The sequence below is a fragment of the Sinohyriopsis cumingii genome, chromosome 19 (genome assembly GCF_028554795.1).
Source record: "Sinohyriopsis cumingii isolate HCF-2022 chromosome 19, ASM2855479v2, whole genome shotgun sequence".
In the NCBI taxonomy this organism is placed as follows: Eukaryota; Metazoa; Mollusca; class Bivalvia; order Unionida; family Unionidae; genus Sinohyriopsis; species Sinohyriopsis cumingii.
The window spans coordinates 17653326-17933504 of record NC_142979.1 but is presented as its reverse complement, the minus strand read 5'-3'; the positions used below and the strand labels follow the sequence as shown (position 1 = coordinate 17933504).

At 37.8% G+C, this 280179-nt stretch overlaps 1 protein-coding gene and 1 long non-coding RNA gene across 2 annotated transcripts; one reads left to right on the top strand and one right to left on the bottom strand.

Annotated features, from left to right (window-relative positions):
• Positions 1 to 37264: 37264 nt before the first annotated feature.
• Positions 37265 to 231403, bottom strand: LOC149775209 (atrial natriuretic peptide receptor 1-like). Its single transcript, XM_089944372.1, has 23 exons — positions 231324 to 231403; positions 200394 to 200500; positions 196095 to 196298; positions 192210 to 192356; positions 190887 to 191080; positions 190222 to 190347; positions 189608 to 189743; positions 188732 to 188862; positions 186637 to 186751; positions 165681 to 165793; positions 159606 to 159767; positions 138244 to 138348; positions 111045 to 111116; positions 100505 to 100670; positions 99688 to 99837; positions 76459 to 76637; positions 76347 to 76351; positions 56204 to 56344; positions 46642 to 46834; positions 46009 to 46198; positions 45343 to 45426; positions 43951 to 44042; positions 37265 to 37339 (listed from the first exon to the last, which is right to left on the bottom strand). Exons 1-23 carry the CDS (start codon positions 231401 to 231403, stop codon positions 37265 to 37267), a joined length of 2967 nt encoding a protein of 988 aa, XP_089800498.1.
• Positions 102443 to 106887, top strand: LOC149775210 (uncharacterized). The gene is made up of 2 exons (XR_016416587.1): positions 102443 to 102582; positions 106276 to 106887. It is a non-coding gene; the product is annotated as an uncharacterized LOC149775210 (long non-coding RNA).
• Positions 231404 to 280179: the final 48776 nt, after the last annotated feature.

Here is a 280179-nt window from a genome sequence, read left to right as displayed (position 1 = left end):
AAGTCTATGAATGTACATGTGAGTTACTTTCATTATATACATGTGAGTTACTTTCATTATAATCATTTGGGTTACTATTCATTATATACATTTGGGTTACTATTCATTATATACATGTGAGTTACTATTCATTATATACATGTGGGTTACTATTCATTATATACATGTGAGTTACTATTCATTATATACATGTGGGTTACTATTCATTATATACATGTGAGTTACTATTCATTATATACATTTGGGTTACTATTCATTATATACATGTGAGTTACTATTCATTATATACATGTGGGTTACTATTTATTATATATAGTTGGGTTACCATTCATTATATACATGTGGGTTACTATTCATTAGTTTTAGGACAAGTTCACCGATTAAACAAATATAGGGCTGGAATAGAAAACATAATTGGACTGTGACAAAACCGCATCATGCCCCCACCCCAACTAATCACATGGTTAACAGGTTTTACGCAGTACTTAGCAAAAACGTTACCGCATATATATTTTATATGTACGGAGTTAGTTAAGGACGATGCAGAGTTTAAAGGCTGATTTTGTGTACATGTTCGTCATTAGAACGATCTTGGAATCACGTGTCTCGTATAGTTGACCAAATTTCAGATTACAGAGCTATTAAATCGTTGTCTTCGCTATAATTTCAGAATTAACGTTCTCCGTGTGCGACTTCAAAAGACATTAATGGGCATCTTGCCTTCTAACTGACCTATTATAAGAGTGTCCATAACGCCTATTCATTAGCGAAGCATATAACAATATAAAATCCGGGTCAATTAATGGGTGAAGTGTATACTGAATTTCTTCATCATTGGTGGAAAGAGCTGATGTTATCAAGTCTTGAACTTCATTTTTGGTGTGGAGCCTTACGAAACAGCAACACAGGTATGTTATTTTGTGCCGAGGCAATTGTAGTAGAGTGCTTTGCCCAAGAACACATTACGGCAGTTGCCTCAGACTGGTTCAGTGCTAGGCCTCGAACCCGAACACTTTCGGCCGTGAGCCAGGCATGCTATTCATTAATCCACCGCGGCTCCCCGACTTGAATTTGTATTTTGATGTATAGTAGCAGTCGATTATGCTCGAGAATAGGTCTACTATCTAACAATCTTTTAGGGCGAGTTATATCCCATGATGCCTCACTATTTTCCCAGCGGTATTATTGATCAGCGATCCATAGGTATCGGTACGTGATATGGTTTGAATGGCATCAGGCTATTCATAAAGTATGAATATCATCCACGTACATTTAGCTTCAGAAGATAACGATGCATCTGTTTTCTACAAACATGTTATGTTTGTTTTGTTTGTTTTGTAAATGGGGAAGTTTTTCACATGCTATATCAGCACTGTAGTTTCATATATATCTAGACGTTTCCGATATGTCTTGAACATTAATTTTGCCCGGTAAATCTGGTTCCATATAAAGGTGTGACGACTTTTGTATTCTCCTATATGAATTATCGGAAATTGAAAATTATTTTGGCAAAATGTTTCACTTTACTTCCATGAATTGATCTTTTTCTTTCTGATGAACTACTTTGACATAGTTTCAATTTCTATTTGATTTTGTTTGTTTTTTAAGTTTTGCTTCAGTGGTTTTTCGTAGGTTTCCCAAAACCCGGCAACTCGATATCTCCAGCTTTTCCCAGTTGCACTTAACGTTTACTTAGTTTGCTTAATCCCGCCATTCACTACGTTTTAACATTTAATATGACTAATAAAGTGATGTGGGTTTTTTTGGCTACCTCAGCCACTTTACCTGTATTAGAATTAGTGATAACCACAAAATGCAATTGTTGTCATTTGACCTCTGATGGTCATAGTCATTTTTGCATTATGAAATTTGAATGAACATGTTTATTTGTTTACACGAAATGTTCAAGTCTTGAAGTAATATTATATTTCCTAGACCCAAAAAGAATACCCTGAAAACATTATGCAAATTTATAAGGACTTTGTCACAGGACCACTAAGGTAAAATAAGGTAATCAACAGGCTCAACGATTCTATTTTGTTAGGTCAACAGGTACATGTTATGCATTCAAATATGCACTCAACAATAAGACATCTCGTGTAATTTTTTACACGAAACATAATAGGTATGTATTACCAAACATAACAAAGACGCATACTTGTATTTCTTAGTATATAGCAAATGAGTCCTTGTGGTTTGGTCATTCTCTCACCAGCTGTACCACGTGACACTCCGTTGAGACTGCTTTCTTAGAAGACATTGTGCTGTGAAGTAAATTACACGAGAGAAAAAAATTCAACCAACCTATAGTTGCAGCTATAGTTCAGCATTGTTACGCATGCAGACAAATTCAATTTATTAAATTGTCTGATATTTCCTGGAGACTTCAGCAGGTGACGAATATTAATTGTGTTAAGAAGAAAGCAATCATTGAAATACTAAACAGAACAAAATATTAATCGAGTTCATCCTCTGGCTTCTTGCATAGAATAACAATGCAAACAGATGTCATTACGCCGGTTCTGAGAGGTCACTGGCACTAAATACATATATTATTTAATTAAATGTAACATTTATACAAAATGTAACATAATTGTTAGAGGTTTTGTATGTTAAGCACAAGTTAATGCAGATCAAAAGAAATATCGACTTGGTACATCTGACAGTATGACTAGCTCACTGTAATAGATTACTCCTCACGGCGCCAGTGATGGTTTTTTATTGGCCCACATAGATATACAAACTTCTGATACTTATCAGGGAATCATTTTAGATTATTAACATACACTATAATTTGATAAATGAATTTAAATGATAAATGACTTTAAATGTAATTCAACTCAAAGTGTAAAACAACTAATTGATGTGAAATAATCGGTCATGTAATTCTGGGCAGATCTCTCGTTCTGCACGTTTATGAATAACTTCCCAGGAATTGTAAACAGGAAGCTAAATTACCATACAAATTGCAAATATATAATTATGTAGCAGCTTTTAAAACTTCATCCAAGTGTTTGAGCGATTCAATTATGAACCTAATATATCCATCAAAACACGTATTTTAGATTTCTATATAAAACGAATTAGAGCTGATGGCCAGAGACTATTAGATCTAAGACGCAGTTTATAGGTCAGACAAATTCAGCTGTATTGAAGTTACTGACTGTCTTCCTGCATAGCAATACCCCCATTTTCTACACTTTTCTCTTTAGGAAGCAGTAACTATAATCTGAAATAGAGGAAAGTACATATGAAAATTATATAATGCGTTTCTCTATTAATTACTGCGCCTATTTGTTTTGTATCATAATAAAGCTGCATTGTTTAATCGATAATGACATTAAGGTCTTGGTTGTATCTCGTTTTCTACGAAATAATTCAATGTATATATGTATTTATTTATTTTTTTGTTTTAAGAAAAGGCATTATCTTAGCTTTGGGGAGGGGTCTTCACGTATTATCACTCAGTTGGTAATACAATATAGGAAACTTCCAGATATTTTCAAAACTCGGGATAGTAATGACCTTGAGGTAGCCATCTCTCAATACTGGGATACTTTTACCTCTTTAGCATTTTACCTTTTCCTTGCGAAACATCTTGATTAAAATATGATTGGCGTTACCTAATAGGTTATACATATGCCTTGGAAGAAAATTTTTCTTTCTCTTCGGAAGTCCAGCAAGTGTATTCAAAGAATTAGTACACTTCAATCAGTAGCTACAGTCTAAAATAAAGTTTGCAGATTACTAAGGACAAGTTAGATAAGGAAAGGAAAATTTACATTATTTTTTAATTTTAATTAATGAACATAAAATGTCTTTTAAAAGCTTGTAACTAATTCGACTATATATAATATATATATATAATTATGCACAACATTTTTCGGTGGTTTCTTTTCTATATATTGCATTTTGGTTCTACATGTTTCTGTAGAGACAAGCCACCTGAAGGTTTGAAATTTGAATTTAAGTTTCGGTGAATAATTACATATGGCATCTTTCAACAATGACAATTTCCGAGTAAACGGAGATCGCCTAAACAAACCAAAATCTACAGTTGAAAGCTGAACATTCACTAAGATATACTACTTTAAGAAATTTCTCAAAGTAATGAATAAAAAACAAAGGTTGAAATAATACAAATGCTCTACAACCACCGAATTACGATCTTCATTGAACAACGGAAAGCATAACTAAATTAAAGAGAGTAGTTACAAAGATCAATACCAGGTTCTGAAGTGTGATGTCATTTTATCTTTTCAGATTACGTTCATTTTCCATCCGAGTTGAAATTAATTTACGTTGACAAAGATTATAAAATTGAAGCTTCGTAGTCGAAGATTACACTCATTACACTTTATTACTATCAGTTACCTGTCTGGTACCAATATCGTTCTTATTTCATTTTCTTTTCGATCTACGATGGTAGATTAATGCGTGAAACGTAGTATCCTCTAAAATCTGTGTTCTTCCACCTGGCAAGCACTAAAAGTTGGAAATTAATCCGAGCTTGGAAATAATCCCTCCAGCTCTTTGCTGTCATCATTAGGCAGCTTGATGTATTTAATTAAAATTTTATATGTTTATAAGTTAAAGTTGAGAGAGAGAGAGAGAGAGAGAGAGAGAATACAGACACTTTTCACTAGACATAAGCCAGAGTAGAGATTGGAACCCATGGGTGACTGAGCAGCCATTTTTAGGTTCACACTGATCACCTCCGTAGGATGACGTAGGGTCTATAGGTGCCCTGCACATTGCATGTTGCATCTTAACCCTGGTCAGCATACCGCAGCTGACTTGTATCTCACCTTAGCGGTCTAAAATCTTTACAAGACAAAGGTAATTCTTTGTGCCGTTTTGTGTTTTCCTCCATCATTCTAAGCCAACAGAGAGAAGCCACATTTAAATCAATCAGTTTTATTTTCCTTCACTGATGTTGATTAGAAAAACGTATTGGTATTTAGTAAATTTAAAGCCATTGCCAATATGAATCAATTAGTTTTAAAAATACAATAGAACAAGCACACGGTGCAATTCAAACTAATTTGCTGAAGTGTTCTAATCATGGAAATAACTGAATGAGAAAATCCTTATCGATTTTACTTGCGTCATTTGTAGCGGAAAATAATCTCTAGCATCATCCTTTCATTTAATGTAAATCACAGAAACGCTAACTTTATGCAGAGTTGCCCCAGAGTAGTGTTTATATATGTGAACGTTTTTTTCTTCTTCTGAGTAACATACGTGATGTCAATTCAGGCGATGTTTCCTCTGGTTAGGATACTATCCATCAGACTTCAAGGATGCAAATTCCAACAAATACTGAAAGACAGTTTTGTCGAACTTTAAATTACGTTCAGAAAGAACATTCTGGCCAATTAAAACAAGAAGATGCCATGAAACATCAATAACGAACACACAAGCAAGCAAAATTAAACGTGCTATTTTTCAGAAAATAAGATAAAATGAAAAATTCATTATAATGGTTGCGACTTTAACTTTATAATTTTTAATACTCCTGAACGAAATGGATGTTTACACTTATTGTGACTTTTCAGATAATTATGAAATTGTGTCATTTTGTCAAATCATCCACTAATAACTAAAATTAGATGTTTGTCTCCTTTTCTTACTTGAAAGCTTCATACATTACATTGCCTTTGTAACACGTGTATCAAAAATATGTGTTTAACCGTACAGGTGCATATTCGAGGACTCTTGTCTTTCAGAATTCAGTCATTTAAAAGGAAAGATTCATACACCGACCACATATATAGGAACTGGGTTAAGCTGGATATTGAACTTTCAAGTAGAAGTTATAAGTATGCGGAAATGCTGTTATGTTATTTCTCTATGCAATAAACAGAGCAATGCATGGACAGTATGTTCTTTCAAATTACGACCGTCAATCACACTGGAAACAGTGGTCCGAGTTGGAAGATAGAAGGACCGTAGATGATACATTCGACTTTCAAAATAGGAACGGGAATAAATTTGTTTGCTATTTAAGACTGCTTTAAGCGGTTTTCTAGATGGACGTTTTATTTATTCAAAATAGATTAGTTTGTTTTCCCTTCTACTATTGGTTTTCAAGATTGTTATATCATCAGAAAGTCAGATCTCGATGCCTGCGAGTTTGCTTTTAACTTATTCTGGCTATTTTATAAATGAACTTCTGAGTGCTTCATATCGGTCTACGTGTAATGTTAAATATCCTGTCATATCAAACATGTTTTCACTTGTCCCATTGCTAACCGTGGTACGTAACATGTCATATATAAGTCTAGCTTCCTCTCGTCTCATTGCTAACCAAGGTACGTAACATGTCAGATATAAGGCGTGATTTCATTGCTAACCAAGGTACGTAACATGTCATATATAAGGCGTGATTTCATTGCTAACCATGGTACGTAAAATGTCACATAAAAGGCGTGATTTCATTGATAATCATGGTACGTAAAATGTCAGATATAAGGCGTGATTTCATTGCTAATCAAGGTACGTAAAATGTCAGATATAAGCCGTGACTTCATTGCGAATCATGGTACGTAAAATGTCAGATATAAGGCGTGATTTCATTGCTAATCAAGGAACGTAAAATGTCAGATAAAAGGCGTAATTTCATTGCTAATCAAGGTACGTAAAATGTCAGATATAAGGCGTGATTTCATTGCTAGCCAAGGTACGTGACATGTCAGATATAAGGCTTGATTTCATTGCTAACCATGGTACGTAAAATGTCAGATATAAAGCGTGATTTCATTGCTAATCATGGTACTTAAAATGTCAGATATAAAGCGTGATTTCATTGGTAACCATGGTACGTAAAATGTCAGATAAAAGGCGTGATTTCATTGCTAATCATGGTACGTAAAATGTCAGATATGAGGCGTGATTTAATTGCTAATCATGGTACGTAAAATGTCATATAAAAGGCGTGATTTTATTGCTAATCATGGTACGTAAAATGTCAGATATAAGGCGTGATTTCATTGCTAATCAAGGTACGTAAAATGTCAGATATAAGGCGTGATTTCATTGCTAATCAAGGTACGTAAAATGTCAGATATAAGGCGTGATTTCATTGCTAACCATGGTACGTAAAATGTCATATAAAAGGCGTGATTTAATTGCTAATCAAGGTACGTAAAATGTCAGGTATAAGTCTAGCTTCCACTTGTCTCATTGCTAACTAAGGTACGTAACATGTCAGATAAAAGGCGTAATTTCATTGCTAATTAAGGTACGTAAAATGTCAGATATAAGGCGTGATTTAATTGCTAATCAAGCTACGTAAAATGTCAGATATAGGTCTAGTTTCCACTCGTCTCATTGCTAACCAAGGTACGTAACATGTCAGATATAAGGCGTGATTTCATTGCTAACCATGGTACGTAAAATGTCAGATAAAAGGCGTGATTTCATTGCTAATCATGGTACGTAAAATGTCAGATATAAGGTGTGATTCCATTGCTAATCAAGGTACGTAAAGTGTCAGATAAAAGGCGTAATTCCATTGCTAATCATGGTACGTAAAATGTCATATATAATCGTGATTTAATTGCTAATCAAGGTACGTAAAATGTCAGATATAAGTCTAGCTTCCACCCGTCTCATTGCTAACAAGGTACGTAACATGTCAGATATAAGGTGTGATTTCATTGCTAATCAAGGAACGTAAAATGTCAGATATAAGGCGTGATTTCATTGCTAATCAAGGTACGTAAAATGTCAGATAAAAGGCGTAATTTCATTGCTAATCAAGGTACGTAAAATGTCAGATATAAGGCGTGATTTAATTGCTAATCAAGGTACGTAAAATGTCAGATATAAGTCTAGCTTCCACTCGTCTCATTGCTAACCAAGGTACGTAACATGTCAGATATAAGGCGTGATTTCATTGCTAATCTAGGTACGTAAAGTGTCAGATATAAGTCGTGATTTCATTGCAAATCAAGGTACGTAAAATGTCAGATATAAGGCGTGATTTCATTGCTAATCAAGGTACGTAAAATGTCAGATATAAGCCGTGACTTCATTGCGAATCATGGTACGTAAAATGTCAGATATAAGGCGTGATTTCATTGCTAATCAAGGAACGTAAAATGTCAGATAAAAGGCGTAATTTCATTGCTAATCAAGGTACGTAAAATGTCAGATATAAGGCGTGATTTCATTGCTAGCCAAGGTACGTGACATGTCAGATATAAGGCTTGATTTCATTGCTAACCATGGTACGTAAAATGTCAGATATAAAGCGTGATTTCATTGCTAATCATGGTACTTAAAATGTCAGATATAAAGCGTGATTTCATTGGTAACCATGGTACGTAAAATGTCAGATAAAAGGCGTGATTTCATTGCTAATCATGGTACGTGAAATGTCAGATATGAGGCGTGATTTAATTGCTAATCATGGTACGTAAAATGTCATATAAAAGGCGTGATTTTATTGCTAATCATGGTACGTAAAATGTCAGATATAAGGCGTGATTTCATTGCTAATCAAGGTACGTAAAATGTCAGATATAAGGCGTGATTTCATTGCTAATCAAGGTACGTAAAATGTCAGATATAAGGCGTGATTTCATTGCTAACCATGGTACGTAAAATGTCATATAAAAGGCGTGATTTAATTGCTAATCAAGGTACGTAAAATGTCAGGTATAAGTCTAGCTTCCACTTGTCTCATTGCTAACTAAGGTACGTAACATGTCAGATAAAAGGCGTAATTTCATTGCTAATTAAGGTACGTAAAATGTCAGATATAAGGCGTGATTTAATTGCTAATCAAGCTACGTAAAATGTCAGATATAGGTCTAGTTTCCACTCGTCTCATTGCTAACCAAGGTACGTAACATGTCAGATATAAGGCGTGATTTCATTGCTAACCATGGTACGTAAAATGTCAGATAAAAGGCGTGATTTCATTGCTAATCATGGTACGTAAAATGTCAGATATAAGGTGTGATTCCATTGCTAATCAAGGTACGTAAAGTGTCAGATAAAAGGCGTAATTCCATTGCTAATCATGGTACGTAAAATGTCATATATAATCGTGATTTAATTGCTAATCAAGGTACGTAAAATGTCAGATATAAGTCTAGCTTCCACCCGTCTCATTGCTAACAAGGTACGTAACATGTCAGATATAAGGCGTGATTTCATTGCTAATCAAGGAACGTAAAATGTCAGATATAAGGCGTGATTTCATTGCTAATCAAGGTACGTAAAATGTCAGATAAAAGGCGTAATTTCATTGCTAATCAAGGTACGTAAAATGTCAGATATAAGGCGTGATTTAATTGCTAATCAAGGTACGTAAAATGTCAGATATAAGTCTAGCTTCCACTCGTCTCATTGCTAACCAAGGTACGTAACATGTCAGATATAAGGCGTGATTTCATTGCTAATCTAGGTACGTAAAGTGTCAGACATAAGTCGTGATTTCATTGCTAATCAAGGTACGTAAAATGTCAGATAAAAGGCGTAATTTCATTGCTAATCAAGGTACGTAAAATGTCAGATATAAGGCGTGATTTCATTGTTAATCATGGTACGTAAAATGTCAGATATAAGGCGTGATTTCATTGCTAACCATGGTACGTAAAATGTCAAATACAACGTGCGATTTCATTGCTAATCAAGGTACGTAAATGCCAGATATACGGCGTGATTTCAATGCCAGATAACAGCATCTGATTTATAGTTCTTGCTCTGTGGTAAAATCCTCGGTACTCAATTTTTATCTACCTCGTATGTAGGTCTCTTCACAATTCTCACCTTCAGTGGCCTGATACTGCACACCTATTTCACAGAGAAGATACGGGTGGCACATACTAGGAGAATACTCTCGGCGTTGTGTTTAAGTATTCAATAAAGTCATGTCAAGTATTGATGCTTTCCTCCAAATCACACACATACACATAGATATCCGTGACATGTTCTCGTACAAATGAATATAGAACTCGACTTCCATGATTCTACACTGCCATAGTTGTAGCACTTATTTCAGAAATAATGTTTCAATAGCACCGTTTATTTTCGAGAGTTGAGGGTATCTTTTTTCAATGGGTTTTTAACGGAAGTCTGTGGTGTCTTTTTACATTATCGTCTTCGGGAGTCGATGATGTTTTGTTTCTAATGAGCTAATTTTATTGTAGGACATTTCTATTTTTCAGAGGCGTGTGATGTTATTATAACTTCGTAGTACTGAAGCTGTTGTAGTGGGAAGGTTTCATTAGAAATATTAATTGTTTTCACATTCTATAAAAAATAAAGGGATGTAAATGTTATAGAGGTTGACATTTCGAAATTTGGAAATCAATAATGTTTTGGTCCACATATGTACAATTTTTTCCCTTTGTGACATCTTGAATTTTAATTCACTGTTGACTACAATGTCACCTTGTGCGAAAGGAAATCCGCTTGCCCCAACCACAACCCCTTCTTGTACTGCTACTAGGATAGAAAATTTTGTTTTTTCAAGTGCTAGGTTATTGGATAGCGATGGTGGGAATAAGGAGTGGGAAGTTTATCCGAGGAACAACCAAAATAAATAGGAACAGAGAAAGATGACGATGATTTTATTGATGATGATGATGATGATTATGATGATGATGATAGAAAGAGAATAAATAAAATAAAATAATTATCATACAACAGATGATGATGAATGAAATTGTCCAATTTACTAGTAATATTTGTTTTTTTAAGGGAATATAAGGGCTGAAGCTAGTTATTCGCATCAAATTATTTTGTCAAGAAAGCTTAGAATCATGAGAGTATAAAATTTCGCCAATTGCCTCGTTATATAGAAACATATATGTTGCTGTGTTTCAAAGCGCCAAGGCTGACTGTATAAGGAGCACCCGTTATTCACAAAAGGTAATGAATTCTCCAGTTAGTAAATAAATAAATGCAAAAACAGTTTCTCGTATACTTCATCAATCGTGTTCGTTTGTAATTAAATGGTTGCATCAATGGAGAGTGTTGTTCCAAGGGGATACTTTAGTCTTTATCTCATTACCAAATACCTTATCCATGTGTTCACCATTCTGATACGTGTCCAGACTAATGTCTGCCTTGTCCTTTGATTTATGACGTTTTCATACCTCTATTTATCTCTTTATTATAAGTCAGAAAAAAAAGTACAAACCTTACTTTCTTTTCGTACAGCTTCAGCATTTCTATTATTAGTTGTTATTATCCAGTACCTTTCAAGACGTATTACAATCTACTACTATTACTACTACTACTACTATTACTAACACTACTACTAACTTTCTGTCAGACTCTTATTTTGTTAACAAACCCTGTAATATACAGATTGAACGTGAACATATAATCAGTAAAATGAAATTGCTAATAAATAACCGCCGATATTACATCCAAAATTTGATTTATTCATATCAAAAGAATTCTTAACATCTATGAAGCAAACAATCTCGAGTTACCATTACCAACGTACAAGTTAATCCCCTATTAAAATGCGTCAGTGGAGATATGTTGCTTGAATCCGAAGTGGTTGTTAATAAGCTCTAACTCACGTCTTTGTAGTGTATGTTCAATATTGCAGCTTTATTTCTTATTTCTGTCTGTTGTTTATTTCCAATATCTCCAACATTTGCTTAATGAGGAAAGCACTTCAGTGCTGCTCGCATCGATGTCGACGTCTTAAATTTAGGACTCGACCCATACATGTTTACCTGTTTATTTTTCAACAGTGTTAGTTGTATTTATTTTACACAGATCATTTTGCTTTTCTTTTATATGTTTCAATATTTTGTTAACTAATTATGCGCCCCACTCTCTGCGGTTTACTGCTTAGAGCATTTATATATCTGTGAGTGATGAACAAAACTGGATGTATCTTTGTCCAACACTTCTTCTTGCCATCGTGTATTTTAGATCGTATCCCATTTATCACATATCTCTTTCGAGATTTTAATCGTTGTTGGACTTCTAGACAATTGTTTTATCTTACGGAATGTATGTCTGTGAACGCTACTGAAAACGTGCTCGAAAACTCAAATTTGTCCTTCGCCTTGATTAAATGTGAAGACAAGAAAAGTTTGCTATTCTTTATTTGTCCCAAGCGTTTCAACGGCAGTGTACTTAATTTTATCGGCTCAGACAACAACTTACGATTTGCACCTGTCAATAAGTATTTATGGGCTAAAAAGGACAGGAAAACGGAAATAGATCGATAAATAAAACAGACGCGGCTGGCAGTGAATTGTTTAACTTTATCCTCTGATAAAGCTATAGACGACTAAGTAAGACGGAACAGTTTTAATTGTTCCAAGATTATTAGGAATCTATAATGGGCCGCGTAGCCATTACACGGAACGATTTCAAGAAGACAAACATATGTTTTAACCGACCAGATATTTAAATCTATCTGATTCCCTTAATATCTATAAATGATTAAAGTCCTTGGAAAGTTGTGGTTCCGGTTTTAATCTTCTGTGTGAATTAAAAGTAACAATATAGGTAATGACGAGCTTTTAATAAGTATATTTATAATAATATCCATATTGCAATCTAAAAATGACGAGAATGGAGGTTCGATTTGAAGCATATCTTGTATTACTGTGAGCACCTATTAAAATTGACTTTATGCCATTATACATGCAGAGAGAAATAGATGTCAAGTATACAGTGTTAATGAAACTAATAACCATATTAGCGTCAAGAAGTTTATAAATATCATTCAGGACGCAGTAACGAGATGTGTACCACACAAGCATGTTATTATTCGCAGTAATGAACCAACTTGGACGCATAATGAAATTAGGAAACTAAGAAGGCAGAGACAACAATTGTACGAGCAAGCAAAACGTACACAAAATCCCAATCAATGGATTCTCTATAGGCAAATGATGTTTAAATCCATGGAAAGCTCGGACCCCGACTTACTGCACACTAAATTACTGCCAAAAATAGCACAGTCCATTAAATATCCACTATGCCGAGGCTCATTCATAATCTCCTTGCAAACATCAGTGTTTCCAGATCACTGGAAACTAGCAAACGCAGTGCATATGCATAAGAAAGGTTCTAAAACCGTCGTGACAAACAATCGTCATATATCTTTACCATGTACTTTATCTAAACTTTTTTAGAAGTGGGTTTCTAAATATTTAAACAATTATATTATTCAACAAGATATAATTTCACATAAACAGGAGGGTTTTTGACCGGGTGATTCGGCAACACATCCGCTTACATTTACATTTTTTTCTGCGCTAGACAAAGGAAAGGAGATTAGGGTCGTTCTCTTCGATATTAGCAAAGTCTTTAGACAGAGCTTGGCCATAGCTTGCTCTCAAAATTAGAGAGTATTGTTATTCATGGAAATCTGTTATTATGGTTTGAAAGTTAATTACTGCCAAGAAATCAAACATTTATTATAAATTCTAAATCTTCAGATGTTCGATGCATTAATCATGAAGCCCCCCCACCTCCAAGGTATCTATTTTGGGACCACTGTTATTTGTAATCTTCATCAATGATATTGCGGAGAATATAGAACGATCAGTCAGACTATTTGCTTGACGAAACAACATTATATATATATATATATATATATATATATATATAGAGAGAGAGAGAGAGAGAGAGAGAGAGAGAGAGAGAGTGGTTGTTAACTAGATGGCAGCTGGTGAAATCTTAAATAGTGAAATTTAAAAGATACTCGGATGGTCCAAACGCTGGTTAGTTACATTTAATCCAGGCAAGACTGAATCAATTCTAACGACATGAAAATGAAACAATAACCACCATCCTATACTATGCATGACCAATCTTACAAGAGGTTCCTCAGCACAAACATCTGGATATAATATTATCCAGTGATGCCACTTGAACGCACATATTAAGTACATTTCCGACAAAGCATGGGAGAAATTAAATTGTTTAAAAAGTCTCAAATTCAAACTAGATCGATAATCCTTGGAAAAAATGTACGAATCTTATATTCTTCTAGTTTTTTACTACGCCCATCGCATTTGGGACAATTGTACAATATATGATAAAGAACTCTTAGAGAAATAAATGTTGAGGGGATCAGAATAATAACGGATGCAACCAAAAGTGCATCCCCTTCACAACTGTACAATTAAATTTGCTGGGAAAGCAAATTTGCTGGGAAAGCATAAACTGCTTTAGTTACTTCAAATTTACCACGAACCAGTTCAGCATATCATCCAGACTTGATTCGACCGTTATTTACAGAACGTGCGAGATACTCATAAATCTTCAAACTATCTTCGACACCCAATGTGTATTACGACTTTATTCTAAAATTCATTTCTACCTTCTACGATCTGAATATGGAGCTTGTTACCCGTTGAAGTGAGAAACAACTCTTCAATACATAATTTTAAAGTCTACATGAATCGCGGTAAAGAAACCACTTCATGTTACCACTACGCTGGTGATAGAATGTCTCAGATTATGCACGCAGACAAAGAAAAAATTGTAGTAACTTAAATTAAGATTTATATATGAATCATGTATCTAATAATAAGTATTGCTCCTGTAGAATGCGAACCATTTTCTTCATGACTTTTCCAAATATTCAAATCTTAGAGATTAAATCCTTTACAAACACCCCTTTGCTCTTACGCTTGAAAAATTATTATTTGGCAACCTTATATTAACTATAGAAAGCAACAGAGAAACATTTTATGCTGTGCAAAATTATGTTAGGATGACTAAGAGATTTAATTAAGTGACTGAACTCACAATCATTTGAGTCGCAATTAATTAGTTCTTATTCATTCATATGCTTTGTATGTATATGCATATTTCTTTAAACCCAGTGGTACCGGCATCAAGTTCCTTGGTGCTGTATTTTCTTTTTTGTTACTGTTGGGTAGACAATAATACTAAGCTTATATTTTCTACTGAAGTACCCACATCATATGTTTGCAATTGTATGTGACAAAGATTCTCAAATAAATATGACTTAAACTATTTATACGTTAACGTTCATAGTCTAAATACAGAAAGAGAAACATTTGGACAATTTTGGGTCAGTTATGTGTGAAAATGAAACTATATGTTCTTTTGCATCATGGCGTGAATATTGGTTCAAGAAGTATACCACTTTAAAACTGTTTATTGGTCAAAGCGAGGGTTGATAATTTGCAGTGTACACCAGCTGATGATAAGAAATAAATATCCTAGGCAAGCAGCAGAGAGGGCGAAAAGAGCACTTTTTATAAGGTCTATTTATGGGAACTAAGGCTTATACGAAAACGAAAAAAAAAAAAAATACGCCGATAACGTGTAACGAAACCTCTAACTTTCCGAGAGTGAGTGTCTCTTACGGGTTAGTTGTTTTTGTTACTTTTTTCGCGTCAGTGTTTTTTCAAGTATAAACGGCGTTTACCCACCATGACATATCTGTGGCAGCGCCCTCTCTGCTGCTATCAATTTTTTTTATATATCAAAACCAATTCGATATATTGCACACGAATCATGGAAATTTATTGATATAAACCTATACGGGATTGGGTCCACGCTGTTAAATAATTCTTTAAACTTGCTATCACCGCTGCATCAAGTCTGATTAATATGTCTTATCGTATACTTGTCAACTCCGTTTAACACCGCAAATGCATTACAGTTATCCCTGATCACTTTAGGTATTTGTGAGTACCGCTGAGTACATAAAATCACATCGGCGTTTTTATGCCTTCCTCGGGAAAATATTCTAGCGGGATTTTCCTGTTTGTCTAGCATTATGTCGTCGTATACAACTAAATTGTTAATATTCCTGTCAAGGTCATCCACGGCGGTGGCATAATTGATGTCAGTGGTAAATTCAACTAGGTTATCGTTGCTCATTAAAATCCTTAAGTACTTCATAACACGGCTGATCATCAGCTGTCGGAGCTATCAAATACAATTTATCCCATTTTAACCATCTCATTATTAAATTAATTACATCCATATACTTAATATATGAATTTATATTGTGTAAAGTGCAGAGCGTTCACGAGCACGGATGCAGTAACGACTATAGCAACAAAAAATAACAGACAAGCACTCACGGGCAAATGTGAACGATGTGGTACAAAAAGGTTTAAATTTATCCCGGGTCCAAACAGTAAAAAAAGGAGTAGATATTGCCGCCCAGTTAACAAGGCTACCCGGGGCTCCATGGGGAAAATACCCAGGAGAAAAACACCTTCCAGGATATAACTATTGAAGCCCTGGTACCAGACTTGATATCCGACTTGATAACCAAGATCAACCAAAACCCGGTGAGTATCCAATAAACGCTTTTGATAAAGCGTGTCATGCTCATGATGTGTCAGCAGCGGCATATCGCGGATGTAAAATTAATTCATGCGCTAAATTCTATAAAAAAATAAATCCTTCAAAGAATCATTAGCTAATTGGTTAATAAGATCCGCGATGAAAGGTAAACTGGTATTAGGGGCTGGTAATTAATCAATAATGGATTCGATTTATTATAGCCCAAGAGGATACTGCAGGAGTAGAGCAGCGATTAGTAAACTGGCCTGCGCAGCAGGTGTCGAACGTGTCGATGCTGAAAAAATGGTTAGCACGACAGGCAGTATGGCAAATTTAGCTACCACCGCCTAAAACAATACAGTACGCACATTTTGATCTCAGCGTGTCAAATGAAGCTTATATAGGCTGATATTTTATGTTTACCTCATGATACTATCAAAATTGGAAGACGTCATGTAACATACAAATACGCGCTATCTGTCGTTGATCTTGCAAGTAGATACAATGAAGCAGAGCCGCTATCAACAGAGACAGCAACTGAAGTAGCTTCTGCGTTTGAACGAATTTATCGACGTGGTGGTCTACGATGGCCACAGCTGCTACAAGTTGATCCTGGCAGCCAATTTCAAGGTGCAGTATCATCGCTGATGAAGCAACAACGCGTTAAAATACGACGAGGACATACTGCAATTCGTCGTGATCAGGCAATTGTTGAGCGATTTAATCGAACATTTGTTGAGCGGTTATTTTGATATCAATACGCGAAGGAAATAATTCAAGACAAAAGATTTCGTGAATGGGTTGCAAGATTACCAAGTGTGATAGCTGCATTAAATAATGAAATTATTCATGCAAGTTCGATGAAACCTATTAACGTGATCACAAAAGCGCATATACCCGTACAACGACGTAATTTTTCAGCGCAGCTCGTATTGGGTAATACGACTGTAAGATATTTATATGAACCCGTTGAACTTGAAGGTGGTAAAAAAGAGCGACTGATCCTATCTGGAGTATTACCACACACAAAATTTCCAGTGTGGTTACATCAACGGGTAGACCCGCAATCTACAGATTTGATTAAACTGCTCCTCAACGTGGATTTACACGTGAACAATTACAAGTAATTCCTACGGATACACAATTACAACCGCGATCACTTAACTAGCACTCCTACGCCGATTACACTTTAGACAGGTCAGCATCACATTTTCGCGTGTATGACCAAGACTATTATCTTTTCTATCCACGGTAAATTGTCTTGGATTATTACTCGAGTACTGCCACAACATTACTGTATTACAGCTCACACAATGATTATTCTGCTGATGATTTAGCGCTATGACAAATCCAACATCTAGATCAAAGTCTCGGTTTTTTGTTGTTGTTGTTTTTTCTTCATTTTGTTTATAACCAGCTAATTTTTACTTACTATATCATTATCATCGAGGATATCATTGATGGTTTCTGTAGCCTCTATGGCAAATCTCCGCAGCTGAGATATTCTTCTGACTCTCGACACTGCAAGATAAACTAAGTTTGACCATTCGACACCATCATCGACACTCCAAACTCGAATATCAGGGATGGTTAATTGTCATCGCGTATCCCAGTGTCCACGGGGGTATATGCGCGCTCAGCGTATCCTCAACAACACTGACATCAACTACGACATCATTTAATAGGAGTTTTTCTTTCTCAGTCTGTCCTGTTATTTCAACGTCTATATTCTGTCGTCGTGTATCAGCTGCTCTATAACACAATGGTACACGTAGATCTGAAAATGTTTCTTTATGTAACTGAAATAATCGCTGTTGAAGAGTATCACGAACTATCTTTCTACTTGCCACTATTAAATCATTTGGTCTGCACACTTGCAGAAAATAGTTCATAGATTTTTCTGAAATTATTTTACGCATTATTTCACATTGAATTTTATACGGTTGTAGTCTGATTAATTTCTTAAAGTCCTTTAATTCTACATCAAGAGATATATGGTCATCAGTTATCTCCTCGTAATAATCCACCAAATTCTTTAGCCACCCGTGCGGAGATAACCCAACAAACGGTGGTTGTTGTCCGTGATCGCCGCACATGACCACAGCTGTATTTTTCAATAACAGCCAATCGAGAATCATTTTTAATGTATCTTTAGATACTGTACATACTTCATCCCAAATGATGATCTTTGGAATATATTTCTCTCCCATTCGAGATGTTTTACCAGAACCACCCGATCCGTGTAGTGTCCGGATACTGGATCATACACAGATGCCGCAGACGATAATTCTGATATCTGATTATTTTTGTAATAAATATCTTTGATTTCAACATCTGCGGATTCAGAATAATTATATAACATTTCTTGTTTTATTCTCCATTTACCCCATGATGCATCAGTGGTTGTAAATTGAGTCAGTAATTCTGTATATTTTTTTCGATATAGAATGAATCTATTGCAACTCTGGCTGCAGTGTCAGGGAATCTATTTATCATCGATAATAAATTTATAGAAACATAAGCGAGCATTGAGGATCTTAAATGAGTAAACTGAGGTGACTCGCCATCAATGTAACCAACAATTGTACCTAATCGTGTTCCGTTAGACAAGTAGGCGTTTTCTCGACTTACAAATATATCTTTCTGCGTTGCATCGGCGATAATAAAATCATATTCAGCATCATCCATGATTAATCGTGCATAATGTCGTTTATGATCATATTCTCCGACTTGAGTAAATTTACCAATTATTCTTCTACCGAGATCCTTTGCGGTTTTATTTTCATCAGGTGGTGGTAACCAAACTTCGGCCTGAGGACGGTATGATATAATTTCCTCAATTACAATCAACGATATTAACATTTTACAATCAAGCATATATCTTAATAAAACTATTGGTGCCCAACATCTTTCTGAAAAGTGCCTACCAGACCAAACATAACAGATCGGATGAAGACCTTTAGCAAACTCGAATGATACAATAATAGCGAAGCCAGTCGGAGTAAAATCGGGTAAGGGTCCATTTATCGATACTCTTGTCATCTCGTGTGTGGGGTGTCCAAATATTTCAAAATATCCAAAACATTCTCCGTAACCAAGAAAACTTCCCGGATAACACGCGACCATACGAACCGAGATAACATCGTTGTGGTCATACTTGGTATTCCACAATCCACCGTGTCCGTAATGACAGCAACTTAGTTGTATGTCTTCAAGAAATTCAAATCGTGTTGGCTTCCACGAATTTTTCTCTCTTGCAAAGTAAGCTGCAACTGACGGAACGGTGAAACAATTATTTAGTAATTGCTCAGTATTCTCTGTTGAAAATTTCTGCGCAAGATTTTTCATTTCTTCGTTGAGAGATTCTTTACGACATATTTCGCCGTTAGATATATTTTTCATCATCTGAAATCTTAAATAGCCATACTGACACAGGATCGTTTTTACTTATTTCGTGAATAAAATCAGACATGTTTCTCCCAGAGTCTTTCTCTGGGTAAAATCTTACGGTTCGATCTCGTGGAAATATTGCTAATGCGCTGGTCCAGGCGTGAGCATTATGATTAATAATTTGGGGCTCCACTCGATTTATTCTTTGATTCGTATAAAATCTATACGGTTATCGTTTTTATTTTTATTGGGAATATTAATTTCTTTCCTAATTCAGCGACATCATTTATTGTAGCTCCGGTATCCTTGACCGATTCAGCCCATTTGTTTATTTTTTCACGTCGTAGATTCGTTATCCCATTTCCACGCATCGCGTTTGTAAAATGTTCAATTACTCGTTCGGCTACACAATTCAACTTTGAAAATCTCATTGGCGCATAATCATTAATGTTGCGTTTATCATTTAGCTGATACATTCCATAAATAACCTCGAGCGTAATATGGTCTGTCAATTCCAGTCAGCATTCCTGTCTTGGAATTTTTACTTAGCAAAGCGGTTTTTCCATTAGCAAGGGCAGGGTCACGTTTGTTACGGATAATCCATCAGCGGAATATGTTTCTGATAATACAACAAATTTTATTCTGAAAAAATATTTCTGACCGTTGAGATAATCGATAATCATTTTCGCCCGCTCATCGTTCATTGTAGCATCAATGACTTGATCATCAAGTATGACCTTGAATGTCGACCACGTGTGAGATACCCCATCATCACGAAATTCTTTTGTAGCATCCCGAATATTATTAATCAGATTATTCGTTGGATCAGCCAGAGTTCGCCTCCGCAAGTCAGGAGTTATTCTGTCAAGATCGAATCTGGATTCAGGAAACGAAGGTCCAAAATCGGGCTTACGGTGTGGTGTTGGAGTTAGAAGGAAAGCGCACTTGTGTGTGTAATGTGGTGGTAAAAGATATAGAGAACTAAAGCGGTATTATGACAAAAATATAACAACCCTGACGTTGTCAAGGGCTCTGTGTTTGATAAAGTTATAAGAAACCCTGAAGTTTATATAGCTAGATTTGAAGACAAATTATAATTTAGACAAAAATTGCACTAAAATTGTGCACGTGCAAATACCAGAAGATGTAAGACTTTTTCAAAAAAGGCGGTTAAATCCTTAAATCTAGAGACTGGTGAAGAAATAATATTTCAATCGATGAATGCGGCTGCCAAGTATTTTGGTATTAACACGAGCGGGGTACGAAAAGTCGCAAATAAAATAACCAAAGCAGCTTTTTCACACAAGAATGAACAATGGATTTCATTGTGTGATATCCCAATCGTATTAGATACGTACATCTTTAATAAAAATTAACTGAGATAACTCTAACGCGGATATGTATCGCGGTTGATATAGTTTTCGTTGTTCCCCTGATTTTATCCTTGACGCTGTCAGTGGTGATAAATTTCAAAATGCTTGTAAATATATATAAAAAATTGTTATGATCATACAATTTAAATGTCTACGTGATAATTGATGGGAAATAGTGCACTTACCTCTGATGCTTTCCCTTAGTCCAGAATGACTAGAAAGTCCCTCTCTCCGTCTTTTATAGTTATCCACATGTTTTCTAGTGAATCATCCATGTGTAAGTTCCGAAAATAAATCACCAGAAATGGTATGTGTATAAATATAAAAAGACGGAGTGAGCGACCTTCTAGTCATCCTGGACTAAGGAGGGGGGAGGGGTCAGCAGAGGTAAGTGAAATATTTTCTTCAGTAATCTTTTACACAATTGTGTTATTGACAAATATAATTTAAAGATAAATTATATACTGTATAACGAATTACGAAAATATCAATGATATTATTTCTACCATTAAAAAATTAGAAAAAGACGGTATAAAGATATCTGATGAACTAAATTCTGAAAAATTATTTCTGATTTTGAAATATTACAAAAACGTAAGGAAGGGGATACACTCTACCATCAGAATACAGCTTCTTTAAAAAAAATCAAACGGTGATGTTTCAATCGCTGGCCACAGTAAAAGAAAATCAAGTGAGGGAATTTGTCTCTCTCTCATTCGTATTAGAAAAAATGAGATCAGAACTGTCCCGTGAATATGAGGCAAAAAGACAATCAATACTCACATAAGACAATTAAGAAAAATTATGTAAGAAACTGTTAGAGGTAATGAAAATGAAAATTAGACTTATTCGTGGAAATGAAAGTGAAAATGTATCAGATTTTAGTCTTTCTCTCACTAATTTTAGTCGATTTGTCACTTTTAAAAAAATATCTACCAACGATGATTTTATAAAGATAAAGTTCGGAGATTATTCTTTTTTACTATTTTTAATGTTTTTAATATGTATCATGCGTCAGTGGCATTTTTCATGTATGTGATGTTCTCTTGTCATTGATAAGGGGAGACATCAACTCTACGATTAAAAGTCCTCGAAAATCGTAAGTTTTTAAGATTGAAAATCCTCGAAATTCGTAGATTTTTACAATTTTACATATAAATTCAGACTCAGCTGCTCACCACGAAGGTCATGCAAGTTGCCGGACTGGTCAGTTTGTCTGAAATGTATTCTTGACAATAGCGGATTATGATATGGTAGATATACCGGATTAATAGGTTCTTGCACAATCAGATATCCGGGTGGGAATTGCGGGGTAAAAGTATACAAGATGTATCCTTGCTGTGCTTGAACTGATATTTCTGTGTTTGTCGGATAGTTTCCATCAATTACGTCACACACAAGATTGACCGTGATCGTTGATGTTATGTCTACAATTCCCGGAGAAGATATGACGGCCTTGTCCGTATGGGTAATTATTATACCCGAGAACAGTTGCCGGTGGTAGTGTTTTTCTCCATTGTTCAAGTATTTTAGGAAGATACTCATCGATGATATCAATGACTGATTTTTTTTTACTTCGTCTGGGTTATACCCGGGACATTTAAAATTCGGTAGAGCTGCCTCTGTTATCAAATATTTATCAAGAAATAATTGCTTAAACCTGTTTTCTGACTTGATTAACCCCTGTATAAATTCAAAAGTAGACACAATTTGATTTAATATTTCTATTTCTTTAATGATTTTATCAAATCAAGAAGATACTCGGTAAAAATATCTCGCAAAATTGTTTGACTTAGTTTATGGTCTTCATTAATACGATTAAAATAAATTATGAAAGTTTCTTCGGTAGCAAGTTCGCTCTTTATGTCACCGCTAGATTTGAGACATTCAAACTGCCACAATATTCTACCATTTTTGTATATTAATTCACCGCGGTAACTCTATGATACGAACGATTCGTCGATGTAAAATCATCCCGGGTTGGTTCAGGTATTGGAGGTGATGCCTCGATGGCAACTTCAGGCCATCCCAGCACTGATCTGATCGATGACTGATAGATATCAACGGTGTAATCGGGGTAGCTTATCTCTATTGCGGCTGACAGCGTTGGTTCGTGTACTGTTATGGCTTTCTTGGATTCTTTCCCGGTGATATTTTTTATTCTACGTTGAAATTTATCATTGATCTGTTCGATTTGATAACTGCCTGTGGATATTCCAACAACTACCCAGTCAGGTGTTCCATCTGATTTATTTGTATTTGCAAATACCAGCGAATTATTTGATTGCAGTCCGTCATACGATCTTGACCGGATATTTGGCCAACTGTAGTATACTCGCAACTGTGCAAGAGCGATTTCTTTTACTGGAATCGCGTTTGGAAAATTAATACTGAATTCAGGGTTTGATGAACTTGCTGATATCAACGGATTCTCAACGGACTTGTATTTGCGGCTATCTGCTCAAGTAGTTCTGTCATTATCTAAATCAATTACTTCATTGTATGTCTTAACCATTATATCAAATTCAGAATCTGATATCGTCGTATCGTCAAGGCTTGGTGATATCAGCGACGACAATTTAGAGTACGCGTTTGTTGCCGTGTGTAATCGCACAACGTAGCAATGCAATTTTGTACTCGTGTACGTGGATATCTTCATCGCGATAATATTAAAAAACCCAGCAATTGTTGCTGATAATGAAACACATATTGTTCCTACTGCTACCGTTAATGGTGTTAGCGCTAAATAACACTACGCCGGTGGACGCAACTAGTGTAGATATCGAGTATACATTGACATTGATGGCAACTACACGTCTTCGGTATTTTTTTACTTTCGTTGTATACTTTTCAACGATGGTTTTTAGCACTGTTTGCAATTCACGTACTTGATCATATCTAAATTTTTGAATGTCCATTATACTTTACACAGTAACCAATTGAGGCGTTTCAGCAACAAATTCCAGACACCACCAGTAAGATGTTGCGGTTAATTTCTTATCAGCTGCTTCCAGTATAAATGTCTCTTCGTCGTTGCTATTTAACACAACAGACACAACCCCGGAAAACTTATAGGTTGATTGCCACCAGGGATATGTAGTGTATATACTAAATTTTGCAGCGCTGAACACAGACAACTTGTACACACCAGTGACCGCCACGGTATGTTTGATATTATTATTTTTCTGTGACTATATCGAGAATCCTGATGAGATCATATATACAACTTTTGTAATCTGTTTGTGGGGAATTTTAATCAGATTAATTTTGTTAACGATATCAGGAATTCCACTTATGACATCTTCTAGTGTTTTTTAATCGTTTCAATGCTCGTCTTGACATCAGAGAGTTTCATGTCAGCGGTCAACGGAGTACCAAATAATTCCTCTGTGGTTTCATTAAGTTTTCTAAAGTTTCTACAGAGATTTGTAAACGTACTTACATGAACATCATACTCGGCGCGCAACGTGGACAATTTACCATCAACGGTGCTGTAGTTAACGTCCACATATATTTTGTTGCGGATGTTGGTTCTCTGAGCACTACTATTTTATTTCCGTTCATGCTGAGTACACCTGTCATTGTGTCGCCGGTATTCTTCAAACGATTAGCAACGCTTCGTACAATTTCATCTCTGATGGTTATAAACGATATATTTGAGTCTCTGATTCTACCGCCGTCATTAAATACTTGAATTTTATCTGTGGTATCACCGAGAACTCTACGAACTATATTATTCCAATTTATATTGCTCGTTTTTAAAACACCGTATCTGTCCTGAAAAACAACAACTTCATCTCGGTCAACCCCAGAGAGGTTCATGATATCAGCGAGTTCGTCTTTAGTCGCGTAATTTGACAAATCGATTTCGTCGAATTTTTTTTTTACTCGCAGTAGTATCACCGCGGGATCTTCCGTAAATATCTACAATTATTCTTTTCTTTCTAATCTAAATCAATGATTTCTCAAACTGTTGACTTGTACAATTGTGCACGACCTTGTGAGGTGGTAAGTATGGCGTCGCTGATACAGCGTCAAGTACAGCAAGTGCTTCACGGCCGCATATTGGTGGATCGGTTAATGTTTGTGTTGGTAGCGTTGAGTACCAGATTGGCAAGCTGTGTCCAACTTTGTACGCAGAGACATAGTGCATAAATTCCTGCGGTGGAGCTAACCCGTACGAATCGAAATAAACAATTCCACGGGGGTCAATTGCGTATGGTACCCAGTGAGTTCCAGGTCCAGTACTGTTATCGAGATTAATAATACCGGTTTCAATATTCTTTGGTCGTTGTGGTAATTGATCTCGCATAAAAACACCTCTAAAAAAATTATTTTCAGTTGCTTGGCAGCATCAAGTAAATCAAAATGTGATATCGGTGAAATTAACGCAGTGTTCTTGGAAGCCTTTGACATTTTCCTCGATGAGTTCCGGGAAGCCTTAAGCCCTTTCCCGTTACTTTGTTTAATGCCATTCTAGCAGCGGTTCCAAGAGCACCTAACGCGGCTACTTTTGCAACTGCTGGTACGGCAGCAGCTATCAGCGCTGATATTTCCGCGAGTAACGGAAAGATACATCCGGTCTTAACGGTGTCGCTGATGGCACCAGTGGAAAGTTTAAGTCGTATTCCGGTTTTTGTTTGTCTGGCTTTATTGAGATGTTTAAGTTGACGCGTTTTCAACGACAGTTTATTTTCACCGCCTGTGATTTGATTGTTTTCTAACATTATTGTGGTTCCTGTTTTTTTTTCACTGACGCGAATTGTAGTTTTTCATCTGACCAGGAGTCAGACTAACACTAACGTGATGGTAAGACAATTTATAAAATACTCGTGTTTTCAAATCGTTATATACTTGGAAAACATTACGTTTTCTACTGGTGCGTCAACGACTTTCATTCGTCCACCAGCATGAAGCAATAAATTGCTTTGTCGCTGATTAGAACCACGATTGCTCTAGCCCCCTCAGCACCAATAGCTCCTACGTGTATATCAAAGACAGATTACCTGAATAAATCAAGATGTTCCAGCGAGAAGTAATAAATCGGATACAGTGTTGTAAAATCTCGCTGAGATATTTGTAAACCAGTATCGATGTTATGAACATATACGACATTAATCGATGATATGCACGTTGAACATGATTATTTTCAAAATTCAGCAGTATTTCTTCAGATTGTTCTTGATGTCTGTATATCCTCAAAGGAACTTCAGAAACTCCAAGTGTGTCAAATACCATTGGATTTTTTTCTTGATTGTTTACTCGCGCATTCGCCTGAAGCGCAACAAATAACTGTCGAGGTGCTGCCACTCCCTGCTGTGATGCTATTTGCCACGTGAACAGCCCAGTGGCGTTAACGGGGGCACTATCTGTAGTTGTTGTAAACCATGATAACATCGACTTCCCAAATGTGTTCATAAAAGAACGTAGTTGCTGTTCTTCAGTGATCGATGGAGTCATTACGGGCATCTATAGTGACAGTTTTGTTAGGGTTGCTATACCAGCATCAACTCCATTAGAACGCCATATTACATCGCTGTCGGTGGGTTTTCTAACAAGTACTACTGTGTGCTTGGCGCCGAATATAACTTTTCTGACATCCCTGCAGAATCCAAATATATGAGTCAATGGGATAGCGCATGAAAAACTTCCATTGGCGTTTAACATCATTCGACGTGTAGCAAAACCCAAGTTGAATTCTGGATTAACATTTATGACCATAGGCCCAACATCTGCATCATCGGCGGGGACAGTATGTTTTTTTGGTCGTCTTATAATATATTGATTACCATTAGGGAAGTCAACTATGTATTTTGCAAATATTATTGTTGGACCAGCCGATCTCGTATAGTCGTCGGAGTATCTTACAAGACCAAGTATCGTCATGGCAACGTCAACGTGTTCAAGACATGATTCAATATCCTTTCCATCAATCGAGTATGTGGCTCTGTTGAATAATGCCATTATGCCGTTGGTAACAAAACCAACTTGATTGTTAGCGTCGTATGGGATATTATCTTCTTTTACAAGTAAACATTCAACTTCAATAAACCACTCAGAGGGTAGGAAGTATATACGTGTATCCTGAACTTGTAATTCAATTCTTCTACGTGCGTTTGATGTAGAATAATACTGATAATCACGCACAGACTCATCTTTGGGGACTGGTGCGTTCATGTCAAATGCTGTGTCGGATATACGCTTGAACATTTTTATTATAGTTGTTATCGTCTAACACGAAGACCACTTCCTGCTATTCAAACTTGCATTTATATTTTTTTCTACTTCTTTGGGAGGTACACCAGCCAACTCTGCTAGTTTTTTGATTTGTGACCTGATTTATTATTTTACTGGCATTTGCGGGCATAACTTCGGTGATTGGTATTTTTTCTGGTTGTTGCTGAACCACTTTTCGTCGTCGTACTAATCGTGATATTCTGTCCTTGATTGCGGTGAACACTTTACCAGCAGCGTCGCTGATTACACCAGGAGCTTTTTCACGAATAACACCCATGGCTTTCATTGATAATTGTTTTGCAATTGGCGTTACTTTGGGAACTATTCTTTAAATAATCCCTGGACAACATCGCCAAGTCCATCCCCGTAATACGCGCTGTAAACAGGTAATCGTGAGTTTACTACTCTGACCATCATGGATCTGTGGTGAGAGTCATGTATGATCATCTTATTTGTTAGCTGTTCGTTTAATCGCTGTGGTATCCATCCACGATTTCATCAATGAGACCACGGTAAACATTAATATCAATTATGCCGCCGCGTAATAATCGTTGGCAAATATCAGCTGCTTCATTGATTATTTCCGGAGATTTATTTCCAGCTCGTTTTCCTCCTATGAGAACTTCTATTCGTTGCACGTCATTGATGATGTTGTTATGACAAGTAACAAGACCACTTCCTGTAAAACGGGTGTCAGGTGCATCGTAAAATTGTTCTGGAGATTGCGGTCGAGAAGTTTGTTCTATTATTTCTTTTCTTCTTTCTTCTACTCGCTTTTTAAATTTAATGTAATCCGGATCTTGTAATTTAATCGGCAAATTTTTAGCAGCAAAATATACCACATGAATCCAATTACCATTGCTACTGGTTTATCACTTTTTAAGTAATCTCGACGTGTTTCATATCCATTTGCAGCAATATCGATTAAATCATCCGGATTTTTAAATTCATTAAGAGCTTCATCATCGTTTAAGCTCTTTATCAAGTCTTATTTCTTCAATAAGTGTATCGTATTTAGCATCATCACGTATGACTTGTTTTTTGTTGTAATATACACGATATATCCATTTTTAGAAAATTGTCATCATTTACGGTTTCATGTTCGGGTTTTAATATTTTAGATTTATCATACACGCCAATTAGTATTTTTCCAGGCAATTCACGTTCTTTAGTATTTTTAATATTTTCAACAATCCCCTCCTTAAATTTTTTAATCAATTCAATATTTTCTTTTTTTTACATTGGATTTAGTAACAAGTTCTTGTTCTACGCCGGCGGTATGTGTTTCTTCACCTGCATGAGGCTGAGCTGCAGCTATTTCAGTTGGAAGTTTTCGTAAAATCCTTTTTGTTTGTTTGGTTCTCGCCGCTATTTTTGCAGTTTGTTCAGCGGTTTGTTTTACTGGCGCAAGTAGACCTTCAGTAGCCATTGCGACTCTTTCAGTAACTGTTGTGATAGCTTAAATAAATGTTCTGTGCCTGTAGCGAATTCAACTTGTGCTTCTTGTCGAGCTTGTAGTTTTTGTTTAACAGCATCTCTCAACGGAATATATTTCTTAATTGCTTCTATTCGCTCTCGAGGTAATCTAGCTGTGTAAGTTTCCTGCGCTGGTGGCAGTATCTGATATAATTTTATTTTAATTGATAGCAGCAGAAATGGCGCTGCCACAGATATGTGTCACGGTGGGTAAATGCCGTGTATACTTGAAAAAACACTGACGCGAAAAAAAAAGTAACAAAAACAACTAACCCGTAAGAGAGACTCACTCTCGGAAAGTTAGAGGTTTCGGTTTCACGTTATCGGCGTATTTTTTTATATAGTTTTCGTATAAGCCTTAGTTTTCATAAATAGACCTTATAAAAAGTGCTATGTTCGCCCTCTCTGCTGCTAGAAAGACAAACTAACACTCCTCAGATAATTACCGTATCACAACACATTATATCAAAATAAATGAATCCCAATGAAATAAAAAACCAAAGACTTATACAAATGGTACTAATAAATGCCTCGCTAGGCGCTCAGTATTAAGAGGTTAGTGTTAGGACTGGTCGGCCGGGTGTCAGAATAATGTGACTCTGTCATACTTCATACTACATGTCTGTGGCATGATACTCCATTGCTAAACATCACGATAAACTGCCACACTGCAGACATAGTAGTGATATTACTGAAAAATGGTTAAAGCTACGTTAAAAATCCAAATCACACACACACACACCAAAAATCTGTTCACCATCAGGAGTTTCAACGCATGACATCCAATTTAGTTTACAGCTTATTTTCAAAAATGTTATTAGTTAGTCAAGTCCTAAAGTCGATTCGAGGGAGAGATAGGCAGACAAACAGATATAGACAAATCTGTATAAGACTAGGAATGAACAACACACTAATCAGAACCTTTTTGTTTCCGACCAATCCTACCCCACAGACACAATTTATATTTCTTATCATAATATTTGTCTAATAAAAACCTTTCCTATGATTCACATTTGTCAGTTTGAACCATAATCTGTCTCTGTATCTGCCTGTTCGCCTCTCTCTCTCTCTCATGACGTCGCAAAAGCGCAGTTTACATATGCATATGAAGTATTTAAATGCTTTCACGATTCTCGTTTGTCCTGTATGCTATGTGGTCAGTCGCACTTAGAAGATGTTTCTGTTGTTTGAATTTTCACGTGATCATAAGCAGTAGACAATCAAAACAATCCGATTTGTTTGCTGTCGATATCGATATGTTAGTTATTGATCAAGGTATTCATGTCGTAAAATACTTTGGGAAACATTCTTTGAATAGTCGTAAATAGTTGTATATTCTAAATTAAAGCGACAAATCAACGAAAATTGACAAAACGAAAAAGCAGAGGATCGTGCAGATTCAGAATATAATTCTATGTTTTGTTGTTGTTGTTAGTAAATATTTTGAACAGTTGCTTGTAATGGCTATTAACTTTGGGTATCAACCTAATTGAATGAGGCAATACTGGTATGTTTTTACCAAAGATAAACCTAAACATTTTATCTTAAATTGGAGAACTCTAAATGTACAATGAAATATTGCTCCTGAATCTATTTTAAATACGATTTAAATGTGACCCCAATTATGGAAACCTAAATTTTCATATAGTGGCAGTAACACGCAATATTGTTCAGAATATAAACTTCTAGTTTATTGTCATATGCATAAAGTATTCAGTTTACTTGGAAAAAGTACAACTCCTAATTATCCATCTAATTCGATGGTAGAAAAATATTTGCAAATCAGTTTTTAAAGATAACAGCGATAGAAGGTTTAGTTATCTTTCAAATGTATACTATTCTATTGGTTTTACTAAATCTATCGAAGCAGGTTCTCAGTGAATGAAATACACTATTTGAAATTTATATCTGATAGGTCGAAGTAAAAAATCCAAAACCCTTGGATGTGTCAAAAAGAAAATACTCTACATCCTGACGTGCATGATATGTGCCATCCAATATATAGGCGAAACATCTATAAAAAAGATAGATGGCAAACATCATATCAGAAACAAAAACAAAGAGATATGAAGTTATTATTATTATTATTATTATTATTATTATTATTATTTGTATTATTATAGGTGGTGGTGGTGGTGGTGTTATTGTTATTATTATAGGTGTTGTTGTTGTCTCACCATGAGCAAATAAAACACCCGCATGGGCATGGCTTTATAGTCCTCAAGATAACAGTCTCTGTCAACTAAAAGGTTCATAAACGCGCAAATACAGCACTTTGTATCTAATCACCTAATGAGCACATATCACGAAACTCGAGTTTCACGCTGGTACAATGTTTCGCTCTTGTTTCACACCTGTACGACTTACTAGTAAGCTCTTTTAAGCCTAATAATTGTATTTCACGCCATGCAATTCAAACACGACCGAAACACCCAATACAAAGAATCATTCTTATATTAAATTACTAAACATCTATACCTAAAAAGATATTTTAAAAAATCAATATGTTGAGAAATTAGGGAGTGTCCATTTACTCAACTAATCCATGTTATCATAAGGTCTCGTGGGTAGTGTACATATGGCGTCTGTTCCTGGAAATTGGCTAATTACACGGCTTTAGAAATATCTTCCCAACACTGACTCTCCATAATCAAGAAAAATAATCACTAAACTCTAACAAAGCTGAAAACGGAGATGTTGATACTAATGTGTGTATGTGTGTGTGATTTAGATTTTTAACGTAGCTTTAACAACGACCTACCGCATCCGAGGCGGACGCTTTAACCACCAGGCCACCGATTTAGATACTAATAGCATATACCCTAAGTTTATTATATTATTAATTATTCTTTTCACTATCTTCCGTTGTATTATAAACACATTTATACTTCTTGTTTCCCACAGTGGAAATTATATCATATAAATCCATTTCTCACCCATGCGACAGAGAAATCTAGCTGTTTTGCTAACCTTACTTTTCTTGTTTCAGTCTAGTCATTTCAGACCAGTCGTCTGAGTCCACGCGGTACGGACTACTTTATCAAGGGACGTAACCATAGTTGTCTTATGCTTGGTTTGATGGAGTTATTTTCGTATAACAAACGCTAACACTTTGTGACAATTAACAAAATAATTTTTTGGAGTAGAGAGAAAAAATAACTTACAAAAAGAAGATTTAGAAAGAAAACGATAAATATAAGACAAAAGGAAAATGGACTACAAGGCTAGGAAACATTTTGACTCTTAAAGGTAGGAGAGCAAAAATCGTAAATGTTTACCACCCACTGGGTACCTATTCCATTTACCACCCACTGGGTACCTATTCCATTTACCACCCACTGGGTACCTATTCCATTTACCACCCACTGGATACCTATTCCATTTACCACCCACTGGGTACCTATTCCATTTACCACCCACTGGGTACCTATTCCATTTACCACCCACTGGGTACCTATTCCATTTACCACCCACTGGGTACCTATTCCATGTATTCACTGCGATTTATGGACGATAGAGTTTCGCAAATTAATCAAAACATGAACTAGTAATTTCAGAAAATTCACCACTGCATGAGTCAGATGATCTTTCCTTTCTTTTTGATGACTGGGAAACAAATGAAATAACTGTATCTCTGAAACCGAACCAACTTTCGTCGGAGAAAATAAAGAAATCAGGAGTGGAAATAAAAAACACTAAAACGGTAAAAGAGAGTAGGTTTACAGAAGTGGACGAACAATTTGTTACAAATTTATTTTAGAGCAAGAAAATATGAATATCAAACGCAAGACATTGGGACACATAAAACTACTAGAAGAATATCTTCAGAAAAACAACGAGACGCGCCCTATACATCAAGTTCTGGCACCTGCCCTGAACATCATTCTCTCAAGATTTTCCTTTCAGTTCGTCAGAATGATGGAAGTGAATACGAACCGACATCATTGAGAGGTAAAAGACGACATACGTACTGACTGATAACACACAATTAAATTTGAAGAATAATGTATAAGCAAATAAAATGATGCATAGCGCAACTGATATAAATTCTATTTGTTTGAAACATAAATGAATTTTTAAATGAGTGCAAGAATGAATAACTAATTACCCAAAAAATAGTATGTAATGAACAAGAATTGTATTCATAGTTTTAAAAGGTAAATTACCTTATAAATTAAAGAACTTGACTGATGAAGCAATTTAGGCCCTCGCCAACATGGATGACAAATGATAAAAAAAAACAGAGAGAGAGAGATTTGTTAACCTAGGTACATGGCTTTTTATAATTGATTGTTATTTATTATTAGGTATGATGGGAAGTTTTGAACGATATCTGCAATGAAACAGATACAATTGCAGCTTGGTTTATGGCCCTGAATTTTACCAAGCAAGAGAGGCCCTAAAATGTAAACAGAAAGATTTGAAGAAGAAAGGAAAAGGAAACAAACCCGAAGTGCTGATGCCGTAACTGATGATGACATATAAATAAAACTGTATCAATACTCGATTTTGGACCCCAGAACACCGTCAAGTTTACTGAACACTTTATGGTTTAATAATACTTTGCACTTTGGGGTACGGGGAGGGGGAGAAGAACACAGAAACATAAATTGGGGAGACATATTAAAGCAAGATTGCGAACTTAACCTATAATATTTAGAGTTTAACGAGAGACAGACGAAGACGATGACAGGCGAGGACATAAAAAATACGAGAAATGAAAAGCCAAGAATGTACGCTAACCCTCTATTTCCAGATAGATGTCCGGTAACTATCTACAAATGTTTCATGAGTAAACGTCCAATTGATTTTTGTAACCCTGACCGTCCATTTTACCTTGCCCCTGTAACTTACATACATGCACCTGGTCCAAATGAGAAATGGATTTTACGTGCACCAGTTGGTGCCCAAAAGTTTAACTCGCTAATGAAAAAAAATGGCTTTGAAAGTAAACTTGCCCGATTTGGCTTCTAAACGCATTACAAACTCTAGCGTGAGAAAATATCTATGTCAGAAACTAATAGAAAACAATGTTCCATACACTCAGGCTATACATGTCACTGGTCACAAAAATCCCAACTCTCTCAACAACAACAGAAAACTTAGTAATAGCCAGAAATGTGTTATGTGAAGCATCCTTTCTTCTAATTGTGTTGAACATCCCCATTGTGCCCCAGTTGAACCAACCATGTGCATGCAATCTTTAAGGACAAATAATGCACCCACCAGCCAGAGGGAATCAGTTATCAATCCACACGTTATTCCACAAACAAATTTCCCTGTAGCAGATTCTTCCACTAATAGTAAAAACACTTGCCATATTTCCAAGACAGAGAATATAAATTTTCCGAGAAATCTTGAACTTGAAACCTCATCACATGGTTATCAGCTAGGATCTGTATTTGGAGGGTCTTTGATACAGGGTGGTAATTTTACAATCAATATTAATTACAACACAAGTAAGTCACAAACAGTTTCACCACCTCCAAGGAGAAGGAGAGTTATATACGATAGTGACCCTGATCTCTAATTATCCGTGAATAACCCAGCACGGACACTCATGCTACATATAACTTTTCATTATAACAATAGAGGTGTGGGCCCATTGTCGTTTCATTCTTTACAATATAATTTTCTAAGTTGTAACTGATGAAAATGAAACATTTTCTTGTACTAAATATTAACTATTTTTTGTTAATTTCATATAACATCCATATATTAAACGTGATAATACCTCAATACCATGCAAGGTTATTTCTTTTTTTGGCTCGCGCATAGATACGGTGTGCTTCGGATTACACGGTCACGCCACATTCCTCGTGGGGAGACAAATTAAATATAAACCCTTGACTGTGATTTCCTTGTCTCGGCCCAAACCCCAACATAAATTCTATATGTCCCTGTCCCCGACAAAAAGAAAGAAAGAAATAAAGAAAGGAAAAGACTCAAAACAGTATCCTAGCACTATCTTGAGTCTTAAGTATGTGTTTTAAAAAACTCTTAAAGGAAAGAAAACTCTTCTACTAATATAAAACCATAGAACTTTAGAAAAGCAAAGAGTCAGGGCCTGATTTTCTGATTTTATTTAGTCTAATTCACAACATGATTTTTAATTATGACCTTGCATGTTATTTGTGCGGTCTGAGTCTGCATATCCTAATACCACACAAACTTCTTTTCAATCAGTTTTAATTTCCATGCCTCGCTGAGGTGTGGTTACATAATGTTCCATAATTATTTCACCACAAGAAATATCTGATTGATTGAAGAATTAGTAATTGTGCAAAATAGAAACAATGACTTACATTCTAGAATGGAGAAACATGATCAAACTCGCAATAGGCTAAAACCAATTATATTAAAATGTCGCAAAGGAAAAGAATATATTCCGGGAAAATATCAAAAGCATCAATAAGCACTTTAGTAAGTAATAATATAATTGTACTACTAAACATTTAATTATGGCGAAGATGTGCCGTGAGTGTAGGTCAGGATTAAGATCTGAAAGAAGTATATTTAATACAATAAATGTATAACATGGTATTTGTTTGTTTTAGCGACACATCAAACACAATAATGGCTATATTATGTCGAGGACATGAGAGCTAAGTGCCTTTCCCAAGGACATACCGATGCAGCCATCCATAGCTGGACTGGGTGTGCATACATCGAAGCAGCCGACTCAATCTGGCCTTGGCAGATACGACAAACAGAGGCAGCCGACTGGACTGACCTTAGCGTGTATTAATCGAACCTTCTCCATGAAAATAATTAGAAGCTCCAACGTATTCATACACTTTCTGGAAGAAAACCTTTAAGCTTGCATGTATACGACACTGTGGATTATACAAAAAAATTAATGAATTATAACACATGTGGCACCTAGTCTAACAGTTTAGGAACAATGTTCGTTTATTACTTACTTTATGTATGTTATAAATAGTGCTGCTGTATTGTTTTTGTTCATCATTCTAGTTCGAAAATGACCAAATCATCACAAGATAGTTTGGTGTCTGTGAGTAGGTGAGTGGCTGCTATGGCATGTTTGTACTCTGGACTAGTTGTGGCACACTTGACAGGAGATGCCGCCTGTGGTTGCTTTATCAATATAAGTCGTACTGCAATTCTGACATTTACGTTGCGCAATTTTCCTCCTTTAAAGTCTGAAGCTCCAGCATGAATGTGACTGTAACAGGTGGAACAATCCTTTGCGAGATCTTTTCAAGACTCATGGCCAATTTTTAAATGTTTGGATGACGTGAGGGGAATCTTTGAAGCTTTTCATTACACCACCCCGAGATCGATCGCTTTCTCTCTTGCAGCTCACCGTAGAAGATCTTCTTTGGTAATTGCTCTTCTGACAAACTGGTGACGTTGCGTGCCCATCTCATCTGTGATTTCATCAGTAGAGTGTGGATGCGTGGGTTGCCTGAAAGTGAAAACCACAGAGTCTGGGATAATGTCTTTCCATCTTATCCTCATCAGTATCCTCAGACAGCCTGTTGAAAATGGTTCAGGTTCTTGGCATGGTGCTATATAACGTACAGGTTTAACATGCATTCAGCCGGGTTGGCAACATAATGGCTTTGTAGACTCTCCATTTTGTTTGCAGAGTGATGCCACACATTTCCACGTAGTCTACCATAAAGGTCACGCTTGCTTTAACAATTTTGGCATTGATTTCATCATCAATACGTACTGCACTTCACAGTGTACTGCCGAGATAAGTGAACTTGTCGAATTGTAAAGACGGTTTAGTCATTTACTACGATGGTAGGTTCTAAGTAAGGGTTTCATGGGGCAGGTTGGTGCATCACCCCCGTATTCATGATACTGATTATGAAACCAAATGTTTCACAAGGTAAACATAAATGGTCCTTACTGAAACTCAAAGTCAACATCCAGGAAACACAGTCGTCAGTAACTGGAGATTAGAAACAACACTTCCTGTAACTTTGTCTTTCCCTGTAGTCTTCGCAAATTGAAGAAATTGCCCTCAGTCCAGTATTTGATGTCAAACCCAGTATCACAATCATGCCAGTGTTGATTGAGACTGGTTCAGATGACGCATCGTCTTCAACTACACGAGTGAGCATACCTTCATGGAAATGCCGTTACGGTGAATTGCTCTTGGCAACCAAACTGAGCCATTCTAATCCAGAGGCCCACACAACAGACTGACTGTGATAAATATGTACAACGCAGCAGTCAACCTAATAAAAATTGGTCCAGTATATACTGTCTTGGTATTGTAAATATGAACATATTCATAACGATAAAAGGATGATCAGCATTCCCTAAATGTATCAATATAAAATGTGTTAGCAGATAAAACAAAACGCTGTGCATGTACAAAATGCACGTAAATACACCACATACATTCATGCAACAAAGTTATGGTTCTAATTATATTTGTTTTTCTAACACAATAGCTCCATCAACATTGTGACGTAAGCTCTATATTTGGATTGCGACTACACATGGTACTGGAACAAAGGTACTCAATGCCTCAATTGTTATAATGTGTCGGGCAGAGGTTTTAGAAAATGATCGCTTCCCGTCAACCAATATGTTTTCATCAATCCCTTGCCCTAAAAAAGATAAGAATATAAAGTTGTTCAGGGTTTAAAATTTAAAATAATTACAAACCTTTTTAACAGTTATGTACAATTTGACTTGTGTATATGAATTTAGCAGTTACACAATAAGAAGGTTCTGTTGTTTTTCTTCTGTTTTTATTAAAACTGTAAAACAAATAAAGCATCCAATATCTCTGGAGGTACGTGAGTCCCTTTGGATACATTGGAAAATTTGTGACAAACATAGCTTTTTAGCAACGTTCTTTGATTGGTGATTACCTCTAATTCTAATATATTTAACCTTCTTTTTGGATACATATATATTTTGCCAAAAGGTTCATCCATTCATTTTGAGGGAAATACATTTTTATTTATGGAAAATAAGTATGCTAAATTAAAAGAGAAATGCACAGCTAATAAATTTATTCTTGCTGGCGACTTTAACGTTTATACAAGTACAGAACCCGATTTTATTAGGTATGATGTAATTACGTGCCAACATGTTGATTTGAAATTCATGCAAAATACAAGTTAGTTCACCATAAAAACCAAGATCAAAGGGAAACAAACCAACATTAAGAAAAATTATTTAATTTCTGTAGAATTTTCGCACTCCGAAATTTGAATGGCAGGCGTGAGGCAGGTAAAGGCGTTGGTAAATATGCATATATTTAAGATAACGCGGCTACAACGATATTTTATGTCTTAGCTGATCAATCAATTTTTAATTACATGTGATCCTTTGATGTTGACGATAGAAAAGAATCAAGACATATGCCAATATTGGTCGATATTTAATATTTCTACATACATTATCAGCAGAGTACAACAGACCTTTTCAATGTTAACCCAGTGGATGAAATACATATGGAACAAAAAAAGTGATTACACTTTGTCCAGTCATTTACAGATGTATTTGCACAAAGATCAGGAAACATAACAAACAATTGCTGGATAGGATGGTTTGAAGCAAGTATTTTAACTTTGAAATAGTGTTATCAGTGTAGGCTTAAAATAGGGGAATATCATCCATGTTTTCATGGAGATTGTAAGTTGAAGAAACATTGCTTTATTGGTGTTCCGAATGCTTGGGTTTAACACGTTTCGGTTTAACAAAGCATCTTGGTCATTTGAAGACCTGAAGTTTCATCGTAATATTCATAACTTTATTTGTAGAAGTAAAATGAGCTCGAATGAAAAAGGTTAAATAACTCATTAATACAATATATGCCAATGATACAAAGCAGTTTTGTCTGTTACTAAAGTGGCCTGATCGTGCTATATCAATACTGTACCTCTGTTCAGCCTGTCATAGATACTTTTATGAGCTATCAAGATAACACACAAAATTGAATATTTTCAATATAGCATACGAAGTTGAATATTTCCAAGACAACGAAAATCTGATCATTCAGCACGGACTCGTAGACATTGTAATATCACAGAAAGAGGTGAAAATCACACCGTCAAACCATAAAACGAAAATTTTGTGGAACAGTTGTTTTATCGAGTGATATCTTTAAAAACGCACTAGTTATAGTTACTACTCAATTATGCAATAAAATATTTGTTACTGGTTATTTTCCACAAAATTAATCAACAGCCATAATAACTCCATTTTTGTAATAAAAAGGTGATAAATGTAATCCATCCAACTATAGAGTTTTAATGAAGGTATTTACAACTGTTATGAATAAATCGATACATGACTGAGTTGCACAAAGTTAATTCCTGGGAGACGAACATGATGACTTCTGGTCTGGGTACACAACAGTTGACAAAATGTTCATATTATCCAAATTAATAAGCAAATATATGCGGAAGGAAAAGGGAGAAATGTTTTATACCATAAACGTTTTACATTTTAATATAAGTCACAATATTTTAGTAATGATTAAAGCAAACTATAAACATATCAATGCTTGTGGTAAGTCTAATAATTGTCCGAGCAATGTTATTGATTATCCAACTGGGGTAAGGCAGGGATGTGTTCTGTCTTTATTCCTTTTTATTTTTAAAGTGATCTTCAAAGTACTATGCCATACCAGTCAGGGGGATATGACTAGGAACAACAGAATTGTTTACATTGTTATATACCAATTATGTAATACTACTCTAAGACACTGGGTTTCTACTCCATAAAATGTAAAACATATTGAGATGGTATTGTTCGTGATGGAAACAATCGGTTAAGCTTGGAAGAAAGAAAAGAACACGAAATCGTTGCATTCCGTACAAAAATAGCAAAAGGGTTCAAGAAAAATTGCAACTGAAACATACTATACATATTTGGGCAGCATAGCCTCCTGAGAAAAGTGTTGGTGTATTTGATAGAAAACTCCGGCCTGTAAAGCAGCCAAAACTATCATCATCATAGGCGACTCAGTCTCGAGACCATGCGAGTAGCGCCCTTGGAGTGTCGTCTGTCTTTGGGGTTTTAGCAATGTCTGCGGTGGCTGGGCAGGCCTATATGTGATTGACAGTCCCTGTTGAAGTTGGTGCAGACATACTGGGAAGTCTGAGTTGCTATGGTTGCTGTCGATCTCTTCTTTCTCTCACGTTTCTATGCTGTCAGCCAGCCTCTCCTCACATCAGCGTCTGTCTCCAGGTGCCTCGCACCTCGGCCTGCACTTCACAGCCGTCGGTTGAAATGTCGTATGTCTTCATGTCCCTCTTGCACACATCCTTGAAACTGAGTGAGGGGTGGCCGACTCTACTGGTGCCAGTGGCCAGATGTCCATATATGATGTCTTTTGGCAGCCTCCCATCCTCTATGCTTCGAACGCGTCCCAGAAATCGAAGGCAGCGTTTGCTCAGCAGGGAATAAATGCTGGGGATACTTGCACGCTGCAGGATAACGCTGTGTGTGACGCGGTATTGCCAATTGATTTTCAGGATGCATATTAGGCACCGTATATGGAAAGAGTTGAGCCGACACTCTTGCTTCATATAGGTGCTCCAGGTCTCACTTCCGTGGAGGAGGATGCTGACATCGCATGATTGACAGACTTGGATCTTGGCGTTCTCTGTCAGCGCGTTGTTTTGCCACATCCTCTTCATTAGTCGGGCCATGAGGGTATTTTCCTTTACAACCCTTCTGTCCAGCTCCATATCGAGCGAGAGAGTGTTGCTGATGGTTGACTCCAGGTAAGTAAAGTTGATGACTGCTTCTAAGGCGATAACGTCGATTTTGATGGAAGGGGCAGTGGTGACATCTTGCACGTTAACGTTTGTCTTGTTCAGACTGATGGTGAGCCCGAACTGCTTTCAGACATCAGCGAAATGGTCTCCCAGTCTCTAGAGGGCATCCTCGATGTGGGTCACAAGATCCGCGTCATCCGCCAAGAGAATCTCGAAGATGAACAGCCTCCCGTCTGACCTGGCGTTCAGATATACGCCATCTGTGGACGAGTCGAAGGCGTAGGAAAGGAGCAGGTAGAAGAAAAGGGTCGGCGGCAGCACGCAGCCCTGCTTCTCACTGCTGTCGATGGGGAAGGAGTTTAAGGAGGATCCATCATAAAGGACTGTTCACTTCTTATCGGCATGGACAGAGATTATCATGCTGCGGAGTTTTATTTTTTTTTTGGGGGGGGGAGGCATCCGATCTTACTGAGAAGTTAAAATAGGCCCTTCCTGCTGACCAGGTCGAAGGCCTTAGTGAGGTCGATAAACATCATGTAGAGTGGCTGACCTTGCTCTCTGTTCTTCTCTTGGAGTTGTCGGAGGGAGAAATCATGTATGTTGTCGACCTGCCTGATCTGAAGCCACACTGAGATTCCGGGTACACACGGCCCGTCAGCAGTTGTTGTCTGTTTAGGATGATGTGGGCATACACTTTCCCAACGATGCTCAGGAGCGAGATCCCTCTGTAATTGTTACAGTCACTACGGTTGCCCTTGTTTTTGTAAAGAGTCACAATGGTGGAGTTAGGCATGTCTTGGGGAACTGCTCCTTCCACGCAGCAAAGGTAGAGTAGCACATGCAGCGGCTGAGGCAATGTCGGTTTCCACGTGTGATAACTTCAGGTAGGATGCTGTCGCTACCTGGTGCTTTGCCATTTGGGATGTAGTCGATGGCTTTTCTGAGCTCGTCTAAGGTGGTCACTTTGTCGAGTGCCACCATGGTGGGCCGTTTCTGTATGCTGCTAAGGGCCGTAACGGTGACTGGGGTTTCTCGGAAGTATAGCTCTGTGTAGTGCTCAACCGATCTGGCCAACTGTTTCTCACGGTCTGTGATCTTCTCTCTCGTCATAGATTTCAGGATGGCAGCCCCTTTCACTGTAGGGCCTGGAGTCTTCTTGATGCCACTATACATACATTTGATGTTTCTAGATTCGACACTGCGCTGGATTCCTTCACACAGTTGTTGCCAATACTCGTTCGCGTTCTGTCAAACGATGCGTTGGGTGATAATTCGGGCACTTCTGGGAGCAACAAACGTCCTTTCATTGGAGCATTTTTGAAAGCTATGAAGGCTTTTCGTTTGTCCTCAATTATTAGTTCCATCCTTGAAAGATAAACATGGAACCAGTCCTGACTGGGCCGTTCCTTCTTGCCAAAGTGGACATAGCTGTGCTGTAGATGGCACTCCTCAACCTTGGAGGGGACCGATATCTGCGCAGTGTTTATGCGAGGGCAACCTTTTGGTTTTGAGCGGTGTAGTGTGTGTGGCTCTAGGCGCACTCTGCTGATATTAAGGGCGTGGTCGGAGTCGCAATCTGCACTGTGGTAGCTTCTGGTGGAGAGGACGTTGTTCAGGGCAGAGCACTTTGTGATGACCACGTCGAACTGGTCTCAGCGATGAAACCTGGGGTGTTTCCATGATACTTCGTATTGTGACTTACACTTAAAGAAGATGTCTGTAACGCACAGGTCATGGTAGGTGCACAGCGTCAGCAGTCTCTGCCCGCTTTCGTCGTTCATTGCCATCTGAGGGAGGTTCAACTGAGGCAAGGAGAATGATTTTGATGGCGAAGCCCTCTCCGTGCTTGCTGCGTTCATAAGGTTCTCGACTCCTTCCTGAAGGAGGTGTAGCTTTCCTCCTTGAGGGAGCCGCTGAAGTATTCAGTATGGTGAGCTCTCTGTCGATGACGGCCGTCTTTTTAGTGTTGTCCACCTCCCTGAGATCGTCAGATATGCCTGTACAGATGGCGCGTACGTTCCAGCTTGCGAATCGAAAAGCTGGAGTCTTCATTGTTAGTTTCTTGTTTCTTTTGTCTGGTGCGGAATTTACGTCTGCTTGTCATGCTGAGCAACACACGGAGCTCCAGGCACCCACTGTAGCAGGCAGCCGTTGGTGGGCCAACACCTTACTGACCGGAGGCTGCCCTGCTTGAGGCGGGCTGTATTCGGACAGTGGGACGCGATAATCAAAGCTGACCCGTGGCTCACCTTAGGTACGCCAATTGGGTGGGACTTATAACCCGTAGAAAGACAGCTTCCGTGTTGTTTCCTCAATCAGGATCGATGCTGAAGTGGCCTCTCCAGGACACAAGCTTGGTCGTGGAGTATGGAGATCCTCGGCTGTCCAGACGTCATGATCCCCCTCTTGTCATTGGTGTTGGTGTCCTACGGAATGCTGAGCATGACATTTAGCACCAGTTCGGATGCAGGAGCTGCCGGAAGGGAATCGAAGTTGACACCCAGCCGCCTTAGGGGCTCCTCTCCGGATTTTCTGTCTGGGTTTATTCCCATTGCCTTTCCTTCTCCCGAAGATATCCACAAGACAGCAGAGCCATCATCCAGTGGCTGGGACTTGGTGAGTTTGGCATCAGAGTTTCCTTCTCCTATATGAACTGCCTGACAAGGCAACGAGCTCCATCTGCCCGGTTTCGGAGCCATTGAATTTTTCTCTTAGACTGACTGCATGCCAAGACTAACGAGCCCAGTCTGCCCACCCAGTTATACACATACTGAATAGTAGTATATCTTAATTTGGCAAATCACCTGTACGCAACATGTCTCTCGTATTTGACACAAAATCATTGCCTATTTTAAACTGTAGATGCAAAATATGGGTATTCCATGAAACAACCGATATAGGAAAGATAAACATTGTGCTTTGTACATTTATAATGTGTCTGTCAATACACACACTGCATTCTTTTATTTATCGGCAATCAGGAAGAATCACTTAGAAAAACGTTCGATATATTAGAATTCTTAAGTACTGGTTTTGGATTTTAAATTGGCCAATGACCAGAGTTCTAATACAATGTTGTAGTTTCCAATGGAAACAGACGAAACCTAGATATATTATTAAAATATGGATTTCGTAATATTTAGCTAAGATGTGGTGTCGCTGATGAGCGGTTGTTTATAGGAATGTTTAGACTATTTTAATCCTGTCAAAATAAAGTGGTTCTTATTACAGCTAACATTAATTCATATAAATTTATCTTGACTGAGAATTGTTCATAATTCGTATAGATATATATATTCGTTGGGAATCGTTCATATTACAGTAAACATTAATTCATATTGATGTATCTTCATTGAGAATTGTTCATATAATAGTAAATATTCATTCGTATAGTTTTTTCCTAGTTTCGAGTTGTTCATGTTAAAGTAAATATTAATTCATATAGATTTATCTTCATTGGAGACATAACTATGAGTGCCTACCTTCACGTAGATTTCTCCTCTGTATTTCGTGTTGTATCCACCGCATTTGAGAAGAGCCAGGTGTGCTTTTTCACTTAAATGGATACGTTGACCTATAAAGGAACAGGATATAGTTCTGCGGAATTTATTCCAAACATGAAATATTTCAAGCAGAACAGATGTTTCTGACTCCTACTATTCCACTATGCCAATATAAATCGTAATAAATCCAGCATTTTGCAACTATTCAACACAGAATGTTCTGCATACTCTAAACAAATGTACACTAATTGACAAAGGATAATTGTCAAATAAATTACTAAGATTTTATATGACGTGTTGTGCTCATTACCAGGCATCGTTATTGGTGCTATGGCGAGCCAAATTGCCAAACATGGCCAAACCTGAGTATCGATGTCCGTATCGTTTCATTTAATTATTTTCAAGAACGTTGGCCGAAAGGAACTCGACATTACTTTCTAGTCTGAAGATTTAAATAAGATGTGCATGTACACAAGTAAATGATACAAACAAAGCAATGAACGTATGTGGAACTTACGAGTGATCTACTTGATATATTTTACATATAAAGCAAAAGCTGATACTATAGTAATGGGAAACAATGAGGGTCATGTAGTCATTTCCAACAAAAGAAATAAGTAGCACAGACCAACCAGCTTATAGATAAAGCATGTTGCCGGACTTTCGACAACTAACATAAGCAAAATAAATAAACTGATTTATCGCTACGTTCTTAAAAACTGACCAGTACTACGTTAACATAAACTGATTTATCTTCACATTCACCAATATCACTTTAACATAAAATTGTTTTGATGACTCTTATAAAATTTTAGCTTCGAATAGAGTGCGAAAAGAAATGCCGAGTGCGCAACTTAGAAATCAACTTTCCTAATTTAAAACGATCTATCTGCTTCAAATAGAATCTTTTGTCTCACAAATTGCAGCATCAACAAAAACTGATACAGGATGCCTTTTTGGGAACATTTACCTAACATTTACAACGTATTATTTCACTGTCCGTGTCTTAATAATGTGGCTCTGAAAATGCAACGGATAACGTTTTATACACGAGGGCAAAATAACGATAAAATGGCATTGATTAACAATAACATAAAACGCAAGAGAAGAGCGACTCAAAATCTTGAAATCCATGCAACCCTTAATTCGTGAATAAATTGATTTTGTTTTCCGTATCATATAGCCAGAGACTATATGGTTTTAATATTGCTGATAATTGTTTTATTTTATTTGTAGTTATTGGTTGGAATCGGCAATAGTTTTGAAATTATCTCAGTGTTGCTAGAGATAGGTACGCCATTCTATTGCTTTTTTGACTGAAGACAAATCTTAACATCCACATGCAAATTAATAATATAAAAATATACATACTTTCGCCATTGCTTTCCATTCTTGATGCTGTATTGACCGTGTCTCCAAAGATACAATATCGAGGCATTGTATGCCCTACAACACCTATAAAATAATAATACCGCTAGCAAAATTAATATTATTATTCGTCATTTTTAATGAATATAATACAATTTAGATGTTTTTTTATTACACGCTGCGCTTCAGATTCATAATGTTTACTAAAATATACATTATGTATGCTTGCCTCGTTCATTCTAAAACGACCTTTCAGATGGTGCCATTATCAAAATATAATACCTGTAAGTTCAGAAGAAAAATTAATTGTTTCAATTACAGCTGCTACAATTGACTATCGTAATAATAATAACAATAATAATAATAATAATTTTTTAAAAATTAATAATGATAATTATAATAATAATAATAATAATAATAATAATAATAATAATAATGTTTCGGAACAATATTTAATTTAATAACGTATTTCAGTAAACATTTGATCGAAACTTGCTATATATGCTACACATCCGAATAAATGCCAAAGGTTCTGCAATTTTCATGACTATCTGCAAATGAGATTTGCTTAAAAATGATAGCGCATTCCAAAAACTGTCCAGGAATTCCTATTAAAACTCATCATCTCCTAGACTTTGCTGTTATTTTTGTGCCATAAGGACTACATACCTGCACAACATGGTCCTGTGTGGATTCCAATTCGGACCATGAGTTTTCTCTCTTCCATATGTTTGATTTTAAACCCCATTAAACTGCTGATGATCTCCAGTGACATGTCACAGATTACTTTTATGTGCAGATCGCCATTTGTGTTTGGAAGGCCGCTTACAACAAGATAGGCATCACCTATCGTCTCGACCTGCAAAAATCAGCGAATACTCAAAGTCAGGAAAATTCTAGGAATGTGGAGAAAACTTAAATTGCTTCAATTAGGGAAGGACATCTAATATCATGCAAGTGGGCATTAAACTAGGACAATGAATCTCATCTGGTATATATTGGATTCATTCTCTGTAGGTTCCATTTTCAAAATCTGAAATGCACGTTTAATTCAGAATGACTTTGAAAAAAGAGCTGACTGCACCTTTTCTTATTTAGATAGGAACCTGAAACTGTGTAGTAAATACGCACGAATTCACCTGCTACATAGATACATACATTCATGCATGCATACATACATACATACGTACATATACATACATACATACATACATACATACATACATACATACATACATACATACATACATACATACGTACAAAAAGTACTCAAGCGAAATAAATAAGATATGCATAATTTACCTTATAAGCATCAAACTGGTCGATGGTGTTATCGAACAAGGAGTAAAGATCATTTAGAAGACTGACGACTTGGAAAGGTGTACTCATGCCAGCAATCGTTGTGAAGCCAACTATATCTGAGAAATATACTGTCACATCCTCGTAGAGAGTCGGTAATACGGTTTCTCCAGCTTTTAGCTTATCAGCAATGATTCTGGAATATAAAATCAGAACTCTATGTTTATTTTGCCACAACATGCATATTACCGTATGCTTTGATGATTGTAGTTACTGTATCTCAGTAGTATAGGAATTGGACTCGTGACCAGAAGGTTTTGGGTTCTATTTGTACCAATAGATGAACCTGGATTAGATACCGTGGTATGTCCTGGAAGAAGGCACTTTGATCTATCTAACTGGAAAATGTTCTTCTTGCAACTCAACCTCCAACACTCGCAACACCAGGAAAGGTCTCATAACTGTTTGTTGTTTTAAGTACAAATTGTTCAAGTATTATGGTATATGGGAAAAGTTGCTCTTAATTTTTTTTATAGGCCAATTTATTTCATCTTTTGATCATTCGTTGTCATTAGTCATCACAATGTTAAATTTTTCAGTTTTATAAGGTTCTGCTATCATCTTGTTAACAATAAGGATCACAAACACTATTTCTGATTTAACATTAAATACTTTTTTAAAGTTTGTTTTTCTCAGCATTTGCTTGACATTTTAGAAAATCTAATAAAAGACATTATTTTAGAAATATATAACTTGTTTCCTTATTTTTTAAAACATTTTCCTAATTTCTGGTAGAGAAATAAAAAACCGATTCTTACAGAAAATATTTGAACATGCTTCTTTCAAGTTTACGTGCAAAATTTAACTAATTTTTCCAGAAAATTTAATTTATTTTAAGTTTTTGAAAAAGAAAACAACTTAATATTGTAAAGAAAAAGCGGTTTAAAATGAAATTTTTAAAAACTACATGTATGTGATGTATTATATACTATTTAAAATTTTGTGAAAGAAGAAATATGACAGAAACTTTATTGTAATAAAGTGCTTTAGAAAAATGTTATTACACAACAGCCATTTCAAAGACAAAAATGTAGGAAATAAAAAGCGCACTGGTACTTTAGAGATGTAAGAAATATAAGAATCTTTTCTTTGTTATATCAGGGGAATGTTTAATTTATACACCATAAAGGCTTCATATCAAGTAGTAGGTAGCTCATGGCTGCTTTTTATCATTAAGAGTTCTTTTAAATAGTCGATATATTTGTAATTATTAGGGATTACTATTTATGCAATAGAATGAACGGAACCACTTTTTTCATCAGTATCAGTCAATCGTTGTGAATTCTTTGAATTTTATGGAAGTTTTCCTCTGATTTCGTTAAGACCCATAACCAAATTTTATTTTTATCTTGATCCTTATCATTTGAGTCTTAACACTATTTTCAGCATTTGAGTTCTAACACGATTCTTAGCATTTGAGTTCTAACACGATTCTTAGCATTTGAGTTCTAACACGATTCTTAGCATTTGAGTTCTAACATAATTCTTAGCATTTGAGTTTTAGAACAGCTTTTAACATTTGAGTTTTAACACGACTCTTTGCACTTTAGCTTTAACACGACTCTTAGCATTCGAGTTTAAACACGATTATTTGTATTTTAGTTTTAACACGACCCTTTCCAGTTTAGTTTAAACACGATTCTTTCCATTTTTGTTTTTAACTCGATTCTTAGCATTTGAGTTTAGCACTATTCATTGCATTACTCTTTGCATTTTAGTTTTAACACAATTCTTTGTAGTTTAGTTTTAAACTCGAATCTTTGCATTTTAGTTTTCACCACAATTCTTTGTATTTTAGTTTATTTTAGTTTTAGACACAATTAATGTATTTTACTTTTAGCAATTCTTTGTATTTGAGTTTTAAAACGATTTTAAGCATTCGAGTTTTAGCACGATTCTTAGCATTTGAAGTTTAACACAATTCTTAGCATTTGAATTTTAACACGATTCTGAGCATTTTAGTTTTCAACGCCATCCTTAGCATAGAGTTTTCAAACGATTCATATTAGCTTTTAACAAGAGTTTAAGCATTTCAAATTTAACACTCTTCTTTGCATTTGAGTTTTAGCTCGACTCTTTCATTTGAGTTTTAACACAAATCTTTACATTTTCGTTTTAACCAGTTCTTGTTATTTTAGCTCTGTACACAATTCCTTGCATATGCGATTAAAGCTAAAATACAAAGAATTGTTTTTAAACTAAGATGCAAAAAGTCGTGTTCTAAAACCAAAGTGCAAAGAATTGTGTTAAACGTACAATGCAAAGAATGATTCAAGGAACATTTTGAAACGCAAATGCTAATACTCGTGTTGAAAACAAATATGCAAAGAATCGCGTTGAACCTAAAATCCAAAGAATCGTGTTAAAACTTGAATGCTAAGAGTCGTGTTAAAACTTGAATGCTAAGAGTCGTGTTAAAACTTGAATGCTAAGAGTCGTGTCAAAAACTACATGCAAAGACCATGTCAAAAACTAAAATGCTAATAATCGTGTTACTACTCAAACGCAAATAATTGTGTTTAAAGCTAAAATGTAAATAATTGTGCTTGAAGCTAAAATACAAAGAAATGCGTGAAACCTAAAATATAAAGAATGCTCTTATAAAACTAAAATATAAAGAATTGTGTTTAAAACTAAAATGCAAAGAATCATGTTTTAGCACGACTCTTTGCATTTGAATTTTAACATAATTCTTTACCTTAAATTTTGACACGATTAGTAGCATTTGAGTTTTAACACAATTCGTAGCACTTTAGCTTTTAACACGATTCTTAGCATTTGCATTTTAACACGATTCTTATCTTTTGAGTCTGAACACACTTTTTTGCATTTTGGTATTTAACACGAATCTTTGGATTTTAGTTTTTAACTCGATGCTTAGCTTTTTTTAGTTTGTAACACGATCCTTTACATTTGAGTTTTTAACATGATCTTATCATTTGAGTTTGAGCGCGATTCTTAGCGTTTCAGTTTTAACACATTTCTTTGCAGTTGAGTTTTAACAGAATTCTTAGCATTTTAGATATTGACAGGATTCTTAGCATTTGAGATTTAAAGAGAATTCTTTGCATCTTGGCTTTCAAACAATTATTTGCATTTTAGCTTCTAACACAATTTTTAGCATTTTTTGAATTTTAGCACGATTCTTTTCATTTTAATTTTAGAAACGACCCTTTGAATTTTAGTTTTAATATGATTCTCGCATTTTTGCTTTTACCATGACTTTTAGTATTTTAGTTTTTTTAAAAGTTTCTTAACATTTGAGTTTTAACACCATTCTTTGTATTTTAGTTTTCACACTATTTTTTGCATTTGAGTTTTGACACGACTCTTCGCATTTTACTTTACACCATGATTTTTAGTATTATTCATAGCAATTTATTTTTAATACAGTTCGTTTTTTTATAATAGATTTTAACATAACATTTTGCATGTTAATTTAAAACAGAGTTCTTTGAATGTTAGCTTGAAACACGATTCTATGTATACACGTTTTAAACAAGTTTATGTATCTTAGCTTAAAACACAATTCTTTGCATCTGATTTGTAACACGCTTATTAGCATCTGAGTTTGAGTTTTTTTGTATTTTAGTTTAGTTTTGGTTTTAACACAATTCTTTGTATTTTAGTTTTCAACACTACTCTTTGCATTTTAGTTTAAAACACAATTCTTAGTATTTCAGTTTTAAACGCAAATCTTTGTATTTGGTTTTAAAACGATTTTTAACATTTGAGTTTAAACACGATTCTTAGCATTTGAGTTTAAACACGATTCTTAACATTGAGTTTTAACACAATTCTTAGCACTTGAGTTTGAGTACCATTCTTAGCATTTGTGTTTTAACCCGATTCTTAGCATTGGGTTTTAACACAATTCTAAGCTTTTTAGTTTTTGACACGATATTTAGCATTAGGTTTTAACACCATTCTTAGCATTTGGTTTTTAACACGATTCTTCGCCTTTTTGTTTTCAACACGAATGGTAACGTTTGAGGTTTTACAGCATTCTTTGCATTTCAGTTTGAACATAATTCTTTGCATTTTACTTTTTAATCCGGCTCTTTGCACCTTAGTTTAAAACACAATTAGTTGTATTATAGTTTTAAACAATTCGTTGTATTTTAGTTTTGAACACAATTTTTTGCAACTGAGTTTTAAACCGATTTTTAGCATTTGAATTTTAACACTAATCTTTGCATTTTAGTTTTAACACGACTCTATGCATTTTAGTTTTAAGTTCATTCTTTGCATTTTAGTTTTAATACAATTCTTTGCATTTTAAGTTTAACACGATTCTTAGTATTTGACTTTCAATACAGTTCTTAGAATTTGAGTTTAATACAATTTTTAGCATTTTAGCGTTTAACACAATTCCTAGCATTTGAGTTCTAAACACAAATGTTTGCATGTTAGCTTTCATCACTATTATTTGCATTTTCGCTTCAAACACGATTCTTAACAATTGAGCTTAACACAATTCTTTGCATTTTATCTTTTGACACGATTCTTAGTATTTGAGTTTTACACACAATTCTTTGCATGTTAACTTTTAACACGATTCTTTGCGTTGAAGTGTTCAACACTATTTAAAAACGTTTTTTTTCAATTTAGGTTTACACGATTCTTCGGATATGAGTTTTAAGACGATTCTTAGAATTTGAGTTTAAACGCGATTCTTAGCTTTTCAGTTTTTAAGACGATTCTTTACATTTGAATGTTAGCACGATTCTTTGCAGTATTCTTTGCATTTTAGTTAAAACACAATTTTATGTATTTTAGTTCTTAACACGACCTTTTGCATTTCAGTTTTAAACACAATTCATTGTAATTTAGTTTTAACACAATTCTTAGTATTTAAGTTTTAAACACAATTGTTTCTATTTTAGTTATAAGCATAATTTGTCATATTTTAGCTATAAACACAATTTTTTGCAATTGAGTTTTAACACGATTCCTTGCATTATTCTTTGCATTTTAGTTTAAACACAATTCTTTCTGTTTGAGTATTTAACTCGACTCTTTGCACTTCAGTTTTAAACACCATTCTTTGTATTCTAGTTTTAACATGATATTAAACATTTATGTTTTAACGCGATTCGTTGCATTATTCCTTCCATTTTAGTTTGAAACAATTTTCTATATTTTAGTTTTTAACACCATTCTTTGTATTTTTGTTTTAACACGTTTCTTTCTATTTTAGTTTTAAGCACAATTATTTACAATTTAGCTTCAAACACAATTCTTTGCATTTGAGTTTAACACAATTCTTTGTATTTTAGTTTTTAACACGATTCCTAACACTCGAGGTTTAAGAAGATTCTTTGCATTATTCTTTGTATTTTAGTTTTAGCACAATTTTTAGCATTTCATTTTTATTACAATTCTTTGTATTTTAGTTTATAGCATACCTTTTGTTGTATTTTAGATTTACACACAATTCTTTGTATTTTAGCTTAAAACACAATTTTTTTTATTTTAGTTGCAAACACAATGCTTTGCATTTTATTTTAACAAGATTCTAAGCATTTGAGTTGTAGCACGAGTCTTAGCATTTTAGTTTTAACACGATTCTTATCTTTTGAGATTTAACGCGATTCTTTGCATTTGAATTTTAATACGGTTATTTGTTTTTGAGTTTCAACACGATTCTTAGCATTTCAGTTTTTAACACGATTCTTAGCATTTTAGTTTTTGACACGACTTTTAGCATTTGAGTTTCAACACGATTTTTAGCATTTGAGTTTCAACACAATTCCTAGCATCTGAGTTTTAGTTTTAACACGATTATTATTATTTGAGTTTTAATACGATTCTTTGCTTTTTAGTTTTTAACGCGACTCGTTGCCTTTGGGTTGTAACACAATTCTTTCCATTTATGCTTTTAACACATTTCTTAGCATGTTAGATTTAAAACGATTGTTAGCATTCGGGTTTTAACACGATTGTTAGCATTTTAGTTTTCAACTAGAATGAATCATTTGAGCTTAAACACGATTCTTAGAATTTGAGTTTTAACGCCATTTTTTGATTTTAGTTTTAACAATATTCTTTGCATTCGAGTTTCAACAAGACTCTTTGCATTTTAGTTTTAACACAATTCTTTGCATTATAGTTTTTTCACGATTCTTTTCATATTAGTTTATAACATGATTCTTAGCATTTGTTTTTTAACACGGTTCTTTACATTATTCTTAGCATTTTACTTTTCACACAATTCTTTTAGTTTTAGTTATTAAACATGACATTTCGCATTTTAGTTTAATACACGATTCTTTGTATTATAGTTTTAAAAAACTGTATGAATTTTACCTTCAAACAGAATTCTTTGCATCGGACTTTTAACACGATTCTTAACATTTGAGTTTTAACACCGTTCTGATTATTTGAGTATCAAGACGATTATTTGAAAATATTATTTTAAACACGACTCTTTCATTTTAATTTTAACAAGATTCGTATCATCTGAGTTTTAACACGATTCTTTGCCTTTTAATTTTTAGTACGACTCTTTGCATTTGAGTTTTAACACGATTCTTTGCATTTATGTTTTTAACACATTTCTTAGCATTTTAGTTTTCAAAACAATTCTTAGCATTCAAGTTTTAATACAGTTCTTAGCATATTAGTTTTTAACAAGATTATTGGCGTTTGAGTTTCAACACGATTCTTATAATTTGAGTTTTAGCACCAATTTTTTTGATAGTCTTAACATTATTCTTTGCATTTTAGTTTTAACACAATTCTTTGTATTTTAGATTTTAACGTGAGATTTCGCATTTTAGTGTAATGAACAATTCTTTGTGTTCTAGTTTTAATCAATTCTATTTATTTTACATTTAAACATCATTCTTTTCATCTGATTTTTAACACTGTTTTTAAGATTTGAGTTTAAACACTATTCTTAGTATTTGAGTTTTAACACGATTCTTAGCATTTGTGTTTTAAAACAATTATTAGCTTTTGAGTTTTAACACGATTCTTAGCTTTTGAGTTTTAACACGATTCTGAGCTTTTGAGTTTCAACAGAATTCTTTGCATTTTAGCATTTAACACGACCCTTTGCATTTGAGTTTTAATATGATGTTTGCATATTTGTTTTTATCATGAATCTAAGCATTTGCTGTTTAACACGGTTCTTTGCATTTTAGTTTTTCTCATGACACTTTCCATTTTAGCTTTTAACACGATTCTTAGCATTCGAATTTTAACAGGATTCTCTGCATTTTAGTTTGTAACACTCATTTTTGCATTTTATATTTAATACGATTCTTTGTATTTTAGTTCTTCACATGAATCTTTTCGTTTTAGTTTTTAACACGATTCTTTGCATGTTTTAAACACGATTCTCTGAATTTTCTTTAGTTCATAGCTAATTCGTCTAGCCTACGAATATTTATTTGAAGGTTATGTCATTCCTTTCTTATTTGTTTTCTCTTTATATGTCGGAATCATCGACTATGCATAATTAGTTCTGTTTGTTTTGGAATCATTTTCATTGCCATAAAATATTTAGCGTTATCTTTATTGTATTTTGTTACAATTGCAATACTGATCTGCATTACTTTAAAAAGATAGGCAGTAAAGCGCTGTTTCATGTCCATTTATCTAGAGAAATTTAGAAAATAAAGAATAAAAACCTATAGGCATTAATAGCATATATTTTTAAAACATTTGTATCAGAACAAAAGTATTGATTTTGTATAGCTTAGTCGAATATTTTATACATTAGGTAGCTGAAGGCTAAAAGTATTTTTTTAAATATTTAAGTATTGCTATTTATATTGGATTTAATTTATATTTGATTTAATTTAATTGTTTGTAAGTTTTAAAATCTTTTTATTTTTAATTTCATTATATGTCAAAATAATGTAGTTTTTTGTTTACTAGTAACTCTACATCGTTCCAGAAAAAAATTTGACCGCGACTGTTTATTTGTAAACACATAAATCTGACCTAGTTCCCGACCTTAACTGAGAAATCAGTGAGAGAAGTACACAATTGTTTAATTTTTATCTTATTCTTAGAGTAAAATGATTGGTTCTTGTCAAGGTCATCCTGAGCATACGTGCTTTTATACGTAAATACTTCTCCAAGGTTCTAGATAGTTGACATTCATCCTGGAATTTTTTTAGCGTTTCGAGATATTTATAATCATTGTTTATAGAGATATCTCTCAGTTGGTCTTCTAAACACTGGGACGTAAAGGTGTTTCTTTTGTTGCGAAAGTTTTGGAATTACATTATAATGTTCATTCGAATTAGTTGGATTTACAAGGCTTGATTCTTTTCTCCTGGAAATAGTTTAGTGCTCATACCGAACTTTTTGACAAAGACATTTCATTAATTGAAACACCGGATTATTGTTTCTGAATAGCACAGAACTGTTGACATACCAACACCACAAAGGATACAGTATGCATCATCAACTTTGATCTTGAATTCTTCGTCGGGAATCGAACTTGATTTCATTAGAACATTTAATTATTCGGACTTCTAAAATTTAATTCGTAGATTATTCTTGGATTATGTTTGGATTTTATTCTCAAACTAGTAAGTTCGTTTTTTTTCTTCTCATTTTCACAGAGTTTTCCGGGGAAATAAATTATTTCTTACATTTTTCAGAGCCTGTTGTTTTCACTTTTTTCTGTGCTACATGTAACATATAAATTAGGCGTTCGTCCTGGATTTTTGAATTTTGGCTAAAATATATCAGAATTTTTTTTCTCTTTTTTAAATTTGAATTCCCCTAGTTTTTGAAATCTTTAGTGAAATCGGCAACCTTTTTCTAAAACGACATCAAGAGTGGAAACCTAGTTTCCAAGTCCTACCCAAGACCAATTAGATCTTTTCCTAAAGAATGGATTAATTCAACTTGCCAGAAAATATGATCTTTTATAGGTAAAGGCTTCCTTAACGAAGCGAGAAATAAAAAATGTTGTGGTCCAGCACTAGGTAGAAAAGAATTTTTGAGATAAAAGTGACTTGGTTTCGATCAGTAAATTTGTATCAGACTCTGACATAAAAGAGAAGGAACAAAAATTAAAATACATGATGCAATTGGAGTTGAGGAAGCTGGAACTTCAGATAGATAAAGAAGAAAAGGAAATGCAAATGCAGTTTTAAATGGAGAAAGAAAAAGAATACATGCATTTATAAGTGGAAGTAAAAGAGAAAGAAAGACAAATGGAGTTACAAGAAAAATAAATCCAGTTACATTACGAGAAAGAGTAGAATGAGACAAGAAGAAGAGAAATAAAAATAAATGCAGCGACAAGAAGAACAAATGCAGTAACAATATGAGAAAGAGGAGAGAGACATGAAAGGGAGAAAGAAAAACAAATGCAATTAGATAAAGAAGAACGAGAGAAATAGAGGGAATATCAATTTAGAATAAACGGTATATATATATATATATATATATATATATATATATATATATATATATATATATATATATATATATCGAATGAATGGATACCATAGAGAATATGTAAAGAAAGGCTTACGGTGGCAACATTCGGTAAAGAAGTGCATCTGTCTTTTTCTTTTCTTTCAAAAGTTCCTGTGTTCGGTGTTCCACCAGTTCCTCTAAATTGTTGGCATATTTTTCTAGTCGTTTTATCATCACGTCCAATATGTTTCGACTCCTTTAAATAGAATTAATATGAGTATAATTTATCAAAATGAACTTTGTGTCTGCTACCCTACATAATAGACCATCGTATCACACTGACACTGAAAGAGTCCTGTTAGGTATTACTTGCTGGAAAAATAAAAGAACAATAAAATGGTTAAAATAGTTTGCAAATGCGTCTGAAGTTTTCCTTCAAATATTTGCTTGGAGTTGCTTTTGACAGGGTTGAATGGAAGTACACCGCACGGACGGTTATTTTGGTATGCATCTTCGGAGTGGTACTGATGGTTTTGATCCTCATATAGGTCACACCGCACGGACGGTTATTTTGGTATGCATCTTCTGAGTGGTACTGATGGTTTTGATCCTCATATAGGTCACTGTCTTCTATCACCGTGAATTTACCTCTTTTTATTTTGAAATTCACATATTATGCACCGTGGATCTAAGAATCGACGAAGATGAAGTGGTCAAACTAAGGGAAGAGTCATACAATGCAGACGCCAATCGACCGTTTTATTGTGTGTAAAATGAGTCCCAACTACCTTTCCACAAACAAAAAATCGGAAAAAGAACAAGAAAGCCAACAACAGCAAAAAGATGCCAAAAATATACATATTCTTTCCCCAATAAAAACAATACACAACAAACATGCTGTCATCAAATATGCAGCACTTTCCATCCAAACTCTGTTTATTCCAAACACCCGAATATTTCCATTACGAAAGCATTCCAATCCAACGACTTCCTATAGACATCAATCCAATAGCAAAAGCAGGAACATCCACGGCCAACAGCAACATAAACATACTCAAAAAACATCGACAGTCAAAACAAAAATAACTATACCACCAAAAACGCATAACACTGAATCTACTCAGGTGGTTGAGAATGATTTGATTCAATCGCATAATCTTTTTGTGAAAAAAATATCGACTCTCTAAAGGTTTCCAAGTCATAAATAGAAATATTGTAATGTTATCCTAATAAAAATCAAAGGAGGCTTTTTGTTTGGCACACCAGGTTTATTACTATACCTATATAGTCCTAGTTATCCATTTGTGCCCAAGGATAAGAATAAAAAAGGGTCACGTGAGCATTCACAAAGCTGGTTCATGTAAGTCAGATAGGAACTAGAATCCTTCGATTACGAACTTGACTGTCAAGTTCCAATTTGCTGGTTTAAGAAATTTTATCTAAACCTATTTTACGCTTATTTGCATGAAAATAATTTTTAATGTGTCATCAAATATTAGATTTATAAGAATCAGGATTTAAAATTGATTAAAAAAGAAACAAATTTAGTTATATTTTTAAATAGGTTTTTAGCGGGATATATTTTCTATAGTTCAGGTGGAACAAGTCTAAACAATGACCTTGTGGGATTTGACCTTGCAAATTGTATATGACTTAATTATCTGACTAGGACAGAGCTAATAACTCTCCATTTTGCAATAGCTGTGGAGACCAGAATGTACTGAATAAGGGTGCTTGACGTGTCGGAACTATCAATAATGTATCAACAGACACCAATAATTTAGCACATCCAGGCTCTCCAGTATCGAACAGTCCATTTTAGAGTTTAAGGGTTGTTATGATATACGTATGCAATAACCCTCTTAAAAACGGCATAGAAAAAAAAATATCTCATGAAGAAACTGAGAACTATTTTATATTTGAAATAAATTCGTTGAAATATGACAGCTGAAGGCATTGTTTGCTCATATTAGTGAATAGGGACGGTCTAGGGACTAGGGGACTTTCATGTTACAAAGGGTATATCCACTCTGGGGACTATGTAAATTTAACATGGGAGAAAAAAATATCCACTCTGAGGACTATGTAATTTAACATGGGAGAAAAAATATCCATTCTAGGGACAAGGGGAATTTAACATAGGAGGAAAAAAACTACTCTAGGGACAAGTGGAATTGAACATGGGAATAAATAGTGGGACTGTCTAGGGACTAGGGGAAATGGAAATACATTAACACATACACTCACACTAGGAACAAAGAGTCAGTGTTTATATTCACACTACTCTAAATTCACAGATTGGCAAATCGATTACTATATCTTTTCTAGAGTATTGAGTAGCCCTGAAAAGGGCTGTTTGTTTTGAACTCCAGGGCACCTGATTAATGGTTGCACCTCCCCGGCCTGGTACCGCAAACGCATCTCCTACTCCAATCTCCTTTCACTCTTTTTGCTGGGAGTGCAGAGGCGGAATGAGTGACTTCAGAATCCCAATCTTCTGTCTCTGGGATTCTGAAATTTCCTTGTTGTGTCTATGGTACAGCCATTCCTCTCTCCTTTTCCTCCTCTTCTTTTTTTTCTCTCCTCTTCTTCTTTTTTTTCTTCTCTCCTCCACTTCTTTTTTTCTTCTCTCCTCTTTCATCCTTCCTTCTTCCACTATAGCGTCTGCGGCCAGCTCATTCAGTATGAGCCTGGCATATTCCAGGTGCACATGAAGTTCTAACAGTTTCGCTAGCCTTCTGCTCATTCTCAAGTGTTGATCAATCAACAAGGGTAGCTAGACTGTCGAGCGATTTTCAAATTATAGTTAAAGCGCGGACGTGAAGGAAAACATCCCCCAAAATCCAAAACTTATATTACCTAGATCATCAATTAAAACGCGCGGACGTGAAGGAAAACATCCCCCTAAGACAAAACTTATATTACCTAGACCATGACCAAACAACGCGCGGACCTTAAAGAAACACTCACTTTTTTATACTACCCATCACTATTCTAAAAAATTGTACAAGCCATTTAAATAAATATTATACTATTCACATACGCAAAGCAATCAAATCAAAACCAAAATCTACTCTCCACACACCTCAAACAGCAAAAAAAAAAAACATTATCATTATCTACTATCCACATAAACTTAATTAATCACTTGCAATAACAAACATATACAATCACACCAGAAAAAGAGTGAGTGTTTATATTTACACTACTGTACATACACACATTGGCAAATCGATTGTTATTTCTTTTCTAGAAATTGGGGTAGCCATGAAAAGGGCTGCTTTTTGTGTGCGAAGTTAAAGCTAGGGCGATCTTTTATATTCTAAGAGTGCGACGTCCTCTGACGAGAGGCTTTCTGACGATAGGTCTGCTTCTTCGGAAAGAGAAGAAGAACTCTTTGGTGTCGATACGACAATCGACAAAGCCTCTGTCAGGTTCAGGTTGCTGCTGCTGTTGTTGTTGCTGTTGTTGCTCTCTCTCTCTCTCTGCTGTTTCTGAAACCTGTACTTCTCTGTCCATTCTTCTTTCTCCCTGTTAATTTCTTCTCTGAAGAGCTCTTCTATCAGGTCTTCAGTGACTTTTAAGATTCTCACATTCTCTATCTCTTCTGGCTTCGGTATCAGACTGTGTCTGACCCTATGCAAATTCACGTAGGCTTCGTTTAGCTTAGCTAGTCTGGAGCACATCTTCGTAGGAGGATGAGTCGACAATGGATGGTTAGACTGGAGGCTACCCCGGTTTTTAAAGTCAAAGCGCGGACGTGAAGAAAAACATCCCTACACGGTTTTCGAGTCGGAACGTTTAATGAGTGTCATGAGAGGGATAGAGAGAAGTCAAAGAGCATGAATCAAGATTCCTATAGCCAAACAAACCACAAAGGAATTTTTTTCTTCAAAACACAACATTTTTTATTTAAAATCACTTAACACTAACAAACAACTATAACATTTTTAACAATAATCAAACATTATAACATCAAACCTTTTTTTTCAAATCACAAACATTTTTTTCAACTAACACATTATTTTGGACAGGGCTGAAAACGTTGTGAATGAAATTGTGATTTCTACTGTTGGAAGTCGTTAGGCCATTGATGGACACTACGTTTCCTAGCTTGAGACAAAAGACCAGTATAATGGTCACAAAACCATCGATCTACTTTCACATCGTTTCTAGAAGAAGAACGAGGATCAAAATGAGTCACTAAATGTTCTAAGGAATAGCCCAGGCTGCGATGATGCAGAAAATACACACAGTACTGTCCGAACACAAAGGAATCTGTGCCTTGTAATTTCACATTATTGAATCGGGTGGTCTGAGCATTTCTTTTCATAAAGTCGATGATATCGTCTTCCAAAGGGGGCAATCCATAGGAATTGAAATATTCCACACATCCTTCTTGAGGAAAGTAGACGGCTATCCAGTGGGTTCCTGGGGGATGACTGGCGTCCGTGTTGATCACATAAGCTTGATGGTCTTTAGGTTTGCGATGAGGGAGTTCATCTTTAGCAGTGTACGAACTGTGATTCAAAAGGTAATAAAGTTCCCAGGCATCCATTTATTTGTGCGGTTTTCTTTTTCTTCATAGGTAATGATAAGTGATCAATTCGATCCTGACTTTTTGCCTGAAAATGTCTGACAAGTAAAAGGCGTTTTGCTCCGACTTCTTACTCTGGTCCATGAGAGATTCGATGCGACGGCACTCCAGAGACGTTCATGGAGGAGAAGAATGTTTATCCAAGCCTTTATAACACTCATTCAACATGAATTCTATCTCGATGAGACCCCAAGCTTTGTCCAGATATTCGTCGAACTTTTCTTCTTGGCTCAACATCAAACATTTGTCGTGTTGAATTTGACTGGGATGATCGTTGTGACATCCATAACACTCTTCCTTGGTCATTTCTTTCATTTTATCTGCCAGGACTGTAGCAAAACAGGAGACTAAATGGGCTCCTTGTTCTGGCCATCTTGACTTCATCATGATGGCTTCTTCGTCTTGGGATTCTTTATCTTCTTCTTCCACAGTCTCCTCACATTCCATCTCCAAAGTTTCTTCACTAGTTAAAGAGGGATAACAGTCTTCCATAGCTTCTAATAATCTAGAATGACTTCTCTCAAACTGTTGATTTCTATCGTATTATCAGATTTTGCATACAGGATGACGTTCACCGTTACATCAGGGTCTCGGTTTGCAAACTGAATTTCCACACGAATCTGACCAGATTTTATAGGGTGGAAATGTCCCTCGTCGCTACCTTGGTCTGGAGTGAAATCAAACGCCCACAAAGCATAGCCTCCTCCATAATCTTCGTACGAAATACCGTGACTGGTGTTGGTTCCTAACTGACCGGTAGCTTCGTATAGCGACAAGTACGACCTCAAATAATTCATGTCACCAAATTTAGGTTCGAAAGGTCGGGTACACAAGGTCTTGCCATCGCGACTGACTTCGATCTTGGACACGCCAAAGTGTTGAAAGTTGAAAGGATTTTTATCGACAGCTCCGTTGAAGGCTTCATTGCTCACGATAGCAACGATTAAACGTTTGGGTAGCTGTCCTTGGAACAGATGATCTTCGATCATGGATCGCTGTTTCCTGGGAATGGTGAAGGTTTTCACTTCCACTCGTCGGTTATGATACTTGGCGGTCGTTCTGCTCAACGTGTGACTGATGTCGTTTCCCACTTTAGGTAACACTTCACTTCCACTCGTCGTACGTAGAGTCTGGCTTCTTGGATGACAGTTTTGTAATCGTTAGCATTAGACAACACATGGAAAGCGGCACTGCTGCGATTCAGTCTCAGGCGGACATCCACTCCGTTCAGCAAATACTTTTCTTGTAACCACAGTCCAAATTTAAACGATCCATCAGTTCTAAGCTACGACTTAGTGCAATTTTCTGTCTTCGTTCTATAAATCCAGATAACTTTTGACCATCCCATTCAATTGTTGTGCTGTCGAACTTTACACCTAATGCGTATTGCTGTTGATCTTCGGTTTAAAATTTGGAGCCATTTTTGTGTCTCCACCTAAAATATCAAACAAGTCACGATTAAAACTGATGGACAACGTTTGGGTATCCTGAAATTTCATCAGTAAGCGACGAGCTACTTTATGGTACTCCAGGGTGACACTTTGTTTTGATTTTGTTCAGGGCTTTGCCAAAGGCTAACTCGAACCTGTAGCAATGGTATCCACCAAATGTTGGCCACTAAAATAAAACCCTGACGAAATTTTCAAGGTGTAGAGACTGAAGAGTGGATTGTTGGCTGGTTTTACGTCACCTGAAAACCCGATTTCATTCATGGTTTGTTGCAATTGTTCGTTCAGGATTTCGACCTCAAAAGTGTTTTGAGTTTCGGTGATGTTTTTGATTTGTGTTGGGTGAATGATTTCCACTAAAGCCACTTCACAATGGGTTTCGTGATCTAATTGGATGGCCTGAGGTAATTTGGCAGTGTAACAGCACAACGTGTTGTTGGGAAACACCTCCATGGAACTGTCACTGGGTAAGGTTAAGTAAAATTGGTTGTTAGTGTGACTCATAATTCCAGAGTTCTGTGGCTGAGGGGTTACTAGAAGTCAAAGGAGTGTCTCCGCCTAAAATGGGGTTGTTGTTGTTGGAGTGGTGACTGGCACTGGACACAAGGTTCCTGTTGTTCAAGTTCTAGGAGAATTTCAGGGAGGGATTGGGAAGCAGGTAACCGATGCAACTCCTCAATAAAATGGTCCACAATTGTTTGTCTCCTTGTTGCAAACTCAAATTGGCAATGGCTGCCCTGATGACACAATACACCACAAAGATTTGGCAAAAGAAGACGATTTGCGTTTTAGACACACATTCTCCACACCACACACTCAAGGGTTGTTTCTGTAAATCTTGCAGAGAAGAACTGGGTGAAGGAGTGGTCGAAGTAGCTGCGTCTGTGTGAAAGGGCATGATGGTCACTTCTTTTCATAGTCGATGACTTGCGAAGCGTCGATCCAAGAATCAAAACTGGGTGGATATCCTTTTCAACGTATTTTGACTTCTCTGACACGTCGTTTGCCCACTTTACGGGTTCTGCGTTCGAGAATGCTTTCGATGTCATACACGTCGTCTTCTTTTTTGGTGACACGTTGTAATTCCGGTAAGTAAAACGTTCCTTTGTGCACTTCTCCGTTCATGTCTTCCAATTTATAGACGGTAGGATGACGGCCATCCACTCGTCCAGTAACACAAAACAATTCGGTACTCCAGTTAGGTAAGTAACCTTTGTCGAAAGTGCGTTTGGTTTTGCCAATGCGTACCCAATTTCCTACGTCCAACACTCCGCTTTTCTTGGGGACAGCCCTCATCTGGGACGTACCAAACAGGCGATCAGACACCAGCAATTCGTTCTCGGGAGTCACCTCTTGCTGGGCACGTCCGATGCTTCGATGGTAAGATTGGTTGTACGCTTGAACCAGGTGCGGTAAGATGTCGATGTACTTCAGAGTGTGATGATGCGTAAAATATTTCCACATGCGTTCTTTCAAAGTGTGTTGAAAACGTTCCACGATGCTGGCTTTGGTTTCAGGATTCTCGGTGGTAAAAAAATGAATGTCACGTTTCTTTAATTCTTTTTGGAAAGCTTGGTTCAGAAATTCGGTGCCTTTGTCCGTTTGCCATCGAAGAGGGTGACGACCACTTTGTTTCAACACTCGTTGCAGGGCTCGCACTAACTCACTGCTCGATTTGGAAGTCAAGGGTACGACCCAAGCAAATTTGGAAAAGACGTCGATGACACAAAACAAATATTTGTAGCCACGATTGTAGCTGGCCAAATGAGAGACATCGGCTAAATCGACTTGCCATTGATGATCGATGCCTTCCACTCGGGTGCGACTTCTGGAAAACTTGCGTCCAATCGGTTTGTGTAAAGTGTAGGTAGCTTGTTCTTGTAACCATCGTTGCACTTGAGGTAAACGGAGACTTTTCAGTCGAGTTTTGGCAGCACGATACAATTTTTGAACTCCTGCGTAACCTACAGGATGGGAGGGATCGTAGTAAATGCTGGCTAACACCTTCTCCATTTTTTGTTTCTTAATAAGGCACACACTCGTCGAGGATGCTACTTTGGGTGGGACGAAAGGGTGGTTTAGAAACGGATTTACGTGTCCGATGGGCTACGGGAGTAGAAGTCGAAGGTAGTGGTGGTGGAGGTCGCAATGGAATGGCTTTGGTCTTCTTTTCTTTTTTCACTTCTGGTTTCCCTTCTTTCTTTTTCACTTCTGTCGAAGGAGGAGTGGACATCAACTTTTAACTCAAGCTTTCATTTCTTCTCGTTGGGGTGTGGGGAACGGGGTCAACAAGGATTCCGCAATCTTACTACACATGGGAGCTGCTGACGGTGTTTGAAAGACTTCTCGTATCTCTTCTTCCTCAGGCCTTCGTGGGGTAGCGTCTCTGGTGACCCCTGGGAATGGTAGTGATGGTGATGGCGTGGGGGATGGACTTTAAAAGCTTTCAGAGTGGGAAGAGCTGTTTCGTCTAAAGCTTTTTGGTGAAAGAGTTGCAGTCGTTGCAAGAGTTGACCGTACTTTTGCGATTTTTCTGTTTCGGACAAATCTTGGGGATCCATCAAGGACTGCAATTCGTGTTGTAACCGGGACATCTCGCTCCAATTGGGATTGGGAGGTAAATGCGGGGTGCGTTGTTCTTGCCAACGATGATATTCCATCCATCGTTTGTAATGCACTAAAGCTAGTTTTCAGCCTTCCATGGGATGTCAGGGGTCGATTCTGAGATCTTGGAACTTCAGAGGGTCTTTTTATCTTGCTCCAATCAGTCCTCCCAACATAGTTCCCAAGACTCCTTTCAGCAATGGCCTAACAAGAGAGGGTAAAATTCCTCCACGTTGGACCAACATCTTCTTCTTTTGTTCGATGGGAATTTTCTTTTGAACCATTTCGCGAAGAACGTGACGATGTTTCCCTAAGCATTGTTTCTGGTGTTTGGACAAAGGGATCGTACCTTTCAAGACGTTCAAAAACATTCGCAGACGGTATCGATGACCTCTTTGGAGGCGATTTGAATGAGGTTTTTTTCGCAGGGGTGGAGAAGCTTTGAACAGAACAGATCACATGTCCCCATGTTTGACTAAACGTGGAGGCAGTCCTTTCCTTCTCTTTCCTTGGGGTTGTTTAGAAGAGGGATGTTTTCTGAAGAGTGACATCTTCAGGAGCACCAAAACACTGATACCCCTACTCGGTCACACACCCTTTTTATACTGGAACGCGTCGCCACTGATTGTCTTTACGTCGTATTAACTTCAGGACAGGCATGACACGTCGTGCAGGGGTACGCAACGGACTAAATCGAGCCAGTTCTTCCTTGGACAAATCCAGTAAACTTTGTAACATGCCCGATCTTTCTTGGACTTTGATTTTGGGAGAAGGTACTTTGTGAGCAGCAGCCACTGCCACTAAATTGGAGGGTCCTGCCACTGGGGAAATTCTTCTTGGGGTCATCAACGGAGAAGTTCTTGGTGTGATCAACGACTCCAAGTACTCTTCAGTTCTTGGTGTCATCAACGGAGAAGTGGATGAACGTGAGGCTGCCGGAGACGCGGTCACCGCCGTGGCAGGTCGTGGTTTGCGAGTGTAAGGTTGCGTCCTGACCGAGGTGCCTCTCTTGCGACTAGTTTTCTTCTGTGGACTTTTCTTTTTGTGGGGACTTTTTCTCTGTTTCTTTTTCTGGGGAGTTCTTTTCTTTTTCCGGGGTGGTGTCTGGTAAGAGGAGGGTCCCGCCACTGCAGAAGTTCTCTTTGGGGACCAGGTCTTTTTCTTCTTCTTGGAGCTTCGTTTGACTTTTTTTCTTGGGTATAACTTTGGGGGCATTAGGATCCCATCTTAAGAGAGAGCGAATAATGACCCCTCCTAGAGTACCGCTCCCTCCAGGTTTCAAAATGATTTGTTTTTTGGTTTGAGTGTCGATGCGGGGATCGGCCGGTTGGGTCAAAGCGACTTTGTTTCGATCAAAAAAGCGTTTGGTTTGATGAGGAATCTGAATGATCCCTTGGAGTAATTAACGTGCCGTCACCGTGAACCATCGTAAAACTTCTTTGAGACTAGTTTCTAAGACACGAGCTCGTGTTTGTGGATTTTTTTCTCGACTGATGCCATACATGGCACGAATCAATTTGACGGGAAGATGCGACTGAAGGGACGTCATGTTCAAAATGTGTGTGAGACAGACGAAAAGGTTCTGAGGTTTTTATAGATTTTTTTGTGGAATGAAGTTAAGTCGAAGACGGAGACGTGTACAGGACAGGCCCTCCGTCTTGGCACCAGTGGTGAAACAAGTGGGTACGAAATCGTAAATCATCGGGGGTCGTAGGTTTCAAATCGACGAGTAAATAGGCGTGTGGAGTTTGAGTGGCATCGTCGTACGCCTGAGTCAGCCAAGGCGTTCCTAACTGTTTGGCTAAGGCTTGCACTTGCGATTTATCTCGAGGGCTTTTAAACAAGACCACGTAATGCGCATTGAGACTGATGGTGCGATGGGCTTTACTTTGTTGAAACAGATTTTGAGTGATGTAAACGACATTGGCATTACGATGATGTCCTTTGCGCGTGAACCACAGTTTAATTTCTTCTTCGTCTTCTCCTAACATGTCGTCGAAAATGACCAAATGGGTTTGACGGGAGTCAGAGACGATGCCGTCGTCTTCTTTAGGAATGCCTTCCACAAACACGATGAAATCGCCTTGACTTTCTCGCAAGAGGCTGTACGCCGATTGCCACTCTTTGTAACACCACACGATCCGCTGAGGTGGTCGATCGATCAAATGATGTTTATGTTCGATCAAACGTTTGACGAATTCGGTTTTGCCTGTACCGCTAGGTCCAGCAATGAGCATGATAAAGGGATGGCAAAGATACGAAGCCTCCCAACTGGCACGATCTAAGTGTTCGTCGATGACTTTGACAGTAGAGGAAGAGGGAGCAGAGACAGCAGAGGTAGCCATAGTGTTAGGAATGTCACTTGTGACACGAAAACAAACAAGACAAGAGTTTATATACTTTTTTCAGGACACGTTTATTGAATGTTTTAAACATGAACACGAAAGACAAAAATACATAAAAGCCAAAGGCTTAAGTACAACGATAAAAGGCACATGAAAACAATCAACGTGGAATAAAAACAAGTGTCTGTACAACATGTTTTGGGTAATGTTCTGACCAGTTCTATAGGGGGTAAGGTCAAAGAAGTGTCCTCCCGAAAGGGTCTTTCAGGCATGTCCACGACAGTTCTGTCCTGGGTGACGGGTTCTTCTTCTTCTGGCACTGTCACTAACACAGGTTGAAAAGTAATTTTTTTCGTTGAACATCTTTCGTGCATACTGGGCCACTTCTTGGGTCCAAGCCTCAAAACCCCCTTTTTTCCGGCACGGACATCTGTCCAATGGGGATGTAAGTCATAAGCTACACACACATCGTCATACACGTCTTCGGTAGCTAAAAGTTGACGAATGTTTTTTTCCTGTAGAGGTCGAGAAGTATCCAGATGAAAACCAAGGCTTTGTGCAAAAGGAGTCTTTCGTGACCATTTAAGGACATTTGGGTGGTAAGTACTGTTCATAAAGAGTCCACAAGGAATCGGCTGGTAAACGAAATCCCAGAAAACAAGTCACTAAGACACACACTATGCGTCGTCCCAAATTGATTGGATACAGTTCTTGTAATAATTGTTGGTAATGATCCACGGTTTGAATATGGTCATTGAGTTCCTTCCACGGAATCTGTTCAATCACATATGATAAAAGCCTTGGCATGGCAGCCTGCTTTTATCTTCTCTTTTTTTCGGATGCAATACACGTACTTTCTAGCCAGAGGTATTCGTTCTCCAGATGGGAATCTAAATGCTCCAAACTGTAACCTACAGTTCAGAGTTCGTTTAGAAGTTTCCTCTTCCACTCAGCAGATTCCACGTAAAATATGTTGGTAATCCTTTAACTTGTCTTCCTCAATGCGTTGCACTAGGTGAATCTCGAAGTAACCAAAATGATGAACATGTCGATCATTGGCGACCTCGAAGTTTTGAACAATGTCTGACCACTGGAACAATTTCTGACGAATCAGTTCTCTTATTGCATTCAGGTACCAGTGGTTCAAACACCGGTGACGTAACGGATGCAATTGTTCTTTATGTTTCACTTGTATTTTGACCAGTTCTCGGTAAATGCGTTCTCTCAACTCCACAGGCAAAGCACGAATGTTCTCTTGTAAAGTATCCATAAACAGGTCATACTAAAAAACTTTTTTGTTGTCGTATAAGTGTACTGCCTGGTCAGAGATGGTTTTATTCCAGTAGCAAATCTAAATGGTTTAGTCACTAACTTGCACTTTACAGTTCGTTTAGAAGTTTCCTCTTTCACTAAGGTGACATTCTGTAAAAGATGTTGGTATTCCTTTAACTCTTCTTCCTCTGAGATTTGTTGCAGTAGGTCTACCTGGTAGCAAATAGAATCTTCAGTAACAAAACATTTCTTTGAACGACGGGATAGTTGATCAAGGTCTGACCAATGAAACACTTTCAGACGAATCAGTCCTTTTATAGCATTCAGGTACCAGTGGTTCAACCACCGGTGACGTAACGGATGCAACTGTTCTTTACGTTTCACTTGTATTTTGACCAGTTCTCGGTAAATGCGTTCTCTCAACTCCACAGGCAAAGCACGAATGTTCTCTTGTAAAGTATCCATCAATAGGGCAGTCCGTACAATTCACAATCTTCTCCTAGAGCAAAAGTAATCCACATAGTGAGTAATTTCTGACCACTGCCACTCAGGGTAACGTCCAAGAATATCAATGAACTCTTTTGATGTAAACGGTCTAGAGTGATATAATAGGATGAATGCACCCTTGACCCAGAGAAATCTGACACATTGGTTGACTTTTTCACTTTCCTCTTGTGAATTTCTCGGCACAAAAGTTCTACAGTTACCCACTGAGATTTCACTCTGGCAAGTCCCTGCCAAACTTCCTGGTAAATCTTCTTTTGCAGTTCTTTAGGTAATGATTCAATATCGTTTTTGAAATGGAGTTTAAATACTGGTCTCGGTGATGTCCAACATTTGACTCCTAACCAATCTGGTTTCTTCTTCTTCAACGACATGGTAAGTTACTTCAATGTCTCAGTCCCACTAAGGGTAAGTAATGACAATTCGGTGACCAACGAGCATGTTCTAGGTAGGCCGAATCTTGTGGTTCCCAGTGGTGAAGTGACACACCGCAACTGAAGCACTTGACTTTAACCCCTTCGCCCAAGTAGAACAATCCCGCTCTGGCTAATTCTTCCGGGGTCGGGCCTCCCAAATACTTAGGCCATTTTCCATTGAACGATTGAAGACGATTTTCGAAGTCGCAGTATTCCGACAAACGCACAGGAAACGAATATTCGTCTTTCATAGGTTCGTTTCGATGAGGGTTGGGTTACATTTACAAGAGTTTGCTCAGGGCTGGATGACATCCATAGGGGGGTAGACGTGAAGGTGGACATCCACCTCTAATACGAAACCCAGTAAAGTGTCCAAGAGGACGAGCGGCATCGCTTTCGCATCCCTCAGGTTTGGCACGCACAACATCACTTTCCATGATAGGGGTAGTGAGAACAAAGTTCCCATGATGCTTTACGGCATCGCTAAGGTCACAGAGTACAGCATCGTTGCCATCGCAAGGCTCACAATCGCATTCCACTTCAGAGGCCCCAAACTTGAATTGTGCCTGTCTGAACTTGTTTTGTGTTTCTCTGAAAGTATTCATCTTGTTCGCTTGGCCTTGGTAGTCACAATGAACTATCGATCTTGACCATATTCCCCTTTTTATACTAGTCGCAATGAAGTCTCAAGCTTGTACATCGTTCGTTTTTTATGTTTTGTTTTGGAAGGTACGGTCTCTAAGGTGCCGTCATAAGTGTACCGTAGTGTAATGGGTGGAAAGGCCATAGAAAGGTAAGGGCAGTACGGTGACCATGGAGTATGTTCCAGAATAGCTGAATCTTTATAGATACATAGATTCATTCGTAACTTCAGGCCACAACTGAAACACTGTACTTTGTATCCCAATCCAGTCTCAGGTCCCAAGTAGACAAATCCTGTTCAAGCTAAAACATGCGAAGTAGGTAATCCTTTCCTATCCGTAGGCCATTTTTGAAACGTGTCCAGTCGACTGGCACAATCACAATAGTCAGGCAACAAAACCGGAAAATGGTAGGGTTTGAACTTGGAGTTCTCACTGGATTTCTCACTCTATTCTTGCTGTGGCGAAGTCATCCTTCTGGTGGGTGGCTTTCCTCTTACAACCAATGTTTTATACCGACATGTCCATACGGCAATGTAAAGTGGTTGGGAAGCCGCACTCGCTTCTGGTACATGATTTGATAGACTTTTTCCAAGGGTCGACTGACGATGTGGTGCGTGGGTAAACGTACACTTTTGTTGGGCTGATAGGTGGTCACTTTAAAGTGTTCATCTTCTCTAGACTGCAAGGCTTCTTTCAATACGTCAAAGGTCACAACTCGACTGGTACGATACTTCAGAGTCAATCCTTTCATTTTACACTTCGTGTGCACTTCTCCTTGTTTGTCCCGGTATTCGTAGCCGTAATTCTTTGGACCGCCACTGACGAAACTTAGCATCTTGTCGTCGGGGTGCTCGTCTGTCCAGGCTCCTAAACGGTCTCCTTCGATGTCAGGGTGATGTTGACTCGGGTGATCGATGTAAATGCAACTGTCCGTATCAAAGTACAGGACACGTTCCCCTAACAGTTTTAAAGCTTCGTACAATTTTAAGCGAGCATGAGCTGTCACGTAAGCCGCAACGATGACATTTCCAAAAGGGTCGTCTTGTACAAAGTCCAGATCTTCTTCGTAATTGACCAAGATCAAATTCTCGCGAACGACGTTCACGTGTTTCATGAATTTGGTTTTGTCGTGAATCATCTGGAAATAGCGGGAAGGTTCGGTCAAATATTCCGTCTTGGGCAAACACGGTCGTTGTGCCATTTTACCCCACAAGCAATTTAACATCACTTTGGCAAGCGATCGCCTGTCTTCGTTTTTCTCGATGTGATCTAAAGTGATGCCTTCTTGTGCCCAGTATTTCTCTTTGAATGTCTTTTGGTCTTCGGGAGTGTAACACCAGGACGGATAGCCACTGGCTTCTTGCTTCAGTTTCAAAAAGGCATCCACGTAGTCTGCGAAAATGCCTTTCTGACTGGGGTCACCCTTGTGGTATTGTTGTGTCTTGGGAAAGTGGCAAATTTCGTATACTTCTAACAGTTGGTATCCCATGTCCAGAGCTTTGAAGAATTCTACGCTGACCCACGTCCCCGTCAAGGCCCGTTCTTCCTGGGTGTGATGACAAGGCTGATCTTGGTTGCACGTTTCAGCACAAGTACGGCACAAAGGAAACATCAGTTTGCCTTGGCAATGGTGAGGTAAGACGGGATGGTATAGGTTCGTGGGAGGCAAAACTTTGCACTTGATCAAGCCTTCGTATTGTCGAATGTTTTCGGTGAACAATTGTGGGTGCCCTGCAGGAAAGCGACAATATTTGCACACGTAGGGATACAGCGAACACACGTCCAAGTATTTCATTTCTTCTCCTTTCTCTTCGTCAGCTTGGTACAGCAAACAGGTGGCATTGGTCCTTCCTCCGTACAAACTATCCCTCGGGTTCAGGGGGTCCATGAACTGGTAACTTTCCACGAGGCATTTAAACTCGGGATCGGTTTTCAAACGGTGATCGTATTCGTGTTCCCACATTTCCACCACTTGGCATCCTTCCTGTTCTAACTTTAGGCGTCGCTGACAAGTGTCCTGGTACAAGTCTTCCATGGTTCGTTGTAAAAACTGATTTTTAGTGCCACGGTCAGGGTAACAGACGGGACATCCGTGAAATAAGCAACCGTTAAACTCGTACACGATCTTGGGGTTTTCTAAGTCCCAGCCATCGACCGAATGCGTTCCGATGGTCTTTTCGCCTCCTCCGTTGCGGGCATGCTGAAATGCTGAATCCATTTGTCTTCCTTGTCGCACAAGTAATGTAACCAGCGTAGGGCTTTGACCAAGTACTGACGTTTGACATAGTTGGTCGTTTGAGGACTGATGACAGCCACGGTGTTTTCAGGCATGAATCGTTGTCGGTAGACTAAAGAACACGCTTTGGCAATGGTGCAAGCTTCTTTCAAAGGATCGACCCCTCCGTGTTCCATGAACAGTTCTCGAAATTTTCCACAGCATCGCCGTAAAATGTCCACGTCGGAACGACAATACTTTAGCATTTCTTCCTGAAAGTCGAAAGGGTCGGAGGCGTGAGCCTGGTACCAAGCGTAGAAAGCTTCTCGTTGTTCGGTACGCATGTTATCAGGGTCGTAATAGTGAGCCTCAGGCAAATGGGGTAGAACGGCGTGTTGATTGGCTTCCGTATTGAAAAAGTGTGGAAAGTAACCTTTAGCCATTTCTGTCATTCCAAACGTTTTTGGCATTCGACTCAAAGGCATGGCTAAGTAACTCATCGAATCTTTAAACTGCACTTGTCCCACTTGCATGAAAATGATTTTGGCTCCGTTCAAAGTGACTTTAGGACACTCGGTGTCATGTTCCGTATAGTATCTCAAAAGAAACTGTCCATCGTATCCGGAGAAATTGTGAGCCATCACCGTGGCATGGCGATGACAATCTCCGTAACGTTCGATGTCTTCAGATGTTGTTGGTAACAGGCAGGGCTGACAAATGTGCGCAGACAAGCAGGACAATGCACTGGTTCTTGCCCTTCGCTCAGACAGGGTTGAGAGGCCAAACATCCTGAGCATTTCGATCCACAATGTTTGTGTTGCTCTCGATTATTATAACCATAGTCACATTTCTCACAGTAATATTTGTTTCCCAAGAATCCAGTGATAGTGGTAATGGTATTGAAATGGTCATCGTGATGATAGAGGTGAATGTATTTTCCATCTTTAAAGTCTTTCCCTCGAAACAACAGAGACCCGCGCACTTCTTGAGGGTGCACTTTCAAGGTGTAGCGTGGAGCTAGGACATCTTGCAATTTTTGCATTTCAGGAATGCCACAGGGTGTGTCTTTGGACAGGCCTGCTTGTTGTAACAGAAGTTCTGCTTCATTTCGTTGCTTGGGTCGGTTCGATTTTCGAATGTTCTCCCAGGCTCTTTTCCATTCTACCGTGTCGTTCTTGTCGACATAAGTTCGTCCCACCACGATGGCTCGGGCTAAACACATGTGGTCTTGAAAATTGTTAATTTGGACGAGACTTGTTTTGGTAATGCGAAGGTTGTTGACCAATAAGGTCTTTCTGCGTTGTCCGGTCCTTTATGGAGGAGAGACGTGGGTCATGTCCAGTGTGGCTTTTCCATCGGTGATGTCAAACCGGTCATTGGATTGTTGCACGTGTTGAATCTTGTCCATGACTTTGGAAGCGGTCAATTCTGCAGGGCTGCTAAACTCGATCCAAACAGGAGATTTCAAGCCGTCGTGTTGTATGGAAAGTCTCAAGCGATCGTCTTCTTTGGGTTGACATTGTCGCTTGAGTGTGGTGAGCAAAGAATCCCACATCTCGGTAATGAACCCTTCTGCTTTCTCTAACGGTACTTCGGACTTGAAATCTTTAAACTTCACCGTGTATTTGTAAGCCGTGGTTCTAAATTTTCTAGAGGGACGCTTTTCCGTCTCTCGAATGGAATATTACTTTTCAGGGTTGACTAAGGGTAGTGAACTTTGTTTAGAGGAAAACTCTCTGGGCTTGGATTCTGGTTCACTCATGTCCTCTTCAAAATCACTGGCATGAATTTGTGCCAAGACTTCAGCCCTGGTACGAGGCGATAGATCACGTTTCTGCCTCTTACTTTCTTCTTTCTTCTCAGATGAATTGGATCGTTTCATCTTGATAGCAAAACGTCAAATGACTAAAATTTAAACACCATGGGTTACTTTATAGTCATGGCGGACCAGCGTATATAAAAGGGTATGTGTCTTGTCCTTTCACTATTCATTTCACTCTCAAACCGAGCACAACGATGGAAGAGACTACACAAATCGAACGTTTCATCAGAGCTTTGCGAGGGGTCATTAGAAAATTTTCTTCAGACCAGCCGAGGGACTACTCACCTTCCTTTCGAGATAAAAGTCAAGATACTTGCTATATCTGTCAGAAGAAAGGGCATTGGTCTTCAGAGTGTCCAGACCGTCAAAAACCAAAGAAAGGGTTAGAAGAGACAAAAGTCAAGATACCTGTTATCATTGTCAAGAAAAAAGGACATTGGTCTCCAGATTGCCCAAAAAAGAAACAAGAGGAGTCAGAAGAAGAGAGGGATTCTTCAGAGGAAGAGGAAGAAGAGGAAGAAGAAGAGGAAGAAAACAGACAGGTGAAGAAAAAGAAACAGGAGAAGAAAAGAAGAAAGGAAGAAAGTGAGGAGGAAGAGGAGGAAAAGACTGTGACTGTGAAGAAATTTAAAAAACAGAGAGAGTAAACAATGAGACAGAAGAAGTGTATGAACTTTTTAAAGTGTTATGTTGTGAAATGTGAATTGAATTGTAAAATTTGTACCAGAATAGAAAGTCTATAAAACGTAAGTGTCTTTGGGTTTTGATTTTAAAATAAGAACCTACACTGACGCACTCATACGCACGTACTATAGGGGTAAAATGTTTTTTTTTTAGTTTGAATGGATGTTGGCAATTGAAAGTCTATCTCTTTTCGAGAGACATGGGTGGCACTGAAAAGGGCCTTTCTCTTGGTGCAGGGGTGAGTTTAAGCAATCAACTTTAACTGCCTTAAGCCTTTGCCACGGCCAAGGCCTATTTCTGGACTGCGAACTGTTGATGATGACGATGATGATGATTTAGTTGAAATCACTAAGGGTGGTACGGTAGGCTTAGTCACGGAGTTGGAGTGTTTAGCTCGGGTAGGTCGTATTCTCTTCGGTCGTAATAAAGAAGTCTGATACATTTGTTTCAGACTTCTTAACTCCGCTAAAATGTCTAGCAGTACCGTAACCGTTTGATTTTCACACCTTTGTTTCTTTGCTGCTGCTTCTTCTTGTTGTTTTTTTTTTCTTACCTCTTCTTCTTGTTGCTGTAGGAGAAAAGCTTGTTCCGCTTCCTTTTGCCGTTGAATAAATTTCTCCAATTCTTCTTTCTGTCTCTGTCTAAAATTATCCACGTGCGGTAATGAAGGAGAAGGTGACGATGGTTCCGGAACAAATTCTTGCGAGGTTAGAAAATCCACAAAATCCCAATTCACCTCTTCTGAAAGTAAGTCCGGGTTCCCTTGGGTAGTCTCTACGGCTGGTGCATCCCAATTTATCGTTTTCTGAGTTTCCGTCATGTTGAAAAACTGTCGCATGAATTGACTGCGCACAGGCGCTAGCGAATCTATATAGACCACGTGACGTCACAGACTGCTCTCTTCTGATTGGATGTGGGCTGACTGAATTTTGTAACGCGTGTTTGGATTGGTCAACAAACTCAATCCGGTTCAATCCTTCCTCTCCCTATAAATAAGTGGAGTTCACTGCATTCCTTCACCTGTTCTCGGCACACCAACATGTGGACCGACGTACAATCTTCAACCCTTGTGTCTTCGATGATGTTCCGGACGGACATACCAATGTATGTCCGATCCAACTGGACAGTTATCCATAGGACAGACACCAGCCTTTGGATGCGAAGAGTCTATGTGGAGCTTCAAGGATGTCTCAAAAGAGTCTTAATCTATGGTCCTGCAGTCAGGCGCAGCTTAAGAACAAGAAGAAGATGTCACAGATGCCCTTTATGTTAAGGGTATATTAACATAAACCCAAAGGCCCTTTTCAGGGACACTCATAGGTCTCGAAAAGATCTTGACTTTCATTGCCTACCCCCATTTTTTTTTGTTTAAAAAAGTAGAGACCCCTGCCTGTTTCAATTTTATCCTGTTCCATTTCCATAGACCCATCAGGTCGGGACCTTATTAAAATAGGGTCCCGACCCTGTTCCATTTCCCGTAGTCCCTAGACAGTCCCACTATTTATTCCCATGTTCAATTCCCCTTGTCCCTAGAGTAGTTTTTTTCTCCTATGTTAAATTCCCCTTGTCCGTAGAATGGATATTTTTTTTCTCCCATGTTAAATTACATAGTCCCCACGGTGGATATATTTTTCTCCCATGTTAAATTTACATAGTCCCCAGAGTGAATATACACTTTTTAACATGAAAGTCCCCTAGTCCCTAGACCGTCCCTATTCACTACTGCTGATGTCAACCAACCTGCATCCCCTGCCTTTGCTGACACGATCGTGTATGCGTTTGTCAACGTGAGCTATACTATCGCAGCCAATACTTACACATCTTTGAATTTGCTTTTCATGTATGTATTGATGGTGACAAATGTTGGCCTGTCGCTTGGATCCTCCATCCAACAAAGCTCCATTAGCCTGACAATGGCGGGATTCAGATCCTGGACATTTATATATGTGTCTGGGCGGCAAAGGACTGCCTCACCGTTCCTTACCCGACCTATGATATCTGAAACAAAACTTACGGTTGATGAGCAACAAACAGCAAAAGGACTGAACCAATTCATTCATGTGCCTTTCCTAAAATTCCAGTTATTCTACAAACCCTAAAAGCATAAGAGATGCATGAAGAAAAAAGACAGGATAAATGTAACTGATGGGAGTTAAATGTTATATATATATATATATATATATATATATATATATATATATATATATATATATATATATATATATATATATATATATATATATATATCGCGTGTGTGTTTGACGCAACAATCATGGAAGTATTCAGATTACAAAATCAGAAAACGGGAACATTCTCCAGCTAAATGTGAACCGACAGAAAATCTGGCTGCTTAGAAACAAGAATCCACAAGAGATGGCATATCCCACTTAACCCTGCGCTGAATCTAATGTACAAACCCGTCCTGAAAGAACCACTTTGTTCTGCACTCTGAATAGGTATGATACTAGTACTAGTAGATATAGTCCATTACTCATGTACTACTTATACTGTTGTAACGCTAGAATGTATCTGGGTACTGCAATCCAGCTATTGACTTTTGAAAGTATAGTACAATAAGTATTGAAAAAACGTTGAAAACGTTTATTTGTAAATTACCGTAAGTGCGAGAACAGATGAACATGCAATTACTGAATTTCGATAAAATTACATATACATAAACATATAAGATTTAACACCAGTCTTACGCAAACAAGTACTATACTTATATATCAATTGATGAAGGAACACTTTGAATGTTTCCTAGAATTATCTAACCCTCATTATCTCTCCCCTTCAGTTACATAGGTTAATCGCGGTGATAGCTCACAGATGGTGAAAACATGTGAAACAATACGGTAGCAGACGTCACCTCATGGATAATAAATACATTCTGGAATTCCGGCAATGTCAAGCAAACATGTCATATTTCATTTTGAACTAACCATTGAAGCTTGACCATGTTTATCTAACATAGCTTGAGTCATTATGGAATAGATGAAATTAGTACAATGTCAACCGATGCTTTACTTCCGTCTGCTCCGAACGCTGGACAAGAAAACAGTGACGCACTACAATCCACGTACTAACATCTGCCTCGCCTGGCGCTCGGCATTAAGAGGTTAGTGTTAGGACTGGTCGGCCTTATGTCAGGATAATGTGACTGGGTGGTACATCATGCTACATGTCTGCGGCATGATGCCCCAGTGCTAGATATCACTGTAAACTGCCACACTGCAGACATAGTAGCGATATGACTGAAAAATTGTTAAAGTCACGTTTAAAATCCAAATCACACACACACAAGCACACACACACACACACACAAAATCAACGTACATGTTGTATCTTTCGTAGCGTTAAATCGCTACTCCACTGTCTCTCTTGATCTTTCTTATATTGCGAACTCGCGTTGCGCCTTCACCTTACGATACTTACCACCCTAATCACCTGAAGGTTAACACCTCACCTTCACTTAATTCACCGCCATAACGTAAGCAACTCATGTGTCAAACTTCCTAAACTTTATAGTCTAAATGATATGAATCATTACAAATATATTCTTTAATCAATTCAGAGAGGGGTGGAGAAGGTGCATTTATGTTTGAAGCTCCTTTGTACCTTTCCCCACGGGAAACGATCACCTTTGTCTCCCGTGATTATCTGGTTTATATAGGTCTGGTGTTAAATATTAAATATTTATGTATATGTAATTATATCGACATTCGGTCATTGCATGTTCATATACGGTCCAGTGTTCATGCTACCTATACTAGTTCCCTTTGGTCCAGTACTAATATACTGCTGATAATAATACTCTATGACCCAGTACTCACATACTACTTATACTAATACGCTATGACCCAGTACTTACATGATACTTATACTAATATTCTATGACCCAGTACTCACATGCTACTTATAATAATACCATATGGCCCAGTACTCACATGATACTTATACTAATACTCTATGACCCAGTACTCACATGCTACTTATAATAATAATACTCTATGACAGTAGTGAAGGGGGGCACTTTACGGTCAATGGGAATTAGCATTACAAGACCCCTTGGGCAAGATTACCGTCAAGGGAAAATTAACATGGAGAAAAATCGTGGGTAAGATTACCGTCAAGGGAAATTAACATGGAGAAAGAAAAAATCGTGGGGCACTTTAGCGTCAAAGGAAATTAAACAGGGTGGGCCTTTATAGCGTCAAGGGCTTTTACTAAAGTGGGCCTTCATAGCGTCAAGGGAAATTGAACATGGGATTTTTTTAAAATTTTTTAAAAAAAGGGTAGGCAATGGAAAGGCTATCTCTTTTCGAGATATATGGCTGGCCCTGAAAAGGGCCTTTGGGTTTTTCTTCTTCTTCTTTTATCTTCTTAACTTTTTCCAACATCTTCTTAATTTGTCCATCATTCCTTTCTTCTTCTTCTTTTCTGTTTCCGGCAGCCAGTCCGGGTGGCCCATGGCCCGGAACTTCTCTTGGATTTTCATCCAGTTTGTGTTCAGTTTTTCGAATTCATCCTTTTTTCTTCTATTTTCTTCGTCTTTTCTTTCATTGGACCACTTTTCTTTTATCTTCTTGACCTCTTTGGTCAGCACATTCCTCATTAGTTCTTCAGCTTTCTTAAGTTTTTCTAACCCCCACTTTGCGAAACACCAATCTGTCCATTCTACAACGTCTTCTAAAAAGCACCTTGCACTTGTCACATGATCTATTGCTTCTTTTAACTTACCCACTTTGACATACGGTGGGTTAACTAAACCTCTGATTCTCTTCTCCTCATCCTCTATCATTTCTTTCACGATGTTTACGGCTAAGTGCAGGCTCTTTACTTGTCTTGTGACGAAGTCTTTTGTCACTTCATACCTCCATTCCTGTTCAACCCTTTCTGCTACACTCAATCCATCTACCATCCAATACCAACTTCCCATAAGATCGTTGTATAAAGCTGAAGCTGCTGGCATCTTCTTGTTTGCTTATTCCGTAGAATGAGCTCCAATGGCCAACACTGTTAGTTTTATACTGAAAGTGCGGACGTGATGGAAAACATCCCCCTAAAAAACATAAAATTGATCTTACCTAGATCATGACCCAACAACGCGCGTACGTGAAGGAAAACATCCCCTACTTTTTCATTTCATTTCATATAATATACCCCAAACTATACTCTCCCCATTTGCTAAGAAACAATAAAGAAACCCATAATCTACTTTATCACTTACAAACACAAACACACAATCACACAAACACTGACCCTCACATTTTTTAAAGAAAGAGTTAGTGTTTATATTCACACTACTCTACCTACACACATTGGCAAATCGATAGTTATTTCTTTTCTAGAGTATTGGGTAGCCCTGAAAAGGGCTGTTTTGTTTGGAACTTCATGGGCACCTGGTTAATGGTGGCACCTTCCAGGCCTGGCGCCACATACGCATCTTATCCCCCAGTTACTTTTTACCTTTTGGGGGGAGAGAGCAGAGGCAGGATATGTCGCTTCAGAATCCCAATTTTCGCTCTCTGGGATTTTGAAATTTTTTCTTCTCTCCTTTTCCTCCTCCTCTTCTTTGTTTCTTCTTTCCTCTTTATATATTCTTTCTTCTTCTTCTTCTTTATATCTTCTCTCCTCCTCTTCTTTGTTTCTTCTTTCCTCCTCTCTTATTCTTCCCTCCTCGACAATGGCTTCCGCGGCCAGTTCATTTAATATGCGCCTGGCATATTCCAGATGCACATGAAGCTCCAACAGTTTCTCAAGTCTCGTGTTCATTTTTTGGTGTTGATCAATCAACAAGGGTAGCTGGACTGCCGAACGAGTTTCAATTTATACTGAAAGCGCGGACGTGAACTAAAACATCCCCCTAAAAACATAAAATTCATCTTACCTAGATCATGACCAAAAAAACAACAACGCGCGGACCTAAAAGAAACACTCACTTACTCTTTTATGCTACCCATTACTATTGTAAAATTTTTTATAAATCACTTCAATAGACTATCCACATTAGCAAAACAATCCAATCTAACTCCAAATATACACCTCAAAAACCCAAAAAACATTATTTTAATCTACTATCCTCACCAACTTACTTTAGCTGTTACAAACACAAACACACCAACACATACCCTCACATTTTTTATAAAAGAGTTAGTGTTTATTTTCACACTACTCTACCTACTCACATTGGCAAATTAATAGTTATTTCTTTTCTAGAGTATTGGTTAGCCCTGAAAAGGGCTGTTTTTTTGTTTTGCTATGGCATTCTTTTTTTAGTTTCTAAGAATGCGATGTCCTCTGAGGATAGACTTTCTGGCAATAGGTCTGCTTCTTCGGAAAGAGAAGAAGAACTCTTTGGTGTCGATACGGCAATCGACAAAGCCTCTGTCAGGTTCAGGTTGCTGCTGCTGTTCTTGTTGTTGCTGTTGCTGCTGTTTTTGAAGTCTGTACTTCTCTGTCCATTCTTCTTTTTCCCTGTTCACTTCTTCTCTGAAGAGCTCTTCTATTAGGTCTACAGTGATTTTTAACATTCTCACATTCTCTATTTCTTCTGGCTTCGGTATCAGACTGTGTCTGACCCTATGCAAATTCACGTAGGCTTCGTTGAGCTTAGCTAGTTTGGAGCACATCTTCTTAGGAGGATGAGTCGACAATGGATGGTTAGACTGGGAACAAACCGGTTCTTAAAGTTAAAGCGCGGACGTGAAGGAAAACATCCCCCACACGGTTTTTCGAGCCGCAACGTTCATGAGAGAGATAGTAAGAAATGAAAGAGCATCAATCCAAAAGTCTTATAGCTGAACAAACCACAAAAGCATTTTTTTCAAAACACAACATTTTTTATTCAAAAATCACTTAACACTTAACAACAACATTTCTAACATTTTTAACAATAATCCATCACTATAACATCAAACAATTTTTTCAAATCACAAACATTTTTTTCTCAATGGACAATCTACTTTAAACAGGGCTGACAACGTTGTGAATGAAATTGTGATTTCCACTGTTGGAAATCATTAGGCCATTGATGGACACTACGTTTCCTAGCTTGAGACAAAAGATAAGCATAATGGTCACAAAACCATCGATCTACTTTCACATCGTTTCTAGCAGAAGAACGAGGATCGAAATGAGTCACTAAATGTTCTAAGGAATAGCCCAGGCTGCGATGATGCAGAAAATACACACAGTACTGTCCACACACCAAGGAATCTGTGCCTTGTAATTTCACATTATTGAATCGGGTGGTTTGAGCATTTCTTCTCATAAAGTCAATGATATCGTCTTCCAAAGGGGGCAATCCGTACGAATCGAAATATTCCACACATCCTTCTTGAGGAAAGTAGACGGCTACCCAGTGGGTTCCTGGGAGATGACTGTCGTCCGTGTTGATCACGTAAGCTTGATGGTCTTTAGGTTTGCGATGAGGGAGTTCATCTTTAGCACAGACGACAGGATTCCAAGAAGCCGTATACGAACTGTGGTTCAAAAGGTAATAAAGTTCCCAGGTATCCATTTGTGTTGTTTTCTTCTTCTTCACAGGTAATAATAAGTCGTCAATTCGATCCTGACTTTTTGCTTGAAAATGTCTGACGAATAAACGGTTATTCGTTCTGTTTCCTCACTCTGATTTAGGAGAGCTTCGATACGATGGATCTCTTGAGTGGTTAATGGTGGACAAGAATGTTCACGCAAGTCTTTATACCACTGGTGCAACACGTCTTTGTTTGAGATGAGACTCCAAGCTTCGTCCAGATACTCGTCCAATTTTTCTTCTTGACTTAACATCAGGCATTTATCGTGTTGAATTTGACTGGGATGATCGTTTTGACATCCATAACAATTTTTCTTGATCAATTCCGTCATTTTGTCAACCAAGTGTTTGGCAAAACAGGAGACTAAATGGGCTTCTTGTTCTGGCCATCTCGATTTCATCATGATCACTTCTTCTTCCACAGTCTCCTCACATTCCATCTCCAAAGTTTCTCCACTAGGTAAAGAGGGATAACAGTCTTCCATGGCTTCTAATAATCTAGAATGACTTCTCTCAAACTGTTGATTTCTATGGTATTATCGAATTCTGCATACAGGATGACGTTCACTGTCTGTTTCAGTGTTTCTGCAAACTGAAGTTCCACACGAATCTGGCCAGATTTTATAGGGTGGAAATGTCCCTCGTCGCTGCCTTGGTCTGGAGTGAAATCGAAAGCCCACAAAGCATAGCCTCCTGCATAATCGTCGTACTCAATGCCGTGACTGGTGTTGGTTCCTAACTGGCCGGTGGCTTCGTACAGGGACAAGTACGATCTCAAGTAATTGTTGTTGGCAAAGTCAGGTTCGAAAGGTCGGGTACACAAGGTCTTGCCATCGCGACTGACTTCGATTTTCTTCACTAAAAAGTGTTGAAAGTTGAAAGGATTTTCTTTGAAGGCTCCGTTGAAGGCTGAATTCGAGACCATACCAAGGATTAAACGTTTGGGTAACTGTCCTTGGAACAGATGATCTTCGGTTATGGATTGCAGTCCAGCAGAAATGGTGAACGTTTTCACTTCCACACGTCGTATGGGATACTTGGCGGTCGTTCTGCTCAACGTCTGACTGATGTCGTTTCCCACTTTAGGTAACACTTCCACGCGTCGTACGTAGAGTTTGGCTTCTTGGATTATGCTTTTAGGAACCTTAGTAGCATCAGCAGCTATCAAATGGAAAGCGACAATGCTGCGATTCAGTCTCAAGCGGACATTCACCCCGTTCAGCAAATATTTCTCTTGCAACCACATGTCCAAATGCAAACGATCCATCAGTTCTAAACTTTTCTTGTTTAAGATTTTGTCTTCTCTTGCCTCAAAGCCGGAATTGCTTCCATCTGTTTTGTCGAACTTGCCCGCTTCGTCAGCTACCCACAGCACGCAGGCATTGAGATGAGTATCCTTGGCATCTATTCCGTACGTCAAGAGATTTTCCAAGTAGGCACGGTAAGGGTATGTATCCATGCTGCTGCTGACTAGTTTGTTATTCAAGTACAAATCCACTGAGCTGAACAAGGAATGCATGAAATTGTTGACGGGAGCTATTTCGTCAGCGTCATCTACTCCACTATTATCTTTTTCTAGAACTTGGACTTTCAAGTACAAGTAACTGCTATTCAGATAGATGTAATCTTCGGGCTGTCCCTTGATTTCAAACTCGATGGGAGCGGAATCGGTCAGTGAGGAGACGGGGTGAAATTCCACCCATTGGGATTCTTGCATCGTCATCATGGTGGGGGGCATGGCAAACAGATTCAGTTCCGTCTTGGAACAAGCGCAAGACTCTCGGTGCATCATTTTGTTCTGTGTTTCAATAATCGAAAACGTCTAAGTCTCGAACGGTTCTTCTTTTCTTGGCCTTTCTCGCTTGAAGTCTGGTGAAAGGGTGTTTTCTTCGTCGTCTCTTTCTGCCTTGTCCTTGCTGAATGCTTGACTCGGTAGCGTGCAGGGCATTTATAGGTGTCTCTCGTCGGCCCAAAATGTCTTTTCCCGTTTGCAGCAAGACATTTTTGCCTGCCCTCATGAAGGCTTCTTTAGGGTTTTGTTTGTCGATGATGACATTTTGGAGAAATTCTTTGCCTTGTGTCAGTGCCGCATCTTTCAAGGCGTGCAATCCTCGTGTCACCATCGGTTTCAACACCGGGGCCACCGAACGAAAGGCCGATTTTAACATGTCTCCTAAACCGTGTCCTCGTTGTCGAGCCACCCCTTGGTACACTGGATACATGACTTACTCACGAGTCGTGAGAGAACCGTTTTCGAAAATGGAGTTTCACCGTGACTTTTCCTTTGGTGAATGGAATATTTTGTCCCAAATCTCCTTTTATAGTAATGTTGACCGTGTCCAAATACGACTTGCTGACCGGCAAATAGTGAGGATGGACAAATTTGCGGTGGACGTGATAAGTGTTTCCACCTTCCTCGTCAGCGTTTGTGGCAGAATCCACTTTGAAAGGAATGACACGCAGTAACGGCACGGAGGTGTGTCCCACCACGTTGTATTCCACCACATCGGAATACACGAACATCAAATTCAGTCCTTGGTTCAGTTCTACCGGGAAACGAAAATACTTGGCAAAAGAGTCGTTGTCATAAATGACTGGTAATTCGGGGCTTTTTTTTTGTTCTCCTATCTTCCTCATCTCCGTGTCACCGCCCAATATGTCAAACAATTCAGGACAAAATAAGAAAGACATGAATTTTTTGGACCCCTCAGAAAATTTCATCAGAAAGCGACGTGCTATTTTGTGGTATTCCAGGGTGACACTTTTTTGGACATTCCCCAAAGCTTTATGGAACACGCCATTAAACTTGGAGGCTATGACGCTGACCAAATGATGACCACTGAAATAATAGCCTGGGAGAATGGACAAGTTGTAGGTCCACGTTTTAGTTTTGTCATCATAGGTTCTATTGCTATATGTGCCAATCTTATCCAACTCATCTTGCAATTGTTTGTCATGAACTTCCACCTTAAAATAATTTTGATTGGGAATGACATTGTGGACTTGGGTTGGGTGAATCATTTCCACTAAAGCCACTTCCCAATGGGCTTCGTGATCTAAGGGGATGGCTTGAGGTAATTTGGTCGTGTAACAGCACAACGTGTTGTGGGGAAACACCTCCATGGAACTGTCACTGGGTAAGGTTAAGTAAAATTGGTTTTGGTGACTCATAATTCCAGAGTTCTGTGGCTGTCCGAGGGAATATTAGTGGATGTCAGAGGTGTGTCTCCGCCCAAAATGGGGTTCTGGTTGTGGATGTTGTTGGAGTGGTGACTGGCACTGGCACTGGACACAACGTTCCCGTTCGAGGAGAATTTCAGGGAGGGATTAGGAAGCAGGTAACCGATGCAACTGCTCAATAAAATGGTCCACAATTGTTTGTCTCCTTGTTGCAAACTCAAATTGGCGATGGCTGCCCCGATGACACAATACACCACAAAGATTTGGCAGAAAAAGACGATTTGCGTTTTAGGCACACGTTCTCCACACCACACCCACAAGGGTTGTTTTTGTAAATCTTGCACAGAAGAACTAGGGGAAGAAGGAGTGGTCGACGTAGCTGCGTCTGATGTGTGAAAGGGCATGATGGTCACTTCTTCTTTTTATAGTCGATGACTTGCGAAGCGTCGATCCAAGAATCGAAACTGGGTGGATATCCTTTCCAACGTACTTTGACTTCTTTGACACGTCGTTTGCCCACTTCACGGGTTCTGCGTTCGAGAATGCTTTCGATGTCGTACACGTCGTCTTCTTTTTTGGTGACACGTTGTAACTCGGGCAAATAAAACGTTCCTTTGAGTACTTCTCCGTTCATGTCTTCCAATTTATAGACGGCAGGATGACGGCCATGCACTCGTCCAGTGATGCGAAACAATTCGGTGGTCGAGTTAGGTAAGTAACCTTTGTCGAAAGTGCGTTTGGTTTTGCCAATGCGCACCCAATCTCCTACGGTCAACTCTCCACTTTTCTCGGGGACAGCCCTCGTCGGGGACGTACCAAACAGACGCTCAAACACCAGCACTTCGTTGTCGGGAGTCACGTCTTGCGGGGCACGTCCGATGCTTCGATGGTAAGATTGGTTGTACGCTTGCACCAGGTGCGGTAAGATGTCGATGTACTTCAGAGTGTGGTGATGCGTAAAATATTTCCACATGCGTTCTTTCAAAGTACGTTGAAAACGTTCCACGATGCTGGCTTTGGTTTCGGGATTCTCGGTGGTAAAAAAATGAATGTCACGTTTCTTTAATTCTTTTTGGAAAGCTTGGTTCAGAAATTCGGTGCCTTTGTCCGTTTGCCATCGAAGAGGGCGACGACCGCTTTGTTTCAACACCCGTTGCAGGGCTCGCACTAACTCGCTGCTCGATTTGGAAGTCAAGGGCACGACCCAGGCAAATTTGGAAAAGACGTCGATGACACAAAACAAATATTTGTAGCCACGATTGTGGCTGGCCAAATGAGAGACATCGGCTAAATCGGCTTGCCATTGATGATCGATGCCTTCCACTCGGGTGCGACTTCTGGCAAACTTGCGTCGAATGGGTTTGTGTAAAGTGTAGGTAGCTTGTTCTTGTAACCATCGTTGCACTTGAGGTAAACGGAGACTTTTCAGTCGCGTTTTGGCAGCACGATACAATTTTTGAACTCCTGCGTAACCTGCAGGATGCGAGGGATCGTAGTAAATGCTGGCTAAGAGTTTTTCCATTTTTTGTGTTAATAAGTCACCCACTCTTCGGTGATGCTACTTTGGGTGGGTCGAAAGGGTGGTTTGGAAACAGATTTACGTGTCCGATGGGCTACGGGAGTAGAAGTCGAAGGTAGTGGTGGAGGTGGCAATGGAATGGCTTTGGTTTTCTTTTCTTTTTTCACTTCTGGTTTCCCTTCTTTCTTTTTCACTTCTGTCGAAGGAGGTGTGGACATCATCTTTTTAACCCAAGCTTTCATTTCTTCTCGTTGGGGTGTGGGGGACGGGGTCAACAAGGATGCTGCAATCTTACTCGAAATGGGAGCTGCTGACGGTGTTTGAAACACTTCGTGCATCTCTTCTTCCTCAGGTCTTTGTGGGATAGCATCTCTGGTGACCCTTGGGGATGGTATTGGTGGTGGTAATGATGATGATGATGGTGCTGGACTTTTCATCAAGGTCTTAAAATCTTTCAGAGTGGGTAAAGCTGTTTCGTCTAAAGCTTTCTGGTGAAAGAGTTGCAGTCGTTGCAAGAGTTGACTGTACTTTTGCGATTTTTCTGTTTCGGACAAATCTTGGCGATCCATCAAGGACTGCAATTCGTGTTGTAACTGGGACATCTCGCTCAAATTGGGATTGGGAGGTAAATGCGGGGTGCGTTGTTCTTGCCACCGATGGTATTCCATCCATCGTTTGTAAGGCACTAAAGCTAGTTTTTGTCCTTCCATGGGGTTGTCAGCGGTCGATTCTGAGATCTTGGGACTTTCGAAGGCCTTTTTATCTGGCTCCCATCAGTCCTCCCAACATGGTTCGCAAGACTCCTTTCAGTATGGGGCCTAACAAGAGAGGTAAAATGCCTCCACGTTGGACCAGCATCTTCTTTTTTTGACGAATGGGAATTTTCTTTTGAACCATTTGGCGAAGAACGTGACGATGTTTGCCTAAGCATTGTTTCTGGTGTTTGGACAAAGGGATCGTGCCTTTCAAAACGTTCAAACAACATTCGCACACGGTATCGATGACCTCTTTGGAGGCCGTTTGAATGAGTTTTTTTCGTAGGGGTGGAGAAGCTTTGAACAGGACAGATAACATGTCCCCATGTTTGGCTAAACGTGGTGGCAGTCCTTTCCTTTTCTTTCCTTGGGGTTTTCTGGAGGGTGACATCTTTGAATCTTCAGGAGCACCAAAAAAACACTGATATCCTACTCGGTCACAGGCCTTTTTTATACTGGAACGCGTCGCCATTGATTGTCTTTACGTCGTATCAGTTTGAGGACAGGCATGACACGTCGTGCAGGGGTACGTAACGGACTAAATCGAGCCAGTTCTTGCTTGGACAAATCCAGTAAACTTTGTAACATGCCCGATCTTTCATGGACTTTGATTTTGGGAGAAGGTACTTTGTGAGCAGCAGCCACTGCCGCTAAATTGGAAGGTCCTGCCACTGGGGAAGTTCTTTTGGGGGTCATCAACGGAGAAGTTCTTGGTGTAATCAACGTCTCCAAGTACTCTTCAGTTCCTGGTGACATCAACGGAGAAGTGGACAAACGTGAGGCTGTCGGAGACGCTGTGGCAGGTCGTGGTTTGCGAGTGTAAGGCTGCGTCCTGGCCGCAGTGCCTCTCTTGCGACAAGTTTTCTTCTGTGGACTTTTCTTTTTCTGAGGACTTTTTTTCTGTTTCTTTTTCTGGGGGCTTCTTTTCTTTTTCCGGGGTGGTGTCTGGTAAGAGGAGGGTCCCGCCACTGGAGAAGTTCTTCTCTTTGGGGACTTGGTCTTTTTCTTCTTGGGGCTTCGTTGGACTTTTGTCTTAGGGATAACTTTGGGGGCATTAGGATCCCATCTTAAGAGTGAGCGAATGATGACCCCTCCTAGAGTACCGCTCCCTCCAGGTTTCAAAATGATTTGTTTTTTGGTTTGAGTGTCGATGCGGGGATCGGCCAGTTGGACCAAAGCGACTTTGTTTCGATCGAAAAAGCGTTGGGTTTGATGAGGAATCTGAATGATTCCTTGGAGTAATTGACGTGCCGTCACCGTGAACCATCGTAAGACTTCTTTGAGACTAGCTTCTAAGACACGGGCTCGTGTTTGTGGATCTTTTTCTCGACTGATGCCATACAAGGCACGAATCAATTTGACGGGAAGATGCGACTGAAGGGACGTCATGTTCACACTGTGTGAGACAGACGAAAAAGGGTCTGAGGTTTTTATAGATTTTTTCATGGGGAGTGAAATGAAGTCGAGGACGGAGACGTGTACAGGACAGGCCCTCCGTCTTGGCACCAGTGGTTAAACAAGTGGGTACGAAATCGCAAATCCTCGGGGGCCGTAGGTTTCAAATCGACGAGTAAATAGGCGTGTGGCGTTTGAGTGGCATCGTCGTACGCCTGAGTCAGCCAAGGCGTTCCTAACTGTTTGGCTAAGACTTGCACTTGCGATTTATCTCGAGGGCTTTTAAACAAGACCACGTAATGCGCATTGAGACTGATGGTGCGATGGGCTTTACTTTGTTGAAACAAATTTTGGGTGATGTAAATGACACTGGCATTACGGTGATGTCCTTTGCGCGTGAACCACAATTTAATTTCTTCTTCGTCTTCTCCTAACATGTCGTCGAAAATGACCAAATGGGTTTGACGGGAGTCAGAGACGATGCCGTCGTCTTCTTTAGGAATGCCTTCCACAAACACGATGGAATCGCCTTGACTTTCTCGCAAGAGGCTGTACGCCGATTGCCACTCTTTGTAACACCACACGATCCGTTGAGGGGGCCGATCGATCAAATGATGTTTATGTTCGATCAAACGTTTGACGAATTCGGTTTTGCCAGAACCGCTAGGTCCAGCAATGAGCATGTTAAAGGGATGGCGAAGATACAAAGCCTCCCAACTGGCACGATCTAAGTGTTCGCCGATGACTTTGACAGTAGAGGAAGAGGGAGCAGAGACAGCAGAGGTAGCCATGGTGTGAGAAATGTCACTTGTGACACGAAAAACAAACAAGACAAGAGTTTATATACTTTTTTCAGAACACGTTTATTGAATGTTTCAAATATGAACACGAAAGACAAAAATACATACAATCCAAATAGTGATGTACAGGAATATAAAACACAGCAAAGCGATCAAAGTGGAATATAAACAAGTGTCTGTACAACATGTTTTGGGTAACCAAGATGTCCTAGGGACAGTGTGTAATGTTCTTACAGTCTCTACATGAGGTATTGTCACACAAGTGTCCTCCCGGAATGACCTTTCAGGAATGTCCATGACAGTCCTGTCCTGAAGCGAGTGGTTGTTCTCGGTGACGGGTTCTTCTGGCACCGTCACTAACACAGGTTGAAAAGTAACTTTTTTCCTTGAACAACTCTTGTGCATACTGGGCCACTTCTTGGGTCCAAGCCTCAAAACCCCCCTTTTTCCAGTCACGAACATCTGTCCAATGAGGGTGTAAGTCACAAGCGACACACACATCGTCATACACGTCTTGGGTAGCTAAAAGTTGACGAATCTTTTTTTCCTGTTGAGGTCGAGAAGTATCCAGATGAAACCGCAAGGCTTTGAGCAAAAGGAGTTTTTCGTGACCATTTAAGGCCATGGAGGTGGTAAGTACTGATCGTAAAGAGTCCACAAAGAATCGGCTGGTAAACGAAATCCCAGAAAACAAGTCACTAAGACACACACCACTTGTCGTCCCAAATTGAATGGATAAAGTTCTTGTAATAATCGATGGTAATGATCCACGGTTCGAATATGGTCATTGAGTTCCTTCCACGGAATCTGTTGGATTACATACGACATAAGTCGTGGCATAGCTGCCTGTTTTTATAGTCTCTTTGTTTCGAAAAGAATACACGTACTTTCTAGCCAGTGATGTTCGTTTTCCAGTGGGGAATGTAAATCTTGCATACTGTAACCGAAACGTCAGAGTTCGATTAGAAGTTTCCTCTTCCGCTAAGTAGATTCCACGTAAAATATGTTGGTAATCCTTTACCTCGTCTTCCTCAATGGGTTGCTCTAGGTGAATCTCGAAGTAACCAAAATGATCAACACGTGAATCATCGGGGGCCTGGAAGTATTGAACAAGGTCTGACCACTGAAACAATTTCTGACGAATCAGTTCTCTTATACCCTTCAGGTACCAGTGGTTAAAGATCTGGTGACGTAACGGATGCAATTGTTCTTTACGTTTCACTTGTATTTTGACCAGCTCTCGGTAAATGCGTTCTCTCAACTCCACAGGCAAAGCACGAATGTTCTCTTGTAAAGTATCCATGAATAGGTCATACTAAATCCTCTTTGGTCTGACACAAGAAATGTACTCTTTGCACAAACATGGTTTCACTTCAGTGTCGAATTTAAATCGTTGAGTCACTAATCTACACATTACAATTCGTTCAGAAGTTTCCTCTTTCACTAAGTTGACATTGTGTTCAAGATGTTGGTAATTCGTTAACTCTTCCTCTGGAATTCGATGCAGTACGTTTACAATGATGTAACTACAATCGTCCATACCAAACCAATCCTTTTTAAAACTAGAGGATCGTTGATCAATGTCTGTCCGATGGAACACTTTCAATTGAATCAATCCTTGTATAGCTTTCAGGTACCAGTGGTTCAAACACCGGTGACGTAACGGATGCAATTGTTCTTTACGTTTCACTTGTATTTTGACCAGTTCTCGATAAATGCGTTCTCTCAACTCCACAGGCAAAGCACAAATGTTCTCTTGTAAAGTATCCATGAACAGATTATTATGGTAAGAAGTTACTTCAATGTCTCGGTCCCACTAAGGGTAAGTAATGACAATTCGGTGACCATCGAGCATGTTCAACGTAGGCCGAATCTTGCGGTTCCCAGTGGTGAAGTGACACACCGCAACTGAAGCACTTGACTTTATCTCCTTCGCCCAAGTAGAAAAATCCGGCTCTGGCTAATTCTTCGGGGGTCGGTCCTCCCAGATACTTTGGCCATTTTCCTTTGAACGATTGAAGACGATTTTCAAAGTCGCAGTATTCCGACAAACGCACAGGAAACGAATATTCGTCTTTCACAGGTTCGTTTCGATGAGGGTTGGGTGACATGAACAGGAGTTTGCTCAGGGCTGGATGACATCCGTAGGGAGGTAAACGTGAAGGTCGACATTCCCCTTTAAACCCGGTAAAATGTCTAAGAGGACGAGCGGCATCGCTTTCGCATCCCTCAGGTTTGACACGCACAGCATCACTTTCCATGATAGGGGCAGTGAGAACAAAGTTCCCATGATGCTTTACGGCATCGCTCAGGTCACAAGGTACAGCATCGTATCCATCGCAAGGCTCACAATCGCACTCGTCTGCAAACTCCGTTACGCAATTACAATGGTAACCACATGGACAATCGAAGTTTCCTGCCGGACATTTTCCGTCGCAATGCATGGGTCTTATCCATCCAATATTAGTCACACTAGAGGAAGATACAACTTTTTTACAATCCCCAAACTGGAACGATGCCTCTTTCAAAGTATTCAACTTGTTCGCTCGGTCTTGGTAGTCACGATGAACTATCGATCTTGCCTAGGGTTCCTTTTTTATATACAGACCAATACCGACATGACCGTACGGTAAGGTGAAATGATTGGGAAGTCGAACTCGCTTCTGGTACACGATTTGATAGACTTTTTCCAAGGGTCGACTGACGATGTGGTGAGTGGGTAAACGTACAATCTTGTTGGGTTGGTGAGTGGTCACTTTAAAGTTTCCATCCTCTCCCGATTGCAAGGCTTCTTTCAATACCCCAAAGTTGACCACTCGACTGGTACGATAATTCAGAGTCAGTCCTTTCACTTTGCACGTCGTGTGCACTTCTCCTTGTTTGTCACGGTATTCGTAGCCGTAATTTTTGGGACCGCCACTGACGAAACTTAGAATCTTGTCGTCGGGATGCTCGTCTGTCCAGGCTCCTAAACGGTCTCCTTCGATGTTAGGGTGATGTTGAATCGGGTGATGGATGTAAATGCAACTGTCCGTGTCAAAGTACAGGACACGTTCTTCTAACAGTTCTAAAGCTTCGTACAATTTTAAGCGAGCATGGGCTGTCACGTAAGCCGCAATGATGACATTTCCAAAAGGGTCGTCTTGTACAAAGTCCAGATCTTCTTCGTAATTGACCAAGATCAAATTCTCTCGAACGACGTCCACGTGTTTCATGTATTTGGTTTTGTCGTGAATCATCTGGAAGTAGCGGGAAGGTTCTGTCAAATATTCCGTCTTGGGTAAACACGGTCGTTGTGCCATTTTACCCCACAAGCAATTTAACATCACTTTGGCAAACGATCGCCTGCCTTCGTTTTTCTCGATGTGGTCTAAAGTGATGCCTTCTTGTTCGTAGTATTTCTCTTTGAATTGTATTTGGTCTTCGGGAGTGTGACACCAGGAAGGATAGCCACTGGCTTCTTGCTTCAGTTTCAAAAAGGCATCCACGTAGTCTGCGAAAATGCCTTTCTGCGTGGGGTCACCCTTGCGGTATTGTTGTGTCTTGGGAAAGTGGCAAATTTCGTACACTTCTAACAGTTGGTATCCCATGTCCAGAGCTTTGAACAATTCCACGCTGACCCAGGTTCCCGTCAAGGCCCGTTCTTCTTGGGTGTGCTGACAAGGTTGGTCTTGGTTGCACGTTTCGGCACAAGTACGGCACAAGGGAAACATCAGTTTGCCTTGACAATGGTGAGGTAAGACGGGATGGTATAGGTTCGTGGGAGGCAAAACTTTACACTTGATCAAGCCTTCGTATTGTCGAATGTTGACCAGGTCGATGTGTTCCGTCAGCAATTGCGGGTGGCCTACAGGAAAGCGACAATATTTGCACACGTAGGGATACAGCGAACACACGTCCAAGTATTTGATTTCTTCTCCTTTCTCTTCGTCGGCTTGGTACAGCAAACAGGTGGCATTGGTCCTTCCTCCGTACAAACTATCCCTCGCGTTCAGCGGGTCCATGAACTGGTAACTTTCCACGAGGCGTTTAAACTCGGGATCGGTTTTCATACGGTGATCGTACTCGTGTTCCCACATTTCCACCACTTGGTATCCTTGCTGTTCTAACTTTAGGCGTCGCTGACAAGTGTCCTGGTACACGTCTTCCATGGTTCGTTGTAAAAACTGATTTTTAGTGCCACGGTCAGGGTAACAGACGGGACATCCGTGAAATAAGCAACCGTTAAACTCGTACACGATCTTGGGGTTTTCTAAGTCCCAGCCATCGACCGAATACGTTCCGATGGTCTTTTCGCCCCCTCCGTTGCGGGCATGCTGAATCCACTTGTCTTCCTTGTCGCACAAGTAATGTAACCAGCGTAGGGCTTTCACCGAGTATTGACGTTTGACATAGTGGGTCGTTTGAGGGCTGATGACAGCCACGGTGTTTTCAGGCATGAATCGTTGTCGATACACTAAAGAACACGCTTTGGCAATGGTGCAAGCTTCTTTCAAAGGATCGACCCCTCCGTGTTCCATGAACAGTTCTCGAAATTTTCCACAGCAACGCCGTAAAATGTCCACGTCGGAACGACAATACTTTAGCATTTCTTCCTGAAAGTCGAAAGGGTCCGAGGCGTGAGCCTGGTACCAAGCGTAGAAAGCTTCTCGTTGTTCGGTACGCATGTTGTCGGGGTCGTAATAGTGAGCCTCAGGCATTGATTGGCTTCCGTATTGAAAAAGTGTGGAAAGTACCCTTTAGCCATTTCTGTCATTCCAAACGTTTTAGGCATTCGACTCAAAGGCATGGCCAAATAGCTCATCGAATCTTTAAACTGCATTTGTCCCACTTGCATGAAAATGATTTTGGCTCCGTTCAAAGTCACTTTAGGACGCTCGGTGCCTTGTTCCGTATAGTACCTCAAAAGAAACTGTCCATCGTATCCGGAGAAATTGTGAGCCATCACCGTGGCATGACGATGACAATCTCCGTAACGTTCGATGTCATCTTGGCTCCACGTCTTGTCGATGGGGTCTAAGACCCATTGGGCAAAATCGGCTAACGTGTTCGGTCCCCGAAAGATTTTTTCACGCCCTCCAGGAATCTTGCTGCAGTGAGGGCAGTGACTGAAGATAGGTTCTTGAATGCACTTCTCGCACGCTCTATGAGCCACGCAGAAATTAGGGATGTGAATGCCGGTCTCTTGCATGCATTCGAAATCGAAAAAGATGAAATTGCCTTTCTTCTTGTGACCGTCCTCTTTCTCTGGTGGGGGTTGGTATTTTTGCACGTAACATTGGTGTTCCAAGTCCACGATGTGGTGACAAATGTGACATTTTTTCTTTCCTGAACATACGTGTGCCTTGGTATTATTGGTACGTATGACTTGTTCACACGTAGAGCACAATCTCAGCAGTTGACAAGCACATTTCTTCTGTGAACCTTGCGTCTTCAGATGTTGTTGGTAACAGGTAGGGCTGACAAACGTGCGCAGACAAGTTGAACAAGGCACTGGTTCTTCGCTCAGACAGGGTGAAGAGGCCAAACATCCTGTGCATTTCGATCCACAATGCTTGTGTTGCTCTCGATTGTTATAACCATGGTCACATTTCTCACAGTAATAACTGTATCGCAGGAATCCAGTGATAGTGGTAATCGTATCGAAATGGTCATCGTGATAATAGACGTGAATGTATTTTCCGTCCTTAAAGTCTTGCCCTCGAAACAATAGAGGTCCGCGCACTTCTTGAGGGTGCACTTTCAAGGTGTATCGTGGAGCTAGGACATCTTGCAATTTTTGCATCTCAGGAATGCCACAGGGTGTGTCTTTGGACAGGCCAGCTTGTTGCAACAGGAGTTCTGCTTCGTTTCGTTGTTTGGCTCGGTCCGATTGTTGAATAGTGTTCCAGGTTCTTTTCCATTCTACCGTGTCGTTCTTGTTGGCATAGGTTCGTCCCACCACGATGGCACGGGCTAAACACATCTGGTCATGAGGGTTGCGAATTCGGACGAGACTCTTTTTGGTGTTGCGAAGGTCGTCCACCAATAACATCTTTTTGCGTCCAGTCCCTTGAGGAGGAGAGACGTGGGTCATATCCAGTGTGGCTTTGCCATCGGTGATGTCAAACTGGTCATTAGATTGTTGCACGTGTTGAATCTTGTCCATGACTTTGGAAGCAGTCAATTCTGCCGGGGTGCTAAACTCGATCCAAACAGGGGATTTCAAACCGTCGTGTTGTATGGAAAGTCTCAAGCGATCGTCTTCTTTGGGTTGACATTGTTGCTTGAGTGAAGTGAGCAAAGAATCCCACACCCCAGTGATGAACACTTCTGCTTTCTCTAACGGCACTTCAGCCTTGAAATCTTTAAACTTCACCGTGTATTTGTAAGCCGTGGTTCTAAATTTTCTAGAGGAGCGCTTTTCCGTCTCTCGAATGGAATAGTACTTTTCAGGGTTGACTAAGGGTGGTGAACTTGGTTTAGAGGGTTCGGATTCTGGTTCACTCATGTCCTCTTCAAAATCACTGGCATGAATTTGTGCCAAGATTTCAGCCCTGGTACGAGGCGATAGATCACGTTTCTGCCTCTTACTTCTTTCTTCTTCTTCTTTCTTCTCGAATGAATGGGATCGTTTCATCTTGAAAGCAAAAAGTCAAATGACTCAAGTTCAAACACCATAAACTACTTTATAGTCATGGCAGACCAGCGTATATAAAAGGGTGTGTGTCTTGTCCTTTCACTATTCATTTCACTCTCAAGCCGAGCACAACGATGGAAGAGACTAACCAGATGGAACGTTTCGTCAGAGCTTTGCGAGGGGTCATTAGAAAATTCTCTTCAGACCAGCCTACGGACTACTCTCCTTCCTTTAGAGATAAAAGTCAAGATACTTGCTATATCTGTCAGAAGAAAGGGCATTGGTCTTCAGAGTGTCCAGACCGTGAAAAAAGAACAAAAACAGGGACTAAAAAAGACAAAAGTCAAGATACCTGTTATTATTGTAAAGAAAAAGGACATTGGTCTCCAGATTGCCCAAAAAAGAAACAAGAGGAGTCAGAAGAAAAAAAGGATTCTTCAGAAGAAGAGAGGGATTCTTCGAAAGAAGAGAGGGATTCTTTAGAGGAAGAAGAGGAAGAAAAAAGACAATTCTATTTACAAGAGGCAAAGAAACAGGAGAAGAAGAAAAGAAGAAGGGAAGAAAATGAGGAAAAGACGGTGAAGAAATTCAAAAAACAGAGAGACTAAACAAGGAGAAAGAAGAAGTCAATGAACTTTTAATTAAAGTGTTGTGTTGTGAATTGTGAATTGAATTGTAAAAAAATGGAGAAAAGAATAAATGAATGATATAAGGTAAGTGTCTTTGAGTTATGATTTTAAAATAAGAAGCTACACTCACGCACTCATACACAGACACGTACTATAAGGTAAAATGGGTGGGGTTTTTTGAGTTATTGGCAAATTGAAATTGTATTTCTTTTCGAGAAATGTGGGTGGCCCTGAAAAGGGCCTTTTTTGGTGTAGGGGTGAGTTTAAGCAATCAACTTTAACTGCCTTATGCCTTTGCCACGGCCAAGGCCTACTTCTGGACTGCGTAATGTTGATGATGATTGGGTTGAAATCACTAAGGGTGGTACGGTAGGCTTAGTCACAGGGTTGACGTGTTTAGCTCGGGAAGGTCGTATTCTCTTCGGTCGTGATAAAGAAGTCTGATACATTTGTTTCAGACTTCTTAACTCCGCTAAAATGTCCAACAGTACCGTGGCCGTTTGATTTTCACCCTCTTGTTTCTTTGCTGCTACTTCTTCTTGCTGTTGCTGCTGTTGTTTTTTTCTTACCTCTTCTTCTTGTTGCTGTTGCTGTAGGATAAAAGCTTGTTCCGCTTCCTTTTGTCGTTGCATAAATTTCTCCAATTCTTCTTTCTGTCTCTGTCTAAAATTCTCCACTTGCGGTAATGAAGAAGGTAACGCAGGTTCCGGAACAAATTCTTGCGAGGAGAGAAAATCCACAAAATCCCAATTCACTTCTTCTGAAAGTAAGTCCGAGTTCCCTTGGGCAGTCTCCCCTGCTGGTGCACCCCAATGGATCGTTTTCTGAGTTTCCGTCATGTTGAATCACTGTCGCATAGATTGACTGCACACAAGCGCTAGCGAATCTATATTGACTACGTGACGTCACAGACTGCTCTCTTCGGATTGGATGCGGGCTGACTGAATTCTGTAACGCGTGTTCGGATTGGTGAATGAACTCAATCCGTTTCAATCCTTCCTGTCCCTATAAATAAGCGCCGTTCACTGCATTGATTCACCTATTCTCGGAGCCTCAACATGTGGACAGACGTTAAATCTTCAACCCTTGTGTCAACAATGATGTTCAGGACGGACATGCTCATGTATGTCCGATCCAAGTGGACCGTTGTCCACAGGACCAACAGCAGCCTGTGGATAAGAAGAGTCTATATAGAGAGACAAGGTTGCCTCAAGAGGACTCTGATGTATGGCCCTGCTGTAAGACGAAGTTTGAGGACAAGAAGATGTCGCAAATGCCCTTTATGTTAAGGGCATATTAACATAAACCAAATGCCCTTTTCAGGGCCAGTCATATTTCTCGAAAAGAGATAGCCTTTCCATTGCCTACCCCTTTTTTTAAAATTTTAAAAAAATCCCATGTTCAATTTCCCTTGACGCTATAAAGGCCCACTTTAGTAAAAGCCCTTGACGCTATAAAGGCCCACCCTGTTTAATTTCCTTTGACGCTAAAGTGCCCCACGATTTTTTCTTTCTCCATGTTAATTTCCCTTGACGGTAATCTTACCCACGATTTTTCTCCATGTTAATTTTCCCTTGACGGTAATCTTGCCCAAGGGGTCTTGTAATGCTAATTCCCATTGACCGTAAAGTGCCCCTCTTCACTACTTATGACCCAGTACTCACATGATACTTATAATAATACTCTATGACCCAGTACTCACATGCTACTTATACTAATACCATATGGCCCAGTACTCATATGCTACATATAATATTACCCTTTGGCCCAGTACTCTGATCATGGTGATACTAATACCTTATGACCCAGTACTCATACGCTACTGATACTTGTACTCAATGGTCCAGTACTTATGCGCTACCTATACTAGTGTCCTATGGTCCACTTGTCATATAATACTAATACTCTGTGGTATTTATATGCTACTTATACGAGTACCATACGGTCCAGAACTTATTTGCTACTTTGTTTCATTGCTTACATAAAGGATGGAAAAATCTTGGTTGCGGTAAAGTCTAAGTCTCAAAATACCTTTCTACGCTAAGAAGTACTGTTCTGCAAACACAAACGTTTCCAATCGACAAACAAACACATATAGCGATGGCTATATCCACCGACATTACATACCTGGACGATGAAATACGGATGTTTGTTTAGAGACTTTGAAGTGAAATACATTGATGTAACAATTAAAAATTTAATAGGTGACCACGTGACCACAAAAAATTGCTACTGGTGATTCTTGAAACATAAATCACTGCCATAAAGTCGGAAAACGATCTTGTTGATACTTTCATGAATGGAGCTTGATACCACCGAAAATTCTCTTTTAGGAAAGGCACAACACGTATTGAATGAATTGCTATATTTATCTTGCTGCAGAAATACCATTCTTTAGTTTCAACATCTAAAATCATACCAAAACTGAACTCTTGAATTAAAACATTCGCTAATTTTACCATAAGAAAAATATGCTCAAAAATGATTGTTGACTTTTTAATAAAATGGGAAAAGATGAGTTATAATCGCAAGGCTTTACAAGTTTAGTTCATGCCGTGAAAGGTGTTGTAACAAGATTATACAATACTTTCTGCACTTTGAGCTTCCTTGCCTCTTGCGATCATGTTTTCTCTCGGAAACACTCCCATCCTGTAGACTATTTCGTGCAGGATTATTCCGAAGCTGTATACATCTCCGCTCTGGGTGCCATGTGGCGGCCTATTTACCACGCGTAGTAATTCCGGCGCTGTCCATAACAGTGCTATAATACATATTAACACACTTTATAAGAATGTAAAAATTAAAAATTAACACTTAATATTTATCCTATTCTAAACGTAGACTTTCATAAGACTTCATGTCTATAATGTTCGATTACAGTCCAGTATGAAACACCTGGAAACGGAAAAAAATACAGACGAACGACCCCCAACGCAATACTATTTCAGCACACGAATATGTCAGAAATATTAAATAGGGGCTGAGCTTTGAAGCATTTCCTGGAACACCCAGGTTCAGATTTTAACCGAAAGTTGACTGGAACACAAAGAAAATACTTTCAATTAGAAGGTGAAGCTTTGGAATGTTTAATAAAATGCTCGGGAAAGGATTTTAACCGGAAGGTTAAGATTTCCTCGTTGTCTATCATGTTAAGATAGAAAATGGCGTATTCCTCACCATATCAACAAGCTCATATCAAAGATCTGAATCGGAAGGCTTTAACATTGCATGTCCTCTGTACATAGTCCTGATTCCAGATTCTCATAATATGAAAATTATATTATTAAATGACAATATGCAAGTGACAAATTGAAAATACTCCAGACAAAATGGGTGACAGTTTGTGGTGTGTAGTCGTAAAACCGTTTACGAAAAGACATAAATCAAATGAGATGTATTGGTTTAAGATTATCACGTGCGAAGGTTACCTTTATATCTTTGATTTTCCTCAACATCTGGGGGATCAATCATCTCCGTCAGGTAGCTCAGTCCAAAGTCTGTTATCTTCAACACCCACCTGTTGTCAACCAAGCAGTTGGTGCTCTTCAGTCTCCCGTGGGACACGATCTTGGAGGAATGAATGTACATCATCCCCTAAAACGGTGTCAGAATCACGTGGTCAAGAAGTTCAGTTAATATTGCTATGATTGATAATACTCTGCTCCTACTAAAATACCATCTACCTTGAAATTAACGAACCCTTTGTTACAAATTTAAGTAAAAAGAGTCCATCTAAATCTGATCTTTCACACGTCATATAACTAACGTAAGCATATTCTATTGTGAAACTGAACTATCAAAATATTTGTCTTTGTGGGACATAATTATGGAAATTAGAGTAGTCCCCGCAATAACAAAACAATGCACGCCTTATTGATATCGCTAGTTTTATCCCAAGGTCCCGTCCATTGTTCCTTGGTTTTCAGTGCACAAAGATATAGGATAGTGTGCCGTGTTATGTATATATGATTTAATTATATCTGATTTAATGTATATTTATTTCAATTTATATGCTTGTCAGTTTTAATATTGTTTTATTTTTCATTACATGATATTGTAATATAAATGTATTCACTAGAGATGATACTTTTTTTCAGAAAATAGTTTGACCGTGACTGTTTGTTTTATGAATACCAGTTGTTCATCTAAATCCTGACCATGTTTCAAAATTTGTGGCAATCACGTAAACAAGTTTTATCTTTATTTTAAAATGATTGGTTGTTGTCGAATTCATGATGGGACTTCGGGTTTAAGATGTAAACAATTTTTTATTTTATTGTTTTATTTCTTAGAGTAAAACGATTGGTTTTGGTCAGGGTCACACTGGGTAGACGTGATCTTTAACAAGTACTTAGCTTCTCTAAACTTCCAGAAGATGATCACGTGACCCCTTGTTTACGTTTTAGGATACGATATAACCTCTGTTTTGGAGAGTTATCCTCAGTAGAAGATGGGCTGTTAAATTGGAAGTTGTATGTTGAGCTGTTTGGAGTTATTTCAAATTACTTGGATTCAAAAGGATTAATTCTGTTATGTTTCTGGAAAATACGTGTGTTCAGTAATATTGTGGAATAAGGACAGATTTGTTATAAAAATGTATTCAGCCATCAGAAACCGGAGTTATTATTCTTGTTTCTGCAAGGAACTGTAGAATTCAACACAACCGATTTCACCATACGTCATCGTCTTCCATCTTGGATTCTTCGTAGGGATGCGAACTTGAAATCAGTAGAACATTTTGTTATTAGGACTACTAACATTTTATTCTTGGATTATTCTTGGATTATTTTGGATTTGATTCTATAAAACCGTAAGTTCATATTTTTTTTATTTTTACTGAATTTTTCCAGGGAAATAAATTATTGCATTTTTTCAAAGCTTGTTGTTTTCACTCTTTCTTGTGTTACTGTGTATTCGAGCCGAAACACGTGACATAAGAGCTGACATTCCACCGTGTGTTTGTTAACCAGAGAGAGAGATAACAACTGCAGCATAAAAGATAATCTATCTCTCTCTTTCTCGTGTTATCTGTTAAGGACAACAACAAAAAAACTTTAGTTAGCATTAAAGAAAGTCGGTCAGCAGACTTTATCTTTTATTCCTTAATGTCAATCAAATATATATATATATATATATATATATATATATATATATATATATATATATATATATATATATATATATATATATATATATATATATATATATATATATGTATATATATATGCATGTATATATATATATATATATATATATATATATATATATATATATATATATATATATATATATATATATATGCATTTATCTCCCTAGATGTTGGAAGGTGCTGAGTGTAATGATCTAGTCTGGTAACATGGTTTATGTTAGTCACCCCCTCGTAATGACCATTTTTGACAAAGTTCTGCATATTTCGGACAGGGAACTCTACCAAAGCGGCTCTCGGGACGCGGAACTAAGCATTGAAGTGTCTACAATCCTGATAATCCTATTCTCCTTGTTACAGGTACGAAATGATCTTATTTCTTTATAAATTTAGACACTTAAGGATTTTAAATTCTATTCTTACATGCTATTTCAGTCTTCGTTTTATGAAATTCTCAATATTTGCAGCTTACATTTGGTTAAAACATATTTTTATTGATATAAACTGGGATAGGGTTTTAAGTTCTGATAACTTGCTATCAACTTTCGAACCCAAAGATTTTTGTTGTTGTTGTTGTTGTTGTTGTTCTAGGATTTAACGCCATTTTTCAGCACAAGATAGGCTATACATGGCGGCCAGTATAACTGGTGGAGGAAGAACCCTGGAAAACCCAGGGCAGAACAAACGACCCACGAGAAGATACTGACGGGCTTTCCCACGAACCCACGCAAGCCGATCCTTGGACTCGAATCAACGCGGACAGAGGTGAGATGGCAGTGATCCGGAACGGTGAGCGCTTTAGACCACTCGGCAATTCGGGGCCCACCGATCCAAAGAATACCTTTCTGTAAAAAAATCTCCATGACCGGCATATGTACATACATACATACATACATACTCCAATGGCGATACTAAATGGATATTAAGGGAGAAAAGAACAAATAAAAACGTAAAGGAGAGAAGTAAAAATATAAATCCCATGTCACATACACAGAAAAATAGTCAAGCGTTTTATAGTAAGAACCGTTTAATAGTTAAATTTATTTTAGTACTGCCCAGCCTGTAATTTCGATTTTTCTCATTTGATCGATTGAGAATTACTCTTAATAATAACTTGAAATGTAAATTTAATTGAATAATTAAAGTAGTAATACGCATATTGGACCTGTATACCTTCAACATGAGAAGAAATTAGGTTTATTGGTTTACATGCCTTCTACTCCTACAGTATTCGTTAGCTTTGCGTGTGCAATTGACAGTTTGGTATCTCCATTCCAAAAGTTTTGAAGTGTTAGATTTTTTAAGAAGGGGTCATTTCAACTCCCTTAGCAACATAATATGACGTGTATCCTGTGAAGGATTGCTCTGAAAGTTGACACTGAATAGTATAAATGACTTGCTATGAAAAATATACCTGCAATGGACCGACACAAGTGGGGATATCAGCGTAAATAATTATATAGAACGTTACTAGTTTAAGTCTATCTCTTCATTCACTCAACAAACAAAACCTTATTTCTAAACAAAAATATTTTACTCGCAAAATAAATGATAAGTAGGACAGCTTCATGATAATCTCTTTTATCAAAAACAAATTATATTCACTGCAACGGTCCCAAACTACACTTGCATATCCAATAGGGGTCTAATATCGGTAATGTACAACTTAGAACTATTAGTTTCAGAACACTGCAACCTACCACTCTCAACAATGCCAGATTTGTATTTCTTGACACAAGACCGAATAATAAATGTTCTAAAAAAACGTTAGTGGAAACCCAAATTAAATCCAATGCTGTAAATGTTTATGTCTGAAGTGACCTGTATCGTGTTGGTGTAATAATAGTCTTTTGTTGAAACAGGTTCGTATTCACAATAAAACCTAGTGAAAATCTCTATACAAAAATCTTTATTTTTGTATGACCACTCTGTATTTCAAGAAATAATAATAACTTGAATTGTACAATTTTAAGAAATAAATTTGAGCCCAAAAGAACTACTGACATAGCAAAAATACAGTTTGATTTTGCAAACAATTAAAGCACGAATGAATAATCTTTAGAGTAACAAGATTATAAAGTCTTCTACTTGACCTCAGGTCACAATTAGCATTTTCTATTTAAAAAAAAATATCTAATGGAAAATAACCTTAGGAACGTCTTAATGTTTCTGAATAAAATGTTAGGTATAATTAGAACATATGTTACTGACATTATAATATAAATCCCGGACTATGTCAGGTTCGCCAAAGAATCCCAGTAGCATAGACCCAGACATAAATAACATGTTTATTTCGATTAATAATGACTATATTGATCCTTTTGAAGACTTACTAAATAGTGTTAAAAATGAATCGAATAAGAAGCACTTGCTCTCAGCATTGAATACCCCTTCTGTTCGTATTGAGGTTATCACATTATCTGATATCCAAGGTGCAATAATAAGACAAAAAGGTGGTAAATGTCCAGGATCAGATTTTTTTATGGAACATTTTAAATTTTCAGATACTAGACTTCATGTTCTGTTGATGATTTTATTTAATTGTATGGTTATGCATAACTTTGAACCAGATGATTTCACAAAAATTACAATTATACCGCTAATAAAAAGCGAAATTGGTAACCTGGCGGACAAAAATAACTATAGACCTTTAGTTCTCGTACCATTATTTCAAAAATATTTGAATGCATTATATTGCAAAGATGTGAAGTCACAATCTCCGATAATCAGTTTGGTTTTAAACAGCAGCATTCAACATATTTATGCCTATATACCTTTAAGGAAACAGCTATTATGTAGAACATGGCAGACCAGTGTTTGCATGCTTTTTTACATGCTAGTAAGGCATTTGATAGGATCAATCATTGGACACTCTTTAAAAAGTTGATTGATATTAAAATACCTGTCTACATAGTTCATATTTTAGTTAACTGGTATGGCAAACAGTTGTATTATGTGCGATGGGGAAGTGTAATATCCAGCGCTTTCCATGTAACCAATGGGGTGAGGCAGGGGGTATTCTTTCCCCTTTGTTATTTAATATATATATATATATATATATATATATATATATATATATATATATATATATATATATATATATATATATATATATATATATATATATATATATATATATATATATATATATATATATATATATAAAGAGAGAGAGAGAGAGAGAAATCGTAAGCTGGGTCAGTGTTAGGTGGAGTTAGTCTGCCACCAAATGTGTTGTTTCTTGACAATTTTAATTTTTGCTGATGATATAACATTTATAACTCCTTATATCACAGGTTTAAGGACATTATTAAAGATATGTGAACAATACGCATTTGAAAATGATATCATCTATAATACAAAAAAATTAGCATACATGGTCTTTCAGCCAACTACTTTTAAATTACCATCTCCTCCCCCTGTACATCTTAAAGGCAATGCTCTTACGCATGTCAACATTTATACGTATTTGGGTCATATTTTGAAATCCAATCGGTCAGATAATGAAGATATGATGAGACATTACCGATTTGTGTCTACTCAAAAAAACATGCTTCTACGTAAATTTAAGAATTGTTCATTGAATATCAAAATTAGATTATTCAAATCTTATTGCTGCACTATATATTGTGCTCCTCTGTGAACAAACTTTAGTGAATGTATGAAAAGAAAAGTAGTTATTGGTTATAATAATAGTCTTCGTTTTATATTATGTCTTCCTAGATGGAACAGTACCTCCAACATGTTTTTAAATTATAATGTCTTCAGTTTTGATGAAGTAATGAGAAAGTATGTATTTTCAATGACTACAAGAATATCCAATAGCAAGAACTACATAGAAATCTCTTTGTAACAATGACATTCATTTAAATTCTCATATTATTAGCAGATGGAACAAATTACTCTTTAATTGTGTCACTTAATGTCATTCTTAATAATTCAGGGCACAGTTAATTGTGTAGACGTATCTGCATACTTGTACATATGATATATATGTTCTTTTATGTTTACAATGTTTCTTTTACTTTATATCTCTTTTTCTATAATTTTCAGACTGCGCTGATGTCCATCCTTGCATTTCCAGGGTGATGTCTGATTTTGTATGTGTTGGGAAGCCTTGTAAATGTTTGGCAAATTACCTCAGAGTTTTATTCAATGAAGAGAGGTCACTTTTTGAAATGTTACACCATAATTCACTTCCATAACACATTGAAGGAAAAATTATATTTTTGATTACATTTTCAGCAACCAAAGGATTTACCAATCAGACCGTGAACAGATTTTTTTCCTTTCTTGCATGCATCGAGTATTGATTCATGCGACGACAGCTTTGAGTTAAGCCGGTGTCCCAGGTGTGTTTCCGAATCAGTAACGACAAACATGACGGCCCAAGATACAACTTCATATTGATATAATTCTTGTACTGGGGACCGAGAATGATAATGTACGACTTTGACACTAAGCTCGAATCGCCACTAATTACTGTAGGCGTATGCTATATCTAACAGTTTTTGTAGATTGCTAGGATATATAGCCAAAAGTGAAATATCATCAGGTAGGGTTGGATTTCCCACAGCTAAGGATCCAATCTTTGCTCCAAATCCTCTATTTTCTAACCGTAGCAGAAAGTAATTTATAAATATTGTGTATATCAAGACTGACAAACTCCGCCTTGTCTCACTCATTGGCCAATTGAGAACCAGTCCAAAAATTGCCCATTTACAAGAATGTTGCTCTGTAAATTTGCAAACATGTTAAAAATTATCAAAAGGGATTTACATGTAATTCCCAACATGAATAATTTAAAAAGTAATCCTTTATGCCACACGGTATCAAATTCATTTTTGTATCAAGAAAAGCAGCGAAAACCCGTGAACCCATGTTTACTTTATATTGTACTGATTGCAACAGCAAAACCTTTGCTGTTGTGCAGCCTAAACCTTTTCGGTAACCATGTTGTTGTGAACTGGGTATACTAGAATTAGTATCTTTGAGCCAAGTTACCACACATTCATGAATAATTTTCTCAAAAGTTTTGTAGATAACAGGCAGTAAAGTAACAGGCCTGTAACTTTCGAGGAGTTATTTGATTTTCTGTTACTTTTGTATAGTGGTATTACTTACCCTTTTTGCAGTCTACAGGTATTAAGATTGATCAATCATCTGAGTAAATAAAATTGTCATACACTCGATAAGGTAATCGCTTCCATATATCGAATGTTCATTGCAAATTTGATCATGGCCCAATGCTTTTTATTTTTTTAGTCTTTTAATGATTTCTCTTACTTCGTTTACATTGATACTGGTCTGTAAGGCATCGATATGGCTTTCTCCGTCCTGTAGACCTCGATTTAATTCTCTCCCTATAAATTCGTAAAAATTTCCTCAAAGCTATGGTTAACATTTGGCGTGTGAATGTCCTCATAGTATCTGGCAAAGCCATTTGCAATGAAATCGTCATCACGGACACGAACTCCATCAGTTGGTAATTCCTGACAAACATTTATATTATTCCCTATCTTAACACTGATCATTTTCCAAAAGTCACTTACATTGCATTCATGTGCTTATTCAATTTCTTCATATACCTCCCCCCCATATATTTTTCCACAACCATATTTTTAAGGTTTCTAAAGTCTCTCTTATTTAATATTCTCTATAAGAGTTATATTGACCAACCCTAGGTTTTCCCTCATTTATCCAAATATACCTAGCTTGTCTTTGAAGCTTATGTGCCTCTTTGAGTTCATCGAACTCGTATTGTTTGGCATGATAATTGGATTTAGACTTTGGAAGCGCAATGTTGCTTGACTGCTGTATTGCATTAAGAATATGCAAGTAAAATCTATCAACATTGTCCGAAATAGTACTTATATCAAAAGTTTTCAAGCGATGGTCCAACTCAGTTTGATAGTTTTTCAAGATATCGGCATCTAATTTATTCCATGCTATGTTATTTCTCTTCATAGACTGTCTGAAGTCTCTCCCACAGGTCACTGTACGAAAGGAAGTAAGGATAGGGAGGTGGTCAGATAGCACGTACTCTTCGTGATCTGAAACAATGTGCACACTCAGTAATCTACCTATGCATTGATCCGACAGTACAAAATGACCAATCATCGTTCTTGCTGGGGTGAATGTATAACGGTAACCAGTGCATATTATTAACATTAGATAATGAGTCTTGAATAACCACTCCTTATACGATCAAAAACATAGCTTCCAAACCAGACAAGTAGGCTATTCAATGTTTCTTAATTGTAAGGTTTAGTCCACAATGCCGAACTTAGTAAAATGCCTTCAAAAGGTCATGGAACATTATACAACTATCTTCATTTGTTTCCCCAGTTAGACATGGGGATGTTAAATCTCAGTGAAATGAGGTACTGAGAGTTTGTCAGATTTATAATTTAAAAACAAGTATTTTTATGAAAGAAGTTATAAACATATTTACACATATTCTTTTCAAGAAGTTTTCCAATGTAGCTTTCTGAGTGAGACAGGTCTACAAAGACATAGCAGACTTTTATCACCTTTTTTCGAAGACTGGTTCAACATTGGTTATTTTTTTATGAACTAGGAAACGTTTTATCTACAACAAATCTAGTGAAGAACCAGACTACGACTCTGTATAGTGACGTTGAAACAGTTTTAAAACTGAATAGCCTCTGGAGAATTCTCTTATTGACATTTGAATTTTGTATTTTATCCCAGGCTTCCGGTTAAGGAGACTGAATATTTGATGGTTCATTATAAGTCCTTAGGTCGAATGTCTGGGTTTCTATAAATATTTTTGAGATTTTGTTTACGCTACCGAATATTTCGTTTGCATCTTAGTTAAAATTATATTCGTAATTAAAGGCTTTTTTATTTTTACTATTGTTTCGTAATCTGTTTTAGTCTTATTGTGTGACTTTGTACAAAACAGTGCGTCACAGATAGTCTAACTTTGTTAGAAATGTATAGTTAGCAATTATAAAAACGTAGTTATTTTAGGAATTGATAAGTATCACTTTTTGCTATTACTGTTAGAGGTTATAACAGTGTGTTTCTTATGATAAATGTATTCTTCACCAACTTTGTGCGCTGTGATATTTTTTTTGTAGAAGTGATGTCTTCATACATTTTAAAGTTATAAACCTTGAATTGCTGGAGATTACGGTGTAACATTTGAAATATATTTATTTGAATTCATGCACAATGATTTTGGTCTTATGTTTCAAGTTTATTTTTGCTACGTTTTCTGGAAAAATATGAAGTTGACAATCCTTAATTACGTGTAATAACTACATGTTTGCTTCCATAAGAAATGGTATATATAGATATATATTCTTTTGATTTAATAAAGTATTATTATGTCTTCAAAACTGGAAGGTCTCTTCTTTACGTTATGCATATTATCGAACCAACACTGCCTCTCGTATTTACGTAAATAATTACCATTCTATTCCAAATTCCCTCAGCATAGTGACACCCCTCAAGTTATTAGTACAAAAGGAATGACACTAACTCTCACCTTTTAAGTCTGTTGGGTTTAACAGAAAACCTTCCTTTGGGATAGTGGTGAGAACATAAATTTTATGATCAATGAAGGGATCACAACGGCTTCAATTTGTGTCTAATGTCCTCAGAGCACTACGATATGTTAAAGTAACAGAGCGACGTAATAACGTGATGGCAACGTTATTTAGAGCTGTGCAGTAATTGTCAATCTTACAAAAGCGGGTGTCATTAATATACAGATCAAGATATGAGGTGGGTGAAGTTTCGTTGTGATCATCCTATTATCAATTTAAGTAAGAATGTTGAATTTTACAATAAAAATTGTCTCTAATTTAGACTTGCATTTACTTGGATTTTCTAGCAGACTTCAAATCCTAAAGTGAAACATAGCTCATCGTGAATTGACATGATATTCTTCACGCATAAACAGTTTTAAAGCAGATCCATGAAGGACCAGTATTTATAGGAAAAACACATAAGAGCTCTTCTAATTCGTCTTTTACATTCTGACAAGGAAACCTTGGTAGGTACTGCCTGTAGGAAATCTTAATACATAACATGGTCTGGACGCAATATAAAATTCATCGGACAATCAAGTGATTTCAGATTAATGAAACTCACTTTATAAAACAAATAACATAACAAAATACATCTTATGATCTCTCTATTTACAATTTAAGGATTCATTTCGTTTGTTTAGAATAATAATATTTCTAATATTCGTATATGTTTTTTATATTTATTTAGATATAATATTTCTTGTTCAAATTTAAAACGCAACAATAAGATAAACCACAGAAGAAAATCAAGATATATTCTAATAAACAATGAAAGTTGATTATTCTATTGGGACCTCCAATGCAGCATTCGCACCTGTCTAGTGCTTTGCAAAACTATGCCTTTAATGTCACAATTTGCGAAGCATTCCTTTTCAGTAAAGAAATCGTCGCCTCTGAATAAATCCTTTCAAGTTGTTTGCTAATTACTTCACATCAAAATGGTTGCAAAGCACATGCAATAACAGTTACAGATTTTGCAAACCTTTCGTTTGCCTTTCAAAGAAAATATGTGATCTCTTCGCTCTAACTTTTTCCACGTGTAACATTTGGAAAATGACTATATCATAACATCATGCTAACCTTACTCATTTAACAATGCTTTGAAAACATCATACAATTAAAACACTTCATTTTCGAAAAGATAAAGAAACGGCCAAGTGTTCAGTAGTAAAATGTTCAACTGCTATTTAAGATCTATCCAATACATTACATAAAATAAAGATTACACCTGCTTATCCAATACCAGCTATTTCAACCTACTTGAACAAGATCCATTATCAAGGAATGGCGGAACAACCAATCCAGTTGAATGTCATCGTTCTCCAAAACATCCTGCAAGGAAAATAAATAACTGGTATGCCGTTTCTGGTATGTTTTTATGGATGTCTTTTTTTGCAAAGGTGGCTCCATAAATAAAAAAAAATTATTTTTGTTTTGACAACGGGAAAGGGGTGTTCTATGGTGCTATGATCTGAAAAATGTTGATTGATATCTCCTTTCTTCCGGTATCTAAAGGTCTTCTATCTACCACACACCAAAACATAAGGTTCTGCTTAACTATGGCCAATTGTAATGAAAATAGCTCTCATATAAGCATGATACAAATATTATCAGATGATGTACTGTCACAGAATTAGGCAAATAAATAACTTGGGTTTTGTCTTAAAACAATTTGACTATTTCTCGTTGTACATGCATACAACGTTATCTAGGGTGAATGTGTTTTTCCAGGTAAGCGACTGTATTAACATGTGCCTAGCCACAGAGATTACTTGTGACAGGTATCATGACTAACATGATATGCACGGGTATTCCACCCTGACTTGTACTCACTCTCCTATTGATTTAAGTAAGACCAATTTCTAAAAACCACACTGGTCGTTTTTGGATCACGTCTTGTACTCTCTCTCCTATGGATTTAAGTAAGACCAATTTCTAAAAACCACACTGGTCGTTTTTGGATCACGTCAAGAAGTATACACTCTCCATTGTTCTCCAGCCATAGGGGTAAGTGTTAAATTTACATTTTCATTTGATATGCAAAGCTTATTCGGTTTGTAATGCCTTATCGCGTAATAATGTGTTTATTACAACGCAGATTTAAAGTATTATCATATATCTAGTGATTATACAGAAACTATTATTATGTCCAATTTGGTTTTATTGTAGCTGATTCTGTGTTTGTAGCTGACTGTTATGGTAGCTGACCATGTTTGTAGCTGTGATTGTGTCTATGTAATGTGATTGTCAGTGTGACTGTGAATATGACTAGGGCTGTCTGAAGCTGTCCGAAGCCGTCTAAAGTTGCTTGGAGCTATCTGGAGTTTCCAGAACAATTAATGCTACGTACTGTCGATACGTATGTATGTATGTACGTATGTCTGTGCCTCGGACGTAGACGTAGCAAAATTGAAAAAGTGCTGTATGCTGTCTGTACGTGTAACGTATGACTGTACTCGTAGTGGATTCATAAAGGGTGCGAGCGGTCGATAAGAGTGTGGACCAACCCATGGAATCGTGCGACTGTACAAAGGGTCTAGCAGCATACGATTGGATCAATTGTTGGTCCATTGCATTTTTTTTTGCTGTTTATATTCATAAGATTATCGTGAATCTTTGTTGTGGTAAGATTATTGTGAATCTTAGTTGTGGTAAGATTATTGTGAATCTTAGTTGTGGTAAGATTATTGTGAATCTTAGCTGTGGTAAGATTATTGTGAATCTTAGTTGTGGTAAGATTATTTTGAATCTTAGTTGTGTCAAGATTATTTTGAATTTTAGTTGTGTTAAGATTATTTTGAATCTTAATAGAATTTTTGTTCGAGATTATGTGAATCTCTTATTGTGTAAAATACTGTTTGAGGTGTATGTGCAGTCCATGAGGGTTCTTGGATCTGTACTTCATTTTGATTTAATATTTGTTTTGTTTATTTTCAATGTGTGAATGTTGTGTAGAGTGATTTGAGCAAATCGTATGTTGAGAGCGTGAGAGAATCATTGTATTTTTACATCATATATTTAACATTATTAATTCATTCATAAATTTCCATCTTTCCCACATTGTGTTTGTCTTGTTCATTTAGTCCAAAAACCCACTCGGTTGCAATTCTGCGACATGTACATGTCAATAGTTTAAGTGATGCACTTGTGAGGGTAGCATTATTTGATGATTGATGATCAACATTTGAATATTTCTCCTAGGTTCCCACCCCATCTTCCAATGTTATTTCTGTAAGTACTATTATTAAAACGATACCAATCGAAGAGACTCACTCATGTTGACAGGAAAATAAAATATGAGCAACCAATAATAAAAAAAAGTAAAAGGCAGGTCACAACCAATGTTCGACAAAACGACAGTACATGGTTCAAGTTTTAATCAATAAATAAAACAGAGAAACTTGACGTTTTAATGCTGGAGGCAGTGACGAGAGATCTTTTAGACTCCAGAATATTTAGTGTTTCAGTTAAGAAACCATTTTTAAAAGAGAATTTATGAGGTCTGGTATCTTGAATGTTTAGTGATTAGAACGTCACTGGTTGTGAATAATAACTGCTAGAATCATTAGCGCCTCCAGCCAAGATCTTTAATTTTTGTAAACGCGCATTAATATAAATTAATTAATCAAGGCAATGTGGTGCCCAGTTAATGTCCTATAAAAAGTAAGTAGTTAATACACTTTGTACCGATAACTTTGAACTTTCATCAGTTTTAACTTGTAAACAGTTATATGGTAGGCAACGGTACGATAAAATAGTTTTAATGAAGGAATGGCCGTGAGATTTCTAACTCAAGATGTGCTTGGAAATTTATATTTTCTGCCCTGGAAATATACCAAATGCTGCTATTACTTTTACAATGATACGCTACATGTAAATCTTCTTGTTGAATAGCGTGCGGACTGATGAATTAGCCTTTCTCATTGTTAAGCGCAGGAATATTCATTAGTTAATAACGTTTGATTCAAATTGGGCTGGTTGGGGTGTGTCTGGAAAGGTGTTTCCTTATATATTTCGTTCCACAGTATCGCGAATTTTATTGAAGCTCCGTAAATTTTCAGGTTAGCGTCCCTGAGTCTAACTAAAAGTACCTAATTCGTATTACAAGAAGTATTTAAAACTAATTAGATACTTTTAACTACATTTACCGTTACGGATAAGATAAAACTTGTCATGCTGTGTGAAGTTCCTACCATAATACCAAATAAATGTCTGTCTCCCTCAAAATAGTTTGTATGATATGTTATCAAAGTTGAAGAGACCTTAGTTGCTGTATGAGTGAATCTTTTTTGGTTATATATCCGTTGTTTTGTTGTTTGATATTATAACATCTCATTCAGGAACAACAGAAGACAACGAGGGTTTCTTTTTAAAAGGAGATCCCTAGCGCGAGGACACCTTGACTGAGACTACCGGGCTGGAACAACCAGACTGGGATAAGAAAAGTAATGCTAGAAAAAAAACAGTTAAATTTCTTTGTCGCATGGGTGAGCAAATCTGCTCTCCAACTTTCATAAGAACAGCCATGAACATTATGCAATGTTTAGAAACAAATGACAATGTGTAAGTTGCAATTAAGTCATTTAATATTCATTTAATTTGCGCTTGGCGTTTCATTTTCTTTCTTTTGGATACATTCACCTCTCATGCGCACACCAACACGAGACCCTCGCCTTCCGAGATATTAGAAATATAAGCCCAACCACATTGGGAATCAAAGACTCCCAAGAATACAATTTCGTCTTTTATGTCAATATTATATAGGAAAAGAACAATAACTCATGTCCATTACATTCCTTTGCAGGTGGCGCTAGTTCAAGGCTGATCAGGATATCTTGTAACGGGTTGCTCGCATTGGAAAGAGGAATCATAGGTATTAAAGTAATGTGATCACTTTAGTATTCTACGAGAAACATAATTTACTGCAAAAGTTTCAGTCTTCTTCAAATACGTTCCCAGATCACATTAACATTATTGGAATAGATAAGAGGCGGAGACGATTTTGAGCATCTGACTTTGTCTTGGTTAACCCCGGAAGGAGGAAGATTGGATTTCTCAATTTAACCCCTTTTTCCAAACTGCTAACGACACAAACGGAAGTGGTGTGTTAAGTCTGGGAAAAAGAAATAATACGATCTTCTTACCAATTACAATTTCCGGGAGAATCCATCGAAAGTTGCGTAAGATGTCTGTCGGGAGGTTATGCTGATGTGACATGGGTCTGGTAGTCCCTAGTGCAACTTGGACTGGGTCTATCAGATCTAGATTCGCTGTGGAGCCAAGTCTAGTAGAAACAATCTGGAAAAGGTTGACTGTGAATGGCATCGAATGATCTCCACTATATCTTTAATATATATAATGGAAGGCTCGCAGTTATCTCTTATCTCATGAGCAGAGATCTGTGTGAGATGCGGTTCTTTTCTAGACATATGCCGCAGTGTGCAGTGCATATTACATAATTCAACTACGATTGGAAGTCTTGGGCGGATATGTCCTCTTTCCAAGGTTTAACTGGGAGAAAGAGGCCTCTTTGAACTGGCCCAGTCCCCCTGAGGTAAAGTCTTAGAGCACTTCAGCCTCTTGGGTTGTGGCCATACAGGAGAGATATTGAATGATCACTTTTTGATTGCCCACTGACGGCAACCAATTCCTTGCAAAGAAACCGGCCGAGCCATAAGATCGAAACTGAAGATAGCCTGGGTCGATAGAGAGGACATGTAATTCAATATCTCTGCATGTAAAAAGTGTTAAAGCTAGGCCCTGGCTAAAGGCTCGAAATCGTTTGAATCCAGCCAAGTCAGATCCCAGGAACTTTGGATTCAATGTGAATGATTTAGGTATATTGTTACGAAGGTTTGTTATGGTTCTTTCAGTCATAACATATTTTGGTATCGCCTGATACTCGCTTGAAGTAAAATGAGCGTAGAAATATGCTAGTGGTATTGATATTTTGTACAATATTGGCTCGACCGACAGAAGAGATTACATCGAAGAAAGAATAAATGTGTGCTCTTTATGATATAAATAAATACCGAAAATTGTTTTAGTTTTTATCATTTTCTCTCTTGTTTTTTTTTCATCTTCTTTTATTCACATTATCACAATTACATTGACTTACAACAATATTGATTTTAATTCATGACCATACATTTACTTACAAGCTGCAGCAAACAAGGTTTTCACAATACAAAATGTGTCAACTATACTTTAAGAACAACAGTTTTAACATAAATATTTTATAAACTAACTTTGGCAAAATGAAGATTATAACATCAAAGTATAATACTAATAGTGGAAACTTGTGAAGAGTTATTTATATGAACTCCCCATAAAATAAAACTTAAACATGAAAATCTTGCAAATCCGAACTTTGATTACAGCAAAATCTTGGCAAATCCTAAATTTAGACAAATCTGAAATTCAGACTACTCGAAAATCTAGGCAAGTCCGAAATTTAACCAACTCGAAATTAGGATAATTCAAAATCTGGACAAGCCCGAAATTTGGATAATCAAAATCTGGGCAGATCCAAAATTTGGCATTGTAATTAAAATAACACTTTGATAGATGGTTTTATCTGAATACAACTTGTCATGGTTGACAACTTTTCAAAACGACCAAAACTTGTAATTTACGAATTTTGAAATTTATGTACGAATTTTATTCCGAAAGGAGACAGAGAACTAGAATGTAAACGCTGTCCGTCTGTTTCGAACCACTGGCCCGTATTTATACCCTCTGTACTCTTAGAGCGGTCTCCCGAAACACAGTAATGGACAGTAATGGGCAGTAATGGACAGTAATGAAGATGAAAATACTGTAATGTAAGAGAAGTTACAGGAATGGAGTAAATTCATGGAACTAGTTTTAAAAGATTTATATCCAGAAATGTATAATTAACAGAAAAAAATTCAGAAACATATTTACGTTTTGTTCCATCACCATTATTTAACATTTTACATTCCAGACGACATAAATCACTATCCCTCTGACCTTATCATACTTTCATCTCTCTCATTTAATTCTATGTATGTATGTCAACTGTCTTGACTTTTTTCGAGACCTGAAGCCTGTGGGTTCATTAATTATGTTCATAATGGAGTAAAACTTGTATGTTTAAAAACTTATGTCCAATCCTTTTGCTCTGTATACACACGTGATCTTCTGGGGAATAAAATATGTATAACAAAACAAAATATATATGTTCGCACTTGTAAAGAGTATATACTAATCTATGTTGTCAAATAATAACACAGAACTGCATAGCTATGGAACTTAACATATGTATCAATTTATTTCTGTCTTCATTTAAGAGACTCCATTTAAGTGTTTGTTTCTTCAAAATTTTCTATAAAAATATAGTTAACTGATTTCTACTTTAGGACTAATGGCTGAAACATTTCAATTGCATAGCCACCTAAAACTAGTATAGTGTGCTTTCATTAAATGCTGCATTCACACCTGTCGCAAGTGTCTTTGATGTCTTTGATATCCACTTTAGCTGCACATAGAATCCAGTAAGTTGAGCAGGTAGTGTCATGTATAGCCTAAAATAACATAATTATCATTTAACGACATACCGTGAAATGTAATGGTCAATGAACATTAATAGAATTGAATAGAGGTATCAACAATATTATTTGTTACAGGCTTGAATTGATATAATGATATATGAACAATAGTGCTTGTTACCAACTTTCGCTATTTTTAAACAGTTATTTTTAATGTAAATAATTGGTCTCAAGATGAAAAGAATGGGAAGGCTCTAATAGACATATATACCTTATATGTATAAGAAGGTTGTAGTTAAACCAAAAACCAATTTTAAATTTACTGTGATAAAATTCTCAATTTAGTGGACATTTGTGATATCAGAATGGTAAAAGGAAAGAGCAGGAAACAGTTTCCTTGTGGTGATTAAGAAAGCTTGTAATTCGGGCTGTCTTTTATGTCAGGTTTGTCTTCTTTTGGATTGCTTATATAATGCTATGTTTCTTCTTAACGCTCTTTAATTTCTATCATTATTATTATATTCTCCCTGACTATTGTTTGCTCTGTCAGTACAATCATTCGTTTAAATATACAAACCTCATGTTATCTGTGTTTAACATTAAACAGTATCTACATAAAATTCAGACCGCTCATGTACCTTTCTTAAATTCAGTTAAAACTGGTCAAGTAGATGTTTTTCAGTATTAATTGTATTCTATCATTAGCTTCATTATCGGATTGATTAATGTATGTCATTGATCGCAAAATGTTAATTTTAGTCTTTAAATTAGCATTCTACCGTTGCGTCTTATATTGAGTCTTTGATAAGAGAATTTGACAAGTTCGATGTTATTTGTTGCCGATTGAATAACGATATTTATCTTAAAAATGGTGATTCAGATGTAGCAAAATCAATTTAAAGGAAGAAAATGTACTGAATCTCATCATAAGATGAATTCCATTACCTCGATAATACATGTATTCTCTCTCACTCTCTCTCTCTCTCTCTCTCGCATAATGGTATTCATACATCTCACTATTTTATTGTCAGATGATATATGATAAGCATATTAGTTATTTTACTATATTAATGTATTATGGTGTGTCTGTATTTTACTGTATTATGGTGTTCCTGTATTTTACTGTATTAATGTATTATGGTGTGTCTGTATTTTACCGTATTAATGTATTATGGTGTGTCTGTATTTTACGTATTAATGTATAATGGTGTGTCTCTATTTTACCGTATTAATGTACTATGGTGTGTCTGTATTTCACTGTATTAATGTATTATGCTGTGTCTGTATTTAAATGTATTAATGTATCATACTGTCTTTCTATAATACTGTATTAATGTATTATGCTGTGTCTGTATTTTACCGTATTGATGTATTATGCGGTGTCTGTATTTTACTGCATTAATGTATTATGCGGTGTCTGTATTTCACTTTATTAATGTATTATGCTGTGTCTGTATTTAAATGTATTAATGTATTATACTGTCTTTCTATAATACTGTATTAATGTATTATGCTGTGTCTGTATTTTACTGTATTAATGTATTATGCTGTGTCTGTATTTTACTGTATCAATGTAGTATGCTGTGCCTGTATTTCACTATATTAATGTATTATGCTGTGTCTGTATTTTACTATATTAATGTCTTATGCTGTGTCTGTATTTTACTATATTAATGTATTATCCGGTGTCTGTATTTCACTGTATTAATGTATTATGCGGTGTCTGTATTTCACTGTATTAATGTATTATGGTGTGTCTGTATTTTACCGTATTAATGTATTATGGTGTGTCTGTATTTTACCGTATTAATGTATTATGGTGTGTCTGTATTTCACTGTATTAATGTATAATGCTGTATCTGTATTTTACCGTATTAATGTATTATGGTGTATCTGTATTTTACCGTATTAATGTATTATGCTGTGTCTGTATTTTACCGTATTAATGTATTATGCTGTCTCTGTATTTTACTGTATTAATGTATTATGCTGTGTCTGTATTTTACTGTATTAATGTATTACGCTGTGTCTGTATTTTACTGTATTAATGTATTATGGTGTGTCTGTATATTACTGCATTAACGTATTATGCGGTGTCTGTATTTCACTGTATTAATGTATTATGCTGTGTCTGTATTTAAATGTATTAATGTATTATACTGTCTTTCTATAATACTGTATTAATGTATTATGCTGTGTCTGTATTTTACCGCATTAATGTATTATGCTGTGTCTGTATTTTACTGTATTAATGTATTATGCTGTGTCTGTATTTTACTGTATCAATGTAGTATGCTGTGTCTGTATTTTACTATATTAATGTCTTATGCTGTGTCTCTATTTTACTATATTAATGTATTATGCTGTGTCTGTATTTTACTGTATTAATGTCTTATGCTGTGTCTGTATTTTACTATATTAATGTATTATGCTGTGTGTGTATTTTACTGTATGAATGTATTATGCTGTGTCTGTATTTCACTGTATTAATGTATTATGGTGTGTCTGTATTTTACCGCATTAATGTATTATGGTGTGTCTGTATTTTAGCCGTATTAATGTATTATGGTGTGTCTGTATTTCACTGTATTAATGTATTATGCTGTATCTGTATTTTACCGTATTAATGTATAATGCTCTCTCTGTATTTCACCGTATTAATGAATTATGCTGTGTCTGTATTTTAGCGTATTAATGTATTATGCTGTGTCTGTATTTTACTGTACTAATGTATTATGCTGTGTCTGTATCTTACTGTATTAATGTATTATGCTGTGTCTGTATTTTACTGTATTAATGTATTATGCTGTGTCTGTATTTCACTGTATCAATGTATAATGCTGTATCTGTATTTTACCGTATTAATGTATTATGCTGTATCTGTATTTTACCGTATTAATGTATTATGCTGTGTCTGTATTTTACCGTATTAATGTATTATGCTGTGTCTGTATTTTACTGTATTAATGTATTATGCTGTGTCTGTATTTTACTGTATTAATGTATTATGCTGTGTCTGTATTTTACTGTATTAATGTATTATGCTGTGTCTGTATTTTAGTGTATTAATGTATTATGCTGTGTATGCATTTTACTGTATCAATGTAGTATGCTGTGTCTGTATTTTACTATATTAATGTATAATGCTGTGTCTGTATTTTACTATATTAATCTATAATGCTCTGTCTGTATTTTACCGTATTGATGTATTATGCGGTGTCTGTATTTTACTGTATTAATGTATTATGCTGTATCTGTATTTTACCGTATTAATGTATCATGCTGTATCTGTATTTTACGGTATTAATGTATTATGCTGTGTCTGTATTTTACCGTATTAATGTATTATGCTGTGTCTGTATTTTACTGTATTAATGTATTATGCTGTGTCTGTATTTTACTGTATTAATATGCTGTGTCTGTATTTTACTGTATTAATGTATTATGATGTGTTTGTATTTTACTGTATCAATGTAGTATGCTGTGTCTGTATTTTACTATATTAATCTATTATGCTGTGTCTGTATTTTACTATATTAATGTATTATGGTGTGTCTGTATTTTACTGTATTAATGTATTATGCTGTGTATGTATTTTACTATATTAATGTATTATGCTGTGTCTGTATTTTACTGTATTAATGTATTATGCTGTATCTGTATTTTACGGTATTAATGTATTATGCTGTGTCTGTATTTTACTGTATTAATATATTATTCCACGTCTGTATTTTACTGTATTGATGTCTTATGCTGTATCTGTATTTTACTGTATTAATGTAGTATGCTGTGTCTGTATTTTACTGTATTAATTTATTATTCTGCGTCTGTATTTTGCTGTATCAATGTATTATGCTGTATCTGTATTTTACTGTATTGATGTCTTATGCTGTATCTATATTTTACTGTATTAGTGTAGTATGCTGTGTCTGTATTTTACTGTATTAATGTATTATGTTGTGTCTGTATTTTACTGTATTAATATCTTATGCTTTGTCTGTATTTTACTGTATTAGTTAATATATTATGCTGTATCTGTATTTTACTGTATTAATATCGTATGCTGTGTCTGTATTTTACTGTATTAATGTATTATGCTGTGTCTGTATTGTATTAATGTATTATTCGGTGTCTGTATTGTATTAATGTATTAGGCTGTGTCTTTATTTTACTGTATTAATGTATTATGCTGTGTCTGTATTTTACTGTATTAATGTATTATGCTGTGTCTGTATTTTACTGTATTAATGTATTATGCTGTGTCTGTATTTTACTGTATTAATATGCTGTGTCTGTATTTTACTGTATTAATGTATTATGATGTGTTTGTATTTTACTGTATCAATGTAGTATGCTGTGTCTGTATTTTACTATATTAATGTATTATGCTGTGTCTGTATTTTACTATATTAATGTATTATGGTGTGTCTGTATTTTACGATATTAATGTATTATGCTGTGTCTGTATTTTACTGTATTAATGTAGTATGCTGTGTCTGTATTTTGCTGTATTAATGTATTATGCTGTATCTGTATTTTACTGTATTAATGTATTATGCTGCGTCTGTGTTTTATTGTATTAATGTTTTATGCTGTGTCTGTATTTTCCTGTATTAATATATTATGCTTTGTCTGTATTTTACTGTATTAATGTATTATGCTGTGTCTGTATTTCACTATGATAATGTATTATGCTGTGTCTGTATTTTACAGTATTAACGTATTTTGCTGTGTCTGTATTTTACTGTATTAATGTATTATGCTGTGTCTGTATTGTATTAATGTATTATTCTGTGTTTGTATTTTATTAATGTATTATTGTGTGTCTGTATTTTGCTGTATTAATATCTTATGCTGTGTCTGTATTTTACTGTATCAATGTATAATGCTGTGTCTGTGTTCTGCTATAATAATATATTATGCTGTCTGTATTGTACTATATTAATGCATTATGCTGTGTCTGTATTTTACTGTATTAATATCTTATGCTGAGTCTGTATTTTACTGTATTAATGTATTATGCTGTGTCTGTATCGTATTAATGGATTATGCTGTGTCTGTATTTTACTGTATTAATGTATTATGCTGTGTCTGTATTGTATTAATGTATTATGCTCTGTCTGTATTTTTCTGTATTAATGTATTATGCTGTGTCTGTATTGTATTAATGTATTATGCTGTGTCTGTATTGTATTAATGTAGTATGCTGTGTCTATTTTGCTATATTAATGTATTATGCCGTGTCTGTATTTTACTGTATTAATGTATTATGCTGTGTCTGTATTTTACTGTATCAATGTAATATGCTGTGTTTGTATTTTACTATATTAATGTATTATGCTGCGTCTGTATTTTACTATATTAATGTCTTCTGCTGTGTCTGTATTTTACTGTATTAATGTATTGTGCGGTGCCTGTATTTTACTGTATTAATGTATTATGCTGTGTCTGTATTTAAATGTATTAATGTATTATGCTGTGTTTGTATAATACTGTATTCATGCATTATGCTGTGTCTGAATTTTTCTGTATTAATGTATTATGCTGTGTCTGTATTTTACTGTATCAATGTAGTATGCTGTGTTTGTATTTTACTATATTAATGTATTATGCTGCGTCTGTATTTTACTATGTTAATGTCTTATGCTGTGTCTGTATTTTACTGTATTAATGTATTATGCGGTGCCTGTATTTTACTGTATAAATGTATTATGCTGTGTCTGTATTTCACTGTATTAATCTATTATGGTATGTCTGTATGTTACCGTATTAATGTATTATAGTGTGTCTGTATTTTACCGTAATAATGTATTATGGTGTGTCTGTATTTTACTGTATTAATGTATTATCCTGTATCTGTGTTTTACCGTATTAATGTATTATGCTGTGTCTGTATTTTACCGTATTAATGTATTATACTGTGTCTGTATTTTACCGTATTAATGAATCATGCTGTGCCTGTATTTTACTGTATTAATCTATTATGCTTTGTCTGCATTTTACTGTATTAATGTATTATGCTGTGCTTGTATTTTACTGTATTTATGTATTATGCTGTGTCTGTATTTTACTGTATCAATGTAGTATGCTGTATCTGTATTCTACTATATTAATGTATTATGCTGTGTCTGTATTTTACAATAGTAATGTATTATGCTGTGTATGTATTTTACTATATTAATGTATTATGCTGTGTCTGTATTTTACTGTATTAATGTATTATGCTGTGTCTGTATTTTGCTATATTAATGTATTATGTTGTGTCTGTATTTTACTATATTAATGTATTATGCTGTGTCTGTATTTTACCGTATTGATGTATTATGCGGTGTCTGTATTTTACTGTATTAATATATTATGCTGTGTCTGTATTTTACTGTATTAATGTATTATGCTGTGTCTGTATTTTACTATATTAATGTAATATGATGTGTCTGTATTTTACTGTATTAATGTATTATGCTGTGTCTGTATTTTACTGTATTAATGTATTATGGTGTGTCTATATTTTACCGTATTAATGTATTATGGTGTGTCTGTATTTTACCGTATTAATGTATTATGGTGTGCCTGCATTTTACCGTATTAATGTATTATAGTGTGTCTGTATTTTACCGTATTAATGTATTATGGTGTATCTGTATTTTACTGTATTAATGTATTATGCTGTATCTGTATTCTACCGTATTAATGTATTATGCTGAGTCCGTATTTTACCGTATTAATGTATTATGCTGTGTCTGTATAATACTGTATTAATGTATTATGCTGTGTCTGTATTTTACTGTATTAATGTATTATGCTGAGTCTGTATTTTACCGTATTAATGTATTATGCTGTGTCTGTATAATACTGTATCAATGTAGTATGCTGTGTCTGTATTTTACTATATTAATGTATTATGCTGTGTCTGTATTTTACTATAGTAAAGTATTATGCTGTGTCTGTAGTTTACTATATTAATGTTATATGCTGTGTCTGTATTTTACTGTATTAATGTATTATGCTGTATCTGTATTTTACTGTATTAATGTATTATGCTGTCTCTGTATTTTACCGTATTAATGTATTATGGTGTGTCTGTATTTTACCGTATTAATGTGTTATGGTGTGTCTGTATTTTACCGTATTAATGTATTATAGTGTGTCTGTATTTTACCGTATTAATGAATTATGGTGTGTCTGTATTTTACTGTATTAATGTATTATGCTGTGTTTGTATTTTACCGTATTAATGTATAATGCTGTGTCTGTATTTTGACGTATCAATGTATTATGCTGTGTCTGTATTTTACCGCATTAATGTATTATGCTGTGTCTGTATAATACTGTATTAATGTATTATGCTGTGTCTGTACTTTACTGTATTAATGTATTATGCAGTGTCTATATTTTACTATATTAATGTATTATGCTGTGTCTGTATTTTACTATATTAATGTATTATGCTGTGTCTGTATTTTACTGTATTAATGTATTATGCTGTGTCTGTATTTTACTGTATTATTGAATTATGCTGTGTCTGTATTTTACTTTATTAATGTATTATGCTGTATCTGTATTTTATTGTATTAATGTATCATGGTGTGGCTGTATTTTACTGTATTAATTAATATCTTATGCTGTGTCTGTATTTTTCTGTATTAATATCCTATGCTGTGTCTGCATTTTACTGTATTAATATCTTATGCTGGGTGTGTCTGTATTTTACTGTATTAATGTATTATGCTGAGTCTTATTTTACTCAATTAATGTATTTTGCTGTGTCTGTAGTTTACTGTATTAATGTATTATGCAGTGTCTGTATTTTACTGTATTAATGTATTATGCTGTGTCTGCATTGTATTAATGTATTATGCGGTGTCTGTATTGTATTAATGTATTTGGCTGTGTCTGTATTGTATTAATGTATTAGGCTCTGTTTGTATTTTACTGTATTAATCTATTCGCCTGTGTCTGTATTTTACTGTATTAGTGTATTATGCTGTGTCTGTGTTTTACTGTATTAATATCTTATGCTGTGTCTGTATTTTACTGTATCAATGTTTTATGCTGTGTCTGTATTTTACTGTATTAATGTATTTTGCTGTGTCTGTATTTTACTGTATCAATATCTCATGCTGGCTGTGTCTGTATTTTGCTGTATTAATATCTTATGCTGTGTCTTTATTTTTATATTTTAATGCATTATGCTGTATATGTATTTTAAGTATTAATGTATTATGCTGTGTCTATATTTTACTGTATAAATGTATTATCATATATCTGTATTTTACTGTATTATTGCATTATGCTGTGTCTGTATTTTACTTTATTAATGTCTTATGCTGTATCTGTATTTTACTTTATTAATGTCTTATGCTGTGTCTGTATTTTCCTTTATTAATGTATTTTGCTGTGTCTGTATTTTACTATAATAATGTATTATGCTGTGTCTGTATTTTACTGTATTAATGTATTATGCTGTATCTGTATTTTACGGTATTAATGTATTATGCTGTGTCTGTATTTTACTGTATTAATATATTATTCCACGTCTGTATTTTACTGTATTGATGTCTTATGCTGTATCTGTATTTTACTGTATTAATGTAGTATGCTGTGTCTGTATTTTACTGTATTAATTTATTATTCTGCGTCTGTATTTTGCTGTATCAATGTATTATGCTGTATCTGTATTTTACTGTATTGATGTCTTATGCTGTATCTATATTTTACTGTATTAGTGTAGTATGCTGTGTCTGTATTTTACTGTATTAATGTATTATGTTGTGTCTGTATTTTACTGTATTAATATCTTATGCTTTGTCTGTATTTTACTGTATTAGTTAATATATTATGCTGTATCTGTATTTTACTGTATTAATATCGTATGCTGTGTCTGTATTTTACTGTATTAATGTATTATGCTGTGTCTGTATTGTATTAATGTATTATTCGGTGTCTGTATTGTATTAATGTATTAGGCTGTGTCTTTATTTTACTGTATTAATGTATTATGCTGTGTCTGTATTTTACTGTATTAATGTATTATGCTGTGTCTGTATTTTACTGTATTAATGTATTATGCTGTGTCTGTATTTTACTGTATTAATATGCTGTGTCTGTATTTTACTGTATTAATGTATTATGATGTGTTTGTATTTTACTGTATCAATGTAGTATGCTGTGTCTGTATTTTACTATATTAATGTATTATGCTGTGTCTGTATTTTACTATATTAATGTATTATGGTGTGTCTGTATTTTACGATATTAATGTATTATGCTGTGTCTGTATTTTACTGTATTAATGTAGTATGCTGTGTCTGTATTTTGCTGTATTAATGTATTATGCTGTATCTGTATTTTACTGTATTAATGTATTATGCTGCGTCTGTGTTTTACTGTATTAATGTTTTATGCTGTGTCTGTATTTTACTGTATTAATATATTATGCTTTGTCTGTATTTTACTGTATTAATGTATTATGCTGTGTCTGTATTTCACTATGATAATGTATTATGCTGTGTCTGTATTTTACAGTATTAACGTATTTTGCTGTGTCTGTATTTTACTGTATTATGCTGTGTCTGTATTGTATTAATGTATTATTCTGTGTTTGTATTTTATTAATGTATTATGGTGTGTCTGTATTTTGCTGTATTAATATCTTATGCTGTGTCTGTATTTTACTGTATCAATGTATAATGCTGTGTCTGTGTTTTGCTATAATAATATATTATGCTGTCTGTATTGTACTATGTTAATGCATTATGCTGTGTCTGTATTTTACTGTATTAATATCTTATGCTGAGTCTGTATTTTACTGTATTAATGTATTATGCTGTGTCTGTATCGTATTAATGGATTATGCTGTGTCTGTATTTTACTGTATTAATGTATCATGCTGTGTCTGTATTGTATTAATGTATTATGCTCTGTCTGTATTTTTCTGTATTAATGTATTATGCTGTGTCTGTATTGTATTAATGTATTATGCTGTGTCTGTATTGTATTAATGTAGTATGCTGTGTCTATTTTGCTATATTAATGTATTATGCCGTGTCTGTATTTTACTGTATTAATGTATTATGCTGTGTCTGTATTTTACTGTATCAATGTAGTATGCTGTGTTTGTATTTTACTATATTAATGTATTATGCTGCGTCTGTATTTTACTATATTAATGTCTTATGCTGTGTCTGTATTTTACTGTATTAATGTATTATGCGGTGCCTGTATTTTACTGTATTAATGTATTATGCTGTGTCTGTATTTAAATGTATTAATGTATTATGCTGTGTTTGTATAATACTGTATTCATGCATTATGCTGTGTCTGAATTTTTCTGTATTAATGTATTATGCTGTGTCTGTATTTTACTGTCTCAATGTAGTATGCTGTGTTTGTATTTTACTATATTAATGTATTATGCTGCGTCTGTATTTTACTATATTAATGTCTTATGCTGTGTCTGTATTTTACTGTATTAATGTATTATGCGGTGCCTGTATTTTACTGTATAAATGTATTATGCTGTGTCTGTATTTCACTGTATTAATCTATTATGGTATGTCTGTATGTTACCGTATTAATGTATTATAGTGTGTCTGTATTTTACCGTAATAATGTATTATGGTGTGTCTGTATTTTACTGTATTAATGTATTATCCTGTATCTGTGTTTTACCGTATTAATGTATTATGCTGTGTCTGTATTTTACCGTATTAATGTATTATACTGTGTCTGTATTTTACCGTATTAATGAATCATGCTGTGCCTGTATTTTACTGTATTAATCTATTATGCTTTGTCTGCATTTTACTGTATTAATGTATTATGCTGTGCTTGTATTTTACTGTATTTATGTATTATGCTGTGTCTCTATTTTACTGCATTAATGTATTATGCTGTGTCTGTATTTTACTGTATCAATGTAGTATGCTGTATCTGTATTGTACTATATTAATGTATTATGCTGTGTCTGTATTTTACAATAGTAATATATTATGCTGTGTCTGTATTTTACTATATTAATGTATTATGCTGTGTCTGTATTTTACCGTATTAATGTATAATGCTGTGTCTGTATTTTGACGTATCAATGTATTATGCTGTGTCTGTATTTTACCGCATTAATGTATTATGCTGTGTCTGTATAATACTGTATTAATGTATTATGCTGTGTCTGTACTTTACTGTATTAATGTATTATGCAGTGTCTATATTTTACTATATTAATGTATTATGCTGTGTCTGTATTTTACTATATTAATGTATTATGCTGTGTCTGTATTTTACTGTATTAATGTATTATGCTGTGTCTGTATTTTACTGTATTATTGAATTATGCTGTGTCTGTATTTTACTTTATTAATGTATTATGCTGTATCTGTATTTTATTGTATTAATGTATCATGGTGTGGCTGTATTTTACTGTATTAATTAATATCTTATGCTGTGTCTGTATTTTTCTGTATTAATATCCTATGCTGTGTCTGCATTTTACTGTATTAATATCTTATGCTGGGTGTGTCTGTATTTTACTGTATTAATGTATTATGCTGAGTCTTATTTTACTCAATTAATGTATTTTGCTGTGTCTGTAGTTTACTGTATTAATGTATTATGCAGTGTCTGTATTTTACTGTATTAATGTATTATGCTGTGTCTGCATTGTATTAATGTATTATGCGGTGTCTGTATTGTATTAATGTATTTGGCTGTGTCTGTATTGTATTAATATGTTAGGCTCTGTTTGTATTTTACTGTATTAATCTATTCGCCTGTGTCTGTATTTTACTGTATTAGTGTATTATGCTGTGTCTGTGTTTTACTGTATTAATATCTTATGCTGTGTCTGTATTTTACTGTATCAATGTTTTATGCTGTGTCTGTATTTTACTGTATTAATGTATTTTGCTGTGTCTGTATTTTACGGTATTAATGTATTATGCTGTGTCTGTATTTTACTGTAATAATGTCTTATGCTGTGTCTGTATTTTACTGTATTAATGTCTTATGCTGTGTCTGTATTTTACTGTATTAATATCTTATGCTGTGTCTGTATTTTACTATATCAATATCTCATGCTGGCTGTGTCTGTATTTTGCTGTATTAATATCTTATGCTGTGTCTTTATTTTTATGTTTTAATGCATTATGCTGTATATGTATTTTAAGTATTAATGTATTATGCTGTGTCTATATTTTCCTGTATAAATGTATTATCATATATCTGTATTTTACTGTATTATTGCATTATGCTGTGTCTGTATTTTACTTTATTAATGTCTTATGCTGTATCTGTATTTTACTTTATTAATGTCTTATTCTGTGTCTGTATTTTCCTTTATTAATGTATTTTGCTGTGTCTGTATTTTACTATATTAATGTATTATGCTGTGTCTGTATTTTACTGTATTAATGTATTATGCTGTATCTGTATTTTACGGTATTAATGTATTATGCTGTGTCTGTATTTTACTGTATTAATATATTATTCCACGTCTGTATTTTACTGTATTGATGTCTTATGCTGTATCTGTATTTTACTGTATTAATGTAGTATGCTGTGTCTGTATTTTACTGTATTAATTTATTATCCTGCGTCTGTATTTTGCTGTATCAATGTATTATGCTGTATCTGTATTTTACTGTATTGATGTCTTATGCTGTATCTATATTTTACTGTATTAGTGTAGTATGCTGTGTCTGTATTTTACTGTATTAATGTATTATGTTGTGTCTGTATTTTACTGTATTAATATCTTATGCTTTGTCTGTATTTTACTGTATTAGTTAATATATTATGCTGTATCTGTATTTTGCTGTATTAATATCGTATGCTGTGTCTGTATTTTACTGTATTAATGTATTATGCTGTGTCTGTATTGTATTAATGTATTATTCGGTGTCTGTATTGTATTAATGTATTAGGCTGTGTCTTTATTTTACTGTATTAATGTATTATGCTGTGTCTGTATTTTACTGTATTAATGTATTATGCTGTGTCTGTATTTTACTGTATTAATGTATTATGCTGTGTCTGTATTTTACTGTATTAATATGCTGTGTCTGTATTTTACTGTATTAATGTATTATGATGTGTTTGTATTTTACTGTATCAATGTAGTATGCTGTGTCTGTATTTTACTATATTAATGTATTATGCTGTGTCTGTATTTTACTATATTAATGTATTATGGTGTGTCTGTATTTTACGATATTAATGTATTATGCTGTGTCTGTATTTTACTGTATTAATGTAGTATGCTGTCTCTGTATTTTGCTGTATTAATGTATTATGCTGGATCTGTATTTTACTGTATTAATGTATTATGCTGCGTCTGTGTTTTACTGTATTAATGTTTTATGCTGTGTCTGTATTTTACTGTATTAATATATTATGCTTTGTCTGTATTTTACTGTATTAATGTATTATGCTGTGTCTGTATTTCACTATGATAATGTATTATGCTGTGTCTGTATTTTACAGTATTAACGTATTTTGCTGTGTCTGTATTTTACTGTATTAATGTATTATGCTGTGTCTGTATTGTATTAATGTATTATTCTGTGTTTGTATTTTATTAATGTATTATGGTGTGTCTGTATTTTGCTGTATTAATATCTTATGCTGTGTCTGTATTTTACTGTATCAATGTATAATGCTGTGTCTGTGTTTTGCTATAATAATATATTATGCTGTCTGTATTGTACTATATTAATGCATTATGCTGTGTCTGTATTTTACTGTATTAATATCTTATGCTGAGTCTGTATTTTACTGTATTAATGTATTATGCTGTGTCTGTATCGTATTAATGGATTATGCTGTGTCTGTATTTTACTGTATTAATGTATCATGCTGTGTCTGTATTGTATTAATGTATTATGCTCTGTCTGTATTTTTCTGTATTAATGTATTATGCTGTGTCTGTATTGTATTAATGTATTATGCTGTGTCTGTATTGTATTAATGTAGTATGCTGTGTCTATTTTGCTATATTAATGTATTATGCCGTGTCTGTATTTTACTGTATTAATGTATTATGCTGTGTCTGTATTTTACTGTATCAATGTAGTATGCTGTGTTTGTATTTTACTATATTAATGTATTATGCTGCGTCTGTATTTTACTATATTAATGTCTTATGCTGTGTCTGTATTTTACTGTATTAATGTATTATGCTGTGCCTGTATTTTACTGTATTAATGTATTATGCTGTGTCTGTATTTAAATGTATTAATGTATTATGCTGTGTTTGTATAATACTGTATTCATGCATTATGCTGTGTCTGAATTTTTCTGTATTAATGTATTATGCTGTGTCTGTATTTTACTGTCTCAATGTAGTATGCTGTGTTTGTATTTTACTATATTAATGTATTATGCTGCGTCTGTATTTTACTATATTAATGTCTTATGCTGTGTCTGTATTTTACTGTATTAATGTATTATGCGGTGCCTGTATTTTACTGTATAAATGTATTATGCTGTGTCTGTATTTCACTGTATTAATCTATTATGGTATGTCTGTATGTTACCGTATTAATGTATTATAGTGTGTCTGTATTTTACCGTAATAATGTATTATGGTGTGTCTGTATTTTACTGTATTAATGTATTATCCTGTATCTGTGTTTTACCGTATTAATGTATTATGCTGTGTCTGTATTTTACCGTATTAATGTATTATACTGTGTCTGTATTTTACCGTATTAATGAATCATGCTGTGCCTGTATTTTACTGTATTAATCTATTATGCTTTGTCTGCATTTTACTGTATTAATGTATTATGCTGTGCTTGTATTTTTCTGTATTTATGTATTATGCTGTGTCTCTATTTTACTGCATTAATGTATTATGCTGTGTCTGTATTTTACTGTATCAATGTAGTATGCTGTATCTGTATTGTACTATATTAATGTATTATGCTGTGTCTGTATTTTACAATAGTAATATATTATGCTGTGTCTGTATTTTACTATATTAATGTATTATGCTGTGTCTGTATTTTACCGTATTAATGTATAATACTGTGTCATTATTTTGACGTATCAATGTATTATGCTGTGTCTGTATTTTACCGCATTAATGTATTATGCTGTGTCTGTATAATACTGTATTAATGTATTATGCTGTGTCTGTACTTTACTGTATTAATGTATTATGCAGTGTCTATATTTTACTATATTAATGTATTATGCTGTGTCTGTATTTTACTATATTAATGTATTATGCTGTGTCTGTATTTTACTGTATTAATGTATTATGCTGTGTCTGTATTTTACTGTATTATTGAATTATGCTGTGTCTGTATTTTACTTTATTAATGTATTATGCTGTATCTGTATTTTATTGTATTAATGTATCATGGTGTGGCTGTATTTTACTGTATTAATTAATATCTTATGCTGTGTCTGTATTTTTCTGTATTAATATCCTATGCTGTGTCTGCATTTTACTGTATTAATATCTTATGCTGGGTGTGTCTGTATTTTACTGTATTAATGTATTATGCTGAGTCTTATTTTACTCAATTAATGTATTTTGCTGTGTCTGTAGTTTACTGTATTAATGTATTATGCAGTGTCTGTATTTTACTGTATTAATGTATTATGCTGTGTCTGCATTGTATTAATGTATTATGCGGTGTCTGTATTGTATTAATGTATTTGGCTGTGTCTGTATTGTATTAATATGTTAGGCTCTGTTTGTATTTTACTGTATTAATCTATTCGCCTGTGTCTGTATTTTACTGTATTAGTGTATTATGCTGTGTCTGTGTTTTACTGTAGTAATATCTTATGCTGTGTCTGTATTTTACTGTATCAATGTTTTATGCTGTGTCTGTATTTTACTGTATTAATGTATTTTGCTGTGTCTGTATTTTACGGTATTAATGTATTATGCTGTGTCTGTATTTTACTGTAATAATGTCTTATGCTGTGTCTGTATTTTACTGTATTAATGTCTTATGCTGTGTCTGTATTTTACTGTATTAATATCTTATGCTGTGTCTGTATTTTACTGTATCAATATCTCATGCTGGCTGTGTCTGTATTTTGCTGTATTAATATCTTATGCTGTGTCTTTATTTTTATGTTTTAATGCATTATGCTGTATATGTATTTTAAGTATTAATGTATTATGCTGTGTCTATATTTTCCTGTATAAATGTATTATCATATATCTGTATTTTACTGTATTATTGCATTATGCTGTGTCTGTATTTTACTTTATTAATGTCTTATGCTGTATCTGTATTTTACTTTATTAATGTCTTATTCTGTGTCTGTATTTTCCTTTATTAATGTATTTTGCTGTGTCTGTATTTTACTATATTAATGTATTATGCTGTGTCTGTATTTTACTGTATTAATGTATTATGCTGTATCTGTATTTTACGGTATTAATGTATTATGCTGTGTCTGTATTTTACTGTATTAATATATTATTCCACGTCTGTATTTTACTGTATTGATGTCTTATGCTGTATCTGTATTTTACTGTATTAATGTAGTATGCTGTGTCTGTATTTTACTGTATTAATTTATTATCCTGCGTCTGTATTTTGCTGTATCAATGTATTATGCTGTATCTGTATTTTACTGTATTGATGTCTTATGCTGTATCTATATTTTACTGTATTAGTGTAGTATGCTGTGTCTGTATTTTACTGTATTAATGTATTATGTTGTGTCTGTATTTTACTGTATTAATATCTTATGCTTTGTCTGTATTTTACTGTATTAGTTAATATATTATGCTGTATCTGTATTTTGCTGTATTAATATCGTATGCTGTGTCTGTATTTTACTGTATTAATGTATTATGCTGTGTCTGTATTGTATTAATGTATTATTCGGTGTCTGTATTGTATTAATGTATTAGGCTGTGTCTTTATTTTACTGTATTAATGTATTATGCTGTGTCTGTATTTTACTGTATTAATGTATTATGCTGTGTCTGTATTTTACTGTATTAATGTATTATGCTGTGTCTGTATTTTACTGTATTAATATGCTGTGTCTGTATTTTACTGTATTAATGTATTATGATGTGTTTGTATTTTACTGTATCAATGTAGTATGCTGTGTCTGTATTTTACTATATTAATGTATTATGCTGTGTCTGTATTTTACTATATTAATGTATTATGGTGTGTCTGTATTTTACGATATTAATGTATTATGCTGTGTCTGTATTTTACTGTATTAATGTAGTATGCTGTGTCTGTATTTTGCTGTATTAATGTATTATGCTGGATCTGTATTTTACTGTATTAATGTATTATGCTGCGTCTGTGTTTTACTGTATTAATGTTTTATGCTGTGTCTGTATTTTACTGTATTAATATATTATGCTTTGTCTGTATTTTACTGTATTAATGTATTATGCTGTGTCTGTATTTCACTATGATAATGTATTATGCTGTGTCTGTATTTTACAGTATTAACGTATTTTGCTGTGTCTGTATTTTACTGTATTAATGTATTATGCTGTGTCTGTATTGTATTAATGTATTATTCTGTGTTTGTATTTTATTAATGTATTATGGTGTGTCTGTATTTTGCTGTATTAATATCTTATGCTGTGTCTGTATTTTACTGTATCAATGTATAATGCTGTGTCTGTGTTTTGCTATAATAATATATTATGCTCTCTGTATTGTACTATATTAATGCATTATGCTGTGTCTGTATTTTACTGTATTAATATCTTATGCTGAGTCTGTATTTTACTGTATTAATGTATTATGCTGTGTCTGTATCGTATTAATGGATTATGCTGTGTCTGTATTTTACTGTATTAATGTATCATGCTGTGTCTGTATTGTATTAATGTATTATGCTCTGTCTGTATTTTTCTGTATTAATGTATTATGCTGTGTCTGTATTGTATTAATGTATTATGCTGTGTCTGTATTGTATTAATGTAGTATGCTGTGTCTGTATTTTGCTATATTAATGTATTATGCCGTTTCTGTATTTTACTGTATTAATGTATTATGCTGTGTCTGTATTTTACTGTATAAATGTATTATGCTGTGCCTGTATTTTTCTATATTAATGTATTATGCTGTGTCTGTATTTTACTATATTAATCTATTATGCTGTGTCTGTATTTTACTGTATTAATGTATTATGCTGTGTCTGTATTTTATTGTATTAATGTATTATGATGTGTCTGTATTTTACTGTTTTAATCTATTATGCTTTGTCTGTATTTTACTGTATTAATGTCTTATGCTGTGTCTGTATTTTTTTGCAAATCATCCCTGTTGTAACGACTCAAGTGTTTTAAAATGATGTCGGTAATAAGCTCCCTAGAACTAATGTTGAATTGTTGTTTTCAATCAGGCCGTTAAATAAATCATATTTTATCATTCTCATAGACTGTTATATTTCAACTCCCAGAATTATCCACTGTAAATATTACAAGAAAAGGTTATCTATGTTCTAATTTTATGTGTATCTAGATCACGTATATTATTGTCAACATTCTCCATTCTTTTATGAGCCCACTTGACAAATTACTTTATTCTGTTTATGTCGAACCTAAATCAGTTAGATATACCTAAATTAGATATATCCACCAAACTCCTAGAAGTAATTGTATTATCATCATAAAATAAAATTATTATTATTATTATTATTGTTATTATTATTATTATTATTATTTTACATATATATATATAAATGTTACTGGTTTACCCATTTCAATTTGTGACTGCCGGCAGTTCGCATCGTATGAGACATGTGGAGTCTGTATACATTTTGATTCAGGTATGTGATTGTTGGTTCTACTCTACATGCGAAGTGATAATAAGGAAAGACTTTTAAACCTGATATTTCATTGGTGAGGGATACATCTGTCGTCTTCCATTGATAATGGATACAGCTGTCATCTGTTGGCGTGAGGTGTCAAGGAACAGGAACTGAACTTGAAGCGTTATTTAGAAAGTTTCTCAAAGATAAGGGTACAAATTAGCTAACAGTAAAAGTCAACAAATGGTAAAATTACTATACCAAAAACACCTTCAGGAGGGAAACAACCTCACCATAGAAAAAGGATGAGAGCTGAGTGGAGTCAGACGAGAACAAAATAATAAAGGTGGACAGTCTTAGTTAAGAATATATATATATATATATATATATATATATATATATATATATATATATATATATATATATATATATATATATATATATATATATATATATATATATATATATATACAGTGAGACAGATAGAGACAGATTCGCTCCGATATTTGGCATTATTTTAACTAAAAAGCATATTATGAACGCTAATAAAACAATATAACAACCACATTTGTTATTTATGAATTATGTATTTAAGTCCGTACAATAGAAATTATAATATTCAGTGTACATTACTATAATTTCTTTCGCAATATTGTATTTTTGTCCACATTACTCTCCATTACTCTCCATTACTACTCATTACCGTTCTTCGTTACGGATCACTGCCATCTCACCGCTGTCTGCGTGGGTTCGAGTCTCGGATTCGGCTAATGTGGGTATGTGAGAAAGCTTGCCAGTAGCTTCTCGTGGGTCGGTGGTTCTTTCCCAGGTTTTCCCGGGTTCTTCCTCCACCATTAATACTGGCCGCCATGTATAGCCAATCGCGTGCTGAAAAATGGCGTTAAACCCAACAACAACAACAACTACTCATTACTGTAAATTACTGTGTTTAGGGAGACCCATGATTCCGATTCACAGGTTATAAAGGAGAACACTACTACCTCGCGCTCAGCAACATATAATACTGGGAACAATGAAATAGTGCCCGAAGGCAACTTTCTTTCCGCGAACAGGCAAAGAAATAAGTCAGATACTTGTGAGACAGAGGCGCTATAAGGGCCCATGTTATTAACTCAGCACCAGTCCCTGAAAACAAGCCGATTTCTGTCATAAGCCTGGGAAGTGAAGGGCTTTCTAGCTCATGCAATCCGTTCTACGACTGAAGGATTTAATTGTTTACACTGCAGGACTATTCAGACAAGAACGAAGCGTGAAGGAGAAGAGGGTGAGAATACGGATGGAGTGCGTCGGTCGGAGGCTGCTTCACGAAGATTCAGCCTAGTAAGATCTATCGATAGATCCAGGATTGGCCCCAGCGGAGAGTGGCAATCATAATGACTTTGCACTTTTGGCCCCTCAATTTCTCTATAGTATTTGGAACTATGATCGTTCGGAGTAAAAAAAAACAAAAAAAAAAAAAACAGACCCTCACAACAGATAGAAAGAATGTCGACGTACCGAATCTCACGACCCGGTACTGGGTAAACGAAGGTGGACAGTTTGTGATTACACCTGGCTGCAAATAGATTAATTATCGTTACGCTGGTACTGTAATCGTGTGGCATAGAAGAGTGGACACTCTTCAGATAGCATGCTCGTATGTAAAGAACACACGAAAAAGCGATCCAGCCTGCCTCAGGACTTTCCACCGAACAGCAAAGCAATCCGAAGGAAGGTTTTCAAGGTCAGAGCGGGATGCGCGTTTCCATCACGAAATGAATCACACAAACTTTCATGAGAATTTGGATTCAGAACAATATCCACCACCTGCTTCTCGATCTACGCCTTGCTGTAAATGTGTGTCCTTCACCAAGCCCAATGATACTTCCCTCAGGAATGGAATGTAAAAAAGAGGAGGTTTTGGCCAAACGAGAACCAACTCCCTTCTTGTCAATTCACATAGATATCTTAAAACTAACGCTCGCTGTATATGGCATGGGGGTAATTTGGCAAGAGTTATTTCTTATTGTCAATGTAATCTATAATATAGACAGAAAGATTATGTTGGTATTAGGGCTTATATTCCTAAGTAAATCTGATAAGAGAATGTATAAGAAGAAAAATGAAACCATTAATTAAATGCAGATAGTGGAATAGCATTTGTTGCAAAATAATACAGCTGAATTTACCTGTAGACTCCCTTTTGAACAGTAGCCAAACAAAACACAGTAATCTGATGGTGTCTCGCACGCTCCTACGAACTTATTGACATTGTCATTTCTCATATCAAGCATCTGGGGGAAGAAATGTGATAACAATTCTTAAACATAATACAAAAAATTCAAATGTCATGACGAAAACAACATTTAAGGTTCTTTTATACAGAATTCAATAAATGTTTCCCACCATATCAGAGTAAACATTTTGCTTTTAGACAGAACGGAGATTGTCAAACATTATCATTCTACAGATAAACTACCAAACAATACCCCAAAGGATGAAAATTTCTAAGCGCAACACATTGAATGATTGCAAAATTCGTGAATTTTTATATGTGATATTTTCACTCGGAATAGGCTTAGAATTCCAAAAGCATCTTACTGATTGCCAATTAAGAGAATCTATGTTTGGTTTTTTACTTGTTTTATTTGGCAAATATGAGTTAATTTTTTCCTAGACATGTTTCTTATTTTTTTTTTTTTTTTCTCTTCAATGTCCTATTTCACATAGGTTAAGTAAAATCAGTGACCAATCAGATGTCCACGTGTTCAATGTGATTTTGAGAGTGAAATAGTCGGTGTTCATTTTACAATCATCCATGTGAAATATTTTGCTATTACAACATTCAAGCCTCTTTTTCATTCGTATTTTTCAATCAATCCTCTGTGAACTGAATTTCATGAGTGGCATATTTATTTGAGTTCAAACGTTTGTCATTTCAAGAGTTAAAAACTGTTATCATACAAGACCTGTTTTGATCCACAAAAGTCTCCCTCTGTCACACACACACACACAAGTAGTGAATGGGGATCCTATAGGGTCTATGGGACTTATCATTAAAAATACCCTTGGGACAATATAGGGTCTATGTAAATTTAACATGGAGAAAAATTGTGGGACAATATAGGGTCTATGGGAATTAACATGGCCAAAAATCGTGGGACAATATAGGGTCTATGGGAATTAACATGGCCAAAAACCCCTGGGACAATATAGGGTCTATGTAAATTTAACATGGCCAAAAACCCCTGGGACTGTATAGTGTCTATGTAAAATTGAAACAGGGAGGGACTCTATTTTTTTTTTATAAAAAAATGAAATAAAAAAAGGGTAGGCAATGGAAAGGCTATCTCTTTTCGAGATATATGGCTGGCCCTGAAAAGGGCCTTTGGGTTTATGTTAATATTAATATTAACATAGATGGCATCTGTTACATCTTCTTCTTCTTAAACTCCTTCTAACTGCCGGTCCATACACAAGTACCCTCTTGAGACATCCTTGTCTTTCTATATAAACTCTCCTCATCCATAGACTTGTATCTGTCCTATCAACAACAGTCCACTTGGACCGGACATACATGAGCATGTCCGTCCTGAACATCATTGTTGACACAAGGGTTGAAGATTGAACGTCCGTCCACATCTTGAGGCTCCGAGAAACAGGTGAATCAATGCAGTCAACGGCGCTTATTTATAGGCAGAGGCAGGATTGAAACGGATTGAGTTCATTCACCAATCCGAACACGCGTTACAAAATTCAGCCAGCCTCATCCAATCCGAAGAGAGCAGTCTGTGACGTCACGTAGTCAATATAGATTTGCTAGCGCTTGTGTGCAGTCAATCTATGCGACAGTGATTCAACATGACGGAAACTCAGAAAACGATCCAATGGGGTGCACCAGCAGCGGAGACCGCCCAAGGGAACCCGGACTTACTTTCAGAAGAGGTGAATTGGGATTTTGTGGATTTTCTCTCCTCGCAAGAATTTGTTCCGGAACCTGCGTTACCTTCTTCATTACCGCAAGTGGAGAATTTTAGACAGAGACAGAAAGAAGAATTGGAGAAATTTATACAACGGCAAAAGGAAGCGGAACAGGCTTTTCTCCTACAGCAACAGCAAGAAGAAGAGGTAAGAAAAAAACAACAGCAGCAACAGCAAGAAGAAGAAGTAACAGCAAAGAAACAAGAGGGTGAAAATCAAACGGTCACGGTACTGTTGGACATTTTAGCGGAGTTAAGAAGTCTGAAACAAATGTATCAGACTTCTTTATCACGACCGAAGAGAATACGACCTTCCCGAGCTAAACACGTCAACCCTGTGACTAAGCCTACCGTACCACCCTTAGTGATTTCAACTCAATCATTATCATCATCATCAACATTACGTAGTCCAGAAGTAGGCCTTGGCCGTGGCAAAGGCTTAAGGCAGTTAAAGTTGATTGCTTAAACTCACCCCTACACCAAAAAAGGCCCTTTTCAGGGCCACCCACATTTCTCGAAAAGAAATACAATTTCAATTTGCCAATAACTCCAAAAAAAAAAAAAAAAATAACCCACCCATTTTACCTTATAGTACGTGTCTGTGTATGAGTGCGTGAGTGTAGCTTCTTATTTTAAAATCGAAACTCAAAGACACTTACCTTATATCATTAATTTATTCTTTTCTCCATTTTTTTACAATCCAATTCACAATTCACAACACAGCACTTTAATTAAAAAGTTCATTGACTTCTTCTGTCTCCTTGTTTAGTCTCTCTGTTTTTTTAATTTTTTCACCGTCACACTCTTTTCCTCTTCTTCTTCCTCCTCGCTTTCTTCCCTTTTTCTTTTTTTTCTCCTGTTTCTTTTTCTTCACCTGTCTTCTTTCTTCCTCAGAAGAATCCCTCTCTTCCTCCGAAGAATCCCTCTCTTCTTCTGAAGAATTCCTCTTTTCTTCTGATCCCTCTTGTTTCTTTTTTGGGCAATCTGGAGACCAATGTCCTTTTTCTTTACAATAATAACAGGTATCTTGACTTTTGTCCTTTTTAGTCCCTGTTTTTGTTCTTTTTTGACGGTCTGGGCACTCTGAAGACCAATGCCCTTTCTTCTGACAGATATAGCAAGTATCTTGACTTTTATCTCTAAAGGAAGGAGAGTAGTCAGTAGGCTGGTCTGAAGAGAATTTTCTAATGACCCCTCGCAAAGCTCTGACGAAACGTTCCATCTGGTTAGTCTCTTCCATCGTTGTGCTCGGCTTGAGAGTGAAATGAATAGTGAAAGGATAAGACACGCACCCTTTTATATACGCTGGTCTGCTATGACTATAAAGTAGCTCATGGTGTTTGAACTTGAGTCATTTGACTTTTTGCTTTCAAGATGAAACGATCCAATTCATTTGAGAAGAAAGAAGAAAGTAAGAGGCAGAAACGTGATCTATCGCCTCGTACCAGGGCTGAAATTTTGGCACAAATTCATGCCAGTGATTTTGAAGAGGACATGAGTGAACCAGAATCAGAAACCTCTAAACCAATTTCACCACCCTTAGTTAACCCTGAAAAGTACTATTCCATTCGAGAGACGGAAAAGCGCTCCTCTAGAAAATTTAGAACCACGGCTTACAAATACACGGTGAAGTTTAAAGATTTCAAGTCCGAAGTACCGTTAGAGAAAGCAGAAGGGTTCATCACCGGAGTGTGGGATTCTCTGCTCACTTCACTCAAGCGACAATGTCAACCCAAAGAAGACGATCGCTTGAGACTTTCCATACAACACGACGGTTTGAAATCCCCTGTTTGGATCGAGTTTAGCACCCCTGCAGAATTGACCGCTTCCAAAGTCATGGACAAGATTCAACACGTGCAACAATCTAATGACCAGTTTGACATCACCGATGGAAAAGCCACATTGGACATGACCCACGTCTCTCCTCCTCAAGGGACCGGACGCAAAAAGATGTTATTGGTGAACGACCTTCGCAGCATTAAGCGTAGCCTTGTCCAAATTCACAATCCTCATCACCAGATGTGTTTAGCCCGTGCCATCGTGGTGGGACGAACCTATGTCAACAAGAACGACACGGCAGAATGGAAAAGAGACTGGGAGAACATTCGACAATCGGACCGAGCCAAACAACGAAGTGAAGCAGAACTCCTGTTACGACAAGCTGGCATGTCCAAAGACACACCCTGCGGCATTCCTGAGATGCAAAAATTGCAAGATGCCCTAGCTCCACGATACACTTTGAAAGTGCACCCTCAAGAAATGCGCGGGCCTCTGTTGTTTCGAGGGCAAGATTTTAAGGACGGAAAATACATTCATGTTTATCATCACGATGACCATTTCGATACCATTACCAGTATCACCGGATTCCTGGGATACGGTTATTACTGTGAGAAATGTGACCATGGTTATAATAATCGAGAGCAACACAAGCATTGTGGATCGAAATGCTCAGGATGTTTGGCCTCTTCACCCTGTCTGAGCGAAGAACCAGTGCCTTGTTCAACTTGTCTGCGCACGTTTGTCAGCCCTACCTGATACCAACAACATCTGAAAACGCAAGGTTCACAGAAGAAATGTGCTTGTCAACTCCTGAGATTGTGCCCTACGTGTGAACAAGTCATACGTACCAATAGTACCAAGGCACACGTATGTCGAGGAAAGAAAAAATGTCACATTTGTCACCACATCGTGGACTTGGAACACCAATGTTACGTGCAAAAATACCAACCCCCACCAGAGAAAGAGGACGGTCACAAGAAGAAAGGCAATTTCATCTTTTTCGATTTTGAATGCATGCAAGAGACCGGCATTCACATTCCTAATTTCTGCGTGGCTCATCGAGCGTGCGAGAAGTGCATTCAAGAACCTATCTTCAGTCATTGCCCTCACTGTAGCAAGATTCCTGGAGGGCGTGAAAAAATCTTTCGGGGACCGAACACGTTAGCCGATTTTGCCCAATGGGTCTTAGACCCCATCGACAAGACGTGGAGCCAGAAGGACATCGAACTTTATGGAGATTGTCATCGTCATGCCACGGTGATGGCTCACAATTTCTCCGGATACGATGGACAGTTTCTTTTGAGGTACTCTACGGAACAAGGCACCGAACGTCCTAAAGTCACTTTGAACGGAGCCAAAATCATTTTCATGCAAGTGGGACAAGTACAGTTTAAAGATTCGATGAGTTACTTGGCCATGCCTTTGAGTCGAATGCCTAAAACGTTTGGAATGACAGAAATGGCTAAAGGGTACTTTCCACACTTTTTCAATACGGAAGCCAATCAACACGCCGTTCTACCCCATTTGCCCGAGGCTTACTATTACGACCCCGACAACATGCGTTCCGAACAACGAGAAGCTTTCTACGCTTGGTACCAGGCTCACGCCTCGGACCCTTTCGACTTTCAGGAAGAAATGTTAAAGTATTGTCGTTCCGACGTGGACATTTTACGACGTTGCTGTGGAAAATTTCGAGAACTGTTCATGGAACACGGAGGGGTCGATCCTTTGAAAGAAGCTTGCACCATTGCCAAAGCGTGTTCCTTAGTGTATCGACAACGATTCATGCCTGAAAACACCGTGGCTGTCATCAGTCCTCAAACGACCCACTTTGTCAAACGTCAATACTCGGTCAAAGCCCTACGTTGGTTACATTACTTGTGCGACAAGGAAGACAAGTGGATTCAGCATGCCCGCAACGGAGGGGGCGAAAAGACCATCGGAACGTATTCGGTCGATGGCTGGGACTTAGAAAACCCCAAGATCGTGTACGAGTTTAACGGTTGCTTATTTCACGGATGTCCCGTCTGTTACCCTGACCGTGGCACTAAAATCAGTTTTTGCAACGAACCATGGAAGACTTGTACCAGGACACTTGTCAGCGGCGCCTAAAGTTAGAACAGGAAGGATACCAAGTGGTGGAAATGTGGGAACACGAGTACGATCACCGTATGAAAACCGATCCCGAGTTTAAACGTCTCGTGGAAAGTTACCAGTTCATGGACCCGCTGGACCCGAGGGATAGTTTGTACGGAGGAAGGACCAATGCCACCTGTTTGCTGTACCAAGCCGACGAAGAGAAAGGAGAAGAAATCAAATACTTGGACGTGTGTTCGCTGTATCCCTACGTGTGCAAATATTGTCGCTTTCCTGTAGGGCACCCGCAATTGCTGACGGAACACATCGACCTGAAAAACATTCGACAATACGAAGGCTTGATCAAGTGTAAAGTTTTGCCTCCCACGAACCTATACCATCCCGTCTTACCTCACCATTGTCAAGGCAAACTGATGTTTCCCTTGTGCCGTACTTGTGCCGAAACGTGCAACCAAGACCAACCTTGCGATCACAGCCAGGAAGAATCGGCCTTGACGGGAACCTGGGTCAGCGTAGAATTGTTCAAAGCTCTGGACATGGGATACCAACTGTTAGAAGTGTACGAAATTTGCCACTTTCCCAAGACACAACAATACCACAAGGGTGACCCCACGCAGAAAGGCATTTTCGCAGACTACGTGGATGCCTTTTTGAAACTGAAGCAAGAAGCCAGCGGCTATCCTTCCTGGTGTCACACTCCCGAAGACCAAATACAATTCAAAGAGAAATACTACGAACAAGAAGGCATCACTTTAGACCACATCGAGAAAAACGAAGGCAGGCGATCGTTTGCCAAAGTGATGTTAAATTGCTTGTGGGGTAAAATGGCACAACGACCGTGTTTACCCAAGACGGAATATTTGACAGAACCTTCCCGCTACTTCCAGATGATTCACGACAAAACCAAATACATGAAACACGTGGACGTCGTTCGAGAGAATTTGATCTTGGTCAATTACGAAGAAGATCTGGACTTTGTACAAGACGACCCTTTTGGAAATGTCATCATTGCGGCTTACGTGACAGCCCATTAAAATTGTCCGAAGCTTTAGAACTGTTAGGGGAACGCGTCCTGTACTTTGACACGGACAGTTGCATTTACATCCATCACCCGATTCAACATCACCCTAACATCGAAGGAGACCGTTTAGGAGCCTGGACAGACGAGCATCCGACGACAAGATTCTAAGTTTCGTCAGTGGCGGTCCCAAAAATTACGGCTACGAATACCGGGACAAACAAGGAGAAGTGCACACAACGTGCAAAGTGAAAGGACTGACTCTGAATTATCGTACCAGTCGAGTGGTCAACTTTGGGGTATTGAAAGAAGCCTTGCAATCGGGAGAGGATGGAAACTTTAAAGTGACCACTCACCAACCCAACAAGATTGTACGTTTACCCACTCACCACATCGTCAGTCGACCTTTGGAAAAAGTTTATCAAATCGTGTACCAGAAGCGAGTGCGACTTCCCAATCATTTCACCTTACCGTATGGACACGTTAGTATAAAACATTGGTTGTAAGAGGATAGTCACCCACCAGAAAGATGACTTCGCCACAGCAAGAATCGAGTGAGAAACCCGATGAGAACTCCAAGTTCAAACCCTACCATTTTCCAGTCTTCTTACCCGACTATTGTGATTGTGCCCGTCGATTGGACACGTTTCAGAAATGGCCTACGGATAGGGAAGGATTACCTTCTTCGCATGTTTTAGCTAGAACAGGATTTGTCTACTTGGGACCTGAGTCAGGATTGGGATACGAGGTACAGTGTTTCGCTTGCGGACTGAAGTTACGAATGGATCTATGTATCTATAAAGATTCAGCTATTCTGGAACATACTCGATGGTCTCCGTACTGCCCTTACCTTTCTTTGGCCTTTCCACCCATCACACTACGGTACAATGTTGACGGTACCTTAGAGACGGTACCTTCCGAAACAAGACATAAAAAACGTAAAAAAGGAAAGATGTACATGCTGGAGACTGCATTGCGACTAGTATAAAAAGGGGGCTATGGTCAAGATCGATAGTTCATTGTGACTACCAAGATCGAGCGAACAAGATGAATACTTTGAAAGAGACATCGTTCCAGTTTGGGGATTGTAAAAAAGTTGTATCTTCCTCTAGTGTGACTAATATTGGATGGATAAGACCCAGGCATTGCGACGGAAAATGTCCGGAAGGAAACTGCGATTGTCCATGTGGTTACCATTGTAATTGCGTAACGGAGTTTGCAGACAAGTGCGATTGTGAGCCTTGCGATGGGACTGATGCTGTACGTTGTGACCTGAGCGATGCCGTAAAGCATCATGGGAACTTTAGTGTCACTACCCCTGTCATGGAAAGTGATGCTGTGCGTGTCAAACCTGAGGGATGCGAAAGTGATGCCGCTCGTCCTCTTAGACATTTTACCGGGTTTAAAGGGGAATGTTCACCTTCACGTCTACCCCCCTACGGATGTCATCCAGCCCTGAGCAAACTCCTGTTCCTGTCACCCAACCCTCATCGAAACGAACCTGTGAAAAACGAATATTCGTTTCCTGTGCGTTTGTCGGAATACTGCGACTTTGAAAATCGTCTTCAATCCTTCAAAGGAAAATGGCCTAAGTATCTGGGAGGACCGACCCCCGAAGAATTAGCCAGAGCCGGATTTTTCTACTTGGGCGAAGGAGATAAAGTCAAGTGCTTCAGTTGCGGTGTGTCACTTCACCACTGGGAACCGCAAGATTCGGCCTACGTAGAACATGCTCGATGGTCACCGAATTGTCATTACTTACCCTTAGTGGGACCGAGACATTGAAGTAACTTCTTACCATAATAATCTGTTCATGGATACTTTACAAGAGAACATTCGTGCTTTGCCTGTGGAGTTGAGAGAACGCATTTATCGAGAACTGGTTAAAATACAAGTGAAACGTAAAGAACAATTGCATCCGTTACGTCACCGGTGTTTGAACCACTGGTACCTGAAGGGTATACAAGGATTGATTCAATTGAAAGTGTTCCATCGGACAGACATTGATCAACGATCCTCTAGTTTTCAAAAGGATTGGTTTGGTATGGACGATTCTACCTACATCATTGTAAACGTACTGCATCGAATTCCAGAGGAAGAGTTAACGAATTACCAACATCTTAAACACAATGTCAACTTGGTGAAAGAGGAAACTTTAGAACGAATTGTAATGTGTCGATTAGTGACTGAACGATTTAAATTCGACACTGAAGTAAAACCATGTTTGTGCAAAGAGTACATTTCTTGTGTCAGACCAAAGAAGATTTAGTATGACCTATTCATGGATACTTTGCTAGAGAACATTCGTGCTTTGCCTGTGGAGTTGAGAGAACGCATTTACCGAGAACTGATCAAAATACAAGTGAAACGCAAACTCAAAGTGATTCGTCCGTTTTTAAATTATGCTATGTTCCAAAGTACAAGAAGACTGATTATGAGTGGATATTACATTAGGCACAAAGGTAAACGAGGCTATTGGCCACCACCCAACGATTCCAAAAACAGTGTATATACTTATGGATACTTTACAAGAGAACATTTTGGGCTTGCCTGAGGGTTTGAGAGAAAGGATTTACCGAGAGCTGGTGAAAATACAAGTGAAACGTAAAGAACAATTGCATCCGTTACGTCACCAGATCTTTAACCACTGGTACCTGAATGGTATAAGAGAACTGATTCGTCAGAAATTGTTTCAATGGTCAGACCTTGTTCAATACTTCCAGGCCCCCGATGATTCACGTGTTGATCATTTTGGTTACTTCGAGATTCACCTAGAGCAACCCCTTGAGGAAGACGAGGTAAAGGATTACCAACATTTGTTACGTGGAATCTACTTAGCGGAAGAGGAAACTTCTAATCGAACTCTGACGTTTCGATTACAGTGTGCAAGATTTACATTCCCAACTGGAGAACGAAGATCACTGGCTAGAAAGTACGTGTATTCTTTTCGAAACAAAGAGACTATAAAAACAGGCTGCTATGCCACGACTTATGTCGTATGTCATCCAACAGATTCCGTGGAAGGAACTCAATGACCATATTCAAACTGTGGATCATTACCATCGATTATTACAAGAACTGTGTCCATTCAATTTGGGACGACAAGTGGTGTGTGTCTTAGTGACTTGTTTTCTGGGATTTCGTTTACCAGCCGATTTTTTGTGGACTCTTTACGATCAGTACTTACCACCTCCATGGCCTTAAATGGTCACGAAAAACTTCTTTTGCTCAAAGCCTTACGGTTTCATCTGGATACTTCTCGACCTCAACAGGAAAAAAAGATTCGTCAACTTTTAGCTACCCAAGACGTGTATGACAATGTGTGTGTAGCTTGTGACTTACATCCCCATTGGACAGATGTCCGTGCCTGGAAAGAATGAGGTTTTGAGGCTTGGACCCAAGAAGTGGCCCAGTATGCACGAGAGTTGTTCAAGGAAAAAAGTTACTTTTCAACCCGTGTTAGTGACGGTGCCAGAAGAACCCGTCACCCAGGACAGGACTGTCGTGGACAGGCCTGAAAGACCCTTTCGGGAGGACACTTGGGTGACCTTACCCCCTACTATAGAACTGGTTAGAACATTACCCAAAACATGTTGTTGTACAGACACTTGTGTTTATTCCACGTTCATAGTTATCATGTGCCTTTTATCCTTGTACTTAAGCCTTTGGCTTTTATGTATTTTTGTCTTTCGTATTCATGTTTGAAACATTCAATAAACGTGTTCTGAAAAAGTATATAAACTCTTGTCTTGTTTGTTTTCGTGTCACAAGTGACATTTCTCACACCATGGCTACCTCTGCTGTCTCTGCTCCCTCTTCCTCTACTGTCAAAGTCATCGACGAACACTTAGATCGTGCCAGTTGGGAGGCTTTGTATCTTCGCCATCCCTTTAACATGCTCATTGCTGGACCTAGCGGTTCAGGCAAAACCGAATTCGTCAAACGTTTGATCGAACATAAACATCATTTGATCGATCGGCCCCCTCAACGGATCGTGTGGTGTTACAAAGAGTGGCAATCGGCGTACAGCCTCTTGCGAGAAAGTCAAGGCGATTCCATCGTGTTTGTGGAAGGCATTCCTAAAGAAGACGACGGCATCGTCTCTGACTCCCGTCTAACCCATTTGGTCATTTTCGACGACATGTTAGGAGAAGACGAAGAAGAAATTAAACTGTGGTTCACGCGCAAAGGGCATCACCGTAATGCCAGTGTCGTTTACATCACCCAAAATTTGTTTCAACAAAGTAAAGCCCATCGTACCATCAGTCTCAATGCGCATTACGTGGTCTTGTTTAAAAGCCCTCGAGATAAATCGCAAGTGCAAGTCTTAGCCAAACAGTTAGGAACACCTTGGCTGACTCAGGCGTACGACGATGCCACTCAAACGCCACACGCCTATTTACTCGTCGATTTGAAACCTACGACCCCCGAGGATTTGCGATTTCGTACCCACTTGTTTCACCACTGGTGCCAAGACGGAGGGCCTGTCCTGTACACGTCTCCGTCCTCGACTTCATTTCACTCCCCATCAAAAAATCTATAAAAACCTCAGACCCTTTTTCGTCTGTCTCACTCTCAGTGCGAACATGACGTCCCTTCAGTCGCATCTTCCCGTCAAATTGATTCGTGCCTTGTATGGCATGAGTCGATTTAAAGATCCACAAACACGAGCTCGTGTCTTAGAAGCTAGTCTCAAAGAAGTCTTACGATGGTTCACGGTGACGGCACGTCAATTACTCCAAGGAATCATTCAGATTCCTCATCAAACCAAACGCTTTTTCGATCGAAACAAAGTCGCTTTGGTCCAACTGGCCGATCCCCGCATCGACACTCAAACCAAAAAACAAATCATTTTGAAACCTGGAGGGAGCGGAACTCTAGGAGGGGTCATCATTCGCTCACTCTTAAGATGGGATCCTAATGCCCCCAAAGTTATCCCTAAGACAAAAGTCCAACGAAGCCCCAAGAAGAAAAAGAAAAAGACCAGGTCCCCAAAGAGAAGAACTTCTCCAGTGGCGGGACCCTCCTCTTACCAGACACCACCCCGGAAAAAGAAAAGAAGCCCCAAGAAAAAGAAACAGAGAAAAAGTCCCCAGAAAAAGAAAAGTCCACAGAAGAAAACTAGTCGCAAGAGAGGCACTGCGGCCAGGACGCAGCCTTACACTCGCAAACCACGACCTGCCACAGCGGTGACTGTGTCTCCGACAGCCTCACGTTTATCCACTTCTCCGTTGATGTCACCAGGAACTGAAGAGTACTTGGAGACGTTAATCACACCAAGAACTTCTCCGTTGATGACCCCCAAAAGAACTTCCCCAGTGGCAGGACCCTCCAATTTAGTGGCAGTGGCTGCTGCTCACAAAGTACCTTCTCCCAAAATCAAAGTCCATGAAAGATCGGGCATGTTACAAAGTTTACTGGATTTGTCCAAGCAAGAACTGACTCGATTTAGTCCGTTACGTACCCCTGCACGACGTGTCATGCCTGTCATGAAGTTGATACGCCGTAAAGACAATCAGTGGCGACGCGTTCCAGTATAAAAAAGACCTGTGACCAAGTAGGGTATCAGTGTTCTTTTGGTGCTCCTAAAGACTCAAAGATGTCACCCTCCAGAAAACCCCAAGGAAAGAAAAGGAAAGAACTACCACCACGTTTAGCCAAACATGGGGACCTGTTATCTGTCCTGTCCAAAGCTTCTCCACCCCTACGAAAAAAACTCATTCAAACGGCCTCCAAAGAGGTCATCGATACCGTGTGCGAATGTTGTTTGAACGTTTTGAAAGGCACGATCCCTTTGTCCAAACACCAGAAACAATGCTTAGGCAAACATCGTCACGTTCTTCGGAAAATGGTTCGAAAAAAAATTCCCATTCGTCAAAAAAAGAAGATGTTAGTGCAACGTGGAGGCATTTTGCCTCTCTTGTTAGGTCCCATACTGAAAGGAGTCTTGGGAACCATGTTGGGAGGACTGGTGGGAGCAAGATAAAAAGGCCCTCGGAAGTCCCAAGATCTCAGAATCGACCCCTGACAACCCCATGGAAGGACGAAAACTAGCTTTAGTGCCTTACAAACGATGGATGGAATATCATCGGTGGCAAGAACAACGCACCCCGCATTTACCTCCCAATCCCCATTTGAGCGAGATGTCCCAGTTACAACACGAATTGCAGTCCTTGATGGATCGCCAAGATTTGTCCGAAACAGAAAAATCGCAAAAGTACGGTCAACTCTTGCAACGATTGCAACTCTTTCACCAGAAAGCTTTAGACGAAACAGCTCTACCCACTTTGAAAGATTTTAAGACCTTGATGAAAAGTCCAGCACCATCACCAGTACCAGTACTAGTACCAGTGGTCAAGACAGAAAAAGGACAAGAAGAAGAAGGGTTTCAAACTCCACCAGAAAAAGTACAGAAGTTAACAACACCACCTACCTCCAGAATTGGATGGATTAAAAAGATGATGGTCACCCCTTCTTCATCACAAGAGAAAAAGAAAGTGAAGACACAAGTGAAACAAGAACCGATATCCCCCGCTCAGACATCCTCCTCCTCTTCAACACCTATTGCCGGTCGCACACGCAAAGCATTGCAATCCAAGAAAATACCCCAAGAGAAAAAGAGTAGCCTCTTCCAAGAGTGGGTGCCTTATTAAGACACCAATCAACACAAAAAATAAAAAATGGAAAAGGTCTTAGCCATCATTTACTACGATCCCTCCCATCCTGCAGGTTACGCAGGAGTTCAAAAATTGTATCGTGCTGCCAAAACTCGACTGAAAAGTCTCCGTTTACCTCAAGTGCAACGATGGTTACAAGAACAAGCTACCTACACTTTACACAAACCCATTCGACGCAAGTTTGCCAGAAGTCGCACCCGAGTGGAAGGCATCGATCATCAATGGCAAGCCGATTTAGCCGATGTCTCTCATTTAGCCAGCTACAATCGTGGCTACAAATATTTGTTTTGTGTCATCGACGTTTTTTCCAAATTTGCCTGGGTCGTGCCCGTGACTTCCAAATCCTGCAGCGAGTTAGTGCGAGCCCTATAACGGGTGTTGAAACAAAGCGGTCGTCACCCTCTTCGATGGCAAACGGACAAAAGGCACCGAATTTCTGAACCAAGCTTTCCAAAAAGAATTAAAGAAACGTGACATTCATTTTTTTACCACCGAGAATCCCGAAACCAAAGCCAGCATCGTGGAACGTTTTCAACGCACTTTGAAAGAACGCATGTGGAAATATTTTACGCATCACCACACTCTGAAGTACATCGACATCTTACCACACCTGGTGCAAGCGTACAACCAATCTTACCATCGAAGCATTGGACGTGCCCCGCAAGACGTGACTCCCGACAACGAAGTGCTGGTGTTTGAGCGCCTGTTCGGTACGTCCCTGACAAGGGCTGTCCCCAAGAAAAGTGGAGTGTTGGCCGTAGGAAATTGGGTGCGCATTGGCAAAACCAAACGCACTTTCGACAAAGGTTACTTACCTAACTGGACGACCGAATTGTTTCGCGTCACTGAACGAGTGCATGGCCGTCATCCTGCCGTCTATAAATTGGAAGACATGAACGGAGAAGTGCTCAAAGGAACGTTTTATTTACCCGAGTTACAACTTGTCACCAAAAAAGAAGACGACGTGTACGACATCGAAAGCATTCTCGAACGCAGAACCCGTAAAGTGGGCAAACGACGTGTCAAAGAAGTCAAAGTACGTTGGAAAGGATATCCACCCAGTTTCGATTCTTGGATCGACGCTTCGCAAGTCATCGACTATAAAAAGATCACCATCATGCCCTTTCACACAGCAGACGCAGCTACGTCGACCACTCCTTCTTCACCCAGTTCTTCTGTGCAAGATTTACAAAAACAACCCTTGTGGGTGTGGTGTGGAGAACGTGTGCCTAAAACGCAAATCGTCTTTTTCTGTCAAATCTTCGTGGTGTATTGTGTCATCGGGGCAGCCATTGCCAATTTGAGTTTGCAACAAGGAGACAAACAATTGTGGACCATTTTATTGAGCAGTTGCATCGGTTACCTGCTTCCCAATCCCTCGCTGAAATTCACCTCGAACGGGAACCCCGGGAACCTCGTGTCCAGTGCCAGTGCCAGTCACCACTTCAATCACAACCAGAACACCATTTTGGGCGGAGACACGCCTCTGACGTCCAGTAATATCCCCTCCGACAGCCACAGAACTCTGGAATTATGAGTCACCAAAACCAATTTTACTTAACTTTACCCAGTGACAGTTCCATGGAGGTGTTTCCCCACAACACGTTGTGCTGTTACACGGCCAAATTACCTCAGGCCATCCCCTTAGATCACGAAGCCCATTGGGAAGTGGCTTTGGTAGAAATGATTCACCCGACCCAAGTCCTCAATGTCCTTCCCAACCAAAATTTTTTCGATGTGGAAGTTAATGACGAGCCATTGCAACAGGAATTGAATAAGAGAACCACGTCTGACATTAAAACCTATAATGAGACAACTAAAACGTGGACTTACCACTTGTCCATTCTCCCAGGCTATTATTTCAGTGGCCATCATTTGGTCAGCGCCATAGCCTCCAGGTTCAATGGCGTGTTCGGGAAAGCTTTTGAGATTGTCAAGAACAAAAGTGTCACCATGGAGTACCACAAAGTAGCTCGTCGCTTCTCGATGAAATTTGAGCGGAGTAAAATCCTGTCCATTTCATTTTGTCCTGAATTGTTTGACATGTTGGGTGGAGACATGGAGATGAGGAAGAAATTTGATCAAAAAGGTGAGCAAGTAATCATTTACGACAACGAGTCTTTTGCCAAGTATTTTCGTACCCCGGTAGAACTGAACCAAGGACTGAATTTGATCTTTGTGTACTCCGATGTGGTGGAGTATAACGTAGTGGGACACACCTCCGTGCCGTTACTGCGTGTCATTCCTTTCAAAGTGGATTCTGCCACGCTCGCTGACGAGGAAGGTGGAAACACTTATCACGTCCACCGCGAATTTGTCCATCCTCACTATTTGCCGGTCAGCAAGTCGTATTTGGACACGGTCAACATTGCTATAAAAGGAGATTTGGGACAAAATATTCCATTCACCAAAGGAAAAGTCACGGTGAAACTCCATTTTCGAAAACGGTTTTCTCACGACTCGTAAGTAAGTCATGTATCCAGTGTACCGAGGGGTCGCACGACAGCGAGGACACGGTTTAGGAGATATGTTAAAATCGGCTTTTCGTTCGGTGGCCCCAGTCTTGAAACCGATGGTGACACGCGGATTGCACGCCTTGAAAGATGCGGCACTGACGCAAGGCAAAGAATTTCTCCAAAATGTCATCATCGACAAACAAAACCCTAAAGAAGCCTTCATGAGAGCTGGCAAAAATGTCTTGCTGCAAACGGGCAAAGACATTTTGGGTCGACGAGACACACCTATAAATGCCCTGCACGCTACCGAGTCAGGCATTCAGCAAGGACAAGGCAGAAAGAGACGACGAAGAAAACACCCTTTCACCAGACTTCAAGCTAGAAAGGCCAAGAAAAGAAGAACCGTTCGAGACTTAGACGTTTTCGATTATTGAAACACAGGAAAAAAATGATGCACCGAGAGTCTTGCGCTTGTTCCAAGACGGAACTGGATCTGTTTGCCATGCCCCCCACCATGATGACCATGCAAGAATCCCAATGGGTGGAATTTCACCCCGTCTCCTCATTGACCGATTCCGCTCCCATCGAGTTTGAAATCAAGGGACAGCCCGAAGATTACATCGATCTGAATAGCAGTTACTTGTACTTGAAAGTCCAAGTTCTAGATAAAGATGATGGTCCAGTAGAAGACACTGAAGAAATAGCTCCCGTCAACAATTTCATGCATTCCTTGTTCAGCTCAGTGGATTTGTACTTAAATAACAAACTAGTCAGCAGCAGCATGGATACATACCCTTACCGTGCCTACCTGGAAAATCTCTTGACGTACGGAATAGATGCCAAGGATACTCATCTCAATGCCTGTGTGCTGTGCGTACCTGACGAAGCGGGCAAGTTCGACAAATTGGATGGAAGCACTTCCGGCTTTGAGGCAAGAGAAAGCAAAATCTTAGACAAGAAGAGTTTAGAACTGATGGATCGTTTGCATTTGGACATGTGGTTGCAAGAAAAATATTTGCTGAACGGGGTGAATGTCCGCTTGAGACTGAATCGGAGCAGTACCGCTTTCCATTTGCATGCTGATCCTGCTAAGGCTCCTAAAAGCAAAATCGAAGAGGCCAAACTCTACGTACGACGCGTGGAAGTGTTACCCAAAGTGGGAAACGACATCAGTCAAACGTTGAGCAGAACGACCGCCAAGTATCCCATACGTCGCGTGGAAGTGAAAACGTTCACCATTCCCAAGGGACAGCATTCTATGATCGAAGATCATCTGTTTCAAGGACAGTTACCCAAGCGTTTAATCCTTGGTATGGTCTCGAATTCAGCCTTCAACGGAGCCTTCGGTGAAAATCCTTTCAACTTTCAACACTTCAACGTGAAGAAAATCGAAGTCAGTCGCGATGGCAAGACCTTGTGTACCCGACCTTTCGAACCTGACTTTGATCCCAAAAAAATGAATTACTTGAGATCGTACTTGTCCCTGTACGAAGCCACCGGTCAGTTAGGAACCAACACCAGTCACGGCATTGAGTATGAGGATTATACAGGAGGCTATGCTTTGTGGGCTTTCGATTTCACTCCAGACCAAGGCAGCGACGAGGGACATTTCCACCCTATAAAATCCGGTCAGATTCGTGTGGAACTTCAGTTTGCAAAAGAACTACCAGCGACAGTGAACGTCCTCCTGTATGCCGAATTCGATAATACCATAGAAATCAACAGTTTGAGAGAAGTCATTGTAGATTACTAGAAACCATGGAAGACTGTTATCCCTCATTACCTAGTGGAGAAACTTTGGAGATGGAATGTGAGGAGACCCTGGAAAAAGAAGAAGTAATCATGATGAAGTCGAGATGGCCAGAACAAGAAGCCCATTTAGTCTCCTGTTTTGCCAAACACTTGGTCGACAAAATAACAGAATTGATCAAGAAAAATTGCTATGGATGTCAAAACGATCATCCCAGTCAAATTCAACAAGATAAATGCCTGATGTTGAGTCAAGAAGAAAAATTGGACGAGTATCTGGACGAAGCTTGGAGTCTCATCTCGGACAAAGACGTGTTGCACCAGTGGTATAAAGACTTGCGTGAACATTCTTGTCCACCATTAACCACTCAAGAGATCCATCGTATCGAAGCTCTCCTGAATCAGAGTGAGGAAACGGAACGAATAACCGTTTATTCGTCAGACATTTTCAAGCAAAAAGTCAGGATCGAATTGACGACTTATTATTACCTGTGAAGAAGAAAACAACATGGATACCTGGGAACTTCATTACCTTTTGAACCACAGTTCGTATACGGCTTCTTGGAATCCTGTCGTCTGTGCTAAAGATGAACTCCCTCATCGCAAACCTAAAGACCATCAAGCTTACGTGATCAACACGGACGACAGTCATCTCCCAGGAACCCACTGGGTAGCCGTCTACTTTCCTCAAGAAGGATGTGTGGAATATTTCGATTCGTATGGATTACCCCCTTTGGAAGACGATATCATTGACTTTATGAGAAGAAATGCTCAGATCACCCGTTTCAATAATGTGAAATTACAAGGCACAGATTCCTTGGTGTGTGGAAAGTATTGTGTGTATTTTCTGCATCATCGCAGCCTGGGCTATTCCTTAGAACATTTAGTGACTCATTTCGATCCTCGTTCTTCTGCTAGAAACGATGTGAAAGTAGATCGATGGTTTTGTGACCATTATGCTTATCTTTTGTCTCAAGCTAGGAAACGTAGTGTCTATCAATGGCCTAATGATTTCCAACAGTGGAAATCACAATTTCATTCACAACGTTGTCAGCCCTGTTTAAAGTAGTTTGTATTTGAAGAAAAAAATGTTTGTGTTTTGAAGAAAATTGTTTGATGTTATTATTGTTAAAAATGTTAGAGTTGTTGGTTAGTGTCAAGTGATTTTTGAATAAAAAATGTTGTGTTTTGAAAAAAATGCCTTTGTGGTTTGTTTAGCTATAAGAATGTTGGATTGATGCTCTTTCATTTCTTACTATCCCTCTCATGACACTCACTAAAGGTTGCGGCTCGAAAACCGTGTGGGGGATGTTTTCCTTCACGTCCGCGCTTTGACTTTAAGAACCGGGGTTGTTTCTAGTCTAACCATCCATTGTCGACTCATCCTCCTAAGAAGATGTGCTCCAAACTAGCTAAACTCAACGAAGCCTACGTGAATTTGCATAGGGTCACACACAGTCTGATACCGAAGCCAGAAGAAATAGAGAATGTGAGAATGTTAAAAATCACTGAAGACCTGATAGAAGAGCTCTTCAGAGAAGAAATGAACAGGGAGAAAGAAGAATGGACAGAGAAGTACAGACTTCAGAGACAGCAGCAACAGCAGCAACAACCTGAACCTGACAGAGGCTTTGTCGATTGCCGTATCGACACCAAAGAGTTCTTCTTCTCTTTCCGAAGAAGCAGACCTATTGCCAGAAAGTCTATCCTCAGAGGACATCGCATTCTTAGAAACTAAAAAAGAATGCTATAGCAAACAAAAAGCAGCCCTTTTCAGGGCTACCCAATACTCTAGAAAAGAAATAACTATTAATTTGCCAATGTGTGTGTGTGTGTGTGTAGGTAGAGTAGTGTGAAAATAAACACTAACTCTTTTTTAAAAAATGTGAGGGTATGTGTTTGTGTGTTAGTAAAAGTTAAAGTAAGTTAAGGTGAATAGTAGATTAAAATAATGTATTTTTTGGTGTTTGAGGTGTATATTTGGGGTTAGATTGGATTGATTAGAGTATGTAAATAGTCTATTGAAGTGATTTATAAAAAAATTTTAGAATAGGAATGAGTAGCATAAAAAGTAAGTGAGTGTTTCTTTTAGGTCCGCGCTGTTGTTGTTTTTTTTGGTCATGATCTAGGTAAGATGAATTTTATGTTTTTTAGGGGGATGTTTTCCATCACGTCCGCGCTTTCACTATAAATTAAAAACTAATCGTCAGTTGGGTCCATCGTCGACCTGTTAACAGCAAGACATGAATACAAGGATTGTGAAGCTGCTAGAACTCCAGATGCACCTGGAATATGCCAGGCGCATAGTAAACGAACTATCAGCGGAGGTTATCGTAGAAGAAGCAAAAATAAAGAAGGAAGAGGAGGAGAGAAGAGAGAGGGAAGAAGAGGAAAAGAAAATAGGAGAGAGGATGACTTATAAGATACCAGAGACAGAGGATTGGGGTGCTGAAGCAAATCATCCCGCCTCTGCACTCTCAAGACAAAAAGTAAAAAGAGACTGGAGTCAAAGATGTGTGTGTGGCGCCAGACCTGGAAGGTGCAACCATTAGATAGGTGCATCTGGAGTTGAAAAAAACAGCCCTTTTCAGGGCTACCCAATACTCTAGAAAAGAAATAACTATTAATTTGCCAATGTGAGTAAGTAGAGTAGTGTGAATATAAACACTAACTCTTTTTTAAAAATGTGAGGGTATGTGTTTGTGTGTTTGTGTTTGTAAGAGCTCAGGTATGTTTGTGTGAATAGTAGATTATGGGTTTATTAGCGTATGTGAAGAGTATAGTTAGGGTTATATTATATGAAATGAGAAAGTAGGGGGATGTTTTCCTTCACGTCCGCGCGTTGTTTTTGGTCATGATCTAGGTAAGATCAATTTTATGTTTTCAGGGGGATGTTTTCCATCACGTCCGCGCTTTCAGTATAAGAACCCACCACGTTCTTCGTTGGAACCATTTTACAAAGAAGATGGCTTGTAACCAAATGGACAAGATGCAAACCTTGCAAGAGGTTTTAGACAATTTAGGAATAATGGAACAGATGCTAATAAGACTGGTTGAAGACCATTATTCCTATAGTCCCCATCGTGTAAAGATGGAAATTAATAACTTAAGAAAAGCAAAGGACAAGATTAGTGGTGTAATGAAAGAGATAAAGGAGGAGAAGGAGGATGAAGAGGAAAGAATAAGAATACGCAAATGGAACGAAAAAATTGAAAAAGAAGAAGAAAATGAAAAGAGGAAGAAAGAAGAGGAGGAAGAGAAGAAGAAAGAAGAGGAGGAGAAGAAAAAAAGAAAGAGAAGAAGAGTGTAGGAGATAAAATAAGAACTTGGTGGAGGAAAAGAAGAAATTAGAAGAAGAAGAAAACCCAAAGGCCCTTTTCAGGGCCAGCCATATATCTCGAAAAGAGATAGCCTTTCCATTGCCTACCCTTTTTTTATTTCATTTTTTTATTAAAAAAAAATAGAGTCCCTCCCTGTTTCAATTTTACATAGACCCTATACAGTCCCAGGGGTTTTTGGCCATGTTAATTCCCATAGACCCTATATTGTCCCACGATTTTTGGCCATGTTAATTCCCATAGACCCTATATTGTCCCACGATTTTTCTCCATGTTAAATTTACATAGACCCTATATTGTCCCAAGGGTATTTTTAATGATAAGTCCCATAGACCCTATAGGATCCCCATTCACTACTCACACACACACACACACACACACACACACACACACACACACACGCACAAACACACATACATAAATACACATACACCTACATAAAAATACTATATTTTACCGCGTTTAATCCTATCAATGAAGATCTAGGGAGAGCTGAGTAATGTTTTTTCACGGTTCTAAGTGCCACCACCTGACCTTTGTAAAGTGCAACTCTGGCCATATTTCGTTCGGCACTGCTGTAAGTAGAATTCATTCCATCGGAGGCAGAGTTGATGATCGTCTAAAACGAGAGTACAAAATTATATACTGTATAATTAGTTTACACGTGCACTCAATTTTTAAGGTCTGTCTCATGATCCTACTGTGTAATAGTTATGAGAATTAAATGTATCAAAAGGTCAATCTCATGAGCTAGTAAAAATCAAAGTAAGCAAGCAACCAAGTAAGCTACAATTTAAGTAAGTAAGTAATTGAATTAATGAAAACAATTTCAATTTACCATCATTATCACGATCTCATAGCCTGTACAAGTACACAACACAAAATCCCAAAACTGACTTTGCCTAATTTCTGTAGATAAGAGGAAATATTCTAATTTTAAAAGCATCTAAATGGAGAACATCGGGCAAGCTTTGGATGTATTTTAGAACTTATAATCTTCTGTTTTGTACTCTATCTCTCTTTAAAGACAAGAATGGAAAGACTGTACATACCCCGTTGCTATCAACTGTTTGCTTCGGCCGCTTCAATTCTACTTCAGCTAGGTCTATTTTCCACATCATTTTGATTATTTTTTCTTCAATTTGACGTTTCCTGCATTATGTAAGACATGAATATTAATGACACACACAACTGCTCGTGTTAGTCAAACATTTTCGTTCCAGATATAATCTATAAAAAAAATAATATTCGTCAAAAAGAAAGAAAACATTTAAAACAGAATATCACAAATGATTATTTAAATACCAATGGTTTCGAGTAAAATATGTTTCTTCAATAATACCTACTCGATCATAATACCTTAGCAAAACTACAACTACCATGCAAATCCACCACCCACCCCACCCCCACGCCTAAACGTTTTAGCCATAAAGATAAACATTATCTGATCACCTAATTAACTGATAGTCTAATCCCCCGCGGACACAGGGATTGACGCTAAATCCCTATAATACTTCCTTTAGTACTGTAACCGAAGGCACGCTGCCTATATGGATGTAAGCGAGAGGAGATTGCGAGGGTGTACGTATATTATGATCTGCCAAGTATTATTGAAAAAATATATTTTACTAAAAAAATATTGGTTTATTCTTCAAATACGTTACCTGATCATAATACCTTAGGAGACTAAGTAAGAGCTGTAGGGAGATTTTTACTATTACCTAGGAGAGACTATCTCCAGTCCTTTAAGGTTTGCGAATCAGCTTCTAGTTAAGACGACTGGAGAAGAGACTCCATATTTGGGGAGGATATAAACCCAAACCTTTTCTCTGCCGCAAATCATGTGAATGTTGCAACGTTAGCGAAACTATCAAACAACTTAGGAAGTTAATTTGTTATGCCACGGCTATAGGTCCCATCAGATCCAGCTGAAACTTTTAGGTTCTTCTCAGATAATTCCTGGGAAAGTGGACTAAGATCTCCAGTCCAGTTTATGGATTATGTCAGTTAGAAAACATTTTCGCTCAAATGCAAAATTTCTAGCGACTGCCTTAACTTCGTGAGCCAAGTTGCAAAGCAGATTTATTTAGTCTTGGGTTATTTTCTTATATGAGGAACTAATAAACCACTTTATCCGGGGCGAGAGTGTTTTTGTTAATATATCTTTCGATGTAACGGTTCGGTCCTTCTCTGGCACCACATCAGGACTCGCACTAGGTCTTGTTAACGAACTTGAGATGAAGTGTCCACAGTAGACAGTAATTTAATTAGAACGGTCTAATTCACAAAGAACAGGAGATTTTTCTTGGCAATGAGAACGGGGGCCAACTTGAGCAATACTGACCAATCTTATCTGAACTCTTTGTGGTTCAAGTACAATGAAAGAGCTCTATATATCGCTGATTCTGTGGTTCGGTAATGCTGGTCTTACATGAGAGGTAAACCAATGAGTCTCTTGAGAGCGATTCCAATGGTATTTTGCACAACCAACTTAGTATCCATGATTGACTCCATTTTTGGGCAAAGGGCCAACGTCCTGGTAAGTGGGAAACCAAACATGGACAGAAGATTGGATAGTATTGATTTTGTCAGATACTCTGTCTTTCATGATGACGCAGGTTGTTAGTGATCGTGGAACGCTAACCTTTGAGTGTAGTGCTAACCAGTTTCTCGTCAAAGAGCCATATAGGAAGTTAGCTTTATAAGATACTGATGACTGCAGTCATTTTATGTGTTATTGTATGAAGAGTGTTAATTTACCTTCATACACATCTAATGTGGACGGTCCTTCTCAGTTGAGCGATTTCTCCGCTGCCGGTTGTGAGAATTTCCTGTTCCTCAGGGCATATTTACTGTGATCCAGCTATGCTGTTTCAGCATTTTTAGGTTGGGGTAAAACAGCTACTGTCGTCGTTGTTTGAGCAAATCATGGAATACTTCGAATTTCCTGGCGATACGAAATTGATGAAGTGTGTGATCCAAGGTGTTTTCCCATTGACGAACATGGACGTGAATTTATCGCTGAAGACACCGCTATGAAAAATCCCAAGCAAGAACGCCAATGTAGGGTACATATCTAAATGACGATTTGAAATAATTCACCAATGTGGAGTAGTCGGACAGAATAAGATCTCCCCTTCAACATTCAAGTGAGCTTGGCTTATCTCCGAAGATGGCACCTCATATTTGTGCAGATTGTGAGATGTTTGTCCAATTGGCAAAGTCTCTGCCTCCTTTTGTACAGAATCATTTGCAATTGGCTCATACATAGGCCACCAATGACTAAACGTTCAGCTGCTGCATTGAGAAAACTCAACTGGCGAAATAATTCTGTGCTGGGTTGTCCGAATAAACAAGAAAGCCATCATTATAATGATTTCTAATACGCGTTTCTGAGGAAGACATACTCTATTTACTTGAGCGTTGAACTCACTGCATAGATGAACATAATGTTAGGAAGATACGAGTGTAACAAGGTAACCGGGTGGGATTTTCGGATTCACAACAAAACACTTTTAACGATGATATAAATACAATGTTTAATGATGGATGACTTGCATGAGCAAATAATTATGAATATGTACGTGTGTATATAATTAAAATATTGGATTTAATTAACATAATAACGCACAGACGTAATGATGAAAAATACAAATAAATTAATTTAGCAAATACAAAGACAAAGAGTGAATGGTTGACAACGATTTGACAATGAAACGATGGATATAGTTTACTCAGGTAGTAAACGATGTAAAATTTTACTCGTGTAGTAAAATGCATTCACTCAGAGAGCGAAATTATGGTGATAAAAAAGGGACAGATACACAACTTATCTTTACAGTCCCGAAAGATACACTGGATTTTACGAACCCCAAACAAATTACATGTACTGAGATACACTCCGTCATCAGTACACTGTTTCAGCTCCACGGCTGCTACAGTTTAGCTTCACAGCTGCTATAGACTCCGGACGCTCGGAACACTACGAAACACTCGGAACACTCCGAACACTAGACCCTCCGGACAGTCCAGACACTGAACATTAGATCCTCCGGCCACTCCGAACATTCGACACTAGACAGCTCAACAGCTGAAGATATGCAAGTCCTTGAAGCAGACTGCCGGCTGACAAGACTTATCCGTATTGTTAAGAAATTTACGTACGGTGAGGTATTTATACACACAGTCTGTGCGGGAGGACGCGGGTTCGAATCCCGGCCGAGTCATACCAATGACTTACAAAAATGGTACTAACAGCTGCCTTGCTTGGCGCTCAACATTAAGAGGTTAGTGTTAGGACTGGTCGGCCTGACGTCAGGATAATGTGACTAGGTGGGACATCATGCTACATGTCTGCGGCATAATCCCCCAGTGCTAGACATCACTATAAACTGTCATACTACGTTAAAAATCTAAATCACACACACACACACACACACACACACACACACACACACACACACACACACACACACATACACAGAGATTCTGTGCACTGCAGGCATTCGGTTGGTCCCATCGAGAGCACTTCGAACGTGCGGCATGGGATGAACCGAACTCACTATTTCGAAATACGGCACAATATACACAAATCACCCTCGGGTATCGTTGTACACGAAAATCGAAACCCGAGTACATGTATTCAATAAATAAAAGAATTTAATTCCGTGACAACGAGGTTAGGTAATCCCGTTTTGACAAGGAAACCAAACTTTGAGAAGGAGTTACATACATTTTACTGGTCCACCAATCAAGCGAAATCCCAGGGATTGATAAGGAGTCCAACTAGAAATGCACAAAAGTCGTAATCCGTGTATTTGTAGATGAATGTTAGGAACTTACTAGATGCGGTGTGAGTTGTGACGTGCAGATACGCATCTTGCAAGCCTATACTGTGAACTCCCTCGTAGAACCGGTCATGGTGTTTCCATCATGAACCCAGAGGCGCAAATGAATTATTTGAGTGAGCTTAGGTCGTTGAAAGGGCCAAGAATGTCTCCCTTGTAGCTGTAGGATCTCTGGACACAGGAGGAGGTGCGCTGACAGTGATAGTGCTTACCTCGTGAACCACTTGTCGGGTCCATAGATCATCGTGGCATAAATTGTCCCATTTACCAGCAAAGAATTGGAGTCTTTACTCTACCGGGATTTGTGATAAAGGTGGCTTAAAGTCATTCTTTTTAAAATACAGAGGCTCTCCATGAGAGAAACGCTGACGATAACGATTGCCCTCTTTATGCTTGGGAGAAGTGTGGCTCTCGACGGTTGAAGATTCGGCATGACTCTTCCCCGTGGCTTGAGTCACAGCAGCGTCCCTCTGATGATTTTATTGATTGCCCTGATAATCCCTCTGTTGTAGCTGAGACTGTTAGGGCATCGAACAGAATGAGTATGTTGGGATGCTCTGTTTAAGACGCGGACCATTCTGGAAACAGATATTCACACATGTTCTGTGGGATTCGGGGTGAGAGAAAATACGATGTGTTTCGGCTGTTGAAAGATCGCCATACGTGCTTGATCTGGCATGAAGCTCATGGCCGCTACTTTGCGTACAAACTGCTGAGAGTCGCTAAAAGACTTAGAATCCATAAACACCGAGGATGGCGTTGTCATCCCAAGGCAGCGATATTTCGGTCGACTTCATGGGAATCCAAATACAAATGTCATGTGTGGGACGTGTAGAACCGCGGACTAAAGTTTGAGAAGATCAGGTTTTGAGGAAAAAAGAGCCCGTTAAAGCTTGCGTCTCGTAATGGACGATATTAGTGTCCCATAATGTCAATAACTCTGATAGACAGTGGAAAAAATTGAAAGCATGTTTTCATTTTCAGTCAATATTCAACTGATGCCAGAACGTTAGACCAAGCAGTTGTTGTAGATGGAAGAGGAATATATAACTCAGGTGGCGGTAGGAAGAAAACTTGTCGAGTTGAAGCCCGTATGGCTGTGGCTTCGCGCATCAAGTAATATTTTATAACGACGATGTGATTTGCAACCCGACGTCTCTTCTATTAGCGGCGATGTAGCCGGAGAAGAATTGGATGATGATGTCTCACTAAACTCGCAGAACGTGATGAGATAGATACGATGATTTCCAAACTGTCTTTAATTATACGGCTCCATTTGAGTGGCAAAGCATAGAAAAACATTGAAGCAAAATCTCTTGGATACTTGAGGCAATAAGCTGGACATCGTACGCAGGGAGTGAGTAGCTGCACTATGACAATTTGTATAATCCATGAGAGTACCTGTATATCCTGGGTTCTTAAAACTGGACAAAGAGCGTTTTTGCTTTGGCTGATACTGTATTATCGATAGTGGTAGTGGCCCATTACGATCAGAGATATATGGTGACTGAACAGGGTCACCTCGGATGGCATGACGTTATCCAGTTCTTGTGATGTGCACGTGGCAGTGATATTGATCAGTGTAGCTGTTCCGTAAGTCTCATGCGCGAGGCAGTAACTGAGACTGCTTGTTTTGATATCTATCTCGCGTCCAGTATATGCGATTATGTAGAACCCTAGCGTACAAGCTCTTGACGTCCTCTTCCCTTGTGGTGCGCTTCTGCGGATTTCCCTTTTGGTACCCCTAACACTGCTGCACATTTACTTCTGTCCAAAAGATGCAAGTCTGAAATGTATTCTAAAATTGGCAATGGAATGTAAGCTGCACATATGGAGTGTTTGTCATTCTGGTTACGCATAGGTCTGAATTCGTAGGACTAAAATGAATAGACAATACATATATGTGTTGCTCGGCATGCGTCCTACTTTATGAACTTCGTGTAAAGCTACATACTATAACAATTATCTGCAAAAGAGCTGCCCATACAGATTGCGTATCGGAGCGTTGAAATTAATATTTAAGAAATGAACTCTCAATTAACATTTGTAATAAGCTGTAACTGTTGGAAAGACTAACTGACTGCCTATAAAAGTAACATCACCGACGCCTTCAGTTATAGTAACTCAAAAGTGGACACTATGACCATACTATGCATAGAAAACTTTCCTATATTCATCCGACCGCAATATATAGTGTATACAGCAATATAAGTGATTGTTCTATGGTAAACGCAACAACTGTATATAAAAACAAATGAACTTTAGACCTACATACTCGGTCTATGTTGTGTCTTAATATTGTTTTAATAATCTTGTTTACTTGAAAAATTATTCATTCTTGCGATAACATCAAAAGTATAATCATTTGTAATATTCAGTTTTTATTGGGTGCAATTATTTATACAAATTTGTATTCACTGGAAATACAAAGTGCTCATCAATAATAATATTCTTGGACAGAAACATTCATTTGGAATTATAATTGATTCAGACAATAATATTTTGGATTATATTAATTCAATGTCTCAAAAGGTTATTGGCACATCATCACACTGCAAACCATTGGCACAATACCAAGTTCAAGACTACAGGCACATCAACACATTCAGCGCTGGATCTTACTTGGAATACCTCTGGAATTTAATCTGAACTTGATTCATTAGGACTTGTGACATAACTTTTTGGACTATTTGGGATTTACTTCACAATGTTGTTATTCTTTTAAAATTTTCACTTGGTATTCTATGGAAAATATTATTTCCTAAATTTGAAAAAAATTTTTGGTTTTCACTCTTTTCTGTTACTTAGTTTAAGGTCATAATGTCGTAACACTGTAAGACAATGTTAGTTATCGGAAAGGTTAAATGACACCCTATCCCAGGGACATCGAACTTTATTTGGCTGGGGACCAAAACATACAAAATGCTAAAAAAAGAGGGCCGCATCAGCAAGGACAGTTATTTGGCAATGAAATGAATATTTTCAATAGGACTGCATACATAACCACCGGCCGCACAATGTAAAGCAAACAAAACCCTTACCTGTATGAATCTGACAGTGGGATAATATATACAGAGATCTTATACCACTTTTCCAATATCAGACACCAGACCTAGTGCTATTTAAATGCAGCTATCGGAATATGAGGGAACGCAGTCGAGAACACAGCAGGTACGTACCAGTGGCGCATAAGTGTGTGAGGACCGCAGAGTGATGACAGTGAACTGCCGGAAACATTTTTATCGAAGAGCAATATAACTAAAACTTTGGAAATATATAATTGTAGTCTACTTCTATTCGAATAGAATACTCCTCCATCTTGCTTAAAGGTGGAAAACTTCCAGAGAACTTGCTACTTGTCACAAGCGGAAGTATTCATGGAACAAATAGTCAATAACCATATCAAGGGAGATCGCTACATATAATTGCCACTTGGGCGGACAGAAAACGTTTAGTTTTTTAGCTAAAAAGTGTTAACATGTGAGGGTTGGCTTTGATATATGGGCAGTTCTTCTAATATGTTATGATCGAGTAACGTTTTGAAGAAGAAATTATGTATTTTTGATTTTCAGTTTTGGAACATGTTTTAGGGTTTATGCTGCTCGTTCTATGTGTAAATTCAAACGAATATAATGGACCCTGCTGGTGCACTATGCAAAGACGCTGCCGTTAACACCAAGATTTGCTTTATACATGGACAAAACGGAACATGTTTCTTTGGTTCATATAGCAAAATAGCATTGTATCATCAACGACGTGATTTACCTTATTATGTAGAAAATTACCACCACAAGGATTATCATAATCACAACGCACGTGCTAGCAGATATGATGAGATCACGGTTCTCTGAAATTATAAATAATTTCGCTGTAAGTTTCTTGCAAACGCGAGAGAGAGAGAGAGAGAGAGAGAGAGAGAGAGAGACAAAGACAGAGGCAGAGAGAGAGAGGAAGACAGGCAGAAAGAGAACGAAATTGTATTATATAAGGGGTTTCTGGCCCATAACCCTATTTTGAATCTCACATGAATCTTCCTCCACCCCCATGGTCCCCTCAAGTTAGTCAAAACAAATATACAAACTTCGTTGAGGCAACAAAATTTATTTCAAAATAGGGGTTTGATCCAGAAACACCCCTTATGTAAGACTACTTATATATTTCACACAAAATATTACTATGTAATTGCTAGCTATTTTACTGCATCTAATTTTTATATTTCACTCCAAATTGCCAGAGATTCACTGTAGCAACCAATCTAAAACATCTACTTTGCTAAATTCAACATCACATTTTTATATCCCAATGCAAATGTGTTAATGCCATCAGAACATTATCTCTTATCATCGTTATTGCAAAGACCAGATTGTATTATGACATCAGTCTTAATTTTTTGACCATTTGATCATTTTGACATCAGTTCGACATGAAGACTAAAACCGCCTAACTACGACCTATAATTGTCAAAACCTACTGCCTTACCTACAATATTTATTTTATTCCCTCTGCCCGTTTTTAACCTTGTTATCAGCCAACTTCAAGCAATACATTTTGCTATCCAATGAATTCCGTTATAATTTTCATAGAAACTTCATCTTTAAGCTTTCCTACTACCTTTTATTGTCATTACATTGATATCCGCTGTCTCTAGGATAATCAGAAAGATCAAACAGATCCCGGTGTTCATAAAAATTCTTTGTATATATCATCAGACTCTATCTTGTACATGAACGAATCAGTATCTGTAAATAGCAATTTCGCATCAGGCCACTTAACCTTAACAACAATGTGATGAAAGTTTTACATTAACTATTTCATTATCTCAAATACTGCCATACCAACAAAAATTAAATTAGTTTATTAAACTTCATGTTTGTCTTTTTCTTGTGTATCGCAAAAGGATTTTCATTAAAAATGTTCATACTAACACAATTATCAGATAATACAAGCTATTTCGACGTTCAGCGCTATTAGCAATTTCTGCATTTACTCGCTTTCGTATATTTTCCATGGTCTTTCCGAATACGCTATTTTTCATGAGCTTAAAGAAGTTTTCTTTTCAAAGTCTGTTGCTGCAGCTGCTCTTCGTATAGTATTAGAGTAGATATAATCTTTCATCAAACACGACTGATTTAACGGTAACACACGGTGAACTTTTCTTAGTATCAGATATGATCAAGTGCCTGTTTAAGATGTTTATAATGTAAAATATGTCTTCGTTTGTCAAGATTAGGAACTAGTTTTCGACAACAGATTCACCGCCAGTGCTAGCTCTAGACGAATAACTGCGTTGTTGCTCTGATAGCAAATTATAATCGATCAACATTGACCCAGGACAAAATGGATAATAGTTATGAACGTCATGTAGCTTCACCATATAGTCAAGATCAGCTTCAACAAAGTAACTAATATCATCAGGTATAACTTAATCCGTTTCGTTGAAAACTGATCCGCACTTATCCAATGAAATACACCATACGGCATCAGCTCAGACATTGCATACCATACAGATTATTTGAATCCAAATAAACTATGAAAAACGACGGCAATGTCTTATCATAGTTGTTCATGTACTTGTTATTAGCTTTAGTATATTTTTTGTTACAACGCTTTTCCCTCCTCTGATTTCACATTATATGAAACAAAACATGTCAGGATCTGTCAGCAATTCCAATTTTATTTTACTGTGCTTGCGTAATGCGTCACAACTTAATCCCGGTGCTGAGTAATACCATGCTGGGTCAAGTCCGTAGTTATCGGAGCTGACATCTCTGAAATTTTCAAATATATCTGCGAGCAACAACACATCTGTGATGACATATAGGTCATAATAATCATCGAATGTTTTACAATCAAATTTATTCCAAATTTGCTGAGTGTAATTGTAGTCGTCATTGCTGACACTTTCAAGATTTAACCTGAAATAAAACTTTCCCGGTTAAACTTGTTTCATTAAGTCTACCCCAGTCGTAAGGATATTCGTAATGGGAAGATACCCTTTATTGTGAGTAAATTTGCTTTGTCACTGAAATGATCAGCCAAATTATCAAACTTTACACATCCTTTCACGAGTTAGTCTTACGATGCCGCTATAAACTGTAAGCTGTCGATGAATCTCAACTTGCAGAGTGTTGCTGTGATATACTTTTCGGTATTATTTGGGATGCATATTATTTTGTAGTTGTTATTGATTTTTAGATGGTTAATTATATCTTTGTTATCTAATCCTTCTATGATAATATGAGAATCGTTTCCACGGAAATTGTGTGCGACAACAGGAATGAAATCTGGTGTGGTATATTTGAGATTGCATTTGTCATGAGCTGGACCGCGATACTTACATGTAATATGACAATGATATTTTACTGGCTCAAATCCAATTTCAGGCTTAAACGCCCCCTCGCACATATGACTTTCTTTGCTGAAGCAAATTTTATTTCTTGTTTTACAGTCAAATATTTCATTTTCGTTTACCTACTGAGCAACATCATGATGGCAGATTTTTCAATAACCACGGATCAAAATTGGAACAACGATAAAGTTTAACAGGCTTTGCTAAACGTTTATCAACAGCACATGCAACTTTATACGCTACTCCACAAGGAACATCTTCTTGTACTTTTCTTGTAGAAGAGTTGTCAGGGTTATATCCTGCTCCTTGCACTGGAAGTTGAATCTATTCAAAATCATAGTAAATTATAAATAGCACTTTCATCTTGTGTATGTAAGTCGTAAGGTGCAATGTTTTCATCTTTACCTTGCATAGATATTCGTTGTACGTTAGAACAATATTAAAGATGACGATCTAATACCAGTTGCGACTTGCAGCCGTGCAAACATCTGACACAGAAAAATTTCTTTTCTTTGTGTTTGTTATACTGCCCACTGACTAATCGGTTAAAGTTTTTAATCCACACCGTAGTGGCTTTTATAGAACAGCAAGTTTATTGTTGCTGGTTTGGATCTAGGGAGATCTTATGTGGCTCTATCGCTGATATATCACGGATAAATCTTTTGTGTATCATCATCTACTCCAACACGTTAACATCACTTGGTAAAATTAAAATGTTTTGCTTCTCAAATTTTGGAATTTGATATTCAGTAACGGGAAATACAATACCGGAAAAGTTTAGATTACTAAAATAACAGATGTGATTTGTTACTCTGTCGGCGTACTTATTTGCCTGGATTAACGCTGATAATAACTCCCAATGGAAACATTTTTGTCGTTGTTCCTGACATTGATTCAACATTGTGAGTTTTTAATTTTAGTTGGCAGATCGACATATGAGCTACCTCGAAGAGGATTGTATTTCGTTGTGTGAAATAAAATTTCTGTATTTTATCGAATCTCCATCTCAATCCGAATGTTCTGTATTCCTCTATTCTTCTGTATCTTCTGGAATATGTCATCTGACAGCGACATTAAATTTGTTCTAATCAAAATTTGGCGTGATAGTGATGTAATGTAAATATCAGCAAGTTCTTGGAACGGCTGTTGAGATGATTGCATCTGATCAGATTGTCGATCTGAGGATATACACATATTGAAAAACGAACATGAAATTGTACAAAAATCTTCAGACCTTTGTGCGCTGCAAGCTCATTTGATTGAAGTAAATGAAACAGATTTGTAGATGATAAATATGTTAATAAAAGTTGATTATCAAATCTGCAGCTATTATCGAATCCGGCAAATGCTGTTGCGATCTTTTGGGCTGATATTTTGTCACGAACAAACTTCATTTTGCGATATCTGCAAGTTTGAACATCATATAATATTCTATTTTATATTTCTTTAATAGTACGATACGAAATTGCCAATTAGAGATTTGAAAAAGTAGACGATCTTGCCAGGTGTCAGGAAATATTCTGGTGTCATCCAAAATATAACCTGTTAGCTGGCAATGAACTTGGAATTAATACTAATCTTAAAAGTGAAGCTTCATTCGGGATTGTAACACCGGTCGGTTATAAGATAAAAATAAACTTCATCGATGTTGCAAAGTACACTGACATATTTTTACATCAATATATATAGACACTGTTCAATGACGATATTCCATCTGGAATGCAAATGTCCCATGTCAATGATCAGTTCACCGATAATACCGTTGCAAATTTGTCTTTAAGAGAGTAGTTTAAACCACATCCAATATATTTTTTGTATGAGGCTAGCAGTATAAGTGTTTTAATGAATATTAGAACAAAGTTCATGATCGTGTTGGTAGTACCGGTTATTTGATGGTTATGATCAGTGGAAGCAATACTAATTTTATTAACTATTACTCGCATCGTTTTGTTTATGAGTTATTTAACGGACCTATCCCCAAAGGTCGTATTATTGATCACATAAACGGAATAAAGGCGGAAAACCGATCTGAAAATCTTGACAGAGGAAAATACGAGACGCGGCAGAGGAGGTGATATTAAGTCCTAAAAAAATCTGTTACATCAACTAACTCTGTCACAGGAGAAGAAACGTTAATTTATTCAATTTATTTCTAAAAGTATTTTACTATTCATCTATCTTCAATACAATATGCCGCTGATAGATCCGCATATTCAACAACAACATTTATAGAATCTCCTTTGGATACAAATCACTTACCGGTTAGTATAGCGCTAACATCATTGTTTGTCAACTAGCAATTTATATATTTGTTAAAAGCTTATATGCCGTATTCGATCCAGATCTTACAATAATATAGCATGTGATCTTGTTATTGAGCTAAATAAGACTATTTTTGCTCGTTCTACTTCGAAGCGAGCCATCTCATTAATCTCACCACGAAACATGTTTCTTATAGCTTCTTCAAGTTGATATGTGTTTACAACATTAGCTCGAGTAACAGACCGTTACATGTTATTTAATACAAAATTAGAGTGCTCTGCACTCCATTGATTAAAGATCTATCTTTAAGATATCTCTAAGATTTTCTGGGGTCAAGCAGCATTAAGCCCATTTCATGACATTTTCCCTGACATATCTGACAAATATTTTTATATCTTTTTCAAGTTTCGATACCTCAGAATCTATTAACAGTACCTCAAATGCAAGAGTCATATCCAACGAAACGATTGACATGCTTGAGATCCGTTTTATCATTGTTCATGAAAACTCTAACCGCGTCAAATAGCAAGTCCATATTAAAGAGTTTTGCTCGCACAATACTTCTTACTTCATCTGGTAGTTTTTGCTTCAATTAGGTAAAAGTGTTATGAATAATATCGCTAATACATTTTTTAAATATTTCAACGATTGTAAGATCTTCGAGATGATCTTGATCACATGATACAAAGTATACCTCAGATCGCTAGTGGTCCTCTGATTAATAAGGGTACTTGATAATAGACTGCAAAGATCCCGAGTTCGATTTAGAAACATATTTGTTTCCTGTACCTGATGATCATCTTGCCGATGAGCTAGGTATTATACCTCAACACGAACAAGTTTATGCTGCAGCGCAATCACGATATGATGTCAAGTATCACCTTGCAAAGAAGATACAAAAAATTTGATTTTGCTGTCAAATAACATCATATATTTTGGGAGATACTCAAGACGTTTACGTGTATAGGACAACTTGAGGTTATGGTCGTCAAAAATATAAATTTTATTTTATTTTTGTAAAGATTTTAAACTTGTTGAAACATTTAACAGAAACTTGAAGACAGTATCTGAAATCCTTATGCCGACCCGTTAAATGCAAGTATGTATATTTGATTTCACTAGTTGGAATCTAACTATTAAAACTATCACCGCTATTTGATCAAACTTTTATTACCACGTTTTTTATCCTCGTTTGATAACACATATCTCTTTCGTTCTGAATTATTGAAGTTCGTGTTCGTAGAAACTTCTATAACATCTTCGTTTGCATGATATTTTAACTAATACTTTAATATTTTACCGGTAGTATTGTTAAAATCTTGTTGATGACAAACACTTTTTCAGACCAGTTCGGGGTAAAACATTTTTCAAATGATATTTTCGTTAATTAAATTCTGACACAATCACCAAAGTTAAATGTATTACTGCGATACAGGTTTGCAAGAATTGGATTTTTTATAACGTGATTTGGTGGCAATCCAATTTTTCTGTGTTAAGTTTTATTGTAATCTAATATTACTCATGGCAGATCATCAATATATCTTATATCTTGTTATTGTTTTTGCTGTATGCTGCTTGTATGTATTTTCTGTCAGGCTACATTTAACGTGTTCGACAACAACACTATTTTCTTCGTTACCGGTAACATATTTTGTTAATATTATTTTGTTTCAGAAACTCTTCGAACTTTTTGTCAAAAAAACACTGACCATTGGTCGGTCTAAATCTTTATTTGGTTTTCACGATGAAAGAGCTATAATATATCGTAATGCATTTGCTATACTATATCCCGTTTAATCAGCAACATTAACACTAAACGCGTATTTGCTAAAAACGTCAATAATGTTCGACAATTATATTTTGTTATCGTTGTAATGTGCAATATTTTGCATATCTGCGAGATCTATCTCCCAGATATCATCGACATAGTTTGCGACGACCTTTCGTCCCAGACATTTATTTAGGTCTGTGTAGCTCATTCGTTTGCCTCTCCGTCATAAGTTTGCCAGGTACACCAACGCCAAGTTTATATTTTGCTCCAAATATATCTTGTAGTAGTTTTCTGTCAAATCGTTCTTGCATATCATCCGCTTTCATATCTCATAATTCGTCTAGCATTATACGATCGCAACCTAGTTTGTTGTGGACGTGATTGCGATCATAAATATCATGACGCATCGCACTTGTATCAACGGCGTTGTAAGGTTCTTGTCCCGATAACGGATTGTCATTTTCATCCAATTACTGATCAAGTGGATACCATGGAATGATATATTTATGTCTTAGCAATGTCCAACCTCCCTTTGGTTTCGGTAATTTGCCAATAATTGTATGTATATCCAATCCTGGTCCGATTACAGCTCTGTGATTGCAGGCAAAAGGCAACTATCTTATTTTGCTCCAAACACAGATCTTTCTTGACATCATCGCAATTACATTTCATTTATGTTTAGTCGCTGACATCGCAATTACATTTTATTTACTTTTAGTCGCTGACAAAAATAACCTTATCGTTTGACGATATTGTCGGAGTGCTAGCACTCTTGGTTTGTTTTGCACAACCACCAATTATTGTATCAGTTGATTTATCTTGTTTAAGAAACATACTCTTTCTCTTACCATAGACATCACAGATACTTTTCAGCATTTTTCTGTTATTAGCGGTAGTTTCTGTTGTTTCATCGATGTTTTTGGTTTTGAAATATTGAGACATATGTTGTTATTTTTATACTTGATGTCAGACAAAATTAATGCAAGATCGTTTACGATCTAAGTCCCGCTTTTCGATCATGCTGATACCTGGAAACGGGTCGAATTGTAAAATAAACAAACTTTTAAAAGTTTGTTTGTTTACCTGATGACTTTGATATCTGCAAAATAAACAAAACGCAATAGTAACCGCAAGCTGACATTCCAACTTGCTGAAGTTGATTAAATTTATACTTTACTTTTTTATATTTTTATGGTGTATTGTTAGATAATATCACTGAGAGGAAGACCAAACAAGTCAAAGTATTGTTGTAAAACGCTACCCAATGAGTTCCAAATCCGTCGTGGAAATCTTGGATATTGATGACACGTCTTTGATCAGCAGTTGGTGATCTATTTGCTAGTTTGTCTTTGGAAAATACCCCGATACATCTGCTAACATCATTAAGTTTACAGGCGATCTCAAAGTTTTTTTATCGCGTATGATTTCATCGTCTGGTTCCCGGTAGCATCAGTCGTCTTCTCACTGGTTGTGATTGCAGTCCGCGTCCTATCACTAACAAGTCTGGTAATAGACATCCTGCTATTCCTGCTAGCAGCGGACCTATGAACCCGCCTTTGATCGCGTTGCTGTTTGTTCGTGGTTGTCTTTTTTGATGGTTGTCCTAGTCGCTTTTCGTGCTTGTGTTGTCGGCATTGTTTATGATCATCATCAGATAAAATTATGAGTGCACTGCAATCCTTTTACAGCAACTGTTTGATTCCGTAACCGGTGACTCCGTCTCCGGATACAACTTTTTTGTCGCTTCTGATATTGCACCTGACGCTGCAGCTAAACCTAACGTTCCTAGGACATTTAATATCTTTGGCAGTAATGTTCGTGCTAAAGTAGATATCGTTGTCCCGATCGATCCACCAAGGATCACTTTCAATCTGGCAAATGTTGTTATTTTTTCCACTGACAGATCAAGTTTGAAAGTCTTACCTTATAACATTTTGTTTATATTCATGGTTGCGTAAGAAGTCATTTTGTTGGGACACTGGAATGATTCCCATTCTGCATGTTAAAATCTATTTTTAATGAAACCGCTTTTCGTTTAGCAAACGCCATTGTTAGTTTTGTATTTGTCCTTTGTCGAAATGTATTTCATTATTGATTTTATCAGATAATGTTGTTTGTTTTACACTCCATTGCTAAGCAATCCAAGTGTTTGCACATTACACGTGGACAGTCATTCTTCCTCGCACTGCGTAAAGTGTTATATATCTGTCAGATGTTACAAGTACATAAGCGTAATGCTGATTAGCTGGTGCAGCTCCATTAGTCTCTTATAACATCCATGTTACATCAATGTCAGCTTTTGATCAAATGGTTCGTTCGCTGGTCTTTCTAACATCAAAATGAAATCGCTGGTAAAGAAATCGAAGTAAATCTCCGCAATCAGATACATATAAACACGAGCTAAATTTTTGTCAGCATTGTCAGCAAAATTATAATCGATCGCTAGTTCAGGATATTACTTAGAATTGATTCTAACAAATATTTGTCTTACGTCAGTGTTATCGAAAACATAATTGTTTTGCAGTTTATTATTACGTCGAACTTGTCGTTGAAACACAACAAATACATGACGCGGTATCTCTTCACTGGGCTCCTGTTGTTATCCACCATGTTATCAGCTGAATTTGGTACAGCTGTTTTATAAACCTTGTGCTATTCAAAATACGTGTTTTTGCTGTGCGCGGCTGACATTGTCTCAAGCTCTATTAATTTGCTTCAGATTCGGCTCATGTTGCGAAGCTTTAGACGCTTCTAACCCGAAAGGTGCAACTTTGTGTGCTATTCCAATTATAGTTTCTTTTATCTTCGAAAAGATATTTCCTAAAAACCACGTACTATTTTACTGTGATAAAAATTTCCTTGCTTAATCTTCTTTATACAAATTGTCTTTAAAAAATGACTTTGGTCCGCTAGCTGACTGTGATTAGTTAGCTTTGGTCGGTTAACCGACTAGCTCACTATGGTCATTTGACCGAACGCAGATGCAAATAGTAAGTCAAAATTTCGTTGTTAAAATCAATGTGACGACCTGATTGACCGGTAAGTTTCATCATGATAGATGACAGTTTATTTTCAACATTGATCGGATGATCGGATAGTATGATATCTGTCTCAGATTTACTTGCATCAGCAAACCAGATGAAACATGTAGATTAAACGAAACAAGTGTCTGTCCTTCGATACCTCGTGTCGTGTATGACCCAGTTGCAATAAAACAGCTTATCAGGGTTGTATTTACATCTGTGATGTTGACGGCTGATTCATTGTCATATGATGCTGTCACAACGGATCCGCTTTGCTGATCGGATCCATATTGTTGTTTATTGAACCCGAGCAATGTTTCGAACGTGTTTTGTCTGCCAAGATGAACAAACAATGTGCTTTTAAATGTTATTCTTGATAGTAACGTGCTATACTTCAGAATGATCTCGAAATTATCAGATGATTACCAGTGCTGCAAGCGGTAAGAGGATACTTTACTATTTTGTTGATATCTTTACGTTGTATGCGCCTTGTGGTATTTTAACAGGTTTACACTCGATGATATCGTTGGTTTTCACCCGGAACTTAACATAGTCACTGGTCTTAGTTTTAACATTTGCCATAGAATGCCAGACAGTAGCAGATACTAATCCGGTCTCATATTCCTTTGGGGACACTGGCGTACCAGGATCAATAACAGGATTATAGAACACGGAAAGGTTAGCACTGTTCAATATTGTGTGAGATGAGTCGAGCAGCAGCCTCATCGACGACATTTGTATTTGGTATTCGCATGTAAAAAAAATAATAACTGGTTTGCGTTAGCGAATCAAGTCGCTATGTAACACACAATACTCGTCCGTCGTTAAAGATCCGTTTGATCTTAGATGATCAAGTATTTCAACTATTTTATTGCCAATTACTTTTCTAGTGTTTCCAGCTTCCATCGAAGAGATTAGCAACATCAGTCAATCAATAATATCAGCTGCCGAGGTAAAAGTCTTTAATCTTTTGCCTGATGTTTCTTCCACAGTATCATATTCAGAATCCGTTTCAAATTGTTTATCATATGATATACTCCGCTACTAGTTATTTTTTATTTTATTTAATTCCTCATCTTTTATTTATTTCGCAATTGTTTGAATATTTTGAAGCTGTAACACCTTTTTCATAACTTAAAACGCTATCAAACTTCCAAATATATCTTAGCAATAAAACCTTGTCGTACTATCTTATGATATGTTTCAGCATCATCAATTTTCATTCAAGAATATAAACCATTTCTAGCCTCATCTGCTTTTTGTATTACATTATTAAAATGCGTGGAACAAACTCTTCTTTATATTTAGTCCATAATCTTATTTTTAGTTTTCCTTTAAAAACTTGACATATCTTTTGTCAAGCTCAAAGATAAAATATTTTAAAACACTAATTTTTCTATAAATAGCCTGTTTATAATTTTTTATTATTCATCCCTTGTGGACTTCCTCAAGTATATTTTGTTTTCCTCTTTGTTCTCTCATTCTCTTATTAAATAATAAATCTTTTTCTTCCATTTTTTTTTAAACCGCAGCTTGTCGTGCATCAGGATCACCAATTCGCTCAGTAATATCCTCAGCAACTTTTTGTTGTTCTTCCTCGAGAAGTCCTCGTAAACCTTTTTATTTTTGTTTTTCTATATCCTCAGGTGATACTTTATCAACAGTGGGTTGCTTGCCAAGTACTGACTCGGTGATAGGCTTAAAAAGTCTTGCAGTTTCTTCTGCTGTTTGTTGTTGTTCATCAAGATCTCGTTCAACTTTTTTATTAAACGAAGATTTATCCGCGTCTTGTCCGATATTGTGAATGGCACATTAATTTTATACTTCTTAACAGTCTAAGAACTTGTCAATTGATATCTGTTACAAGTTTTTTGAACAAGAAAAAATTATGATTTCCTTGCGCTGTTTCATGATATAGCTCAACAAATTTATATCTGGCAACAACACCGCATTGTTATAGTGATACGTTTGGCACGTCAATATTGTCCAGTCCATTAAACAGCATTAAACAACGCGTATTTCTTCTGATAAAACGATCGACGTTATGAAAAATACCGAGCAAGATCAATTGCATTACATCGTCGGTTTCTTGACAATGAAAAGTAATATTTGACCTTGTCCATTTCAGCATTGCTCAACGGGATGTCATCAAATACAATAATCTGATGTTCGTCCGAGTCCATCTCGGAAACAGAAACAAGATGTTCAGGCGTTCTTATAACAAATATATCTTCGCCAGCACCAAGTTCTTTTTAGTTTTGTCCTGTTGAGGATTGATCACCTAGATATACACCCGATCGTAGTTGAATATGTCTTTGAGTGACAAGTTCATTAACAACTTTGTTTTGCCAGATTCAGTACGTCCAACTATCAGGTAATGACAATTCGGTAAATCAAAATTGTGTTTATTTTTTATTACTTGTTCTGTGTCAAAGTTTATTATGCTCATCATATAACATGTGCATAAGTTTTGTCAGCTGCTTACAACAAAATGAGATACTACACAAAATTTGGCACGTTCGTAAGTGGTTCATCTGCTGATACTACTGCAGCAACAGCAGATGTTGATCTTACAAATTATCTTAAGCGATCCGTTGACATAATGACCGGCAACTTTATCATGTCAGGGCAACGAGTGATAGATCATGAAACAACATATCCTCCTATCAACATCAATAACACACAAGCCATTAGTTATGATCAACTAACGACAGCTGTATCTGAAAAAGTTTAATTGCCGGCGGAATAATGACCGGCAACATCAACATGAGCACAACCAAGATAACAAGTCTAAGCACATCATATATGCTAAACAAAGATGATATCACACAGGCGGTTAAGTTTTAATCAACTAAATACGGTGACAAATTTTAAAATAAACAAATCCAGTGATTTTTTTTACCAGGTACTGTTTCATCAATCGACGGTGGTGAGATAACATGACTACGAACAGACTTTCTTCCGAGCGGAGAATCAGACGCATTATCTTATGATCAGCTGAAACGATCATTGACAGCGTACTTACTTGCCGGAGGATCAAGGACAGGTTCGTTAGACATGGGAGGTAAAGTGATATAAAACATACAACTCAATAACACTACATTGTCCAACGATAGCTTGGTAGCAAATGTAAAAGTTTGTAAGACAAAGTTTAGTGATGAAATCAGGCGTCACAATGACAGGTAATATTGACATGGGAGTCAACAAGATAACTTCAATTGCATTTCCAACACCAACCTCAGATCCGACATACAAGGACTACATGGATGATATGACTACGGGTGTCACTGCAAACAGAGTAGCAAAGTTCGGAGACACAATGACAGGCACGCTAAGCATGGGATCAAATAAAATAACAACATATGATCCAGTATATTCATTTGATCTGACAAATAAATCTAGACGTGGCAGCGAACAATGCAGTTGATGTTGCAGGTACATCAGTTGATGCTCTTTACGTTAAGCGAACCGGATGCACAATCACAGGAGCCATCGCTATGGTAGCAAATAAAATAACGTCGACATACGTTCCTGTTGCTGTACCTGATCTTGAAAATAACGTTATGTTGATAGTTATGTTGGCAGCACAAAACGAGCTCGCAGTAACGTCGGTTATATACCACATACTGTTGACTCGACAGATAATCTTTGGGATTTTGTTGCAACGTCATCAACACAATGTCCTAGAAATAATCCTGATTTTGCTTTTCGTTTAACAGCATCATATCTGGAGGTCCAGTGTGGACCAATAATGGAGAAACAACTAATTTTTTTATAAATATTAAGTGCCTTAATGATGTTACAATCTAGAAGTTTCATTTAACAGGACGATTAAATGCTGGTGTCGGCCGCATATACAACTGGAGGTAAGAGGTATCGACAGATAATACCCCAAGGACAACCCTATGCAGCACAACGGGTGTTTATATCTCAACAAGTTAACAGATTATGTGTTGTCAACGCAGAAAGTCCTTACCCTGGTTTGACAATGTTTCAGCTGTACACGACTGACGATTTAGTAAAGGTCGTTGCGATTTGGTGTAGATGTAGTGTGTTAACATAGATCGCTATGCGATCCACTTTAATGTCGTAAACGAGTTTTATAACACCATATTTGATCCTGAAACAAAACTACAATAGCTGACGTTAATCAGCTAGACCCAGAAAGCGCGGGAGAAGTTCAGGCAGTTAATGAAATCGCTAGAATGAAACGTTTAACGCTCAAATCACCTGATCTTTAAGAAAAAGAAGAAAAATTTGTTATAAAGTTGCTGCAATGCAAGATCCACATTTAAAGAAAGCTATCCGAGATTTTGATATTATTAGCAAGTATTGTCATCCAATGGGGCAGTGGCAGATGCTTTATTTGCTCGGGAAATGGACGCACCCGCCCATCCACGAGTCTCCTGCTGCCTTGCAGGTCGGCTTTGGTTAGCCAAAGGCTAAGGGAGTAAACCCTATAAGAAAATCAGAGTGGAGACCCTAAGGCAGCTGGACGATGTACTACATCCCTTTCTGGCAACTCCTTGGTCGGGAGAGGGATGGGCTGCGCCAGACGACTTTTACCCAAGACACACCGATAATGCTGGACAAATCTGAACTTACCATACCGGATCGGTCGTCACCCGGGTCAACAAGGACCGCGCCTGCCGTTGTCCACCAGGACGGAGGTGACAAGTGTGCTACTGGTACTCTGCATAAAATCAGAGCGAGAGACAGCTTTGCCATTGCCATCTGGAACATTAGAACTCTGGCGCAAATTGGAAGACTCCAAGAATTGACAAATGAGCTAGAAAACTACGCATGGCACATTCTGGGACTCTGTGAAGTTAGACGGAAAGCCCTAGGAGAACACCCAACTAAAGATGGGCATATATTATACTGGAGAGTGTGACAAGTCGATAAATGGAGTAGGCTTCCTTGTAAACAAAGCCAGCAAGGGATCTGTGCTTGAATGCTGTCCCATATCTAGCAGAATCATCTCCATTCGTCTGAAAGCATCTCCCTTTAACATCACAATTATCCAAGTCTATGCTCCAACTACCGATCATGATGATGAAGAAATAGAGGAGTTTTACAACAAACTGCAGGGTATTCTAAACATAGACAGTAAAAAAGACATCCTCGTCATCCTAGGAGACTGGAATGCCAAAGTAGGCAAAGATGCTCTAAAAGACTGGGAAGATCATTGTGGACCTTCTTGCAATGAGCTTACCAATGAAAGAGGGAGACGGTTGCTCGAGTTCGCAAGCTACAACAACTTGGTACTAGCCAACACTCTGGGACAACATGAAGCTTTACGATGCTGGAAATGGCACGCACCAAATGGAACCCATCACAACCAGATCGACTACATACTGGTTCAAAACCGTTACCGATCTGGCATCAATAGAGCAAAAACAAGGACGTTCCCAGGTGCTGATGTTGGGAGTGATCACGACCTCTTGATTATGAACTTCCGAGTGAGGTTGAAGAAAATCAAGAAGCCAAAGAACATCAGGCTCAAATTCAATCTTGAACAACTGAAGGACCCTAACATCTGCAAGTCATTCCAAGCCACAATTGGAGGAAAATTTGCTCCACTCCTTGTGATGGATGGTGATGTCAAAGGGATGACAGACACCTTCAACACAGTCATGACAGCAGCTGCCAATGACATCATTGGCATCCATCGCCCGAAGAAAAAACCCTGGGTTACGGTAGAGATTCTAATGTTGTGTGATGCCCGAAGAGAACTCAAAAACACCAGACACACAACAGGGGCATGGAGTACCGAGAAATAAACAAGAATATCAGAAAAATACAAGAATATCAGGAAAAAAAAACTCGAAGAAAGCAAAAGAAGATTGGATTGGAAAGAAGTGCACAGATTTAGAGAGCAGTCTGATAAAGAATAACATCAAAAAGGCATTCCAAATTGTGACAGACCTCACCAGACAGAAACAATCAAGAGTCAGTACCATTCAAGACAAAAATGGAAAATGCCTCACATAAGCGAGTGACATTGCAGAAAGATGGACTGAGTATTGCAAAGAACTCTACAACCATCAGTCCACAGGAAACCCAGAGTTGCTTGAATTTCCAAACTTTTCAAATGATAATGACCTCCCCATTCTCAAAGAAGAGGTGGAGTCAGCAATAAGAGCACTGAAGAATGGGAAGGCAGCTGGAGTAGACAACATCCCAGCTAAACTTATCAAGAATGGAGGGGGGAATCAGTGAAAGAGCTATTAACAAAAATCTGCAACAAGATCTGACAGACAGGTGAATGGCCAACACAATGGACCCAGTCACTGATTATAACACTCCCCAAAAAGGCAATCTCCAGCTGTGCCAAAATTACAGAACTATCAGTTTGATCAGCCATGCTAGTAAGGTAATGCTGAAGATCATCTTGAACAGACTGAAACCACAAGCAGAAGAAATAATCGCTGAAGAACAGGCTGGGTTCCGGAGTGGAAGAAGCACAACAGAACAAATATTCATTCTCAGGGTTCTGTGTGAAAAGTACTTGCAACACCAACAAGACATCTATCATGTGTTTATAGATTTCAAAAAGGCCTTTGACAGAGTGTGGCATGAGGCTTTGTGGGCCACAATGAAGAAGTATAACATGGGTCAAACGTTAACCAATACCATCAAGCAGCTGTACACTAAGGCTACCAGTGCAGTAATCGCCCAAATTTCTGTGGGGGACTGGTTCCAGACAACAGTGGGAGTGCGTCAAGGCTGTCTCCTGTCACCAACGCTTTTTAACATCTACTTAGAGCGCAACATGAGCGAAGCCCTGGAAAACCACTGTGGGACAGTCAGCATTGGAGGGCGTAACATCACCAACCTCTGCTTTGCAGACGACATTGATGGGCTGGCAGGCAGTGAAGACGAGCTTGCCACCTTAGTGAAGAACCTGGATGAAACATCTTCTAGATTTGACATGGAGATAAGCGCTGTGAAGACAAAGCTGATGACAAATAGTGGCAAACAAATCTCAGCCAAGATTAAAGTCAGAGGACATGAGCTGGAAACAGTGAGCCAGTTCAAATATCTTGATTCCATAATCACCGAAGAGGGATCAAGAGCAGAAATTTTGTCAAGAGCAGCACAAACAATGGCAGTTATGTCAAAGCTAAGACCCATCTGGAGAGACAAGAATATCTGTCTGAAAACTAAAATCAGACTATTGCGAGCTCTAGTCATCTCAATCTTTTTGTACTCATGTGAGGCCTGGACCCTGACAGCAGAATTACAACGAAGAATCCAGTCACTTGAAATGAGATGCTACAGAACCATCCTTGGCATCTCTTACATGGACCACATCACAAATGAAGAAGTGCGTAACACCATCAGGCGCAAAGTAGGCCAATATGAGGACCTCCTCACCAACGTCAGAAAGAGAAAGCTGAAATGGTATGGCCATGTCACTAGAGCCAACAGTCTATCCACAACAGTCCTATAGGGCAGCGTCCAGGGTGGCAGAAGGAGAGGTAGACAGAGAAAAAAGTGGACTGACAACATCACAGAATGGACCAGGAAACGTTTTGCGGAGACACAGACATTGGCACATGATCGAGACAAGTGGAGGGAACTGGTCAGATGTTCAGCAGTACAGTGCCTCGACGACCACACTAGGTCAGGAGACTGATGATGATGATGATGATGATGATGATGATGATGATGATGATGATTGTAATCCAAACGATACCGAGGAACAGCGATTACAAGTTGAGTCGCTGTTGACAAAGTCGTTGCTTGAGACTGACAAGGAAAATTATATGACAATAAACAGATCAAACCTCGTAAAACCAAATTATATCATGGTGGTAAGAAACAAAAATAAGATCGAATAAAAATAGTTCATGATGAACTTGGCGAACTAGCAGAACTAAAAAAATTCGATTCATAAAACATTGCAGGATAAGAGATAGTTTCGCTTAACGTAGAATATTACGTGACTTGGGTATGGACTATCCTGACAAATAAAAACGTTATTCAAGGTAGAAGATAATCATGATGACGCAAATCCTTTAGCGACAGCATATCTGATGTTAGTAGATTCTCTGATAAACAGCTATTATAAAAAAAATAATTTTCTGAACAAATAAAAGCGGCACGGAAAAAAATAAACGCAGTTGCGTCAGCGATTGAATCTGACAGCGATTCTGAACGAGATCTATTTTATCAAACTACTCGATTACATAACAGGTATTAGTAATACCATTAAACCTGTTGATTATGATATTTTCGATTATGATCTTGGCAAACAAAAATCATTAAAAGACTATATTAAAAAAAGCTGGAAATCTGCTGACAGAAACGAAACATAAAACTAAAAAAGATGTGATTGTTTGGTATCTAAACTTACCAGCAAATGACATCGACTTGAACACTGATAAACATGGACTTTTGTCTTTTGCAACATTTATATACAATGATTGCACAACATATGGTACGTAATAAATAAAAATTAATGATTTAAGATTTGCATTAGATTATCTTGAACATGTAAAAGAGCTTTACGAAAATAAAGTGAACGATGTCGCCGAAATACCAACAATGTTTGATCCTCCACTTACTGTGGTCCGTAGAAAATTATTTGATGATGTTGGGTATAGCGATACATCATCTAAGGTATATAAATAATATCAATATTTTCTTGCTGATCCTGGTAATAGTAAAATTGGTGATCTGATTAATAAACTGTTGCTGAGAAAACGTTTGATTTTGAGCGTTAAAATTTGCTAGCGTAGATCAATTATGACAAAAAAAGATGTAATCCACTTCAACCACATATCATCCAGTCTCTCTCAGACAACAACAGTAACGAGCTGATCAAGTACTACATGTATTATCATAAAAAATATTATTTTATCAGACGCCCCAGAAAATATTACAGGAGAATTATAAGTGTGGTAGACTGTATTCCAATTTTGTTAACAACAGCAGGAATATCATCAACCAACAGCAGGAACATTCATTATTGCTAATAGTGTCGGAAGCAGGTATTGCGTTATATCTACAACTGTGACATCAGATTGGATAAGCCGAATAATTTACCACGTCAAAGGATATACTCATGCGTCGTAGAAAAATGCACTGAGAGAGAAGGAACAATGTTGGCAGATAAATATTTATATCTTGTCTATAATGGACACAATGTATTTAAAACAATACGAAATTAGAGACATGTAAAGTCTACTTGCAATATCAGTATTAACTTTATTAGTTTCCTAAAGTACCTTTAACTTCTGGAAGACAATATTCTCCTTCGAATCCACATATAGGTACATCCAAAGGGGGCATTCCGTCTGCCGTGTGCCATATAAAGCCCTCCCAATTGGCTGTTTCTATTAACTGCAAACAGATTATGTAGCATTAAAGGACATTGTACAAATAAACAGTGTACCATGTGCAATTTATCTGACCCCTTCATTTCTTAATTAACCACTTGATAAAACATAGGTAAACCTTAGTAAAGGAACACAATTTATGACCCCTATTATATCCTTTTCCTTTAGATCTCCCCAAAGTTGTTGTTGTGGGGTTTAACGCCATTTTTCAGCACGATAGGCTATACATGGCGGCCAGTATTAATGGTGGAGGAAGAACCCGGAAAACCCCGGAAAGAACCACCGACCCACGAGAAGCTACTGGCAAGCTTTCTCACATGCCCACATTGGCTGAATCTTAGACTCGAACCGCCGCAGACAGAGTCTCCCCAAAGTAAACATTAGTAAAATATCAAACGAACACATTGTATGATACCTAGTGTATCCTTCTCATTTAGAACCCAACCCAGTACTTAAACACTTAAGCGGACATCTTTAAATGTATCCACTCGTTATGCGATTGGACCACTCCGGTGGCTTAAGTGGTTATAGCTCCACATTGGATGCGGGAGGTCGCCAGTTAGAACCCCGGCTGAGTCATACCAAAGATTTATAAAACCGGTACTAACAGCTGCCTCGATAGGCGCTCAGTATTAAGAGGTTAGTGTTAGAACTGGTTGGGCTGGTGTCAGGATAATGTGACTGGGTGGGGCATCATACTACATGTCTGCGGCATGATGCCCCAGTGCTAGATATCACTACAAACTGCCACACTGCAGACACTGTACAAATATGACTGAAACATTGTTAAAGCTACGTTAAAAATCGTAATCGCACACACACACACACACCTTATGCGATCCGGGTATTTGCAGGTCCCACTGTGATGTGCGTTAAAGACATACAAAATAAGGCATTTTTCAACTAAATCATGCATACATTGTTGTAAACAAGCTGACAAATTTTGTCATTTGTATCGAGTGAATAGAATTTATAATAAGATGTTTAGATCTATTAGAAAACTAACGAAAGTATCAAAGGCTTGGGATATTTTTGTTCTTATGGAGATGCATTTTTTTTGGTGGAATAAATCGCAAAAATTCACACTGCCAGTCCCCTCAGAATGAAGAGTATCATGAGATCACGATATTACTGCACAATGTTCATGTTATTATTTTGGTTTGTAGATCGGTTCATTGCCCCTCATAGGGTGAACAGATTAATGCTCAAAGCGAAATCATGCAGATAGTAACTAAGGGCAACTAGATTGTGAAAAACAGACTCTTTCGACAATTGTAATGTCAACAATAGAGGTGCTATGCATATTTACCGCCTGTATATTGATATTTACAGAATTCATATGTGCCACTGTGTCTGTACACCTGTATTTCTCTTCTTTATTTTTCTTTTTTTTTTCTACTAAGTTCATTGCTTCATTCCCTTAGCACAAATAATTAATGTCCGGTTAATTTGTAACATGATGTAACCAACACACAGATGTCATCAACCGTATTGTACATGAAATCTAGCGAAGCGTTCTTGTTGTTTTAGGTTTAACAGAGCAGGATTTGTTATACATGGCAGCTAGTATAATTGGTGGAGGACGAACCCGGGGAAATCCGGTGAGAACCATTGACTCACAGGAAGCTCTTGGCAGCTTTCTCACACACCCGAATTTGCTGAACCCGAGACTTTAACCCCTGCGGACAGACATAAGATGGCAGCGATCGATAAAAGTGATGGCTTTAGAACGCTTGGCTACCCGGGTCCCCGCTAGAGAAACACAATCATATATTTAATGAAGCACTGAATAGGTTAAATACACGTATGGACGGCGTCATGGTCTTTGCTATCGTTTAGCAATTTCCTTGCATTCAGTCAATGGATTGAGTTTAACAAATTTTTTAAAGTGACAGAATATTTTGCCTTCAAAACGTGGTAGACTTTAATTGCTACGAGGCATTTTATGGGTACACCTTTCTAGTTAGTGTAATCGGGTATGTACCTGAGCCCCCTTTGACTTGGTGTTCGCTAGAGCAGCTATGCGGGGGTAACCTTCTGGATTAGAGAAATGCCAGAACCAGTAGAACGGTTCACGGTCGCCATTTGCGTCAAAATGGACAGGCCCGCTTACACCTAAATAATAATAATAATAATAATAATAATATTGAACAACCATTATAACATAATGAGACCATCTTTTAATCATAAAGAGAATCCGAAGAAGGACATGATATAAAGTGAATAGGATTATATGGACCATACATTGCTTTCGAAGTCCAAATGGTTGTTGGAGACTGAGTGTTCAAAATATGTCTCAAATGCTCAGCAATGTTGTGAACTCTGCATTCATAGTATGAACCTTTCTTGTTTTTACAGAATGAATTATTTAAATAACAGAGTATTGATATGTAGTCACATAAAAAATTGACTTAAAAGCAAAGTGCTCGTCTTTTTCTTCACTTTTCGTTTAGTCGATGCAGCTGGGAAAAAAGCGAATACGTTAAATCAGCCGAACCGATACAGACAATAAATTCTGAAGGTGGCGCTCTTGGTTCTTTCTAAATGCCATTGCCACCACAATTTGATTTCTGCAAAACTCTTGTAAACCTGTCCCGTTTTTTCATTTCTCAAGTAATATGCAAAAATTAGCATTACATATAGAAAGTTAAGACTCAAACCAGCAGATCTTGCAATGTTATTGACGACTGGTTATATTATTGCTTTTGTCAAAAGTATTAGAAGAAATGACTTCAGTGACAATTCAAAGCGAGGATGATCCACGGGCTAATATATGCTATCATTAAGGATGTTTACTAACTTAATTTGGGGGAACGGTTTCCTAATAGAACCGGCCGTGTCAAGGGAAACTTTGTCTTACCCGTAAAAGTAGTATTGGCAGTGAATTCAAACAGCTTTCTGCCGTCTCGAACACTAATGTTATGGATAATGGTGTGGTTAATCCATAATCCATACAGATAAGTGGCATCGTAGAGATATGGTGCATATCTGGTTCCCTAAAGCATAAAGAAAATTAATTTCTGTAAGAATTACAGTGTTTCACTTTAGGATTTCTTCAATATTGCAGGAAGTCTAAAGAATGATCAATCAGTTATTAAAACTAAATTCCTCGAGGAAGTGCATTAACTATAAATCCTTTATATAAAAAGTTCAGAATTGAATAAAATCGCCAAATTATAAAATTTTCAGATAAAAATGCTGAAATGCACTGTATTTTTTCTTCTTCACATCCAATGAATCTTTTGTGAATGGGTGATATTAATATGCCTTGGTTTGTGGAAACTCTATTGTACCACTGTCATGCAGTCTTTGCTTTCTGACGATATCATTCATGATTCTCTGAAGATTTACCTTAACTATGAAAATACTGTCTGGATGCTACCCTGTGGAGTATAAATATGTGCTAAATGTCTCGATAAAACACAGAAATGCCCTGGTGTTATGTGTGAGATATTACTGTTAACTCATACAAACCAAATAGCCATTATCGAGTGCAAAAGAATTATTCCACGGCGGTTCAAGCATGCGAACTGGTATCTGTTTTTGGAAGAAAAACATCACTTTCTTGCTTTCTTCACTAGACCATCTTGCTATAGTGATCTATCAAAGAGTACAAATTTATGCTGATTCAACTGTGTAACAATAACTGGATTGTATGTATATTCGATCGTAATATCCTACTTTTCAATATGATCTCTCTCTCTCTCTCTCTCTCTCTCTCTCTCTCTCTTCCCCCGACCCACGAGAACCTATTGACCAGCTTTCTCACAAACACACGTTTGCCCATCCTGAGACTCAAGCCCACAAGGACAGAGATGAAAAAGGAGTTATTAGTAAATAAGAGCGCTCTAGAACACTAGACCACTAGTTGGTTGAAAATACTTTGGATACCTATACAAAATTTTATGGTGAATATAAAACATTCTACTGAAACAAGACACCGAATGATGTTAACATTATTATAAACCCTTCTGAAGCCAATAAAAAGACAACACTGATCTATCTGCCCCTGAAGTTTATACAAAAAATTTATTATTTTTTTAAATATAAATAGCACAATATCTGTCTTAAAGTCACATATTCGTCCCGGTCCAAATACACTGTCAAAAACCGTATTCTATATCAAACTAGATCCTTACATATAACAAGAATCTAAATGCATTTTTTGCCTCATCGTCATCTTTGTTACCAGCACGCCAAAGCAGTTCGTTCTCAAAGTTGTCGCTAGGCAATGCGGAAGGCATCATAAACAGATAGTCTCCTTTACACATTTCCATTCGACACGCTGCTATCATTATATCACGCAATTTCTCCGTCGTACAGATGATGATTACTAAAATAAATGCAATACAATAGATAGGTAACAAAAATTCCTCGGGTAAACATAAATAATATATATTTTATATGTTGAATTAAAAACCTTCTTTTAATGGGGCGGAATGAAAATGGTTTCAGAAACTGTACACGAGTCATGAAACCAATAAGCATCAAAATCGATTACAAACTACATGAACAACAACAGTAGGGAATCCTGTAAATTACATTTCCTTGTCATTACAAATAGTCACAAAATGCTGAAGAATCTGAATTTCCTTCTCATTGCAAATATTATCATAGGAACAAGGGCGCAGGAATATTGAACTATTTTCTTTCTGTTCCTTTGAACTAATAACTTCATAGTCAGTCTATGCACATACAGTATATATTTTTTAAAAAGTTGTAGAAAATACCCATATAGTTAAACATTTAATGCTGAACATCAAAAGTGTGAAGCATGCAAAGTATGTCACGGTGCCTTACTTTAAATATCGTTGCGTAGCATCATTAAATTATACTTACTCGCTTGAGCGTGAATTAGGTCAGAGTGATCTACTTTAGGTATGTTGGCATATGGCATAGTGCTCTTCATTATGTATGCACGCGTCTGTATTCATAACTATACAAGTGTCCGAGAATGAATTTAACATATAAACATGATCACTGGAGCGTTTAAAGTACATCACTGTTGAACTCTAGATGTGGCCGTGGAGGTGTCCTGTGGATCGTAACTAATATATATTTTTGCGTCTGTGCAAGCAACAGTGCCACAGAAAATGACCTGAATTTAAAAATTAAACGATCACTGGAACGTGAAAATTAAACCTCTGTGAAGTGCTTTTGGTATAGAGGTTTAATACTCCTAAAATATATCTGCATATAAAGATCGATACTAAACAACCAACATTGTTCCAGAAACTGACCTAAATGCAAACATAAAAATGGTCGCAGTGACCTATGTATAGTATGGTGTCGTGCTAATTTCCATTGTATACGTACGTGTAACATAAGTAGACTGTAAAAGCCATAACGTCTGGGAATATTGCCTAACAACAAGGCTGTGCATTAGGAACCACCTGAAGCAACTACAACACACGTTATTGCAAAACTAAAAAATATAAGCCAATAATAATAATAATAATTACATCTAGCACTCTTTTTCAGCAGTCCTAGGTCGCGCATTATTTCTTGACTTGATATTGTTCCACCGAACTCGATATTTCGGGCCACTGTAATATTGTTGTCACGGAATTTTCCAATGATGCCTTGCGCTGCGCAATTGCAGTTTTCATCTGTTAATAATAATAATAATAATAATAATAAACAGAAGAAGAAGAAGACAGGTATCATTTTAAACCAAAGGAGTGTCTCTTCTATCCTTTGTAGTGTTTTTCTCAAAATGAAAGTATTATCCTCTGATCTTGAAAATAACATTAAAGTGACCAAAGCCCGAACAGGTATAGTGACCAACTCATAGTATCTAAATATTCAACTGAGTTTCGTTATGCAAATTGTAAAATATCTCATTTATAATGTAAGTGTTGCGGACGAACATCACACAACTAATATCTCTCTCTCTCTCTCTCTCTCTCTCTCTCTCTCTCTCTCTCTCTTGCTGAGATACTACTCAAAATTACACACACTACTTCTACTACTACTACTACTACTACTACTACTACTGCTACTACTAATACTACCATGGGGATCAAACTGTGGTACAAGTTATTAACTATCCATCTTTATAGCCTTTCCTCAAACATTTAGGTATCTGATTTGCTATCAAAAGCTCAAGTTAGGTCAGTGAGATGCCACAATTCCATGTTATGTTGCTAGGCACATGATCACGATTCCATGCAATGTAGCTAGGCACATGATCACAAGATTCCATGCTATGTTGCTAGGCACATGATCACGATTCCATCCTATGTTTCTAGGCATGCCATGTTGCTAATTATATGATCACGAATCGATGCTATGTTTCTAGGTTTGTGATCACGATGCCATGTTATGTTTTAGGCACATGATCAACATTCGACGCTATGTTGCTAGGCACATTATCACGATTCCATGCAATGTTGCTAGACACATACATGATCACGATTCCATGCCATGTTTCTAGACACGTGATAACGATTCCATGCTATGTTGCTAGGAGTACGGCCTGGCCCCACGATTCCATGCTACGTTTCTAGGGGTACGGCCTGGCCCAGCAGCCAGTGTTGCATATCTGTATTTGCGTCTAAATGTCTAGAAAAGAAAATATTGTTATGGGTTGGGAATCATACGATAGAGATTTCACAGTTTCCAAGCTATGAATCAAGGGCTACATCCCCATCCCTGCTACAAGACCCTGGGTATGATCACAAAAACTTGCTGCCTCCCACATATGTGATAGAACTGGCCTTGACCAATAATCATGTTTACCTTTGGATCTCCACGTAAAATACAAGAGAAATTATTGTAGAGTTTTACAAAAGCCATCCCCAACAACTTAGTCCATCCCAATAGCAGACCATATCGAAGCCTTCAAATCTACAGGACCGTAACTAATCATATATCATAGCTTCAAGGCTGTACAATTACCTGTGAAGGAAGAGATCTAGCTTACTAACAGACCAAACGGCGGAGGAACACACTCACTCAATACGATGACACGGGGAAAAGAGCGGGGGAAATTATGGCGGAAAAATAAGACGATATTAGCTTGTTGACCAGGTCAGTTAATTCGATAATTTTATATAACTCAAGTTTCAAGGTCGGAACGTACGTGACATAAACAAGTGGAATTTTGTCAAGTGTCATTTTTGTGCATCTGTGCCTTTCTTGCATTTTCATTGCTCACTTGCCCATTCAAGGATTCATGCCCCAGTCCACGAATGTTGTCACCGGAAGTTAATGGGACCTTTTAACTTATGTTGGCGTCATACTGTCACTGACTAACATTCGCGGACCAATGATGAACAAATCCATTCACTTTTGCTGGTCAGCTTTGTTTGTTCACTTTTGTGGACGAACTTTCAGTGAGTACATTTGGGGGTCCAAAGTTCAACTAAACATGTGTGGCCAGACTTCCACTGGATAAGTCATTGACCCATCCATGAATGTTGTGGATATATAGACCACTTTTTGTTGGGCCCACAAAAATGAGCAACGAAAGTGGACCACAAAAATAATCAGTCAAAGTGGACTACAAAAATGCTGATTGAATCTACGGAATCATTTCACATTTAATATGCCACGGACCGTTCACGTGCTGATCTACGAATGTTGTTCACGGGGCCGATTCACGGACAATTTCAACGAATACTGACGGGTCCATCCCACGTTTGTTGTTCACTTGACCCAAATACTGACCATTCCACTTTTGCTGTGGAAACACTGGCCATTTCTGCTGAGGAACACTGAGCACTTTTATTGGGTCACAGCCCATTCTCACTTTCATTGTTCACTTGACGAATTCACGAGTCGTATGTGGCCCATCCCTTACGTTTGTGAGCAATTTATTTATCCTTTGTTTACCTGGCCAATTTATGAATAATTCTCAAAGACCAGTTCCACTTTTGTGGTCGGACTGTCACTTCTCACTTTTGTTTACGAGCTTTCCACTGAACATATTCATTCCCAACTTTCACTGATCACTTTTGCGGTCGGGCCTTCATTGTTCATTGTTGTGGTCCACTTTCACTGAGCATTTTTGTTGTGCACTTAACACTGACTCAGAATTGTCCAAGGACGGATCACACAGGACCATTTCACCAGTGTTGGACCAAAAAAGAGAACAGGAAAAGTCTAACTACGCTGAAACTGACAAACATTCGTAGATCATTCTCGGACAATCGATGGATAAGTCCATTCCGCTGACACAAACATGAGCAATTGATTGACAAGTCATTGAACATTCTTTTGGCCAGACTTTCACTGGGCATATTTCTGGCCGGGACTTTGTGACCCACTTTTGCTGAACATTTTTGAGTACGAACTTTTGTTCCTCGTTTTTTATGAGTCCAACCAAAGTGGTCGCTGTCCAGGCACAAAAAAAAGTAAAATGAACGTGTCCATCCACGGGGGCCATGAAACCTTCACCTTTTACTGTTTTTGTTGCGGCGGACTTTCACAAAGCATTTTTGTGGCCCACTTTCACTGATCACTGTGTCCCCCCACTATAATTAGCATTTTCGTGGGTTCGTTTCACTGCTCATTTTTTACGGAATCGACAAAAGTGGGACTGGTGCTCAAATAAACTTGTTTAGGAATGGACTGGTGGATTCCAAAACAAAAGTGGTCAATGTGGGATCCAGCATTTGTGGGATGAGTCCATGACTAGCCATCATGATCCGAAAATGTTGGTCAAAAAAAGTGAACAAAAAACAACTCTCACATATGGGCCAAATGGTTATGGCAGATAGAGTGGATTGGGGGAAAGGCCGCAAGGTGGGTCATTGGGGCAAAACCAGTAGTTACGTAGTATTAGTGGTATACAAAATTTCAGGCAGGAAATGTTTGCTACTGGCAGCAGTTTTGATAACAATTGATGCCTGTGAAGGTAATCATGTACCATTTTGAAACAGATTTCATTGTAATAAAGTGTTTATTACTTTCCGAATCGCCTCTTTCATGGCAAAGATAGGGATTTGCATTTGGAGTTTTTGTTGTTGTTTTTTGAGGGGAGGTGAGGGCATACCTTGCACCTACTAATTATTACAGGTTGTTACCTTCCCTCTTACCTAGAGAAGTATATGGGTTATTATTTAGTATATACTATGGAGTAAGTAGAGCGTATATTATCACTACGTATGTTCTAATATAGAAACTAATATGTAATGTGCAGAGTTACCTGGGAATGGAAGCAAAAAGCAAAAAACTTTTAGTAAAAGCGCCAAATACAAAATATTGCACAGACGGCTTTTGCGGCTGGCTTGGTGAAACAAAGAGCAGATTTGGATAAGTAATTCACACAAAAGCGAACATTAAGAGAGCAACTCGATATCTGCTTGGGTACAACAGCCAGACGGAGTATGTTTCGTACTTACTAGAAGTATCCATGTATAACCCTGCAAGTTTCCAGTCAAACCTATCAAATAGTCCAACAAAAGCAATCCCAATCTTTGTACATGGCCCAAGAGTTCTGACATAAGTCTTAAAAGTGGACTTGTCCGTCATTTCCGGAGTGGTAGATGCCCACGATATTTGAGGGATATTCCAAAATGTTGTCAGGTGCCCCACAGGAATGGATACTGCGATGAAACAATGTATTTCCAGTGAATAATTAATTTGAATAAATAAAATTCCAGCCCATATGAACTTATGAACACAAGATTCTGCCTCAAGATCGTATAGCAATATTGGTCAGAATTATGTCACATGACTATTTTCCGAAGGGTAGCAAAGAGGGACGAACTTCAAAGATCAATAATCACTGCGTCCATAGATACAGATCTCAATTAAATGAAATAAAAAAGATTACTGTCTTGAGGTTGTTACATTTACTGAATCACATGAAGAGGTTACAGGCATTTTAAAAAAAAATTTTAAAGAAATAAATGAATTTTAATAGAGTGCCATTATATATATATATATATATATATATATATATATATATATATATATATATATATAGTACAATAATTGGAATCAATTCACTTCTATCAATTCAATTCACAGTTACTAATCAGGCTTAATACAAAGGTAATAATGTAATATTGTGCTATAATATGCACTTATCTCAAGTTACTCCAGAACTTAAGGCCGATTGACTAAATATTTACGCTGTCCATGTCTTGCTGAATGATTATATTGTAGTTAAGAAGGTCAGCATATAATTGTCTCTGGCGTAATACACATATTACACGTAATCATATATTACATTATTAAAACTTATCACATACCAAGCCTCCACCATTCCATTACACTTTGAATGATATTATTAGAATTTAGAACCATTATAACAATTAATTCTATTTAAAAAATTTAATAATCTTGAACGTTTTGGACAAAACCTTGTTTGTATTTATATTTTAAGCAATTAATCAACAAAAATAATAATTTAGCCAAACCAGGCCAGATCAGAAATTTAGATCTGCTGAGTGCATCCTTAGATCTATGCAGTTTCTTGTGGTATTGTCATTATGTGTTAATTTTGCACACCTGTTTCGAATTTATAATGAAACTTTTTAAAGATAAAAATTTGCTGGCATGTTTAACCAACAATCACCTATGGTAGACAAATAAAATGTATTAAGCATGTTTCTTTTAATAATATGCAGATGACGTGAATAGATTTTCCGGCAATTAGAGCATTTTTCAGGTTTATAAACATTTAGTAACCGTTTGAACTTGGCTTTGTTTTTAAACCGAAAACTGTTAGCTCAGTTTTAAAGAAACAAATACGTGATGCAGACAAGCCATACACGCGGACATGTATATGTTGATGACTTCTTCAGACTTCATGTCATTATTGCAGTTTTTCATAAACTCAGCTTCCACGTGCAACAGGTTTTCTTTTGCGGAATTAATGATTTGTATGGCACACTACTAACAACATTCTGTTTACCTTGCAAGATATTTTCGCTTATAAAACACCAGTATAACAGTGTTGTATATATATATATATATATATATATATATATATATATATATATATATATATATATATATATATATATATATATATACACGGTTGCACTATCCCGAGTCTCGCTATCACGGGTTTTTAAGGATAGATCCTTTCATATATCTGTCTGAGCACTGGCGCACCAATATTGCCACAGATTTCTACCCCAGCGGGATAGCATCTTATTCCTGGGTATTTGTCGTTGACTGGGTCGCCAACTGGGTCACTGACTGTGTCCTCGGTTGATGACTGGGTCACTGAGTCTTCCTGAATGGGTCGCTGACTGTGTCGTCAACTGAGTCTCTGGGACGTTGACTGAGTCGCTGATTTAATCGTCCTTCTGGATCGCCGTCTGGGTCGTCGACTGAGTAACTGAGTCATCAATGGAATCGTCCTTCTGGGTCGCTGACCGGAGTCAAGATTGACCGAGAGAGAGACGAACAGTGCGAAATGCTGAGAGAAGAGAGATCAATAGTTATAATGTGTATTGTCCCAAGGTTGTGATTCCGAAATGTTCGCGCTTCTTGGATGAGCCTTGTAGCGCATGTATTCTGGTCGATGAAAGACCTTGTCCTTACACTTTTTAGTTACCCGGGACAGGCTTTTCCCAAACCACGACCAAATGTGCTTGCTCCGGCGAGATGGTTATACTGCTTCACTTGTAAGTGGACGTCTTCACACAATACCGCTTCATAACTTGAATTCATTCATGTGAACTGCTGTAACGGTGATTGTGTTGTCTTCCAAACACAACGTCTAACGGCAAACCTGACTCTCTTCCCACCATCATGAAATTGGGAGTAAAACAGGAGGTGGCATACACTGCAGAGCAGTATTACATCGTTATTTAAGAGAGTTGCTCCTCCCAGTGTCTTTGTAGTTCTTCGACGAAAGCAGATAGCATACAATCTAGCGTTCGGTTCATCCTATTCACCATGCAGTCGCCTTGCGCATGGTATGGACCGGTCCTAGTTTTCTCGACTCGAAAGAGTCGACACATTTCACGAAAGAGTTCACTCTCGAACTGTCGGCCTTGATCCATGTTCCATTTGAATTTGTCTTGGTACACCAAAACGTCTGACGACTTTCTCTACTATCAGTTTTGCGACGTTTGTAACTTCCAGGCAAGGCATTGGGAATATCTCAGTCCATTTAGTAAAATATTCGGGGATGAACGTTACCATTTTCGGTCAAGGGAAGTTTCCCTAAGATGTCAACAGCTATGCGTTCCATCGCAACCCCTGACGCAATCAGTTGCATTGGAGCTCGTCTCGTCAGTCCTAGTGAATTTCGCTTCGAACAAGCCTCACATCTCTGGCACCACAGTCGCACATCTTTCTGAAGTCCTACCTAAAAATACCCTCTTCGGATCTTCTCTAGAGCTTTTCTGATGCCAAGGCGTCATCCACTTCGCGAATCTTGCACCATGCGTAGACTCTCATTTCTCTTTTCTCGTGGAGCAACAGCTTGACTGTAAATATTTTCACCAACGTGCGACTCCCATCTGCAACAGAGTATGGCATTTTTATCTCTAGCTGGTCCCACAGTCTCACGTGGCTTTTCACCAACACGCCATATTTGGCGACTTCTTCCCTCGGTGGTCGTTGCTTGCTTTCAACCTAGCTCATTACAAATGTGACATCAAGGTCGGATTTCTGAGCCTCGGCGAATTCATCGCTACCCCAGGACTTCTGTATGGCAGCTACTGGCATATTAGTCGTAAAACTCCATCACTTCTATATCGCAGCCTACTTTCGTTTCTTGTTTCTCGGTTTGTTTCTTTGTTTGAACACCGCATTGCTTACGTGGGCCTCTGGAAAGGGCAGTTAGCGTTACGATGCGAACGTCCGGGACGATGTTGAATCTCAGGCTCATACTGCGACAGGACTTCGAGCCATCTTGCAAATTGTCGTTCCGTGTTTTTGAAATCATTAACCGCTGCAGGGAGCTATGTTCTGCCCTAATGAAGAAACGATTTCCATACAGGTAATGCTTGAATTATTTCACAAAGGATACAACTACTAATAGCTCTTTTCTTGTCAGTGTCTTTCCTCTGCTTTCGTCTGTGTCAACAATGAAGGGCTTTCCAGGGTCCACGAAGGATAATACAATGCCCGTCGTCAATCGCCTTTTCAACTCGTCGAAAGAAGATGACAATTCTCAGTCCAGACAAAGATAATTGGGTGGCAGGGGGATAGGAATAAATGTGCTATGAATAGCTACTGTGGGGTGTTGATTATACCAAAAAGGTACTAAGGATCAATAAATATTCGTCAGTCGAAATGTATGTTAATCCTAGATTTTTAAGACCCCCCTTCTCCTTGTCCACAGAATACTCAAACCCTATTATTCCGTTTGTATTTCAAGTGCCGTCCAATACTACTAATGGAGCATTGTATACATTACAAAAAGTCCGTCTTTTGCGCCTAACAAATACGTCTAAAAATTATGTAAGAATATTTTCTTTCTAAACTGGATTTATAAAAGTTCAGTTCGGTGCGCTTAACAATATAGACAAGAACAGCTCGCTTAATACCGATAAATAGTTCCAGTTTAGATCGGCAATACGAAATACGACTTTATCGTAAATATTGTTCGTACGACGAACAGAGGATTACGTGTAATATATAATAGGCAGCGTCTACTACTTACTGGATGAAAATTACATACAATTTTAAATGTCAATTGTCGATTAGAGATTTATAAATTTTCTACTCACCTCTAGATACAGGTGATCCAAATATTGCATCAACTTGTTCATTCAAAACCATGTCAACAACTGCACCAGCGCCGTATGATGGCTCCGTTGCCTGCCTCGATATGAACCTGAACAATAAAATATACTCAGATAAATATGCACTCAGGCATATATATATATATATATATATATATATATATATATATATATATATATATATATATATATATATATATATACAGTGGAGCCTCGTTAATCCGGACTCCGTTTATCCGGAAACCTCGCTATCCGGACATAATTCAACGGGAACGGAATTCCTAAACGTTAATTTGCTCCGTTAATCAAGAAATCCGCGTTCCGGATCCGGAAATCAACATCGGGGACCAAAGTGTAAAATTACATTAAAACTTGTCTCGATAATCCGGAAATAATCTGTCCAAAAATAAGAAAATTCGAAAAATCGTATGTGAAAATACAGTCAGAAGAATAATACATAAAACACAGTAGTGAAGCCCTTGAGAATCTATGGCCACTATCAATAGCTAAGTAGCGTGACCATATTGTAACCAGCGATTGTATAAACAATGTCTGTTTTAGCTACTCGCCGACGGGGGTGTTAATAATTAAACAAACACACTGGGATCAAATCGTCCACGCTTTTTGATATAACATATGGTAAATAAATTAAAAGTGTCATTAAGCCTCTTTGTTGTTTACCAGTTGTATGTAACAATCACAGTTTATTGTTTGCTGTGCAAATACAGTTGACATTTTTAAGCTGTGGACAGTATAGAGCTTCAAAGAATCCAGGCAAACAAAGGTTACAGACTTCTTCATGAAATTGACATAATAAATGTATGTACAGTACATACATGTACATGAACATAGTGTGATGTGTTCGGTGTGTTAATTGTCTAAACTTCTATTTACTGTATATGTACATACAAGCACATGTTATAATAATGTGAAATAAACACAAATTAATAGATGAGTAGTAAGGTGGGATACCCTAGGGACAATGGGAATTAGCATTAAAAACACCCCTGGGACAATCTGGGGACAATGGAAATTTAACATGGAGAAAAATCGTGGGACAATCTGGGGACAAGGGGAATTAGCATTACATGGGAATAGAGTTTGGGACTGTCTAGGGACAAGGGAAAATTGAACATGGGGGAATAAAGTGTGGGTCTGTCTAGGGACAAGGGGAATTGAACATGGGATTTTTTATTTTAAATTTTTTTAAATTTAAATTTATATTTAAATTTAAAAAAGGGGTAGGCAATTGAAAAGTCATTCTCTTTTCGAGAAATATGGCTGGCCCTGAAAAGGGCCTTTGGGTTTATGTTAATGTATTCATTAACATAAAGGGTACCGCATTGGTCTTCTTCTTGTCCTTAGGCTGCGTCTCACTGTTGGCCCGTAAATCAGGACTCTTTTGAGGCATCCTTGCCTCTCCACGTAAATCCTACGTATCCACAGGCTGGTGTTTGTCCTGTGGACAACGGTCCACTTGGATCGGACATACATGAGCATGTCCGTCCGGAACATCATGGAAGACACAAGCATAGAAGATTGCACATCGGTCCACATCTTGAAGCGACGAGAACAGGTGAATCAATGCAGTGAACTGCGCTTATTTATAGGTAGAGGTAGGATTGAAACGGATTGAGTTCATTCACCAATCCTAACACGCGTTACAAAATTCAGTCAGCCCGCATCCAATTCGAAGAGAGCAGTCTGTGACGTCACGTAGTCTATATAGATTCGCTAGCGCTTGTGTGCAGTCAATCAATGCGACAGTGATTCAACATGACGGAAACTCAGAAAACGATCCATTGGGGTGCACCAACAGGGGAGACTGCCCAAGGGAACCCGGACTTACTTTCAGAAGAGGTGAATTGGGATTTTGTGGATTTTCTCTCCTCGCAAGAATTTGTTCCGGAACCTTCGTTACCTTCTTCATTACCGCAAGTGGAGAATTTTAGACAGAGACAGAAAGAAGAATTGGAGAAATTTATACAACGACAAAAGGAAGCGGAACAGGCTTTTCTCATACAGCAACAGCAGCAAGAAGAAGACGTAAGAAAAAAACAACAGCAACAACAGCAAGAAGAAGTAGCAGCAAAGAAACAGGAGGGTGAAAATCAAACGGTCACGGTACTGTTGGACATTTTAGCGGAGTTAAGAAGTCTGAAACAAATGTATCAGACTTCTTTATTACGACCGAAGAGAATACGACCTTCATGAGCTAAACACGTCAACCCTGTGACTAAGCCTACCGTACCACCCTTAGTGATTTCAAACCAATCATCATCATCAACATTACGCAGTCCAGAAGTAGGCCTTGGCCGTGGAAAAGGCATAAGGCAGTTAAAGTTGATTGCTTAAACTCACCCTTACACCGAAATAAAAAGGCCCTTTTCAGGGCCAACCACATTTCTCGAAAAGAGATAGCCCTTCAATTTTGCCAATAACTCAAAAGAATAACCCACCCATTTTACCCTTATAGTACGTGTCTTTTTGTATGAGTGCGTGAGTGTAGCTTCTTATTTTAAAATCAAAACTCAAAGACACTTACCTTATATCATTAATTTATTCTTTTCTCCATTGTTACAATCCAATTTACAATTCACAACAAAACACTTTAATTAAAAGTTCACTAACTTCTTCTTTTTCCTTTTTTAGTCTCTCTGTTTTTTGAATTTTTTCACCGTCACACTCTTTTCCTCTTCCTCCTCCTCCTCGCTTTCTTCCCTTCTTCTTTTTTCTCCTGTTTCTTTTTCTTCACCTGTCTTCTTTCTTCCTCAGAATAATCCCTCTCTTCCTCTGAAGAATCCCTCTCTTCCTCTGAACAATCCCTCTCTTCTTCTGAAGAATTCCTCTTTTCTTCTGATTCCTCTTGTTTCTCTTTTGGGCAATCTGGAGACCAATGTCCTTTTTCTTTACAATAATAACAGGTATCTTGACTTTTCTCTTTTTTAGCCCCTGTTTTCTTTCTTTTTTGACGGTCTGGACACTCTGAAGACCAATGCCCTTTCTTCTGACAGGTATAGCAAGTATCTTGACTTTTATCTCGAAAGGAAGGAGAGTAGTCCGTGGCCTGGTCTGAAGAGAATTTTCTAATGACCCCTCGCAAAGCTCTGACGAAACGTTCGATTTGGTTAGTCTCTTCAATCGTTGTGCTCGGCTTGAGAGTGAAATGAATAGTGAAAAGGACAAGACACACACCCTTTTTATATACGCTGGTCTGCCATGACTATAAATTAGTCTATGGTGTTTAAACTTGAGTCATTTGACGTTTTGCACTCAAGATGAAACGATCCTATTCATTCGAGAAGAAAGAAGAAGAAAGTAAGAGGCAGAAACGTGATCTATCGCCTCGAACCAGGGCTGAAATCCTGGCACAAATTCATGCCAGTGATTTTGAAGAGGACATGAGTGAACCGGAATTTGAAACCTCTAAACCAAGTTCACCACCCTTAGTCAACCCTGAAAAATACTATTCCATTCGAGAGACGGAAAAGCGCTCCTCTAGAAAATTTAGAACCACGGCTTACACCTACACGGTGAAGTTTAAAGATTTCAAGGCCGACGTACCCTTGGAGAAAGCAGAAGGGTTTATCACCGAGATGTGGGATTCTTTGCACTCAAGCGACAATGTCAACCCAAAGAAGACGATCGCTTGACACTACCCATAGATCACGACGGTTTGAAATCCCCTGTTTGGATCGAGTTTAGCAGACCCGCAGAATTGACTGCTTCCAAAGTCATGGACAAGATTCAACACGTACAACAATCCAATGACCAGTTTGACATCACGGATGGTAAAGCCACACTGAAAATGGCCCACGTCTCTCCTCCTCAAGGGACTGGACGCAAAAAGATGTTATTGGTGGACGACCTTCGCAACACCAAAACAAGTCTCGTCCGAATTAACAACCCTCAAGACCAGATGTGTTTAGCCCGTGCCATCGTGGTGGGACGAACCTATGCCAACAAGAACGACACGGTAGAATGGAAAAGAACCTGGGAGAACATTCGAAAATCGAACCGAACCAAACAACGAAACGAAGCAGAACTCCTGTTGCAACAAGCTGGCCTGTCCAAAGACACACCCTGTGGCATTCCTGAGATGCAAAAATTGCAAGATGCCTTAGCTCCACGCTACACCTTGAAAGTGCACCCTCAAGAAATGCGCAGGCCTCTGTTGTTTCGAGGCCAAGATTTTAAGGATGGAAAATACATTCACGTTTATCATCACGATGAACATTTCGATACCATTACCAGTATCACTGCATTCCTGGGATACGGTTATTATTGTGAGAAATGTGATTATGGTTATAATAATCGAGAGCAACACAAGCATTGTGGATGGAAATGCCCAGGATGTTTGGCCTCTCCACCCTGTCTGAGCGAAGAACCAGTGCCTTGTTCAACTTGTCTGCGCACGTTTGTCAGCCCTACCTGTTACCAACAACACTTGAAAACACAAGGTTCACAGAAGAAATGTGCTTGTCAACTCCTGAGATTGTGCCCTACGTGTGGACAAGGCATACTTACCAATAATGCCAAGGCACACGTATGTCGAGGAAAGAAAAAATGTCACATTTGTCACCACATCGTGGACTTGGAACACGAATGTTACGTGCAAAAAACCCAACCCCCACCAGAGAAAGAGGACGGTCACAAGAAGAAAGGCAATTTCATCTTTTTCGATTTCGAATGCATGCAAGAGACTGGCATTCACATTCCTAATTTTTGCGTGGCTCATCGAGCGTGCGAGAAGTGCATTCAAGAACCTATCTTCAGTCATTGCCCTCACTGCAGCAAGATTCCTGGAGGGCGTGAAAAAATCTTTCGGGGACCGAACACGTTAGCCGATTTTGCCCAATGGGTTTTAGACCCCATCGACAAGACGTGGAGCCAAGAGGACATCGAACGTTACGGAGATTGTCATCGTCATGCCACGGTGATGGCTCACAATTTCTCCGGATACGATGGACAGTTTCTTTTGAGGTACTATACGGAACAAGGCAGCGAACGTCCTAAAGTGACTTTGAACGGAGCCAAAATCATTTTCATGCAAGTGGGACAAGTGCAGTTTAAAGATTCGATGAGCTATTTGGCCATGCCTTTGAGTCGAATGCCTAAAACGTTTGGAATGACAGAAATGGCTAAAGGGTACTTTCCACACTTTTTCAATACGGAAGCCAATCAACACGCCGTTCTACCCCATTTACCTGAGGCTCACTATTACGACCCCGACAACATGCGTACCGAACAACGAGAAGCTTTCTACGCTTGGTACCAGGCTCACGCCTCGGACCCCTTCGACTTTCAGGAAGAAATGTTAAAGTATAGTCGTTCCGACGTGGACATTTTACGACGTTGCTGTGGAAAATTTCGAGAACTGTTCATGGAACACGGAGGGGTCGATCCTTTGAAAGAAGCTTGCACCATTGCCAAAGCGTGTTCCTTAGTGTACCGCCAACGATTCATGCCTGAAAACACCGTGGCTGTCATCAGTCCTCAAACGACCAACTATGTCAAGCGTCAATACTCGGTCAAAGCCCTACGTTGCTTACATTACTTGTGCGACAAAGAAGATAAATGGATTCAGCATGCCCGCAACGGAGGAGGCGAAAAGACCATCGGAACGTATTCGGTCGATGGCTGGGACTTAGAAAACCCAAAGATCGTGTACGAGTTTAACGGTTGCTTATTTCACGGATGTCCCGTCTGTTACCCTGACCGTGACACTAAAAATCAGTTTTTACAACGGACCATGGAAGACCTGTACCAGGACACTTGTCAGCGACGCCTAAAGTTGGAACAGGAAGGATACCAAGTGGTGGAAATGTGGGAACACGAGTACGATCACCGTATGAAAACCGATCCCGAGTTTAAACGCCTCGTGGAAAGTTACCAGTTCATGGACCCGCTGAACCCGAGGGATAGTTTGTACGGAGGAAGGACCAATGCCACCTGTTTGCTGTACCAAGCCGACGAAGAGAAAGGAGAAGAAATCAAATACTTGGACGTGTGTTCGCTGTATCCCTACATGTGCAAATATTGTCCCTTTCCTGTAGGGCACCCGCAATTGCTGACGGAACACATCGACCTGAAAAATATTCGACAATACGAAGGCTTGATCAAGTGCAAAGTTTTGCCTCCCACGAACCTATACCATCCCGTCTTACCTCACCATTGTCAAGGCAAACTGATGTTTCCCTTGTGCCGTACTTGTGCCGAAACGTGCAACCAAGACCAACCTTGTCAGCACAGCCAGGAAGAACGTGCCTTGACGGGAACCTGGGTCAGCGTAGAATTGTTCAAAGCTCTGGACATGGGATACCAACTGTTAGAAGTGTACGAAATTTGCCACTTTCCCAAGACACAACAATACCACAAGGGTGATCCCAGTCAGAAAGGCATTTTCGCTGACTACGTGGATGCCTTTTTGAAACTGAAGCAAGAAGCCAGCGGCTATCCTTCCTGGTGTCACACTCCCGAAGACCAAATAAAATTCAAAGAGAAATACTACGAACAAGAAGGCATCTCTTTAGACCACATCGAGAAAAACAATGGCAGGCGATCGTTAGCCAAAGTGATGTTAAATTGCTTGTGGGGTAAAATGGCACAACGACCGTGTTTACCCAAGACGGAATATTTGACAGAACCTTCCCGCTACTTCCAGATGATTCACGACAGAACCAAATACATGAAACACGTGGACGTCGTTCGCGAGGATTTGATCTTGGTCAATTACGAAGAAGATCTGGACTTTGTACAAGACGACCCTTTTGGAAATGTCATCATTGCGGCTTACGTGACAGCTCATGCTCGCTTAAAATTGTACGAAGCTTTAGAACTGTTAGAAGAACGCGTCCTGTACTTTGACACGGACAGTTGCATTTACATCCATCACCCGATTCAACATCATCCTGACATCGAAGGAGACCGTTTAGGAGCCTGGACAGACGAGCATCCCGACGACAAGATTCTAAGTTTCGTCAGTGGTGGTCCCAAACATTACGGCTACGAATACCGTGACAAACAAGGAGAAGTGCACACGACGTGCAAAGTGAAAGGACTGACTCTGAATCATCGTACCAGTCGAGTGGTCAACTTTGGGGTATTGAAAGAAGCCTTGCAATCGGGAGAGGATGGAAACTTTAAAGTGACCACCTATCAACCGAACAAGATTGTACGTTTACCCAGTCACCACATCGTCAGTCGGCCCCTAGAAAAAGTCTATCAAATCGTGTACCAGAAGCGAGTGAGACATCCCAATCACTTTACGTTGCCGTACGGTCACGTCGGTATTGGTTTGTATATAAAAAGGAACCCTAGGCAAGATTGATAGTTCATTGTGACTACCAAGACCGAGCGAACAAGATGAATACTTTCAGAGAAACACAGAACAAGTTGTTTAGAAAGGCACAATTCAAGTGTGAGACTTCGGAAGTGGAATGCAGTTGTGAGCCTTGCGATGGATACGATGCTGTACCTTGTGACCTTAGCGATGGCGTAAAGCATCATGGGAACTTTAGTGTCTCTACCCTTATCATGGAAAGTGATGATGTGCGTGTCAAACCTGTGGGATGCGAAAGTGATGCCGCTCGTCCTCTTGGACATTTTACTGAGTTTCGTTTTAAAGGGGAATGTTCACCTTCACGTCTACCCCCCTACGGATGTCATCCAGCCCTGAGCAAACTCCTGCCCATGTCACTCAACCCTCATCGAAACGAACCTGTGAAAGACGAATATTCGTTTCCTGTGCGTTTGTCGGAATACTGCGACTTTGAAAATCGTCTTCAATCGTTCAAAGGAAAATGGCCTAAGGATCTGGGAGGACCGACCCCCGAAGAATTAGCCAGAGCCGGATTTTTCTACTTGGGCGAAGGAGATAAAGTCAAGTGCTTCAGTTGCGGTGTGTCACTTCACCACTGGGAACCGCAAGATTCGGCCTACGTTGAACATGCTCGATGGTCACCGAATTGTCATTACTTACCCTTAGTGGGACCGAGACATTGAAGTAACTTCTTACCATAATCTGTTCATGGATACTTTACAAGAGAACATTCGTGCTTTGCCTGTGGAGTTGAGAGAACGCATTTACCGAGAGCTGGTCAAAATACAAGTGAAACGTAAAGAACAATTGCATCCGTTACGTCACCGGTGTTTGAACCACTGGTACCTGAAGGTTATACAAGGATTGATTCAATTGAAAGTGTTCCATCGGACAGACATTGATCAACGATCCTCTAGTTTTAAAAAGGATTGGTTTGGTATGGGCGATTCTACCTACATCATTGTAAACGTACTGCATCGAATTCCAGAGGAAGAGTTAACGAATTACCAACATCTTGAACACAATGTCAACTTGGTGAAAGAGGAAACTTCTGAACGAATTGTAATGTGTAGATTAGTGACTGAACGATTTAAATTCGACACTGAAGTAAAACCATGTTTGTGCAAACAGTACATTTCTTGTGTCAGACCAAAGAGGATTTAGTATGACTTATTCATGGATACTTTGCTAGAGAACATTCGTGCTTTGCCTGTGGAGTTGAGAGAACGCATTTACCGAGAACTGATCAAAATACAAGTGAAACGCAAACTCAGAGTGATTCATCCGTTTTTAAATTATGCTCTGTTCCAAGGTACAAGAAGACTGATTATGAGTGGATATTACATTAGGCACAAAGTTAAACGAAGCTATTGGCCACCACCCAACGATTCCAAAAACAGTGTATATACTTATGGATACTTTACAAGAGAACATTTTGGGCTTGCCTGAGGAGTTGAGAGAAACGATCTACCGAGAGCTGGTGAAAATACAAGTGAAACGTAAAGAACAATTGCATCCGTTACGTCACCAGATCTTTAACCACTGGTACCTGAATGGTATAAGAGGACTGATTCGTCAGAAATTTTTTCAGTGGTCAGACCTTGTTGAACACTTTCAGTTTGTGAATGATCATGGACCAGACGTTCGTAATTTTGGTTACTTCGAGATTCACTTACTGCAACGTATTGAGGAAGACGAGTTAAAGGATTACCAACATTTGTTACATGGAATCTGCTTAGAAAAAGACGAAACATCTAGACAAACTCTGACGTTTCAGTTACAGTATGTAACATTTAAATTCCCTACTGGAGAACGAACATGTTTGGTTAGAAATTACCTTTATTGCTTCCGAAACAAAGACACTATAAAATCAAGTTGCCATGCCACGGATTATGTCACATATCATTGAACAGATTCCGTGGAAGGAACTCAATGACCATATTCAAACCGTGGATCATTACCATCAACTATTACAAGAACTGTATCCATTCAATTTGGGACGACAAGTGGTGTGTGTCTTAGTGACTTGTTTTCTGGGATTTCGTTTACCAGCCGATTCTTTGTGGACTCTTTACGATCAGTACTTACCACCTCAATGGCCTTAAATGGTCACGAAAAACTCCTTTTGCTCAAAGCCTTGCGATTTCATCTGGATACTTCTCGACCTCAACAGGAAAAAAAGATTCGTCAACTTTTAGCTACCCAAGACGTGTATGACGATGTGTGTGTAGCTTGTGACTTACATCCCCATTGGACAGATGTCCGTGCCTGGAAAGAATGGGGTTTTGAGGCTTGGACCCAAGAAGTGGCCCAGTATGCACGAGAGTTGTTCAAGGAAAAAAGTTACTTTTCAACCCGTGTTAGTGACGGTCCCAGAAGAACCTGTCACCCAGGACGGGACTGTCGTAGACAGGCCTGAAAGACCCTTTCGGGAGGACACTTGTGTGACCTTACCCCCTACTATAGAACTGGTTAGAACATTACCCAAAACATGTTGTTGTACAGACACTTGTTTTTATTCCACGTTCATGGTTATCATGTACCTTTTATCCTTATACTCAAGCCTTTGGCTTTTATGTATTTTTGTCTTTCGTATTCATGTTTGAAAAAAAAACATTCAATAAACGTGTTCTGAAAAAGTATATAAACTCTTGTCTTGTTTGTTTTCGTGTCACAAGTCACATTTCTCACCTATGGCTACCTCTACTGTCTCTGCCCCCTCTTCCTCTACTGTCAAAATCATCGACGAACACTTAGATCGTGCCAGTTGGGAGGCTTTGTATCTTCGCCATCCCTTTAACATGCTCATTGCTGGACCTAGCGGTTCAGGCAAAACCGAATTCGTCAAACGTTTGATCGAACATAAACATCATTTGATCGATCGACCACCTCAACGGATCGTGTGGTGTTACAAAGAGTGGCAATCGGCGTACAGCCTCTTGCGAGAAAGTCAAGGCGATTCCATCGTGTTTGTGGAAGACATTCCTAAAGAAGACGACGGCATCGTCTCTGACTCCCGTCAAACCCATTTGGTCATTTTCGACGACATGTTAGGAGAAGACGAAGAAGAAATTAAACTGTGGTTCACGCGCAAAGGGCATCACCGTAATGCCAGTGTCGTTTACATCACCCAAAATTTGTTTCAACAAAGTAAAGCCCATCCCACCATCAGTCACAATGCGCATTACGTGGTCTTATTTAAAAGCCCTCGAGATAAATCGCAAGTGCAAGTCTTAGCCAAACAGTTAGTAACGCCTTGGCTGACTCAGGCGTACGACGATGCCACTCAAACTCCACACGCCTATTTACCCGTCGATTTGAAACCTACGACTCCCGAGGATTTGCAATTTCGTACCCACTTGTTTCACCACTGGTGCCAAGACGGAGGGCCTGTCCTGTACACGTCTCCGTCCTCGACTTCATTTCACTCCACATAAAAAAAATCTATAAAAACCTCAGACCCTTTTTCGTCTGTCTCACACAGTGTGAACATGACGTCCCTTCAGTCGCATCTTCCCGTCAAATTGATTCGTGCCTTGTATGGCATCAGTCGAGAAAAAAATCCACAAACACGAGCTCGTGTCTTAGAAGCTAGTCTCAAAGAAGTCTTACGATGGTTCACGGTGACGGCACGTCAATTACTCCAAGGAATCATTCAGATTCCTCATCAAACCCAACGCTTTTTCGATCGAAACAAAGTCGCTTTGGTCCAACTGGCCGATCCCCGCATCGACACTCAAACCAAAAAACAAATCATTTTGAAACCTGGAGGGAGCTGTACTCTAGGAGGGGTCATAATTCGCTCTCTCTTAAGACGGGATCCTAATGCCCCCAAAGTTATCCCCAAGACAAAAGTCCAACGAAGCCCCAAGAAGAAAAAGAAAAAGACCAGGTCCCCAAAAAGAACTTCTCCAGTGGCGGGACCCTCCTCTGACCAGACACCACCCCGGAAAAAGAAAAGAAGCCCCCAGAAAAAGAAACAGAGAAAAAGTCCCCAGAAAAAGAAAAGTCCACAGAAGAAAACTAGTCGCAAGAGAGGCACTTCAGCCAGGACGCAACTTTACACTCGCAAACCACGACCTGCCACAGCAGTGACTGCGTATCCGGCAGCCTCACATTTGTCCACTTCTCCGTTAATGACACCCAGAACTGAAGAGTACTTGGAGACGTTGATCACACCAAGAACTTCTCCGTTGATGACCCCCAAAAGAACTTCCCCAGTGGCAGGACCCTCCAATTTAGCGGCAGTGGCTGCTGCTCACAAAGTACCTTCTCCCAAAATCAAAGTCCATGAAAGATCGGGCATGTTATAAAGGTTACTGGATTTGTCCAAGCAAGAACTGGCTCGATTTAGTCCGTTGCGTACCCCTGCACGACGTGTCATGCTTGTCCTCAAACTGATACGCCGTAAAGACAATCAATGGCGACGCGTTCCAGTATAAAAAAGGCCTGTGACCAAGTAGGGTATCAGTGTTTTTTTTTGGTGCTCCTGAAGACTCAAAGATGTCACCCTCCAGAAAACCCCAAGGAAAGAAAAGGAAAGGACTGCCACCACGTTTAGCTAAACATGGGGACATGTTATATGTCCTGTCCAAAGCTTCTCCACCCCTACGAAAAAAACTCATTCAAACGGCCTCCAAAGAGGTCATCGATACCGTGTGCGAATGTTCTTTGAACGTTTTGAAAGGCACGATCCCTTTGTCCAAACACCAGAAACAATGCTTAGGCAAACATCGTCACGTTCTTCGCCAAATGGTTCAAAAGAACATTCCCATTCGTCAAAAAAAGAAGATGTTGGTCCAACGTGGAGGCATTTTGCCCCTCTTGTTAGGCCCTATACTGAAAGGAGTCTTGGGAACCATGTTGGGAGGACTGGTGGGAGCAAGATAAAAAGGCCCTCGGAAGTCCCAAGATCTCAGAATCAACCCCTGACAACCCCATGGAAGGATGAAAACTAGCTTTAGTGCCTTACAAACGATGGATGGAATACCATCAGTGGCAAGAACAACGCACCCCGCATTTACCTCCCAATCCCAATTTGAGCGAGATGTCCCAGTTACAACACGAATTGCAGTCCTTGATGGATCGCCAAGATTTGTCCGAAACAGAAAATTCGCAAAAGTACGGTCAACTCTTGCAACGACTGCAACTCTTTCACCAGAAAGCTTTAGACGAAACAGCTCTACCCACTCTGAAAGATTTTAAGACCTTGATGAAAAGTCCAGCACCATCACCAGTACCAGTACCACCACTACCAGTGACCAAGACAGAAAAAGGAGAAGAAGAAGAAGGGTTTCAAACTCCACCAGAAAAAGTATGCAAGTTAACAACACCACCTACCTCCAGAATTGGATGGATTAAAAAGATGATGGTCACCCCTTCTTCATCACAAGAGAAAAAGAAAGTGAAGACAGAAGTGAAGACAGAAGTGAAACAAGAACCGATATCCCCCGCTCAGACATCCTCCTCCTCGACACCTATTGCCGGTCGCACACGCAAAGCATTGCAATCCAAGAAAATACCACAAGAGAAAAAGAGTAACATCCTCCAAGAGTGGGTGCCTTATTAACACACCAACCAACACAAAAAATGGAAAAAGTCTTAGCCAGCATTTACTACGATCCCTCGCATCCTGCAGGTTACGCAGGAGTTCAAAAATTTTATCGTGCTGCCAAAACTCGACTGAAAAGTCTCCGTTTACCTCAAGTGCAACGATGGTTACAAGAACAAGCTACCTACACTTTACACAAACCCATTCGACGCAAGTTTGCCAGAAGTCGCACCCGAGTGGAAGGCATCGATCATCAATGGCAAGCCGATTTAGCCGATGTCTCTCATTTGGCCAGCTACAATCGTGGCTACAAATATTTGTTTTGTGTCATCGATGTCTTTTCCAAATTTGCCTGGGTCGTGCCCTTGACTTCCAAATCCAGCAGCGAGTTAGTGCGAGCCCTGCAACGGGTGTTGAAACAAAGCGGTCGTCACCCTCTTCGATGGCAAACGGACAAAGGCACCGAATTTCTGAACCAAGCTTTCCAAAAAGAATTAAAGAAACGTGACATTCATTTTTTTACCACCGAGAATCCCGAAACCAAAGCCAGCATCGTGGAACGTTTTCAACGCACTTTGAAAGAACGCATGTGGAAATATTTTACGCATCACCACACTCTGAAGTACATCGACATCTTACCGCACCTGGTACAAGCGTACAACCAATCTTACCATCGAAGCATCGGACGTGCCCCGCAAGACGTGACTCCCGAGAACGAAGTGTTGGTGTTTGAGCGCCTGTTTGGTACGTCCCCGACGAGGGCTGTCCCCAAGAAAAGTGGAGAGTTGACCGTAGGAGATTGGGTGCGCATTGGCAAAACCAAACGCACTTTTGACAAAGGTTACTTACCTAACTGGACGACCGAATTGTTTCGCGTCATTGGACGAGTGCATGGCCGTCATCCTGCCGTCTATAAATTGGAAGACATGAACGGAGAAGTGCTCAAAGGAACGTTTTATTTGCCCGAGTTACAACGTGTCACCAAAAAAGAAGACGACGTGTACGACATCGAAAGCATTCTCGAACGCAGAACCCGTAAAGTGGGCAAACGACGTGTCAAAGAAGTCAAAGTACGTTGGAAAGGATATCCACCCAGTTTTGATTCTTGGATCGACGCTTCACAAGTCATCGACTATAAAAAGAAGTGACCATCATGCCCTTTCACACAGCAGACGCAGCTACGTCGGTCACTCCTCCTTCACCTAGTTCTTCTCTGCAAGATTTACAAAAACAACCCTTGTGGGTGTGGTGTGGAGAACGTGTGCCTAAAACGCAAATCGTCTTTTTCTGCCAAATCTTCGTGGTGTATTGTGTCATCGGGGCAGCCATCGCCAATCTGAGTTTGCAACAAGGAGACAAACAATTGTGGACCATTTTATTGAGCAGTTGCATCGGTTACCTGCTTCCCAATCCCTCCCTGAAATTCTCCTCGAACGGGAACCACGGGAACCTTGTGTCCAGTGCCAGTTTCAGTCACCACTCCAACAACAACAACCAGTACCCCATTTTGGGCGGAGATACGCCTCTGACGTCCAGTAATATCCCCTTGGACAGCCACAGAACTCTGGAATTATGAGTCACCAAAACCAATTTTACTTAACCTTACCCAGTGACAGTTCCATGGAGGTGTTTCCCAAGAACACGTTGTGCTGTTACACGGCTAAATTACCTCATGCCATCCCCTTAGATCACGAAGCCCATTGGGAAGTGGCTTTAGTAGAAATGATTCACCCGACCCAAGTCCTCAATGTCCTTCCCAATCAAAACTTTTTTGATGTGGAAGTTCATGACGAACAATTGCAACAGTGGATGGATAGCAATGTCAAATATGACAAGAAAACCCTTTTACAAAATCAAAGGTACACCACCTATCACTTGTCCATTCTCCCAGGATATTATTTTAGTGGTCATCATTTGGTCAGCACCATAGCCTCCAGGTTTAATGGCGTGTTTGGGAAAGCTTTTGAGCATGTCAACAAAAGTGTCACCATGGAGTACCACAAAATAGCTCGTCGCTTCTCGATGAAATTTGAGCGGAGTAAAATCATGTCCATTTTATTTTGTCCTGAATTGTACGACATGTTGGGCGGAGACATGGACATGAGAATGGCCATGATCAAGAAAAACGAATTACCCATCGTTTACGACAACGAGTCTTTTAGTAAGTTATTTCGTGCCCCGGTAGAACTGAACCAAGGACTGAATTTGATGTTTGTGTACTCCGATGTGGTGGAGTACAACGTGGTGGGACACACCTCCGTGCCGTTACTGCGTGTCATTCCTTTCAAAGTGGATTCTGCCACGAACGCTGACGAGGAAGGTGGAAACACTTACCACGTTCACCGCGAATTTGTCCATCCTCACTATTTGCCTGTCAGTAAGTCGTATTTGGACACGGTCAACATTGCTATTAAAGGAGGTCTGGGACAAAATATTCCATTCACCAAAGGAAAAGTCACGGTGAAACTCCATTTTCGAAAACGGTTTTCACACGATTCGTAAGTCATGTATCCAGTGTACCGAGGGGTTGCTCGACAGCGAGGACACGGTTTAGGAGATATGTTAAAATCGGCCTTTCGTTCGGTGGCCCCGGTGTTGAAACCGATGGTGACAGGCGGATTGCACGCCTTGAAAGATGCGGCACTGACGCAAGGCAAAGAATTTCTCCAAAATGTCATCATCGACAAACAAAACCCTAAAGAAGCCTTCATGAGGGCAGGCAAAAATGTCTTGCTGCAAACGGGCAAAGACATTTTAGGCCGACGAGACACACCTATAAATGCCCTGCACGCTACCGAGTCAGGCATTCAGCAAGGACAAGGCAGAAAGAGACGACGAAGAAAACACCCTTTCACCAGACTTCAAGCTAGAAAGGCCACGAAAAGAAGAACCGTTCGAGACTTAGACGTTTTCGATTATTGAGAAAGAACAAAGAAATGATGCACCGAGAGTCTTGCGCTTCTTCCAAGTCGGAACAGGATCTGTTTGCCATGCCCCCCACCATGATGACCATGCAAGAATCCCAGTGGGTGGAATTTCACCCCGTCTCCTCTTTGACAGATTCCGCTCCCATCGAGTTTGAAATCAAAGGACAGCGCGAAGATTACATCGATCTGAATAGCAGTTACTTGTACCTGAAAGTCAAAATTCTAGATAAGACTGGAGGTGCTATAGACGATGAAGCAGTAGCTCCCGTCAACAATTTCATGCATTCCTTGTTCAGTGGAGTGGACTTGTACTTGAATAACAAACTGGTCAGCAGCAGCATGGATACTTACCCTTATCGTGCCTACCTGGAAAATCTCTTGACGTACGGAATAGATGCCAAGAACACTCATCTCAATGCCTGTGTGGTATGGGAAGCTGACGAACCTACCAAGTTTGAAATATTGGAAACTGATGAAAAGAAAGACAACACTGATGGATTTCTAGAACGAAGAAAGAGAATCACGGGAGTCGACACAAGTTTAGAACTGATGGATCGTTTGCATTTGGACATGTGGTTGCAAGAAAAGTATTTGCTGAACGGGGTAGATGTCCGCCTGAGACTGAATCGTAGCAGTACCGCTTTCCATTTATTGGCTGATAGTGACGGTTACAAAACCAAAATCCAAGAAGCCAGACTCTACGTACGCCGTGTGGAAGTGTTACCTAAAGTGGGAAACGACATCAGTCAGACGTTGAGCAGAACGACCGCCAAGTATCCCATACGACGCGTGGAAGTGAAAACCTTCACCATTCCCAAGGGACAGCGATCCATGATCGAAGATCATCTGTTCCAAGGACAGTTACCCAAACGTTTGATCGTTGGTATCGTCGAGAATACAGCCTTCAACGGAGCTGCCGAAAAAAATCCTTTCTACTTTCAACACTTTGGCGTGTCCAAAATCGAAGTCAGTCGCGATGGCAAAACCTTGTGTACCCGACCGTTTGAACCTGACTTTACCAAGAAGAATTACTTGAGATCGTACTTGTCCCTGTACGAAGCCACCGGACAGTTAGGAACCAATACCAGTCACGGTATTACGTACGAGGATTATGCAGGAGGCTACGCTTTGTGGGCTTTTGATTTCACTCCAGACCAAGGCAGCGACGAGGGACATTTCCACCCTATAAAATCCGGCCAGATTCGTGTGGAAATTCAGTTTAAAGACCGAGACCCTGATGAAACGGTGAACGTCATCCTGTATGCAGAATTCGATAATACGATAGAAATCAACAGTTTGAGAGAAGTCATCCTAGATTACTAGAAACCATGGAAGACTGTTATCCCTCTTTACCTAGTGGAGAAACTTTGGACATGAAATGTGAGGAGACTGTGGAAGAAGAAGAAGTGTTCATGATGAAATCGAGATGGCCAGAACAAGAAGCCCATTTAGTCTGCTGTTTTGCCAAACACTTGGTCGAAAAAATGACGGAATTGATCAAGAAAAATTGCTATGGATGTCAAAACGATCATCCCAGTCAAATTCAACACGATAAATGCCTGATGTTGAGTCAAGAAGAAAAATTGGACGAGTATCTGGACGAACCTTGGAGTCTCATCTCGAACAAAGACGTGTTGCATCAGTGGTATAAAGACTTGCGTGAACATTCTTGTCCACCATTAACCACTCAAGAGATCCATCGTATCGAAGCTCTCCTGAATCAGAGTGAGGAAACAGAACGAATAACCGTTTATTCGTCAGACAATTTCAAGCAAAAAGTCAGGATCGAATTGACGACTTATTATTACCTGTGAAGAAGAAAAAAACATGGATACCTGGGAACTTTATTACCTTTTGAACCACAGTTCGTATACGGCTACTTGGAATCCTGTCGTCTGTGCTAAAGATGAACTCCCTCATCGCAAACCTAAAGACCATCAAGCTTACGTGATCAACACGGACGACAGTCATCTCCCAGGAACCCACTGGGTAGCCGTCTACTTTCCTCAAGAAGGATGTGTGGAATATTTCGATTCGTACGGATTGCCCCCTTTCGAAGACGATATCATCGACTTTATGAGAAGAAATGCTCAAACCACCCGATTCAATAATGTGAAATTACAAGGCACAGATTCCTTGGTGTGTGGACAGTACTGTGTGTATTTTCTGCATCATCGCAGCCTGGGCTATCCGTTAGAACATTTAGTGACTCATTTTGATCCTCGTTCTTCTACTAGAAACGATGTGAAAGTAGATCGATGGTTTTGTGACCATTATGCTTATCTTTTGTCTCAAGCTAGGAAACGTAGTGTCCATCAATGGCCTAATGATTTCCAACAGTGGAAATCACAATTTCATTTACAACGTTGTCAGCCCTGTTTAAAGTAGATTGTCAATTGAGAAAAAATGTTTGTGATTTGAAAAAAAATGTTTGATGTTATATTGTTGGATTATTGTTAAAAAATGTTAGAGTTGTTGTTGTTTAGTGTAAAGTGATTTTTTGAATAAAAAATGTTGTGTTTTGAAAAAAATGCCTTTGTGGTTTGTTTAGCTATAAGAATGTTGGATTGATGCTCTTTCATTTCTTACTATCCCTCTCATGACACTCACTGAACGTTGCGGCTCGAAAACCGTGTGGGGATGTTTTCCTTCACGTCCGCGCTTTGACTTTAAGAACCGGGGTTGTTTCCAGTCTAACCATCCATTGTCGACTCATCCTCCTAAGAAGATGTGCTCCAAACTAGCTAAGCTAAACGAAGCCTAAGTGAATTTGCATAGGGTCAGACACAGTCTGATACCGAAGACAGAAGAAATAGAGAATGTGAGAATGTTAAAAATCACTGAAGACCTGATAGAAGAACTCTTCAGAGAAGAAATGAACAGGGAAAAAGAAGAATGGACAGAGAAGTACAGACTTCAGAGACAGCAGCAACAGCAGCAACAACAGCAACAACAACAACAACAACAGCAGCAGCAACCTGAACGTGACAGAGGCTTTGTCGATTGCCGTATCGACACCAAAGAGTTCTTCTTCTCTTTCCGAAGAAGCAGACCTATCGTCAGAAAGTCAATCCTCAGAGGACATCGCATTCTTAGAAACTAAAAAAGAATGCCATAGCAAACAAAAACAACAGCCCTTTTCAGGGCTACCCAATACTCTAGAAAAAAAATAACGATCCATTTGCCAATGTGTATAGGTAGAGTAGTGTGAATATAAACACTAACTCTTTCTTAAAAAAATGTGAGGGTATGTGATTGTGTGTTTGTGTTAGTAAGTGCTCAAGTACGTTGGTAAGGATAGTAGATTAAAATGATGTCTTTTTTGGTGTTTGAGGTGTATATTTGGGGTTAGATTGGATTGCTTTGCGTATGTGGATAGTCTATGGAAGTGATTTATAAAAAATTTTTAGAATAGGAATGGGTAGCATAAAAAGTGAGTGAGTGTTTCTTTTAGGTCCGCGCGTTGTTTTTTGGTCATGATCTAGGTAAGATCAATTTTATGTTTTTCAGGGGATGTTTTCCTTCACGTCCGCGCTTTCACTATAAATTGAAACTCGTTCGGCAGTCCAGCTACCCTTGTTGATTGATGAACACCAAAAATGAACACGAGACTGGAGAAACTGTCGGAACTTCATGTGCATCTGGAATATGCCAGGCGCATATTAAATGAACTGGCCGCGGAAGCCATTGTGGAGGAGGGAAGGATAAGAGAGGAGGAGGAAAGAAGAAACAAAGAAGAGGAGGAGAGAAGATATAAAGAAGAAGAGGAAAGAAGATACAAAGAGGAGGAGAGAAGATACAAAGAAGAGGAGGAGGAGGAAAAGGAGAGAAGAAGAAATTTCAGAATCCCAGAAACCGAAAATTGGGATTCTGAAGCCACATATCCTGCCTCTGCTCTCTCCCCCCAAATGGTAAAAAGTAACTGGGGGATAAGATGTGTATGTGGCGCCAGGCCTGGAAGGTGCCACCATTAACCAGGTGTCCATGAAGTTAAAAAAAAAACAGCCCTTTTCAGGGCTACCCAATACTCTAGAAAAGAAATAACGATCCATTTGCCAATGTGTGTAGGTAGAGTAGTGTTAAAATAAACACTAACTCTTTTTTTTAATTGTGTGAGGGTATGTGTTTATGTGTTTGTGATTGTAAGAGCTCAGGTATGTTTGTGTGAATAGTAGATTATGGGTTTATTTATTGTTTCTTAGCGTATGTGGAGAGTATAGTTTTGGTTTTTATTATATGAAATGAGAAAGTAGGTGCTCTTTTCCTTCACGTCCGCGCGTTGTTGGGTCATGATCTAGGTAAGATCAATTTTATATTTTAGGGGATGTTTTCCTTCACGTACGCGCTTTCACTATAAGAACCCACAGTATTCGTCGTTCAAACCATTCTACAAAGAAGATGGCTTCTAACCAAATTGACAAAATGCAAAGATTGCAAGACGTTTTGGACAATTTAGGAATGATGGAGCAGATGTTAATAAGACTCGTTGAAGACCACTATTCCTATAGTCCCCATCGTGTAAAGATGGAAATTAATAACTTAAGAAAGGTAAAGGATATGATAAGTGGTGTCATGAAAGAGATAAAGGAGGAGAAGGAGGATGAAGAGGAAAGGATAAAAATACGCAAATGGAACGAAAAAATTGAAAAAGAAGAAGAAAATGAGAAGAGGAAGAAAGAAGAGGAGGAAGAGAAGAAGAAAGAAGAGGAGGAAGAGAAGAAAGAAGAGGAGAAAAAAAGAAGAGAAAGAGTGTAGGAGAGAAAATAAGAAGTTGGTTGAGAAAAAGAAGATATTAGAAGCAGAAGAAGGAGAAAAACCAAAGGCCCTTTTCAGGGCCAGCCATATTTCTCGAAAAGAGAATGACTTTTCAATTGCCTACCCCTTTTTTAAATTTAAAATTAAATTTAAATTTAAAAAATTTAAAAAAAAAAAATCCCATGTTCAATTCCCCTTGTCCCTAGACAGACCCACACTTTATTCCCCCATGTTCAATTTTCCCCTGTCCCTAGACAGTCCCAAACTCTATTCCCATGTAATGCTAATTCCCCTTGTCCCCAGATTGTCCCACGATTTTTCTCCATGTTAAAGTTCCATTGTCCCCAGATTGTCCCAGGGGTGTTTTTAATGCTAATTCCCGTTGTCCCTAGGGTATCCCACCTTACTACTTAGATGTATTCATTAATTTATTTCAACCATTATGGAATATACAGTACATTACATTTAAAGCTAGCATATACATGTACATATATACGGTGTGATGATATCGTAAAATAAAAAATGTGCATGATTAAATTATCCGGAAAATTCGTTAATCCGGACATATTCGCTGGGAACGAATGTGTCCATATTAACGAGGCTCCACTGTATATATATATATAACGAGATGTATACATTTTTAAAATGTATACAACGAGTGGTATATCATTGGTATATACTATACATATATTTTATTTATATCACATACAAATGCACATATTTGCTATTTGACTGGAGTGACGATATGCTCGGGGCAACTGTGTACTGACCGAGTGAATAAACCTCTCAAATCCCCGCGAGTGAGTCCACTACAAAATGTAGTTCTAGGATTTTTCTTGTTGTTCAAAATCACATATTGCAAATTGAGAAGCTCATTGTTTTCTTTTTGAGTTTCTATTTTCATTCAGATTTATTAAATCAATATAAGACACACTACTGATGTAAACATGAAATGGATTTTATAAAGAAAGTAGTGCACTACAAATATGGTTAGTTACTTGTATACTCAACCTGAACTGTCAGACATTCACGTACTGGAGTATGGAAATTAGCGTGGAATAGAAACTAAGCAAAATGACAAACCAACAAGAGGTAATTAAAATATTTTAATATATTGACAGTTCATCTAAGTCATTATTCTGCTGCAATTAACATTTCTAAAATTCTCTCTCTTTCTCTCGCGAAAATCTCCAACGCTCATATTTTCATGGATTTTCGCCCGTTTCTAGCTACGATAATCCAGAGAGGGGGCGACCTTTTGTCATTTTTATATTAAATAATTAATAATCGATTTTTAGAACATTATAATATGTTGCAAAAACAACAACAACAACAAGGCATTAAATACGCTACAGTATGTGTCCCTCGTAACCGACGAATTTAACATATAGGATTCGTGTCGACTGGCTATTGCAACTATGTATCATTGATATTATGAACACTGTAGATAGTTCCCAAGGAAAGCGTAAACATACCGTTACTGTAAGTTACTTGGTAAAATTTCAGTTTTAATGTTATCGTCCAGTGCAATATATTTTTCTCTCTCACTACAGATTTTTGCTTATTTTGTACCATACGCACAAGAGGGGAATGGAAAATAAGAAAGGATTCCGATGAAATTGTGTACCATCTCATTTCATTTAGAAAACAGGGACTATTTTTACGTGTTTAGCCTCGAATAAACAGTAACACAAGAAGAATGAAAACAACAAGCTGTTTAAAAGATAACAAATAATTTATTTCCCTTGAAAAATACTGTAAAAATGAAAAATATGAAATCCAAAAATGATACAAGAATAATCCACGATTAAATTTTTTTAAGTCCTAATATTGAAATGTTCTAATTATTCCAAGTTCGAGTCCCGACAAAGAATCCAAGATGGAAGGCAGTGACGTATGCTGAAGCCGGTGCTGTCTTGACGTCAACAGCTCCTTGTAGAAACATAATAATTAATCCTCCGGTCTTGGAAATCCAAATAACATTTTCAAGCAATGTCCTTGTTCAAGAGTTCTGTATGAATTCAATAATATTTCCATAGAAACGAATTAATCTTCTAGATTCCAAAAAATATGTAGAAAAATTAACATATAACTCAAAAACTGAAAAAATCTTAAGTACTGGTCAAAACAGAAGAAAACATCTTGACATCAAATGCTTAAAAGTCCGGACTCTGAGATCTCTCTCTAAACATCAATATTAATACTAAGTATTTCGCAATTTCGGAAATGCCTAATTGCGAAATAGAAGATGATATTGTAACACCCCGTGTGTTATATATCGAAAAGACCAGAGTTCAAGACTAAAAATGCTTTTTAGTAAATAATAAAGGTGATATAGAACATGCCTGTCAATATGGCATAGTGACTTCACATAAACACAGTGTTCGTCACAACACTATTGGCTTTTGATAATATAGATGAGACTTAATTGCCTAAATGCCAAAAGACAACGTTATAATACACCATAGCATGGTGAAATTAATTATATTATTAAATTCCTGTGTATACTAACAGCTAAATATCGGATTGACTGTGATACATTCTGACATGGTAGCGTGATCTCAATGAAATAATAATTTAGGTCCTAGTGTATTTGAGCAGCGTGGTGGGAGACAGCAGCGGCTTTATAAAGAATTATATAATAACTATAAAGCATTTGAATTCAATGGCAATCATGTAATACATCTATTTCAAACTTTTCATAAGAATTTGATTCAGTTTTGTAATTTTAAAGTGCCAAAGTTAATATCGGTTGTGTAAAAATATATAAGTCATGGTTTGCCGAAATTCTTTTCTCCTTAGATGTTCAGACTTTGCCGCTCTGACAGCTATCTGCCAGTGCACTGTCTGCACTTATATTTATTGACTCCTATTCACGTTACATGACCTTAGTTAGCCAGTCAATGTTTGTCCTTCTCAGGGCAAGTCATGGCGGTAACCGAGTCTACTGTTCAAATTGCATGGAAAAATCCATCTGCACACAAAATTTAGACATAATTAAGTTGTTGTCCTCTCAATGTCCGTGGTGTGCGCTTTTACTTTTAATCTTATTTATATATTCATACCTTTGATTAAGTAGAACTGAACGAAACGGACAAGTGAATTTAGATGCGAATCGAATGAGAGTACAACCTACTGCTGATGCAATGAGTCGTAGTACGGTTAGAAATAGTCCCTATCAAATGCATACTATTTCGCACATTAAAGTAAAATACCAAGTTCTACATACCCAAGAACTTACAATAATGAACAGTAACATTAGTTCTAACTTGTTGCTCAACAAAGGTTTGACAAGAGAAATGTGATTCTTTGGCTGGGCACATTGATTCCATCACTATCCTGGATCTCCGCAATAAAACTCCACCGGATGGTTGAAGTCATTAATTTATGGACTAGCATCATATTTCTGGCTTCGATTATCCAAAATCATGGAAGGTAAGATAATTTATTTCCTAAACTATTCATGTGAAATTCCAGCACGACACACACATGGTCCAACATAAAAATGAATATGGCACAATAACTGCTATTATGGAAACCTCTTTCCACTTAATGTTGATATCCCAGGGCTTGTAGAACTGTTGATGTCTTTAAACGAATTTATTAATACTCATGACAACAGCGTGACATTACGAGGATATTACGAGGACCAGAACAAGGTTTTATATTCATATTTAGTATAAAACACAGAATACACATTTATAAGAGGTGCAGATGGCGATCTAAACAATGATTGAGTGGGCATGCGTTCAGGAACGGAAGAAGCAATTCACACGTGGTAGATGTTTCCAGTGACAGATAAAAACAACATGATCAAATATGCCAAAGTCTCGTAGGTCAAACATCATCTCACATCTCAATGTTTAATCATCAAATAATCTTCAAACATTAATTGGACAATGTGCAGGCAAAACTCCATTCACAATACCAGTAAGGTATTACAACGTAGTGAACTGCGTCATGTATTTCTGACTTTGTTTCATGTTTATTTTTTACATTATCATTATTAGTATTACTACTGGAAAAGAAATGTAGTTTTTCATAGTGCCTAATATGTTGGTGTGCTGAGTTAGGTATTACAATATGATCATGGTTACATGTAAAGGTCACATAGCTCCTGAATGTCCTTGATAAGAACCAATCATTTTACTCCAATTAAAAGGTTGTTTACTTGACCTTCAATCAAGACCAGGAACTATGTCGAAAACAGAAACAAGTGTTTCTATTATTAAGAATCTAAGGAAAACTCAGGTAAAGAGAATTTTCTAGCAAAAATATAAAATCCCTAGTAAACAAAACTACTTTCGATAGTATCCAGCCATACCCAAAAATTGCATTAGTTGCTTTGTATTTGCAGGGAATTCAGAGACAGCCTTGACCTTAGCATCTATAGGTTTAACTTCTCCATGCCTCACGATATGTCCTAGAAATGTTACACTAGCACGGCAGAACTCACTTATAGATAAATCAATTGTCAAACATCCATTTCTGAGTCTATCAAACAATTTCCGAATCGTTGCAAATGTTTTTTCCAAGGGTCGTTCTAGATGATGACATCATCGATGTAAGCATCAGAACTGTCTAGACCAGAGGTAATCATATTCACGGGACGTTGAAATGCACATGGCGACCCTTTCATCCCAAACGGCATTACTTTATATTGGTAAAGTCCATCTGGAGTCACGAATACCGAAATTCCCTTTGATCTTTCCGTTAGTGGAATTTGACAAAATCCTTTCAGAAGGTCAAATTTAGTGACAAACTTCACATTCCCAATCTTATTAATACAGTCATCGATTCTTGGTAATGGGAATGAATCTGTTTTCGTCACACTATTCAACTTCCTATAATCAGTACACATACGGAAAGTTTTATCTGGTTTCGGAACAAGTATGCATGGTGAACTCCATTCACTTTTACTGGGCTCTATAAAATCATTCTCCAGCAAATACTGAATTTCCTTTTTCAAGTATTCCTGTTTGTGAGGATTAATCATGTACCGGGGTTATTTCATAGGTTTGGAATTTAGAATTTCAACGTCATGAAAAATTGTGTTCGTTCTTGTCAGAACATCTGGAAATAAGTTGCTCATATTCAAATAATAACTGTTTGAGTTCATTTCTTTCTTGCTCTTGCAAATGTGAAAGTTTCTGGTCTAGATCTATCATAATTTCTGAATTCCGACGATTTGTCACCCTAATATCAGTAGAATCCGATGATATTCCTTCACTTAAATCTTCATTGAGTGGAACAGGTAAAACTAAATTAACTGTATATTTAACATGGCTATCTCTTTCAATATACTGGTACCCCTATAATTTATTTAGATCGCATGAGCAATAATATTATAATTATCTCATTCATTTTCTTTGTAAGGGCCGTAATATCTAATCTGAAGAAAATGTTTAAGAATGAGCAAAACAAACATAACTCCATTATTACCAAATTCAACAATTCTTTTCATCAAAGTTTTGTCAAACCATAATTTCACGTTTGACTTGAATTGCTAAATGCCAGATTCAAGCATAATATGTTGGAAAGTTCCATACCTGAAATTTGACCCTTGACATGATTGTATAGATTTGGAAAGGCCAAATTGAGTTTTAAAAACAATTTATCAAAATTTTAATATTCCTCAAACAGATAGTGGTTAACTGACTTGGTCTTAGGTAAGGGACCAACACAATCTGCCATAATTTTACTAAATGGTTCGTCAAAGGCAGGAATATGTTGTAGATGAGCCTTGGGAATTGTCTGATTTGGTTTTCCTACCATTTGGCAGGTATGACAAGATCTACAGTATTTACTAACATCACTTTTGATTTTTGGCCAATAGAAGAGAGTCAAGATCTTGTGACACGTTATATTGATCCCTAAATGGCAAGCCAAATGAGTTTCATGGGCCAGACTAAGTATTCCTGTCTGTTAGGTTTTGGAACTACAATTTGATAGTTCACTGAGCATTCGTCATCAGCAGGTACCTCGGGAGGCCTCAATTTTGTCATAAGAATTCCATTTTTAATGAAATAACAGACAGGAACTTCACTAGCTTCAGTTTTACTAATGGCCCTTTGAAACAAACAGGAGATCTCAGGACATTTTTTCCTGTTCTACGACAAGTGATTGTCGTTTATCACCCTGATTAGAATAAAGAGAATGAGTCGTTTAAAGAGGATCACTGTGATCAATACCTTCTGACTGATCCGAACAAGGAGTGAAATTTACCTCATCAAAAGCCTGACCAATACATGTCAGCTAAAGGAATACTTTCCTTATCAACATCATTCTCAAGAGCTTTCTTTACCATAGCTCTGGTAATTGCATAAGCTGAAAATAAATCAGTGAATTCTTTCTCAATTGACTTTCTGATCCAATCAAGGCTTGTCAGTTACAAATGGATTGACCACAATTTTGTCTCCAGCTAGGTCATTGCCTAGTACTAAATGAAAAAAATGCCCTCAACGGGTAAAGCATAAACTGCTCCGACTGTCACGGGTCCTGAGACTAAGTCTGATGACAAATCTACACAATGGAGGGGAACATTCACAAAGCCGCACACTACACCCTGAATACGAACACTCTCATTAGAAGAAGACATCTCAGAAAAATGTAAAGTACCTGACAATAAAAGACTCTGAGAAGTTCCTGTGTCCCTTAAAATATTAATAGGGATAGGATTGATCGAATCACCCAAGAGTGATATAGAACCCTTCGATATGAATGGTTCATAATTTTACACAATAAAATCAGACTGCGGTTTATTAGACCCAACACATGTATTGCTTTCAATACATGACCGTGACCTTGATCTCTTAGAAATAAAAGCATTCGGAAAAGGTCTGTCTTGATTATGATGCCTATTTTTTAATGTATTGCAATCAGAGATTATGTGTCCTTTCTTCTTGGAATAGGTACACCTAGGAAGAGACAAGGATCTTGAATCAAGCTTCTCCGATGTTTGATTTTTAGAAGTTGTGCCAGTTAGAGTTTTGAAAGGGATTGTATTAGGCTGAAATACTTTTCTGCAAGAAGACTGTTAAATAGAAGTCTTATTTACAAAAGGAACGTGATGAGTTAAAGAATTCTCATCAGCAGCTCGAACAGCATTTTCCAAGGTTTCAATCTGACGCTTGTTAAGACAAGACTTTATGTCACTATGGGCACAGTTTTTTTAACTCTCCAAGTAATACAAGTTGTTTGAGACTTTGATAATCTTGTTCAACTTTCTTGCCTAAGCAACATCTATCAAATAACTGTCCTTTTTCTCTAACAAATTCAACATGAGTTTGTCCAGCTTCTTTTCTATAGTTTCTGGATTTTTGCCGATACACTTCATGTACTAAATCATAGCCCCTTAAATGCATTCTTTGACCGTATCATAGTCAAAATTTTGTTGAACTGACAGTGAACGGTAAATATCAATAACTTTACCAGTGAGTACACATTGTAATAATGGAGTCCAATGTTCACTTGGCCATTTCAAATTTTCAGCAACGTTTTCAAAATCAGGAAAATATTTGTCTACTTCTTTCTCTATGAAAGGAGGTACTAATTTAATATTCTTTGCAAGATCAAACCTTAAATTTGTATTTCAAGTATGAATATGCTTTTCACTTGCCAGCTCCATTATTCTAACTTGCTATTCACTCTCTTTCTCTCGTTCTTCCTTGTCTAATAGCACTTGCATTTGTTCTTTTGTAATTGTATGTTTCCCTTTTCTCTTTCTTCCTTTTGCATTTGTTCCTTTTGTAATTGTATTTGTCTTTCTTTTCTTTTTCTTCTGCATGTAAATGCATTTGTTTTTCTTTCTCTGTTTTCTATCTCTCTCTCTCCAATTGTAACTTTATTTGTTCTTTTTCTTTCTCCAGCTGCATTTGTTCTTTTTCGTTTTCCCATTTCATTTATTCTTTTCTTTTTTCAATTGCATTTGTTCTTTTTCTTTTCAATTGCAATTGATTTGTATTTGCTTTTGTCTTTCTTCTTTCTGAAGATCCTGCTTCGTTATCTCCAATTCCATCTTGTATTTTAAATTTAATTCCTTCATTTTTATGTCAGAGTCTGAAACAGACTTACTGATCGAACCCAAAGTACTTTTATCCAAAACATTCTTTTCTACCAAATAATGAACCAAAATATTTCTTATTTCTTCTTTCCTTAAGGAAGCCTTTACGTCAGTTGAATCAATTCATCATTTTTGAAAAGATCTAATTGTTCCTGGGTAGGATTTGAAAGAAAGATTTCCACTTTTGATGATATTTTAGAAAGAGCTTGTCGATTTCACTAACAATTTCAAAAATATGGGGAATTCAAATTTTAGAAAACAAAGTTTTCTAAAATATTCTTTCCAAACTTCTAAATTATCCCGGACTAGCAACCCAGTTCTGATGTTACATGTTTAGGCTCGAATAAACAGCAATACAAGAAAGAGTGAAAACAACAAGCTTTCAAAAATATAACAAATAATTTATTTCCGTGGGAAAATACTGTAAAAATGAAACAATATGAAAACTTACGGTTTCCAGAATCAAATCCAAACATAATACAAGAATAATCCACGAATAAATGTTTTGACTAATATTGAAATTTTCTAATGATTGACAGTTCGAGTCCCGACGACGTATCCAATATGGAAGGCGATGACGTATACTGAAGCCTGTACTGTGTTGACGTATACAGTTCCATGTAGAAACATAATACTTAATCCTCCGGTCTTGGAAATCCAAATAAAAGTTTTAAGCAATGTCCTTGTTCAAGAATTCCGTATGAATACAATGCAATTAATCATCTAGAGTCCAAATAATTTGAAGAAAAATTAACATATAACTCAAAAACTCTAAAAGAATCTTCAGTACTGGTCACAACAGAAGAAAAAATCTTGCCATCAAGTTCTTAAAAGTCCGGACTCTGAGATCTCTCTCTCTCTCTCTCTCTCTTTCTTTCTCTCTCAACATCGCTATTAATACTAAGTATTTCGCAATTTCGGAAATGCCTAATTGCGAATTAGTAGATGGCGTGATCATATTTAAAGCTCCTGTATGTAATTGATAAGAACCAATCATTTTGTTCCTAGAACAAAGTTGTTTACTTGACCCTCAATCAAAGCCAGGAACTATGTCGAAAATAGAAACAAGTGTTTCTATTATTAAGTATCTAAGGAAAACTCAGGTCAGACTGAATTTTCTGGAAAATATCAATTTCCTAGGAAACAAAATTACATTACATTGACATGTAAAGAAAATAAAAAGACTCCAAAACCCACAAACAATCAAATCAAATCAAACACAAATTAAATCAGATATAAATTAAATTAAATATATGTAACACTATTGATACTTTTTATCGTTATTTTCGTATGTTATATATGATTAATGAATGAGTAGAAATTCATCATTGATCTATAGACCTGCCGTTAAAAGAATGTTTATATATTGGTATTTTTGCGCCATGGGCGGATCACAATGTGTGCGTCAGTTTTCTCAAGCGTGCGTCCCTATGTATATATATGATGCTGTAATAATATGCGCCTGGAACCCTAGTGGTAGTGGACAAATCAGCTATATCTGCAGCACACCGTCATGTGCAGTCCACATCGATGAAAAAACGAACTCTGAAACTTCTAAAGCGTGTGAGCGCTAAGGCATCATTCTTCAAACAAAACGGTAGGTCCACAAAGCCAATATGTTGCCGACCCTGCTGAATGAGTTCAAATCCTCTACGGTGGACAGGCGCCTTGCCAAGAAGCTGAACCATTATTACATGGGCAGCTTGAGTAAACTTATGAGAATGAGTTGGCAGAAAATGGTTACAACACCGAGGTTCTAACATGGGCAGGCATTTCAAGCATCCATACTCCTGATGAAATTATAGATGAGACGGGCTAAGCACGACACCAGGATGTTGGAAGAGCGACTATAAAAGAATATCATCTGCGGTTAGTTGAAGGAGGGCTATCGATCTCAGGGTGGTTAGAAGAAATGATTCTTCGAAAATTCCCTCAAATTATCCTGAAACAGTTAAACATCGACTCTGGGCTTGACAAAATATCGCACAGATTGGTTTCACCTGGAGCAGTCACGTCCATATTTGAGCTTCAGACTTCGAACTGTAGAGAATGGTAGAGGCAGCGCAAGCATCTCGAATCGCAGTACCGCAGAACGTCTTCTATCGATGAAGCAACCCTAAACAGCATCTCATGCCCAGTGTCTTTTACGTTGTTCTGTGCATTCAATTGTCATGATCAACGACTCACGTACTCACATAAAGGTGACCATTCAGTGATGTCATCTACGAGCTTGAAGGACGAATAATATTTCGATCTTATAATTTATTTTTCAGCTGCTTCGTATCAATGTTCAACTGACCTGGAGGGTGGAGTTTTAGCTGTCCTGCAGACACGTACATCTATCATATTACCCTGGTTTCCTGGCAAGTGAGCAGTCATGTCCAAAAAGCGTTAGTTACCTTGATATCACTCGATTCGGAAATAACACGGTTTTCGTCATGCTCGGCAAAAAAAACACCTGAAGTCACATTACGATACCCTCTCTTCAGATGTTCAACGGTTGTTTGCTTTTCTGTGCCATTACTGGGTTTTACTGTGAAGTAAAGGTTACCGCCAAAAGCATTTCGGGTAAATGCTACGTTGTCATTGTATTAGCAATCGCGACAGTAATCCCCCGTGGGAAGTACTATTGTGTCTTATTCCAACAAATAAATCTCAATTTATCCTAGCTGCTTGCTGGTCGGCCTCTAGTCTTCGAACATCAGCGGTCGATTTCCATCTACCGTGCATACTGGTTCCATTACAATTTGAACCAGTACTGTGTAAACCCCAAGGCCGCTATCGCTCCAGCAGTTTCAATTTTTTGTCAATGTCTTGCACATTTTATGTGAGTTGCACAAATATTCTATCTCTGACTTGACAGCTGGCACCAATTAATCGGGTACTTTGATTAGAGAGCACGCATGTCGAGGAACTCCAACAAGTATAGACGGGATGGAATTTCGTTTCGGACCATGATTTATTGTTATAGTCGATAATTATATACTCACTTTTGACGGGTGGATTAATATTGTAGACAGTTGGTACTCTGGAAGGCTCAGTTAGTGGCATCAACAAAGGCTTTTGATGTGCAAAGAAAGTTCCTTGTAAACAAATAACACATTGCCGCCAAAGCAGACAACTATCCCCTATGTGTTAAAATAAATAAGCACTAGGTTATAAGCAAGTCAAGTTACACTCTTTGGGGCGGCTTTATCAAGATTCTTGCTGATAGAACTTAAAATTGGCACTTATAAGGGGTATGCCAACAATATTCTTATGGCGAAAAAAAAATGACGATAGGCTCCAACGTCGATATTTATTCGGCATGAATGCCTGCACAAACGCAAAGCACACCACAACTACCAGTCAACGAAGTATGAAGAAGCTTGTTTTCACTCGCCTGAGTAGGATATGACAGCTGGAACAGTTACACAAGTCAGAACTTTGCAAAATATGTAGAAATGAAATGAAACTGAATATAATAACGCCGACAAAACAGCGCAAATCATGAAAAGTCGTGGGTGGTATTGCGACGGGACTTACAGCCATTTGGTTCATCTGCTTAAACAACGAGTTCACTGCTCAGTGCTTTCCAAGCGTTTGGGTTATTTGTTGCTCTAGTCACTTTGTGTATACATCTTCTTGCTTCAACTCAGCAGGTACTTGATTGCCGTCAGCCCAAGAAGGTGTATCCGTCTAGAACTCTATAACTCATCCTTAACTTTTGTCAATGGTTGTAAATTGAAAACAATATGTTCATATGGGTAATTTTTGTCCATGATGGTTAGTTGTAAATACCTTGTTTACTTTGCTGCAAGAGCTCAAGTTTAGTTTGTCTATAATTATATTATGGATCTCCGTTGAAAATCGTCACATTCCATTACGTTATAGATCAAATGAAAATGGGTATCAATAGGGATAAGGTGAACAAATAATTCAGTCCTGTTTTAAAATCAGTCTACGGGAATCCTTTACAGTTGTGTTGTGATTTAAGTGGAATTATTTACTGCAATGTTTCAATATAATTACTAAGTGCTATTGACTTTAGATTAACAAATTGTTTCAGGATTATTGTGAACTCAATGACAGTGTGGGCCAATTAATTGTGTTACATCAGAACACTTAAAACTCATATTTTTGGAATATTCTAAGTTTTTGGACTTGTGATTATTTAGGAATATTTAGGATTTAATTCACTATAGTTAAATATACCTTTGGTTTTCTATTTGTCGAATCTACTTAAAGTGTATGCTTTGCTTTCTTTATGTTCCATATTTAAAACTAAGAGTAGGAATAACAAAGCTCCAACACTGCCTCTGTACGTGTTGGCTCTCGCAGCACCGTTGCTGATACCCAGCCGAATGAGTCTATCGCTGTCGCGTTTGAAAACCGCTTTTTGCCGCTCCAGTCCGACTTAAAATATGGTCGCAGACATGTTATCAGTCAAGCTTTTAAGATCACCACACATTCGAGCTGATGTTTAACAACTACAAAAAGGCAATCTAAAGTACAAATAAATTTTGAGCTTAACTATAAACGTTTTCTCTTTGGAGTCCAAAATTGTTACCCACACAGAACTCGCACGCGTGATGACTCAGCAGTACGTGGAAAAAGTAGATATTTTGAATAGTCGAGCGCCGGGCCATCGGGGGATGATAGTGAATACGAAAATTATACATAGGACAAAATGATTGAAGATGACACAAGGAGCGCAGAGTTCGCCCACGATGCTGAGTATATTTACAATCCCTTTATTAACAATCATTGGTGAAAATCGAGCATTCCAAACGAGATTTAATTTACGCCCGTAGGCGAGATAACAACAGTGGAATGAGGTCCTAAAGATAATGGCGAGAGAGTCTATCAAGAACACGAAGTTTTGCCGTCGATTGATGATGGTGCGTTTAACCAACAACACTTTGCCTTTGTCATCGAAACATTATCAATGACCCCACTCGACACGGAATAGGGAGATGCATTGATCACGCGAGCGAAGGCGTAACGCTGTAAAGAGAAAAGACGGCCCAGGCGAAAGGTATGTTGAGCATGTATTTATACATTATCATGGTCTCTCAGTCGACATTTAATTTTTCAATGAAACTACAGCACTTTAATTTTCAGTGCAGCTCCTACAATATAGTAATGAAAGAATGGAAGTTATTATTTGGCTGGTTGTGTGTCTTTGCATAACAAGCGAGTTGGTATGTAATGGGCACAAGAACGTCAAGCTCACGCCTGCTGGATATTAGCCAACACGTCGTACGCTTGTAAATGTTTGTACTACCGGCTTTAAATTTGCCTTTACCTTGGCCGTTGCCATCTTTTATCCTTAGGCAGCCAAACTTTAAACTGTTTCCTGTAAGAGATAAGTGCTGTTCTTTCTGGCAGGTTCGTTCTCCATAGGCATGATAAAGTGATGCCCAACCCATGCATGGATAACAGGGAAGCAGTTGGAAGCAAAGACCTAAGACCGAACTGTACAAATCCAGTCAGGTCTATAGTGAATGGTCAGTGAATTAGCACCAGGGTCATTCCGTCGCAGGAACTGCTAAATCATTCAAAGGATGGAGCAACTCTTCGTGCTCAATAAGCTGCATGGGTACCAAGCTTCCGTATCAAGGCTCACATTATGGCCATTCCAAAGACTACATAGGGTCGTCTTCCATTGACCTGAAGCAGACATGGATCTCGGCAGCATTCTGAGCGACTAAGCAGAGCTCTTCAGGATAACGCTGCTTACCTCGGCAGCCTGAGGAAGGGATTAGAAAATGTGCCCTAAACGTCTGTTTCAGCTATCCCGACCAGCTTACCGTGGCTGGAGGAAATCACATTTTTGCGGCTCGAACACAAGAAAACCTCAAAGGTTCCACTCACCCTTGGTTCGTGGAACATAGGCACTCTATTGGATCGTGCAGAGGCTGACAGACCGGAGAGAAGAAGTGACCTGAGTGTAAGAGAACTTGCTAGCTTCAGGATAGAGATAGCAGCCCTGAATGAAACTCGCTTGGCCTACGAGGGCCAGTTGACTGAAGATGGAGCTGGATACACCTTTTTCTGGAGTGGACGTGGCACTGATGAACCTAGTGAGTCTGGAGTTGGTTTCGTCGTCAAGTTGAGATTGGTGAATAGGCTTTTCATCTTACCAAAGTGAATTATTGACCGTCTAATAATGCTAAAGCTACCATAACATGGCAAAACAAAAAACACGTTAGTTGGTGCTTATGCACCAACCAAGAACATCTTCGCGCAAGCCAAAGAAAAGTTCTACCAGGATCTGGAAACTCTGATGCCTTCCGCAGAGTAAGCCAAGCTGTATAGAAGAAACTGCGTGAGATGCATGACACATAGCTGAGCCAAAAGGCTGATGATATTCAGTCCTTTGCCGACTGGCACGACATAAAAAATTGAAATAGCTCTCTTTGTGTGTTTCTGGCCTTGTAACAGCAGGCACAGCTCCACTCTTGAGCACAGATGGCAGCACTCTTATAACCGAGAAGAAGATACTGGAAAACTTGTGACGGTGTCCTCACAGGACCCTCTCCCATCAACGATGAATCTATCAACCGTCTACCTCAGCTGGAGATCAACGACAGATTGGTAGACCCACCAACAGTGTTGGTAAACTAACAAGGCCTTTGCCCTCCTGTCTAGTGAGAAAGCTCCAGAAGCAGACAACATCCAAGCTGAGATCTACAAGTATGATGTACCTACGCTAGTGGAAAGACTAACAGAGATGTTCTGTGGAATGTGGAAGCAGAAACGCATACCCCAGGAATTCAAAGATGCATACATCATCCACATTTAAAAACGAAAATGCAATCGCCAATCCTAAGACAACCATAGAGGAATCTCTCTACTCTGTATCACAGGCAAGATCCTCGACAGGCTACTTATCGGATTCAGCCAATGTGGGTATGTGAGAAAGCTTGCCAGTAGCTTTCACTTTGTATTAAAGGAAAATAAATTATTTGTTTAACTTTACAAAGCTTGTTGTCTTCACTATTGTCTGTTACTTATTTTAAGAGCATAGACTCGGAACAGTATATAAATTGCAGTACAAGGACAAGAAATATTGCTTGTTACCTTTTTATATATATCATTCATTAATCTAGGTTTAAATATTGTATTATATCATCTCAAAATGTGACAATAGCACTATTGTTCATTATTTAGCTTCAACATATTTAATACGAAATTATTTTTCTTGTGCAAATCAAGATCCTTAGAAAATTATGTAGCGTTATCAAATTTAAATTAAAATGGTTGCCGGATATATTAGATATTTGTTTATTTCGTTTGTAAAGTAAATACCTTGCTGATATTTTCGAAACGTCTAAATAGTGCTTGCTATATACATTTCAAGTACATGTTGTGGTCACTCAGAATTGTAACTCTTCTGCTCTTTCAAAACTAGGAAGTTATTTTCCTTTCATTTCTGTTAAAGAGAGCTAAAATAAAGCAACCTTTAGGGATGTCTAAATCTTCTCTCTGACAAGGAAAAGTATATAATGTTTTGTACTAAGATCCAAAGAGTCAGTGAATTTAGCTATACAAAATTCATTGATAGAAACAAGCTTAAAAGGACAAAAATAAAATAAAATATAATTCGTTAAAATAATCTTTAACTGACTAGAAATCTACGTACACATATCACGAGCAAACATTAATTGAGAAGATTTCCATACAAGGAGGTTTAGAAGAATTAAGTTTCTCAGTACTCAATATACATGTTGAAATCCAATCATATTGAAAAATACAAAGATACATAGATAGAGGAATAAGCTATAAAACTGAAGTCTCAAAATGAAGAAATCACACCCGACGTTTCAAGCAAAATCATTTAAGAACTGAAAACAGTAAACAATGCAACTTAGCAAAGGGAAAGAATTTTACAAATGAAGAACAATGATTTATTAGAGGAAGATAAACATCTCACATTTTTAAAACCTCTCAGAGAAGAACCTATCAAGTTGTTCAGAGATTTAATAGAACCCTGACGACCAGAATGTGGAAATGTATTCAGTCTGGAAGATGCAATGAAAATGTGTTCATATACTACCTAAACTAATATCAAGATATAATAACAGTCGTCATGCTTTGATAGATATGACTGAGACCAAAGGGGAAAATAGATCTTGGAAATTTGGATATCTGATAAATGGTAGCTTCAGATCACCTAACAACAAGATTGGCCAGACCGTGAGGATTTTGATATTCTAAGAGCATATTATCAAAATGTTATTGATATAATTTAAAGAGACAAATATTTAAAACAAGGTTACAAACTTCAGTAAAACAATGTGGTTACCATGTTAACTCAAACGCTTAACCAGCTACTAAAATGAAACCAATCAAATCATGGAAAAAGTACGTTTTGCACGATGAAAGCATTTCCCCTAAGGCGCATACTATAATATAATTTGATCTGACAAAATTTCAATTATCAATAATAGTGGACAGAACACTAGATATTTCTTCTTCAGTGTTGGTGGGCAAATAATGATCACTGTGGGAATGTATGTCGTCAATATTTCCAAGGAAACTAGGTTCAATGCCTTGCCACATTATTTTGTTGACGAGTGTAGACAAATCATAAGAAAGAAAGCAATCGATGAAATAAAATATATAACAATGGCTGATATTGTACAATGATTTAATTAGGACATCAAGCTCACAAATTGATGTCTGAAACATAGCCAGGTACATAAAATAAGCAGTAAGTAAATAAAAATCTGATATATGTGGTAAATTAAAATCAGTATATGAACTGGAATGCATAATTACACAGTGCCAAAGAAAAGGAAAGATTGGTAAACGTTTGGAAACTGCGAGACATGTTTATACAATGCCAACAAAATATTTATAGAAAGACACTGACCCATAGTCAGGTGTTCTCCTATTTACATTCGAGGTTCCGCAAGTGGCTGAGTGGTCTAAAATTCTCGTCTTTACGATCACAACCATCTGATCTCTAACCGCGTGGATTCGAGTATCGGGCATGGCCAATGTGGGCATGTGAAAACTTTGCCAGTAGCTTCGGCGATTCCTACAAGATTTTTCCAGGGTTCTTGCTCCGCCGGTTATTCTGCCCTCCATGTACAGCCTGCCGTGTACTGAAAATGGTGTTAAACCCATAACAACACCAACAGTTACATTCGAGACAAAATAAACTCATTCTGGGAACTGATGAAGCAGCTAAGCAGAATGAATCTGCTTTCTTTTGGTTATAAAAGTGTAACAAGGCTGCCGCGGTCATCCATTTGAGAATGGAAGATTGGTTATACTGCGGACATATTCTCTATACTTGGTAAATATGTTAAATGAAATTTTCACAAACAAACAAACGTCGTCATATCACACCCATGAATGGAGATTGGCATTCTTCATGTACGACAAATCGCAGAAACCTGAAGGCTCTATGTAAATCGTGTAGAACACCTTCATACCTAATTCATATGTACCTTTGAGGTGAGAACCTCGACCACAGTTCACACCCTGCCCATGCCAACAGAGCAAACGTCATTCGTGTCGAGTGTATAGAATCGCACCCTGTGAGAAACGTTTTCGTGAAAAGAAACAACGACGAAATTGTACGATGACCGTGCTAGATGTCACGTACCTGCGGACCCGGGAACAAATTAAAATTATCTAACCTGAATGTTAGTCATTTATTCCTATGTTTAAAATTACGTTAATATTACCAATCATTCTCTTGTGGAATACCCTAACGTCACAAAATATTTCAACTCAAGAATTACCTAATTAAACAATACGTCAATATCAATATCTCAACTTAAGAATACCCTAATGTCACAAGTAGCAGCAGAGGAGGTGAACAGAACATTTGCTGGAACGTCATTTTAAACAAAATAAAACCTCATACGAAAAAAAATGAAAGAAATAAGGTCAATAACGTTAATCGAAGCCTCTAACCTACCGAGAGTTTCTCTAATTGGGTAAGTCTTTTTGTTACTTTATCTTTGTCGTTCGTGTTTTTCTAAATTTGCATGTGCGTTTTGTTTACCCGCCGGACGTTTCATTGAGCTCGCACCTCCTCTGCTGCTAAAAATGTATGAGTAGTGGAATTATTATTATTATATCAGTAATGGAATCTTACACTAGCAGATTAGGTAGATAAAGATTAGAAGCAATTAGAAGATACATTCCTGTTCATGATGATGTCAAACAAAAACTGCAGGAACGACAAGAAGCAGAAGGTACGGAACAAGTATGTAAACCTGCTACAAAGTTTATTGAAAGAGTCGCAGAAGCTATTGAAAAGCTGCTTCCAGTTATAGCTGCTAATCAACCTCCACCTACTCAACTTAAAGAACCAGAACCAAGAACAAAAAAAAGTTAAAATGCTCGATAAATTTAATGAAGATCCTATTAAGACAATAAGAAAACAGCGAACATCAGCAGATTTAGCTATAGCTGCTGTTGGGAGTTATAATAAAAAGATTTGTAAAACCTGAATATGTTGATAAGCCTGTTTCAAGAAATACTTGGTACAATTGGATATTTCGAATAAAGAAAGAAGATAAGCAGGCTAGGACATGTTATTTTGATTATGTTGAATATATGAATGAAATAGATGAAATATTAGCGATAGGGCAACAACTTGGAAAACAACCTAACAAATCTAAACCTAAAGATTCTCTTGGAGATAAATTGACTCTTAAACGTTTTAATGATATCGAGAATGCAAAATCATCAGGAGAAGTTTATGATATTCCTGCAAATCATAAAAATAAGGGTAAATATGTAAGAAAGAAAAGTGTTGATTCTTTTACAAAAGATGATTGGGTTAGAAATGTATATCTCATTTTAGTAAGCAAGATTCTGCCAAAGCTGATGATCTTGATTTTCCAAAGTTTCAAGAAGAAGTAAGGAAAAGAGAACAACCTAAACAACCACAAATAGTAACTGAAGATCAACCACAATCTCATCGGCGACACCCTCCTAAACATCCTCCACCACGACAACAACCGTCTCAACCACAAAAACAACCTGAACCTGAAAATAAAGTTGTAATTATCAATAGCTTTAACATTATCAAATACGCAGATTATTATGGGATAATATATATTGCTGCAAAATATAATGAAAAAGATAGTTATTTAAAACCTGAATATAGATCTTTGGCAGCAAATGATTGAATTAGAGCTGTATTTCTTGTCAAATTTCATTGTAAACTTTGTCGAACAAATATAGATAAAGTAGACGAAATAAAAAGCAATTACAAAAAAGGTGAAACTTTTATACTCAACTGATTGGAAAACCTGAACTAAAACCAGGAAGTGGATTAAGAACTTGTCCTGACAGTGTTCTTGCCGAGGATGAACGATTAGAAATTTTGATCGGAGGAAAGCGCGCATGAAATAATTCTCCAGAAATTATTAATGAAATATCTAATATTTGCCAAAGATTGTTTACAAGCGGTGTTATGGATAGTAACATTTATCATTCTCTCATTAATGAAATTGTCGATGATTATTACAGCGATTTAAAACAATTACTTAATCAGCATGTAATTTAAAAATGATTATACACAATTCTCATCGTGGGCCTCTAATAGTTAGGGTAGCAAACTCACGATTGCCGAAGTACAAAGCGATATACGGAGATGGTGATGTTGTTCAACATTTATTTAAGAGAATAACTCCAAAAGCAATAAGGATTGCAAGACAATTACGAATGAAAGATATTAATGATATTTGAGACAAAGGTATTGGTGCTGTTGGTGATACTGCCGATAAAGCATTTTCATTGATCAAAGAAAGATTAAATCGATTAGTATGAAGAAAACCACAGCCAGTAAAATTACCCAGTATTGAGATTATGCCTGCAAATATCAGTAAAATAATAAATCATACTGCAAATAAAAAGTAACAGAGTTGGCTAATATACCCCAGTCAGAAAAAGAAAAGATATAACGGCAAGTTTAATAGCAAGAAGTGGTCTTCGTGTCAGACGATAACAATTATTAGAAAATGTTCAAACGTGTAGCTCGACTGCCTGCTGGCGGTTACAGAGCAATTGCAGTTATACTCAGTGATAAATCAATGTTGCTTGAATGTGCTGTTAGACGAATGAGAGTTTTTGATCCTGCAGTAGAAAACATGTAATTAAATCGCTCACGATGTTTATAATATCATCATGTTAGTGTCAGTCTCACTAGTGGTCAGATTTTAAAAAATAGTTCAGTCAAGGTCAACAAAGAACTGCGGAATAAAATATCACTAAAAAAGATTTGATCAAAGGTGGTGTAAGTAAACTATCACTGTCAGAACGTCAAATCAGACATTTCAATAGCACAAAACAATCAAAAACAGGTGTTAAGCTTAATTTTTTTTGGTGGTGCCGTTAAAGACTCAATTAAAACAGGTGGCATATTTCCACTTCTTGCAGCTATACCAGCGTAAATAGCGCTGCAGCCCAGCTGTTGCAAAAGTAGATGCAATTGGTGCTGTTGCAACTGCTGATGAAATGGTATTAAAGAACGGAACAGGACAAGAACTTAAAAAAGGAAAGGAGGCTAAGATTACCAGGAACTCCTTATCGATACGGAAAAGGTATGAGACTTCCAGGGACAGATCGTTAATCCGTCCAATGTCAAATTTTGATTTACTTGATGCTGCTAAAAATTTAAATATCATAAATTTCAGAGGCGTTTGTATGCGTGATCAATTACCAAGACAACTGAACAATATTGAAACAGATATCGTTAATCTTAACAATAGTTATGGTCCAGGTATTCATTGGGTTGCATACGCAATTAATCCACGTGGAATTGTTTATTTTGATTCGTATGGGTCGGTTCCACCAAAATAATTTTTAAATTACGTCAAATCAATAATAAAAAACGAGTGTGGTATTCAACATTACTAACACAAATGATAACAGATCCGCCAATATGCGTCCGTGACGCAATTGATGTACTCGACGTTATATCTTCATCAACATTACCACGTCATAAAGTCGTAAACGACTATACAATTTCCCGTTAATCGTTTTAAACAAATCTTAGGATATAAATGTAGATATTTAAGGAACATCTTCTTCCATCAAAGGCAAGAAGAAAAATATGATACTCAGTTGTCAAATTACGCGACTAAAGATAAACTTGCCGATATTATGAACCTCTCTGGAGCTGACCGAGATGAAGTTCTTTTTTCTAGGATAAATAAGGTGTTTTAAAGACTAGCAGTATTAAATGGAATGACATAGTTCGCAGAGTTCTCGGTGTTACCACGGATAATACTCCAGTCTTTACTGACGGCGGTAGAATGAGAGACTCAAATTTATCAATCCCAACTATTAGAAATGAAATTGCAAAAAGTGTTGCAAATCGTTAACGATCTACCGGTGATTCAATGACAGGTGAACTCAGCATGAATGGAAATAAAATAGTTGTTTTAAGAGTTCCAACATCTGATGAAGATTCCACAACAAAAAAATATGTAGACAATAACCATAATTCAGTAGATACTAAATTAAACACGCTACGAGCTGAGTATGACGTCAACGTAAATATGTTTTTAAATATAGGTAGAAACTTTCAAAAACTTGCTGGCCTTCTTAATATCATAGCAAAAACATATGCACGTGTACGAATGCAAAATTGCATGATTACATAATAAAATTACGTATATCGACGCTAGCATACTCCAAATTATCCTCGTTATTATTAACAAGCCTTAGTGATGGAAAAATATCAGATTTTGACTTCACGGAGATGATTACAATATACAAAGAAGCAATGACTGTGATAGATTCCACTATTAATAATAATAATGTCAACTCTGAACGAATTACTACAACAGATTTTCGTTATAACAACTTCGTCAAAAACGACGATGATATCCGTAAGCTCAACTAATCCAGGATTTAATATTAACTTTCCAAATACAATTCCAGCAAAAGAAATAGCGCTAGCTGAATTACGAGAACATCAGAAGTTGGCAAAATATCAGATCAAAATCATTCGGTGGATTACATGCGAATAATTCGCTTGTATTTGCAAATACAAATAAAGATGATGGAACTCATGATTGGCAAGGTATAGGATTTCCAACAGGCAGTGATCAAATCGAACTAATCAATGATGACTTCCAGCGCAGAATCCAAAAGGTATAACAGTTCACAATAAAACTTTATCAGCTGTGATAGAAATATATTCGAACGATTATGATGTAGGTATTTATCAATCATCAATCCAAAATGTTTTAGGTTTGCATAAAATTACGCCAGAACAGAAAGGACCACCAGAACCAAAGTCAAATTAATTTCTCACACACTAATTTGTTTTTATTAAAACCTCCAGAACAAAAGAATCAGTATCCGTGGACCAGTAATTGTTATATAGATAGATTCGTTGCAGATCTTACATCTGATAAATAGTATGTTATGAAAAATATGATTAAATTTATAACTGATAAAATTAAAGGTGAACATCAGACTTTATTCACAATTCTACGTCAGTGATTTGAAAAATATATTCAAGAGTATAATAATGACGAACTAAAAAAAATAGTTCAAACAATGCAACATTTAAATCAGATTGTATCAGAACTTGAATCTACAAATTTTGATACTATTCAATCTGCACTTTTGGCGGGACTTAGTAGTAGAGAAAAAGAAACATATACGAAACCAGTACTTCCAAATCATTAGAAAATAACCGAAGAAGAATTAACAGCGTTTATAATACCAGAATTAAAACTGATGAGCAAAACAAATCAGTCACTGATCTTATCAATGAAAACGTTTCTTAAATCATTAAGTCATGGGAAATAATAGTCCCACCTGCAAATATTCTCAGACGTAACAAAGATCCGTACGGTGGCGGCAGACATATTTCACCACGAATTGTAAATATAACTTCAACAAGAGCAGACAATCTTGTATGTGATGCAGTTGATGGTAGTTATCAAATAGATCGTGAGAAATTTGGACAGGCTAAACAAGGATATATTTTATATAAATATACACTGCAAGTTCCTCCTGCATATTTGGTTGTGAAAGAGCATATTAATCATGTTTACCTGCGTTGTCAAAATCCGTCATTATCAAGAATAGTTACCAAACCTACTGACCAGTCAGGACAATTAATTTATGAAAGAAATGAAACTTTGGATATGTGTGTTTGTGTGTGTGTGATTTGGATTTTTAACGTAGTTTAAAAGAAAAATTTAGTCATATGGCTACGATGTCTGCAGTGTGGGAGATTATAGTGATGTCAAGCACTGGGGCATCATGCCGCAGACATGTAGCATGATGTCCCACCCAGTCACATTATCCTGACACCAGGCCGACCAGTCCTAACATTAACCTCTTAATGCTGAGCGCCAAGCGAGGCAGCTGCTAGTACCATTTTTGTATGTCTTTGGTATGACTCGGCCGGGGATAGAACCCACGACCTCCCGCATCCAAGGTTGACGCTCTAACCACTAGGTCACCAGAGCGGTCAAAAAATTTGAATATAAATCTCTTCGTAATCTCTTAAAGATTTCATGGGTATACTCTAATGGTCGAAAGAAAAATACAACAGTCAACTTATGTTTTTTATTTCACATGTAGAATAAAGTCAGAGGATAATTAACCACGACAAGGACCCCAGTTGCCATAACTTTCATTTTCATCAGTAACATTTTCACAATCGCCTTTACTACTTTCACTTTCAAAATTCCCTTTACTATTTTCACTTTCACTTTCACTAATAATAAGTCATTGATTTCATTTTCACGATCTGACACACTTTTTCAACTGCCTCACGCGCATGGTAATAATATTTTTCCTTTCGTATTATTTAGCTAATTCTGATCTAATCTTTTCAATCACGCTTGAGAAAGATACGAATCTTTTAACTTTTGTATCATTCCCAGTAGCCAAATATTGGAACATGGCTTGTTGGATTTGTCTAATAAATCTGTACTCTACTGGTAGTGTAAATATATCTTCGAATTTATGTTTGCTATGATTCAAAATCACAAATAATGTTCTATGCATCAAGTTGAATTTTTAGGCCGTCTTTTTTCTAATTTTTAATTGCAAAAATAATATCATTAGTATTTTCGTAATTCATTACATATATATTGAATTCAAAAAATATTCACACAATATTATATATTATTATTACATATCATCTTAATTCTAAGAACAGCACAATACATATAATCTTAATTCTAAGAACGGCACAATACATATATAATCTTATTTCTAAGGTTAAGTCAGGAAAACCACATAGTGATATGATAATGGTTCAGTAAGGCATACCACATAGTGCCATGACAATGGTTCAGTCAGGAATACCACATAGTGTCATGACAGTGGTTCAGTAAGGAATACCGCATAGTGTCATGACAGTGGTTCAGTCAGGAATACCGCATAGTGTCAATACATAAAATCTTAATTCTAAGGACGAGACAATACATAAACGGGAGACTCTACGTTCAGCATATTTTTTGCACCACCACCATCCAATCCCACCCACCCACACACACTCAATTATCAACCCGGGGAGAATGCAGTAGAGTACCCTCTACGTGGTGATACAGTGGGAGGGTGTATTTGTTCTGTTGAAGTTCAAGTTTGGGGTGGACCTCCACTTTTTAATGAAAAATTGCGAAATAGCACCACCATTGTTTCGAACGCCAAAACCTCGAGTATGAGACTCAGCCACATTAGCATAGCGATACGTTCCAATCTTGTTGATATATATATATATATATATATATATATATATATATATATATATATATATATATATATATATATATATATATATATATTACAGAATTTATTATAAAGTTAAGTATGCTGGATTCCTACAGACAATTATTATACTAAGTAAATAAATTACAGCGTTGATTTATTTCTGTTTCTAAACACACTGTATAAAATACTTGTATATATATATACATATATATATATATATATATATATATATATATATATATATATATATATATATACACACACACACACACACAAAGTCAGGGTTGAAATACTTACATTTACCATGATATCTAAAATAGCTTAGCTGCATTGTACATGTAACAGCGTGTGTGACCTCTTTTTTACCTTGATTTTGTCGATAAGTTATAAAGTATAAATATCCTTCTACTAATTTGAACAATTATAAAAGTATGCAACTCCAATGATAGTAATTACAACACAGATGGTTAATAATTAATTAAATGATTTTTTTAAAAATAAAGCTCTACCAGAGAAAGATATGCTAGAGAGTTATCTCCCATCTTGATAACAATATGTAGTAAAAAGCAAGATAACTACTGAATTACTCTACTGGAGAGAGCTTCGTCTTGACAGACTTATCTCCCTTCGATAATAAAAGTCTCAAAATGATAAAATAACTGTTGTATCTTGATATTTTACCTCACATAAAAAAACACCTTAAACGTTTTATGACTGTCAAAGAGCACTAATATATACGTAATTCCGGTACTTTTACCACCAATGAATAGAAAGTTGCTGAATGAATAAATAATTGTTATATCAATAATTATTCTAACAAGGAGTATAATGACACAAAATATTTGTATAAATAAATAATAATATAATATTAGTAGCAACCCTACTTAATTATTCTGCTGGAGATATCTTAGCTTGACAGAGTAATATCCGTTAAACAATAATGAAAAGTTATCTTTTATTTATATTTTTCAAAAAAAGCAGATCTGGTAATATTATCAGCGACCAACTGAACCGAGCAAAGGCAAATATCAAAATATTTGCCATCTGCGTTCATTGCTTGAAATATTATTTTTCATCTGTTTCTGTAATTACAGACTTAACAAATTTTGCAATTTTTGAATGTTTGCAAGTATTTCCAAATCTGATGGCTTTGTGTAATGGCTCGCAAATTATCTAAAGAGTTATCGAGTTTTCTGTTATTAATATGATCGGTTACAAAACCGTCTTCGAGTAACCCCATTCCCCACCCGAAAATATTCATAAATGAGCCTGTGACAGAAATATTTCTTCCACCAACAGAAAATTTGAGATAACCAGTATTAGTGACAGTACCGACTGTTTATTTTAGTCGACATTGCCTGATTACACCATCACGGAATGCTTACCAATCACTGATGATAGGATCTCTCACAAATTCTTCTATTTCCATTTATATATAATATTATTTGTTTAAATGATTATTTGTCTAAACAATTATTTTGAAAATCCAGCTAGATAATCTTTCACATTTCTTACAACTTTGTCATTACTATCAGTGTTATTTTTGATCATAATATATTTTGAGGTCTCTGTATTTTTTAACACCACATTGCACACACCAGTGTGTTTTTCCTATAACCCAAACACAACATTTCAAACACGGTGGGGGTCCTATACTTCCTCACCGTACACTTTGTAAATGATAACCGCAGAATTCGTTTCCACATGTTTTGTCACAAAGAGTTGTAGCCATTTGCATTTGTTCCTTGCTTGAATAATTATATGTTGTAATTATGGGGTTTAACGCCATTTTTCAGCTTCACGATACATGGCGGCCAGTATTAATGGTGGAGGCAGAACCCGTGAAAACCCCGGAAACACCTATCGACCCGCGAGACGCTGGCAAGCTTTCTCAAATACCCACATTGGCCGAATCCGAGACTCGAACCCACCCAGACAGAGATGAGATGGCAGTGATCGGTAACGGAGAACGCTTTGGTCCACTCGGCCACTCGGGGCCTCCTGAATCATTATATATATATGTTTTAATTATAAAATTGACGAGATAATATCCACAATTAAAATTAAGCCTTCTAAAGATAACTTTAATCATGACAGAATATGCCCTAACTTACCGATGCGAGATCTGGTTGATCCGACGAATTAATCTGTGATTAATACTATTCCTGTCGCAAGAAAGAATTTAGCAAAGATGGCGCATCTCATGTGTGGTCGAAGTTCAAAATCATACGCAACACAGATGTGTCGTTGCTACAATTAACGACCAACGAGCGGCAACGATTATTTATTATCTCGTCAATCGAAGATATTGTTCAGAGCAAGGTTTACTGTATTACCAGAACCAAACAATAATGCTTGGATTATCAGTGATAAACGTGACCCTGTCCTTCATAATGAAAAAATTGCCGTATTAAGTAAAAATTCTAAACCAGGAATGTTGACTGGTATTGACAAACCGTATTATCATAGCGCGTATCCTGTAACCGCGGTTATTTATGGAATTTATCCGATAAATGATAAACCCAGGGTTAAAAAACTAAAACCGATGAAATTTTCAACAATAAATTGTGTAGTTGAACGAGTAATGGAACATTTCACAAACGCGATACGTGGAAATGGTTTAACGGCTAAAAGACTTAAAATAATAAACGAGTAGGGAGAAAGATACCGGAGCGTCTGTCAAAGACGTCTCTGAGCTAGAAAAGAAATTAAAATTCCCGATAAAAGTAAAAACGATAACCGGACAGATTTTATACGAATCAAAATATAAATCGAACGGAACTTCGATTGAAATTATTGACCATAATGCGCATCGTTGACTAATGCAGTGACAATATTTGCTCGAAATCGAATTGTTAAATTTTACCAAGGAGATATATTTGATTTTATTAACGAAATAAGTAAAAGTGATCCTGTATCAGTATGGTTATTACAAAGTTCCGATAGTGAAAATTATGATCAGTTTATATGGCCTAATGGAGATATTTATCGTACAGAATCTCTCCATGAAGAAATCAAACCTCTTGCGTTGAAATATAACCATGACGACGCTGAACAATTACTAAGTAATTGTTTTACCGTTTCGTCAGTTGCTGCTCATTTTCCTAGAGAAATAAAAATTCGTGGAAACCATCACGATTGGATTTTCTTGAAGAACTTCAGCGCAGTTGTGTCGAATATGGACAAGGTGGATTATGGAATGCCAGATACGATTATAGGGATGTTATTTCGGTTGATGTGGTTGCATTTTATCCGGAAAGTTTTCTTGGTATGGGAGAATGTTCTAAGTATTTTGAGCGATTTGGACATCCAAGACACGAGATGACCAGCGCATCGATAAATGGACCATTACCGGACTTTGATTTGACTGGATTCGTTTGTATCGAGTCATTTAAGTTTGCTGAAAATCTTCAACAGATTTGTTATGTCTGGTTTGGCAAACATTTTTTTTAAATGTGGACACCAACAGTATTATTACGGTTTATGCTCGATGTAAAAATATTAATATCGTTGGTTGTAAGTGAAGCAATTATATCGAATCGTTCTCAGAAAGAAGTTTGGTTACCACAACAAAAGAAATATTCTGATCATGAAAATCCTGATATAATTGATTTTAAGAATAAAAAACGCCAAAGATCTTTTCTGAAAAATAATCGGTAAATTCGCCCAAGGAGGATAATATGATCATAAACGACATTGTACAATATTGATTATAGATGATGCTGAACTCGATTTTATAATTACTGACACAACGAATGGAAATACGTTTATAAGTCGAAGTAATGTTAATTTATCAGACGTAACTAAATTAGGTAAAATTGTGAGTTATACTGATGGTGAGTCAACCCAGTTTACTCATTTAATATCTTCCATGCTTGCGTACGTTTCGATAAATCTATCATCGATGATAAATAGATTATCTGAGATTGCTGTTAGAGTCGCTACGGATTTGTTTTATATCAATAAAAAGTGCAGGATTGCAAGAACAATTATATATCGGCACGTATACATCATGGGGTGAATGAAGATTAAAGCAAGATAATATATTCAATTCTGTATATAATCCTGTAGCTATACATAAAACAGTTTATCTTAATGGGCCTGGAAGTTGTAGTAAAACAACTCGTGTGATTGAATTATTTCGGAATTTTGATACAGTTGTATTAACACCTACACACAGGCTCGCAGGAGAAATGAAAGAATTAAGTATTAAGTCATGTGCTGATCATGGATGTATTCGATGGAAGGGAGATAAATGGACTCCTGAACGAATGGGAGAGAAATATATTCTAAGGTTTATTGTTTGGGATGAAATATGCATCGTTTCATTAGAAATGTTACAAATATTTCTTGATTGGTTATTGACAGCAAATACTGCTGTAATAATGTGTGGCGATCATGTCCAACCACCACATTTTGTTGGATTGTCTCCATACGAATGATTAAAGAATTGTGTAGATTATTATGAAGAAATAACTGATGATCATAGAGCACTTGATCCAGAATTATGGGAGATTAAGATATTAATCAGACTACAACCGAATAAAATTCAATGTGAAATAATGCGTGAAATAATTTCAGAAACTCATATTAATAATATTTGGAATTTATGGAGACCAAATGATTTGATAGTTGCAAGTAGAAAGATAGCTCGTGATGCACTTCAACAACAATTATTTATGTTACATAAAGAAACAAATTCAAATCTACCCGAACCATTGTGTTATCAACGAGCAGACGGCAGAATAGCGCCGTTGATGTACCAGGATCGTCAGAAAAACAAAATCTTGTATTAAATGATATTTAGTTCCTATCAGTGTTGTTGAGAGGGCGTTATCTATGGACAAAACTCCATAAACGCTAGGATACGCAATGACGATTCATTCATCACAAGGATTAAATATCTCTGATACAAATGTTTGGATCGTCGATGATCGTATCGAATAGTCAAACTTAGTTCATCTCGTAGTGTCTAGAGTCAGAAAAATATCACAGTTACCGAGAATTGTCATAGACTTCACGGAAAATGATGATCAAATTCGGGAAACCATTGCTGGAAATGGCGATGATATAGCAAGAAAGAAATAGTTATAAACAGTGTGACAAAAAAATAAGCGCGACTTTGATCTCGATGCTGAATTTATCATGACATTAAAACAGAATAATCAGTGTGCAAGCTGTAGCACAGTAATGTTGTGGAAATATTAAAATATAATAATCCAAGACAATTTACCGTAGACAGAATTAATAGTAATTTTGGTCATACAAGCGAAAATGCAATGCTGGCCTGTGTTGAGTGTAATCGACGTCGAGGTGCTAGTTTACAAACGTGAATGCGGTGCCACTTGTGTGTCTTCAGGAATTACTTGTAATTGTTCACGTACAAATCCACGTTGAGGAGCAGTTGAATCTAGTCTGTAGATTGCAGATCTATCCGTAGATCTTACCACGCAAGAGATTGTATGTGTCGTAATACTCCAAATAGGATCAGTCGCTCTTTTTCTACCACCTTCAGTTTCACCGGATTCATATAAATATCTTACAGTCACATTACCTAATACTGGTTGTTTTGAAACTTTATGTCGTTGTATTGGTATGTGGGGGTTCTTTTTTGTAATTGCATTAATAGGTTTCATCGCATTTGTTTGAGTCATTTCATAAGTTAATGCAGCTATCACACTTGGTAATCTTGTAACCCATTCGCGAGATCTCATATGTTTCTGAATTTTTTTTTCATTCGTGCATTGATATCCAAATAACCGCTCAGCAAGTGTTTGATTAAATCTTTCAACAATTACCTGATCGCGATGAATTGCGGTATGTCCTCGTCTGATTTTGACGTTACGTTTTTCCATCAGAGGTGATATGCACCAAAACATTCCTTGCCAGGATCAACCTGTAATAGGTGTGGCCCTCATTAATAAGGGTCCTCATTGATAAATTCGTTCAAAAGCAGAAGACAATTCAGTTGCTGTTTTAGTTTATACCGGCTCTGCTGCCTTAGATCTACTTATAACATCAACGACGGTTAACGCGTATTTGTATGTACGTGATTGATGTCTCCCAATGTTAATGGTATCGTGTGGCAAAATTAAATATCTGTTTGATGAACTTCTTTAGGAGTTCTGACATCATAATTTGCATGCAGAATGTTTTAGGTGGTGGTAAATAAATGTGCCATATTGCCTGTCGTGCTAACCACGCTTCTGCAACAGAACGAGTGACATTTGCTGCATCAGCGAGTTTACTAATCGCTGATCTACCTTTCCAATATCCTCTTGGGCTATAGTAAATCAATTCCATTATTTTAATAATCGGATGATTAATTACCGGCTCCTAATACTAGTTTATCTTTCATCGCAGATCTTACCAAGCAAATAGCTAATGATTCTCTAAAATATTTATTTTTCTATAGAATTTAACGAGTGAATCAACTTTACATCGCAATATGTCGTTGTTGCAGATCTTTACTTTAATGAGCTACATTATAAATGTGACATGCTTGATCAATAGCATTTACTGGATACACTCCAGGTCTTGGCTGATCTCGCTCGTCAAGTCGGATATCAAGTCGAGTTCCAGGACCACAATAATTATATCCTGGAAGACGATTTTCTCCTGGGTTATTTAGCCATGGAGTTCCTGGTAATTTTCCTAATGAAGTAGCGATATCACCACCTGTTTTCATACGAGACGAAATAAATTTATATTTATTGGTACCACATTTTACACATTTACCTGTACGTGCACGCTTTTTATTAATTACTTTTTGTTTTATCGTTGTTAATCCACTTGTGGGGGTGGATGCTCTACATTGAACATAATATAAATTCATAGTATTTATTACATTTGTACAACATGGATGTCATTGATTTCTCAACGACACGAAAACAAGAGCCAGTAAAACATATTTCAGCATTACCGAATTCCATCAGAATGATAGTAATACGTCCATCCGGATCGGGTAAGACACAATTATTACTTAATTTGATAAGGAGATGGCTCAAATGGGATAAGTTATATTTAGTAGCTCCGTCAGTTGATGATTAGACATGTTACGATGAACTTAAAATTTTAATGAAAACGCAAAACTGTTGTACGAAGAGTATGATGGCATTATTCAATTTATCACCGATACTGGTGAAGCCCCATCTGTAAATGACCTCGATGGATTTATAAATAATTTAGTAGTATACGATGATGTAATGCTGGACAAACAGTCAAATCCAGCTAGAATATTTTCTCGAGGCAGGCATAAAATTACTGATGTGATTTATGTTACTCAGCGATATACACAAATACCTAAAGTGATCGGAGATAATTGCAATATTCTAGTTATGTTTAATGGAATCGATACACATACTCTGCGAAATATTCATCAATCGTGGTGTAGTGAGGACATGGACATGATTAGATTCAATAACTTCTTTTCAAAATCACAATCTACTCCACACGGATTTATACAATATATTTACATGATCCTAGATCGCGATAATAAAATATTTGGTTGAGAGATTGATTTAATTACTCATACATTTATAGCATCAAAGGAAGTGTGACCTCAATGAAACATCTAGCGGGTAAACAAAACGCACATACAAACTTAGAAAAACACTAACGACAAAGATAAAGTAACAAAAAAAACTAACCCAATTAAAGAAACTCTCGGAAAGTTAGTGGCTTCGGTTTGACATTATTGACTATATTTTTTTATTTTTTTGTATCAGGTTCTTTTTTAATGACGTTCGAGCAAAAGGTCTGTTTACCTCTTCTGCTGCTCAATCTGCTCATATGCTGTCTAAGACATTTCCGACACTGTTTAAATTTTTAATGAAAATATAAGTGATTCTTCATTTGCCGTTTTCTTAAAATACGGTAATTGCGTCACACTATAGGAGAAATTTTTGCAAGCAAATTATAAAGACATTCAAGTGGGGGGGGTGCGTTTAACGTAGCTATAAGAATTTTTCAGTCATATCGCCACGATGTCTGCAATGGGGCAGTTTATCGTGATGTCTAGCATTGGGGCATCATGCCGCAGACATGTAGCATGATGTCCCACCCAGTCACATTATCCTGACACCGAGGCGGTCGCTCTAGCCACTTGGGCCGCCGAAGCGGTTCAATCATCATTTAATAGTTGTTGTTGTTGTCTTTTAAGCACGCTAATCAAGTTCACGAGCACATAAACATAACTAAGTTGAAATATAAATATATTGCATAACACGTTATGTCAGAGGTGAAGTGTGCGATTGGAAGGGGTGAATGGTGTGATTTGAAATAAAGCAATTTGGCATTGGTTAAAGTTGCGATTTAAAAAATTAATTAGAACATTTTGATACGGGTGAAAGGTGCATTTGGAATATTAAATTAGAACACATTTTGGCAGGAGTGACGAACGCAGTTTGAATGCTAAATTAGATCATTTTGGCAGGTGCGAAAGGTGCGCATGGAATATTAAATTAGAAAGTTTTGGCGGGGTGACTGGTGCTATTTGAATACGAAATTATAACTTTTTCACATGAACAGTATGTATACGTTACCACAATCATTACAGAGGAACATTAAGGCAGAATTAAAAAAACTCTATGAATGTATGAATTAAGAAATTTCTTCGCATAACAGCAAACTAATGCATTGTGAAAATAAATTATTAATGCCCGAGCAGCAGGGGGGGGGGCGAATCCGACATTTTGTCCAGTCGTTATTTTGCTTAATTAATACTTCTGCACTCAGCGGATCCGGTGTAGTCAGCGCCTGGTAAAAAAAAAACGACGACGGTCCATCCTACACGACGGTGACGTCATTTGGTTCTGCGCGCCGATCCCAGCGTCGTCAGCGTCCGGTAAACACAGCGACGACCGCGTCGATGTCATTCCCCCCCCCCCTGCTGCTAAGTGGTTATTTACAATGATCTTACAAACAGAGTGATCACTAACTCCTCCTCTTGTAGATCAATTAGGTTATTTGACTGATCGGTAAGTCTAAAATTAATTCTCGTTAAAAACCGATTATGGCATCGCATATAGACCGGATTAATCGGGCTCTCAACGATTAAGAATCCGGGAGGGGCTGTTGGCGAAAATGAATAAAGGATATATCCCTGTTGAGCTTGATTTGATTGCTTGGTATCTACCTGGTAACTCCCTTCGATAACATCGCACACTAGATTGATTGCTATCACCGATGCGATATTTACGTTGTATGGAGCAATATGCCTACCACCATCTCCGTTATCGTGTTTGAGAATAGTTGATGGACCGAGAAAATCATTAAGAGACTTTCTTAGTTCTGGCGCGTTGTATCCTGGAAACTTGAAATCGGGTAAATCGGTTTCTGTGATATTATACTCGGTTAGGAACTTTTGTTTATTACCATCGCTGTTAGCGGATATTGTTTTAACGATTCGTTCATTGATATATTCCATGTCTGATATGAGTTGATTTAACACCTCAACGTGTTTTCGTGCTTTTGTTTTCCGTAGTTGTTCTAGTTGAAATTGGTAATCATGATTAATCTCGATAAAAGCACTAGCGATATTATTTAAATTAATTGTGACCACTGCGGACGATTCAAGAGTTTCCTTATACGGAAAATACCATTGCATGGTATTCCTGTCTTGAAATATAAAACTGCTGGGTAATAACGTGTTTCTTATAATAGACAATTCATCTTGATAACTGGGATTAATTTCATGATACGATTGCGCATTCGTGTGCAAATACGCGGGAATTTCATTAGGTGGATTCATGGGCCAACCTAGTATGGTTCTTATTGAACTGTTATAAATATCAGCCATATACCCCGGTGTGCTTATTTCAATCGTCGACGATAACGTCGGTTCATGAACCGTAATAGCGATTTTTGATTCTTTTCCTGTGATCGATTTTATCCTGCGTTGAAATTCTTTATTGATTTGTTCTACTTGGTATGACCCAGTTGGTATTGTAACCTCATTCCAGTCTGGGGTCCCATCGGGTTTATTTGTCCATGCAAAAACCAGCGAGTTATTAGGTTGTTGTCCGTTAAATGCTTCCGCTCGGATATTAGGCCAACTGTGATATATTCGCAATTTTGCCAGCGCTATTTCCTTCACTGGAATCGGAGAAGGGAAGTTTACACTGAATTCTGGCTTCGTTGATGTTATCGATATCATATTTGTTTGTACCGGAGTGGTGTTTTCCGCGATCCGTTGAAGCAATTGAAACCCTTCGGGGTTCAGCGACATTATTATTATTCGTCGTTTCTAGTGTTTAATTTCAACACCGAATATTAACAACCTGCTTGTTTTCAGGAGAATGTTTTAAGCCCATTGAAGTTGTTTCAGGAGAATGTTTTAAGCCCATTGAAGTGGTTTCAGCCACGTGGTTTCCAGCTTCCAGTTGAAAATCCTCGATTTTTGACATCGCGGAGTCATACAACTGGACCATCGTGGAGAATTCAACATCGGATATAAACGAATTATCTATCGCCAACGAGATCAACCCGGATAATTTCGAGTACGCGTCGGATACTATTTGATGTTTTACTGTATACTCGTTGAGTTTTTTCTGAGAACACGATGATATCCTTCTAGTGATTGCGTTGGCGACTCCAGCAATTGTTGTCGCCGCGGAGATAGCGATTGGAACAGCGATCGGGGCCATCATGGTCACCGTGGATAAAATAACACCGGTACCGGCTACTATACCTGACACCGAGTACACGACCGCGTCGATGGTGGTTATTTTTCGACGGTATTTTTTTATTTTTACACGGTATTGTTCGGAAAGCGTTTTCAAATTCGCGGAGAATTCTTTTACGGTATTGAATCGATATTGATGTGACGTCGGTGATACCTCTGATTCAATTACCTTGGTGGTCATTTTTATTTTAAAAGAGCTAGTGTTTTTAATTACTTAGATCCGTTACAAATTCCACATACCATGTAATGTTTGCCCCGGTTAAATGTCTATCGACGGCATAAATTGTAAACTGTTCAGTTGCGTCCTTGTCTATAATTGTTGATATTGTATTGTTAAACCCGGATGAACTCGACGATAATATATTAAACTGCATCATTGAAACCAGTGTCAATCGATAAATACCCTTAACAGTTGCGGTGATTTTTACTGTATTCTGTGTAGGAGTCCAAGCGAATGATCCATGCCGAATCGTGTATACTGTGTTGATGGTGTTTTCATGAGGGATTTTTATTTTTGTCACCTCCGGTAGTCTGTGTTTAATCGATTCAACGTTAATTTTGATTGTTCCTATTTCCTGTGTATGCGCGTCTATACCCTTTTTGTTCGCTGCAACATCAGTTTTGATTGTTTCTATTATCCGTTTATGTGCGTCTACATTATTTATGTTCGTTGCAACATTAGAGCTGATTTTTTCTATTATCAGTTTATGCGCGTCTACATTATTTATGATCGTTGCAACATCAGTTTTGATTGTTCCTATTTCCTGTCCATACGCAGTGATATCATTTATAGTTATTGTAATTTCATCCGGTCTGGTATTTTTTTTACCAAAGAATTTATCAATGGTGTTATCAGCCCTGTTAAAATTTTTTCGTAACGTGTAAAATTGGCCCGACAGCGTTGTAAACTCCGAAATAGTATTTTTTATCCCCACAAGATTCGGTTCGGTTACCGTCGGGGTTCCAAAAAAACTAGCAGTAGTGAGTTGTATATCGGTGACAGACTTTTGTATCCCCTCGAACTGATTTGCTTGCGCGTTAAGTCTATCATACAAATTTTTTAACGAATCCGACACGGATATATAATTGTCGCCAAGTGTACTTATTTTTCCATTTATCGTCAAGATGGATTCACCTGATTTAAGTCGTCCGTCATCGGTATACAACGCGATGGTGTTCTCGGCGGCATCACGCTGTCGTATTAAAACGTCATTCAGCGACACATTACTAGATTTCAGTTTACCCTGGCGGTCTTGAAATACAACTATTTCGCCCGGGTCAACACTGGTTAAATTTAACGTATCAGCGATTTCATCCTCAATTAGTTTTTTTATGTCATCGGTGGCGAGCGTTTCCGTGGATTCTTTCAGCGCCGAAACCGGTCGTCCCCAGATATCAATCATTATTATTGTAAAAAAAAACAGTGTTTTTAATTAACCCGCCGGGCCTCTACGACCCCACTAGTGTATTCGTTTACAACCACATGAGGTGGTTTCCGCGATGATGAAATCTCCGCGAGTACGTTCAATACCTCACGGCCGCATATCGGTGGATCACTTAATTGTTGTGTTGGCAGCGTGGAATAAAAAAACGGGGCTGAACACGCCCGGATATACCGCATGAACTCGTTTGGCGGGGCTAACCCGTATGAATCAAAATAGACGATCGCACGCGGATCAATTGCGTATGCAACCCAATGAGTTCCCGCTCCGGAGGATTTATCGAGGTTAATTATACCGGTTTCAATATTCCTTGGTTTCGTTGGTAATTGATCCCTCATAAAAACACCTCTGAAGTTTTTTATCGCTAACGCGTTTGCGGCATCTATTAAATCAAAATTGGATAACGGAACCATAGACTCTTGCGTTAATAAACGGTTCCCGGTAGTCTTAGACCCTTCCCCGAGTACCATGAATACGGGGTTCCCGGTAGTCTTAGACCCTTTCCGGCTACGGGTCGTTTTTTTTTATAGCCTTTCCCGGTTGCCTTCTTCAATGCCATTTCCGCCGCGGTACCAACGGCTCCTAACGCCGCCGCCTTCGCCAATGCTGGGGCCGCCGCGGCAATCAACGCTGGAATCGCAGCTAACAGCGGAAATATCCCACCGGTCTTTTCCATGTTTTTAATCCTTGCGGCCGAAAAATCTATTTGAACACCCTTTTTATTCTTCATCGCATCATTGAAATGTTTTATTTGACGCGCCGTCAACGATATCTTATGATTACCGCCTGCCATCTGTGACGGCTTTAACGTTATTGTGGTTCCACATTGTTTAGCCGACTTTGATCGTAATTTCTTGACTTGACCATCGGTCAACTCTACGCCGACAATATTATACGACATTTTTATTGTAAACGCGTTTATGTTTTCAATTACATGTTTTCCACTGGTGCATCAACGATTCTCATTCGTCCACCAACACCTTCCAACAGCATTGATTTATCGCTGAGAATGACAGCAACCGCTCTATAATCGGTAATAACACCGCGAGTTACATTAGCTCGGAAGTGTATATCAACGACGGACTGTCTTGTTAAATCAAGATGTTCCAGCGAAAAGTAATAGATCGGATATAGTTCTTTGAAATCATGTTGTGATATTTGCAAACCAGTGTCGACGTTTTGATCACGACTCATATACGACAGCAACCGATGGTACACGCGTGCAATATGGTTTTGACCGTAATTAAGTTGTATATCCTCAGATGGTTCCTGCTGGCCGTTTATTCTCAGCGAGACGTCAGTAACGCCTAATCGATCAAATATCATATGGCTGGATAGTTGATTATCAACTCTCGTCATATCCTGCAACGCAACAAATATATGACGCGGAGCCGAAATGCCTTGTTGTGATGCCAGGTTCCATGTGAATATACCATTGATATTTGATTGCTTAGTATCTGTTGTTGTTGTTAGCCAACTTAGTAATGATTTTCCTCCCTGCTCCATAAAGGATAGCAATCGTGCCTCTGTGGTAATGGATGGAGTCATTACTGGCATCCACAATAATATTTTAGTTAAAACGACTTTACCAGGGTCATTATTTGGATTCGCAAGATCCGCTGGAATTCTCCAAATTGCATTTCTATCATCACCTTTTCGCACAAGCACCACGATATGCTTTGCTCCGTAGATAACTTTTCGCACGTTCCTACAAAATCCAAATATATGATGCAGTGGAATCGCGCATGAAAAAGATCTACGCGGCCCTGTTAACATTGATATGCGTGTTGCAGCTCCGATGTTAAAATTAGGATCGCTGTTTATAATCATATTCTCAACATCAGCGTTAGCGCTATCAGCATTATTTCTTGGTCGTCTTACCACAAATTGCGAGTTTCCAGCAGTGTTTCTAGTATCCTTTGCAAACATCATAGATGGACCCGCTGATCTTGTATAATCGTCGGAATATCTTGCTAACCCGATTATTGTTGTAGCCACATCAACATCGCGTTCTATAGACTCGATCTCTCTTCCATCAATGAGATATTTTGCGCTCTCAAATAGCGCCATTACGCCGTTATTGACTAAGCCAACTTTGGTATCATCTGGATACGGTGCTGGTACAGCAGGAGTATCGGCCTCTGTTACAAGTTCTCCTTCGATTTCAATAAACGCTTCACACGGCAAAAAGTATTTACTGGTATCATGGACTTGAAGTTCAATTCGCGATCGTATGTTGGGTTGTACTGCATGATAGGAATAAAATTGATAATTACGGACAGAATCATCCTTGTGCACTGGTGCGTCCATATCAAACGCCGGGTCAGCTGTTCGTTTAAACATTTTATTTAATAATACGTTGATGCATCTAAATCATCGTCGTCGTTTTAAACCACTTCCCGCTATTATGTTTGCGATGTCATCTTGATTATTGTTTACCAACGACGCTAGTTTTTCTTCCACGGCGTTATTTATTACTTTACTGACATTTGCAGGCATCACTGTCGTTGATGGCATCACCGGTGGTTTTCGTGAAAATCCTTTGGATTTTACCAACGACATTAGTTTATCTCGTGCTGCAGAAACCACCCTTCCGGCAACATCTCCAATAGCACTAATACCCTTATCACGAATAACATCAATGGCCTTCATTCCTAATTGTTTGGCTAACGGCGCTACTTTTGGAGCCATTCTTGTAAATAACCCCGCAATGGTGCTACCGAGACCGTCTCCGTACCACGCGCGGTATACGGGCAATCGTGAGTTTACCACGTAGACGCTGACTGGTTTATCATGGTTGTAGTGTATAATCATCTTTATTATAAAAAACACCAGTGTTTTCCAATTAGTGATTGATCACCAGTGATTGATCAATCGCTGTAATGACCGTGGTCCACGAGTTCGTCTATGAGCGTTCGATATACATTAATGTCCATGATACCACCGGCAAATAACCGCCTGCAAATATCAGCGGCCTCATTGATTATTTCCGGAGAGTTATTTCCGGCTCGTTTTCCTCCGATTAGTATTTCTAGCCGTGATATATCACTGAGAACACTACCAGGACAAGTAACGTCTTTACCAACAGAGTATCCTTTTCCGTGCTTTGGTCTTTCACTTTTTACTTTATTGTGGAACATTATATAAATATTATCACGCGGTGGTAATTCATTTTTATATTTACTTGCCAAATACACTATTCTTGTCCAGTCCTTTAACGACCTTATATTTTTCTCGTAGCCGCTATTGATATGCTCATCTCGTGTGCCCTTATCAAAATTTGTAACAGTAAAATTAACTAATTCTTCGTAACCGAGATTTCTAATTTTATCTATTGTGCTCTTTTTAAGCACATTACGGGGTATATTCCCCTCTTTCTCTATTTCTTCCGGTATTTCTTCCGGTATTTCTTCTTCTGGTTCTCTTGCGGTGGCGCCTAGTTCTTCTTCATCGGCTATTGTAACATAAGGTTCTTGTGGGTCCGTTATAGCGAGTGGTGGCGGCCTCCGTGTTGTAGCGAATGCTATTTTCGCAGGGAGTGTTTCCAAAGACTCTTTTGTTTGCTCGGTCTGAGCCGCTATCTTTTCAAGCGCACCGAGGACGGGCACAGTTGCCGCCGTAACATCTTTGGTCGCTTTAGTTACCGGAGCAAAGAGCTGTTCGCTTCCAACAGCAAAATCAGTTTGTAGTTGTTGCCGCGTTTGAAGTTGTTTTCGGACCCTGTCTCGTAACGGTATGAACTTTTTAAGCGCTACTAGCCGCTCTCTGGCTAGCCGAGTAGTAAGTGATTCGCCTACCATTATTGCAATTGCTCCGTAATTTCTAATTTCCCGCCGAGTGTGGCGGGGGGGGGGGGAGTATGTCCCAGGGGCTCCATGGAGTTTTCGTCTATAATCCTTCTAATGTTTTTAATTTTATTAGAAATCTCCCGGCGTCGTTCAAAAGCCTGTCCGAGTTTTTTTCGTACTGTCTCAACGGCAGTAAATAGTCCAATAAATGCATTTACGTCATTGCCATACAAGTTTTCATTGATCGTATATTGTAATCGCTTTATAAAAGAATACTCGCGTGGCAAGGTATATCGACCTTTCTTTGATTGCTCATTAATAATTTCATAATCGGACAATATTTTTTGGTTATCAAGCTTATCAGATAATACAATTCCTTGATTTTTTAATTTTAAAATCTCGGTTAATATATTATTGATGTCTTCGATATTCATATTCTTATAAAATATCTTTATTTCTAAATAAAAAAAAATTATTTTACAAAATGAACCCTGCGTATCAATCCCGAGGTGTGTTATCTAGTATGAAGTATTTCGTCATGGCGACTTCGTCAGCGCCATAGGCGCCGGTGACCTTGTCACTCGCTGATTTCTGTTACATATGAAAATCGAATTCTGTGACCCGTCTTTTTTGAGATCGCTGAATTCTGTATTCCTTCTGCAACAAATCGTATTGAGGCTCTACAAATATCGAAATATTTTCCTGCCTCATTCATCGACTGAAATATTTTTTCTTCGTGCGTTGTTGTATCAAATGATTTTACGCTTTTTGCTTGCTTTGAAAACTTACCAGTTTGGCCTTTTTTGGTATTTTGACTTTGCGAGATGGCTTGCAAGTTTATAAGAGAATTATCAGTCTTATTATTATTAATATGATCAATCACAAGCCCATTCTCGATTAATCCGTTGAATACTTCAAATACCACCCTATGAACATAATAATTCTTCTTTCCGGCACCAAACATCAAATACCCCTGATTATTTACGGTACCAACCGGCTTCTTCAGTCTACAATTTCTAACAACGCCGTCGCGAGATACCTCGTAATTAACGAGCACAGGATGCGGCTGAAATTCTTGGTTCATTTGTATAATAATACTACTTGTCTAATTCATTATTTGGTTTAATTATAAACCTTGCAATGTAGTCCTGAGGAGTTTTGATGACTGAGTCAGCGGTGGGGTCAATGACGGCGTTTTTAATTCGCTTGTCGTAATAACGTTTTAACTCTCTGTATCGCTTTCCGCCACAATTGATACATAATTGCGATTTTCCTCTTACACCAACGTGGCAAACCAAGCACGGGAGGGGGCCAAGAGAACCATTACGAACGCTTTGTAAATGATACCCGCAGAATTCACCTCTACATGATTTATTGCACGGGGTTGTCGACCCAATCATCAACCATTTGCAGTGATTCATTATACTATATTCTTTCATTTAAATACTTGTTTTAATTATATGGAGGAGTTCGAGAGATTAGCAGCAATTAAGCCCTGGAAAAATATTAAGTTCAATCTCGATAGAGTCCTCAAGGACGCACCAAAAGCGTTAATAAACGATAGAACCCTGTTGAATAAAATACGCGATTGTATCAATGAATTCAAGCGTGATGGTGCATCTCATAATTGGTCAACATTTCGAATTGATGGTGTTGTTGATGCTACCATGAACGACAACCGCGCAGCAACGATAATATCACAACTTGACGGTAAAAAGTATTTCTTCAGAGTAAAATTCATTGTCCGGGTGGAATCAGGTAATTGGATCATACGTGATAAATTTGAACCGGTTCTCAGCGACAAGAAAACAGTTATTGTTAGCCGCGACTCCAAGCCAGGGCTGTTAACCGGAATTGACAGACCATACTATGAACGAGCGTATCCTGAAACAGCAGTTGTCTATGGAATATACCCGTTAAATAAGAAACCTGATATCGGAAAACTAGCACCAATGAAACAGGCAACGGGGATAAATTGTGTAGCAGAACGAGTAATAGAGCATTTTACAAATGCGTGTCGAGGAAACAAATTGACTGATTTACGACGTAGCAAAATAAACCAATGGGAGGAGACAGTGCGCGAGCGAGGAGCAACCATCAGCGACATAGCGAGATTAGAAACGTCGCTGAGATTTCCAATAACCGTTACAACGATAACCGGTGAAGTATTATATGAATCAAAGTATAAATCAAATGGAGCCCCAATCAAAATTATTGATCATAACGAACACGCGTGGACGCCCGCGGTCACAATATTTCCACGGGATAGAACAGTAAAGTATATCCCGGGGGAATTCCTGGGAGAGGATGGTTTTCTCGCAGAGAGGAAACTATTTGATGCTATTGCTTGTTTGTGTAAAAACGACCCTGTGTCAGTGTGGTTACTTCGCAGCGCTGAAAACGACATGGATACCTTTGATCAGTTTGTAAGACCAAACGGTGAATTATATCGCACTGAAGCGTTTCACAACAAGATGAAAAAAACCGCCATGGAATTTGAAGAGCATGATGAACAACTGCTAACAAATTGTTTTACGATTCCATCGGTTGCGGCTCATGTTGCAAGGAAAAATGCGTGGAGACCAACGCGCAAGGAATTTCTACCAGATGTACAATCCAGTTGTTTGGAATATTATCACGGTGGACTATGGAACACTGAATATAACCGCGACGCTATGATTTCCGTTGATATGGTTGCCTGTTATCCAGCGAGTTTTCTCGGGTATGGATCCGCCGCTGTGTACTTCAAACGATTTGGACACCCCAGACATGAAATGACTCGTGTTGCTATTAATGGACCACTGCCTGATTTTGATTTAACCGGATTCGCTCGCATAGCATCATTTGAATTCGCGGCAGGACTTCATCGCTGTTGTTATATTTGGATCGGTAGACACATGGCTGAAAAGAAGTGGCTGCCAATAGCGCTGCTACGGTATATGATTGATTGTAGCATGCTTGTATCGTTGATTGTCAGTGACGCGATTATATCATACCGGGCGCAGACTGAAGTCTGGTTACCAGAACCGGAGCGTCTAGATAGCATAATTGACGAGTCCAGAGCACACATTGATGCCGACGAGGAATATATCATCGAATGGTCCAAAAATATATTCAACCAACGAAACTGCGAGGCAAAAGATCTCGGTAGAAGAATAATTGGTAAGTTCACACAAGGTGGAAAAAACTGCGACTACAAACGATATTGCTCACGGCTGATTATAGATGACGCAGAATATGATTTCGTAATCAAGGACGCAGTGGCAAAAAATAGATACGTGAACTGCAAAACAGCTTTCTTGTCCAATGGAACAAAGTTGGGTACAGTTGTTACTTACGCCGATGGAGACAGCCCCGCGTATCCGCATTTGAGGGCGTCTATGCTGGGTTACGCCGCTATCAATTTATTCTCGATGATAAATAGATTTCCCGACACCGCGGTTAGAGTAGCCGTTGATTCATTTTATATAGACGTAAAGTACAAGGGAAACTTAGCCGAGTTTACTAGTCCGGACGAGAGTTGAGGTATATGGAGAATTAAAAATGAAATACGACGCGATCATTCCCCGTTAGCAGATGTCACCGTTGAAAACAATTACTTACGCGGTGATAAATTATCAGAATGGTCTAATGCACCACCGTGTTCTGATCCAATTTGTAGACACAAAACAGTTTATTTAAGCGGCTGTGGCGGGTCAGGAAAGACGACTCGGGCAATTGAATTATTTCGAACGCGGGCAAGTATAATCGTGCTTACACCGACCCATAGACTAGCGCGAGAGATAAAACAACGAAATGTTGACGCCGTTACTTATCACAGCTTTTTTCGATACAGCGGCGGTGAGTGGACTCCTGATCGAATGGGTGAAAAATTTATTCCTGAGGTTATCATCTGGGATGAGATATGTACTGTTTCGTTAGATACTTTACAAATGTTTCTTGAGTGGTTGCTGCGCGCGAATACAGCGGTAATCATGTGTGGCGACCATGGCCAACCACCACCATTTGTCGGCGAGGGTCCACATGATTGGTTAAAGAATTTTGTGGACTATTATGAAGAAACCGATACTGATTACCGAGCACTTGATGAACAACTGCGCGAGGTTAAAAAATTAATCAGATTACAGCCGGATAGAGTTCAATGTGAAATAATCCGCGAGGTGATTCCGGAAACGCCGTTAAATGAATTCTGGGAAACATGGAGACCAAACGATTTGATTGTAGCGAGTAGAAAGATAGTCAGAGACACACTTCAGCGGAAGTTGTTTACGTTGCATAAGGAAAAGTTTCCAACGCGCCCAGTGCCGTTATGTTATAGACCCGCAGATACACGGCGGCAAAACATTGAAGTTGAAATCCCGGGCCCGACAGCGTCAGGGACAAAAAAACAAATTCTTGTGCTGAATGATATTGTGCTCGTTGATATCAGCGTCGTCGAGGACGCGCTACGTGCTGATAAATCCCCGTGGACGCTACGATACGCAACGACAATACATTCCTCGCAAGGATTGACTATCACGGATACAATTGTTTGGATAGTTGATAATCGCATCGAATGGTCAAATCTAGTCTATCTTGCAGTGTCCAGAGTACGGAGAATGAATCAGCTTCGAAGAATTGTTATTGACGAAGCCACCGACGAAGCCGGCGACAACGATGACATCATCGATGCAAGCGTCATTGATAGAAAACTCTCGGGTTACCGCCAACAGGATTAAAAAAAACAGCGGCGTTTTGATATTGATGCCGAATTAATAATTGCGTTACGACAACAACAGAATAATCACTGCGCGAGTTGCAATTGTGTAATGCGCTGGCGTTATTCGGATAAAGACGCTCGCCAATTTACCGTGGACAGGATCGATAACAGTCTCGGTCATGTCAAAAACAATGTAAGGTTGACCTGTCTTGAGTGCAATAGACGCAACGGCGCTAGTTAAGACCACGCGGGGGCAATTGAGTATCGTTGATATGTTATGCGTGGTAACACTCCAAACAGGATCAGTAGCTCTTTTTTTACCGCCTTCAAGCTCTCCTGGTTCATACAGATATCTAACAGTGACATCACCGAGAATCGGCTTGGAAACGCTATCTATTTTTGATCTTCCAGGTATGTACTCGTATTTAATCGCGTCGCTGGGCTTCATGTTGATTGCTCGGGTAATCTCGTTATTTAACGCTGCAATTACGCCTGGCAACCTTTTAACCCATTCACGAGATCGTTTTTCCTGGATGAATTCCTTCGCGTATTGATATCCAAATAACCGTTCAGCAAGAGTCCGATTGAATCGTTCAACAATTGCCTGATCACGATGTAGCGCAGTATGACCTCGTCGTATCGCGACGCTATGATGTTTCAGCGTTGATAAAACAGCACCGCGAAATTCATTGCCAGGATCAACTTGTAATAGATTTGGCCAGCGAAGAGGACCCCTTCGGTAAATCCGCTCAAACGCATCGGCTACTTCAGTTGCTGACTTTGTTTTTAACGGCTCCGCTTGTTTGTATCGACTCGCAACATCAACTACGGTTAGCGCGTATTTGTAACCGTTGTCATGCGGCAGAAATAATATGTCAGCTTGATGAACTTCATTGGGTACGCTGACATCAAAGCGCGAAAAGTTGATTTGTTTAGGCGGTGGTAGATAAATTTGCCATATAGCCTGTTTGGATAACCAATTAGCCGCAACGGCCTTTGTTACCTTTGCAGCGCTTGCGAGTTTACCAATTGCGGCCTTCCCCTTCCAGTATCCTCTCGGAGAATAATAGATGGATTCCATGTTGTTATTATAAACGCTAGCGTTTTCAATTACCAGCGCGAGAAGCTCCGCTTCCAATCATTAATTTACCTTTCATAGCCGATTTTACCAACCATGAAGCCAATTTTTCTTTGAATGATTTATCAGGAATAGCATTTAACGCGTGAATTAATTTTACATCCGCGATATGACGCTGTTGCAGATCGCTACTTTTGTAGTAAGCAACATCATGAGCATGACACGCCTTATCGATAGCGTTTATTGGATACTCACCGGGTTTGGGCTGATTTTGATCATCGAGTCTGATATCTAATCGTGTTCCGGGGCCACGGTAGCTATATCCTGGGAGGTGCTTTTCTCCTGGATACTTTGCCCACGGGGTTCCGGGGAGTTTTGATAACTTGGCTGCAATATCACCTCCTCGCTTTTTTTTAAAGCATCCCGGGTCTAGCAGAAATAAATCTAAATTTCTTTGTACCACATGTCGCACACTTACCAGTAAGCGCCGATCTGTTATTTCTCGTTGTAACGGTTGTCGTATCATTTGTGCCAGTACGCACTCTACACTTCACACAATATAGATCCATAATTTATGTATAGAGATATGAATATAATTGATTTTTCGGCGACTAAAACAAGAGAACCAGTTAAGCATGTTGCAGCGTTACCAAACTCGATCCGGATGATTATCATCGGACCATCTGGATCCGGCAAGACGCAATTGTTACTTAATTTAATAATGAGATGGATGAAGTGGGATAAGTTGTATTTAATCGCTCCTAGCGTGGATGATCAACGATGCTACGAGGTGTTGAAAGATTTTAACGAGAATGCATCAGCGATCGCTGAAAAAAATGTTATTGAGTTTATTACAGATATCAATGATGCACCAGGTATTGATGATATTGATGGCGACGTTAACAATCTAGTCGTGTACGATGATGTTATGTTAGACAATCAAAAAAACCCAGCTAGGATATTTTCCAGAGGCAGGCATAAAAACACCGACGTGATATATGTCACTCAACGATACACTCAGATTCCAAAAGTAATCAGAGACAACTGTAATATTCTTGCTGTATTCAACGGCGTTGATATACACACGCTACGAAATATTTGGCAGACATGGTGCGGCGGTGACATGGACTTTAATGTTTTTCGAAACTTTTTTAGTCATGCTCAGTCGACCCCACATGGATTTGTAACGATAAATTTACATGATCCTCGGACACGATATCGTATCGGACTTGACCAAATATTCGGTTAGTTGTAACTAATTTTCATTGTAAATAACTTCTTAGCAGCAGGGGGGGAAATGACATCGACGCGGTCGTCGCTGTGTTTACCGGACGCTGACAAAACTGGGATCGGCTCGCAGAAAAGTGTATTAAACCAAATGACGTCACCGTCGTGTAGGATGGACCGTCGTCGTTTTTTTTTTACCAGGCGCTGACTACACCGGATCCGCTGAGTGCAGAAAGTAATAATTAAGCAAAATAACGATTGGACAAAATGTCGGATTCGCCCCCCCCCCCCCTGCTGCTGCCCGCATACGTATTTAGAGGCTACAATTACAGAGAAACATGTGTAGTATCCAACAAAGGCTAGATAGATGTCTTTTAGATTCCTATGGTATCGCGCTAGACATATGCCTTTGAGTATTCCAATGGTATCACGCTAGACATATGTATTTCAGTATTCCTGTGGTATCACACTAAGCAGATGTCTTGTAGTATTCCTACGGTATCACGCTACACAGAGGTCACAAGTATTCGTATCGTGTCACTCTAGACAGATGTCTTACAGTATTCCTATAGTATCACGCTAGACATATGTCTTGCATTGTTCTTATAGTATCACGCTAGACAGATGTCTTACAGTATTCCTATGGCATCAAGATTGTGCACTTAATGAATGAAAGTATCATCTTCAGACTTACGAAGGTCGGAGAAAATTTCACACTTTAATCTTCCTGAAGTTTTAAACGAATAGCTCCCACACTTGTTTCATGTTGACACTTCCATTCGTGTTTTAATTGGTAAATTAAAATAACATGCTATGCTAACAGTACACAGCAATTTTGTATTTTCGCATTACCTAATTGTAACAAAAAAGAAAACATTTATTTCGTCTGCCTTAACTATAATAAAGCTGGATTTACATTATTCTCAACAGCGGCCACCATTAGTTTCTATAATTGAACTGTCTACATGGTTGCGATGTGTATCGTCGCCCCATGCTTGTCTAACAATGGCCATTTTCCAGCTGAGCTGAAATAAGCTTTTAATACCACAGCTACATTAGCCCGGAGTATACAATTAAATCTCTGGTTAACGATTATTGTCACCATTTTGGTTCTTCTTTCATAGCATTTCCCTTTCTGTGGTGATAATTGTATATGCGAATGTATTCAGTATCAACTGGCATACAATACAAAACCGAAAATAAACCATACTTGAATGGACACCGTGCAGTTATTAAAATGCTTTATTCTCAAAAGTAAGCAGTCTCTGAAAAAATGCCGCATAAAATCTTTATAAAAAAGACATTTATCTAAATTTACGTCTTACTAATTAGCTAGCTTCAATATGGATTCATTATTTTAACCTGAGAGACGGAAATAAATTTATCAGGTGGGGCTGAGAGGTCAAAACTATATTATTAAAAATAGTTTGTTTGTACATATTAAAATAAATCAATATGTTTAAGCGTGATTTAATATTCGTTAGTTTTGTGATTTGTTGATTACGAAAATAGTAAATGGCAAAAAATGGTAAAAGTAATTGGACTGACACAAATCAGCGAAATGCCCCCATCTTAAAAAATATTCACCGATTTTCACTAAATGTAAAACGCGAAAATCGTATGGCATGGATATATTTTATACACAGTAGTTGTTTAACGTCGATGTTGAGAGTAACCGGTCTGACGATGGTATTCTAGTTCGAAGACTGTTTATGTGTACATGTTCGTTGTCAGGAAAATAATGGAATTGCTTATTTCAGATAGCTTACTTAATTATTAGCTCATACGGTTAGTAAATCCTATCCTTCTCTGTAATTTTGGACTCTACGTTCTTCGTGCTTGACGTCAAATTACATTAACTGGTATCTTCATTTTCAATTGACCTCTGGTACAAGTGATAATGACGCATATTCATTATCGAAGCAAATAATTTCAAAAGCCGGGTCAATTGGTGGGGTGGGGGTAAGTGAATGATGAAAATTACTTTAAAATAGTAGAAAATGTTGAAGTTAACAAGAATTTGAATACGATATATTATGGTAGTCAATTATAATTGACATTAGGTCTATACGTTTTTTATCGGGTGATGCCTCACCTTTTAGCATCGATATAATTGGTTAGCGACCCATATGTATCATCAGTGTTACGCTTGAATGACATCGGGTTATTCATAAAATATGTGTAACATCGGCAAACTCATACATTTAGCATTCTAAACATAATGATATATCTATTTTCTAAAACATACTTATGTTAGAGATTTGTGGAGCTCTTTTAACATACTATATCACAGCTGCACTTGTACTCGTTGAATACCTATATATTTCCAATATTGTTAACTGCATTAATTTTTTCGACTGTAAACCTTTTTGCACATAAAATTATGACGCCTTATGTATTGTCATATCTAAATTAACGGAACGTAAAAGTATTTATCAAAACTTTTCACTTTACTTCCATGAATTGAGCTGACACTTTTGGTTTCTGATGAAGTACTTTTGACATTGTGTGATTCAAGTGTACACTTTATGCAGTCCTGTGAGCACATCACTGACCAATGAAATATCTTGTGCGAATCATACACGACTCTTGATCCGGAATTGATGGTATGTATTGTGAAAAATAACAAAGACGCTTAGTGTTGTTTTTAGTACAGCAAGTTAGTCCCTGTGTTTGATCCTTTCCTTTGTTATCAGTGACGTCACATAGCTCTCCATTTAGACTGCTGTCTTTAAAGATATATTGCGCTGTGCTGTGAATTAAATGACACAAGAGAAGATGCTACCAAACTTTGCAGCTAAAATTCAGTGTTTTTACACATGCGGACAAATATTTCTTCAAGTTATCACTACACTTAATGAACCAACCATCTGTTATTTTATCATATTATTGTCGATAAGAAGAAAACATTTGTCTGATACTCAAAAGGATGGCTTTGATAGCAAAAGATGGCTATGACGATTTTGGACTGTGAAATGGAATTTCAGAGAGGATACAGATAGTCTCAGTATTTGTTAAATCTAAATAAGGATGGGAAAAATTTAATTTATGAAGAACGCCTCCTGCCACCAATTCCTGACAATTCTTTCCTAAACAGCAAACTTAGAGAGGATACAGATAGTCTCAGTATTTGTTAAATCTAAATAAGGATGGGAAAAATTTAATTTATGAAGAACGTCTCCTGCCACCAACTCCTGACAATTATTTCCTAAACAGCAAACTTAGACTAAGGTGTACTCGCCCTTACCTGATATCATCATTCTGCAATACGCCGTCCTCTTTCAGCTTGTCTATTGCAATATTAATGGCACTTGCAGAGGTTTCAAAGGCGAAACTATCGTAGCAGCACTTTTCAATGATAAGATTACCTACTTTGTACTCCCTACCATTTGCCAATGCCACAGTCCACATGAAAGCAACATACACGCTCAGCTGTTTTGCATCCATTACTGATGCCGATGTAGCTTGATTTGATCACTCTCTAATAACGCATTAGTTTATATACGTTCTGTAATTAATCCAGGCTCGTGCAATGGCGCTTTCTTTTGTCTGAATTTAACTGATTACTTTTCACGGTGCAAGAAATGGTATCTTATTGACTGACATAGATATGCAATATTTTGATACTGTTCACGGAACCTTTTTAGATCAAGAACATACACGAACATTTGAAAAATGAACTTAAATATAAAGCAACCCAAGTGGAAAGTAACTACATGACGTGACACAACCTGTCGTGTAATTCTGATGAAATCTCTAGGCCAACTCTTGTGTGACTGCTCCCTTAGGAGTTGAAAATGCAAAGCTAAATTACCCAAGGTAACGTTACTAATTGTAAATATATAATTCTGCGAAAGTTTTTAAATTACTAGAAGCTTGTGAAAGATTCAATTATGAACCTTACTTGTCCCCAAAACACGCATCAGAGCTTTTTTATAAAAACGCACTTGACTTGATGGACAGTATTTTTATAATTTAGACGCAATTATATGTCAGACAAATTCCGCTATATTTAAAAGTTTTTGTTGGTTTTCCTGTCTAACAACATTCCAAATCTTCCACACGTTCCTGTTTGTGTAACATATACTTCGACTCAATAATTACGATATTAAATAGGAGAATATATACATGAGAATTATGAATTATTTTTCTATTAATTACTTTGGTTGGTTCTTTTTGTAGTAAATGACACTGTATTGCATAGACCAGAATGATATTAAGGTTTGGGTTGTGGCCTCTAATTCTTCAAAAGAAATCGATGCATATGTGTTATTTGTTTTGTCTTAATAACAGCTTTTATCCATGTCTTCTGGTGTGTGTGTGTGTGTGTGTGTGTGTTTTCTTCACATCTTACCCATGAATATGTAATAAAGGTTAGGAAACCTCCGTACATTTTCAAAACAGGAGAATTGTGAGCTTCAAATAGCCATCTTTCAATACAGTCTTCTAGGGTACAGACAAATAATAATAATAATAACTATAATAATAATAATAATAATAATAATAATAATAATAATAATAATGATAATAATAATAATAATAATGATAATAATAATAATAATAATGATAATAATAATAATATTATTATTATTATTATTATTATTATTATTATTATGTAAGTGGTAAACAAGATAGATATCAGCATTGCAAATATTCTAAAATCATAAAACTAAATATAATTGCAGTGGGTTGCACAATAGTAATAAAACACTATCTAAATTCGTTTAAATATATTAAAACATATAAAAAAAACTTCGTGTATATACTAAATATCCACATGAGAAAACTAATAAACTACGTGTATAATAGTCACAAAACTTGTTATCATATTTTCTCTAATCTTCATGGCCTTACTGGTAAACATTATAAATATTGCCCTTTCCCTGACCAGTATTAACGTGTACTTGGAATTTTCACGTAAGAAATATTACCTATAATGCTAAAGTTATCTTTCTTGATTCAACATGTGATTACGATTAGACGATGCGTACTTGCTGATAAAAGTCTCACAAGGTACATTGTATCTTTTAAAATATCTTTTACTGAACTAAAAATACTCCAGTTAGTACATTTTACAGCCAATTCACGGACTGTTATTGGTCCGTCCTCTGCATCTAGTGTTTCTATCGTTTACTTCATTGCACTCTCTATCTATAAATTTTTCAGTTGCAGTGCTTCTGCTTACGAAACCATAAATCTGTCAAAACGTGTATGCAGATCTCGAGGACTATATCAGTGTTATTTAAAGAAGCATAATGAATCATTCTTCAATATCCTGGGAAGAAAATAGAAGGATTTCGAAATAATAAAGCTCCGTATACTAGACGTGTATTATATCAGCTCTTTAAGCGTAAATCTTTACTCTCTTTACAAATTTGACAGAGATGTAACTCCAGAACTTATCATGCCTTTTAAATTTAAATAGACTTTGACTAAAGGAAGCAATAGAAAAGATTTTAAAAATTTAATGGACCTCCAAAATTAAAGACACACACACACACACACACACACACACACACATATAACGCCTAGCCACATTGATAATAAGAGTAATGAAAGGGTAGATGAGTAGATGAAGCAGCCAAAGTTACCCTCGCAGTCACCTTTTTCTGGATGGACATTTCCATATACTGACTTCGAATATTATATAAATGTGCATGTTTTATATGCTTGGCAAAATATGTCGAATTAAACGCCATAAACAAACATCGTGTCATCGAGCCCATTATTGGAGAGTGGCATTTCTGATAAAGGACAAATCGCAAAGATTATGTAGGATTGTGTCGATCGTGTTTTGAACACATACCTTACTCGTCCATGCCTCCTAAGGATTGAACCTCTTCCAGAGTGCCTACCTTGTTAGTGTCCACTGACAGTACAACAATAAAAATGTATATATACAATTCACCCTTGCGACACGCTGTTATATATAAGGTACGTTATGATGTTTTAATACATGAGAAAATATGTAACTTTTTGAAGGAATGAGAGTTCTAAGAAATTGCTAGCCATATATTTTAAGGATTTTTCTGTTTTTACCTTTGTCTCTTTAATGCAATTTGCAATATTTAAAACTTTTTGCATTTTGTCTTCTAATAATTCATTTCAGGAATTTGTATAATATCGTTGACATTTCTAAAGATTGCTGGCGATTGTTTATATTTGCAATTTTAGAATTTTTGCATGACTTGTCATATTGACAGCCATTTCTTTCAATACTTAAGCAGTACCAGGTTCTGAAGTGTGTCGTCACGCCATCGTCCCCAATAAGGCTCATTTTCCAGCTGAGTTAAAATTAGTCATGTAGGCAACAGTTTTAAATTTGCAGCTCTGTAGGTCAACTTTTACACTCGGTTACACTTTACTAATATCAGTTACCTTACTGCTAACAATATGGTTCTTACTTCATTTTCTTTTCAATCTGAGATGATAGAATAATGTGCGAAATGTATTTTTCTCTACATTTGTGTCTTACCACCTAGTAGACACCAAAAACTGGAAATTACTCAGCCTGGATACTAATCCGCCTATAAAATAGTCCTTCAAGTTAGCAGGATGTTTTGCTCTCGAAATTAAGCAGCCTGATATGTCAAAGTGCAGAAAGGGAGATAAAGAGAGAAGTATGTACTAAATGAAGAAATACAAATACATTTCACTGGACGGAAGCAACAGTGGAAAATGGCAGCCCGTGGGTGACCGAGCAGCTCTTGTTTCGATCCCACTGCTCGCCTCCATAAGATATAGAAGGGTTTTGAAAAGGTGACCTGGACATTGCCTGCTTCTCCTTAACCTTGGTCAGCATATCGCAGCTGTCAAGCATCATTCTCAAAAATGGTTCTTGCATATGCAACAACAACTGACTTCCCTTACTGAGGAAATGCGCTGAGCACGACTTCGTAATCACAAACACAGTCTTCTGCATGCCAAAACGGAACAAGATGTGTAGAATGCACCCAAGTTCCTAGCGATGGCACCTTACTTACTACGTCATCGTCAGAAGAAGAGAGAGGCAGGATTTCTGAGAGTCGATGGCAATGAAAAGATCAGAATGCTGAACCAGCCACAGTTTCCAGGCTAAATATCCGAATTCAACCTAGCTCAAAACCATGAGAAAAACAAGTTACCCTAAAGCTTAATATCTACAAAATGAAAAAGGGGAAAGTGGCACAGGCATTTGTCGAAGAACTGTACAGCCAACTAAAAACAATGGATAAGAACTCCGAGAATGTCAATGAAAATTGGGCATCCTTCAAAAGGTTATGTAAAGCCCTGGGTCCCACCCCACGTAAACATCAAGGCCGGTTTGATAAAAACTATGCTGACATGGACAGAATTCTGAATGTGGAACATGGGCTACAGAAGATCTGTTTAGAAGACAGTACTTCATCTATGACGGCAGCACTTTACATAAAAAGGCAGCACTTCATCATTGAAGAAGGCACCCTTCAACATCATCGATAAGACTCTCCAATACAAATTCTGAGCTGCAAAGACTCGTGGCCGAGTAATAAGGCACACAAGATTCAGTCAGATAAGAATGACATGAACGTATGTGATACTTTGAAGACACTCTAGGGATACGTATTGAGTGTAGCTATACATTGAAGAGCATAGTGGAGAAATATATAACCATTTCATCATTCTAATAATCGAGAACCCTAGCTGCATTCATAGCTAATAATTAATGTGTGCATAGAAGTTAAAATGTAATTAAATATATTATTTGGTTCATAATTGAATGAATCACTGAAAAATATAGCTTTTCTTTTCTTTAAAACAATATTAAGCATATTTCTTATAACAAAAAATGCCACTACTACCAAAGGTTATTTGTCACATGGTTGGAAAATCTCGAATCTTATTTAAAACTTTGTTATAACTCTTAAACTATGTGATAGAAATGAACAAGTTTCGTGAAATTCAAACAATAATTTCTTTCACATGAATACAAGGTGAAAATTTAAAATTAATGTACAGTGTTACGGGTAAAATCACTAAATAATATTAAAAGTTCTTTGACAAGTCCAAATGCATGAAGTTCTTGGATGAATTTACTTTAATTCCAAAGATTATTATTGAGCACTTTGTAATTCCAGTGAATAATTTGAATAAATAGTTCCGCCCCAATGAAAAACTGAACACAAAAATAAGACTGGTTTTGCTTTCATGTTAATGCAATAGTTATGAATTTTTCAAGTAAATAACATTTATATAAAACCTCAGGCGCAATTATAGAAATGCTGGAAATATGAACACTAAACAAACCACGCTTTAAGAAATGCAACCAGCCATTGCTGTTTTTATTCATTGTTGCTATATATAAATCAACAAACTTAAACCTATGTTGTACAATCTTGATATCACAAAGCTAATTGAGACAACAAGCTAGTATTACATTGTATTGTAGTTCAAAAACGAAAATCAGTATTATTTGTTTCTCTTATGGATTACTAAACTGGATCATTTTCAAAATAAAATGTCTCATCTTGTCAAGAATATTAATATTGTGAGACGTGTACCCGGTGTTTACTTTAGTTACAGTGGAACTACTTTTTTCATATCAACGTGTTGATGCACGTTCGTTTAAGCATATCGATAAGTAGGTTTTTCTTTTCGTTTTTTAAAAGATATTATTCATGATATTGTTGTGGAGTTTGTGAACAAAAATTATATGAAAGAAATCAATACAATGTTGCAGAAAGATATATCCATGTTAAATCAAATCAGATGGTAGCTGCTAGGACGGTGCATATAATGAGGAACTCTTTCGATGACTTCCATCCACCCACTCACCTAATGTTCAAAATACGTGCTATTCTCCTTTTTACAAAATGAACAATTACTGGATATAAATATTGCAGATAGACCAAAAAAAAAAAAACTGGAAGAGAGTTTGTAAAAATGTTTTTCCTTTTTAAAAAACAGCGTTTGGAGTTTATGCTTTGAAATACTCGTGTGAGTTGTTGAAAGAAGAACGCGCATTGTCTTTAAAATCTCTCTCGTTGAAATAACAGTATGAGATTATTTGGTACTTGATTCTTTAACACTTTACACCTGAGAATTAATAATAATAATAATAATGAGAACTTTGCATAGCGCCTAAGCGTTAGAAGTTCAAAAGACAACACCTATAAGATAAAAAACATATATAGTGATATTATTACCAAAAAAAACCATGAAATTTAAAGATCATGAAAAAGCATGTTGACAATATATAAAATACGGAACATTATTAGGTCTTTGAGTTTGTTCTTGCAGTCGAAATAAGTGAGTTTAAAAGCACTCTTGAATGGGATCACTATGGCTTTGCGTCTAAGTTCAATGTACAATTCATTCAACGTTGCTGGGCCCTGATATTCAAAAGAACGTTGTCCATATGACTTCGTTTTCGTAGTGGGAATAATAAGTATACGATTGTCAGAAGAGGAGCGTAAGTATCTTGCTGGTGTGTATACATGGGTGAGGTCGGATAGGTATGTTGGACTGGAGTCCGTCAGTGAAACATAGCACAGAGAACAAATGTTGTGTTTGATTCTGGATCGAATGGATAGCAGGTGTAGAGTACAGAGCAGCGGGGAGGTGTGCTATGATCGTGGTACTCAAAGTGTGATCCGAGCAGCTGTGTTTTGAACTTTTTGAAGATTCTGAAGTAGATATTGAGATGAACCAGACAGAATTGAGTTACAATAGTCCAGTCTTGAAAGTACTAATGAACATACAATTTTTTGGTGGCTTCAACTGACAGATATTTGCGAATTGAGCTGATGCGTCTCAGCTCAAGATATGCAGCCTTGCATATGTTCATGACATGTTGGTGCAACGCGAGTACTGTCCAGAGTAACACCTAGGTTTCGTACTGACTGTGTGAATTTAATGTTGGTGTTACTGATATTTATTGTTTGAGGTAAAGGATGTCTGTGTGTTGTGCTGATAACACTGGTCAACAGTGAAATCATTACTGACTTGAAAAGGCCCTAATCTGTAGTATTTTGGTGTGCCGAACACGAATATAACCGTGAAAAATTTGTATTGGCTCTCGTTTTGAAGATATTCATATACCTCATTTTCTATGTTTCACTGTGTAAATTTCTCCAGTAGGACTGCAGCAACATCCGGAATAATGATGTAACATTGCATAATACCATCATGCTCACATCATCCACAGTTGATTGCATCATTTTCTGATGCAATGCAATACTAATGCCATGCGGCTGCTGAAGTAAGTTGACGTCAGCAGTGTACTATACATGTGTAGGCCTATTATACTAATGCCAGGCGGCTGCTGAAGCTGACGTAAGCAGTGTACTATATAAAGCCCAATCAGATAGGTTCAGCATTTAAAATATTTTAGACGTTGTGCGAGACAGTTCAAGCTACTGTTACATAAAACTTATTATTTTATCCATTTACGTACAATAAAGAACAGTAATGCCTCGAAAGTGTGTTAATACCGCGGACAATTTTTGCTATATTTGTGGGGAAGTGACATTTGCCAACCAGAAGAAAAGTATCAATTCTCAAGTGAAGAAGGCATATCATCTTTACTTCGGATGCAAGGTTGGTGACCAAGACAAGCCTTGGGCTCCGCATATATGCTGTGCTACATGTACAACACAGCTTTCACAGTGGTTGAATTGCAAAAGGTCATCAATGCCGTTTGCAGTCCCAATGGTGTGGAGAGAGCCAAGCAACCACCTAAATGACTGTTACTTCTGCTTGGTTCCTCCTCTTTCCGGCGAAATAATGAAGCGAAAGAAGTCGAGAATAGTCTACCCAAACATTCCGTCTGCATTGAGACCAGTTCCACATGGTGAGGGACTTCCTATTCCAGAACCTCCAGCAGAATATTCTCTTGATTCATCTGACGAAGACAAAGGTGAGTCGACCTGTTCTTCTCCTGGTCCATCAGCATGCAGTGATCCAGATTTTCACTGTGGTGCATCATCAACCCCACACAGAATAACACAGGAAGAACTAAATGACCTGATTCGTGATTTGGACTTATCAAAGAACAAGGCAGAATTGCTAGGATCAAGACTCCAACAATGGAATCTTCTAGAAGAAGATGTCACAATTACTGCATATCGAAAGCGCCACCAGCAATTGGAGCCTTTCTTCAGAAAGGAAAGTAATCTGATATTCTGTTCCGATATTGAGGGCCTCATGAATGCTTTAAAAATCACTCATGACCCACAAGAATGGAGACTATTTGTGGACTCTTCGAAACTGAGTCTCAAGGCTGTGCTTTTGCACAATGGAAACATTCTTCCATCTATTCCAGTAGCGTATGCTGTCCACATGAAAGAGACATACGATAACTTAAGGCAGCTACTGAATTCCATTGAGTATAACAAGTACAGCTGGCACCTCTGTGGTGATTTGAAGGTAGTTGCCCTTTTAATGGGACTGCAGCAAGGATATACAAAATACATGTGTTTCTTATGCGAGTGGGATAGCCGAGCAAGGGAAATGCACTACATGAGGAAGGAATGGACTCACAGGCAGAATGTAGCCATTGGAGAGAAGAATATCCAAC

What these genes read in the sequence shown, in the direction of transcription:
- LOC149775209 (XM_089944372.1), bottom strand. Translation starts at nt 231,403, where the DNA reads ATGACTGCTCACTTGCCAGGAAACCAGGGTAATATGATAGATGTACGT. An exon ending in CACTCGATAATGGCTATTTG is followed by an intron (nt 189,744 to 190,221) that starts GTTTGTATGAGT and finishes TTTATGCTTTAG; the next exon opens with GGAACCAGATATGCACCATA. An exon ending in TGCCAATACTACTTTTACGG is followed by an intron (nt 188,863 to 189,607) that starts GTAAGACAAAGT and finishes ATTATTATTTAG; the next exon opens with GTGTAAGCGGGCCTGTCCAT.